This window comes from Lissotriton helveticus, chromosome 3_1 (assembly GCF_964261635.1).
Source record: "Lissotriton helveticus chromosome 3_1, aLisHel1.1, whole genome shotgun sequence".
NCBI classification, from domain to species: domain Eukaryota; kingdom Metazoa; phylum Chordata; class Amphibia; order Caudata; family Salamandridae; genus Lissotriton; species Lissotriton helveticus.
Genome location: NC_136061.1, coordinates 434,072,161 through 434,360,518, shown reverse-complemented (window position 1 = coordinate 434,360,518; position 288,358 = coordinate 434,072,161). Strand labels below are relative to the sequence as shown.

The window sequence follows — 288,358 nt, the reverse complement described above, 5'->3', positions numbered from 1 at the left end:
CGTTGTTCTAGAATGACACTAATTAAATCGGTACCTAAACCTTTCCATTTATACTGGAGTAACTCGTTCAGGACATCATGTAACGGACCTGGATCAGAATGCTGACCCTCATACAGTGTAATGAGGTGCTGGATCATATACATACCCACCAGTCGCTGCTCGGCTGGGGGCAGTTTCAGAAACATTTGTGCCACTATTTCGTCTGGAAAAGTGGTAGAATCAGTAATCCATCGGACTGCTGATCGGGCTAGTTCTTGTTCAGCATGGTACTGAGTTCACTATAACCGATTCGTGATTTCAGAATGTGATCGGTAGCTTGAAATACTTGTTCTAGAGAACCTTGTTCTGGTGCTGGAAGATGAAAGACTTTCTTGTGTTCTAGGCGTAAATGTCGGTCTGGAAATCTAGATTTACCTACATACGCTATTCTGGTAGGATTCTCGTCGTCTACCTCTTCAGTAGAAGAGTCGTTTTCCTTTTCACTTACTTGTGCTGTTTTGCGTTGCACGTGTAACCTTATTATTTCCTTACGAATTTTCTTGTACATACTCTCTATACTACTGAGTGTCCTGTGTCTACCCTCGGCTATATTATCACTCCACCTTGTCAGGACTTTCATTTCGGTCGGATCTTTAGTCGGACAATCTTGTTCCCTTACTAAACAATTAATTAGAAACTTTAATAGCATGAGCTGGGTCTCAGCTTTCCTTAGAGACATGATTTCGCCAATACTTTCTGGATCATCCCCTGTACGGATGAAACGATATATTCTGTCTAGATCTTCTTTCATATTCGGTAGGGTGTCCAAATACTCGGTCACCCGTCTTACACGCAATGAATATAAAACCATATTATCATCGCCTGGGACTGGATCATAACGGCATTCGGTAAGAGCTCGTCTGATATCTGCAACGGACTGATATTTGGGCGTACGCTGTAACGCACGTTCATGTAACTCGACTAATGTTACACGTTTGTGTGGCGGCGGGGTGCCAGGAGGACCTCCTCCCGCGGCCCCTAAACTGGAATCATCGACTGATACTCTTCGTGCTGGCAGAGTGACTGATGTAGCGGGAACTTGTACTATGGGCTGGACCGGGGGTACCGTAACAGGTGCTGTAACAGGTGCCCCGGTGGCTGGAGGAACAGAAATTACATTATTTACAGGAGCTGGCGGAGCAGGATTCGCATATTCTGGGACTGTGTCGTCCAAATAGGACGAGAGAAAAATATCAGCTGCGGTCGGTTTGTGACGTAGCTTAATCGGAACTAATGGCGGCGGAAAATTACATGGTGCTTCCGGGGTTGCTTTTGGCAAGCCCTCGGCAAGAAGAGGATACATACCCTTAATAAGGGCATTTCTCTGTCTGTCTGACTGTTCGGCTTTAACTCGTTCACCTACTTCGATCAATTCCCTTTCTTGGGCTCTTTCAGAGGATTCTCTACTTAATTCTGTCTTTCTAATTTCTTTCTCTGTTCTTCTATGAGATTCTTTGCGCCATAACTCGATGGCATCTTTCTGGGACTGTCTGGCTTTCTTTTTCCATAATGCTTCTTCTATTCGCATGATGCACTCGGCATCCCACGTACCTGATACGGGCCATCTATACTTTTCCTCTAATTCCTTGGTGTACTCCACCCATAAGTCTAGATATAATATGGCACTTATGCCATGCTTATGATACATAAAATGACCTGGACTGTCCCTAGGCGGGACAGGAACTGCTTCTTCGAGCAGACCTTTTCTAGTTCTTAGCTGACGTAATTTTGAGAACAGAGGCATGAGTAGACTGGAGTCTGGACACAATACAATACACAATGAACACAATAATAACTGCAATACGAATCATTCATACCACGACGTTGAAAACACATGAAATAACATTTAGAATAACAGTTCGGACAAGATACTACCTGAAATACTGAGAACAGAACACATGAATTTCTCGAGAACAGAACTTACTAGAACAGACTAGATGCACTGCTGAAACAGTACGAAACTTACCGGTCCCATAAAGAGACACGTCAGGACCCGCATCCACCTAAGTGGACACTTCGTGTTGGATCTGTGTACCCAAACCCACGGACCAGAGACAAATTAATTGACCCTGTCTAGATACTACCCCAGCAACGGTACTCACCGGGCAGCAAGAACGGAAGGCCTCGGACTGGACTGGACTGCTACGACGACGGACGGACGAACTTCGGACTTCAGTTACAGGTGGGCCTCCGGATACCTCGGACCTTGGACTCTCGGCTTGGGCTCTGGTCGGGACTCGCCGCGTTCCTCCACCGCCTCGTCTGGATGCTGGACCGCAACCTCCGTCTCCTCCGTGGACCTGAGGGATACTTAAAGCAGAAATATCTGCCGGTGCGCAGGATGGTTCCGTCACGGCTGCAGAGGATCAGGGGGCTTGCGTGGCTTCTCCGGCGCGTGGGAAAGGGCAAGTCCCTATTCGGGCGCCATTATGTGGTAAATAAATAATTAATTACCGGTACTATTTTTCAGGATATTTATACAAATAGATAGCTCAATAAATAAGAGTCAAGATACGAGGTAGCTAGAGTTGACAGGCTTTAATTAAGCATAAAGGACTGGAACAGGACAGCCTGTACGGGGATGGGATGGCAGCTGCCTGGGGCAGGGACAAAGGAGCGCGCTAGCTTTTAATAACAGTGCACAAGTATATATAGTTAAAACATTTACATGGCATTCAATACAATAGGCGTAGCAGTAGGCGGAGTTTGTAGCAGTCGCGAAAGATAAGGCATAAAGTGGGTGTAACAAGAGGTGTGTACAAGGCGGATACATAGACATGTGATGCAAACGTAACAGAATATGTCATAAAAGGGGGCGGAAACATGGAGGGGGCTACCTGAGCAGCTGGGACCTCTAACCTAGTGGTGCGCGCAAACTGGCAATGACGTGTTACTAGGGAGAACTGGGGGGCTATGACTTCTGCGCTAGAAGAGGAGACTAAAGTCTGGAGTGTCAGAGCGACATGTACCTAAGCATATCTAGTATCTAGTGTTTAGAGAACATGTTGATAGAAACTAAAAGTTATCAGGGCAAAGGCTAACAGACACTAAGACTGGTGCATGCATTATTCTAAATGTATTGCATGTGCGAGGAATATTCTATGAATATGAATACAGTATTTCTCTTACATGGAGACATAAAGGCTAGACCATGACGGAAACTATTGATGCGATTCAGTAGCTTAGGAATGCAGAGAAGGAGGGCTGGACTGATAACTAGAATCATAACATACTCTTGGCAGACTGAGAGGCAGAGCCAGGCCGAGCCGGGCACTGCGAGGCATGAAAGTAAGCTAAGGGTCAGGGATACAGGTGGGGGCTGTATTGCTCCTCGGAGAGGGTTCAGGAAACAGGAGCTGAATCTGAGTCCGGGCCCTTTTGAGGCCTAGAAACGGGGACAATTCAATGAATTAACGTGCACACTGTGAAACGTGGCAACGTAGCTTTACATAGGCCTGATATTCGTTGTATTCACGAAGACTGGAAACTGGCATACTAGAGATGGACACAACTGTAATTGCGTCTTTAATCGATCAGAAAGGGAATACATGTATATCGATCATGCACATATGGCATAACATGGGGAACACGTAGGCACATATAACATGGCAAAATTTACTTTTCCACAGCACTCCCCCTTGTAACGCGCTACTCCTCCGCAAATGCGCTGGTGGGGGGCGCTTTATAAATGCAACTATAAAACAGCTACGAACCCGAGGGGTGCAAGGCTAAGGGTAGCAATGGACGTGGCTGACTCTGCCACCGCACTACCGCCTCTTTACCGATAAGTAGGGCCACTTGAATTATGAGACAGGATTGACTAAATTATGCGGCAAGAAAATGCAAATATACAGCGTAATGCGGCGCACTTTGTGATAGTATTACCTCTTAATTCTGTGTTTTTTCTCACATTAACACTGGACAAGTGATCAATCTAAGACCCAAAAACAGCAATACCAACAGAAAGGTAGGTGACGAGTCAACCTTTGTAAATGGCCTGTCACTGCTCGGCAGCGCGGGATATTGTATTTTTAGTAACTTCTGGTTGGTTTGCGCCAAAATCACTTGATTCCAGTGCCCTGAACATAGGCCAGTCCACCCCAATGTGCATTAAACAAAAACCATCTTGGTAAACACCTTACCTTAAAGCGATATGCCGTTTAATCTTTTAGAATAAAGTTCAGAGGGTGCGGGGGGAGGGGGATTTCAGAAAAGTTTTAATTTCGGAAACAGAAGTAGGAGAAGGCTGTGCTTATGGGCCAGATTGGGAGCGAAGCGCGAATAAGGAGCGATACATTACTACACTGTATGGCTTTTGAATGCGCCATAAATTAAAATTTCCTCAGGACTTCATTCAAACCAGCTTGGCCCCTACAGATGTGCTACTAGAAGACAAGCGCTGCTCATCAAGGCATCACCGTGACAAGGGGAGGGGGTGATCTCTATTTCCATAGATTTTCTACTTGGGTTGTATGAAGATTACTCCAATGGGGCCCGGGGGGGCTCGCAAACTTTAATCGCCCGTCAGATCCAGTGGTGGTCTCAAGTCCTGTTTTTCAATCACATAAATACGCTGTGGAAACAGCACTGCGCATCTGGGTGTCTGCCTCACGCTGTAAATCTTTATTTCTTTGTTTTAGCACAGTTCATCTAATTCTGCTTTTGAGACGTGTAGACTCTCATAGGCGAGTCTGATGATAAATGTTTTGTGCTATGTCTGATGTTATTCCAGCATGTTTTTCATTGAGTGTATGCTTTGTTTGTCAGCTGCTGTACACAACCCTGAAGAAACATTGTGACACTTGCCGCAAAACACTAAGTGGCTTATTTTGGAGCTAATCGAAGACTACTGTAGTGGACAAACAAGAAACAAGCATTGAAAATGCAATAGGTCTCGCCTTTGATTAAGTTAAAGCCATTTGCTTTGCTAATGGTATTGTATAGCAAAGAAGATGCCATAACTTAATAAAAGGCAAGACCTATTGCATTTTTAATGCTTGTTTTAAATGTTGTGGAAGGCTGTAGGGAATGCAGCAGCCCCCAGCAGTAAAAAAACCGAGTAGGTTTCCTGGATCATGGAATCCAGGACTACATTAGAGCTTTGCAGATTTTTTTAAAGCACTCCGAGCTGGACCTGTATCTTTTTCAGCTAGAGTGCATGGATCCCTTGTGGTTGGTTCTCTTGCTGCACTTTATGGTCTGAAAGATGTTACCAAAAATTTGAAGACATGTTAATGTTTTGTTTAAAAGCTTATTGAAAATAGTTTGTGACAATCATTATTATTAAAATTGCAATTCGTCAATTTATAAAATATACATTTGATTTTAGTTATTGCTGAATTTTTTACAAAGCCAATAGGTTTGCTTTGTATATGTTGATGTTCTGACCCCTTGATAAAGTCAATAGGCTTGCTTTTATATTTTGGTGTTCTGACCTTTTGACATAGACAGTAGGTTTGACTTACTTAAAATGACATAGTCAGCCATGCACGGAGGCCAGGCCCTGTGTCCAACCCCACACTGTGCGCAGCCAAAGGCCATGCGCTGTTGGGGGGTGAGCTCCTGCAGGGGGTTGGGTGCATGGCCTAGCCGCGCCTAACCCATGCTGCCCATAGCAATTTACATCTAACTTTAGCATTATAAAAAACATAGAAATTCACTTGAAATCCCTAAATTAACTATCTCTCATTCTCTCGCCATGCAGTGCTAATTACCTCACATATTGCATCACTCATAACATATTTTATGAAGTTCCTAATAACATCACTTCTGCATCTGAATTGACATCATTGATGACAACACTGTGCATAACGAGGGCCCAAGTTATAGTTACTTGAGATAACTAAATCTGGTCAATTTCAGTGGTTTTGTTAGTTTAAAACATTAGGGGGCATATTAACAAGCTGAAGCATCGCCGCTTTCTCGGCACAATTCGCCGAGAAAGCGGCGATACTTCCAGCGCCCTATTAACAAGGGCATTGCAACGCCTGCCACAAGCCCACTTTGCATGTCAGCATGAAACATCGCTAATGACATTCAAAGTGGGCGTTCCCACGTCCAACCACATGTAAAATGTGGTTGGAGGTGGGAACACCCTATCACCAAGGCAGGCGTTGGGAGGAAAAGACCTGCGATAAACTTGTTTATCGCAGGTCTCCCAACGCCTGCTCTGACCAGGCGTTAGGCATTGTTAACATGGGGGTGTGGATCATAAAGCTGAATCCACCCCCCATATTATCAAGGCACACATTAGCGTGTGAAAACAACGCTTGTTTTCACGCGCTAATGTTCACTATCACCGGCTATCGCAGGATTTAACTATCGCCTACGTGTTGCGCGTTGATAATATCGCGCTAAGGCGAGAAAATCCGGCGATAGCCGGCGATAGTGAAATGTGCGATGTCCGTTTTTTAACGCACATCTTGTTAATATGCCCTTATGTTTTAACTGACGTTTTCACCTAACTATAATGTCCTTTTCACCTTTGTTTTTTCAGTGGATTTCTACTGAGTGAATTTTGGGCCACATGGACAGCATGAGAAGTTTAGGGCACATAGATTGACTTTGAGGTACTCTGGTGCACATAGACAGGAAGTGAGATAGTTTATCTTACATTGAGGAACAGTGGGAGGAGTTTTTAATAAAAGGACAAACAGTTTAACGCTTGGGTCACAAGGAGAGGCAGTCCGAAGAGCTGAGGGTACACAGACAGTGTGAGGGGCTTGAGATACAAGGACAAAGTGTGTGAAGTAGCTTGGCATGTTTAGACCATGTGAAGTAGTTTGGGGAACATGGTAAGATATCACTAGGAAATTTCAGCACATAGAGACAGTGTTGGTTAACTAGGGAAACCTAGAAAAACATTGTGAAGTAGCTTAGGTGTGTCATTTTAGTTTTACAGAAATGTGAGGAACTTCGAGTTCATACACAAACAGTGTAGAAATCCCGGTATCTGAACCGACAGTTCAAGGATATAGCGTAAATGTACAGAAATGCTCAGTATCTTCGGGCATCTGGACATACAATAGCTTGGGGTACGTCGATACAGATGTGAAGAACTTGGGTCACGTGGACAAGGTAAGGAGTAGATTTTTGGGCAAAGGAATAGAATAGTGAGGGACGTTGGGGCACATAAGCTATGTGAGGAAATTGCACCGTCATTATGTACTTAACCTTCCTTCAGGTGATTCAGCTCACTCACAATGTCCATTGTATGAAAACTCAACTCTCCATCACTTGTAGCATCTACCTTTTCATGCTGCAGGGCGCGATGACGTCGTCACTGGCTGGTAAATGTGCTATGCGAACACCTCATTGGGGTTTACTCTGTATGGTTGAGCTGCGCGTTTTTTCCCTGTTAAACGGTCCAGGAGATGCGAGAGCAGTGGGAATCCAGGGAGCGCTAAGACAGGGCAAGCCTGACACTGATTGAGGTACTTATCTCCGTCCTCGCCTGCCTGGCGATGACAGAATCTCCCGGTGGCATCACTCCGCGCGCCAGGCCCTTGTTCCCAGGTGAGGGGAGAGCTGTCATTGCCGCATCTCGATTGCCATCTTTATCCAGCCTGCGTGCCGCTGACAGGCCTCCTTAGCGCACGCGGGCAGGGCCCCGTATGGTGATTGGCTGTCATTGCGAACAGTCCCTGCCTCTGGTTCGAACGCTCCTGGAAATGTCCTTGCGCAAATGAATCAATAAATAATAGAGATAACATGTATGCGTGCCGTCGTTTTCAAGCAAGACTGCGCATACAAGGATGCCGAAGAACTGAACGACTAAGTATAAAGCATACACAAATATCGACATAAGCACTGCACTTTCCCTCTCGCGCCTCAAACTGATCAAAATGGTCTGATCAGAGACGAGTTGAAAGGGGGACACGAAAAACTGAGCGCCAGAAATAACACGCTTCTCTTCTAAATTTACTGAAATTGAAGGGTGTGCAGGTGTTCCAACCATTGGAATAAAAAAAAAAAAAAGAAAAGAAAATGCACCCAAAAGCACCTCTTCCTCCAGACTTGAGCTGGTAAGATGCTGAGAGCCTGTTTATATGAGTCAGGTAATCAGTTATGTGTGGGGGTCTCCTCCAGGCCCTATTTTGCAAGCTTGAAAAGCTCAGCCCTCCACTGCCTCCTCCCCTCCTTGGCCCGTAGTGCTTGTAGTGTTGCAAGGCCGCAGTGGCTATAAATGAATGGAGACAGCACCATGCGTGTACTTTGGCGGTCTTCTTACTAACCACGCTCGGTTACGCACAGGTTTTCTATTTACACTCGGACGCAAGCGTCCGACCAATCCAACACACTTACGCCCTCGGGGTGGCAAGCTTAATCCCCCGTCCAGTGGGCACCCCACATGGTGTTTGCGGTTACCTCGCAACATTACATTTCTTCTTTACCATAGGTTTATAAACTGTAATAAAGCAATGAAATGTAAGTAAGAATACACATTAGATACAGGTTGCACGGTCGGCTGTTAAGACTTCACTGAATACAGATGCTGTGTGTTATGGCAGTTCAATCAGTTAAAAACTCTGTGTAACGATGGGATGGCGCCAGATTGGGCTTCAGATGGTACTGTCCATGACCATTTCTGGTGCAGCTTGCAGGGGATGACATTTTGATGCTAGAGGACTGGCTATGTCTTGACTCGCCCCATTGGGCATGGGGACAGGATCCGATGGAGGTGTGAACAGCCGAGGTGAGGGTGGACTTTGGATACTGGCAGGGTTCCTGGTGGATCGACCAAACTCCTCCTCTTCATCAGTTACGCTGCCCCTGGACCCTTCGTCTTGAGGGTCACCCATCGTGGACTCTTGACCAGGGGTTGGAAGGGCTTTCTTGAATTGGGACACATTGCCGGTAATGCTCTTAGACCCCCTTACAGCAGTCACCATTGTGCCTTTGATCTCGGTATTAGTTCAGGGGTCCATCTCGAAAAGCAAGCAAAACTTGCCTCCTGGGTGCTGATCTATCATCAGGAATTTGTCTCCGCGCTTCAGGGTGGTGTGCTTGGTGCACCATCTCCTAGAGGCATAGTCATTGTTGTGGGCTCTTTGGCACTCCAAAAGATTCGAGGGTTTGGTTGATAAGCCTGGGCAGGATGATTGGGGATGGTGTCAGTCAGAGTTTGCCCAAAGCCTAACTTGCTTGGGGCTATACCAGTTATCGAATGAGATGTGAGTCTGTACTCTTGCAGAAAGTTGTAGATGGCCCGTTCAACATTGCTGTTCTCTGCCACTGTGATCCAGATCACTTTGGTCAGATTCCTGACCAGGCGCTCAACCTCTGTGAGGCCATCAGCTTCTCCATTTTTGGGATGACCTTGAATGTTGTTGTGGTTGAGAAGATCTCCTCTTCCGAATAATGGGAGTAGTTATCCATGACCAGAAGCATATGGGAATCATCAGGAAGACTCCAGAAGTCTGCACTAACCCGCTGACAAGAAGCAGCTGGATCTTCCTTGGCATTGCCAGTCCAGTGATCTTCACAACTTCAAAATTCCATCTTGATCAATAATGTGGAATAACAAAAACAGTTTCATATATCTATGTGCATATCATTACAGTATCCAGCCACCCATATCACACACATATTTAATTCATACAACATCAGTAGTATAAAGTTATAATTCAAAAATAGACCCTTTAGAGTGAGTCTCGCCCCTAGGATTTTCATGGATACTCAAGCAGTACATTTGTTTACCTATGTCAATACAACTGTTTACATGGTCGGGCTAATTGTATGTTTAACATTATTCCCAATAGTGCAAGGATGGAGTCGTAAATAGGACTTTAGGGGCTTACATATATCTTTAAGTCTAGAGGTTGGAGTTAGTAAATCTGAGTATACATGCATCTGTTCCTGGCAATATATAAAATCATTTAGCGAATCTGTAAATTTAGGAGACCTCCTGCGTTTCCACCTACATGCAACTCCACGTTTGGCGAGCAACAATCCTAGCAAATGGCAAGGCAAAATAAAGGTCGGCGACGAGCAGAAGATAAAGGTCAGAAATGAGCAGAAAGAGGCATAATAAAGGTCAGAAACAAGCACAAACAAGGAAAATAAAGGTTAGCAAGGAGCCGGAAGAGGCAAACTGGAGACCAGCAATGAGTAGAAAGAGGCAAACAGAGATCAGCAATGAGCAGAAAGAGGCCAAAACATAAAGGTCACAAATGAGCAGATAGAGGCAGAATAAAGGTCAGAAACGAGCAGAAAGAGGCAAAATAAAGGTAAAAAACAAGCTTGCTTAGAATTGCGGAGACCTCTTTGGAGGCTCGACCCCTTTCTCGAACACTCTGCACAGGGGTCACCTGACGCACTACGGGTAGTCCCCTTAGCTGCTGACAGTTGTTGGAGGCCCAGAACCCCTATTGTTGCCACACATAAGTCCCCCACAGCCAGATTGCTGGGACATGGGTGGAGGCCCCACCCTTTTTCTCGACCACTCGGCACAGGGTCATCTTGTGCATGACTGGTTGATCGATGAAATCCCCTCGGCTGCTGGCAGTCATTGGGGGCCAAGAACCCCTATTGTTGTGACACGTAAGCCCCCACACAGCAGGACTGCTATGATGTCTTTGGAAGCCCCGCCCCCTTTCTTAACCATTTTGCATAGGGACCTCCTGGCACATTACTGGCTGGGGAAAAAAGTCCCCTTGGTTGCTGAGGGTCGTTGGTGGCCAACAAATCCGATGTTTGCCACAATTAAGTCCCCCTCAGTCGGAATACTGAGACATCGTCAGAAGCCCAGCCCCCTTTCTCAAACACTCTGCACAGGGGTCTACTGCCGTACTCCTGATTGGGGGATGAAGTCCCCTTGGCAACTGAGGGTTGTTGAGGGCTGCGAACCCATATTGAATTGCTGTGATGTAATCAGAGGCCCACCCCTTTTCTGAAGCACTCTACGCAGGAGCCTCCTGATGCACCACTGGTTGGGGAATGAAGTACCCTTGAATGCTGAGAGTCATTGGGGGCCAAGAAGCCCTATTGTTGCAAAAAGTCAGTCCCCCACAGCCAGATTGCTGAGACGGCATCATAAGCACCGGCTCCATTTCTCAACTACACTGCACACGGGCCTTATGGTACACTACTGGTTGGGGAATGAGGTCCACTTGGTTGCTGAGGGTTGTTGAGGGCCAAGAACACCTATTGTTGTGACAAGTAAGTCCCAGCAGGACTGCTGAGACGTGGTTGTAGGCCCTGCCCTCTTCCTCAACCTCTCTGCACAGGGGCCTCCTGGGGCACTACTGGCTGGCTGGGTAAAGTGAATGAATGAATGAATGAATGAATTGGCATTTGTATAGAGTATGGCTACCCGGGAGCATCCCATCACTGTAACCGTAACTAAAGGACAAATACCAGAGGATAAAAGCCAGGTCTTTAGTTGTTTTCGGAACTTTAGGTGATTTGGTTCCCTACAGAGATTCAATGAAAGGGCATTCCAGAGTCTGGGGGCATTGAATGAAAAAAGTTGTCTGCCACTTCTTGCTTTCTTGATGCTAGGGACCACAGCAAGGTGAAGATCATCTGAGCGAAGTTTCCTGTTTGCCCTGTAGGGGCGAATCATGGCTTTGTTAATAGGGGTTCCTCGCCCGTCCAGCGACTTATGGGCTATGCAGAGAGCCTTAAATTTGATTCTCTCTTTAACCGGGAGCCAGTCGAGAGAGCGAAGTGCGGGCCTTGCTGAGCATCAATAGGGGGTCTCAGTAAGTAGCCTCATTGCACAATTTTGTACGTCCTGCAGTTTCGCGGTCACTGAGTTTGGAACGCCCAGATAAAGGGCATTTCCGTAATCTATCCTTGACAAGATTAGAGCCTGGATCAATAGTTTTTTTGCTTGGAAAGGTAGAAGAGGGAGGATTTTGCGGATCATTGTCGGCATGCCATAACATGTGGCAACAGTCTTCCTGGCCAGCACTGTAAAGGTAAGGTCCTGATCTAGCCTAATTCACAGACTTTTAATTTCTGTCTTGGAAACCGGCACAAGACCCATAGAGGCAGGTCATATGGTCCTTAGAGGCAGACTTCCAGAATTACCGAGGATCCTGAGCTCGGGCTTTTCCCTATTGAGTTTCAAGTGCGAAAGGCTCATCCACTTTACGACTTCCTCAAGGCAGGAATGGAGGTCATTGGTCTGCTGGTTGGGATGGCTCAGAACTACAACCAGCTGTGTGTCATCGTCGTATGTCACCATATGAATCCAAAAGGGGGCTATAACATCCGCCAGCGGGGCCATGTAAACATTAAAAAGAGTAGGACTCATGAAGAGCCCTGTGGGACTCCGCACTGTAGGGGGATGGGTTGTGGTTTAGCACCACCTTCAAAGACCTGGAAAAATCTTCCTTCTAGAAAGGGTTGTAGCCATAATAGGCATGTTCCAGTTACTCCTATACTCCTGAGGTGGTGAACCAGGACACGCTGGTTCCCCGTGTCAAAGGCCGCACTCGGGTCAATAATTTTTCTGGTTTCTTCCACCACTGATAGAATGGCGGTTTCTGTCCCTTGACCGGGGAGAAGCCCATTTGGGAGGGGTGGAGAACATGGTTGGTTTCGAAAAACTCAGAGAGAGTATGGTTGAAGTGTTTCTCCGCTATCTTGCTGATTCCAGGAAGGAGCGAAATTGGGCGATAGTTGCCCAGAGCGGCTAGATCCAGGTTAGGTGTTTTTTAACAGCCCTTTTACCTTTGCCCGTTTCCACTCAGGAGAGACCATGCCTATTGCGAATGAGGCGTTGATGATGCAGGTGGCGGGGGACGGGGGTGAATGTTGGTTTGACCAATTTCAGGATGTTGAGAGGTGCGGGGTCTAGTGGCGACCCACTTTTTACTGATGATAGGGTGGCTGGGAACAAATCCTGTGTCATTGCGGGAAAAGTCTACAGTTCATGATCCACTGGATGCCCACCACTATTCGTATGCTAGAGTAAGATGTTGCTATCTTTTTGGGGGAGATGGTTGAGGATAATTTGCACTTTAGTGGAGAAATGTTTGGCCAATTCAGTACAGCGGAGACCTGAGGTTTCCGATGGGCCCGAGGGGCCAGGGACTTTTAGTAGCTTTTTGGCAATTCAAAAGATTTCTCTGGAGAAGTTAGCGTCTGACACGATCTTTCTCTCATAGTAAAAGGCTTCAGCCAGTTTTATTTCTGCTTTGTATCATCTGATAGCTGCCCTATATTCCAATATTTTCTCTTGAGAGAATTCTTTCCTTCATGTTTTTTCTAGTTTTTTGCACTGCTGTTTTAATGTGCGTAATTTGGGCAAAAACCAGGTGGCCTTATGGGATCCAGCTTTCATCTGGATTGAAGTTTTAGGGAGCTCCAGGTTGAGTGACCCCTCAATCCAGTTGCAAAACCTTTCAGTAGCTAATGATGGGTCAGAAACGGAGTTTGGCGTGGTCTTTCCTAGTACTAGGGTCCACCTCTCCAGCACGAGTTTGGACCAAGGTCGGGTTAGAGTTTGTATGGAGGGGATAAGTTGCGCTATGCTTGGTGGCGGCCAGAAAAAGGGAATCATGGAGTGGTCCGACCACGGGAGGGGGATGGGCTCCTTCACTTTTAGTTCCCCCAAATTAGAGAAAATGGAGTCAAGGAGATGTCCGTTTACATGAGTTGCATGCAAGACCTTCTGAGTCAATTGATAGGCCGAAAGGTCTTGGGCTAACTCTGCTGCGGGTAGGACTGAGAGGTCATCGAAATGCAGATTAAAATCTCACAGGAGGGTAACATTTGCAGTGGAACTGGCCAGGTTGACAACTGTTTCCAGCAGGGTATTACTAAATTGACCTGTCGCCCCTGGTGGGCGGTAGATAAGGATGCCTGACAATGAGAGGGTGGGTGTAAATTCAATAGAGAAATGGGTGTTCTCGCAGTCTAGCAACAGACTACTTAACAAGCGGCAAGTCAGGTAATCTTTGTAGATAATAGCGATACCCCCACCCTTGCCTGTCGCTCTATCCAACCTCTGAATCAGGTATCCCGGGGGAAGTGTTTGAACAATATCCGGCTCTGAGCTGGAATTAAGCCAGGTTTTCATAAGAAATAAGACTTCTGGGTCGGAGTCTTTTAAAAACATGGAGATTTCAATCGAATGCTTGGGCAAAGATCTGCAATTAAGTAAAAACAGTTTATATACCTTCGTGGTGGATTTTGGCCTTAAGGCTCGATTATAGCATTTAAGTTGTGTGCCAGTATATTGATACCAAGCTGGGGGAGGAGAAACAGGGGTTCTGGCCCCTGGGCCCGGTCGGGCGTTGACGTGTGTGGACGGGCGTGGGCGGGCACTGGCGAGTGCTGGCGAGTGCAGATGGGCTTGCTTTAGGCACGCCTTTGGCCCCTTGGTTGCTGAGGGTCATTGGTGGTCAAAAGCCCTTATTATTGTTGCAAATAAGCCCTGCACTCTGGGATTGCTGTGACATCATCAGAGGCCCACTTCCTTTCTCAACTACTCGGCACAGGGGCCTTCTGGTACACTACTGGTTGGGGAATGAGGTCCCCTTGGTTGCTGAGGGTTGTTGGGAGCCAGGAACCCTTATTGTTGCCACAAGTAAGTCCCCTACAGCCAGACTGCTGAGAAGTCATCAGATGCTCCGCCCCCTTTCTCAACACCCTGGCACAGGGGCCTTCTGCCGTACTACTAGTTGGGGGATGAAGTTCCCTTGGCTGCTGAGGGTCATTGGGGGACATGATCCCCTATTGCTGTGGCAAGTAAGTCCCCCACAGAGGGATTGCTGAGACATGGTCGGAGGCCCCATACCCTTTGCCAACCACTCTGCACAGTTGTCTCTTGACGCACCACAGGTTGGGGAATGAAGTCCCCTTGGCTGCTGACGGATGTTGGGGCTCAAGAGCCCCTATTTTGCCACAAGAAAGTCCCCCATATCTGGTTTGCTGAGGTGTCATTGGAGGCCCGACCCCTTTCTCAACGACTATGCACAGGGGCCTCCTGGCGTACTACTGGTTGGGGGATGAAGTCCCCTTGGCAGCTTATGGTCAGCGGTGGCCAACAACCCTATGTTTACCTCTGGAAAGTTCCCCACAGAGGGATTGTGGAGACATCATCGGAGGCCCAGCCCTCTTTCTCAACCACTCTGTACAGGGGCCTCCTGGAGCACTACTGATGAGGGGATGAAGTTCCCTTGGTTGCTGAGGGTCTTTGGGGACCAACAATCCCTATTTTTGCAATAAGTAAGTCACCCACAGCCGGAATGCTAAGATATTTTCGGAGGCCCTGCCTCCTTTCTCAACCACTATGCACAGGGGCCTCCTGGAGTACTCCTGGTTGGGGGATGAAGTCCCCTTGACTGCTGAGGGTCGTTGGGACCCAATAACCCCTAATGTTGCCACAAGTGAGTCCCCCACAGTGGTATTGCTGAGACGTGGTAAGAGGCCAGCTCCCTTTCTAAAGCGCTCATCACAGGGGCCTCCAGGGACACTAATGGTTGGGGAAGGAAGTCCCCTTGGCTAATGAGTGTCATTTGGGGCCAAGAACACCTATTGTTGTGGCAAGTAGGATTGCTGGGACATGGTCAGAGGACCCACACCTTTTCTCAACCACTCTGCTCATGAGCCTTCTGGCACAATACTGATTAGGGGGATGAAGTTCTCTTGGCTGCTGAGGGTCGTTGGGGGCCAATAGACTCTATTTTTGCCACAAGTATGTCCCATACAGCTGAACTGATAAGACATCCTCAGAGACCCCGCCCCCTTTCTCAACCACTCATTACAGGGGCCTCCTGGGACACTAATGGTTGGGGAATGAAGTCCCCTTCGCTGCTGGGGGTCGTTGGGGGCCAAGAACACCTATTGTTGTGACAAGAAAGGTCCTCACAGTGAGATTGCTGAGACATGGCCAGAGGAGCCACCCCCTTTCTCAACAACTCTGCACAGGGGCCTTCTGGTGCAGTATAGGTTGGGGGATGAAGTTCCCTTGGCTGCTGAAGGTTGTGAGCCTTTGGAGACTGCAGAGTGAGAGGGAATGTTGTTTGTACTCCCGTACCTACTTGTTTGTGTTTAAATACACACAGCACTACCCCGGTTTACTTTAGATTAATCCTGATCGGGACGATACTGAGTCATATGCTACAACTGCAAGAAATATCGAGGTGAGCTGCCGTCCCTACAATTGAAAGCGCCCAGTTTTGGGCAGGGCAAGGATCATTTTGCTTGAATTATGCAACCATTGTTGACTACATAGTCTATGCAGGTTACATGTAAAAATCTTCTGCCCAAAGTCCTGAAGAGGCCTTAATAATTTAGAGGCTAAAGCGTGTCAACTGTTTGTATAATCTGACACCAAAAACATTAAAAATTGGATGTGAAAAATTGGATAAGAGCCTTGAAGATAAGAAGCACAAAGTGATTTTCGGCTTTGGAGGCTCTATCATTTAATGTGGTGATCTAGATGAAGGAATTACGGTCAAATAATAGAGTACCATAGATTTCCTTGTTGAAATTGCTGGGCATTTGAACCTTCAAAAAGGTCAATAAATAGTTTCGTTGCTTTGTCATATTTATGTTGTTTTTGACACACTGTAAATATATGCATGTAAAATGAGATAAATATGTATATATATATATATATATAAAATGTAAAAAATGTAAATATCCCTATAGAGATTTGGTTTACTACTAAAGAAAATTGTGCAAACCAGTTCTTTGTTTATGTTGATTTATTTAAATAGTCTGGATAGCTATTAGATGAATAAAAAGGAAGTTTAAAAAAAGATTCAGTCAGGTAGTAATGTTTTAAAAAAAAAACATAGGACAGATAATTTTTGGTATCTGTCTTTAGACTAGTTTGGACAAATAATACCATAGGCATCACTATATTGAGCTTAGTTTACTTTCCCAGATGCCTTATTGGTTTAATGGGTTCCCCCGTGATATTTTGTTGTAGGTTGGTAGGGGCCAAGAACCTCTATTATTGCAATAAGCAAGTCGACCACAGCGGGATTGCTGAGATGTTGTCTGATGTCCCACCCTCTTTCTCAACCAATCTGCAAAGGGGACTTCTGGTGCACTACTGGTTGGGGGATGAAGTCCTCTTGGCTGCTGAGGGTCATTGTTGCCACAAGTAAGTCCCCCATGGCCAGATTGCTGAGACATCGGCAGAGGCTCCGGCCCTTTCTCGACCACTTAGCAAAGAGCCCGGGCCTCCTGGCACACTACAGGCTGCAACCACAGTTGCTTGGGCTCAATCGTCCTCACCTATGGCACGAAACAGAATGTATCTGCAACTCTGTGTCCTCCATGGGTTGCTGAATTTCTCAAACTTCGCGAGTGGAGCAGAATTTTACAACCAGCCCTAGTTACCACTCACACACCCACTCACAGACTCACACACCCACTCCCAAACCCACTCAGACAATTATGGACCCACTGAGTGACCCATTCAGACATTCATGCATCCACTCACTCACCTAATTAGACTCACATTACCATTAACCTACTTATACAGCCACTCACACTCACTCTCAAAGGTTACAGGTTACAGTTAGGAAATAACACATTTAAAAAACTTTTTAATTCACTGAACTTTATAGTTAGGAAATATAATTTTTAAAATCCATAGAAATTCACTGAAAAAAATCAAAGGTTACAAGAACATCATAGTTAGGAAATATAATTTTAAAAAAACATTGAAATTCACTGTAACAATCAAAGGTTACAGAAACATTATTGTTAGGAAATAGAATTAAAAAATCCTTGGAAATTCACTGCAAAAACCAAAGGTTACAGGGACATTATACCTAGGCTCACATTTCACCCGTACAAAACCAGAGAAATTCAGCAGTTATAGTTACCTGATCTATCTATAACTTACGCCCCGCAATACACTGCTTATGACCACACATATTACATCACTCATGACATCTCAAATGTCTACTGATGACATCACTGATGACATTATCTACACAACCACTCACACACCCATTCCCACCACTATACACCCTCTCCCATACCCATTCACAGACCCGACAACCACCCGATATATCTATTCACAGACCCATACAATAACTCACTCAACTACTTGCTCAACCATAGAGCAACTCACACACCCACTCACTCACCTACACAAGCACTCACACACACCCTCTCACACAAATGGCCACTCACGCAACCACTGACTCATATAGCTATTCATATAACCAGTGAATCACCTATACAGCCACTCATATACCCACTCACTCACCCATACAGCCTCTCAACACGGCCACTCACTGCCCAATACAAGCACACCGCCACAGAACCACTTTCATTTCCATCCATACAAGCACTCCCACATCCGCTCACACACCCATACAACCATTCACACAGAGAAACATTCTCCAACGCAGCCACTTACACCCCAATTCATTTCACCAAACATCTGCTCAAAAAGCCACTTACTCCCCATACAGCCACTTACTAGCTCAGTTACTCACTCATACAGCCATTCAAACCCCCACTCACTCACCTATACGTCACTCACACACTGACTCCCCTACCCATACAGCCATTGACACATCTATCTCAGTCACAAATGCAGCCACTCACACAGCCACCTAGTCACCCACACAGCCATTTACATACACACGTATACATACATACAGCCACTCACACACCCACTCACACACCTATACAGCTGCTCAGACAGCCACTCTCACACAGAAACACACAGTCACACAGCCACCCACAGAATATGTTAGAATAGTTGTACACCTTGCATACTAATTTAACTTTTCTAGTAGCTTATTATATATATTTAACAAACATAATCTCTTTAAAAAACTTACAGTCACTGGATGATGTCATCAGTAATGTCATTAGTGATGTCATTGAGGTGTCATGACTGATGTCACTAACCATGTCATGAGTGATGTAATATGTGAGGTAATATGCAGGGCATTGCGGGGGCATACGTTATAGTTATCTCGGGTAACTATAACACTGTGAGGCGCATGCATCTAGAGTATTTGCCTTCGCAAACAGGCCGATTTGGCACATTTGCAAACGCAAAAAATGCTTTTAAGATCAAGCAAACCCTATTTTGCGATCTGGTAACTTGTTACTGAGTCACAAAATGGGTTCAAGATTTGCTATTAGGAAGGGGCATGTTTAGGGCGTCCTTTCTAATATCGAATTGCATCAGCATGTAGGAATGTTTTGTGAGCGAAATGCGTTTGCAAAACATTCACATTTTACCACCTACTTTAAGTAGGTGGTAACCCATACGCAAATGGGAAGGGGTCCCCAAGAGACCCCTTCCTGTTTGTGAATGTTTCTTACAGCATTTTTTAAGACCAGACAGTAGTCCCACTGTCTACTCTTAAAAAATGGAAAGAAAACTTTTCATTTCACTTTTTGTAAAGCATCTAATTTTCCTTTGAGGAAAACAGGATGCTTTACAAAAAAAAATGCTTTATTTAAAAGAAATAACGGACATGGTGGTCTGCTGATCTCAGCAGGTCATAAGCCTCGTGATTTTTGCGATTCCTAAGGGGTCGCAAATTGTGATCTACCTCATTAATGTAAATGAGTTTGAGCGATTTGCGGAACCCTAGGAATCACTATCTGAAAATCTTTGACTTTCATAGATTGTAAATGACGATTACCTAATTGCTATTCTCAGGAATTCACAATTAGGTATATCCAATTTACAATTTTGATGCATGTAGCCCAAAAACTGCTGAATTTCACTTGTTTTGTACGAATGAAATGTGAGCCTAACTATAATGTCCTTGCAACCTTCTTTTCCTAGTGAATTTCTAAGATTTTTTTATTCTATTTCCTAACTATAATGTCCCTGTAACCTTTGCTTTTTGTCAGTGAATTTCTAAGGTTCGCTTCTGTGTGAGTGCAAGAGTGTCTCAGTGGGTGTGTAACTGAGTGCATGAGTGTCCCAATGGGTGTGTGAGTGGGAGTATGACGTGTCTGTAACCTTTGTTTTTTTCAGTAAATATATGGCTGTTTCACTGTTATTGCTATGCCATGCACACTCTGTAAAGTGCTCCCCTCAGGTGCTTTAAGGGCCTATATCAAGAATATAAATAAATAAATGCTGGTCCCTGTGAACTAGGCAAAGCAATCAATGGTCTTTTTTGCTTCTATAGGTAAACCAATGGATGGGAATCTAAAATATCCTAGGGTACAGCAACACTATGCTGCTGACTGGGACGCGGCTAGAAGGGATGCTAGAACCGCCTTACAAACAGTTAAGTTCCCTTATGTTTAGACAATTGGGAGTTGCAGGCCTCTAATTTTCACTGCACTTACAAGGCCAGACTGGCCGTACTGGGCATCCGGCATCTCCCCGGTAATCTGGAATGGTGGGGGCCGTTTTTGTTAGCGGGCCGGTTTTGTAGCAGTGCAGCAGTTGCAAAAGCACTGGAAAGTGTTCCTTGTATATTCAACAGTTTTCAGGCAACGTTAAAAGTGCCAAGTTAACTCTGGTGATTAATGTACCAGCTGGAGAGAGATAGGAGTTTATCTAGTGGCAGATTTTACTTATCTAAAGTAGCGCAGAGGGTTTTAATATGTCTGCTGCAAAGTACTTGCACAATGCTCATCAAAGAACGATATTTTATGTGAATAGCTCAGCGGGTTACTGCTTTTGTCACAGAGATTCTTTTGTTACTGTGCAGTTCATAAGTTACAATCATAATATAGCACAGTGAGCTATGTGAACTGCCATCATCAGCTGCGTAAACTGCATGGTACAGGTTAGAAAGTTAAGTTTTCCTAGTCTTTCATTATTCTGATGTTGCTAAAAAATGTTTGTTTTGCTTATTATTAAAGTCAACCTTAACCACTGTGTTAGTCTGAGTGTGTGCTTCTCCAGACCGCGCACTCTTTAAAAGTGCTTACCAGCATGGATGGCATGTGAATCCTACACCTTGTAGTCTCCTTTACCTTCTATAACATTTTCTATACACTGATTTACGCATTTATCATTCATTGTCTCTTTATATGTGTGTGTAATGTAAAGTGCTCCAACACCCTATACTGGTATGAGAGGTGCTATAAAACAAATAAAATACACGTGAGAGGGGGCTACAGAGAGATGAGATACCGAACGGTGATAGTGAGAGAATCATTGAAGAGCCCCAACAAAGATTAACGTATCGTGGTGCACACAGTAAGGTCATCATTTACTATGCTTTAAAACATCATATAATTGAATATAAAATGAAAAAATTGGCTGTCGAGTGCACCATTTCCCCCAAAAATGTTCTTGGGGGGAAAACTCCTTATACTCCACCCCCGCCTCCCCCCACCACCCTTAGTAGTGGTCAGGCTCGCTCACTGCACTCGCAATGTTTTGTACAGGAGAGATGGATCTGGCAAAATTTGTCAGGGTTGCTTTGTGTTCCCAGTCCAGCCCTGTTCACTTAGAAACCCAAAAATCCTTGCACCTGTCTGGGAAACACGCCAAATTCAGCGCTGGTGCCTTCCTTTAAAACACTACTCTATTTACAGTTTGATTTAGGAACCCCAAAGCAGAAGGACGGTCAGTAGCAGAAATATGAGAATTCCTGAGAGACCCCTGCTTCTGGGGCAGAGGTCTCAAGTGGCCATATGTTAGGTGTAGCCCTCTTGTAAACCAACAACGCTCTGAGTGCTGGGACTTGCAGGCACATTTTTCAGATGAGAATATGAAACGACAAGCCCCAGTAGCTAAACGCTATTGTTCACAAGTAGCTGAAGGAGTTTCATGTGGTACTGTTCCACCAGGGAGAACAGCTCTGAGAGGCATGGTGGGCTGGGGCAGAGCCTTTAGCGTGTCTTCTAAAGTGTCTGATACTGTATTCTTGTGTGCTGTGTTGTTGATGAGTAACCAGACCAGCTCTGCACTGAGGTCTATTCAGTCATGCTGTATGAAATTGAATCGGCAACTCCTTCAAAATGGACGGTAACCGAGCCGGGAAAACACTGATCCCTTCTGGGTAATGTGCACGCAGATCTGGTGTCGGCATGTCCTGTCACGCTCAGGAAAGGGCAAGTGGTGGGGACGAGGTTTGGAGTGACATGAAGTCACGATGGCCGTCAGCACCTGGCATCTGTTGGCAGCACCAGCCCGTCCATCACCACCCACAGTTTTAGTAGGGACACACATCTTTCGACTAGGATAGAGCGGCACTCAGCGAGTTTCGGGGGGCCTTAGCGTGGACTAAGGCCTGCTCGGGCGGGAACACCTTTCAACAGGGCTTCCCAAAGAGGTCTCACACCCACAGGACGGTGACATCACATCCTGTTGTTATTGTTACCACCCATCCACCGAGGCTCCCAGCCCTCAGCGCTTCATCTTGTGTGTACCTCGATTCCTTTCTTGCTGACACATGGTTCGAAGTCAACAACAAACATCCTCAGCTGGAATCAGAGACATACAAGAAACAGATTTTTATGTCTTCTTTTCTATCTTTTCACTCATCAGGAGGAACCGGGGGATGAACACAATTCAGACTGTCATATTGTTTCCTCCTCCCGAATAATATTCAGACACCAGGGCGTGATTACATATCATTGGCGTCTCATAATCTAGCTCCATCTGTTGCCCTGGTCCAAATATTGTTTGCTCCATTCCATGTTACACAAGTGGTATACATGCTGCATAAGTCCCATTTAGCATCAGTGCAAAAAATGAGACCCATTATCTTTTCCTCCTCTTTGGCGTTTGTGTACTAGGAAAGAGATCAAACACATTTTACTACAGTATTTGTTACAAAAACTTTTTTTGCGCCAGGGTAAATAAAAGGAGAAAATACAGTGTGAAATGACGGGAAATATGTATGGTTACCTCTCCGTTTATTTCGATGTTTTGTGGAGCGCTCAGAGTTACCCTCCAGGAACTTCAAAGTCCTAGCCTGTCAGTCAGGCATGATACATTGATACATTGGTGTGGCTGCTGGGTACAGATCTTAAATTCATTAAAAAATAGCACAGAGGACCAAAGTTTTTTTTAGGAGCCCGCTTATTCCGAATGAATGGGTTTCCAAATAAACAAGTACTGGCAAAGCCAATAGGTCTCGCATTTTTGAGCTATTTACTTTGCCAGTGAATTTTTCTTATGCCATGCAACATTTTAAAAAAGCAAAATTATTTTTTGCTGATGCTGCATTTGAAAAATAAAAAAGAAGAAAAAAAGTGTAATGACGAGCCCACTGCTGCCAGTCATGTCATTCTGTAGTCACACATGTCCCAAGTACGTGCATGTCTACTGAATGATGCGGACATCATTTTACTTATTCTACTAGACCAGTCTAAGATGATTGATGCCACTTAGATCAGTAAGTAAAACAAATGGAATGCTAAAAGTGTGAAAGTGCTTTTGACATAGTGACTGGTTTACAATGAGAAAACAACACTGGGTGTGGGCTCCCCACAGTAAGGCCAAGCCTCAATATCACTAAATAACTACACAAAAGCCAATACTGCAACTGCTATTTGAAGAGAAACTTGAATTTCTGTGCACAAAGAATTAAACTGAGTGCGAGTTTGCACAATTTGTCAGAATGAATCACTTTTATTATTTATGAAAGATTTCAAATTATTTTTTGGTTTAAGTTCACCATGAAGTTCACAACAATTATCAAAAACGGACAGTACAAAATACAATTTTCATAAAAATGACATTTGCATAAAAAGTGCACATTAGTGGGGACACAACATTCATACGTGGTTAGTCAACATTCACATTCGAGTCTCACTCTCTCACACATACCAGACATACACGAATCAATATTTACAATTTTGAATGTCACAAATTAAATTTTTACAAAAACACCAAAGAAACTTCTTTGGTACGATTATAACAACTTTTTCAAATCAAGATAAGCTATTTAAAAAATAGCATTCTTATGGTGTAGAAAAGCGGTCTACGCGTTTCGAACCCCTAACCAGTGAGGGGGTTTTCATCAGGACCTCATAACTTTGGTATGAGTGTGCACTACTGGAAAACAAACCGGGCGAAGACACAGTATTTTCTTTTCAGTGTGTTGGTTGTGAATTTGATAAAATCGGAGTTGGTGGCGAGACTGGAGGTTGGAAACGGTCTGGAATTAATCAAGGACCTTGTCGCCTGCTGGCGTCTTGCCTCGGTGTAATGTCCGATCAGTGTCTGCATAAGAATGCTATTCTTTAAATAGCTTATCTTGATTTGAAAAAGTTGTTCTAATCGTACCAAATAAGTTTCTTTGGTGTTTTTGTGAAAATTTAATTTGTGACATTCAAAATTGTAAATATTGATTCGTGTATGTCTGGTATGTGTGAGAGAGTGAGACTCGAATGTGAATGCTGACCAACCACATATGAATGTTGTGTCCCCACTAATGTGCACTTTTTATGCAAATGTCATTTTTATGAAAATTGTATTTTGTACTGTCCGTTTTTGATAATTGTTGTGAACTTCATGGTGAACTTACACCAACGAATAATTTGAAATCTTTCATAAATAATAAAAGTGATTTATTCTGACAAATTGTGCAAACTCGCACTCAGTTTAATTCTTTGTGCGCAGAAATTCAAGTTTCTCTTCAAATAGCAGTTGCAGTATTGGCTTTTGTGTAGTTGTTTACTGACTGGTTTACAGCCATAGTACAAGCTCCCATTGAGAAATGGGAGAATGCAACCGCACACCGCCCACCAGAGGTCATCGGTCCCGAGACCGCGACGGTGTGATGCCCAAATAATGCTTGCTAGTCTGTACAAAACTGACTGTAATAGATTGTATGTAAATTCTCAGGGGTATTGCCGCACCTGCACTAAGGGGCACATGCATCAATATTGCTTTTTGCGATTCCTTAATTGCGAAAAATAAGGAATCGCAATTAAGGATTTGCAAAATGCAATGCATCAAGAAATCGCAAAAAAATTGCGATTTCTTAATATTCCTTAATTGCGACTCGCAAATTGCGAGTCGCAATTAGGAATACCTTCCCATTCATTCCTATGGGCCTAGAGGCCCAAAGGAATTCTCATTCTCAATTTGCGATTAGCAATTAGCGAATCGCAAATTGAGAATGCGATTTCACGGGTGCAGGGGTGTCCAAAGGACACCCTGTTGCACCCCTGAAATCAATCTGTGCACATATGTTGTGCACACACATGGCCTAAGGACATGTGTGTGTACAACATGAAACTTTGAAAAATGCACAAAAGTAAAGTTTTCGCAAATTACCATGAGGTTCAACCTCATTGTAATTTGCTCCCCCAATTGCGAAATCGCAATTTTTTAAAGTTTCATGCATTGCATTTAAGGAATCACAAAATGCGATTCCTTAAATGCAATCGCAATTTGAGAATTCGCAAATATTTACGAATTCTCAAATTGCGACGGCCTTCACCCTTCATGCATTCCAAAAGCAGATTTTGCGATCGCAAACGGGCGATTTTTGCGATTCGCACCGTTTGCGATCGCAAAATCCTTTGATGCATGTGCCTGTATGTATCTGGCTAATAGATCCAACTCTACAAAAGGGGGTGAGTTGAGTTACAGGGAACCAGAAACCCTAGATGTCTTTGACTCTCACCTGCATAAATCAATTGACATTTTAATGCTTTTGAAATATTATAATATAGCACCATTTATTTGTTTTTAATTCAAAAGGAATCATTATTAAGATTGATATTTATGCACTTTAACCTGTATGTTACAATCTAAGTGTATTGTATTGTATTATAATTGCATTTATATAACACTTACTACCCCTGAGAGGTGTTGAAGCACTTTTTCGGTTATTTGGATTCAGACGGATAGCAGAGGGATAGACGAGGAAAAAAGGTTTGCATTTATATAGCACTTGTTACCCCTGATGGGGTGTTGAAGCACTTTTTTACTGCAAGTAGCACGCTACTTCGGAACCCATAAGGATTAGTGGTGAATTAGTATAGTGAAATATGAAAGTACTTTGGGTGGTGGATATTAATCAGTTATTTGGATTGACAAGGCTAGTGGAGGGATCGAAGAGGGAAAAAGGTTTGCATTTATATAGTGCTTGTTACCCCCGATGGGGTGCTAAAGTGCTTTTTTGGCGAGTAGCACATTACTCTGTAACTAGGCTTTCCTGTTTTCAGTTTCTATTTTTGGTAAATTCTGGTGGGGTTTTTTCAGTGTTTTCAATATCTTAAAAAACTGTTGTTATCAGTGGTTACACATTTTCGCGCAACTAAAAACAACAGAAAAAATGTTTTTCCGGTGTTTATGGAACGTTTCGCTTTTATTATTGCTTGCTTTCTGCACTAAAAGAACATGGTATATAGACAGTGTACTTATAGTGTATATGAGGTGCAAATAGATTTTTGCGAATTAATCTTATTGTAGTACACCATACAATACTTCTTCAGTGAGTCTTTGGGTCATGTGCGCGCGCTCTTTCCTTCCCATGTAAACTTCTGTGAAAAGGCCCTCTCAGCATTCTTAGCCCATTGGGCTCAGAACCATCAGCTAAGGGACACAGTTGGGATGACTCTTTCTTTGATGCCACATGAAGCATAAAATGATAAATATTTGCGTTTTAGTTCCTGTGCATTAGAAACCAGTGCACCAGAATGGACTAAAAAGTCAATGGCATCCCTCATTAACTCTTAAGATTGTAAAGATGCTTTCAGCATACCATCTAACAAGTGGTAAGGATCTCTTACAGGGAATCACTTCAGCTCGGGTATCAATTTTGACAGGTCATCACACAACTTTTTTATACACGTAGCTGAATCACTGCAAATACAAACTATATCACTCCAATCTTTGTTGAACTTGGAAATAACCTTTTTTGCAGAGCATTACAAGTGACACTGCGTTCGATGTTTTCCAAAAGTCTGGTGTCATGTTTCACCACTATCCCAGATGCTTGGTGATATATATACTTGTCACTATACCTTACATTGAATGTTTAAAGCCTGAGGTGTTGGCAATTCACCTACTATCAATACTGACCCACTAGAAACCATGGTCTGATGTATTAAGGGTTTTTACCCATTCTCTGTGGGTAAATGTGATGACACATATTAGGAAAGATTTTTATGGAACCTGCCATTTTACCTATCGGTGAAAGAATCAAATGCAGCCAAAATATCAAATATGAGTTTGATATTTCCTGATTCTCTATAGTTTATAAAATAATTAAACTAGACCTAAAACATGAAATTAAACCCTGCATCTTTGTACCAAAGGCCACAAAACTGAAAAAGTAAAAGGAAGAAGAAACAATATTTTAGTAGCATCCCTAAAGAACAAAACTCAAGCAGAATAATGTTAGCCAGTCTTTCTTACTGCTACTTGTATAACAAAGTTACATTGTATTGACCCCTTCAGGAAGAAAAAAATGACTTTCACTCTCTTTTTCCTTTATTTGAATGGCATTTAGTTTGTGGTTGTCCAGGTGTTTTTTCAGTGTTTATATGTTTTCACCGGTGAGGGCTATTTTTCTTTCAGTGGGGTTTTATCAGTTATTATAGGTTTAAACCTAAAACCCCACAGACTATCTGTAACCCATGAAGGATTAGTGGTGAATTTGTATAGTGAAATATGATAGTAATTTTAGTGATGGATATTAGTCAGTTATTTGGATTGAGAAGGATAGCAGAGGGATAGATGAGGGGAAAAATAGCATTTATATAGTGCTTGCAACCCCTAATGAGGTGTTGAAGCGCTTTCTCGGTGAGTAGTACGCTACTCTAGAACCCATAAAGGATTAGTGGTGAATTAGTACAGTGAAATATGAAAATTCAGAAGTGGACATGTTAGTCTGTTATTTCGATTGAAAAGGATAGTGGAGGGAGAGAAGAGTGAAGGATTTAGACTTAAAAAAATAAACATTTTGGAGGTCATAGCAGTAGTAGGAGGTTTGGGATGAGTAAAAAGGGATGTGGAGGGGAAGAGTCAGAGGTAAGAATTTAGGAAGGCTTGTTTTGGGGGATCAGTATAGTAAAAGAGGTGTCAGATGGTGCATGGAGGGATAGAATAGGGCAGAATCTAGAAAGGGCTATTTTGGAGATCATAGTAGTGGTATGGGGTTTAAGATAAATGAGAGAGTGGATGTAGAGGATATGTTGATAGATGTATAGAGTGAGAAATAGGGTATTGCATTGGAAAGAGTAGCAGAAAGAGATTTGAGATGAGTCAGAGAGCTGAGGCAGAAGATATATTGAGAGAGGTTATAGGGTGAGAAATAGGGCAGATTATTGGATATGCTGAATTAGAAGAAAGTAATAAATATATAGATCCATAAGTACATGGAAAGATTATAGATGCATAAAGGAAGTAAGTATATGTAGATTAAAGATATTGATAGAGGTATAGGGTGAGAAATAGGGTAGTGCATTGAATATGCTTTTTGTTTTGGGGAGTAAAGTAATAAATATGAAGATCCAAGTACATAGAAGGTACAATCCAATTCAATAAATACTTTATTTCGGTTATTTTGCAAACCATAAAAGTACATATACAATATAAAAATCTTATCACACATAAGGATGTAAACACATATGGTGTAAGGTGCCAAAAGTGAAAAAATGTGCTTTCTTCCACAGAATAAAGTTAGAACAGAGAATGAAAATATAAATAATACACAATCACAGTGAGTCATTACTGATCCAGACAATTTCTCAGTTTAACAGTTAGTTTTAAAAATTCCTTGATTTGGAGGATACTGTCACTATGCAAAAGCTGTAAATACATTAGTGCCGGTCTGATTTGTGTAAAATTAAGTTTTTTTAAAAGTGTGACCAGGTAGCGCTTGCGTGGGAATTCATAAAACTTACATAAAAATATAAAATGCAGCATATCCTGCGGGGACTTTTCGTCGCAGCCGCAGGGTGCTGCCAATTTATTAAAGGTGTCTGTTTTTGGTCTGATCAGCAGATGATGGAAGAGGTTTAACCTGAACCTCATTAGGAGAAATTTTTCATGGGAGGTCAATGAGCCCGCCAGGTACGGTTCTATGGTTTCACAGGTTTTCAGCATGACAAATTTCCTCACGCTTTGTTTCTGAAGCTCCACATCCTCCCTCTGGATCCTCCTATCCAGCAGGAAGGCCGGTTTGTGAGCTCCAGATCCCCTTTCACAATTTGGCTTGGGTATTCAAACAGTTCTAACCGACCAAGCCTAGCAAAGTTGGATTTCAGATATTTTAACCAAGGGGTACACATAACCTTATCCTGACTCAAAAAGTCCCTAACAATCAGATGCGTTAGTTGTATATCCTGGTTCAACCACAGTTTTAGCCAACAAGTCAAGGGACGTAGGGAAAATAAGTCACTTAAATATTGCGTCCCTAACTCTTCATGTACAGCAAGATTGGGGGTGCCTACTGGGACACACAGGAGATGCTTCAGAAAGAAGTTTTCAGCGATCTGCAGGTGCTCACCACCAACATACCCACAAATTTCACTCCCATAAATGGCAGTTGCCACTGACTTTGCATTATACAATTTCAGCATAGCACAAATCGTTTTTTTCCCCAATTTGGCAGCAAAATTAAAGATGGAAGCGTTAACCCTCGCAAGTTCTCCTTTCTTTTTCGCAAGGTGAGGGGCCCAATTAAGTTTGGTATCAAAAAGAACCCCAAGGTAAGAGAACGTTTTAGTTAAAGGGATTACAGTTTCATCAATTTTAAAAGTGAAAGTCCTTCTTGATTGCTGGCCAACTTGCATGACAAAGGATTTTGAGTTGTTAAGCAAAAGATCTCTATCTGTCATGAACAATTTAAAAGCATTAAGAAGAGATTGGAGTCCCTTCTCAGTTCTTGAAATTAAAACCGCATCATCTACGTACAGAAGTATAGGAATTCCCCGCCTACCGGCTCTCGGCAGTCTGCCTGGACATTCTGAAGCACATTATCTAACTCGTTAATATAAAAATTAAAAAGAAAGGGGGCCAAGATACATCCTTGGCGAACACCCTTTCCAATGTTAAAATTATTCGTTGCACTCAGATCTTGGGAGTATCTCACGTTAGCTCTGGTGTTATTATGCAAATCAGCCAAGAAACCAACCAAACCACTATCTACCCCCTTCACCCTCATGGACTGCCACAGCTTTTCCCTGTTGACACAGTCGAAGGCTGAGGACAAATCCATGAAGGCGAGATGGATGGTGGCCCTTTGCACTACAGTGTACTTACTTAAAATTAAAAAGAGATTCAGGCACTGTGTTGTTGTAGAGCGACCACTACAGAAGCCATACTGGGAAATGGACATAATGTTTTTTTCCTCTGCCCATTCAGATAGTCTCTGCAATACCATTCTTCCTACAATTTTAACCATAGAGTCTATTAATGAAATGGGTCTGTAACAATGAGGACTACCTTTGTCCCCCTTCTTGAAAACTGGGACAATTGTAGAAACACCCCATGATTGCGGGCAACCATCTTTCACAGCAGCATTAAAAACAGACTCTAGTATAGGTGCCCAGAAGTTGGGCTCGGACTTAAATAAGTCCGGCGGGATCCCATCAGGCCCTGGGGCTTTCCCAGCTGTTAGTCCCACAATGCCCTTGATAACCTCGTCTCTATTGAAACTAATCATTTCACCACCACTGACAGAAGGGGCAGTATTATAAGACTCATCCAACGGGCAACAATACAATTTCTTAAAATGTTCTTCCAAGACCTCATTAGGTATGTGGCATTCTAGTCCGTCACCCTGCTCCTGGGCCAAAAAAGGTTTCTTCATCACTGCCCAGAATCTAGTGCTACACTGCAGAGTGGTGGGATCAAGAATCTCACTCCATGCCTCTTCCCTAAGGGATTCCTTGTGTCTGGCAATAATAGTTTTATAATTTTTCCGGCATAGCTGAACTTTTGCCTTTATTCTTGGTTTGGTAGCCAATGCTAATCTTAAATTTTTGGCTGCTTTTGAGCATTCATGATTAAACCATCTAGGTCCCTTGATCTCCAACTTCTTTACAGGGGCTGACAACAGCTTTGAAACCTTAACCGATAGATTTTGAAAAGCACTAAGGACATTGTTTGGCTGGGAGCCTTCTTGTGTACAGACCATAATCTCATCTGCACAAGCGACTTTAATCTCTTTGTACAGCAGGTCTGGGGTGATCTTGGACCATCTTAATCGCCGTCTCCCATCTGTCGTACTCATCCTACCTGTAACGTGTTTCAGTCCTTCTTTGACTAACTATGGGCCTCTCATGTGTACAGTGAGTGGGTTGAGATCACTAAATTCACTGTCATCAATAATGAAGGAATCCACAAAGGACTGCATTGATGATGTTAAAAATACATAATCAATGAAGGTTCCCCTCCTGTGACCCTTAAAGGTCGGTGTCTCGAAAAGCATAATAGGATCCATCAATGCCATTGTCGCCGTTAAGTCCAGATCATTAAGCATATCATTTAAATGTTCCCCCTCAATTGTGTGTTCTAGGTGAAAACCCTCGGACCGCGCACAGTGCAGATCCCTGATACATTTAACTCCTTCGACGCTCATGACGAGCTCAGCTCGTCATGGAGTTGCCATTCATTTCAATGGAAATTACATGGGAAGGATGGAAAAGGCCTTAGCATCCAAGTGGTTAAAGAGGGGATCCCCGCAGAGATTAACATTAAAATCACCCATGATCAAATGATTATGAGAACAATCCTTCATTGCACTACTAATGAAAGTATATAGATGCATAAAGGAAGTAAGTATAACTAGATTAAAAATGCATTAGATAAACTCTGGTTTTCAAGTGTTGTATTTAAAAAATATTTATTTATTAAAACATGATTATTCTACATGTATATACAAAGCAATGCACATATATAGGTACATATCTATAGTACAAATGAATGCTTATATACAGAGGGGTATGCTATATATTTCTGTTTGCGTAAGGTGCTTATGTGAGGAAGAGCCAATTCTTGAGTAGTTTTCCGAAGATAAGGTGGTTGTTGGTGGATCGTATGTTGGGGGTATAGAGAGATCCATATTTTGGCTGCTTGAACAGAGAAGGATGTGCCACCCATGTTTTTTTCTTGTATCTTGGGATGTTGACGGGAGGCGCCACTCTAGAGCGGAGGTTCCTATGATGAATGTGTTTGGTGATTTTATTCCTGATGAAGAGGGGTCATATTCCACGTATCGCTTTGTGGGTGATACAAAGCATCTTGAACATGGCTCTTCTGGCAACCGGTAACCAGTGCAGGACTTTCAAGGCAGGGGAGATGTGGTCTAGCGGTTTTATATGCAAGAGTAGTCTGGCAGCCGAGTTCTGAATCCATTGTAGTCTTTTCCTAGTGGTTAAAGGTGATCCGTGGTAGAGGCTATTGGCGTAATCAAGTTTGGACCGAACAAGGGAGATGGTAGCTTGGATCTTGTGTGGAAATCCCAAATGGTGGAAGATTCGTCGCAGAGTTTTTATAGAAACAAAGCTTGGTCTTCATTGATAGCTTGGAGTCCATGGTCATTCTGTGGTTTCTTACTTCCTTCGATATTTTAGGCAGTCATCCCAGTTCATCAGGTCCGGCATCAAGCGGGTCATAATGTTTCCAATTGCCACACATGAGTATTTCCGTTTAGGAAGCTTTCAGTTTGAGTTGGTTCCAAGACATCCATTGATCCATGGCTTTGGGACAACTGAAAATTGGCGAGTTTCGAATGTCTTTTGGGCATTCCAGTTGAAGGAGTATTTGTGTGTCATCTGTATAGTTATAGCACGTGTGTTGAAATTGATTGCTCAGTACCGGTAATGACTTCATGTAGATGTTGAAAAGCATGGGCGAAGTGATTGAGCCTTGCGGGACCCCAGCTTTTGTGGAGTATGGTTTTGATGAGAAAGGTGGGGTATGAATGACATTAGTTCTGTTTTGAAGGTAGGACGTGCTCCAGTCTAAAGCAGTACCCGTTATGCAGGCTTCGTAGAGTCTTTGGATCAGTGTGTCATGGTCACCCGTGTCAAGGGCAGCCGAGAGGTCCAAGAGGAGTAGCGCAGCAACCCGTTGCGGTCAACTGTGTTCTTCAGGTCATCCCAGATGGTAAGGAGGGCAGATTCTGTGCCTCTTCCCGGACAGAATCCTTTTTGGAAGTCTGAAAGTATGGCATTTTCTTCAATGAATTGTGACATCTGGGTGAACACTGCTCTTTCTATCAGTTTGCCCAGAAAAGGTAAATTTTTAATATATCGGTAGTTGTCAGAGTTCAGCGGGTCCAAGTTTGTTTTCTTCAGTAAAGGGTGTATATATGACTTTTTGAGTTCTTCTGGAAATATTCCGGTAGTTAAGGAATTGTTGATGATTCTTCTTACTGGTGTGGCAGCAGAGGTTGTTAGAAGAATTGTCTTGAAAGTTTGCGGTGTACACGGGTCTGCTTGCTTTGATCAGGTCCATAAATTCATCGTGTGAAATGTGTTGGAAGGAACGGAGAGGCTGAGTTACAGCATTCTTGGATTGTTGTTTTGTAAAAGGGTCAGTGCTGGTGCTTTGTCTCTGTTTTAAATACGAGTCCAACGTGTCTGCTTTGTCCGAGTAATGATTTGTCAGTTTTTCTGTGAAATCTAGAGTAACGGGATGAGTTCCTTCTAAGCAATTTGGTTTACGAAATTCATTGAGTATTTTATAGAATGCTTTTTGAATTCTGTCTGAATAGTACCTTTTCTTTGCTTTTTTTGATAGCTGACTTGTATATTCTGTTAATTTTCTGTAGGTGAAGTTTGACTTGTTTGACTTGTTTGTTTTTTGTTTTGAGGCAGGCACGTTTTAGCTTTCTAATTTCTAGTTTTACGTCTTTTATCTCTGTATTGCTCCAATTGCTTTTGTTCTATTGTGTGGCTTTGAGTGGTATCAGGATTTCAAAAGATTCCTGTTGCCACTCACATAGTTTTCGTAACAGAATTTATTGTTTCCAGATCTGTACTGGATGTTAGTTGTGTGTCTAAGTGTTCCAAATTGAGTTTGTCCCACGGTCGATAGGTGGATGCTCGTAAGATGGTTTTAGGTGAGTTGCTTAGTGTTGTTTTTGTTGGAAAGCAGGCAAATGGTGGTCTGACCATGTGACCGGAGTTATAGTTTGAAAGGTAACTAGTTCAGTATTAGCAAAAATGACATCTAGGATATGTCCAGCGATGTGTGTGGGTTTGTGAACAATCTGATGCAGGTTCAGTGCGTCTAGGCCAGAGATTATTGTTTTTGGATGGGTCATATTGGGTTTGTCAAACCAAATGTTGAGGTCACCCAGAACACATAGGTTGGAGTGTATTGTTATCAGGTTTGAAACCGTGTCTAGAAGTGCGTCTGGGAATGTCGCCTTGCTCGTTGGAGGTCTGTAAAGGATCAGGAAGTTACAGGAGTAAGACGGTGTAGGATTGCATCTTGTGAGAAGAGCATCACAAATCTTTATGGAGATGTCATCAACTTTAGTGATATGTACTGTTTGTCTGAACACAACAGCTAGACCACCTCCTTTTTTGCCTATACAATTTTGGGTGATCGTTTGATAGTTTAGAGGAATGGCTTCATGCAGGACTGGAGCCATATCATCTCCCAACCATGATTCAGTTATGACTAGTATGTCTGGTTTCACATCTGTGAGAAGGTTGTAGATGTGATGTTTATTGTTAGAGAGCGATTGAGCCTTTATTAGTAGACAGTTTAGAGAATGTGCTTTGGTGCCAGTGAGACTTAGAAGAGTGATCAGTATTGTGTGGGTTAGTAGCAGGTGTGTTTTTAGTGCTGGTATTATCTGTATTAGGAAAGCAATCGTGTAGTTGTTCTGTAATGTGTTCCTCATCTAGCAGGCTAAGAAGGCATTTTGATGGGTCTGCGTGCATAGGTGGAGGAGACGGTGCTTGAGAATGCGTTGGTGTGCTGTGTTTTTTTTGTGGTGTAACCTTGTTATGCAGTAGGCATGGAGATGCAAAGTTGTGCTGTGTGGCACATTGCTTATATTGTATGCGTATGTTTAGGGAGGAAGGTGTATGAGTCAGTGGTGGTGCAGCATGTGGGTCATGTAGTAAGCTTCTAAATTGTCCAATGGGTGAGAGGCAGTTGGAAGAGAGTTGCTAAGTTGCTGTATGTTAGGTGCGGTGGAAGAGATAAACCTTGGCATTGGAGTTTGTTCATTTATGTAGTTTGAAAGGTGGGTGTATGATTGTATTTTGTGACGGTAAGTATTATAAGGTGTTGTTCTTGAGAGATTTTGTTGTGCTGATGTGTGTGATATGTTTTGTTTTTGAGGAGTAGCCAAAATAGGTGCTGATTTTGTATTTGTTTTATCAGATGGATTTGTTTGTATACTTTTGTTTGCAAATGGAATTTGTAAGGTAAAGGGGGTGGTGATGTGTTTGTGAGTAGAGTGTATGTTGTATGTAGAAGAGGATGAAGTAGATTGAAGACTGTTTTTTTAGACCCGTTTGCTGCAAGAGTTAAAATGTGTGGTGCTTTGGCATGTAAGCGTTGTGTTGTTATGCTATTGTGGGAGAAAGAAGAAGAGGGTTTTGGTTGGACAAATGATGGAAGGCTGAGTGTAGGTTCGTTAATGTTAAAAGGGGGTCTGTTATGAGTAATAAGAGTGGGGACTGTGTGTCTGGATGCATTGTAGTTAAGTATGGTATGGATTTTGGTTATGCTAGTGATGAGTGCATTGGTTAGTGATATAGGATAGAGTTGTGTATTGTAGGTGGAGGTGGAAATGTGTGGTAGCTGGGATAGAAGGGTAAATGTGTGGTAGCTGGGATAGAAAGGTGTAGAGATGTAGTTTTGTGGTTTTGCAGTGTATGCAGGTACATTGATTTGTGCATAGGGTTCATTTGTAGTAAGTGTGTGGTGTACATTTGGTGTGAGAGTGTTACTCTGTTTGTGGATGCGGATGGTGTAGGATGGATATTACTGAAATGGAAAATGGGCAGCATTTCTGGCCCTATTCCCGACCAGTCTCAAACAGGCTCAAACAGACAACTACCCTTGTCCTCTCCATCCTTAGACCCTCAGCCCGGGCTGAGACGCCCTAAGCCGTGGCCTTTTATAGCTCTATTAGTCAGGTGACCCCTTGAGCCAATGAGAACCCGGGCCCTAATCCTATCCAATGACAGGTTTGTGTGGTGGCTGCCCATAATAACCTCCCAAAGAAGTCTAGAATTATTCAACGTTAGTATTGTTGACAACCAAGTGTTGGAAGGGTTGTACTTTACGCAAAGGGCCTAATCATGATGTCAGGAGGAAAGCTAATGTAGTCCTACATTTTTAAGATGGCTAATGTCTGGTTGACCTCTTATTCCTTTATTTATTTCAGGGCATGGTGACTCCACATGTACCATATGTTTTTGTTTTTCTTGTGAAATATTTTTTTTTTAATATGATACTTGTAGAATGTGCTAACGAGCTGTTGTGCTGCACCTGCAAATTTCAACCTGGTCCAGTGTATTTCATCATGTTGAAAACAACAGTAAGTTTGAAGGACTCTTACAACAGCCTTATTGTGTAGGAGCTTGAGAAAATAATGAGCTTATGCTATCTGTGTGAGATTGTGCTAATTGAGATTGGAGTCTGGATGAGCCTTCATGCGCCTGAGTTGACCACCCTAGACAGGGTGAGTTTCAAATGGTTGCATGTGTGATAGTACCATGAGGGTGATATTCCCTATTGCCATTGAGAAATTGATGGGTTTATACTTCTTTAGTGGAGCAGAGAAAAGTTATTATTTTATTTTGAAATATTAGCTTATGCGATGCTGATTGGAGTGAAGCGAGAGCTGCTTGAGAGTGCTGCGAGTTACGTCATTAGAGCACTAGAATCAATTGGAAAGTGTGTGTGCAGCACTGGGATTGCTTGGTAAATCATTGAGTGCTTGCATCATTGCTGGGAACTGCCAGATATTTCACTTGGAGTGTACATGTTCTGTGTTTCATTGTGCAAGCAACAAAGATAAAATTCTTTAAGAAAATGAGAGCTGTGTTGAGAAAGGATGTGAGAATATCTGTTCATGAGGGTGAGGAGGGACCTCTAAAGGGGACACTCACTCATTATATAACCACTCAGGTCGGGTTACATACTTGTTTTTGGGTCATACAATGGAATAAGATTACAGCGAATAAAGGCTGTTTGCAATTTCCCCTACATGGCCTATTGAATTGAAGAATAATGGAGAACCTAAGGTGAGTGTTGGCACCCACAAAGAAAGGTTCCATATGTGACTTTTAATACATGGTAATCAGCTGTGCATGTTAAAGAAAAGCAGAAATATAAGATTCAAATGAGGAATAAGGTCTATATTTGGATGGAGACTACATGAAATGCAGGGCAGCAGCATTGAAGAGAAACTGTGATTGAGGGTATGGGGATGTATGCTATAGTAACAAAGGGAAAAACAGAAAGGACAATATGCAGAGAGGGAGGTGACATTGACCAGACAGAAGATGAGAGTGACAGTCACACAGATGATGATTTCTCGGATAATTCTCAACCACTTCCATATAATGTTGTCCATTAGGCTGCCGGAAAGCAACAGCCCCTAACGGAAGCCATAGGCGGAAGAACAAATATAGGTACAGGTTCAAGCACTCCTGTTGATCAGAGTTCCCCAGAGGGAGGTTTGCCCCATCACTCCAGATCCATTAATAAGAGCCATTAGTACTAATGTTGTCATTACAACCCCTGGTGCAGCTGTTGACACAAGAGCCTCTAGTACATCTGATAGTGATACTACCCTAGATTTGGAAGCACAACCTCATACATGAGAAGCCTCTGTTATAAACGTGCTTTGTATAGGTGCTGAGACAGATAAGGAGCCACAAGATTGAGAAAAGGAGATATCTCCTAGGGAACTGGATGTCTTAATACTAAATCCAGAATTTGAGGAGCTTGCCAAAGGAAATCTTTTGTTAGGAGTCTTAGGTGGCTCCAATGAAGAAGAGCTTTTGTTCTTGAGGTTGGAAGCTCTGTGAGGTGTGCTTGTGAAGCTCGCAAAATGTTAGAAGAGCTGGCTACAGTATTTGGAGTTGATTTGAATAAAAGTTAGGTTTTAGAGATGAATTTCCGAATGTTCGTAATGAGAATACTATAAGTAATATGGGAAAACCTGGTTTGAAATTGCATGTTAGGGAGCTAGTAGGTTGTATCAGAAAGTGGGGAAACAACATAAAGCACAAGGATCGATGGTCCAAAAAGGAAAAGAAACAGAAAAAGAAATTAGATACAGGGGGTGGAATTACGACTGTAATTGAATTCATGCTAGACCAAGGCACCCTGAAGGAAATTTTAGGGTGTCCCTGCAACTCGCCTGTGATGGATTTGCAGAAACCAAAAAAACACGAAGGGTTGTTCAGGACCTGTTGGACTTGGCACTTGCCACTTTTTGGCTAACTTTTTGCTTTCCCCCTAGACCTTTTTTCTGACATAGTGTTGTCAACTTAGATGCTTTGGGCGCTTTGCCACTGCTGATCAGTGTCAAAGTGCAAATGCTCCCTGTGTAAATTAGTGGTAATTGGTTGTCCATGATTAGTATGCTTGCCCTACTATTAAAGTCCCTAGTAAAGTACACTATGTATGCAAGGGCTGGCAATGCAAATACTACCAGTGGGCCTGCAGCACCACACAAGTAGCCTTAAAGAGAGAACTCAGGCCTGCCACTGCGGAGCCTGGCTGCAGTTTGTTAAACTGCCATGTCGTCCTGACAAGTACACTCACTTGCCAGGCCTTACTCTTCCCTTTCTATGCACACCAGACACCCCTATGGTAAGTCCAAGGTACCCCCTGGACAGGGTGCAGTGCATGTGAAAGGTAGGACATGTACTAAGGTGTGTACCATGTCCTGGCAGTGAAATACTCTCCATTTCATTTTTCATTGTTGAAAGGCCATAGGACAGAATGGGGAGGCTGTGTAATATATTTTCCAGCCTATCTTCCGAAAGGCTTAAGATGGAGAGATGAAGTTTAGTGTGTCTGAACTCACTATGTGATAACACGTCTTTTTATGAAGGTGGTTTTTTCATTGTGTGTTTAGAAACCACTCTTTTAGAAGTGGCTGGGTTTTTCTGCTCTAACATTTCTGTATGTCTGTATGTCTCTGCCTGGTTGTGGATTGACTGTCTGGATTTGAAAGTGATAGGATATGGGGAATGTCTTGGCCCAGGGGAGGAGGTGAGACAGCAACAGGCTGACCTGCATCTGGAGTGTAGGGGGAGGAGTAGCCCCTAGAGGTGAAGAGGCCTGGGTTGCTGGCATAAAACAATAGTCCCATCTCCTGCTGAGTGATTGAGAATCCAGACCCCCACTCATCAAAGGAAGAAGGTGTCACTGGCAGGGAGGCACCCAGAACTGGTTTGAACAGGAGTCAGTGCACCCCTGAACACAAAGACTTCAAAGACATTTAGGGGTATAACTATGAGAGCTGAAGCCCCTGAACTTTGGAGAAATGGATTGATCAATACTGAAAAGGATTGAACCTACTTTGTTTTCAAGAGGAACCTCTGCCAAGGAAGAAACAGCTGAAGAGACTGAAGGAAAGGACAGACCCTGCTGTGTGTTCTGGGGTTGGTCTGCAGTTTGCTGCTTTAACCAAGTAGGTACTGTGTCCCCTTGCTTGAAAGGAGTTTGCTGTGTGCTTTGTTCGGAAGTAACTTATTCTCAAGGCCCGAGGTTAGCTGGCTTCCTGTTGCGGAAACTCAGGAACACAAAAGTTTCCAGGAGAGTCTCAGCGACGCTGTGTGCATGTGCTTTTTGCAGCCTGAGACCTTCGTAAGAATCGCCCTGTTATCGTGCACACCCGGAGTCCAAGTGAGTCTCAGCAATGCTGTGTCCGTGTGCTGTATGCAGCCTGAGACCTTCGTGAGGATTGCCCTGTTATCGTGCACAACCGGAGTCCAAGTGAGTCGCAACGATGCCATGTGCGTGTGCTTTGTGCAGCCTGAGACCTTCGCGAGGATTGCCCTGTTATCATGCACCCGGAGTTCAAGTGAGTCTCAGAGATGTTGTGTGAGTGTGCTTCGTGCAGCCTGAGACGTTCGTGAGGTATGCCCTGTGATCGTGCACAACCAAAGTTCAAATGAGTCTCAGCGAGCATGTGTGCGCGTGCCCTGTTGTAGCCTGAGATCTTTGTAGCACCAGTGGCCCGGACTGACAGCCCCAGAAGAGCTGAGCCACCGGCCCCTGCCCGCCGTTGCCAGAGCGGGACCTCTAACCAACCCCGTCGAGGGAGGGCCCGAGTTCCACTGCCCGGAATCCACAAAGTTGCATCAGAGGCCCAAGTCATGGGAAGAAGAGAGGAGAGCGAGGTCACACCCTCCAGGTAACGTATGTCACCGCTTGGGGCGGTATGCGGGCACGGAGGGAGACGCTTTTGGCCTCTCCCATTCCTGCAGCGTGAGCTTCTGCTTCGTCTCGTATCGTGGCCCATACTTGCTAAGGAGTGGCAGTACCGTGGTGGAGTGTGGAGCTGCACTTTTGGTTTATATCATACCCACGTGGGGGCATCTGTTGACGGAAGCTGAACGAGAGTCAGTACGAGTGGCGGAGAGACCGCCTAAGGCACCACGATTGGTGCTGGAGTATATTACGCTTTGCATTATTCTGCATTCCGAACTGCCTGATTGTTGCATTACGCATTGCGTTAGTTGGCATAATGAACTACCTGGTTGTTGCGTTATGCATTGTATTGTTTGGGCATTACGAACTTCTTGATTGTTGCATAATGAACTGCATTATTTTTACATCGCAAAGTGCCTGATCCTTGCATTAAGAACTGCATAGCATTGTATTAGGCCTGCAGTCGATCATTTAGAATTGCTCATTAATATCGCCAGAATCTACATGGACTGGCTGGCCTAATAACCGGCCAGGAGGAATATTACAAATACGCATATGTTGGATTTATATTGTGTGGTGTCATCGTTATCTTTTTATATAGATTTATACTCGTTTTTATGAAACTCGCGTGGAGTCCATTTGTGGTGTCATCATTGGGTTACTGAGAGTGTGGTTGCAAATACTTTACACACTTGCCTTGAAGATAAGCCTGGATGCCCGTGCCAAGCTACCGAGGGTGTGAGCGGGGGCTATCTGAGAAGGTGTCCTTCCTTTCCCTGACGTGGAAGCAAGGGTCCCTATTTGGCCTAAGGTACACTCAGCCAACTAACACCCCCCAGGTCTAACAGGACATGTGAAAGGTGAATCAAATTATTGTCTCATGTTGGACAGTGCTACAGAATCTTTCTGTGATACTTTTCCAAATCTCTTGTGATGGTGAATAATTCTCTGTAATCAATTTGTGCCAAGTATTTTTTCTTCATCTACAGGAGGATAGTCAATTCTTTTTCACGTTCCCATTCTAAGTGTAATTTCTAGCATGGTACCGAAATCTACAGCAGTATAGAGACAGTCTTCAATCAGATATTGAAGAAGAATTTGGAGATCTTAAAGTTGCCATGCAACTCATTTCTGGCCCAATATATTGATAACCCACTGGTGGCATTGATAATACAAGACGCATGCAAGCAAGGCACCATTGATTTACTGAACCATTTGGCAGAGAATTAACAAAAGGTGTCCCCTAAAGAATTACAGAACTATCAGAAGGAGGTTCTGTATTTAGGACATCATAATAAGAAAGGAGCTAGAAAAATACAATCTTGAAAATGAACTCAATGTACTTGCTTATTGTAACTGTTCCACACTCATTTGAGATTTTATTGACTTGCACTCAAACACATGCCAAATAGCAAACTTCCCAGATATAAACAAGGTATGTTGGCTGCTGGCAATGTATCTTTATAAGGTGAAATGCACTAAACCATGCTACACTTGTGCCACTTCCAATAAATGATACAAATGGTGATGTATGATCATGTCTGTCTAAATGTCACGAAATTGTGCAAAAAGCCAAAATGTGAGATTTAAGATGTACCCTTAAAAGAGCCTGATTTTACCTTGTTTGTGGATATCTCTTGCTTGACGCATGAATGAGGAATTCGGAAAGCAGCCTATGCTGTATGCATCTTATAAGGTGAAGTGTAAGCCTCCTATTTTTGCAATGTAAGGTGGCAGAAGTGATTGTTCTTACTAGAGTTTGCTCTGTCTCCAACAGTTTGAGAGTCACTAACTATACTGATAGTAAGTAATGGCTTGACATGGTCAATGATTTTGGATAGTTGTGGTCTTGAAGCTTTTCGTTACTTCCTCACATTTCCGTATTCGAAAAGGTATTTTTTTATTGTTTTGTTGGATGCACTGCAATTGCCTAGCAAAGTAGCCGTTGTAAAATTTACAGCACACCGGAGCGGATGGCATTTTGTAACTGCTGGAAACAGTTATGCAGCTGAAATGGCAAGATACTGCTCTCCTGAGTCCTGTACGTTCAATCAGGAAGAACCATGTGAATCTGAAGGTGATGCCGTTCCAAATATATTAATGAATGTTACTGATACTTGAGAAGAGTTGAAGGCATTACAAGACAAAGGCCAATATGCCTGAAGAATCAGGATGAGGTTTGGGTTTCAACAGATGGAAATATGGTCCTACTGGGTGCTATGTTGTCCCCTACACTAAGGCAGCTCCACAGTCCCACCCATAAAGGAAGAGATGCTGTGGTCCATCTCTTCAGAACCTATTAGTATAATCTGCATTTACGCACCAGTGACACAAAGAGAGTTTGTGTCACTGGTGCGTTACTTGCCAGTAATTAAATCTGGGCGAGAGGATAGTCGTGACCATGAGTCAAATAGGAAGATCAGGTGACCTCTTTATCAAGATGCAATTGGATTTTGCAGAAATGTCTAGCTGCAACGGACTCTACCATATCTTGGTGGTAGTCCACGTTGGGTGAAAACGTACCTATGCAGGAGGTGCAACAGTCTGTAATTGGCCAAATTACTACTGAGGGAGTTGATCCCTCGTTTCAGCCTACCGGTTGTCTAGAGTCAGATTGCAGGTTCCATTTTAAGAATGAGATAAGATTGTTGTGTGTAGCACTGCAGATGGAGCATAGGTTTTATTGTAGTTATAAGCCAAAGGTGTCTGGGATTGGGGAGCAAGTCACAGGGAGACTGACGTTCGACTATCCAACGTGTGTGCATCTACTTTCCAGAAATGGCCAATGCTCTTCCTCTAGTTCTGCTGAACCTCCAAAGAACTCCTGATCATAGGACTGGACTCTCCCCATAAAATCCTGATGGAGAGAGCCATGAGACTTCTCATCATGCCAGCAGCTGCGCTTGTGTATATAACAGATTATATGATTCTTGACTACTGCAAAGTATTGGCTGACGTAGTGTGTTCTCTTTTTCACCACATTGATTTGAAGACCTGACTTCAAAGTCAGCAACAGTGCCATGACTTAGGTCCAAGGGATTGGGACCTGGTGAAGAAACACATCAGAAAATCTTGCTTGGAGTTCAACTGATGCAGCCATTTCCAGGTCATTCTTGTGACAAATACTGTTGTGAACCGAGTGGACCTACCCAACTAGATCCATGCCTCACAGACCCTGAAAGTGAGACAAGCCAATGAATAAGTGGAGACAATGACCACTGATTCACAAAATCAAACTCCAGCACAGAAGGAATGCCTAGAGGGAGAAGAACCAAAGTGACCCAAGCAACTGAAAGTGTTCATACTGAGCTCGAAGAAGGTCCAAACACTCCAGCCGGAAGAGTGCAGAGATGAGAGAAGTGGCCAAAAAGTGATGAGAGACTGAGAGGTGTGGTGTTAGAGGAACACATGCTAGAAATGATCAAGGAAGAAACAGAGCCAAGCGAACAAAGTGACAGTAAACAACCATAGTCAGAAGATCAAAGAGACAATGGGTGCATAGTCGAAGATTGGTTGTTTTTTTCTTTTTTTTTTGATTGACTGAGTCCAAGGGGCACATGTCTGGAAACTGAGGTCTCATGTTTTCTATTCTGACTATCCACTGAACATATTAGGGCCCAGGCTCCATTAAAAAAGTAGGGTTGGGGGTGCGTGGTCTCGCTGTGAATGGAGTGAGATGTACCGCCTGGAGCTCCGGCCGCTCGCTGCACTTAAAAGCCATTAAGGCGGAGCTGGGGGCTTTCTCTGTGCCGTTTTTCGGGGCGCATGTGTGGTGGAGTGTGGGGGGCCCCCCTGTAAAGAATGGACGATGACTGGGGCGCGACTGAGGTGGTGGTGCGGCCGTTTAGCCTCGCCCCCCGGCCCGGCTCGCGGCAGCCGCCATCTTGAGACTTCCAGGACCGGGCCTTCCTCGTGGCTGTGGGGCGCTGGCCTGGGCCCCTCCAGACCCCACCGGTGCCACACTATTCTGGCTGAGGCTCGGCTGCACGTTTGAGTAAATTGGCGCATCTGTGGTGCCGACGATCAGAGAGGGATCGTCTCCTGCCGCGCCAACTGTCCGTCATCTTGGGCCCAGGCTCCGGCCCGATCGAGATTGAGATCGCCGGGGGCGGGCGAGCGGGATAGCCGGCCTTTGGCTCCAGCTCTCTTCGGCGGTGAGTGAAGCTGCAATTTGACTGGTGGTGGGAGGAGCTGGGGGGGAGCTCGGCTATAACCCTGCTGCACCGTGACCAGGACTTGGCGCGAATCTCCTGAAAGGGACACGGGAAAACCCGGGGTTGAACACTGCCCCTGGGAGATGGTACCTGCTGCGACTGCACACCCTGCTTGAATACCTGGCCACCTCCCTGAGCCGCTTCTGCGTGGGGCTCGCCTAGGACCTTGCCTGACAACACCAGCCATATAGGGCCTCGCTGCACTGGACCGCATGGCTGAGGCCTTTGAGAGAATGGGCCTGTCCTCGGCACACCTGCTGTTCGGGGGAGGCCTCCCCAACGCCGGACCACCTAGGCCCTCTTAGACCTGCTTGCTGGGGACACTGTATAAGTTACTCCACATCGCTGCGGCCCTAGCGGGCCTCTGCTATCCTTTGGTGGTTTAGGGGTCCTTTTCCCATCCCGGCTCAGGGGCAGTACTCACGGCGCCTTGAAGCATCTCGAGCGGGCGGGCTGGGCCCTACATCCCCCACGGTGACACTGCTGGTGTGGCTTGGTCCCGCGCCCTGGATCAGATGACTCTGAACTGGCCTTTGCCCCCCTGGCGGCCACGATTGCTCCACCTGCATTGCGCCACCTGGGGCGGCCTTGATCGCCCTATAGACGAGGTCCCGGATACCACCCGGGGCTTCGCGCTACTGCCTAGTCTCCCCATTGCCATATTAACTGTGGGGCCCACCTGATACACCTTGATCTTCACTGCCCGAGTTGGAAAGGGTGCAACTGGTATTCACACAATTTGTTTTTCTTACAACCCCTCGACCACCCATATCTACAACGTTTGGCATCGGTTTGTACTGACCCCGGCCTGAAACTTACACGCACCAAATTAGTGAAGGATGCAGCTGCGCCCCAGAAGGATAAGCAGCTGTGACCATCGTCTTAGGCCTCACCCTCCTCCCTGGACCTGGCCAGAGGTTTGGAGTGGTGAAAACGAACCCCTGAGGCGGCGGCCACATCCCACGCCGGTTGGCTGGGCGGCAAGGCGAAGCTGGGGCACATCTGGTGAATGCGCCTGGAAGAATAGTGGCGCCCCGGCGGCGATCTGGCCTGGAAGTGGTGACTCCCCGGACTCGTGGGCCTGCGGACCGGTGTGGGCCTTTATCCCTCCTCACCCGGCTCACACTACTATTAACCGGAGCGCTCCATTCGTTTTGAAAATGTCGCGGAGAATCGTCAAATGGCACCAAAGATATTGGCAAAAGAAAAAAAGCTTTTTGAATTGAAACTGTTGTATAGCATTTTAGGACCCTAGTGTAATTTTCCCGATTCATGCCCTTACATAGGTATAAAGTACCATATCCTTATATAGGCATAAAAATCATATTAAGACATAGCTCATGCAGTCATAATACGGCATGGCTACTTCCACTAGTTCCGAAAATCTACAACGATTTCTTGGAAAAACCCACCTTCAGCAGTCAGGGACTTCCCTCTGCTTGAATATTGATTTGTCCAAGAACTCATGGAGTTTTCAAAGAACTGAGACCCTTTGATGACGTTATTATGTCCAACCTTACGTCAAACTCGGCAACTTTAAGGTATAAATATGCCCACACTTGCCCAAGCAAACACACGGTGGTTTGGAGCAGTTCGGCTATCTACTTGCCCAACGCATCTCGCTGCAGCAAGTGCCGAAGGAAGCCAACCCTCCAGCAGACGCACTGAGGAGACGCTGTCTTTTCTCCTGCCGATAAATCCAGCTCCAGTGTTTCCAAGCTACCCTTGTGGGATGTTGGGAAATCGAGTCCTTAGAGAGAGATACCAGACCTCCCTTCATTCTAAAACCAAGGTACGGAGCTGATTAGACCCTTATAAAATTCTTGGATAGATTTATGGCAAAGAATACTGAAACTAAGCTACACCTCACTTACTTCTTCCCTTGTACTAGACCTAGGTTAGGTTAGACTGGGGTAGACGTATTTTAGAAGCACCAGTTGAGTACTTTTTTAGTCTTTATATATTAATGTATGTATTCTATGTATTTTATGGCTTAGAAACATTCTTTTACAGTATTATTTTATAATACTCTTCATACTGTATGCATTGTACTTTGCAACCAGTATTACGATTGTAGCAGTTCATTTCTTCTGCATGAGAAAGAAAATAGTTCAATAAATACTTTTATTGAAAACGCCCATCTCTCTATTTCTCTGCACCTCTGGTGAAACGAAGCATTCACGATTGACTGAGTAAAATAACTATCTATTGTTTCCGCAACTCTAGAGATACATTTCTTATTCTTGGGAAACAAAGTTGTCATGTTTATGCGGTTATCAGAAACTAATCCCTTCTTGTGTATTCAAGAACGTTTCTAGTGATCTCTGAGCTAGCTGGCACTCACAATTAAGTCTAATATATTCGATAGAGACCTAGTAGACATAAGTCCTACGTCAGATCTATAGGATATGTTATTCCAATGCGCAGAGCCTATTGGGAATATAGGAACTACACTACAAAACAAGGTCCTAACTATAACTACCGACTGGCGGCATTCATACTAATAGTCTTCTCAACACTCAAAAAAATACAACTACGCCAGAAAATGGCCTGTGGCCCAGGCGCCAGCATTATATAAAAATCATGTGGGATGGGATGAGGACTCTCCTCACCATAAAATCCAGTTAAAAAATCAACCAACAATGCAAAGGCAATATCCTGTTAAACAGGAAGCTAAAAAACAGGTCAGGGAGATCTTAGATCAACTTGAATACCAAGGGGTAATTGAAACATGCACCTCGTCTATGAACAATCCTTTGTTTCCTGTCTCCAAACCGGACAATACGTATCGTCTGGTTTTGGACTACAGACATCTAAACTCTTGTTGCAAAACTTTTGCAGTACAGAATGCACACAGTGCCGCACTGATGAATAACATTGTGCACAAAAAGTATAAAACCACATTAGATATTTCTAACGGTTTCTTCTGTCAAAACATTGCACCAGAAAGCAGGTATTTGACCGCTTTCTCAATCATGGGGACACAGCAACAATTTTGCCGTCTCCCTCAGGGATTTAAGAATAGTCCAGGGTTATTTTTAGCCAGAGTAACAGAATTGCTACAAATGTATGATGATGAAGCAGTATCTTATGTCGATGACATCTATCTTACAGACGATGACTTGGACAGGCACTTGAAAAGAGTGAACACCATTATACTTGGGTTCGCCTCTGAAGGGTACAAATTCAATTTTAAGAAATCACGAATTGCCCAACTCAATGTCCCTTTTCTTAGGAAACAAACTTTCAAGTGAAGGCAAAAACCTGGCAGCAAACTTTCTAGAGAAATGTGCGCTGCTCCAAACTCCAAAGGCGCTGAAAAACTTACAGTCAATTCTAGGTTTTCTGAATTTCGGAAGAACTTACGTTCTAAATTACGCAGAAAGGGTTAAACCTCTCTACGAACTAATAAAACCTGATTTCAAATCAACAAATTGGACTCAAAAACACACAGAAATTTTGCGTTCAGTGCAGACAGACATGTTAGCAAAAACACAGTTAAAGACACGTGAAAACGTGCGCAAGCTTGTAATCCGAATCATCCCAGGGAGATGCAGATTTACGTACCTAACATTTAATGAAGGTGAAAAGGTACCAATGGGTAACAAATCACACTTGTACACACAAGCTGAAATAAAATTCACTTCAACAGAAAAAATTCTGACAGCGGTTCAAACTGCAGTAGCAAAGGAGAGAACCCTCGCGCAGGGTAAACGCATTGTGAAAGTCGACTAAAAACTCCCTTTTCCGCCTGGTGTCCCATCATGCACCCTACTCACCCTAACACCGACCAGGCAAGCCGATTTTCCTACTTCAAGCACAGATCCTGTTATACCCCCTCTTGCCTATTTTTCTCTTCGTTGTACTGGCACATGCAAAGAAAATAATGGCCAGCCATCGTGTATCTTACGGGTTTCCGTCCCATTCGATATTTTCCCTTAGACCAGAACGGAGTCAGTTAAGATGGTTGGCTCGCCAAAACCCCCCCTCTCCAACTCTGTCACAGAACGAGCAGCTCTCGCTCGTCAATGATCTCTCAGCTTGCGGGGGCAGCCACGGGTTGGGTCAACAATCAAGGGAAAACCTGATCAAGCACACGAGACAGCCATGAAGAAGAATAGTTAACCACAGCCCATTCTCCTTCCTCCCAGCTGCACACATATACCATTGTGAGACATCACCGCCCTTGTGTAAGAAGTAAAGAACGCACAATGCCTCGTCCTCTTTACCTTTCCGACAGAAACGACCCTGTAACAATGCCTCGATTCTCTGTCCCCAGACACTAGTAACTCTGTAACTTGTCACCGCAATCACTCCAATGCAATATGTTTGTCTATGTGTAAATGTAATCCAAGTTATTCTTTAAACGAGAACAAGCATGCTATGTCTTCCGTATGATTACATCATGAATGATTGAATCAAGTCCGGGGGAACTCCTTCTTTTGATTGTACTCATAATGTATATAAGTGCTGTTATGTTCCAAGTAAAGCAGACTACTCCTGAACCCGCTTGGTGAAGGAGCTCTCCCTTAACTCGAGTTCTGGAATAAAACCCTTTCAACTCGAAGACCACGGACTCTGCTCCTCATTTTATGTATTACAATTTCTTGGGTAATTATAGAAATTCCGACAGCGTAAATAATTAGTTTTTTATTTACCACATTAATTGGCGCCCGAACAGGTACGCTCCCTCTTCCCTACGCGCCGGCGATGTAAGTCGGGTCCTTGTCCCTTCCATACTTTCGACGGACTTCAAGTGCACAACAGCGGGGTGTTCCCGCGAACTCCCTCGAGACGAGGAGGAGACAGACTGCGACTGATCATCCACACGAGGCGGTGAAGAAGATAGCGGAGCGTCCCAACCCAGAGCCCGACCAGTGAGAACGCCGAGTCCGAGGTCTTTGGAGCCCCGATATTCCTGCGCATGCGTCAAGAGTCCGATGACCAGGTCTTCAAAGTTTTGTTTCTTGGTGAGTACCACTGGGAAAGTATAAAGACGGGTTCCATTTTTTGGAAAACGGTAAAGACGTGTCTCATTCGTGAGACCGGTACGGTTGCACTATATCCTAGTGTATAAAGTGTTTGTTCTGTTTTTGTATATTCCAAGTCTTTTTAACCATAATTAGTTGAGTTTAAGAATGCCTCTGTTTTCCAAATTACGTACGATCGGCACCAAAAAGAATCTATTAGAGAAACCAGTTAAAATCCCGCCTAGAGATACACCTGGACATTTCATGTATAACAAACATGGATTGAGTGCCATATTATTCTTAGACCTTTGGGTAGACTATACCGAAAAATTAGAAATGGTGCATAGATGGCCCGCCGCAGGTACCTGGGACATAGAATGTATTATGAGAGTAGAAGAAGAGTTATGGAAACGAAAGGCGAGGCCCTCACAGACAGAAGCCATTGAGTTATGACGTAAGGAAGCACATAGGAGGGCCCAGAAAGAACTAGGGAAAGTCGAGAAAAGTAAGAGAATGTCGGAACAGGCTAAAGAAAAGCAATTACAGGAAGAAGGTGAGAAGGTTTTAGCTGAACAGGCAAATAGAGAAAGAAGCGCCCTTGTTACTGGCATTTATCCCGTTTTGTCAGAAGAAATTATAGAAGAACATCCAAAATCCCCAGTGAAAGTAATTCCCACTGCTCCCGACAATTTTCTCCCTGCCTATCTGTCGGAACCACCCCCGCTTATGTTAACATGCCTAGAACACGCCCGTCTACACGTGCTCCTGAACTAGTAGCCGGTGGTTCCACCTCTGATTTAGGAGTGTCCGGGAACGGGGCTGAGGATAAAAACGATGTCCCGCCTCTTGAGTGTCCTTACGACCCCGAACCCGGTAGTGGCCCAATGGCCACGATATCAGAGAGATTAAGACAAGCCCTGGGTCAGCTCCAGAAGGTCCCTGATATAACGAAGCATTTGGATAGAGTTTATGAGTTCATACGAACAGGTGAAGGTCCGGATACTCTGGTCCAGGTCATGAAAAATAGAAAAGTTCCCATCAGAGGACTGCTTCTGTGGTTCATCATAAATTGTCTGATCCGGGAACTAGACCCGGGTAATGGAAGCGTAGACTCTGAGTTAATAGACCTTATTGATCAGGTACACAGGGGAGCACACGATCTGGGACATCAGATCGACAAAATAACAAAAAGACTGGTTAAGAAAATTGTCACCATCCACTCTGAGAAAGTCACACAGGAGGACGACTCAGAGGAAGATGAGGGTCCGACACTAGGTAGAATACATTTCCTGGGTGTAGCGCGACATTGTCCTGGCTCCAAGTGGCGAACCCCGCGAGTGTCGCAGAAAGTTAAAAGATTAGATCCTTCTTCGGAAGACCTTTTTCAGTCCACAGAAAGAGCCCTAGATGAATGGATGGACAATGAGCCTCCCCTTACTCAACAAGAAAAGGAATTGGCCCGGTCTGCCACCCATTGGATTTCCCAGCACCGGGTATACGGCCCAGATATAGTAGCACAAATGTTTCTGGCTCTTCCCCGAGCAGAACAACGGCTAGCAGGTATTTATATAATCCAACACCTGGCTACCTTATACGAGAATAACTTCCACCGATCAGATAAGCTATACAAACTGTTACAAGAAGTAGTGACAGAAAGATGGAGGTCTCGGGGACCGGAATTGATCAATACCATTCCGGACCTGTGCCTCCGTTACCTCCAATTTACCTTAGCTTCATCAGACCATGAACCTTACAGTATAGGCCAATACCCCTTACGAGAAGTCCACCCCATACCCCAGCTAGATGGTACACTGCAACAAATCCATGTGTATACTCCCCTTACCAAGTTAGAAATATTGGAAATGAAAAAGATGGTGCCCTCTCACGAAAAAGATCCCGGAGGATTTCATAGAGAGTTGAAGGATATCCTCCAAATGGGTAGTTTTACATATCCAGATATAATCATACTACTTAAAGTAATTCTACCTACAGGCATATTTGACAAACTGAAGGAAAAGGACTGGGAGGTGGGTGGTAAAAAGATTACGTGGACTGCCCTAGAAAAAGAAGAGACAGACCGAAAACCAGGTGAAGGTCTAGGTGAATGTGTAAAGGAATTACCCAGTCTCCTCATACAGGTCTTGCCTCTGTTATTGGCAACAAAAAAGGAAGATTGGGATGCCATTTCTGCCTGTAAACAAAAGCCAGACGAGGATACGGGTGATTATTACACCAGATTGGAGAAATGTTTCTCTATAAATAGTGGACTCGCACATAGTAGCGAGGCATATCCTCATCTTTTTGTGTCCAAATTGGTGGACAACGCCTTACCCCCTATCAGAAATAGAGTGTTAAAGATTGAGAGTACCTGGCAAGCAAATAGTCCTTCACAAATGTTACAAATGTTACAGTACCACCACAACAGAATAAGGGAAGAACAGGAACAAGAAAAGAAACGAGTAAAGGACACAAAAATGAAGGTACTGGTTGCACAGATGACACCAGTAAACACGGACCCCAAAGGTAATGTGGGGGCCAATAAAGGTACTTGCAACTACTGCAAGCAACCAGGCCATTTTGTGAGGGAATGCCCAGTCCTGAAACATAACATAGCGACAGGAAAGACAAAAGAACGCCCTCACACTCCCAGACCAGGTAACACTCAGCAGCCTCAGACCATTACACCTCCACAGGTTCAGACGCCTGATGCTGCCACACAGATGTACCAGTACGTACAGTCAGATTACCCCGAGTTTGAACCATATGCATGAGACAGCCTAGAGAGAGAAAGTGACTTGCCCCTCATCCCAGTTCCAGTGGATCAGAAAGGTCCATATGTACAAGCTCACTTACTGGGACAAGACAGAAAATTCCTCATAGACACGGGGGCGAGTAGGACTACCATAAGTCATAAGGAAGTCCCAGAGGTTCCTCTCTCTGGCTCACATAATATATCTCTGGGCTTTTCAGGAAAACCGATTATAAACAAAGTGTCTGAACAAGTCTCGTTAGGAGTAGGTCCTCTGATACGTACTACTGATCTAGTCCTTACGGAAACGTGTCCAGAGAATTTACTAGGAATCAAGACACTCAAAGAACTAGGAGTAGTAATATGCTGTTCACCGGAAGGAGTAAAATTGTTTCTACGAGATTACAAAGGACATTTCACAGTCAAAGAATTCGACCCCAGACTAAATGACATCCCACAACATTTGTGGGCAAAAAGCTCGACTGATGTCGGATATATGGATATCACCCCACATCAAGTCACACTCAAGGAGGGTGTAGTCCTACCCCGTATACGACAATATAAGATTCCACCCGAGGCTGAACAAGCCTTACTCAAGATAATCCCAAGAACTCATAGAACATGGAGTGGTGATAGAGACGGATTCAAATGTTTGCAATTCTCCAGTTCTTCCAGTCCTCAAAAGGACCTGACCCTCAGGCACCCCCGGTCTACCGACTGGTGGTTGATCTTCGAGAACTGAACAAATGTGTGATCCCACAATATCCAGTTGTCCCAGATATTTCCTCACTACTGACTGCCATAGACCCCGAAGCTGCATTTTTCACAGTCATCGACTTGAAGAATGCGTTTTTCAGCATTCCTATACATCCCGACAGTCAATATCTATTCGGATTCAGTTTAAAAGGACGAAGTTTCAGGTTCACTAGAGCTCCCCAAGGCTATACAGAAAGTCCAAGCATCTACAGCCAAGCACTAAAAAGACAACTTGACAGTATCAATATGCCTACCAACACAGCATTAATACAGTATGTAGATGACATTCTCATCACAGCAAGGACAGAACCAGACTGTGAAAAAGCATCTCTCACAGTTCTACACTTCCTGACAGACAAAGGTCACAAGGTGTCTCCCTCAAAATTGCAGTTCTGCGCATAGCAAGTGGCTTACTTAGGACATTTGCTGTCCAAGGAGGGTAGGCAACTGACACAAGAATGAATCCAATTAATCTCGACAATTTCACAGCCAAAGACACAAAAGGAAGTACGTGCATTCATTGGTCTCACTTCATATTGCAGACAATGGATCCCTCAGTATGCCCACATAGTTAAGCCACTCATACAATTAACTACAGTGGAAGCAGCCACTCATACAACTCTCCCTTGGACATCAGAACACTCCCAAGCATTTGAAGCTCTGAAACTAGCTCTGTGTCAAGCACCAGTTTTGGCCACCCCGAATTACAGCAAACATTTTACCCTGTTCGTGACAGAACATGACGGAACAGCACTATCTGTCCTCAAACAAGACCAAGCAGGAAGAAATAGACCCTGTGCTTATTTCTCTAGTACATTGGACCCCGTAGCACAAGCTTTGCCTGCATATCTGAAATCCGTTGCGGCTACAGCCCTGGCCCTAAGACAAAGCGATTCAATAGTGTTAGGACATCCCCTGATAGTACAGGTGACACATGCTGTGGAAGTCCTTCTAAACAGAACGCAGACTCAACACCTGACTGTAGCAAGACTGACAGGATACGAACTAACGCTCTTTCAGCCACACATAGAGATCAGACGGTGCAACATATTGAACCCCGCTACCCTTTTGCCCTCAAGCTCAGATGACACGACACAACATGACTGTGTGGAGATGATCGATGTAGTGACAAAACCAAGACAAGACCTAACAGATGTTGCACTCCCAGATCCTGATGTAACACTTTATGTGGATGGATCGTGCATGAGGACAAGTGCTGGAGAGTTAGTGGCAGCCTATGCAGTAACAACGGACTGTAAAATTATAGAGACCCAAAGAATAGACATCCTGTCAGCCCAAGCAGCAGAGCTCATCGCCCTGACACAGGCCTGCATATGGGCAAAACAATTGAAAGTGAACATCTACACCGATTCCCAATATGCATTTGGTGTAGTTCATAATTTTGGAGTGTTGTGGAAAGAAAGAGGTTTTCTTACCTCACATGGGGCCAAAATACAACATGGTCCCCTGATTCAAGCCTTACTAGATGCCATACACCTGCCTACAGCCATAGCTATTCTGAAGTGCAAAGCACATACCAAAGCTACAGACACTATATCTAAAGGAAATGACTTAGCGGACCGGACTGCTAAACAGACAGCCCAGATCCAGTGAATACCACAGACTCTCAGTTACCCACACAGACTGTCACTATGATAGTGAGGGACCCCTTGAAAGATGTGCAAGACATACAGACGCATGCCACCGCAGATGAAATAAAGAAATGGACTGAACAAGGAGGGGTCCAGACTGATCAGGGTTGGATGACCAAAAACCGAACAGTGTGGTTTCTCCCTGACTCCATGGCACAAGTCATAATTGACACAGTCCATAGCCCCGCCCACCTAGGCGAGAAAGGTATGCTGGATAGTTTACGGAACATCTGGTTTAACAAACACCTAAGAGCTGCAGCCAAACAAAAGGTAAAAACTTGTATGATATGTTGCCAATTTAACCCTGGTAAAGGAGTACCAGTAGAACAGGGTGGATTCCAGCCTCCTGATCATCCTTTCGAAGTCCTCCAAATGGATTATATCCAGATGGACAGATGTAGAGGGTACAAATATGTACTGGTGGTAGTGTGTACACTGACACGATGGACTGAAGCATACCCCGTCCCAGACTATGGTGCCCAGACAACCGCTAAGCAACTAGTGAGAGAATTCTTCCCCAGGTATGGGTTACCAAGGGTCATCTATTCAGACAATGGACAGCCTTTCTCTTCCAAACTAATGGAGGCTATTTCTCTACTACTGGGATATTCCTGGAGATTTCATTGTGTCCGACACCCTCAAGCAGCGGGCCTGGTAGAGCGACACAACCAGACCTTAAAAACGAAACTAGCCAAAGTATGTGCAGAAAAAGGGATAGACTGGGTCACTGCCCTCCCGGTCTCTCTCTTTTACATGCGGATGGTGGCACATTCCCGGACGGGACTGTCCCCTTTCAAAATAACATTCGGGAGACCTCCTAACATCTGGGGTGTCCCTTCTCCTAGGAAACTGACTGAAATTGATTCTAACATGTTGACAGATTACCTGGCTTCCTTGATGTCTGCACTCCAATCTTGTCGTTCGCAGGTTGCATCAGCTTTTCCAGACCACACCACGCCTGAGGAACACTCCATAAAGCCCGGAGATTGGATACTTGTACGGTACTTCGATCGTACCAGCCCCCTGGAGAAAAGTGGACGGCTCCGAAATTAGTACTCATGACCACGAGGACGGCCGTCAAAGTAGAAGGACGCAGGGGATGGCTCCACGCTAGCCACTGCAGAAAATTTTTGGGACCAACACCAACAGACACTGTGCCCTGTTCAACGGCTATAAACGCCCCGGATATAATTTCCCCACTTCCAGAACTCACTCCTCAACAGGAATACAGATCGCGGCTGCGATCTCACCAAAAATAGACTAAAGACATTACACCTGATCGTAACGCACCGGTAGCTAATTAAGCCCAGGAACAAGCTCTTGGTGAAGCGGCTGCTGGGAGACGTTTTGATCTCGTGTACAGAGACATTTTGATATTAAATTCATAGACAAAATGAGGAGAAATGACATGATGCGCAAATGGAAAAAGGCTAATTATGTAAAATTACTGCATAGCAGGTTCTCGATTTTTCTACTGATAATGTTACTTGTTTGCTGTGTAGCAGCTTGTCTGGGTTGGATCTTATGTACAGTTTTCCCTCCGCATTCTTCCACACTTGTAAAGAATACCACTATGCATTCCCATGTTGATCTTCCCCCACACCTCGAGGACAGAAGAAAGGAGTTTATAAATAATACCTTCATTTCCACCCTCCATAAACACCAACTCATAGTCAACAAGACGAACTGTTGGGTTTGTGGCTTGATGCCACATTCCGTACATAAGGGAATGCCCTTTTTCTCTCTCCCGTTCGGTTATTCAGGGTCCGCCTATGCATTAGCCATGATATTTTCTGCCTCAGTCAGAAACATCCCCCCGACAAAATTGAAAAACGAGAGTAATTGGAACGAAGTAAAGACTAAAATAGTAAAGGCTGTTTCTAAAATGGTGGATCTTACTGTAACCTGGGGGAGGGCCGAAGATCACGAAAATATCAGTTACTCTCAGTTCCATGACATTGCTTCCTTCAGGGGAATGTTTTCCGCCGATCAAAGACGGACAGATCAAGGAGGTTGGGTAGTACCACAAAACGGCCGGTTTTGCATAAGGGGGAAAGGAAAAGGGGAAGTAATGGGGAACAGCGAGTGTGATAGGACATATACACTACCCGCTCCCGATTTTCCGACCATAGTAACTGCCCCAAACACCTATTTCATCTGTGGACCCCATGCGCGCACTTGGTTGCCTCAAGGCTGGTCTGGAAAGTGCTACATCGCATTCCTTTTACCACCGACTTACACCGCCTCTGCCGATTACCACCTGATTGACCCTCTGACCCAAGTTAGAAGACAGCGAAGGGGGGTCATAGATACAGAAGATACTGCAGGACAAGAAGCTGGAGACTTCTTTAAATGTTTTCTCCCTTTCTGGGGACCTATGGCAAATAGTCGCCACATCCGGCAACAAACCCGTGTAGTTCAGGCCGCCATAGACGAAACAACTGGCGCCTTATATAACATTACAGCTGAGGTAGCTGCAGACAGGCTCATGACACTGCAGCACCGTATAGTTTTAGATGTCCTGTTAGCCGACCGTGGTGGTGTGTGTAAGGTAATAGGGTCCAGTTGTTGTGTATTTATTCCAGACAACGCCCCATCAGTTTATTCTGCTATCTCCCGCCTCCATGTGCTATCCGATAAGTTGGATATGGACACCGGCACATGGTCCCTGACCGGCTGGTTGTGGGACCTCCTGTCCACCTGGGGGTGGAAGGCATTAACAGTCCTGAGCCTCATTTTAGCCACTATTTTCACCTGCTGCCTCTGTGTCCAGTGTGGCCCCGCCCTTTGTGGACTGTGTGCCACTTTCTGTACTCCTCGTCCACGAAACAGAGGAAAGAAAAATGAAAAGATCATGTTGCAAGAACAAGTATACGACCTAATGAATATAGAAATTGATTAAGAATTTCTGTAATAGGGTTTCTATGGGACAAGGAGGGAATGTGGAAATTGACTAAAAACTCCCTTTTCCGCCTGGTGTCCCATCATGCACCCTATTCACCCTAACACCGACCAGGCAAGCCGATTTTCCTACTTCAAGCACAGATCCTGTTATACCCCCTCTTGCCTATTTTTCTCTTCGTTGTACTGGCACATGCAAAGAAAATAATGGCCAGCCATCGTGTATCTTACGGGTTTCCGTCCCGTTCGATATTTTCCCTTAGACCAGAACGGAGTCAGTTAAGATAGTTGGCTCGCCAAAACCCCCTCTCTCCAACTCTGTCACAGAACGAGCAGCTCTCGCTCGTCAATGATCTCTCAGCTTGCGGGGGCAGCCACGGGTTGGGTCAACAATCAAGGGAAAACCTGATCAAGCACACGAGACAGCCATGAAGAAGAATAGTTAACCACAGCCCATTCTCCTTCCTCCCAGCTGCACACATATACCATTGTGAGACATCACCGCCCTTGTGTAAGAAGTAAAGAACGCACAATGCCTCGTCCTCTTTACCTTTCCGACAGAAACGACCCTGTAACAATGCCTTGATTCTCTGTCCCCAGACACTAGTAACTCTGTAACTTGTCACCACAATCACTCCAATGCAATATGTTTGTCTATGTGTAAATGTAATCCAAGTTATTCTTTAAACGAGAACAAGCATGCTATGTCTTCCGTATGATTACATCATGAATGATTGAATCAAGTCCGGGGGAACTCCTTCTTTTGATTGTACTCATAATGTATATAAGTGCTGTTATGTTCCAAGTAAAGCAGACTACTCCTGAACCCGCTTGGTGAAGGAGCTCTCCCTTAACTCGAGTTCTGGAATAAAACCCTTTCAACTCGAAGACCACGGACTCTGCTCCTCATTTTATGTATAACCATTTCTTGGGTAATTATAGAAATTCCGACAGCGTAAATAATTAGTTTTTTATTTACCACAGCATAATGATCATTACACCTGTACCTGCCTTAGAGGCAGTAACAAACATTCCAAATGCTAAAGCTTTACCTCCGAGATGGATACAATGGGTTAACTCTCTTGCTGCAACAGACGTAGAATACGTTTTTGACCGATACTTGAAAACACAAGAATTTCTACAATACAAACAAGAATGTCCTCTGCCCATTGAGATTCTGCCTCTAGAACATTACGGATGTATAATCTATACAGACGGATCAGCACAACCCGCAATTGGGGGTAAACAAGCCTATAGTGCTGCATGCGCGATTGTTTAAGGTCGCTGGCGCGAAAGGTAAATTTCGACCTATGGTCACTAAAACTCAATCACTAGGAGAGGAGACTGTACAGCTCAGCAAGCTGAACTACAGGCTTTCAAGATGGCGCTTGAAAATACCGATCGCGAGTTCCCCACACTCATAGTGTGCGATTCGTATTACTGCGTCCAGTCTTACAATGAATATTTGCAGAACTGGGTTCAAAATGGTTTCAAAGACGCAAAAGGTGGCACAATTAAGCATAAAATGCTTTGGGAACAAGTAGTTCTATTACAGAAAGAACTACAAAAGACTCACGTGATCCATACACTGAGTCATCAACGTGATGGCGTTCACGTTGCAGGGAATTCATTGGCTGATGAGACCGCGAAGGCAACTGTGCAAACGGCTTCCGTAGCTGCAATCACTCGTTCAAAACCAAAGATAGACAGGGAAATAATGCAAGCTGTCACCGCTTTAGTAAAAGACAGTGGTAAATCACTCCCAAAAGGCTTTCCAGTAAAGTACTCATATAAAATGGAAGCAAATAATGTTCAGTTTGCTCGAATCCCTGGAGTGGGGAATAGGGCAATTCCAAACATGGAATATAGGTTAGGACTAATCTTAGCAGCACATGAAGGGCTTGCCTCCGCACACGCAGGAGTTTCCGCCACAGTATCATTATTAAAACAGAGATATTGGTGGCCGCGCATGAGGAAACAAACTAGAAACTATGTTCTAGAAAGTTAAATCTGCCAAAAAATGAAAGTTTCAACCGTGAAACGATCTGCACATACGCCCCTTCTAATCTCAGGTAAACCGTTAGCGTGTGTTAACCTGGACCACTGTGGTCCCTTACAGAGGGATGGCAACTATAAATATATCATGGTCACAGTTGATTCCTGCTCAAGATTCATTTAGATGTGGCCTCATCGCACGGCTGACGCCCGAACTGTTATAAAAGATTTGTGAGTCTTTATCAGCACATACGCAATCGGCACGCTACATTCTGACCAGGGTACTGCGTTTAGCTCCCGAGCTTACAAAGAATCCATGTACAGCTTGGGCGTTGTATTGCGGTACTTAAGTCCATTCCATCCTGAGGGAAATGCGGTAGTGGAAAGAAAAAAACGTGACATAAAGCAATCTATAACAGCTGGGGTATTAGGCTCGGGTGACGGGTGGGTCAAACATCTAATAAGTGTCCAATGTAGTCTTAATAATCTGCCAAGAAATTCTCTGGGTGGAATCACTCTATATGAAATACTTTTTGGTACTAGAATGCTCATCCAGGATCTTTAATCGTCACACTTCAGTGGTGGAACAAAAACCCTTTGATATCATAACCATATTAAGACATAGCTCATGCAGTCCTAATACGGCATGGCTTCTTCCACTAGTTTCGAAAATCTACAACGATTTCTTGGAAAAACCCGCCTTCAGCAGGTAGGTACTTCCCCCTGCTTGAATATTGATTTGTCCAAGAACTCATGGAGTTTTCTAAGAACTGAGACCCTTTGATGACGTTATTATGTCCAACCTTAAGTCAAACTCGGCACCTTCAAGGTATAAATATGCCCACACTTGCCCAAGCAAACACACGGTGGTATGGAGCAGTTCGACCATCTACTTGCCCGACGCATCTTGCTGCAGCAAGTGCCAAAGGAAGCCGACCCTTCAGCAGATGCACTGAGAGAGACGCTGTCTTTTCTCCTGCCGAGAAATCAAGGCCCCCAGGGACCCTCAGGATTGAAGAGGAATTAATTCCACAACTTAAAACGCGCCACAGGGCGTGTTTGCATATATATCACCTCAGGCCCTGCCCCCTCCCTTCACCACTTTGCAAACACACCCCGTGAATTGCAGAGAGGTGTTCAGAGGCCACGCCCCTTTTTACAACACTCTGCAACTCAGCTCCGTGGCGCTTGCTGGAGGTACCTTGTGGGCTAGTTGACCCCCAGGGACCCTCAGGATTGAAGAGGTATTCATTTCTCAACTTAAAACGCGCCACAGGGCGTGTTTGCACACATGTCACCTCAGGCCCCAACCCCTCCCTTCACCAATGTGTAAGCGCGCCCCGTGGCACGTTTTAAGTTGGTGGATTAACTAACCCACCAGCCACCTCCATTAAGTGCCACAGAACTGCGTTGCAGAGAGGTGTAAAAAGGGGCAAGGCCTCAGAACACCTCTCTACAACGCAGCCCCCGGGCGCATACAAGAGGTTCCTGGTGGGCTTGTTGGCCCCCAGGGACCCCTACAATTCAAGGGGAATTTGTTCCCCATCTGTAAAAGTGCCAGGGGGCGCAATGAGGGGGCATGGCCTCCGGCACGATGCAGGTCTTTTATTTTACTTATTTTTTAAGAAGGGGGGCTGTGTGGCCCCCCTTCTTTTTCTAATTTATTAGCCCTGGGGACCCCATCCCCCAGTGCCTGCCCCTAATTTTTTTTTAATTACCCCGGGACCCAATCCCCCGTGGGAGGGCCTTTTTAAAAAAAATTATTTGGAGGGGGCTGCGTTGCCCCCTCCTCAGGACACTTATGGCCCCGGGGACCCCATCCCCCGGGGCCGGCCTTTGTTTTTTTATTTATTTAAAAATTGGGGGATGGGGGCCGCGTGGCCCCCTCCCGGGCCACTTGTAGCCCCGGGGACCCCATCTCCTGGCGCTGGCCCTCTCCGTTGGGGACCGTGGGGGGGTCCCCAAACCCTTGGGAGCCGGCATTGCTTTTCCACATGGGGAGCTGCTAAGATGCAGCTCCCCGTCTGGAAAAGCTATTTGGTTTGCATTTTGAAAGAGAGAGCAGGTTTCCCTGCTCTCTCTTTCAAAATCCAAAGCAAGTTTGCTTTGGCTAGGGCGAGGCTCCCGCCCTGCCATAGCAAACTACAGTGTCCCGGGGGGTGGGCACCAGGGACACTGCAGGAGCCGGCCCTTGGGGGTGGCGTTCCAGGGCCATGACAAGGCTCCAGGAGGGGGGCCGCTCTGCCCCCTCCCAACATTTCAAAAGCCCCGGGGAGGTGGTGGTCCCCAGGGCTGCTCCTGGGCTGCGGGGAGGCCGTGAGCCCCCGCATACATTGCCCTAAAGCCCCGGGGAGTGGCGGTCCCCGAGGCTGGGGGGCTTTGAGCCCCCCCACCCACATTAAAATGTAACGTGGGTGGGGATCCCCAGGGCTGCGGGGGGGCCGTGAGCCCCCCGCATACATTATCATAAAGCCCCGGGGGTGGCGGTCCCCGGGGCTTGGGTGGGGCTGAGAGCCCCCATAATTCAGCAACGAAGCACGGGAGCCCGTGCTTTGTTTTTTTTCCCGCTGCGGGATGCGCGGATCCCACGCACATCCCGTGACTTTTTTTTTTTTTTTTAAATGTTTGGGCCCTGGGGGTCCTTGTGGGACCCCCTAAGCATTTAACAAACAGTCATCTTTCTGAACCAAGGGCTACCTCTTTGCCAAATTTTGTGTAATTTTGTTCAGCAGTTCGGACTGTAGCTGTGTCTAAAGTTTCCTATGGGAAATTGCATGAGGAAAACACATTTTGGGACCCCCCTTTTTTCTCGGCCCCTGCTTGATGAATCACCCGAAACTTCATATATATATATACATCTATATATATATATATATATATATATATATAGATGTATATATATATATATCGTGAACAAGCCTGCTGGGACAGGCGAAACGCGTTGAAGAGCGTCATTAAACTTTGAAAATATTTCACCACATGGCGTCGTTTTTCCTCATGGTTTGTGAGGTTGAGGTTGGATATATATATATGCATGGTAGTGGCATAAAATGTAAAAACATAGGCATTTTAAAATAATGTGGGGTAAAAATACAGGCTTAAGGCATTTATGGCATGTGATGTATTTTCCTGCATTGTTCGATTGTACAACCATATCCCAGGTATAGACAATTATAGTTGGAGTGCAGTGGGGTCCCTTCAATTCCATATATCTCGGCATCACTGCACCTTCTGCAATATTGATAGCTACGCTTGTGCCAAGCAGTCCTTTGCACTTATTTATTCTAGAATCTACTCGAATGTTTTGGCTTCTAAATATTTCATGCCTTGTCACAGCTACAGTTGGTCAAGGATTTTAAGGGCTAGGGCTCCTTAACGTCCCATTATTCACAAACGTATCCTTGTAAATATCCCTCATAGCACCTGCTGCACACTCTCTCACCACACTGCACTTGTGGTTTAACCATGATTGTTTTCAACTAGAACACTCAAAGGTGAGTTCCTTTTAGTATTCTCGAACTTTGCCATGCAGTAGTTCAGTTGGCCAGTCCTCTGTTGGTAACTCTTCCATTCACCAAAGTTTGCAAAACAAATTAAAGCTATTTATTGATCAGTATGTTACTCATTAGTAAATCTGGGCCGGCGAGTGAGCGTACGATGCGATAACCCAATTCATCACTGTGAACAACACCGTGATGAATCACGTGTGCTGCGACGTACATTCACCCATAGTCCCAGATTTACTAAAAACTAATAACACAAAGCAACGCAGCAACTTAAGTTGATGTGCTGTGATGTGTGAAAGGGAGAGAGCAGAACAGTGCCATATCTACTAACATGTGGCACTGTTTTCCTATCTCCCTGCTCCAGCGCCCTGTTGGCTCCCATGTGCCAAAACACACGCAACCTTGCACTGTGCTGCAAGGGTGTGTACGTTCTTGTAAGAATAGAAAGTAGACCCTTGCTGTACAAAACTCTTCGACTTTTCCTGCTTTGTATGTGTGCTAAACAATGCCAAACGGATGCAGAGTAGTAAAAACATATTAAGAGAAAAGAAAACATGCCATGAAGTGGTGTAGAATTCATGTGCACATTCCTGTCTGATTGACTGTCGCAGATGGGGATTTTCTTCAAAGCCCTTGGGTGGTTGCATGAGAAAGTCCATGCAGCACTCATGGAACGGCCACTTGATGCAGTGTAACACAATGCACCACACTGTGCAACTTTGCATTACTTTGGGAAACTATCTAACTCAAATCCAGATGTCCAGTGGATAGTAAATCCCAACATGACACTTTGCGTTGAGTTACAAAGTAGCACAAGCAAGCGGGCCCTGTTGTTTAACTTGTCATCATGGTAGAGCCCGTTTTCTTTGGAGCAGGTCATAAGACATCCTTGCTACGTCACCGGCTATTGAATAATGCTCTAATTCGTTTGTACACCAGGAGTGACATTACCTGAGCCAGGAGGAAAGGGGATCTCAGTCATCAAAGCACATTGTGCCTTTCGCCCACTCAAGTAGGATCAAGAAAACATCCTCCACCAAAGAACATGGATTGCATTAGAATTTTTCCAACACCTTCTGGTGACACTCTGTGGCGGTTCAGAAGGAGGGACACGTACAACTGAATGGTGTAAATGAGGTTTTATTCGGGGTCGTTAGCGATACCCTCCACCCTGCTACACACTCATTATATGCTGCTTTGATAAATAATTGAACACAGACCATTATTTTATAATATTTATTTAAATAGTCATTTAAAAAAAGAATTTCTGCAAATTACATAACAGTTTGATTTGTTTTGACACAGAAGAGTCATAGGAAAGCTATCAGAAATATGGCGTCTGGCTCGGCCAGTGAATGATCAGTCAGCTTGAACGCTGACAATGCTGGCAAAAACAGGGGAAAGAAAGCTCCATGTGTTCAAGGGCTCTCAGGAGGTCTTGGACCAGGTTCTGAGTAAGCACATGAGCATAGTTGGCTTCATGTACATACTCTCATGCCATGGAATTAAGGGTAAAAACACAAATCAGATGTCACTGAAGTCCGATGCACATTTGCATATTTCCCTACATTGAAGGTACATCCAGTAATTTGCGTCACAGGGACCATCCAGTGAATTATATCACACTAGGTCTCAAAACCCAGGCAGACGTCATCAAAAAAGAGACATTCAAGAATGCCAATTGGTGATGATTGCAGGATCCAGAGCTGGATAAAGAAAACAGTTTTTTGGTTTGCACTGGATGGCCCCTGCAATCATTGCTCATATTTCTTTATAAGAACAATAAGTTGCAGCTTGCTAAACATCGGACTGAAAAGTACTCAGTTACTGATAGCAGTTCACAAAAGTAAAAAAGAAAAATACATTCATGTAAAGGGCAACTTTGCTCACACAAGGAAGAGGATGTTTTCCTTATTTCAGAAGGAAATATATTATGAGGTTTTTAAATGAATAAGTTTAGGAAATGCGGTTCTGCAGACAGTTGAGACACAAAATGTTATCGAGGCTGCGTTTGCTCATTTTTGGATTACTTTTCAAACCACTGATTGCAGTGTATTAAAAGTCCAATATTTAGACAAATTAATGGGACTAGAATTTTAAAAGCACCTTTTGCTGAGGGGTGTGCGACAGTATGGATGTGCGCTTAAAAGATCAAAGGACATGACTTTTCTGTGCCTCAATCAAGAACAGCTAGGACGAAGGTTTATATGGAGCGTAAATCCACCAATTTCGTTGCCTTCCTGTTAATTTGTAATAAACAAGAAATTCTGTATGTACAAACAGATTATTTGGCAGCACACATTTATACAAGGCTGTTATGATGTTTCCCCAGATGCAGTCAATATGATGCATTCATGTTTTCACAGTAAACAAAAAGCATGAGGATAAAGGCAAGAGGCAGAATTTCTGGTCTCCAGAACAGGCCAGAAGATTGAGAGAACAGAAGATGGAGTGACTAGGAATAAAGACCAGATCACAATACAAATGAGGCCGGTCTGTCCTCACAGCAGACGTTTCCAGTGGGAATATGTGTGGCTTAGAGGGATGTGGGCTGGGGACGAGCCTATGATATCAGACAGATATGGTTGGGTGCATAGGTAGATCAGAAGTAAGAGGGTTTTGGGATGGGTTTGTGAATGACAAGGGTGTGTTAATAGAGAGATGCTTGGTTAAGGAGGAAAAAGGGCTATAGATGTGTCTGATAAAAGCAAGCATTGGAGATTGTGGTTGTGTTAGTCATCTGAAAGTGGGGTTACAGCTGGATCTGTGAATCAGTGAAAGCTAGGGTGAATACACGCTAGTTGTGGGGAGGGAGAGAATCTGTGATGGTATAGAGTCTTGTGGTTTATTAAACAGGTGGGTCAAGGATCAATCTGTGGTAGGTCAAACCTATGGCAGAAATGGATGAGTTCATTCGAAGTCAGAGCACACGGAGCGGTCTATTTTAGAACAGAAAGGTTGACATGGATGTCAATTAGAAGAAAAGACAGTCAAAGATAGGACTGAAAGAAGGGGGCTTGGGTTTAATGGATTCTTGGTCTAGAAGACAAGGCATCTGAACTGGTCTGTGGTAGGGTGGAAGCATGGTTTACAACACAGGGTTTCTGGGAGGGTCTGTAATGCTAGATAAACATGGTTGGATGGACACATTATTTAAGTAACTGAGCAGTCACTTGTAGGTCTGCATTAGGAAAGAGGTTTAGAATGTATGGCTGCCTGAGTCAGAGCACATTGAGTGGTGTTGGGTGAAAGCACTTGAGTTCGTGGATAGCAGGGTGATACCAAAGACAGTTAACTGGAAGAGACCACAGCTTACAAAACATTTGGCAAAAGAAGGCAGTCATGAATTGGAGTAGTAAATCGCTTGATCACAATAGGAAGGCTGGACAGGTCTGCATGACATTATATATATAAAGGATGAGTTGGAAGGTTGGAGATGGGGAGCGAGATGGCACTTTTCTTTCATATTCAAGGCACTTGATAAAAAATCTAAATAGAAGTGTTGGTGTATGAGTAGCCGGATGACTGAAGTAAAGGGGGGGGTATGTTACCTAGTGTTGTGATTTAAGGCTAGATTGGGCTTCACAGCATTCAACCCAATTCTAGACACCAACAAATGCCTGATCAGGATGCACCATTTGTGGCATATCTGGACCACTTTAATTCATGCACAGTGGTACATGCAATTTTCATGGTAGGAAATGCAGGATTATAAGTAAAGTCAGGCTCTACAGAGCAAATACCAGGACTGCATAATACTGCTAGTATGGAGGAGAACGTGGACTGACAGAGTGAGCCACCTCTCTTTTAGGTATACCGGAGAGCTCTTTGCAGAAGAAAAAGGATCAAGAGAACATTAAGTATATAATGGGACCGTTAAGTGGTCTCATTTGTAGGACAACAATTACCAGCACACATGCCTAGATGAAGGAGGGGAGAAGAATGGTAGCTACCAGAATATCATAGTCAGAATATTATCAGAGATATATAAAACATCTTATGTATTGTTTGCAAAAATATTGGTCCAGTTGGAGTTAACAACAGAAAATCTATTCCAAATGGGACAACATCTTTGTAAACAATATTTAGGACAATGTTTATGTTAGATTATATTTCTGATTACAATACATATGATACAACCAGTAGACCACCAAACACCCTCAGCTACACCCAGTTGTCTCATAGAGGCATGAAGAGTTGGATACAACTAAGAGTCTGTGACAGCACACTCCCATATTAGTGTATTTATAAGTCAGAGTATCTCTATTACTGACATTGGCACAATCCTACTCTTATGAGCATACAGGTCAATAGCTATCACTCAATTTCTGCTTTGTAACCCAGAATACAGCAGTACTCTTTACTCAAGAGTACCCTATGACCACAAACGTCATGAAGACAGATGGTGTTCATGCTTGACCAACAAACTCCTCCTCAAACAGAGTTTCATGTAGGGATGCATCAAGAGGAAGCTGCACAGTTGCCACCGACTGTCAATATTCACCATCCCTTTAACTGAGTTAGTACTCAAACTGTGTTTAAGCGTGGAAAATATTCCTTATCACAGATTGCCACTGGTAAATCCCTGAGCAACAAATGAATCATGTGGATTTGGTAGCAATAGATGTTATGCTACCGTTTGCTTGACTGACGCTACCTCAGTTCCACTGCTATGCCTGGCAACATCTACCATTGTCTCAACATCATCTGGCTGTATAAGAAATACGGCTTCACTCAACAGTCCTGCAACCCTACCCTACATTGATCATGGCTACTTAGGATGTTACTCACAGGGAAGTCTCGGTGCTATCTTCAAGGCTTTCTAAAGTTATCTCATCATGCCCGGTTGAATCCCCCAACTTTATAGAGCTGTTCCGTAAATCTGCTGTACATTTCTAATAATTCTACAAGAAACACATGGATTCCAACTATTTCAGAAGGGCTATAAATAATTATAGAAAATGCGGAGAATTAAATCCCTCTTCTCAAAACTCTTTGTAGGAAAGCCATGAAGATCTGAGGAGAAGATTAAGAGTACTATGGTAGAGTCAGTATCCAAATGAAGGTTTGGTGAGTAGACAAGTGACATGGGATTTGATAGCTCCAAATGACTCTTTTCAGTTTCTTTTTGTTATCCCTGACCTTGTGACATTCATATAAAAAGCTTGATGAGTGAAATTTAGAAAAATAATAATAATGCCAAAAACTTCATTCCTTCCTCCCCATCACAACAAAATAATCCCCAAAAATAATTACAATCAAAGCCAGCTCTGAATCGTAGAAAACGTAAGAAATGTGTGTTTTGTGATGTTCTTTGCAAAGAAAAGGACATAGAGGAACCTGATAAGAAGCCTGGCCTCATCACCAAGAGCCCGACGGCTTCTGACCCAAAGACCTGGCTGTAGAAAATGGCTGTCATTCACAAATCCTGTTAAGGCTCTTCAGCATGCCTCGAGGAGGTGCTTCCATGCACTTTTTGCACATTATAGTTTCCTGGAGGTTTAGTAGCTTTTTTTGTTTTAGATTTGTTCGTTCCACCTGTTGTAAAAAGTGCTGCTGTTTCCGTTGACATTAAAACCGGTTGTAGAGGAAAGACAATACAGCGTCGGTATAATCCCCTCCACCCCAAAAAAGCTCAAGGCAACATCAAGCCCTTCTTAGCGGGCACCAAAGCTGCCAGCTCAGAGCGCTGCTTTCCATCCAGGTGCACCGCTAGCAAAGAGAGGATGTTCTCTTCAGTCTAGAAAAGCTTGTTTGGGTGTAGAGGAAGGGGCAAAGGAGCTAGTATGGCTTTCGTGCTGCTTTCAAAGACATAGTCAAAATGTTCTCCTCGCCAGCCCCCCATTAAGATCAGGAAATAAGGAACAATGATCAGTAAGTTCTCCTTCAGTTTCCCAGAATCCTAGGGGTAAGACAAAGAGCTTCCTTCACTTGTGTTCACTTGTTCCATTTGAACAATTCTTTTTGTCCCAGTGCAGTTTTCATAGCCAAAGCATCACTGGCTCGATGACCAGCAAGCATAACTTCTGCGGGCTGCGATCCATTGGTTAGAACTGTGCTAGCATTGGCTGGCCCGAGCTCAACCTTCACAAGTGAAGATGATGGCGGTCAGTTCCAGTACGAAAAAGGAGCCTTTTCTTCCGGGCGCTCCCACTGGCATGGTTTATGTCAAATCTACTGGGGGCATTGCTGGTCACGCCTCAGAGCAGCACTTCTGGGGGTTCATCTTTACCTTGTGTTTGACTCCGTCATAGAGTTCAAAGTTGTAGTTCTCCAGGGTGGTGGAACTACGCGAGGAAAGGCCACTGTAGGAGCAGGTGCAGTACAGAAGCAAGCCAGCACAAATGGCTCCCAGGAGGACGCCGAGCGAGCTCATAGCAATGATGGTGACCAGGATGGGATCTAAGGTGTAGAGCCAGTTCTTCTCCTTGCCCGACATCGGGGTCACCAGGGAGCTGGCAGGAAGATCTGTTGCTCCATAATAGGCTGCGAAGAGACAGGATTGGTTATAAATACAAGTTTTCTTTTCTTTATGTCACATTTTCAATGTTGTAACCTATTCTATTTTGAATAAAAAGATGAGAAATCCTACCTGGCAACAAAGGACAGTATGTGACCCATGCTCATAATTTAGGTGACCTGCACTTATATGTGTCTCTTGCAAAAGTAAGATGTGATCTCGCGTGAGTTTGGGGGACGATAGTGAACCCAAGCAAACCGCGAGTTGTTATGAACCACACCATTTTTAAAATGGGGAGATTTTAAATAGAAAACTGGGTTTACATGGCGAACAAAATTCTTTATTGATACGTAGGTATGAGCTGGTGGTGTTGAGAATTGTTTTTAGCATTGTGTGCTGCCAGGATGTTTGACAGTTAATGCATCAAGCACGAGCTGTGATGCTTAAAATGTAATTTGAATTAAATGTTTTTAAACTGAGACCAGATTGTGTTTAAGAATAATAAAATTTAGCTCAGAGACTCTGCTATTTATAGCGTGTGCAAAGTGAGACTTTTATGAGTCTATTTATAAATTGGACCTTTTCAAATATTACATTTTACATTCCTTGGCTGCTGCTGGTGGTGCCATCTAATGCCATATGTTAATGCACTTCTTCCTTTAAACAAAGAGCCAATGGCATGCTCCCTCTTATCCAGGAAATGTTTGCAGTGTAAAGACAGAAAGTGTGCACCCCATTCAACAACTGTAAACAAGATAGGATATCATGTGGAGGAAAGGAGATTCTCAGCCCTTACTGGATGATGGAAGAAATGGAATTTATCATGGTGGAGGGCTGTCCAACTTGTTCACTGCATATTGCTATTTTTCTCCAATTACCACCCCTGCCCATATTGCCTCCCAACTGCTCTCAAAGAGACTTGTATGTTACTTTTTGCACCTTGAGTAAGGAAGCACTCCAAGGTGTAATGTTGGTACAGATCACATTCAATGAATGAATTCAATTTTGGCCAGGGCAGTATGTTAAAACTTTGCGGTCTTAGGCTGCACACTTACCATCCTCGCCTGTGTTTCCTTCTGGGTAATAATCCAAGCCACCATTCACCAATGGGATATTCACTGAAATGAAAGAGGTTACACTCTTTAAAATAAGACATGACAACACAATGGAATTCATTGCCAATGAGAGCACCGTTAAGTGTGAGTGTGGTAAGCGAGGAAGCATTCACAGTGATTACCAGCATCCCTACCCCTGCCCAGGAAAATATTTTATGTAAAAATACAGGCACAAAATGGAGCAAAATTTCACTGAAGAACGTCCACTTTTTAACAAAAAGAATTCTGCACAAAAGTCAACCACATGCCAAAATCTGAACCATATGTCCCTTTCCAAATAACGTTTTCATCTAAAGCTGGACAAACGCAAACCTACTTGTTGCTGATTAGGGGTTTCCAGTGTGACATTCGAAACATGGTTTAAAAGTATTGAAGTTCTGGGAAAGTAAATATCAAAAGATGATGATGATAGTCTACCAAGAAAAGTATGTTCTTTATTTACCATCACATATAAATTGTTTTGATACTTAACAAAGAGTTAACAAGTGATTGAGTGGCCAGCTCAACTCTAAAACTGCAAAACTGGGTTAAGTATTGGAAGGTTCCACCAACCAGCATCGCCACATGATAGTGGCTAAAATATGTATTTTATGGAAGAAAAGCACTAATCTGCACCCTTATAAAAAAAATCTCCTCCAAAGCAGTCTCTTGGCAAAAGATTGAGTTTGTGTTTCTAATTACCGTGCACATTTTTATCTTTGTAATAACTTTGTCCCTGTTCGAGGAATCGACAATTACGTTCCATTGATGCCGCTTTCATCATTTCAACTTTTGGAAGATTGGTCAAGACACCAATCTCATTGCAGGGGAGGGGAACTGTGGCAGCACATCTTGGCCGCAAGGCATATAGGGGAACTTTGACGCCATCTTATAATGCACATGATCATAGCACATTTGCAGGAAGCGGGTTATTATTCTGCAGTGGAGTAGTGAAGTTTTCCCCATAAAATTGAGCTATCGAGTCTCCGTTTTTTGTGTGTAAATAACATTTGAAATGTTAGATGAATCTACACCATCATTGAAAGTGACTTGTCATTTTTGTTTGGGTTACCTTGATATAAATATATACATATATATATATATGTGTGTATATTTATATATACACATGTAATTGAATGTATATAATACTTTGAAATCATGATTTTATGTGTGTGTATATGTATATATATATATATATATATATATATATATATATATATATATATCAATCAGCACTTTTATCTGTGACCAATGTGTCCCCCCTTAAAATTCACCATCTGAGGCGCAACTGACCTGCAGCGAACACGTTCATGATGACGTGGGAACCGGCCTTTGGAGCCCAGGAGTACCAATCAGCCCAGGTCAATGGCATTGGACGAGAAATCTTCTATCCCTTCCCAAGGTTAGAAAGGACTACGCCCTGAGCTGCACCAGTTTGCAGCTCATTGTATGTAATTTAGCTGTGCAGCTTGTCGAGTGAATTCCTAAAAGGGTTCTGTTTTTATTATATTAGGCTGAAGAAGGTTTTCTTTTGTTCACACTTCGCAAGTGTTTAGCAAAAAAATGTGGAAAAGCAAAGCACGAGTGCACTTGGGGTGGGCAGCGAATGTGGGAACAAAACTCAAGGTCACATTCCTTCCACTTCAAAAGGCCGGAACACCCACTGACTTCCGCGTTCACTTGAGCTGCGAGGGGCAGAGAGCAGCGCGAGCACAGCTCGGCCCCTTCTGCACCGAGAGGAGGATGTTTGGTTTGGATGCATGGAGGGCCGGGCAGGGTGAGAGAGATCGGGCACAGAGCCAACGCTGGCCACAGTGCGAGGTTCAGCTCCTTTCACCTCATCCCGCTGCTTGCTCGGAAAACCTTCCTGCAGCCTCTGCCTCTCAAGAGGCGAAGACCTGCCATTGTTTGACGGGAAGGAAGGGTACCCAGGCAGGAGCCAGTCTCACTGTAGCCCCAAACAACCTACCAACCCTCTGGCCGACGGAACACAGACGAAGGGCCAAAGACAAACAGTTTCCTGCGGCTCCTCTTGTTTTAGCTCTCTCCTACCAGACATAACAAGCTGTGTGTTTGCGAAAATACCTATTGTCAGCTTCCAGTGGACTTTGAGCCCACCCATAGCTTAGCATTGATTGTCTTTATTGTCACTCTCGCATGCTTGCTTTTTATTCGTTAGCTTGTGTGGGCTTTCCTTCCTCTTCTTGTCCCTCCCCTGGAGCCTCATTGTTTGTGTCCTTCCACTACCTTCATCTTTTTGTTTCAGCACTCCGAGGGACCACATGTGTTTTCCAGCTGTCTTCAGCTATGCTCCATGTTGCGTTCTCTCGTGTATGTCATGAACTTTTCTCCCTGCCCTCCGTGTTGTTTCCTCAACCCATGCCCTCCACGTTACTTCCCCTCACCCGCTTCAAAAAGAAAGAAAATATACTATTGCTCTTTTTAAAAAAAAAAAATACTAATCCAACTTAGATCAGTAAATATTACTCTTTTCTTTTTAACATTCGTGAAAGTAAAGCATGATCTGAGGAGGATACATGTCACTGATTCTGTATGAGCAGTAGCATCATTCTGGCTTCTGCACAATGCTTTTAGAACAGGGTTTGAAGAGTGGACACTATTCAAGCACATCCACTGTGGTGTGAGAAGTGAGGTGACAGAGCCAAGTTACACTCGTTAACAGGCGCCAGTCCACCCACACATTCCACTTTAAATATCTGGTCTTTAACATACTGTCTAAGGAGTTGTTTCATTCCAGCCCTTTGCATCATTCCAGCCTTAGGATATATTCATGATGGGGATGCATGAGTGCAAGGATACAGCAGAGGTAATCTAAACGTGCATAGGCAAAGACAATAGGCCTGGATTTAAAGCCAGACATAGAGACAACTTGCAAGAGTAGACCGAGAGGACAGTAGTTGTAATGAAGCTCCTTTTACGGTTCAAGGCAGCACTCAAGTGAAACCGGAAGGATACACCCAAACAGCCAACAGCATTTGTTGCAAGAAGAATAATTCACTGGGCGGAGCCAAGACTTGAATGACAAAGTCTCAGGCCAGTGGCTGAAAGCAACTGGGTGAAGAAGGCCGGTGGCTGAAAGGTCAGTACCTGGCATGTTATGTATGTAACATAACATTCGATAACATAACACAACATAACATATCTAAAGCCCACTTCATGAATATTGTTAGCAATGGAGCTGTTTCACTGTTACATCATCAAAACGCAGATGTAAGAAGTGTCATTTAAAGGAAATGACCAACCTGATCCTTGTTCCCTACACTGCTCTTAGGGTGAAATGTTGCCACGGCCGACATGTTGGAATAATGGTGGTAAACAGCACAAAGCTTTTTGAGGACGCCAGAGGGACAGTCTCTTACATGAGTTGAAGACTCCTATCTGCCCTGCAATGGCTGTGACGTGTCACATGAATCAGTGAAAACCAGATCACTTAGCCTGGCAGAGTTTCACTCAATATTTATATCATTTGGATTGCCTTTTTCTACTTATAGAAACATTTAATTCTACTCCAGAACAAACAAGCATATTTCAGTAAAACGTGATTAAATAGAACAAGCATTTGCAATGCAATAGGTCTCGCAGTTGTTAGAGTTTGAGCCATTGCCATTGTAAATGGCAATGCCTTTTATTTATGTGTTGGTTTATTTATTTATTTTATTTATTTATTTATTCAAAGTTTTATATAGCACGAACAAGATCCTTACAGATATCAGAGCGCTTCACAAAGACAGGGTAGGGGCAGTAGGAATGAACAGAGGTAATGGGAGCAGTGTAGTAATCAATAACATGATAGGATAATAATAACATACATAAAACATATCAATATACAATCAGGTAAACCAGTAATATAAGACGGCACAAGTCATTGATCCCACTACAGAGGTGTTCAGGTGCATCTTGGGTGTGTGGAAGGCTTATACCAATGTTTTAGTATAGCGAGAGCACTGAGTGGGGGCATCGGGAGAGTGAATCAGTGAACCAACGTGTATCATATATTGGTCGGTAATAGGAAAGTAGCATAGTAGTGCCCCCATCAAGTAGAAGTATAGTGCCAAAGGACAAGGTGAGCATTGATACAAAGCAATGCAGGGTCTCTGATCCAGCACCTATAAGGTTCAGGAGATCTTGGCCAGAAGGATGGTTTTCACCTCTTTCTTGAAGAGTGCAGTGGAGGAGATACGCCTGGTTTCAGGAGGGAGCGCATTCCAGATCCTGGGTGCCATTCCTGAAAAGGAGCGCTTGTATGTTTTCTCTTTCCGGAATCTACGAGGTTTCAGGAGTAGATTTTTTGAACTTCTATTGGATCTCGAACATCCTGAAATAGACAACTTTTGAGCGAGGTAGTTGGGTGCATTGTGATGCACGGCCGCGTGTGTCATAACTGCAATTTTTAGCTGTATTCTGGCTTCAAAAGGCAGCCATTTTAGGGACTTTAGGTCTGGGGATATATGCAAATGTTTTCTTGAGCCAGTAATGAGTCTCGCGGCAGCGTTCAGGGAGGCTCTTAAGGGTGCTGTTGTGGATAGCGGGAGTCCGCTGAGGGCCACAATTCCGTAGTCTATTCGAGGGATGACTAAAGCTTGTACAGCAGTTTGGAAGTCTTCGGCAGGGAGGAAGGGTTTAATTTTCCTCAGTGTGTTGATTTGGAAATTAGCTGCTTTTGTGGCTTTGCTGACGTGCTGCTGCATGTTGAGCTTGGCGTCGAGTGTGATGCCTAGGGATTTCGCTGAGTCCACGATGGTGGGTTGGACATTGAGTGCTGTTAGATTATTGATTATTGTAATTGAGTATTGTAATCAATTATTGTGATCACTGCCAATTACAATGCCAATGGCTCAAACTCTAACAACTGCGAGACCTATTGCATTGCAAATGCTTGTTTTATAGTGTTTTGTGGTCCGCTAGCCGCCTAGAAAAAACACATGTGTGCGTTCAAGGCGCGCTGTCCCCATCTTGTCTCTGCTGTGGCAGACAACAAGGTGCCAGGAGCGTCCATTTTACTGTGCGACGATTCTGTCTATTTTCCCTCTTTGGCTGTAAACTTTATTTACAGCCTGCGAAAACAGAGTGCATCTGAAGTGATCACCTTTGGGCACCAGTGCACATTTGCCATTAAATTAGCCACGCTAGACACAAGTCTGGGCGCACGTCCTCTGAGCATCTTACAAATCCTGTTCGTGCGGGTCTGGTGGTGGCTTGCCGTGGACTGTGGACCTGAGATAAAGACTGCTTTCTATCCTGATCTACTCACAGGAGCGCAGCTTCACAGGGGCGTTACACCCTCGTAAAAACGTCTTGTGTGGTAAATAGCTGTGTACAAGTGCTTTCATTCTGGTTCTGTGAAGTCTGTCGGATATCACCTGGATTTTGACATGCCCACGCAAACAAAAACACAGTCTCGTCTGTGTTTGAGGTCTTCACAAATGTTTATTGGTTGGCAAAATATTGTGTTTTAAGTGCCCATAAGACTCTACACTCCTGCCCTTAAGCCCCACTCATGTCCTACTTCTCATTTAATGTATATTTTAAAGATTTGCCCGCGTCATCTCTGCCCCTCGAGCTCCTGTGCACATTCCATCTACCGGGCCTGCCCCGTCATAACTTTTAAGTTCCAGCAAAGCTGCTCCCTGGAAAGATGGGATAAATTACCTGGCTTGTACCAGCGAGTATAGTATCGGCCCATAAGTGACGACGCGTCGGCCGGCGGTAGCTCACGTTCTGAAAGCACGTCCATGGTGACTGCTAAGTGCTAATCGCCAGAGTGCGAGAGACCCTCCTGATTATTGTACAGCCCAGATTTTGCGTTTTTAAATAGTGTGCGCATGAGTCTTTCTTTCTGGATTTAGACCAGTTAAGATATTTTCAATAAAGTTTAAAAAAAAAAAAGTCTGAAGTTAAGTTTTTGTTTTGTCTTTATGCGGAACTAAACGTCCGTACCCAATCGGAACTAATCGTTCCAAAAGCACGCCATTTATTGTGTTGTGTGTACGTTCTGCAAGTAGGTTACAGTATATGTCCTAACAGGTACTAGCCCAAGGTTTACTATAGTTTTCCTTAAAGAGTATCAGCCCCAAGGTTTGACGGCCAGTACGAGAGAGCGTATTTCGGCACTGCGTGTTAGATTTTTCACTTTTTTATAGGTTTACATTGTTAAACCTATAAATAAGTTCCTCATGCTGCAGTTGCTGTGTTTACTCGACAGGTTCTTAACGATGAGAACCTGGCAACCCACATTTTCCAGACAGATGGCTCTTTGTGTTCAACAGGAAGCCAAGCAATCTGTGTTGGGACGGGGGCGGGGCCGCAAAAAGCTGACGGGAGCGCTCCTGTGCCCTTCGGAAGATTTGCGTGTGGAGAGCCCCGCCTGTTGGCGACCGCTGGCTGCCGAGGGAGAGAGGGACACACGAAAACAACCCGGTGAGTGGGGGGAGTGGGGGGGGAATGTGTGCGCGCGTGTGTATGCGTGTGTAAAAAGAGCCCGATGACTGGGGGGGAGAGGGGATGTGTGCGCGAATGTCTGTCTGTGTGCGTGCGTGCGCGTGTGTGTGTCTCTGTGTGCTGTACGAGCTAGGGGAGACAGGAGATGGTGAACGCGCGCGCGACCTGATCCGATTACGGCAGGTTGCGTGTGCACATCCCTTGTCTCCTGTACCTCGTTGAAAGCAGAAACGATTGCAACAGGGTCTCGCAGCGACGATCGGTTCGCGATCGGTTCGCAGGTGCGAGACCTAAAAATGACGAGCTCTCCCTGTCAAACATGGAGTGTTATAGGCCTCACAATCTCACTACAGGGATCTTTAATCCGTACACTGACTCCCTAGAGATCCTACTGGTGGAACATCATGTCGCCCTCCACCAGTATGCCTACAAAATGAAAATATATCTCCAAGTGTTACAGGCAACTGAAATGCAAAGGCGATTCCTGGATATTATTCAGTGCTGAATGTTCACAATGTGCAGGCAACCCGAAGTAAAATGTTACCAAAAACAACAGACAAGCGTAGAATGGCTGAGCAACCAACGGCTCAAGAGATTCTCACACACTTCCACCAAAAATCGCAGGTCCCTGGGCTTCTACATGAACCTGTACCTCGCTTCCAATGAGCAAATTAAAAAAACCTTCTAGGTAGTATGTTAATCAATCAGCCTCGAGTGCGGGACACCCTTTATCTCAATTCACCATAAAAGCTTGTGTTCTATCACACAGCAGCAGAACCAAAACTCTTATGGCTTCACTCTTACCCTCTAAAACTGTCCTCCATGTCACCAGGCATATGACCTACCCCCCAATGAAAGTCTGACCATGTCTCTCTACCCTCAGGGATCTACTTTGGTGTAATTGCAGGTGCATGTACAAGACACTCAACATTAATAATCCGATTACCTCGCCGGAAACCACCGGTGTGGTCTATGGTCACACCAACACTTTAAATCCTTATGCATAGTTTACAAGGCTCTGAATGAGCAAGGTCCACATTTTCTGAAAGAGCAACTCCAACACTATAAACCAAGTAGACTGCTCCGATCAGCCACTCTCCACCAGTTAACTGTTCCACGGGCCAGAACAGTTTCCTGGGGCGATCGCCGCTTTTTGGTGGCTGCACCGAAACTGTGGAACACCCTCCCCCAACATATCAGGCAAAGCCCCTCCCTCTTCCAGTTTCGTAAACAACTAAAAACTTGGCTCTTCGAGCAATAATTTTCCACCATGTTCTCCAGTTACCCCATGAAAATAAGGGCAGTTTTAGCGCCGAGACGCCTACGGGTATTTGTTGCGCTTTAGAAATGTCAAAAATAAAATAATAAATAAATAAATCTCAAACGTGCTGGCGATCCCGACGGAAAGGAAAAAGAACAGACTAGCAGTCAAGTCTTTTCTTCTTTCAAATAACCACCTCCCTCACAATGTGGAAGAAATAGTCCTGCACCTTACACTACCTCCCTCCCTAATGACGCTCAGGAAAGAACCTAAGACCCTTTTTTTCCCAATCTAACTCACTCTGAAACGCTCACACAGGCAAACTGGCCAATCAAGGCAGAATATATGGATATTATGGACTCTTGGGTCTCCAGCCTACTAAATTCATTAAAGTAAGACTACTGGTCTGTTGATCTGACTCTGGTGGCTTATGAGTTCACTTTTGTAAACACATACATTTAACGAATTAATAACTCGAATGAAGGACTTTAGCATTAGACTACATAACCCTACGTATTTTAACGACAATCTCATTATTTCCTACATTAGGAACTTGGCATGTTATTTCTTCTTGCTTACCTCACTCTTGCATGACATAAATACAACCTGGAGATTTAAAAGCATGTATTGTTTGCAAATTTACAAGCAGTTTACTATGATTCTTTGGTTGGACACAAGTTATTTCAGACAACAGGTTAAAGAAATCAGCTCTCCGTATTGCCATTTGTTGTTTTTCGTGTGCTGCAGACCCAGAGTGTAGCTTTGATGAGCTGTTTTGTCTTTCCCAAGGGCATACTTGGAAATTATATATCCCATCTGCAGGGTTTTCCCACAGAGAGACATTTCATGTAATCACATTTGGCAATTTTGCTCTTTAGAAAACTCCCTCAACAATCAGGCAGGTTGCAGCAGATGTGCCTGTCCTAACAAGGCTGTGTGGTAAACATGCAGGGGTTCAAAACAAAAAAGATGCTGGCAAAGGGAAGCTGTCAAAACATTTCAATTATCTCTCACAGTGGCTTTGGAGTGAGTGTTGTCCTTGTAAACTAGAAATGTGAAACATGGAGGACAGGCAAGGTAGCGGAGAGCGTTGGCTGCTGGCTTCGTATCATCAGAATATGGCAAGTAGATAACCTCACACATCTGAACTGAGACATTGTAGTCTGCAAGTCTAGAAGCGTTGAGATAGTGTCCCATTTTTGTTCCTGTTACATGGAGTGCTCAATTTTTGTTCTGTGGTTTTCTATAAGCTATCAGACTTTACTCTTTTGCAATAGTTTTTTAATTACAATCTTTTTGCCCGGATTTTTATTAAAATACTCATTTTTAGTTTTCTCTGCTGTTTCCTCCCACACTTATCTGAGTTTAATTTCACAGTGTGCACCCAACACAATTAATTACATTTGTCACTTAATAAATCAAAAGAGCCATTGGTACAAAAATATCATTTTATTACATTCCACTCAGCACATCTTCAAATAAGCGTCAAATTTTCCACAAGATATCTTTGCACGAACAGGCAATTGGGGCAAGGCTCGGGATGCCACCGTGCTAGAAGAGAAGGGATTGGTGACTTAAACAATGGATATTTAACCTGCAGTCTTTGGCCTTTTCTTTGTATCACAAGCTTCCCGGCCAGCCATGATGGTTCTGCCAGGTGAGTTCATCTTATAGAGGATCAGCAGCATTTGCCATCCTACAACTGTATGCGGTGTCAGTTCTTTTATAGATTTCTGGTCACCATCATTACTCCAGATATGAAACACTTTCCTGAACCTCAGAACAAGTTATGATCATGTAGACGTCACCCATCTTCAAAAGGCTACTAAAATCTGGGAGATTTGTTTAAGAGACAGGCAACTTGTAATCTGGTTATATTTCTCAACAACAAATAGAGGCTATAATATCTTTACATCAAAAGCCTACTGCCTATATTTCATGAACAAAGCAAATCCAGATTAATTAATGTCTTCCCTTGCGCTTTATAAGCTAAATGGCATCTAGTGATGCTGCGGAAATGTGGATCTGTGGCCAAAGCTGGGTTTCCATCAAAGGTCCTGTTGTGAATTGAGTCCTATCATCTATTTCTGACATAAAGATCATGTGACATCAGAGTTCCTCCCAAAATCATAGGTATTGATTCGAGAAGTAAAGAAATTCAAATGTTAATGATGGTGGACAGCTCAGATGGTTAAGGCACCAGTTTTAGGACCAGTGTAATCCCAAATGTGCATGTTCTGATCCCAGCAGAACTTACTCAGCCTGTTCATCCTTCCGAGGTAGATAAAATGAGCCCCACATTAGTTGTTAAATGTGGAGTGACTTAATAATAAAGGGTAAAATAAGTGCAGTGTTTGCAGTAACGACTTTGAATAGTTAGTAATGAGTAAGAGATCTTTTATGGTACTGTGATAAGACTTCTGTTATCCTAGAAAGTTTGATGTCAACAAGCATGCACCCTGATATAACTTGTGCTGAAGTTCAGGAGTGCACACAAGAATTTTTTTAAATAATCAGTAAGAGAAAAAGTACTTTGATGTAAAACTAGTCAGGCTTATTTGTTTGACTCAGTGTGACTTAGCAAAGTGCTCAAGAAAAAAGTGACCCGCCCAGCTCCCTTTCTCCTCCAAGAATGCGGGAGAATGCAATATGTGACGTTTTCAAATAGACTCCGTAAAGACTTGACAAAGTCTTGGGAATTAGAACAGGTTATATCTGCCAAAATAATGTCCCTTCTCTAACATGCAATGCATGTTAGAATTACATAGAACCAACCTGGAACATGCAAAGGGTTTGTGATATACTAGGACAGGGGGTCAAGTTGAAAGATTGATCTATTTTAAAGGTCCACCAACAAGTTGGAAATGCTAAACGGTGACTATTCTACTTCTTTCTAGGGTAACAAATTTCTCACTGTTTTGTCTTTTGTCAGATTTTCAAAACAAAACACCCCGTAATATCAATATTGTGCTGATATGTAGCACCACCAGCCCAGCTTCAAGTTATTTTGTTTGCAACTTGAAGCATACATCACATGTAATGTCCTTGGCAATCACCCATTTCTTATTCATGCTTGGCCACTAACAGCGGGAAAAGGGAGAACACCAGCAATGTAGCAACCAACATTTTGTTGGTCATAATGAGGATTATACTAGTGTTGAAAAGACCCCACCAGGGTGAGTTCTTCAAACAGCTCATTAGTCAAAACACTTCTAGTCATGATCCATTTCTCTGCTCCATCTGTAAGAAGGCACTATTTATGTGCATGCAATAACCAAACAAAATCAAATGGGAGCCCACCCCTAAAACTACAGAGGTCTGAGTAGGAGAGCGACTGGCTCTTCTTGAGCCACCAAGGAGCAGATCCTATGTTTTCGCTGCTCAAGAGCTCTTTCTCAGCTGCAGTTTTCTCGGATCAGAATAGATGTCATGGACAGCAATGGCCACTGCAGAGATTTTGGGGCAAATAGTCTCTCTTCTTTTGAAGGTTAAGCATTGGCGTACAATCAGTACATGTGTCCACTAATGGACACAAGCCACAACCAGAGAAAATAATGGGTGACATCCTATGAGGTGTTGCAAAGCGCGATCAATCCACTTTGGGTAAAAATGGATTTTGCCATAGATTGTTGTCCATCTGTAGGAAGATAAGCGGAAGAATTTGTATATAATATAGCACAGTATAGAAAATGAAGGAAAAATTGGCACATATACAGACCCTTCCTTGGCCAGTTACAGATTTAGTAACGTTACAGGCTAAATCATTTCTGGCATCTCTTTAGGACAGCCTTGCAACATACTAAACCGATATGCAAAGGTGTTTTTCCCAGGTTACAAAATGTTGGCAAGGACACCCTTTGCAAGTTAGTTCATGATGTTTGACGACAGTTGGGCTATAGAGATGGCATCTCTGTGAGTTTTGCTCGAATTATTTGAATATTATGATATTAGAAAAAAAATAAACCAGTAATCAAAACAGTATTGAGAATCGATCATCATCCCAAAACGGATCAAAGTTTGAGACCTACTTAAAGTGTTTACAGAAAGAGTAACTTTGTTGCCTGCTTGTACTGAACATTTCCGAAAAAGGATTTCCTGTTGAAGAGAAATGTCGCTGCACAACCCAGGACTGTGCCCTTGCTGTTCTCCTAGAATATAGTCGAACACTTCATTAAGATAGTTTCCTTCTGTGCGTTTTCACTGTCTCCAGTCTGTAGGGACAATATTCATATTCTAAAGGGAAAGTAAGACTTCTGAATGAAATGCCAAAGAAAAGGGAGCCTTCATCCCCCTTTCCGCCCCACTAAAAAATAATACACCAAGGATAATAATATTAATAGGCACCCTAGAATCAGGTCACTTAACAATAACAAAACACAAAACCATAAAACATGACGTCCTGAAGCTACTGAACTTACTTCCACCTGAGACCTACTTACAGTACGTCTATGAACGAACCGAAGGCTGGATGTGACATGTACAAACTAAACATTCATCAGAAGCTCTTCTGACATAAGGCAACTTTACAACCACTATTTTACAGAGGTTTGTTTTCACCACCTACAGATCTATAATTTGCTTGAAGAAAATGAGGCAGCAGTATATTAAAAAAAAAAAAAAAAAAGTTTGCAGTTTCCTTTTGCCTTCCCTCACTATTGGGCAAGAGGACCATTGGTTGACTCCGTTCTGGTTGGGGCATGAAATCAATTTCTTCCTTTCCGCAGAGAGATCAGAGTTCTACCACACATAAGCTCTGCCGAAGCTAGATAAGGCAAGAGGAGTAAAATGTCCCCTCCATTAGCCTGAATATTAAACAATCCAGTATAAGTGTTAGAAAGGAGCATCTAGGACCTTCCTCAGGCAGGCGGGCAATGGGAATCCTTGCCCTGTGCATCAGAAGCGGAACAAGCAATTTTAAAAAACAAGCTCTCCCAAAAAAAGTCAGAGCTTTTCGCTCATGCATTTTATCATTCTCTTTCTCATACACATACATCCACGCACACTCGTAACACGCACGCGCACAATGGTACATATTCACACATGTATGTACAGACACACTTCTGAATTTTCCTTAAATTTGTCAGGAATAAGAAATGTCTTTGAAAAAAAAGAAGAGCAATCCAGCTGAGGGTGACGGAGTGTCTCTTTCCACAATCCAAGATGCAGCATTGGTTGAATCCCAAAAGAAAGAGAAACTGTGGATATAAATGCGTCTTTTAAGTTCTCAACGTTTCAAGAGGTGAAGGACAGGGGGAAAGTGCAAATCGAGGCAACGCATCTGAAGTCTGCTTTTTTGACTAGTCCATGTGGTGGTTCCGCTCTCAGCATTGCGTGCTGTTGTACCGTTCATCTTGCTCTAGTTTTATAGTTAAGGTAGGCTCCACTGCCACAGGAGCGCCATTGCCGTAGTGTGCGGGTTTGTAGGTGATGGCGTGCTCACTCTTCTTGGCCGCAAAGCGGAAGCGGTGGTAGTGAAGCGCCAGAGCCAAGGCGACTGAGACCAGCACAACGACGGCCCCGCCGGCAGCCATGACGTAATACCAGTATGTCGGGATGGGCTGCACTGACACTGTATCCACTGTGGGCTCGCTCCCCGGCAGAAGGGTGCCGCCTGGAGGAGAGACACAGAAGAGTGTTGCTAGGTGGGATGCATGCGGACTAACAATGAGAATAAAACATTCTTTCAAGTGAACAAGTCAGATTTGCTCACATAGACATACAGAAACTGATAGCAAGGGTGATTTAGCAGGACTGGCGGTACACCAATTTCCATCCTATTATGACACGTAGACATTACATGGTTTCTAACTTTAAGATTAAGAGTTTCCGTTTGTCCAGTCCCCTTTCTAGCATGACCACATATTACGTGCCTACCACTTCAATATTAAGGAGTACCTGAGTCACACTCTATACCGTTAGCCCATTAAGCACAGGTAATACATGGACTTGAGCTCTAATATCCGATATGCCCACCCCTCTTTACTATCATAATAACCTTATAAAGGCTCAAGATTTAACAGTAAGGACCATCCATTACGTCTCCTGCAATTACCTCTACTACCATGACCTCATCATCATTACCTCCACAGCACCATTGCTTATCTCGCTTATCTCGCTTTTACCTCTACTGAAAAGTATCTCAACAAGTTTACCTCAACTTATATTACAAGTCTTTCCAAAGTTATCATTCATTTTATCACTTTCTCCTTGTTAGGAGCTGTAAATCCTCAATATTGCCTGGTCCTAACATTAACACCATCCCTTACCAATAATAATATTTTTTTAAGAGCACATTTGGTATTAGTTATTTAAATGTATTAAATTCAAATAGAATACATAATGTGTTCTTACTATAACACTATTGATAACCCTACCTCTAAACCTTATCTATGGTAATTTATTTTATAATAATATTTAAATTTTATGCAGTTTTAGTTTAGTTAAATGACATTCTGTTTACATTATTCTTATTGTTACTTACCTAAATAATATATCGAGTCAATAAAATATATAAATATTAATCTTACAAAAATTAAAGTAATTATATATTATTAAATATAATTGAAAATATTACGGCACCCTTACCTTAATGCTAATTCGTTCTCAACACTCTCTGTAACCGTAATTAATCTTGTCTTTAGTTATTTAGAGTAAATTAACGGATCTCAAAAGGTACTTTTAATGATGCAGAACCATTAACCTAAATCCAATACGAATAGTATTCTTAACTAAACATGGTTTAATTTTTAAATGCATTAATTAAATAAAACAATTATATACACATTCATTTGTAACTTTAATTTGATATTTTGGCTTCCAAAAGAAGAAACCTTTTCCCTAATCATGCAGCAAATCAAACACATACTCTAACAGGCAATTATTATTAAATAAGTTATAATCAATTTAGATCATGTTAAATATTTGTTTTCTTATATATTTGGTACTCTAACCCGAACCTAATTCTAACTCTACATGCCGTGAAAAGCACGGGCAGAAGGGGCAATGGTGAAGATGTAATGGTCCAAATAGGTAATACTGTTGCAGAAGTAAAGGTATCTCCCCTCTTACATGCTCAAGTCATCTCCTTTTGTCTCAGAAAATGCAGAAGTGTGTTACTCTCTGGGTCTTATAGTCTGCCTAAAACCATTCGTGTAATAACAGCAGAATCAGTTTGTCATCTCCAGTATTAACAGATACCAGAGTTTCTAAGGCACTCTAACCTACTCTGGATGCTTTCTCCCACCACTGAAGACATTTAATAGTCTCTGTTATATTAGCATTTAGTACTGAGTCAATGCCGCCTATCTCTGTATCTCTATCGATAGTTTGAATTCACCCTTCCTGCTTGCCTCTAGTCTCTTACCAAGTCACATGTTATCAATTATATTGAGTCTTTTGGACAGTGTTTTAACCCTGTACTCAGACCTTTGAGGAGTTTTAATATTTGATGTTATTAGCTTTCTCTTCCTGGCCAGTAAGAACTAATTAAAAAATAATAATATTCCCTTATACCCAATGGCTTGCAATACCAACTAACCAGGCCACAAAGGAAAAAGTTTGTGGGTACCAAAGAAATGCATCTGCATATGCCCTCATAGTTTATTTGAAGTAAATGGCAAATTGTTTCCCACCTTTGGTACCTTCTACACACCTAGGAGGATCTTCATTAAAAACAAAACTGGCTGCCAATTTCAGAATGTGTGTATGTGGAAAAATAGACACGTTGATGTCAAAGGATAAAACTATTGCATTTCTAAAATATATGTAAGTCTCATAATTGAGAGGTAATTCATGATTTGAGTGAGACACTGCTGCTTTGGTTTTTTTAGGTGGCAGAAGGTACTTGCAATTCTGCATATTTTTTCACGACTGGTCTACAGGAAATATAACTTTACATATTTATGTATGTATGCATAACCCTCCTCTCCTACTTCAAAGAGAGCCAGCACTCAAGACAGGTGTAGTCCACCTATTAAATTGCACCAAAATAGCAGGAAGTCCAAGAACAGAACCATCAAACCGTGCTGCTTACATCCATTTCAACATATCAGCTCCTCTGGTTTTCGACGAGATTTGTTTCGCTGGTCAAAGAGCCTTTCTCAATCTGACCAGTCGCTGTTTTACTGACACATTTTAAGCTCACTGAACCATTAAAAATAACAACATACTTAGAAATTTGCAGCAGTTCAATAAAACCTACATTTTTGTTTTCACAATTATTAGTGTCACTTGTGCTTAATCACATTCATTTTTCCTTCCTAATTAATGCAGCACATGTCCGGTCAGCTAGACGTCAGACTTCATTAATCTGCCCTAACCTCCACTCCATTGGTGAAACTCTACTCGTACTAGTATTTGTAAAGTAACACAAAAGAAGGCGTGGTTTGCCCGGCTGGCACCTAAGCTGTCTAAACAGGCGCAAGCCATGGCCCCTCTCCCTGCACCACCTGTGCTAGGTGCATGCCGGGGACATGCACTTTCTTTTGTGTTGCTTTACAAATAACCGCTGGCCCCAAGGCAAGAGTAGTTTCACCAATGGAGTGGAGGGTGGGGCAGCATAATGATGGCTGACGCTGAGTGTCAACAGACTCTCTTGGCAGGGACCAGACATGCTGCTAGAAGCCCCTTTTCATTGTCCCGGACTTTGAACCGATGTCAGAAGCAGGGTACCGGAAGCATTGGCCTGGTGGTGAGAACAGTTACCAGACATTGTACTGTGAATTAAACTGCAAGGAGTGGATTGGAAAGACTGTAAATGCACAGGCTATGCTCGCAGTAAGAAACAATATTGAAAAAGGACTACGTTTGCCGCAGTAACAGATATAATAATTATGGAGTGACTTTCAATGCGCGGCATTAATTATGAAGAAAAAATTAATGCTTTCAAGCACAAGTGACACTAATGATTGTGAAAACAAAAATGCAGGTTTTATTGAACTGCTGGAAATGTCGAAATCCAGGGGTTTATTTACAAACCCCTTGCGCCACCGTACGTCACTTTCCCCGTGTTAAAAATTATATAAAAGTGGCGCAAGAGGCTTTTATTTTCACTGATCAACGAGCATGAAATGTTCCAGTAAAACGGTGACTGGTCAGATTGAGAAAGGAGGTTTGACCAGCCGATACGTGTTTCTTCGAAAGCCAGAGCTGCTAATAAGTTGAAATGGATGTAAGCAGTGCCGATTGCTGTTTCTATTGTTGGATTTCCTGCTATTTTGGTGCAATTAAATGGATGGACAATTACCTGTCTTGAGTGCTGTATCTCGAGAGGGGTGTTTGTTTGTTTAAACAGGCGTAGCGCTCGCGCCTTTCCAGGCACCTCCGACATTAAGTGTAAGCAGGGGAAACCGTATATATATATATATATATATATATATATATATATATATATATATATATATATATATATATATATATATATATATATACATATAAATATATACAGCAACTGCCAGTAGGATATATATATACAACTTTTTGCACCCCTGCACTTTATGATTTTGCAAATAAAGAAATCATAGATTGAAGACTGGCTTTGTGACGTGTATACTGCTGTCTGCGTACTGGTGAGCGTGCATGAGGCTGAATGCACAGTGACCGGTTGGAGTTATGTATATATATATATATATATATATATATATATATATATATATATATATATATATATATATATATATATATATATATAAATAAAACCTACTGGCAGTAGCCAGTAGGTAGTTATAGTTAGGACCTAGTTTTCATAGGAAAAGCATTTTTTTTTTGCTTATTACTTTGATGCCATTTGATGAACCTACGAATCTTCATGAAATTGTCAAAACTAGTTTGCCAGTCTCTTCAGGTGCTTTCTGGAAATGTTTTGCGTCGATCCATCAAGCGGGGGTTCCCAAAACATGTTTACCCCATGCAATTTCCCATAGGAATTTTACACATGACTACAGCCCAAACTGCTGAACTGAATTACCCCAAATTTGGCAAAAAGCCAGGTCTTGGTCCAGGAAGAATGCTTTTTGTAATTTGGTGCACATATGTTCAGTAGTTTTGGAGTTATTAAAGAAAAAAGATGTATGTATATCTAGACACACAGATAGACACACAGATCCAATCATGGCTTGCCGATACTCACCTCAAACTCAATGCTCTGAAAACTGAGTTCCTGCTGATCTCACCTCCCGCGAAATTCTCCACAACCCAAACCTGGCTTAAACACCTATCTGCACTCAATGTCCAACCAACCATCGTGGACTCAGCGAAATCCTTAGGCATTACACTTGACATCAATCTCAACATGCAGCAGCATATCAGCAAAGCAACTAAGGGAGCTAATTTCCAAATTAATACCCTGAGAAAACTTAAACCCTTCCTCCCAGCCAAGGACTTCCAAACTGCTGTACAAGCCCTAGTAATTCCTCGCTTAGACTACGGTAGCGTCGCCGTTTGCGGACTCCCTCTATCTACAACTGCACCCATGAGAGCCTCTTTGAACGCTGCAGCAAGACTCGTCACTGGATCAAAAAAACACTCGCATATTTCCCCGGACTTAAAATCCCTGAACTGGCTGCCTTTTGAAGCCAGAATACATCTGAAAATTGCCTGCATGACGCACAGAGCTGTACACCACAACTCACCCGGCTACCTCACTCAGAAACTGACAATATCTGGTGGCTCAAGAACCACTAGAAGCACAAAGAATCTTCTCCTGAAACCTCGTAGATTCCGGAAGGAAAAAACATACAAAACGCTCTTTTTCAGGAATGGCACCCAGGATCTGGAACTCACTCCCTCCTGAAACCAGACTTATCTCCTCCTCTGCATTCTTTAAAAAAGAAGTAAAAGCTATCCTCATGACTAAATTCACCTGAACTTTTACTTTTGATCTATTTGAGGTTATACACCTATCTGCACTATTGTTTGTCTGTTTGTCGATTTGTATCACTGGTTCTAGTCAATTATTATGCTACCCCATGTACCCACCCTATTTTGCTTTTCATTTTTTACCTACAAGTATTCTATGCTCAAAATTCTGTTAATCTCTCCCATGTTTCTTGTTTCCTTACCTCCTGTATTTGTAAAGCGCTCTGATATCTGCAAAGATCTTGTTTGCGCTATATAAAACTTTCAAAATAAAAATAAATAAAATCCATGGATCCACTCACCAACAGCAATGCAGTGATTGGCTGACCGACAACTGAGAGAAACGTTGCACCTCACATTTTGTGAAATAGGTTATAATGGGTTGAGATAGCAGTATCCTGACCCCATGAAGGGGTCTGTGAGGGACCAATCATGGGGAAGAAATTGTAGAAAAATGTGTTTAGGGGATGCATGAGGATATGTGAATCCACTGCGGATCTCAGTGCGGCCCCCCATGTGAGTATGCAGAGGATCTGCAAATCCAGATCCCAATTTTAAAGAAATACACCCATTCACATACTCACTCACACATCCACTTACACACTGACACAACTACTCACACATCTATGCAGCCACTCACACACCCACTCAGTGACCCAGAGAACCACTCACACATTCACTCACAGACCCACACAGGCACTCATACACCCACATATGCACCCACGCAGCCACTAACAGACCCACTCTCACACCTGTGCAGCAACTCACACACCCACTCATAGACCCAAAAAACCATTCACACACCCACTCACAAACCCACAAAGCCAGTCACTCATATACCCAGGCACACATCCACACAAACTCACACATCCACTCACACACCAATACAACCACTACTCACATACCCACTCTGAGACCCACAAAATCACTCACACACCCAAATAGCCACTTGAACACCCACTTAGAGACCCAGAAAACCCAGAAAGCCATTCACACAGCCACTCAGACACATACATCCAAACACACCCACGCAGAAACCCACAGAACCGCTCACACACCCACTCACAGGCACACAGAATCACTCCCACACCTTCATACACACCCATACCACCACTCACACACCCACTCACAGACCCACATAGCCCTCACCATGCATTGCTAATTACCCCACATATTAAATCACTCATGACATCCTCTATGATATTATTTGTGTGATTAATTGTCTGTGTGTATGATGTAAAGTGGTCAGACACCCTAGACTGGTATGAGTGGTGCTATACAACGAATTAAATACATCTGAGAAAGAGTGGTTATGGAGGCTTGAAGGGCACTGTTACAGGGTGGTAGTGAGGGAATCCGTGGCGGAGGCGGTCACTGGGGGGGCATCAACAAACATTGTCGCACCGGGCACCACTACCGCTAAAGCTGGCCCTGTACACTCTGATAGGGTCGGGGTGATGCAGAACAGGATTGTGCACTAATTACAAAAAATGCACTCTCTATCCAGCGCAGGTGAGAGCTATCAAAGGCAGAGGGCTGGAGCGCTCCAGCTGAAAGCCCCCTTTGGCATTGAGTATCCAATACTACAAAGCGCATTGTGTTTGGATATGGTTTCAAAAAATATGATAACTATATGTAAATATATTTGATCAATTCCATGAACTGCCACAATTGGGAACATGACAATTGTGTACCGATGTACTCTATAGTTTTGTATCTCCTCAATAAAGTTCTGTTAAACAATAAGAAGCAAGGCAGAGTCCATACCGATTCCTCTGCAAAAGATACAATTACTTAAATGTAAAACTGTCATTAGATTCTCGTGTTTGGATAGTCATGCCTGCTATCATCAGTGTAAAAAACATGTGAACCTATAGCCGATTCGTTGTTGAAATAGAATTAACGTGCATGCTGTGCCTTGCATTGTTTATTAGGGAGAGTGTGCAATCCATATGCTCTTATTAAACACTTATGTCACAGAAGGCAATACATCCATGTAAAAATATCTTAACACTGCTGTGTTCGTGTGGTGCCAGTTATAGATTCACATGCTTTACACACCCCTTACAACAAGCCAACAAGAGTATTTAAACATCAGTAATAGATCCATGCTGAAGAATCAAACTCTGGCAGAACAATGAGAGAGCAGCTGTCTGAGGCGTATTGCCTATGTCATCTGCAGGCCAAAGTGACCTTGGAAGCAATTAAAGATATATGTTCAAATTAATAACAAAACAAGAGCCCTTTGGGAACCAGACAAAAAATTAAATATAGATCAAATGAAGGCGGAACCATGACCTGTCAATGCTGATAAGGAGAAAAGCCAAGGTCTGCCTGTGTGTGCTGTGCGCTCATGTGAACCGACCGTCAAACTTCCCTTACTCAGCACCACATCTTACCCAGAGTGTGGGAGAGGAGAGAGAATTCACACACCACTGCCTTCCTGACAGGGCAAGGCAACCACTTGATTATACTGTCTCTAGTTAAGTCAGGAAGGAGTTGGAAGAATCTTCAACCCCCTCATTATATGAAAATCCTGAAGGAGGCTGCAAATGTCTTCTATTCCACTTACAGGCCCCTTCTGTGAGCCCCCACCTCATTAAACACAGAACCACATTTCTCTGGTATTCCAATCTGTGCTTCATTCTAGGTAGAAAATTAAATAGTGTGGATGTTTATGAAAGGTCTTAACAGGTGACCCTCTTTTCAACTAATGCTTCAATTTAAACATACTACAATTGCCATATCTGCAGATAATCATTATAGAAACATAATACTATATACTAATAAATCAGAATAAGTCAAGGTTCTGCTACTTGAGCTTATTTAAAAAACATAAGCCCAATTTTTCTGAAAGACAGATTTACAACGTTGTTAGGGGGGTGGAGCTAAAGGGGACCATGATCGAGAAGGCAGGATTTCCTGTGAAAGGAGCCAGAAAGAACAGTCAAGAAAGAGGCTGCCGAATCTGCGCCAAAGTCCACGCTCTGGGCCACGGTTACTATACAGAACAGGAAGATGGTGGACTGGGCAGACTCCTATGGTTTCTTTCACCACACCTGTCACGGGAAGTGCTTCCCCTTTCAACGTTAGTGTTTCGATACCTGATTTCAGCCTAATCAATCTGTTGGGTCATTTGGTACTTTCTCTAGTTCCTCGCTTCCGAATATCACTACTTATGTAAATCTTCTCTTTATTCGGGCTTCTCATTCTTTACTTTCGCTTCGAAGAGGTGTTTGAGCAGTATTCGCAGACAACCACTGTGTTCCAGAAGTTCCACTCAGACTATGTCTTGTGACCGGGCAGTAGCTACCTCTATACTCTTCATCACACCTGTATACTACTTAGGTTACGTGTCACTCCTAAGTAGGTAGAAGGTACTACAATTTGTGCATCGTCAACATTGTTGTGTCTTTTTTCAGGGTACATTTGAATTTAGAGTTGATAAAACACCCTATAAAGGGAAAAGAAGTCATGCCTTTGAAAAACAGATCTTGTTTTTAAATGCCTTCATTAAATAATTTCATATATACTGTGTTCTGCCTAAGCACAGAGCTTTTCCATGCCGTGTCCTTGTTGACGGGCAGGAAACTCCTCATATTCTTTCATGAAAGATCATGTTTAAAGCTGCTTCGCTGAATAGCTTGTCTGGAGCAAGGAACAAAACCTTTCAACTTACACATCAGGGATTTGATGAAAAATCCCATGCATAAAAGTTATACAGATGCAGTGATCCTGATGAAATAGATGCATAAGAAAAGACACCATAAGAGCACAAACTCTTGACTGCTTTTCTTTGCGATGTAAGAAGATCGAAACTAGCAAATGCCTCAAAATACACACATTCTGGGTAATTTACAAAATGTAGTGGCTACAAGCTGAGGAAAGCCAACCCAGTTACACCTAAGTCTGTATTTGTGGATATGCGGTTTAGGAGGAGTGGCTGGGGACAGGGATCATTTTCCTTTCAGGGATAATAATTACACGTTAGTGCCCTCTGCTCAAGGAGCTTGAAGGTTAACACTCTGTTTAGAGGGAGGTTAACGTTAACCATTGTTAATTGCATGCCCCACAATTATGGGCATGGCGTGAAGGCGAAGATTGCATAATGAGTGGAAAGTCAATTAACAGTGGCTCAAGCCTGACAGCTTGCGAGCAATAAAACTGGTAGTACCTATCCCTCTAATATCACCAACACAGGCAAATGGACAGACCCACTCTCTTGTTTGCTTCAAGACCCTGCCACTTCGACTAGAATGCAAGCAAACAATCAATCAACAGTATTGGTGCTATCATTCAAACATTTTGACTGTCTGAGCCAATCTGACTAGTGCTAATATTAGAGTACATCCTGGCGAAGGCTTGTGACCATTGAATAATCGAAAAAACAAGTATTGTTAGTGCGAAAAATAAATAGTATTCATGTTTTTACTCTGGGAAGCTGATAGGCGGGGTCGGTTGTGCAAGAACAGGTTGTACACACATCTTGCAAGTACGCATTTCACCCATTCGGCTGTCTTACCGTGTGCACATAAGTCTAAGAAGAGGCCATACTAGTGATGGGGAATTTGCCCTAAATCACCAAAATGGTAACAACTATGGTAATGTAATAGAACGTGTTCCTGAAGAAAAATGGCAAACAGGCAAAGCTGTATTATTGCCAACAGCATAAAATCAATGAGGGCTCTTCAATTGGGTCATATCAGAATATATTCAGATTGTGAAGAGAGATAACATACAAAAAACTCAGCGGAATGTGTATGCCACCTGTTTGGGAATTTTACGTCCATTATATTTTTCAGAAACCTTAGCAGCACACCATGGGTCACATTATAGAAAGGCCAGTAGGAATATCACTAGCGGAATTGATATTGAGCGTCAACAGAAAATTACCTCCCATAGCAGCAGGAAAAAATTAAATTGGGCTGTAAAATCCATTTTGCTGCATTACCAGCAGAGGTAGATGCATTAATAAAAGGAGGATTATTTTAACACAGGCAATCCAAATTCAAATCAAAATACAACTTGAAAATGTTTGAAGTTACCAACCGAAAGAGACTAACTTCATGAAAATCATTTTTTTAAAAACACAACCTTCTAGGTCCGTCTGCAACCTGGGTTATGGATGGTCAGTAAACTCTCATGCAATAATTAAGGAGTTGTTTGTGTTATAAGAGTTTTTATCCCTAACTCAAGAATCTATTGTTGGTGAATTTGTACCCCCATTCCTGTATGCTTATCTGCTCGAAATTAAAGAACATTTGTATTCAGCTGATTGTATTCTAGTATTTTCACAGCGAGTGGTAATTGCCGCTGTTTGTGTGTTCCACTGGAAAGATCAATAACTTCACTGCCAGTCTTTACGGTCTGTCCGAACAATAATTTATCAACGTTAACCCTTCTATTACACTGAGGACCCTCATCTCTAAGGAGAATGTACACAGATGAATTTATAAGTAAAAAAGGGATGATGTATGTATGTGAAGGGGGGTGTAATTAGTAATTTGCATTTTGATTTTTATAACATTTCATAATGTATTCATGATCACATAGATCATCCATCCGATAATTACAAGTTGATTTTTTTGTAGTGACAAATCTGACTGTTAGACAAAAGGGCTTCAACCTGCAACTTAGGACCAATTAAACTTAAATGTGTCAAACTGTGCTCCATGGAGAGATCATGTTACTTACCTTTAACAATGATTTTGCAGCATACTATAGATTTAGATATTTCGCATACATCTCACCACCAAATTATTGGAGTTGGAAGGTGCAACCTAAACCCTTTTAACTTAGAAATGTGTGTATTTGTAATCAGAACCCTCAAGAAAAGGTTACAACTCCTAACACTAAACCTTTTGTGACTCCAATAGGCAATAAAGTGCTTTTCTCTCTCTGCCACTAGACTCACTAAGAAAGCATTTGATTCCGGGTGCACCCCATAGACAAAGTATGCATTCTATATTTATTGTATTAAACAAGAAAAGAGTGTCCGGTCTGAGGGTATCGCAGGTATACAGAGGGTGCCTAGCGTCGAGGGCATAAGTAAATGCTTGGATATTGGTGGATCACATACTGGCGGCACCTCGCTAAGCCAAGTACCGTTTTGCCTATTTCCTGACTTGACTATGTCTTTTCTTCCTTTACCAAGGGTGTGCCAATTACGCTACCACCCCCCCTCCCGTGACCCATGGTGTACCCTGAACACACCATATAAGTGAGACATTTTTAACTTTTACCATACCAGTAACAGGATCACAGACTATTGGGTCCATTGATCCTGAATAGGAACACGCGCTTCCTTTTTAACCCCCAACTACTATTTTTATTATTTTCACGTTTAGCTCACCACACTTCCCAGTGACTAGTGGTTAGCTGCCCAGGGACTGAGGTTGGTGTTAATGATACTGTTGTAGCACCACCATTGTCCACCCACAAAAAAATGGAGCACCAAGGATTTACTTATATGAATAAGACCGGCCACTAATTGTTTGTCTTGTCCTATATGTATGTCTATGTCCTTTTATTTCCACAGGTGCAGAAACCTAACTTGGGTAAGCCTCCTAAACCAGGAGTAACTGAGAAGAGAATCCTCTTCCCTTTTGCACTTTTTTTCACCACTTTTCACCATTCACGTCCCTAGGTTAGGGTGGGCCTTAGCGTACCCATACCGCCAGGGTTTAGTACACTCCTTTAGTCCTGATGAATGCCTGGTAATGTTACACCGTTTCGAAAGGCAGAAACATGTTGACTGATAAATAACTAACTTTGGAAATAACCACATAATTAACTGTGGACTACTTTCCTACACCTAATTTTAAATACATGTCCTAGTGATCTAACAATAAATATTTTTTGGACACACTGAAGACATTTTTTAATCCTCTCACCACCATATAATTTATTTTCACTGCACGCCCAAACTCACAAAACCTGCTCCGCAGTAGACCTGGCGTCGAAGCACACTAAAGAGGCACTCGGCCTCTTTAGTGGGGCCCAATGATGAAGCATGTCACCACCAGGTGGTGAGTGAGGGCTTTCTTAAGTGACCTAAGTGAGGCCAGTTTCCTTTTCTTCTGCTCCTGTTTGTGGTCTTTCAAACACCAGAGGACACTGTTTTCTTGTTTAATAGACTTAACCGGGGAATAAGAGTGTTCCATAACTCTCCCTATCTCTCTTTTTGTTGGTATATATTCTATATTTATTGACCATCACATGAAACAAACTTTATTCCTTTAACATTCAGCAATCAATATTTAACGCATCTTCACTAGAGGCATTTTCCAGTCTGGGGGCAGTGAAAACCTCCAAATTTACACAAAGTTGATAAACATGATCAAGCTCTCCATGCAGCTTCTACTTTCTACCAGACAATGTGTGGTTGTTTATAATCCAATATCACTTTTTCTAAAAGCATGGATGCACATTGTATGTGTGATATATATATACTACTTAAAATCTCTGGGGGAGTACACCATTCGACCAATACAGAAGACTCTTGCAAATGGCTTTTAGAAAGATCATGTTCTAGATTGAACAACATAGCTATAACATTAATGCAACACAGACATGTTAAAAGCAAAAACACGTAGGGGTGGAAAAGTAGGTAATGAAAGGAGAGGTCTAGCTTACCTGGGAGGTATGGAGAGGTCACCCAGGGGAAACTTGAGAGAGGTTCTAGGAAGAAAAGAAAAAGTACAGAAAGGGTTACACTCCGCAAGCTGTGAAAAGTTTGGACATTTCAGATCTGTGATTGTCATACATGGGCAGACACCAAAAACCATTAAACCAAACGTCAACAAATGCCACGCAAATTAGATAGGCTCAGGGGGCAAAAAGGATAGAATAAAAAATGAGTATCTGACGGTGCTCCTCTTCCTCCCAGGCTGCTTTTAGCTGCAGCTCTGCTCCATTTGAACACTTTGCACTGCTCCTTCCAGCCCATCAGATTACCAAGCGTGTAATGACCACTGGCAGCTCAGTGTCCTTCCTCGATGAGTCTCTTCATAAAAGCAGGATGTGGGCGATGGGGGTTATAGTGTCTCATCGAAGCCCTGACATTTCTCTGCTTTATTTTTTGCCTTTGTTACCTAATAACCACCTATGCTCTGCAGCCCTAAAATAGATACCGACTGCCAGGGCGAGGACAGGCTGTGCAGTCACCTCTGATTGGCAAGATCCATCTGTGCTCCTCAGCAGCCTTTCCAGGATTAAAGATCAGCCCAAGGGCTGACCACATAATATTCCTAGAAATGTACCTTCTGCAGTGCTGATGTGGCATCACCCTCTTACAGGCGAAAGCCGAGGTACTCAATTTGGAGATACAATGTTCAGCCGCCAATAACCAGCAATAGAAAGATGTGAACAAGGTGAACAGCAAAAATCTATTTGAAAAACAGCCCTCGGTTAATCTCCTTTTTCTTGTGAGACTGGTTTTGAGCAAAAAGGGATTTGGTTCACGAAAAATCATAAACACATTTATTATATGGGCTGTTATACCTACCGCCTGCTTTTCTATATGTATGTCTTGTCATACGTCTTTTAATAGTGTGAGACTTCTATTAATAACGATATGCAACTACAGTTATTGATTTCTTTTCCGCATGCAAATTGGCGAAGCAAGATTATGTTTTCACTGGAGTGCAGTGTAGTAAACCTCAAGAACATATATTTAAGCCGCAGAGGTAACATTGAGTGGGAAGGTGTCAACACAAAGATACAAAAACATAAAGTAATCAGTATTCCCAATGTTTACCCTGGTAAACATCACTTACAAACGAAACTTTTACAACGCACTACCATTACAACGCGGTCATTACAACGCAAACTATTACAACGCATTGCGCTGGGGGGCGCTCTAGGATAGGGAATAGGTTAATTTACTATTCAATAACCTTCCCTAGTGTCCACGGGGACTGGAGTTGGAATAGTAAATTAAACTATTCACTATCCAACACCCAAAAGCGCTATGCGTTGTAATGGTATGCGATGTAAAAACCGCGTTGTAAAGGCAGGCGTTGTAATAGCCTGCGTTGTAATAGCCTGCGTTGTAACGTCATACATCCTTTACCCTTCATAACTTTGGCAAAGTTTTCACTTTAAAATTGACTTAAACTCTGAGTATGTTTTCCTGAGTATTATGAGTTAATTTTCACCTCAATATGAGATACTTTTTACTCTAATCAAACACAGCCAAGATGGAAAATGTTTGCAGAATTTTTCTCGAGAATTTACCTTTTGTGGCATAAATTGTTGCAAAAATCACAGCGTAAATGCAAATGGGGCAAAGCATAAAACTTTGCACCCTTTCCCATTTTATGTTGTTTCTGTTTTGTTTTTGTATAAAAAAATATTGCAAAATCGCAAGCCTGTAATTAATACGTACATGCACATCAACAAAACAGAAATGAGTAGCATGAATACACATGTATAGGTCAATACAAACGACAACATGAATTCACAGGTGCACACAGCCACGAGACAGAATCACCTGATTACAAAGTACATAAATCACATTTGGGGGGAAAAGGCATGGTAACACTGACGCGTGCATCAAACCTACCCATACACTGGTCCAAGGCGATTTTGCTGTCTATGTGGATGTCATCAACTGCAACCTCTCCTGAATGTCCTCTGCCTACAACTCCCTCGATGACAATCTACAGGTGGAAAAAACGCAACGTACGATGTAAGGTAAAGGTACCAACAACAACTATGTGCAACAGTTAACGAGTAATGACCTTCAAATCAAGTCTTAAATATACAGTATAAAACTGTCTGGATCGCAGTTATAATACAAAAGTAACTATCAGCAGATTTGCGAAGAAGTGGTCGAGCGGGTAAATTGCTGATTTTGGAATGTGGAGACTTGGGTTATAAACCCAGCTTCTGCACTTGACCAAAAGTTCTATTGCTAGGACCAAGTGACTTTACTTCCCATAGCTTCAAATTGTAAATGTGTGCAATAATATGTAAAAAGTTAAAGTAAAAAGATGAAACTCTGCCCATATTACACTAATACAATTTAATGATTCCATCCTGCCCCCATCTCATCTTTATTTCTTGAAAGTTTGTTTCAAATGGACCATTGCACACACAGCTGGGTACTACAACCATGAGATTCGCCCCATAAGATCAAAATGTTTTCCATTGAGCACACTGCTGCTCCAGGGGACATATTTAACAATATAACAAAGACATAAAATAAATAGGAATGGTTGTTGGGTGGTGGCAAGGGAGGTCTACAAGTGCTGTTTTTCCTCTTTTACTCACAGCATAGGGCAGGCCACTTTGAATTACCATCAGCCATGATCCGCAATGCCACCACTCTGCTGGTGGCTTTCAAAATGTATTTCTATTTGTTAAGACACTGTGGCTAGTAATCAAGCCACTCTCAGTATGCCTAACACCAAAGTGCATCGAAAACAAGGCAAAGACAAAATAGAACTAAAGATGCTGACTGCAAAGATGGCCATAGCCAGGGCATGGGTTGTTTGGCAGTCAATTACTAACTTCTGTGGTCCTGGCACGAATGTACGCCATCATGAGGATGATTCCACCGACGCTTAAACATGCGACCTCAGGTTACAGCTAAGGTACATTTTCATTTTTTTTTACCACTGGACATTACATTGATTTCTTCCCACTTAATAAATTTAGATTGCAAATCGTTTTGCTGCACTGTGATGTTTTGGCGGCCCAGAATGACGAGTTATTGCCCCAAGTGTCCAAAATGCTCCAGCTAGTTCATGATATTGTACTGAAATGCTGAATTATGTGTTTTTGTTTCATTTTTTATAGCAGAAACATGGCCCAGAGAACGTAGAGCTCTTTACAACAAATTAAAATTATCATTAAGACTGTGTTTACTAAGACCGCACTCGGGAATTTACAGTGAGTAAAGAAGTTTGCCAGAGAAATGTACAATTATGAGATATGCCACTTTACAAGTCTGTTATCTTAGCCATAATCAAAGCATTCCACTTTTCAAAAAAATGATTTGGTGAACAAAGTATGTGATGCGGTAGCCAACAAGTTCTGCCTGAACTCTAGTTGCATCCCTGGGGTCCTTCCCGCTGGTTACTGGACGTTGTGTTCTGCAGAGATGGGGTCTGCAATCCTTCCAAAGTTCTGTACTTGAACATTCCTCAGAGTCTGCTGTGAGGTCATCAGATCAGAAATCTCCCCACTTGTCTACACAGTCCTATTTAAAATGGCTGCACTGAGGAAGTGTGCATAGTTTCTGAAAAGTTTCATGCTCAAAGTGTTGTAAACCCCTGTTTCTCTGGCGCCAGGCTGCAATGCGCAGACCACAGCATGACAAATGATTTCATAATCGCCAGTTATTGTGGGAACAGTCCGCACAGCCAGCTTGCGCTGCTCCACGCGCTTCCATCCGCAACCGACATGTGTCTTTGGGGAAACAAGATTGGCCAAGTGGTCACCCTGCCAGGAGCTTCTCAAGTGAGCCCTTGGCAAGGGCTGACTATGCTGTCTACTTCCTACTCCTCTATGCCCAATCATGGCTCCCCTTCTTCACCTACAGCTTGGTGTGGGGCAGCGAGCTCTAAAATCCACTTCATAAAAGTAATTGGCAACAGTCAGCTGTTCCTGTCACATTCGTGTAACCAGTTATTTGTGCCAAATTAGGGATTCAGATAGTTTTTATTGAGCGTAGGGGGAAATGAAAACTTCGAACCAAAGCTATTTTGGCATTTTACGCATCTTAAATCAGCGGTGGCAGACGGCCACGCTCAAAATCTGGGATATTTTACAGCGTGGAATAGGTCAGCAGAACCATAAAGCACAGCTATAAATTCTGTAAAGGAAACGATCAGTTACAGGAATTATGAGGGGAGGATTAACTGTTTCAGATTTTGACGCTCTCTCTCTCATAACTGTAGTATACAGGAAGCGTCTGTGTTTTTTCCTTTAAATTGAGAAGTATGTGTGCACACTGGAAATGTGTGGCTTCCTTGTAGGAGAACCTAAAGGGGAAGTAAAAACAAGTCTGGTGCATGGCTTGCTTTTGTGGAAGTGTGTTGTCAGTAGGTCTGCAACGTCAGTTTAAATAAGTTGTGTTGTTTTTTTTAATGGGTGAGACCAGCAGGTCGGACAAAATTGTGTATGTATTTCCCCTGTTATTACAGGTGCTGAACGCCTAGTGAATGGTAGTTAGCTGATCCTTGATGACCAGTTAATCGCAAATTCAGGAGGTAGTGGATGTTTGTTCAGAGCTCCGTCTTATCTGGTCCTGTTTTGACTGCATTTGAGTCTGATAGGAGCTGAAAACTGTCACAATAAGGAATCTGATCGACTTACTTACTGGCACAATAACTGTGAAGTGAGGGTATCATTACTGGCACAAATCATATTCAAATCCCTCTCATATGAGGGTAATATTATTAGCATGAAAATGTATCGATGGGGCGTATTTACTCTTGCAATCAAATTCAGATGATGCACAAATATTGACAGAATACTTGCCCAATGGGCACATGGCAACTGACACAATAATTCACTAATTGAGCTGCAATTACTGTTCACAAAGCTATCATTAATCACGGGAAGTACTAAACGCCACTTTTGTTTCTTAGGTGTCACTTGATACATTTCTGCTAGGACATATAATTTCAATAAGTTTATTCCCAAGTCCATTAGCTATTAGGGGTGCTCTGCGCATAAAACCTCACCTGATATTCGTGCTCGTAGCTAGGTAGCATGATCCGGCCATCCTTCCACTCATGACCTTGGTCTTCCTTGATGATCCACAGTAACTTGTTTTCGTGGCTGGATTGCCGTAGAACCCGCAGGGATCCCCCGCGGCCTCCTGCTGCCTGGTAGCGGAACACCAAACACTGTGCACTTTTGGGTGAGAGGATCTTGGGGCTGATGAGACGAGCGCGTTCCCCTTCCCTTCTACCAGCATTGGACAACCGTATATATTGGTTACTCTCTGCTGCGGAAGACGTGGAGAAAAGTACATTTAAAACCATAGAGTACTTTGAGGATTGCTGGAGATATCAATGCTTAATTCATCTCAAGCTTACATTTGCAATGTTTTTATGTGATTAACCTATGGCTATATCTTACAGCATGAGCTCATCTCAGAAAGCATGATACTGATTTTAACCCCTCAGCTCGTCATGAGGCACGGTTGCGCTGTGCTGATGATGAGCTGAGCTCGTCATGACACGCGTGGCGCTCACATGCGGGGCTAATTCCCCGGCTGTGCTGAGCGTTCTGAAAAACGGGCGTGGTCATGACGAGCTCAGCGCCACCGTGCAGCGTGACGAGCTGAGCTTGTCACAAGCACTGTGGCGCTGCGCGCGCCCCCACCTCGCCCCAGCGCCGCAGGGGAATTAGCCCCACGGCGAAGGGGATAAACCATTTCTTGGTGCTGCTTCCGATGGAAGAAATACAATCTTTAAGAATTTGAGAAACATTCATACAAAATAACGTCACACACCCACAAACTCAAGTCTACCTATCGTAGATCTAAATTGAGGCTACATATAAGGGATCTTATCACCAGTTCCCTCAGTAAAACACCAGACTGCTTTCCTAATTGCAAATATTTTACATGAAAATCACATTTGCATTCTATAAAAAATGCACAGGTTGGATTTGCTTATTTCTTGGAGCATATTTCCAAAGGGCTGGAGGGGTTTGAAGCACTACTGGTACATGCACACATATGTAGGAACTAGGAATCCATATTAACTAGATGACAGTGCGCAGTGGCAGAGAGACAGTGATCCGCAGAAGACCACGGGTCTTTGTGTAAAGTCACAGTACATATAAATAGGCTAACATATAGAAAATATATGTATTTGAACATCCAATCACCACCTTGGACAGGTGTACACTCAGTCCTCACACTAGACAGGGCCAGGTTTGGCGGGTTGGAGGTTGATAGGAAGTTTGGGAATTTACACCAGTTGCACTGAACAGTCCATCCCACAATCTGGTTGTGGGACAAACACGGTTAATAGGGTCTGTTATGAAAAGTTCACCTTAGCAGATATAATGAGGAAAACACCCTGACTGAGAAACACCATATCTCCGAAGAAGATCGCTCAAGAAACTGATACCATAGGGTTTAGATTTAGTCGCAACGGATAATTACCAGAGTCAAAACAAGGGGAAAATGTGCGCGCTTAAGACAAACATCTGGAAACAAAATATCCTCTCTAAAGGCCCTTCTAAAAAAAAAGTCTTTTCATCTAAACCGCCTTTCAAGCAGTTGATATCAAGTTACAAAGTGATAATATTTTAAAAAGAACTTTTGACAAGTGCTCTTTCACTGCATAGTTGTCAATCCAATTTTTGCCAAATTTTTGTTTTAATTTCACTAAATAACTGTGCAAATATGTGCTTTTACGTTAGAGTGGTGCCCAGCTGTTACATGCAAAGTAACACTGATGAAACACAGAAATCAGGCCATGCTTCGGCTTTGTAGCTTCCAGCAGCTTTGAACTTCATTATGGGTTGTGCCCCATTTCAAGGTGACGCAGATGCTTTCGCTCACCCTGCACTGCTTGCCCGGGAAGACTTTCATCGGAGGAGAGACCACCCGGGAAAGAGGGAGCCCTTTCTTCTCTCCGACAGTCTGTGGATTTTATAACTATGGCAGGAAAGATCTGAGCTTCTATGGTGTGACCATGAAACCATCAGAGAAGCAAGAGAGCCGAACCCCAACAATGCAGCTATTCTGTGCCCTCGCAGAGGTAACAAGAGGTGCATTCTGAACACGAGTGCCTCGGTTTTCAACACCATACTGTGCTTTTACACACGAGCTTCTCGGCAGTTTCACAGCTTCTTAATTGGAACAATGCAGATAGGAGAAGTCTAGCTTTACAGTTTTCAACAAATTATCTCCATCTGTCTCCCTATCCCACACTCTCTCACTCTCATTTCATGTTTCTCTATAAATTGAATATATCTATCTTTGATTCAGTTCAGTAGTGCATATGCAGAAGCGCACACAGTAATATGCTACTTATTGTCATTCCTCAGTGGCAGGTAGTGACAGGACTCGTGAGAGGCGCAGTCTAGAGGGCGTAATAGGTCTTATGACATGGGCTCAGCGCTAGTTTTCGCAGGAAGGTGATGGTAACACGGAATCTGCGAGGCACCAAGTAGCGTGTCTGAACCATGGTAATAACATGGAATTTGACCTTGGGGCTGTCATCATAAAAGCTTAAATGTTTGTTTACTGGTACACTTGAATAACATAGCACTGCTCTTTAGGCCTCATTTTTTTCTTCACTGGCAATTCATGAAATATAAATAAAAGGAGGCACACACAAGCGGTTTATACCCCCCACCCCCTACACACACACCAACGCCCATATAAGGGACCTCTTTTGTGCACTATAAGACTATATGACTAGCGCCAGGGGTTGCAAATCACTTGCAGGGAGCTTGTAGGTGGCAGCCCAGCTCTACCGCCCTCAGGAACACTGAGGCGTCGGAAAACCGCCATAGAGTCCGACAGATCAGTCCTTCTCTGCACAGGAAGACTAGAGACTGGGCAGGGCTCGGAACGGCCCCCGCGCTGTTAAACACGCACAGCAAATGGCAGGTCACGTCTTGAGGAAGCCCAGGTATTGTGAGCAGCTCCGTGCACTGCTTCTATGAGGAGTCCCCTGAAGGAAAGGGCAATTATCGGCCCTTAAGGGAGAGGAAACGTGCGCGAGCCGTCCGCGTTACACAAACAGGCCTCTGCCTTCTTGCAGCAGCCTCATTACTGTAATTAAACGTTATTACTCCGCCGGTGACAGGCAGGGAGCGATTATCCGAAGGGGCCGCGGGAAACGGCTTTCTCCCGCTGCCGGGGGCCATGTGGCTGCTTCCAGATAGGAACAATCTTCCGGCACTTAGGCGCTGCAGGTAGAAAGCACGCCGCCACCTGCGAGGGCGCGGTCTTCGGGGAGCATGAGGTGGGTTTGCATCAGTAGACAATGCGCCCGGCCTCGCGGTGTGTGCCCGGCTCCACCCTGCGCTCTGACTGGGGAGCTTTTCTCTCAGGCAGGGTTAGTGGAAGGACTTTCGTAGTCCTTGATAAAGGACACAGACCCCCCCACTCAAACCCCCTCTGCCCACGTGATGTATGTAGCCAATGGGACAGAGTTGGCTCTCCCAGGGATACTTTTACTAGCCCTGCTGGTGTATGGCCCAGCTCTGGAGCCAGCTTTGCTTTCAGGTGTGCCGAGTGGCTGCACGCCATATACGTCGTTTGCTTCCAGCTGTCCTTAATTCAAACCGGGTTTAACCAGGAGCAAAACATGAATCGGAGAGTTCAGAGGGAATAAATAGGCGGAGGCCTGTTGCTAATTAAAAAAAGTTACTCTGAATATGTGCCTGGATCGAAGAGATGCAGTGGCCTCACATCCACAGCATGGGGTCTGCTGGACTCCACCGGTTAATCTACAAACTTTGTAAACTGATTGAGGATCAGTGGCAGGATTATGCAAAGTTTGTTAATTAACAAAGGAACCATGTTGCAGAACTGAGGGGTGTGGCCATTAGAGCCAATGGGATTAGCACACCTGGATGCACTTTGAGGAGAGGACGCATCCCTCTCACCGCTGGCAAACCCTGGCACCTCTAAGGATGGTGGTGGTAGTTACTGGGAATGATTTCTGTAAAAGGGCCTGTGCAGCAAGGCATGGGACACAACCGATCTCTCTTTGCAGTGTCCCTCATGACACAAGCTACTTTCTCTTTTGCTACCCCTCCCCCCAGCAGCAGCAGCAAGGGCCAGATGTACGAAATTGCATATTTGCTATGTCCTAATAGCGAAGTTTTAGCAATTTGCTATTAGGAAATCTCAAACTGCAATCTGCAACAGTGTGTTTGACAATGTTAGAGATTTGCAGTAGGTCGCAAATGGACCAGCCTCATCAATATTCATGAGGCAGGTCGTAGTTTGTGACCCATTGTGAATGGCTACATGTCACAGGGACCACCATGTCAGTGATTGCTTTTTAAATGAAGGAATGTTTTTTTTTAATGTAATGCAGCCGTTTTTCCTTAACCCGTTCGCTGCATTCGTCAGCCAAAGGCCGTGGCGTGCATTACCTCGGTAGTGCTGCGTGCGCACGTCCGTTGGTGGACATGGCCCCATTCAAACCGCAGCAGCGCTGCGAAATTCGCGGCACGGTTAAGCGATTAGAGGAAAACAGGAAACATTAAAAAAATAATAATGATAATTAAAAGCTACCTTTTCGTTTTTTAGGAGCAGGCAGTGGTCCCATCCTGCTTTTAAACAATGTTGGAACCCCATTCACAAAGGGGAAAGGGTCCATTTGCGAATGGCTTGTAACTGCAAATGTTTTACGAGCAGATTCCTTGTCCCAAAACATTCCTACATACCAGTGCGACTCGCTATTAGGAAGGGACACTTGCTATTAGGAAGGGACGCCCTTGACACCCACTTTACTAATAGCAACTCACAAACCTTATTTTGGGAGTCGGTAATAGGTTACCAACTCGGAAAATAGGGTTGGTACATGTCAAAGAGCATTTTACCGATTGCAAACAAAAATGCTTCGTACATCTGGCCCTTAGTGACTCTATGGCCAGAGAAGAGGGGTGTTTGCTTTTGTCAAGGTTGGGCTCGTTGGAGGTTGGATGTTTTCACGTGTTGGCCCGTAGGGACGTAATCATTGAAAGGGGCTAGAAAGAAGAGGGTAAATGAAAGCTCTCCGTGGACATGAGATGTGTGCAGCAGGCGCTCAGACAACCGAGCTACCCTACTGGCCGGCTCCACTAAGCCTTGTGTGCGCGTGATGCAGTGGACAGAGCAGAGCTGCACTTACCAGGGACGGATTCAGAGTTACTGATCCAGGGGTTCCGAGACTGGAGGGACCACCTTCCTTCCGCCGTGTGGTCATGTGACCACGTGCACAGGCTCTCCTGGCTGTCGAAGTTGCAGTTGAATCCCGCAGGTAACTGGGAACCTTATGAGAGAACAGGGGAGAAGCTCATCAGAGAATTTATCAGCTGAACCTAAACTCCTTAAACAAATTTCAGAGCCTGCAGCGACTGACAGACCCAGTCCGGTTTGTACTTTCCACGTGCCAGTGGGTTCCCGGAGAATGTTATCATTTACAATATACCCATTGACTACCACACACGCTAACTAATCCACCATGAATTCAATCTGGCAATATAAAACCCTTCAGGGTTTGCAAGCGCTCTACAAAATACATCACGCCATTAAAAATAGACATAATCACAAGGTCCCACTCTCCTGAGTCACACCGCCCCCTACCATTCCCTCCACGCACACACACACACAGCCTCGCCCAGAATTCACAACCCAAAACCAGTGCCTACCACCCAAGCACAAGGCATCCAAGCTCCAGCTCCCTGACATCTAAGAGACCCTGCCCCAGCCCCGCCTGCCTTTTTGCACTTATCCCCAACTCTCCCCATTTCTCAATAGGCCCGTCCACCGATGATAAACTGTGTACTCTGTGCAGCCTGGGACGCTATGGAAAATCCGGAGTCCCCCGGTGCCATTCTAATGCCAGAAGGCGCTATCCTCAGCTAATAACTTAATGAAACCTAGCACTACATAAGTTAACACAGCCCAGATGCTGATCGGTGACAGTGCCGGGCGACAGGGCAGGGAGGTGATCTTAATGCAGAAGGAATTAAACCTGACCGTCCCATGAGCCCTCACTGAGCCCAGGTCTGCCCGCGCATGTCTTTGAAATGTCTCTAAAGGACAGACAGGCTGCCTACTGGGGGGAGCCAGCCCTTTCAATGCCTCTTTGATAAGCCCCGTCACCGCATCCTGCAGGGGCTCCTCGAGACCCCCTGACATTTCCGCCACTAATTAGTGCTCTTTTAAAGGCAGCTACACAGACTGTTTGGCTTCTGTGTCTGCCTGCTCACTTCCTCTGCTCTTTCCCACATTGCTTTCAACCCCCAATTAAAAACGGCAAATGAAGCTTTCAACATCGCCACGCAGACCCTGCCCACAAACATGGCTTCTTCTGATCTTTTTTTAATCCCACACGTGCCCACTCCTTATGCACCCTTCCCAGAAGCAGTTCTTTTTTTTGCTCTTTTATTTTGGGTATTGTGAGCAGCAGCAGTAGGACATGCTCTGCAATGAGAGAAGAGGGAAATATATGTGTGCATCTGGGCCCATTCAATCTCTGGCCTCTTTACTGAGGCTGCCAAGGAAGCAATATCAATGAGTGTATGCCCATCTAATTTTAGCCCTTAGATCATTTCCTGTGATAGACTAAGGAGCTGGTTACGGTCAGCTGTATATTGTTGATCAGACAGGACAAAATGAAAAGTCAGCTTTTCTTGGGCAGATGACACTTCATCCAGCCTTCCAACAATAGTGCAATCAAATACCTGCCAAAAAATGCTCACCCTACCTGTAAGTCATTCATGAGCTGGTAAGCACTGAATGCCAGAGAGACCGACCTGGTGATGGTTTATTTATTTATTTATTTATTCAAAGTTTTATATAGTGCGAACAGGATCCTTACAGATATCAGAGCGCTTCACAAAGACAGGGTAGGGGCAGTAGAGATAATGGGAACAGTATAATAGTCAATAACATGGTAATAACATGGATAATAAAAACATACATAAAACCAATCCATATACAATCAAGTAAGGAAGTAATATAGGACAGCACAAGTCATTGATCCCACTACAGAGGTGTTTAGGAGGATCAGTAAACCAACGTGTAACCGGTCTTGGTCGGTAGTAAGAGAGTAGCATAGTAGTGCCCCCAACAAGTAGCGTATAGTGCCAAGGGGTAGGGTGAGCAGTGACATGAAGCAATGCAGAGTCTCTGAACCAACATCTATAACGATCAGGAGATCTTGGCCAGAAGGATTGTTTTCACCTCTTTCTTGAAGAGTGCAGTGGAGGAGATCAGCCTTGTTTCAGGCGGGAGCGCATTCCAGATCCTGGGTGCCATTCCTGAGAAGGAGCGCTTGTAAGTTTTCACTTTCCGGAATCTACGAGGTTTCAGGAGTAGATTTTTTGTACTCCTATTGGATCTCGAACCTCCTGATATAGACAGCTTTTGGGCGAGGTAGTTGGGTGCCTTGTGGTGTACGGCCGCGTGTGTCATCACTGCAATTTTTAGCTGTATTCTGGCTTCAAAAGGCAGCCATTTTAGAGACTTTAAGTCTGGGGATATGTGCGAATGCTTTCTAGAGCCAGTAATGAGTCTCGCGGCAGCGTTCAGGGAGGCTCTTAAGGGTGCTGTTGTGGATAGCGGGAGACCGCTGAGGGCCGCAATTCCATAGTCTATTCGAGGGATGACTAAAGCCTGTACAGCCGTTTGGAAGTCTTTGGCCGGGAGGAAGGGTTTAATTTTCCTCAGCGTGTTAATTTGGAAATTAGCTGCTTTTGTGGCTTTGCTGACGTGCTGCTGCATGTTGAGCCTGGCGTCGAGTGTGATGCCTAGGGATTTCGCCGAGTCCACGATGGTAGGTTGGACATTGAGTGCTGTTAGGTTGTTGAGCCAGGTTTGGGTGGTGGAGATTTTCGCCGGGGGTGAGATGAGTAGGAACTCAGTTTTCAGGGCATTTAGTTTGAGGTGATTAACGGCCAGCCAGGATTGGGTGTTGATAAGCGTGGAGTTCAGATGTTTGATATCTTCCGGGGATTGTAACTTTAGATAGAGTTGTGTGTCATCAGCGTACATATGGAATTGAACATTGGATGCTTGAAGCAAGGTGGCGAGCGGTTCCATAACGAGGTTGAACAGTGTAGGGGAGAGGGTGGATCCTTGTGGCACACCTAGATCTGCAGGCACAGGTGTAGATAGCACATTGTCGATCTTGAACCTCTGAGACCGATTGTGAAGGAAGGACGAAAACCACTTGAGAACAGTTCCCGATAGCCCCATTCTAGTACTTAGCAGCTCCAGCAAGTTCTCATGTTTGACCGTGTCAAATGCTGACGAGAGGTCAAGAAGGATGAGGAGGCAGGACTCATTGCGGTCCAGAATTTGGAGGGCATCATCAATTATGTGTGTCATTGCTGTTTCCGTGCTATGTTTCGCTCTGAAGCCTGATTGATGAGGGTTGAGGAGGTCAAATTGATCAATGTGTTTTGTTAGTTGGAGTTGGACACATTTCTCCAGCAGTTTGGCCAGGGTGGGGATATTGGTGATGGGCCGATAGTTGTTTAGGTCAGCCGGATCAGCTGTAGGTTTCTTGAGTATAGGCGTGACTTGCCCCACCTTAAGGGAGTCTGGAATGTGGCCTTGTTGCAAAGAGCTGTTGATGATCTTGGTCCAGAGAGGGAGGAGCAAGGGGATAAAGTCTTTTACAGCATTAGCAGGTAGAGGGTCTGTGAGGTGATTAGAGGGCTTCAAGGTGTAGAGCAGTTTGTGAATTGCTTCCTCCGAGTAGGTATCGAAGTGCTGCCAGGAGGCCTTGTTTTTAGGTTGAGTGTCTGCCATTCTGGTGTGGTTGGGGTATCGGCTTACATCCAAGATGAGGTCATTTCTTATGTTGTCAGTCTTTAGTTTAAAGAAAGCAGAGAAGGCTTCACAGTGTGGGGTGTCATTTGTTGTGCTGTTTGATTGAGTGGGTTGTGCCTTTGTTTGGGTCTTGATAAGCTCGAACAGCTTTCTTGGCCTGTTCTTCGCTTGGTCCAACTGGCGGCTGAAGAAATCCGACTTTGTGCGCTTTATTTTCCTAAAGTAGGCATTTCTCTTGTTCTTAAGCTTTCTGAGATGCAGTGCTGAGGGATCCGATCTCCAGGTGCGCTCTGCCATTCGCATATTACGCCTTTCGTCATTGAGACTGTCATCATACCAGGGGTTAGACATTTTGGTGGAGACTCTCTTCAGTTGCAGAGGGGCGACTTCATTGACTATTGTATTCATAGAGTCAAGGTAGTGGTCAGTCAGTGATTGAACATCTGAGGCCCCTGAAGGGGGAAGGAGGAGGTTGCCGATGTGGGGAGGTAGGGTAGAGGGGTTGAGATTCTTCAAATCCCTTTTCCATGTTTTGGTTTTGATTGGTTGAGTAGGGTTAGGTTTAACTTTTTCGTTGATAAAGAAGGTGATAATGTGGTGATCTGACCAATCGCAGGGTAGAATCGCCTCCAGTTGAATAGCGTTCTCTTTGGCAATGATGAGATCGAGTATCGCGCCTTTGTCGTGTGTTGGTTTATCGCATAGTTGGGTGAGGTCAAGCGCATTGAGGAGAGTTTTTAGACTATTCATCACGGTGTCTTTCTGATCGTTCCAGTGGAGATTGAAGTCACCCAGGTAGACTTGAGTGGTCTGCCGACCGGCATTGGAGGTGATCAGGTCCATGAATTGTTGGGTGAATATGAGATTGTCACCAGGCGGGTGATAGATGAGATGTAAGGCACAGACTTGTTTGCCCTCACTGGTGATGTCGAGGCAGAGTAGTTCACAGGAGGAAAGGGTGGGGGAGGTGACTTGAGTAACGGAGAGGTTGCTCCTAAAAATGCATGCAATTCCCCCGCCCATCTTGCCAGGAGACCTGTCCAGCCTAATGATGTGATAGTTGGGGGGGACTAGTATGTCCATAATCGGGGTAGAGGCTTCAGTGAGCCACGTTTCTGTTAGAATGGCTAAGTCCAGATCCCTTACTGAGACGAGATCCGCGATGTCGGAGGAATGTCTCTGGGCCGATCTGCAGTTTAATAGGATGCATTTGAGTTTGGGAGAGAGAAGGGTGGACGAGCTTTCTAGTGTGAGGGGAACTTATCTGAGGTTGTTAGGGACAGAGCCTCTGTTGTTGAGTGTTGGGAGCCTTAGAGGGTTTGTAAGAATTGTGGGTATGGGGATGTGTGAGTTGGAAAAGTCTTTTACTGGACCTGGGCCATAAGAGCGCAGGAGAGAGCATAGGTCGCGGTCCGACAAGGGGTTGAGAACACGACGGGGGCGGCGGGAATTATTGCGAACGGGGATAGTGGACCATTGATGGTGTCGTCGAGGGCGAGGGTATGTAGGGAGGGTGCGTCGTTTGTAGGGTAGTGGGATGGTGGGAGGTAGACTGGGCTGTGAGGAGAGAAGGTCTTTGATTGCGTGGATGTCTTTTTTGATTTGTAAGATTTCCTCTTTGACTTGTTGGAGGGTGGATAAAGTCAGGTCAGGAGGGTCATTGGGGAAGGCGTTGGTGGAGAGAGCCGTTGGTGAGTGGTTGAGTAGTGTGCTGGGGAGCAGGCAGGGTATCGGGGGGGGGTATACTAGCGTTGTTGAGGGGTTCCGCGGTGCTACTGAGTGGGATGGTATTCACGGTGTGACCGTGTTTGTGGGCGAGGGGTGTGGGTGATGTAGGTGAGACAGGCGGTGGGTGGGAATCATAGGTAGTGACTTCAGTGGGAGACGGTGCCGGTGAGTAGAAGAGTGAGTGAAGGCTGAGGACAGTGGGGGAGACCGGAGGGTAGTGAGGGCTGAGAATAGGAGGTGGGAGAGCGGGGGATGCTAAGGTAAGGGAGGAGGTATGTTCGGGTCTAAAAATACATGTCTACTGAGCATTGGCAGGCAGTCGAATTATGGAAGTCGACTTTGACCAAAGGCTCGCCATCAAAGATTAACTCAACCAATGAAAAGAGTTGTGAATTCCACAAGTACTGAGCGAAGCCCCTAACTTGACGCAAATGAAAAGTGAATGGTCGTTAGCAGGCGCGCAACACCCATTGGACTCAAAGGGCTTCGGTCCCACTCCCCCCCCTTCGTGTGTGGCAGCCCGGGATGATACAGCTTCCCGGGCACACACACAGCCGCACCCGAGCACTTCACACAGGCCTTTAAAAGACCATTTGCATGTTAATGAAGCCTTGCTGTTGTTTCACCCCTTCTAAGAGCCCCTGCAACTCCACTCTGCCTATTGCTTAAAGATTCAGCCCCCCACCCACCCGGATATTTTTTCTTAGCCCTCCCCCACCCCCCACCGAAATTTGGCTCTAGTTGCACCTCTGGTCATTACAACCCGCATGGGATACTGAGTTGACAGACGACTAATGGAGGGGCCCCCAAACGTTTAAGTCACTTACTGATCAGTGCCTTAAATGGGCTGGTACTGTCCGGTACTGAGTACCAGCACTTTTTTATTTGGAGAGAGAAAGTACCTGCACTTCTCAAGAGTGACATAATACTTTTAATTGGAGAGTACCTGCACTTCTCAGAAAAAAGCAGGTACTCTGATACAGGATACCTGCACTTCTATTTTTCCATTTCAAGCACTGCCCCTAATGTATCAGGAAGGGTAGTGATAAGGCACATATTAAGGTCTTCCGATCACTGAAAAGGTGGAGCTTAAGTACCTAGTGGTGGTGCATAAATCATCATCGGCAGGGCCGGACTGAGAACCAAAACCGGCCCTAGCAAAGTGCTCGGACGGCCACCCCACCCACCCACAGGGGTTGGGGGTGCAACCGCGCTTGTTGCCAGGGCCGGGTTTCGGCCGATTTTGTTACAGGGCCGTTTTTGTAGCAACGCTGCAAAAACGGCCCTGTAACAAAAACGGCCCCCCAGGGGCCCAAAACCGGCCCCCTCCCTTGCGGCGCACCGGGGGATTGCCCGGTGGCCGCAACGGCCAGTCTGGGCCTTATCATCGGTATATGCCCGACCTACTGGCAAAAGAAGATTCAGTGGTATAAGCCATGTCGAACTGTACGATTCCTTGCCAAAGTCTTGAAGACAACCACTAGGCGCGGCAAAGCACTCTCAGTGGCAGGAGCCAGATTTTGGGATTAACTACCACAATGTCCCAGACAGATCACATGTTTGAGCAGTTTCACAAAGAGATTAAAAAACTCTGCTATTCAGAGATGATTGATGTGACGTGCACCTACCCAACCGCAAGCGTCTTTAGACCAGGATAGTTGTTGGGTGCTATATAAACACATTAGATTAGATTTTGGGCTGCATACTTCAGCTTGGACCATTTTACTTGATTTTGTTTCAGATGTTACCACAAGCACACACACGTAATTGACACTAGCCTAATTAAAGGATTTATCTCATGATTAAAGGAAGCCCTTTGGGTTCGTTTTGATTGCCGCACAGGAGGACAGAGTCTCTAAACCTTCATGATAATAGAGCGACAGATGCTGTCACAACAGTAGGGAAACCAAGAGACCTACACAAACCTGCAACACACAAACAAAGTGGATTAAACACAACTCCTGAATAAAAAGTACCTTCGTCCCCGCAGCTATCGCCACACTCCGTCGTGTATTCTTCGGTCGGATATTGAGTAGTGGTCTCTTCGAACATCAAGGTGGGCTTCAAGGTCTCCGAAGTGGGTTTTACATCTAAGAAAAGAAAAAAGAAACACTGAAGAAGGAGGTAATGCACTAATTGCCGAAAAGGCTGGGCTGGTAGAAGAGAAAGCCCATGACTGAGTACATGGATCCTCCTAAAATAAAGTCACATGCCAAAACTCTGCCTGGTTTTACCAATTAAAAAGATACAATATGCTGAACTATTAATGCCAAAATAAAACTTGTAAGGAGGATCTCTATTTGATTATCTGCCAGGTCTAGGACATCGCTACGTGTTGACTTTTGGTCAATCGGGATATCCCTACAACCACAGAGGGAGCTGAGAGGGGGCAATGAAGACGGAGACACAGATACGCTTACATTTAAGTCTACCAAGAATGTCAAAGCGCCTGATGACACTTTTCAAGAGCATCACTTTTAGCAGCCCTGGTTCAGCAGGCAGGTTGAGGGTTGTCTGCCCCAGTCTTGAGACCTTCACAGGCACTTTATTAACTGTGGTTCGGTCGCAAGGAACAGCTCTTAGGAAAAAATAACCAAATGAAACTTTCAAAAGCAATTCAACTCAGGCACATGATACAGGCAGCACATGAGCAGCACCTGACTGCCATCTTTGAACTTGCATCACAACATGTATGCTCCAGAACAGTGAGGTTCCGTGACAATTGTAAGTGATGTTTTCGACTCGCACGAATATGGTCGAGTCTGGTATCTAAGAACCGCAAATGACGAGTTTAGTAAGTATGCGCAGTTTCGCTGTGCTAACTTAAACCGTTCGTTTGATATATGGGTTTTTCATCTGTACCCACGGGTCCATCTTAGATACGGCATCCATTTTGTCTCTTGCCCTCAAGTAGCCAGCGAACGGACACTGTCCGCTTCGTTACCCTGGGACTTTCAAGATATTTGTGAAAGACACATGTTCTTTGTAAATATCTTTTACGATGAGGGGGATGATACTGTAAGGCAGATGGCCCCGCTTGAGGCGTTTCTGCCGTGCCGGTTTATTGTCTCAGCCGTGCATCTCATTAGGCACGTCCCTTTGATGCCTGTATCTCGTGTTTCCCGATACCTCCCCTTTACACCCTTTTCGATCTCCCCACTGTCTCCATCTTCCTCTGCACCTGTCTTTGTCCCTATTTCAATCTGTTTTACTGCCGATTGGAATTCACTAATGTTGGGAAGATGGGTTTTTACAGTTGGGAACCGCCAAATGTTTCCGCACTTATGTTCCGGACCTTATGTGTACCAAAGTGACCAAAGCGACCCCTCTGAGGGATAATTATGGGAACCAGGTTGTAAACTTTTGTGTACCATGTTGTCCTATGAGTAAATTCTGTATAAAAGGAGCGCTCCACAGAACCAATTTGAAGCAGTCTCCCCAAGTTGCACGTGTTGTACTTGTTGTGACTTCTGTGTTCCCTGCAGTAAATAAACCTTGAATCTTTGACGCCGAAGGAAGTGTCCCGTGTCTCTGTAGTTTGTGCGCCGAAACAGGTATCCCATGAAGGTTATAGGTGTTGTTCCCTGGCACCGCTGGTACTGTTAAAAAGTCCAGTCCTTCAGTTGGCGCCCAACGTGGGGCGACTTCAGCGGTACCGGTCCAAAGCCTGATGATCGTGAGGAACTTCGTGTGAAATCTCCGAGGGAAGGTGCACCCCGCTTCATCGATCCTGTTGTCGAAATAAGTGGCCCGAAGTTTTTCCCTGCGAAGATTCCCGCCTCCTGACGGCTGCGACGGACCGATGCCCTGACTGTCGACCTGTCTTCGACGCCCGGCGTAGACCTTATGTACAAGCGAGACGATAGACGGGCCTTCCTGGAGACGCCATTGAAGTTCTGAGTTAAGTAATTGTGGGTCGCTCCCAGTCCTTGGTGGTTGTTCTAGCTTTTGAAAGCTTTGTGGTTAGCCTTTAAGGCTTTGTGGTAATAGCTCACTGAGCTTTGTAATAGCCTCCTCAGGCTTTGTGGTTAGCTCTCCGAGCTTTGTGATAGCCTTACGGCTTTGTTGTATTGCATGGTTCCATTGCATTTGTGGTTCTTAGTATTGGTTCTTAGTATTATTTGACAGTTGCAATTGCCAAAAACCGAGGGTTTTGACTTACACGAGGTTTCATTGCTTCGGTAATCCTTGAAGTTTGATACTAGGTTAGTGTGCACGATGCCTAGCCATAGTGATTTGTTTCGTATTTTCAAATGTTGCGCAATGGATTCCCGGTTGGAGGACTCGTGTCCGATACCTCCAGTTGGAACTCCGATACATGATCTTTATAGTCGACATGGGGTGGGTCCTATAATATATAATGATTACTGGATCCGCTATACAAAGAAAGACGGTGACCTTAGATGGCCACCACATGGAACTTTTGAACTTTCGATTTTAGATAATCTTGAGGCTAAATTATTTTTAAAGAAAGCTAGGCCAGCTATGTTTGATTCCTTTCGGATATGGCGTAAAGAGGCCAAGCAGAAAGAAATCAAACAACTTAAAAAGGATCAAAAGCAAGAGTTCGTTCCTGTAATGCAAGCTATAAAAGAATGTAGACAAGACAAAGAAGAAAAAGACATGGAAATCGCTACTAGATTGCATCACATGAAAATAGATAAATGTTACCCAGTTTTACCGAATAATCTAGAAAAGAAAGAAGAAGATTTGAAGGAGGATTGCTTGCTGTCATATTTGATGAAATCACCACCTCCTTATGTACAGGGTGCTACTGCTCCTGTAGTTGCTCCTGTTGTACCTCCTGTTGTACCTCTTGTTGCTCCAGCGGCTGCGGGCCAGCCCGCTGTTAACCCTACGTTTGTTTCACCACCTGTTCTTGTTCCTACTGCTCCTGTACCTGTACCTTCGCAGACTGTTGTTTCTGCTACTCCAACTACCTTGTCCGTTTCTACTATGCCTTCCTTCACCTCCAGTGTTGTTGCCCCTGTTTTTCTTTCTCCTTCTGTTCGTAAGCGTGTTCCTAACTCTGTTGCTACTCTTTATTCACCTCTTTCTGGTCCGTTATTTTCGTCTGATTCATCTGAAACTCCTCAGAGACGGAGTCAGATCCCTAGTGGTAGGGAGAAAGAGACGTTAGTAACAATGGCACATAGGTGGATAAGACATCCTGCTAATTACACTCCACGTGTAGTCTTTGATACGTTTTCTCAGTTTAATGAGCCTGCGCAGAGATTCGTATTTGAGGAGATGTGTAACTTTTTGAGAGAAGAGTGGTACAATGATGAAATAGATAATGAACCGTCCGACATAATTGAACTTCAGAGTCACTTTTCGAACGGTATGATTATAGGAGACGATGTACGACGTGCCGTGGAACGCTTATTAGCATTCAGACCCACAGCACATTCTCGGGTGTCATCAGATGATACCACTGAGAACTGGAAAGCGGTTCCTGGTCAGTATCCCATGAGAGAGGTTCCGCCACTGTGGGTGCCTGGTGATCCTAATGCAAACCCTGTGGTGCTACCGCATTTTCGAAGAGTGTGGATACATCTTCCATGGAAACGATCAGAAGTTTTGCAAGTGAAGCAATCCTTACCCGATCCGCGTAAAAATCCGGCTGGTTATTATAAGGAGTTATCACAACTGGTGGAAGCTACTATTATGAATATTGCCGACATCGACATGTTGTTTGGCAATGTGGTACCGCAACCAGTTTGGGCTAAAATTCGTCAAGCCAATCACGCAGTTGAATTAGGGGGTGATTGGGCTGCACTGCTAGCAGCTGATGCATTACAAGTCGGTGGGGCCAAGCCTGAACAGCTGATTTTGGATTTGCCTCAGAAAATCATTACGCTCATGAAAACTCTCATGCCAGTGATGAAGGTGAACTGGGATAAATTATCAGCTTGTAAGCAAAAGAAAGACGAGAGTGTCTCAGATTTCTTTACAAGGTTTGAGGAAGCGTTTGTCGACCACAGCGGCCAGGACATGGGCGCTGAGGGAGGCCAGCGATTATTCGTTGACAAATTCGTGTCGAATTTGTTGCCTGAACTCAGCAACAAATTAAAGAATTCAGAGAGTGCGTGGGCAGTTTCAACCCCTGCGCAAATACTAGCAACGGCTCAGTATTATGAGAATAGGGAAAAGGAAGAAAGTGATTGTGTAGAAAAGAAAACGAAAGAACTCAAAACGAAGGTTTTGTTGCAGCAAGCATACCCTCCACGATCAAACCAAAATGATTCGCAACAGCAGTATCGACCACGAGCACAGCTCGATAGGACACAGCCGCGCTCTGACAACTTTGATTCCAGATCTTCACTTGGGTATAATCAGTGCGCATATTGTAGGAAAGAGGGACACCTAAAATATGATTGTCTTGCCTTACGGGACCGTCTGAATGGTGTGTCGACACGTGGAAACCGTGGTGGTGGTCCTCAACAGGCACCACGTGGTAGAGGTCGTGGTTCATTCCACAATCAGATTGATCGTCATCAAAATCAATCGGATGCAAATAATTATTTTGACCAGCGAAATGCGGGGTCAGTCCGATCTGCACAGTATAATGTGGATGATTATTACATAGAGCATGAAACTGTTGTAAATGACCATTACTAGGACAGCCAACGACAAAGAGAGGGAGTAGTGTCAGTTCCGGTCGATCAGAGTGGGCCTTACGTTGCAGTGGCTACATCAGGTGTAGTTGAGCCTTTTCTGTTAGACACTGGTGCGACGAAAAGTTCCATCATGCATTCAAAACTCCCTGGCGCACCTTTGTCTGGCTTAACGAACGTTTCCGTTGGATTCTCTGGCGCCCCTGTTAGTAACCCAGTCTCTAGTCCTTTGCCTCTTATGATTGGACCCCGTGAGCTAACCGCTCCACTGATTCTATCTACAGGTTGTGGTGAAAATCTTTTGGGCCTGGATTTGTTGAAACGATTATATGCAACATTGTATTGTTCCCCCGAAGGAGTGGAGCTTACATTAGGACGGAGAGTGATCTCTCCCATGTATTTATCGGTTGATAAATTCCCACCGGAATTGAGTTCCCTCCCTGCGTCCTTATGGGCCACAGGTCCCAATGACGTGGGCCTGTTAGACATTCCACCCTATGTGATTCAATTGAAACCAAATGCGCGATTACCGCGTTTACCTCAATATCGTATTTCTCTTGAGGGCGAACGAGCGCTGTTAGCAATTGTTTATGATCTCATTGGAAAGGGTGTTGTTGAAGAAACTCGTGGAAATGTGTGTAATAGCCCTGTATTGCCAATTCTGAAACGAACTGACCCAACCAAACCTCCTGTGTATCGCTTTGTTATAGATTTGAGAGAGGTAAATAAAATAGTGGTTCCACAATTTCCCGTGGTCCCTGACATTACGGCTTTATTAACAATGATTCCGGCAACTGCCTCCTGGTTCACAGTGATCGATCTAAAGAATGCTTTCTTTAGCATCCCGATTGCAGAGGAAAGCAGAGACCTATTCGGATTCTCATTAGGAGGTCGCAGTTTTAGGCTAAAACGCGCTCCACAGGGCTACTGTGAGAGTCCGTCAATCTACAGCCAAGCACTTAAAGGTCAGCTTGATGCCTTTGTATTACCTAAAGGTGCAGCTTTGATTCAATACGTTGACGATCTTTTAGTGGCAGCTGATACAGAAGCTATTTGCAAAACGGCTACAGTATCATTATTGCACTATCTACATGACTTACACCACAAGGTATCGCCTTCAAAGCTACAGTATTGTTGTCAAGAAGTTACCTATCTAGGTCACTTATTGTCAAAAGAAGGGAGAAGGTTGACCCCAGAGAGAATTGCAGCGATTTCCCGAATGACTGTGCCAAAAACCCAAAGAGATGTTCGCGCCTTTTTAGGTATTACGTCCTACTGCAGACAATGGATTCCAAATTTTTCATTGTTGGCGAAACCATTGATAGCCCTTACATGCAAAGACGTTTCATCCCCAGTACCTTGGTCTGAAGAATGTCAGAAAAGTTTTTCTGAATTGCGTGATGCGTTGTGTTCGGCTCCTGTGTTGGGCACTCCTGACTACAGTAAGCCGTTTACACTATACGTTCACGAGAGGGATGGTTGCGCGTTGAGTGTTTTGACACAACCTTTTGGTGGTAAGCAACGCCCATGTGCCTATTTTTCTTCGACTTTAGACCCAGTAGCAAGAGCCTTGCCAAGTTGCTTAAGGGCAACAGCGGCAGCTGCGGCGTCCATTCGACAGTCCGCAGGTTTAGTCATGGATAATATGCTCACGGTAATGGTTCCGCATGCAGTCGACACTCTATTGAATCGAACGAAAACTCAACATCTGACAAGTGCAAGATTGTCTGGTTATGAATTGACGTTGTTGGCCAGTCATATACGGATAAAACGATGTAATGTGTTGAATCCAGCAACATTGCTGCCGATCGACACAGAATCAAGTGATGAAGCAGTACATGACTGCTATCTCAAAACTGAAGAGGAAACTAAGGGTCGTATTGACCTAAAAGATACTCCATTGACAGATCCCGATGGTACTTTATATGTGGATGGTTCCTGTTTCAAGTTACCGAATGGTGATGTGACAACTGCGTATGCTGTAGTTACATTGAGAACGATTGTGGAAAATGCAAGGTTAAGTCAGAATTCGGCTCAGGCTGCTGAGTTAATTGCTTTGACAAGAGCGTGTGTGTTGTCTAAAGATAAACGGGTGAATGTGTTTACAGATAGCCAGTATGCGTTTGGTGTGGCACATAGTTTTGGACGACTGTGGAGAGAGAGAGGATTCCTTACGTCACATGGTACGAAGATTCAACATGGCCAGCTTGTAAATGATCTTTTGGATGCACTTACGTTGCCTAAGCAAGTGGCGATTGTTAAATGTAGTGCGCATCGTAAGGTGACGGATGATGTTGGTCGTGGTAATGCGTTTGCGGATGAGACTGCTAAGGAGACTGCCTGGAACCTTAGCACTCGAATGTATGTGACGAGTTCGGTTAGGTGGCCTGCAGAATCAAGTATGTGTGAAAACACTATCGAGAGTGTGAAAGCAATTCAGAATGAGGCCACCGAGACTGAAAAGACGAAGTGGAAAGAAAGTACGGGAAAGTTGGATGCGAATGGTTGTTGGATTGACTTATCGGAACAGAAAAGATGGATGTTGCCTGATGCGTATGTGCTGGCTGTTGTGACTATGGCACATGGGTTAGCACATATTAGCGCGAAAGGTATCTGTAAATTGCTGTTTCCTGTGTGGAAGAATGATGGTATTACGAAATGTGCTGAACGCTTGGTTAAGAATTGTATGGTATGTATGTTGTACAATCCTGGTAAGGGAACCCCAACTCCTCCTGGTAGTTTTGCTCCCCCTTCATGTCCCTTTGAGGTGATCCAATTGGACTTCATCCATATGGAGCGATGCAATAACTTGAAATACGTTTTAGTTGTTGTTTGCGCATTCTCCCGATGGATTGAGGCCTATCCTCTCAAAGACAATACTGCTTTGTCCACTGCGAAAATCCTACTGAAGGAATACTTTCCTCGGTATGGAATGCCTAGAATTGTGTGGTCAGACAACGGAAGTGAGTTTGTGGGGAGTGTGATGAAGAGTGTGTGCAAGGGCCTTGGAATTAATCAGAAATTCCATAGTGCCAATCATCCTCAGTCAGCTGGTTTGGTTGAAGGGTACAATGGCACCCTTAAACTAAAACTAGCAAAGATTCAGGCTACGACAGGTCTTTCATGGCCTGACGCTTTACCCTTAGCATTGCTGTCTACAAGGGCAACTGTACACTCCCGAGTAGGGCTCAGTCCCTATGAAATAGTGTTCGGTCGTCCTGCCAATGTTTGGGGGGTCCCTAGACCGGGTGCCTTTTGTGATCTTGAGTATCCAATGTTGATCGATTATCTTCATGACTTGACTGCTAAACTGAGGTTAATTCACCAACAGGTTCACGAAGCATTGCCGACACAGACGGAGGGTCCAGGCCACCAGCTCCAGCCCGGAGATTGGGTGGTAACGCAAAACTTTTCGCGCAAGAACAATTTGGATCCCAGGTTCACTGGACCCTATCAGGTCCTCCTTGCCACGAGAACTGCAGTTCGTCTCGAGGGGCGGAAGAATTGGGTGCATGCCACCCATACCAAGAAAGTCCCCATCCCGTTGCCAGCAGACTCGTGGGTGAGGAAAGGCATTGCATCAACTGAAACCGAAGAATTGCCGGCGTTTGTACCTTTCAGCGACGCACAACCTGTCGGAGAATCCTCAGTGCAGCAAAAAGGCATTGTTGAACACTTCTCATCAGAAGACTCAAGACCAGAACATTCAGCTGATCAACAGGGCGTTGTCCCTTCGACGGATCTTTTGTTTAACGAACAGACACGTCCTGGGAAAACCCGATATTTTTTGCGATCCAGCACTAAAGACTAATAAAAAACCCCGTTCTGTCCCTTGACAAGTGCATTATCCCGTTCTCCATGATCAGTTTGAACACTCATACTATTGTAATTATTTTGTACATATTCATTGAGCTTCGTTCCTTACACTTTTTGGTTCCACAGCTGAGAGACATTGATTTCGCATATATATATATATTTGTGAAATAAAGGCCGTAGGGCCGCGCGCGTACTTCCTTCTGGTTAGTAGGTCTTGACGCTAGGTTAAAGACCGTCGGTTCCTGGGAACTCCTAGGAATTGACTATTGCTACACAGAACGAAGTGCGTCAAGAAACGTTGCGGACGGTCATAGGGAATGGCATTTTCGAAGCTGATGGACTTGGAAAGAGCTCAAGCACAAAGATTCAAGCTGCAGCAACTCAGTCGTACCAAATGTTTTGTGTTCCAAATGTTCGTACTGTTTGTGACTGTTTCTGCGTTATTGGCGGGTGGAGTATATTACACGATGTCTTACTTCTTGCCTTCTACCATACCTACTCCTACCCCTGACCTTAAACTCACCTCCACTGTTTCTCCTCATTCTTTTCACATTTTACCTGAACACGAGCAGGCTAGACGTGCAGAATTCCGCAACAATTCCTTTATTCAGCTCCTTCATCAGCATCAGTTAGTGGTTAACACTACTAATTGTTGGGTGTGTGGGTTGATGCCACATACTACGGATAAGGGAATTCCATATCTGGTGTTACCGTATAGCTCCCAAAGGTCTGCTCGAGCATTTCAAGCAATGTTTCGAAGCGCACTGGGTTTCCACCCCATTCGAGAACCACGTTCCCCCTACTCTGGTCCTACCTCGTACCAAAAATCTTTGTCTATAGCAATAGAGGATTTAGATAGTGATATCTATGATCCCTCGCTTATCCCTGAAGAAGAGGTACAAGCCTATAGGGTCCTAAGTAGAGGCGAATATAGTGTGTTCACTGGTGAAAAACAGCTTAAAAGCTCGCCTCCGATATGGGTCGTACCCCACATTGGCAATTTTTGTTTAATAGGTCGCGGCCGTAGATCAAAAGCCCGACTTGGAGAGAGTGCTTGCACTGAAAATTATATTTTGCCAATGGTCTCGTCCCCTGTGTTTTTGGCTGCCAAGGGTACATACTTTATTTGTCATGATCGTGCGTATGCATGGTTGCCCTCTGACTTCATGGGCTCATGTTTTATCGCAAACTTGTTGCCTCCGACGTTTACTGTAGACGCAGATTATCACAAAACTAGAGTTGTGAGAGGCGTAATTAGCAAAGAGGATACTGCCGGTCAAGAGGCAGGAGACTTTTTCAAGGGTTTCCTCCCATTTTGGGGACCTATGGTTAATAGTAGGAACCTGAGACAGTTGACTCGAGTGGTAGAATCGACAGCTAATATTACTGCCAGTGCCCTTGGTAATATCACCACAGAACTTCAGGCGGATAGACTTATGACGTTACAAAACCGTATGGTTTTAGACGTGATCTTAGCAGATCGAGGTGGGGTATGTAAGGTGATCCATTCGAGCTGCTGTATTTTCATTCCTGATAACGCTCCGACTGTCTATCAAGCCATCTCGAAGTTGCATAAAATCTCCGAATCCATACACGTGGATGTAGGGGATTGGACGCTACTTGGATGGTTTTGGGGCCTGATGTCGACTTGGGGTTGGAAGATTCTGATGATCATTGGAGTCGTTGTAGCGTTCCTGTTCACGTGTTGCCTTTGCGTGCAGTGCGGTCCTGCCTTACCAAAGGGTCTCGGTTGGACAGAGCTATGCTACAGCAACATCTCGAGGGTCTGATGAATATCGAATATGATTCCGACTAGTGCTTGCCTACATGAGGGCAAAAGGAGCGTCTGAGGTTCCGTGACAATTGTAAGTGATGTTTTCGACTCGCACGAATATGGTCGAGTCTGGTATCTAAGAACCGCAAATGACGAGTTTAGTAAGTATGCGCAGTTTCGCTGTGCTAACTTAAACCGTTCGTTTGATATATGGGTTTTTCATCTGTACCCACGGGTCCATCTTAGATACGGCATCCATTTTGTCTCTTGCCCTCAAGTAGCCAGCGAACGGACACTGTCCGCTTCGTTACCCTGGGACTTTCAAGATATTTGTGAAAGACACATGTTCTTTGTAAATATCTTTTACGATGAGGGGGATGATACTGTAAGGCAGATGGCCCCGCTTGAGGCGTTTCTGCCGTGCCGGTTTATTGTCTCAGCCGTGCATCTCATTAGGCACGTCCCTTTGATGCCTGTATCTCGTGTTTCCCGATACCTCCCCTTTACACCCTTTTCGATCTCCCCACTGTCTCCATCTTCCTCTGCACCTGTCTTTGTCCCTATTTCAATCTGTTTTACTGCCGATTGGAATTCACTAATGTTGGGAAGATGGGTTTTTACAGTTGGGAACCGCCAAATGTTTCCGCACTTATGTTCCGGACCTTATGTGTACCAAAGTGACCAAAGCGACCCCTCTGAGGGATAATTATGGGAACCAGGTTGTAAACTTTTGTGTACCATGTTGTCCTATGAGTAAATTCTGTATAAAAGGAGCGCTCCACAGAACCAATTTGAAGCAGTCTCCCCAAGTTGCACGTGTTGTACTTGTTGTGACTTCTGTGTTCCCTGCAGTAAATAAACCTTGAATCTTTGACGCCGAAGGAAGTGTCCCGTGTCTCTGTAGTTTGTGCACCGAAACAGGTATCCCATGAAGGTTATAGGTGTTGTTCCCTGGCACCGCTGGTACTGTTAAAAAGTCCAGTCCTTCAACAGCATGACAGACAGCCCCTCCTCTCTCCCCAGACATTACAGAGGACTAGGGGGAAATGTGCAAATTTTCTATTTAACGTCTTTTTTCATGAACATTTTAACTTCGTGGTAAAAGGTAGCTCTGATTCCTATATAAGTTAAAAACATATATTTTAATTATCAATTCTAAATTTTCTCAACTCTATAATAACATTTTTTTTCTCACACAATTTTGGTCCTTAGAGAATTTGCTACTGTTGGATAAATATTCTTGCTACAGCTAAGCATTTTTCTTTTGCAGGGCAATATTTTCGCCTGTTTTATTTTGCAGGAAATTTTCTACAAACTGAAGTTTAAATTAGAACAATTTAAACAATGCAGCAAACAACATACATTTCGAATCCACCACAACTTCACGAAATTGAGGGGTTTTCTTTTACATAGAATTGCAGCTGTGACATAAAATGCAGCTCTCAAATGAATTAAAACCCCAACATTCTCTCTATAGAGGATCCATTCGGTGCTGCATTTCAAAATGGAAGTGCACAGATATATTTATGGGACTGATGGCGCTTCAAAATTTTTACTGCACGGATTTTTCTTTATTCTTCTTTCATCTTTTATTTTTTAATGAGTTTCCAACGCTGAAGGTAACATTAAACCCTTGATTCTTCGCTCAGCACCTGCCTCCGTTCAGAGACTTTTAACAACGCACAGCTGCACTGTAACAGCTTTCACCAAAGCACCCTGGCAGCGGTTGTTGAGGCTTCAAAGCGTCCAGGCTGAGGAGAGCCGCACACAAGCACGTTCGGAGATAATTAATCAAAACACCAGGTACAATCTTACCACTGTCCTTATTAAGGTCCCTCCCCATCTGTGGCGGTAAAGCAGGTGCTCACTTCAAAATGTACACATCATAAGTTCCTTTTACTAGATGACTTACGGTGTACCTGGACAGCTGTTCATCCTGAGAAGTGCCCACCTCCAAATGTATCACTAACGAGGCGCTTAGCTCTAACTCTACCATTGAAGGTGTCCATCTCCAACTGTCCCTCCTAAGCCGGGGACCTTCTCAAACTGTCCCTCCTCCATCTGTTCTTCATGCAGAGGTTCCCACTCTGACTGTTTCTCTTGTGAAGGAGACCTTACCCAAAAGATCCTCGTAAGGAGGGGTCCATCTCACTGCCTCTTGGTGGCGGCCATCTTCAAGTGTCCCTGTTAAGGGGGTGCTGACTGGAGCGGTGATTCCTAAGAGGACCCTCCTTCACCCGACCCCGTTGAAGAGGTGCTAGTCTCCAACCGTTCCTCATAAGGAGGAGCCGTCCCACCTGTTCCTTTCAAGGAGGGACCCCGCTCCGCCTTTCAAGAAGGTACCCGAAAACAATTCATGTTGAGGAAGTGCCCATGGGCCAAAGTCCCTCTTAATGAGGTGTCCCCCTCCAGCTGTTCCTCCAAATGAGGGACTCTCCTCCAACTGTCTCTCTTAAGGAGTTGTCCATCTCGAACGGTCCCTCATGCTGGGGTGCCCACTCCAACTGGTCCTATTATAGAGTATTCTACCTCCAACTGTCCCTCATGATAAAGTGTCCACCTCCAACTAGTCCGCCAACTGTCCCTCATGCGGAGGTGCCCACCTCCAACTGGTCCGATTATAGAGTCTTTGACCTCCAACTGCCCCTCATGCTGAGGTGCCCACCTCCACTGTTCCTCTCCTTTCTGAAAATGGTGGCTGTACCTTTAATGGAACTGTACTATTGATGTTGAGGGGTGGTCCTAAACTTCAAGGGGAAGGGTTCTCGAACTTCTCACAGGGACTGTTGTACCTTGTACAGAACATGCTGGCACTTTCACGGATGCTGTTGCACTTTCACTGGGACAGTGCCAGCCACTTCCAACAGGACTGCTGTACCTTGTATAGAACATGCTGGCACTTTCACAGATGCTGTTCCACTTTCACTGAGACAGTGCCAGCACTTCCAACAGGACTGCAGTACCATGAAGAGAAGATGCTAGCACTTTCACGGATGCTGTTGCACTTTCACTGGGACAGTGCCAGCACTTCCAACAGGACTGCTGTACCATGAAGAGAAGATGCTAGCACTTTCACGGATGCTGTTGCACTTTCACTGGGACAGTGCCAGCACTTCCAACAGGACTGCTGTACATTGATCACCTGGACCTCCTCCAGCACGGTCGCTCCCCCCATGCTCCCTGATCCCAGCTCCTGTTGACGATCTGGCCGAGACTACAGAACTGTAACTGCATTTATTTAATTATTTCAGCCTTGCAGTGTGTTTATTTACTTTCATTCCGCCTCGCGCTGCATTTATTTAATTAATTCCGCCTTGCGGTGTGTTTATTTATTTTCTTTCAGCCTCGCGCTGCATTTATTTAATTAATTCCGCCTTGCGGTGTGTTTATTTATTTTCTTTCAGCCTCGCGCTGCATTTATTTAATTAATTCCGCCTTGCGGTGTGTTCATTTATTTATTTCAGCCTCGCGCTGTGTTGGTTTATAAATTTAGCCTTTAGCCCCCGGTGCCCTGTGACCCTCCATCTTGTTGTGTGTCCCCTGGCCCGCCCCTCCTCCCTGCTACCGCCTCCCAGCTGCTGCCCCTCCCACCCTCCGCCCCCTCCACCATCCATTTATGGCCAATGCCCCCACGCGCTTCGGCCACGCCGAAGGTGCGCCAAAGGTAAGCCCGTCTACGCCCGTCCGCGCCTGGACCGCGCCCAGCGCCAGACCCCCTGCCCCTCGCGCAGCCCAGCCCCCCCGCGTTACCTATGATGCCGCCTCCCTCCTAGCCCTTAACCCCGGTCGCGCCCCCAACTGCGTCCAAACCGCTCCTGGACACACCCATGGACCTTTCTCCTGCTACTCCTGCAAATTCAGCGGCACCGACAACATCTCCGATACGACTACACCACAGATTCCCAACCCCAACCACCTACAATGCATCCTTCTCAACACCCGCTCGGTCCACAGACACGCCATTGACCTATGGAACCTTCTAGACACCTTCTCTCCAGACGTCGCCTTCCTAACGGAAACATGGATGAACGCTTCCTCCGCACCAGACATCACCATTGCCATCCCTGAAGACTATAAGATCACTCACAAAGACCGTACCAGCCACACAGGAGGAGGAATCGCTATCGTCCATAAGAAATCTATCCGCATCTCAACCAGCTCTGACACCAACCTCGCCAACTCCGAACACCTTCACTTCCAGATCCACATCGACCCCAAAACCACTCTCAGAGGCACTCTCCTCTACAGACCACCAGGACCCCGCGCAAAATTCAGTGAAGACATCACGGACTTCATCTCTCCACACGCGCTCCCCTCCAAAGACTATATTCTTCTAGGAGACTTCAACTTTCATCTTGAAAAGATAAACGACCACAACACCGCCACCCTCGTGGACAACCTCGCCAACCTTGGACTTAAACAACTAGTCACTTCCCCAACCCACATCGCAGGTCACACACTCGACCCCATCTTCACTTCCAGCAATCATGTCTCCTTCAGCCACACTACGGACCTCCTATGGACCGACCACAGCTGCGTTCACTTCACCTACAACAAGCCGAAACCCATCAACCACCCCCAACCTACCCTGCAAAGAAACTGGAAGAAAATCACCACGGACCAAATCTCCGCATCGCTCCTTCGAAACTCCCCAGCCCTCTCTTCTAACGCCAACGAAGCCGCAGCCAACCTCACCCTATGGCTATCCAACACCGCTGACACCTTAGCACCACTGAAAAAACGTCAAAGCAAACCTGGCAGCAAGAAGGCCTCATGGTTCAACGATGATCTTAAGAAATCCAAGAAACTCTGCCGCTCCCTTGAAAAAGCCTGGAAAAAAGACCCATCCACCAGCACCAAGGACGCCTTCAAAAGCGCCACCCGCACTCACCACCAACTGATCCGAAAAGCCAAGAAAACAGCATTCAAGGATCGACTTGACAACAACGCCCACAACAGCAAGGAACTTTTCAACATCGTCAAGGAATTTTCCAACCCATCGGCCAACTCCAACGACATCACCCCCTCTCAAACCCTCTGCGACTCCCTAGCCTCCTTCTTCCACAACAAGATCGCAGACATCCACAACAGCTTTGACAACCAACCCGGAAACCAACCCACCCCACCATCTGTTGACCATCTTCCCCCCGTAAACACCCTTAACGCCTGGAACCCAATCTCCACCGAGGAAACCATCCGCCTGATGAATTCCATTCACTCTGGATCCCCCACAGACCCATGCCCTCACCACATCTTCAACAAAGCAGACTCCATCATAGCACCGCACCTCCGAGACGTCATCAACTGCTCCTTGATATCCGCGACCTTCCCAGAAGACTGGAAACACGCTGAACTCACCGCCCTTCTGAAAAAACCCACAGCGGACCCCACCGAACTCAAAAATTACCGCCCCATCTCGCTTCTCCCATTCCCGGCCAAAGTCATCGAGAAAGCCGTCAACAACCAGCTCGCCGCCTTCCTCGAAGCCAACAAATCACTCGACCCCTCACAATCTGGCTTCCGAGCTAAACACAGCACTGAAACCGCCCTCATCGCAGCAACAGACGACATTCGAACTCTACTGGACAACGGAGACACAGTCGCCCTCATCCTCCTCGACCTCTCTGCAGCATTCGACACAGTCTGCCACAGCACCCTTCTACAACTCCTCAATAACATCGGAATCCAAGGAAAAGCACTTGAATGGATCACCTCATTCCTCACCGGAAGAACCCAGAGAGTCCGCCTTCCTCCATTCAAGTCCGAGGCCTCTGAAGTCATCTGCGGCGTGCCCCAAGGATCATCACTCAGCCCCACCCTCTTCAACGTATACATGAGCCCCCTCGCGGCCATCGCCCGCCAACACAACCTCAACATCATCTCTTACGCGGACGACACTCAACTGATCCTTTCTCTCACCAAGGACCCTAGCACCGCCAAAACGAACCTACACGAAGGAATGAAAGAAGTCGCTGAATGGATGAAACAAAGCCGTCTGAAACTGAACTCAGATAAAACAGAAGTCCTCATCTTAGGCACATCCCCCTCTGCTTGGGACGACTCCTGGTGGCCGGAAGCCCTCGGAAAAGCACCCATTCCGACAGACCACGCACGGAACCTTGGCGTCATCCTGGACTCTTCACTCTCAATGAACAGACAAGTCAACGCCGTATCCTCTTCCTGCTTCAACATTCTTCGCATGCTCAGAAAAACATTTCGCTGGATCCCCTCCGAAACAAGGAAAACAGTCACCCACGCTCTGGTCACGAGCCGATTGGACTACGGAAACACCCTCTACGCAGGTACCACCGCTAAACTCCAGAAGAAACTCCAACGAATCCAAAACGCCTCAGCCAGGCTCATATTAGACATCCCACGCAACGAACACATCTCCGGTCACCTTAAAGACCTCCACTGGCTACCCGTCAATAAGAGGATCACTTTCCGACTGCTTACCCACGCACACAAATCACTCTACGACATCGGACCAGATTGCCTCAACTCTCGACTGTCCTTCTACACCCCCTCCCGACAACTACGCTCTTCCAGCCAAGCCTTCGCCACTGTACCTCGCATCAACAAGACCACCATGGGAGGCAGATCCTTTTCATACCTGGCTGCTAAAACATGGAACTCACTCCCCGCTTACCTTCGCCTCACCCAGAACCACCTAGCGTTCAGAAAGCAGCTTAAAACGTGGATATTTGACAAATAATCCTCCTCCCCTTCCTAAGCGCCTTGAAACCCTCTGGGTATGTAGTGCGCTATACAAATTTTTTGACTTGACTTGACTTGACATTGTATAGAACATGCTGGCACTTTCACGGATGCTGCTCCCAACAGGACTGTTTAAACGACGGCTATGCCATCCAACAAGACCGCTCTGGCACTCTGTTCGTGCACTTTAAAAGGGGATTCCTACTGCTTCGCCACATCCGGACAGTCCTAGAACCAGCACGGCGGGGCCGGCACATCTTCCCTCCATGTTGGGATACAGATGTATCTCCCTATCTGAGCTGCTTTCACTCACATAAAAAATAAAAGGTGCGCCGCGCCCAGCGGGGGCCTCGGACGTCCTCCGGTCATTAAAGCTATAAAAAACCAGATGTTCAGACCTTCAAAGGGGGCAGAGTGGCCGGGGGTGCGGGATACAGAAGGCGCATGGCTCGGCGAGGGAGGGGTCGTCAAAGGAAAGCCCCGACAAAACTTCAATGACAGAAAGAAACATGTAATCTCTTTCATATTTTGTAAAACGAAGCGATACACTGACCTGCCAGTTCTACTCAAGTAGTGAGTCATGCTTGAAAGCAGACCCCGGTGCTCTGTGCCCCTTGGGGGGTTACAAAGCGCAGCGTACCCCCCACACGCGAGTCTGCCTTTCAAACACGAGGAACCTGCAAGCGCGTCTTATTTTAAAAATCGCACTTCAAAAAACAGAAACTCTCTTTGAAAGTGTGGCCCTCAACTTCAAATTTCAGCGAAGCATTGCACATTTTATGCTCTTTCGTGTCGGCTATGAAAAGCTCATGCAGTCGCGTGCTTCCCATTGCATGCTGGTACTTGTATTTCTAGGCACACAACGGAACGCGCAAAAGTGCATGTACCAGCATGCACAGCAACCATCATGGCTGGAAGAGCTTCTCGCAGCCGATAACGCACAACATGAGCGAACGGCACAAGGTCCTCGCTGATTCACTGCCCAAACTATTTCTGCACAACTCGCAATAGGTTACTGAGCTGATTCACCACACTGCCAGAGATGGCTTGCCCACCTGTGACGTAGAACGGGTGCCATTGGCTATCAGGCAAGCAAAGAACCCCCCTCCCGACCCACGCCCCCTCCCCGAGTGTTTAGTAAATAATGCAACTTCTGCAGACATTACAAACATGTACAGAATTTTAAAACCCTAAAAACATTAGAGAATTAAAAAAAAGTAAAGAAATAAAAAAAAGTCCTAAGCGAGTCCAAAGCGTGGCTAAAGAGTAGAGAACAAGTGTGGAGTACAACAGCAGCAGGTGCAAGCAACATTGGTCTATTTAAAAACATAGATTTCCACCTGCTTTTTCCACAAATAGACTCACAGGAGTCCCCAGGTGCAACTGATGAATGGAATGGGAGGCGACCAATGGGAGGCCAGGTTCAGAGCCCCTGTGCGGGTCTCTTACAACATGACAAGGCAAGCCGGCCCTACCAATCTGCAGATCAGGCCAGGATTCAACAGGTGAAACGTCTGGGGCGTGTTAAGACCGACATGTAAACTAACTCTATGTGCAAAGTCACAAAAGGCGCTATGGGGCACTCCTAGGCCAGGCGAGTGCCACTCATTTCCTTAATTGTTTGTATGTAGATCTGTGGCGTCATTGGCTTGCATTTGTTTAATGCACGTTTTCCATATTTCAGTGTTGTGGTGTTTCTGAGGATGGTAGAGTTGAACTTTCTCTCCTTTAATCAAATGAGGAGACTACTGGCCTACAGGCAGGATCTGAATTAGCTACTTAAATTTGAAGGGTCTACACGGTCTTGGTAGAATCCCAAAGGGCATGGCATGTCTCGAGTATGCAAGAGTGCCCCAGTCGAGGAGGTAGGACAGTATGAAAGGGTATGGGTACATTGGTTTCTTCACTGGGATAGAAGTCTGACATGACATCAAGTATGGTGCAGGAGAGACACTGCAGGCCCACCATGTTCCCGTTAAAAAGAGCACCGCCTTGGAAGAGCAGTATCTAGAGTCCAGGGACTCTTCCAGCAGAGATGACATCTACTGGGAAGCCCTTCTCCTAAGAAAGCAGAGAGTCCAAAGGCATGGAAGCATGATGTATCAAACAAGACTGCACCCGATTAAGACCCCACTGCGATGAGGGATCCACCCCAGTCGAAACATATTACGAAAGTCACCGGCGGGAGTCACTTCCTCCTCTTACATGACAGCCAAGGCATCACCCGGCATGTCTGTACAGGGCTTCAGCATCCGGGTGGGTTTGGCTTCTGCCAACTTTAAATCCTACTCTCCTGAGACTCCTGACGAAGGATATGAACTGGTCATAAATGAACAAATGAGGGAGTGAGTGAATGAAGGAATGGATGGATGAGTGAATGAATGAAGAATTTATTTAGCCCTCATTAGGTACGTTGTCTCTAGCCACTGGCATCATTTCAGGGAGCAAACACACCTGGTCAGGGCCTAGTCACAGTACCTGAGCCATTTCCTCTAGTTTTAAGGTATCTTGGAAGTTTTTCGAACAGTTGAAGGAGGCTAAACATGTGGGTTTTTATTAATCTAAGGGAAAAAAACAGTTTTTCTGAAAATTTACAATAAAGCTGAGGGGCGGATGATAGGAGTGGAGACGCCTGCACCTCCTTCTACCAAGTATTTTGAGTAAAAAAGACCCAGAAACAAGTACAGAATAAAATCGACTGTTTGAAAAAAGAGAAGTAGCGAAAAGCTGGTGCTGAAACGCACACGTGGGAATTGTCACTACAGGCTGTTCTTGAATTTCTGAAAGACCTTCGGTTTCTTCAGTAGGAGACAGAAGGCATAAATTACACATTTCTGTACCCAGCTTAATGGCACCCCTAACGCTATTAGGATTCCAGCTCGTGACTGGTAAGCTATTGCCAGATCTGTGCTGCCGCCAAGGAACCCACTAAGCTAATGAAATACTAACGCCAAGGAAGCGAATTTTTTTTTGTAAATGTTGCCAATGCACCTTTAATGACATGTTTAACTTTATTCCAAAATTACATAGGAATTTTGCTAACCAAACATGATTCTGGTTGCAAAGTAGGCACCGAGTAGATTAATCTTATTTTCTATGTGTGCACCCACTTCACAAAACACGAGCAAAAAAGTGTAAAATGTGCTCATTTGCAAACAAAAAAATAAAAAAATACAGTGATGAAAAATGGCAGCTCGTGGACGTGTGTAATTTGAAGACATGAGCCGATCTTTCCTGTCGTTTCCCTTTGAGAGACCTTGCCCCAACCTGTGCAACCCTGTCTGTCAGTCCGGCCCTGCACCACTCCCTAGTGTGAAATCAGGATAGCATGGTGCAAAGCCGCGCAGCTGGCGCGGTCACTCAGGGCGCGGGGCAATCAATGGCGGCGTGACGGATGGCGGAGGCCCGGATAAAGCAGGGATTGATGGGGGCAGGGGCCAGAGAGAGAGAGTCAACCCCGAGGCAAGCCGCGTTTCCATCCACAGGTTCCGGCAACTCTAACTTCATTTGAGTGCAGCGGATTTTTACTGCCACTCAAAGTTTTAATAAGGGGATTACAGCAGCTTTGAAATCTTAATTACAAATATTTGGAGAGAGAGAAATTAAGTTGCAAAGACGAGCACAGGGCAGGGGGCAGCTTTTCTGTTAAACTTCCTGTGTACGGAACTAGTGAGGGGGTGTAATGGGTGACGTACATGGCAGATGTGGGGGCTTCCAGTGGAAATAGAAGCTCTTCATCAGGAGACATCTGGCAGGCAGATCCAGGTTTCGCCAGGCTTGCTTTCAAGGAGTGACCCCCCCCTCCACCCCATGCACCAGAGTCAATGTCAAAGTGAATTTGGAGCCTTTGGTCTCCTCCCTGAAAGAGGCTCAAAAGAAACTCAAGCATTCCTATATCAGGTGTGAGTAGTTCATTCATATCTGGTGTATTCAACACCACCTCAAGCTGCCCCTTGGTATGTGTGAGTTGCTGATCCAGTCACAATAACAATAATTCCTGTTTCTAAAGCCCAAACATATCACTCCTTAAGGTTTCGAGGCGCTGGGGCCGTCGGGGAGATTAAGTGAGCTATTGCCCAGAGTCACAAGATGCTGAGCTGAGCTGCCGCTAGCAATCGAACCATGAACCCCGCAATCCGGAGTCAGCTGCTCTGGTCACTGCACCACACCTTTCCGGTGTATAAAACACAAACTCAAGCTGTTCCACGTTAGCTGTGAGTAGCTTATTCAGACCTGGGCTTTTAAATACGTATCTCAAGCTGTCCCATGTTAGGTGGGAGTAACTCATTCAGAGTCGATGTATTCAACATATATCTCAAGCTGTCGCAGATCAGGTGTGAATAAACTCTTCCCAATTCAGTGTATTCAACACATCTCAAGCTGCCCCATGCTAGATGCAAGTAATGAATCCACACCTGGGCTATTACACACATATCTCAATCTGCAGGTGTGAGTAACACATCCAGATTTGGTCTATTCAACACATATCTAAAGCTGCCACATGTCAGGTGCGAGTAAACTTGTCCAGATTCAGTGTATTTGTCACATTTCAAGCTAACCCACATCAGGTTGAGTAAACTCTTTAAGATTCTGTATATTCAACACAAATCTCAAGCTATCCTATGTTAGTTGTAGCTAGCTTATTCAGACCTGATTCATTGAACACATATGTCAAGCTATACCATGTTACATGTGAGTAAACTCTTCCAGTTTTTGTGTATTCAACATGCATCTCAATCTACCCCATGTTAGGTGTGAGTAACTCATCCAGATTTGGTCTATTCAACATACATCTAAAGCTATTGCATGTCAGGTGTGAGTAAACTCATCCAGATTCAGTGTTTTTAACACATCTCAAGCCATACCATAGTAGGTGTGACTAAATCTATCCAGACTCTGTGTTCCACACATATCTTATGCTATCCCATGTTAATTTTGACTAGCTTATTCAGACCTGATTTAATGAACATATATGTCAAGCTGCCCCATATTACACTTGAGTAAAGTCTTCCAGATTTGGTTTATTCAACACGCATCTCAAGCTGACCCATGTTAGGTGTGAGTAACTCATCCAGATTTGGTCTATTCAACACATATCTCAAGCTATTCCATGTTAGATGTGAGTAAACTCATCCAGAATCTGGATATTCCACACATATCTCAAGCTCTCCCATGTTAGGTGTGAGTAAATCATCCACATTCTGTGTATTCAACACAAGTTCCAAGCTATCCTATATTAGGAGTGCATACAGTATCCACATTCTAAGTATTCAACACATATCTCAAGCTAGCCTGGGTTAGGTGTGAGTAAATCATCCACATTCTAAGTATTCAACACGTATCTCAAATTATCCCATGCGAGGAGCTCATTCTGATGACATACTCAACACATAGCTCAGGCTGTTCAATGTTAAATGTGGGTAGCTCATCTAGTCCGGTTTTATTCTGTCCTTGAGTTATAATGGGGGGGGGGGAAGCAAAACTTCAAGTTTGAGAAAGCAATGGAAAAGGTGAACCAAATGATCTGCTGCTTCCTCCTATGGGACAATATGGGATTAATGTCTCTAACAGGACATCATTAATGAGTTTAAGGCATATCCCGCAGACAACAACATCAGGGTGATCCCTGCACAAGTCTGATGTCATTTCCAGGCATGTCACTGTGCCTGAAGCACCTGCACTAACCTTCCAAAGCACAAAGCAGTTGAGAAAAAAAGAGCACCTCCAGAGTGCACTAGATTCTTGAATGAAAGGCCACAACTGCATCTTACTAGAGACATGGAATCCTCTGTTGGCTTTAAGTACAAATATTACTTTATCAAATACACACCTGCAGTAAATGCCACAGTACTGTGCAGTATTTCCAAATTAAATGTAACTTCTTACCCATCAAATCACAGCCAAGAACTTCCAGTCGCATTCCGACCCCTGCAGGAGACCACTTTTCTGGGTAGATTCGAACATACTGCGCGGGTACGGGGTCAAACATTCGGACCTCTGGGGTGTCATAATGCATGTTTCCTTCAAACAGCTGCAAGAGAGACAACCAACATTCTTGTTATTGTGCCCAACAAATGCACTTTTAGAGGGGAGCTCTATTTTATTTCTGACCATCAACCCGCATCTACAGAACCTCGGAAAATGCACATCTCAGAATACCCTGGGGTACTAAGTGGAACGCCTGAGCTGCCGTCGCGGAACACCCATTCCCCACTGTGTCCTGCAGAAAAACAGTCATGGATCATCGACTGCTGGGAGAAGTGAAATAGTGAGATTTACAGCAGGGAGGAGATTCAGAGGAGTAAGTAAGACTGGTAAACATCAGTGCCCTGTGGCATCTGCTAATACTTTGGATCTTAGACTGCTTGACTTGAGTAAGTCTGCGTCCAAAATGCTTGAAAACCACTACCGTTAAGATGCCTTCAGACCCTCTGCAAAAGCCCAAATCTCCCTGAACTGCAGGTAATCTCCATAGCCCCTCCAGGGACAACATATGTTCCTAAAAATGGAACAAATATTCACAAATCTAGACCAAAAAAAGGAGAAAAATGCCCCCAAATCTCTATGAAATGGGAAAATTGTTCTGGAATATCTACTGGGAACAAAAGACTTGTTTTTTAGGGAGAACATACTGTAAGCTGGAGTCTGTTGCTTGTCAATTGCCCACGGCCACTCAGGATCTGAGCTCTCTAAAGGATTATGTCTCCCCCTCACTTTGATAAAGTTTTCAGAAACATGCAGAAAGGATGAAGGAATCTCCAGCAGGTCTCACCTTCACTTGCTCTTTCTTCGAGTTCTGCACAAACTCCCAGTCCTTGCCGCTCATGCTGTATGCAACTTTAAATTTCCGCACAAAGGCCCGGTTCTCCATGGTGTCGCCCCCTCGCGCCCCCTGGATGATCACACCTTTCACTGTCTTTGGCACGCCCAGGTCCACCTGCAGCCACTCCTCTCCAGGAGGCGGGTTGGGGATTTGCGGAAACCAGCCAGAGCGGCTACTAACCAAGCGGGCTGCGCCTGGGGACCAGACGTACTCCCTGCTGGATGAGGCTGTAATCTGAGAGTCCAAGAGCAGGCCGGACAGCATCCCCATCATGTTGGAACAAGGGTAATCTGCAGAGAAAAGAGAGAGGTAAGGCTATAAGTGGCCAGTGGCAACATCAAGGATCAACCTGAAAAGGCAAGTATGCAAACTAAGGGCATAGTGGGGGTTTCTCTCTATGTTCACAGTTCCCATGCTAAATGTAGACCGTCAATCAGTTCTGATGCATCGAATAATGTGAATAGATAAAATCATTATGTTAGATGAAGTCTAGAAGTAGGTAAACAAAACACTGAACACTGGCCAAGAGGAGCCTGGTATTTTCCCTTCAAATTGCACATGTTCAGCTGACACGTGACTCAATTCAGCCCATCGTCACATGCTTTCTGTGGCATAAGTCTGATGCAAAACATTTCAATTCCCCCACAAACCTGTTTGCCTCTGCCCGAGTCTATACTAACGATTTATTAAAAACAAAACCTCAGCGGCTGTTGCAATCGAGACTTCTCCAAAGTGGCCTCCACAATGACTCAAAGTAATCAATATTGCCAGAAAATCAATAATAGAGCTAATTTGGTAGGGATTGCAATTGCATGCTCAATGGAACATTCATAACAGATGCCGGCTATCTGCACCTGCCAAAGACAAAATTGTTTAATCTGCCTCTTCTTTAAATGCTGTGATTTTACATTTATTGAGAAGTTTCTTTCTCAACCTGGAATCCCATGGGTTTCTGCACATATACTTTGGTTATTGATGCAGTGTCTGCCATTATAGAGGAGACATATTAGACCTCTACTGGGGAAGAAAGCAGTATGTTTACAGTTGGACACAATGCACTGCATCATTTCTAAACCAGGTAAAGGCTCAAACAGTCTTAATATTATGGGAAACAAAAAACAAAGCGAAAAAAGTTTACTCTGTGGAGTGGAAAAGACGCCTTACACTAGGCGGAAGCCACATCCCACTAGTCCTCTGATCAAGGGGCTTCTCCCCAGAATCAAGGAATAAAGAAACAAATAGAAGGTGATCCTGCAGGGACCATGGTATGGAAAATGCCACAGAGTGACCGTTCCTCTGTGCAAATTTGCAAACCAACACCAGCCTTAATTTTGGGGTGAATAACATTGATAAATGACTGCGATTGAGGGTGATGTTCTGCAATAATGCAGTGATTCTTTCCTAGCAAGACAGGCAATAAAATGGGACGTCTGGATGGGTCCAACAGTCATAATCGGCAGTACAGTGTGTCCGGATAGATAAACTGAATAGAAAATATAAATATTTAAGAGGGCTGAGGGTGGAAAATTCCGAGGCCTTTGGTAATTGGATTCAACTACTTTTTTTTGACTGTCGCAATTAACAGAAGTGATCATTGGCCCATTTTGACCCTTGCCTTAGGGATAGTAACAGTTCAATGCCATTAAAGGCCACAAAATGACTCACATGACTACACACGCCCTTTAAGACTGATGCAAAGAGAAGACCAGGTCTTCTTCAGCTGTTTCAAGAGGATGTCGGGCACCATTCCAGTAGAACCCCCATCCACATCATCCTATCTCCACTACAGAAGAGAGCTCAAGACCCCTTCCTTCAAGCAACACCTCTTTGAGATGCAACTGCCTTTACCAATCTCTGAGCATGACCTGATTTGCATATTGCATCCCCTCCTCCCTCTGTGCCCAGTCCTGTGCTGGAACCAACCACTAGAAGGTGGAATAATGCACAGCATGTGAATCCAGAAAAGATCCTCATGGCAAATCCTCTGTATAACGCCTCTTTCCTTGTTGCTAGGGTTGGCTACATAAGCCAGCAAACATACATAAAAATAGGGATTGCCCTATTTTCAAATAGAATCAAATTATCTGTACTGAAAACCAGAGCAACAAAGCATGCTAAGTAGTTGTACATGGTAAGAGACACAAAAGCCCAGCTTTCAAAGGATGCATAGTTAAATAGATGAAATGCAAAGCCCATGTCTCACAAGGAAACTCAGCCACAGTTTCCAGTGCGCATGACTATCGGAGCGCTCCCGGGATGTTCCAAGGAGCCTGGAGGTCTTCGTTGCCTCAGACAGATGACCTGAATGATGCTCTTGGCATCGGAATATGGATCTTTTCGTAAATGGGGTTTCTCGTGTGATGGCTTTGGTATCAAACGTTTTGATAATTTTCTTCTAGAATGTTCTATCTATAATGGTCGGGGATACAAATGGTGCTGTTCTCTGCCACTGGCACCCGTTACATCTGTGAATAAAATTATTGCTAAGAGGATGAAACTCTTAATATACCCAAGCTGGAAGCAGCAGCATTTGCATTACAAAGGAGCCCGAGTCACATTTCCTTTTAAAGTAACCTTTTGTAGATCTTTTTAATGGTATGTTAATTGACGACTCTGTTTGTGTCACTGTCATTTTTAAAGCATTTTTTTGTGTTTTCAGTTGTTTTTTAATTGCTCAGAAAGTTCCTCTTTCCTCGGGAAGAAAATAGGCATTTACATTGTTTTCGTCAATTTTCAAGCAGTAAAAGACAAACAAAGAAAGTTTAACGATGAACAAAAAGTGTTAAAAAAATACCAAAAATGTATCTTTTTTCCTATGCAAATCAACAGTCATCTGGGCCAAGTGCTACATTTTGAGAGTGGATTGAAGCAATGTTTAAAAATAGTAACATCATTTTTTAAACTGAACATAGTATTGAAAAGTTTGGTAGTATTTTTTCAATTGTGACAGGTTACGGTCTAATGCTCCCCGTTTTAATCAATACTTGAAATACTCGGCTCTCTCATTCTGAGTGAAGATTGCCTCTGAAAAGCCATTTACAGACATTTAACTTTGCTATGTCTTCGGGTAGAAAATGGGATTGAGGAAAATATTGCTCACAGTCTGAAAACCCATTGAGACAATAGCTATCCAACCCAGAGACCTCAGTTTGTGGTGAGCGGAAAAAGCATATACCATTTTGAGAGGGAAATATTCTGCAGTGACAATACTCCTCACTTGCGAGGTTATTAAGGATATTAATTCTTAGACCTTGTTTGTGATGATCTTGTGCAAATCGCTGTCTAAGTGCACATCAGATTCCATCTGTGAAATGGTTCTGGTCAATTTGAAAGCTTGTAAATACCAGTGTTACAAGCTTTGCACAATATTGGACATTCAGTGAAGTCACCTTTAACTCGGGCACCACGCTTGCCATGACTCACAAGGAAGGTCAGATACAGTGTCCAATGCGCAGGAGTATCCTAGTAACAGATCTTTCCAAAGGTTTGCTCAGCACAAACCCCCCCAGCATAACCATTCCAATTGCTGTGAACCACTAAGCATGGCTAGCGAGGCTATGCAACCAAAATATGTTATTTTTGGCAAGAGCGTGGATTTCCAGTGGTGAGAGACCATGAAATACTTTGGGGCCTATGAAAGCGGGTTTCAAACTATAGGATGCACAAATGTGGTGAGACTCGGGGAGTCTGTCAGGGTCAACAGACACCGATGGTCAAAAGTTTGGGGAAAATGGTCTGCTAAATACTGAAAACAGTGTAAACTCTCCAAACCAGAGACACAAAAAAATCCATAATTTCTCCAGTCTTTCCTGCATCCTGAAAACTGAAGCTGTGCTTTGCCAATTATAACAAGAAGCATGTAAAAGCTGCACATGCTGTTAGTGGGGAAAAAAGCAGGACTGGCAGAGGTGTTGCACATGACATATTGCACTTGGCAGCAATTAATCTAGCAGGGCTACTTGAAAAAGGAAGGAAAAGCCTGGTGGTGTATGAACAGGATTTAGTCGCTGGTTATTTGACTTAATCATGATTCTGTACGAACAGGAACGGGTGCAGTTGAAATGACAAGGAGCAAAAGATGGTGCATTTGGCCGAACCTGTGATCTGGCACCCATAGAGCTCGATCCGCATGGCGATGCCAGTGTGCCAGGCTTGGGGACGGATCCGAACAAATCGAGTCAGCACAGGCTGGTGAATTTTGTTCAGCACCACTTCAGAGGGGTCAGTGTTCCCTTGGAAAATCTGCATATTAGGGAAAAAGAATACAAAAAAACTATTTAGTAAAGAGCACACGAGGATAAGAACATCATGACGAAAAGATGTATATTGCAGGGTTCTTGCATACAAAGCAGCCCCAAATTACCACCCTCTACATGCTGACCTCAGTGAAGTGCCATCAAGCCTATGCTTCATGTGACGTGTATTCTCCAGTGGCTCAGGAAACAAGCACCTACTGCCCTGCAACTCTTCAATCCAAGATGGCGGTCCAAGGGGGTTTACAGGAGCAGATGGCCAATCAATACGTGCCATATGGAGTGCTTCAGCTTCCTTCCGCTGTCCTTGAGTCATAGTTTGGCACGATTTACTTACATTTTTGCTTTTTTTCCCCTGCAGGATTGAGTCAAATTGTGCAACCTGTGCACTGTGAACACTTTCCTGAGCAGTGCCTAAGAGAATGAGACCATAATTCCTCGATGTGCTCAAACAGGATGCATTTCCTGGATTTCACTCACACATTAATCATGTTATTGTTAAATAAGGACTAGGCAGAATTCGCTGTTTGAGAACGTCTTTCGTTTCTTGAACGAAAAGGGAAAAAAACAAAGAACATGGCAAAAAATCTGCATGAACTACTTAAAGAGTCCATCCCTTATCCCTCTGTTGCTCACTATCTCATTTCAATATGCATGTTTTAAATGTTTTCTACAAAGCCCATTGCCATCTTCTTTGTTGTTCGTCCTGAAGCCTCATTGACCAGTTTCTATCCTTTTCTGTTTGTACCACGTAAGTCTATAAAAAGCTTGTTTCTGCCTCTTAGACGCCTCTCATTGCCCACATACACTGTCCACCATCACTGATCCAGGCAGCAATCTGTCACACGTAAATAACCTCAAAAACAGAAGTTACAAGATGAACTGGTTAATATCAAATAAGGGATTTCTAGATGGACTGGTGTTTCCCAAACATTGGTGAGGCCTGAGCAGTGAGGGAGTCTGATTAGGGATCAGTTGTTGGATATTCAACGATCTCTTAAGCGCTACGCGAGGATCCATTTGAGGTAATATGGTAGTTGTCTGTGGGCATGCGTGGGTCTGTTGGGGTGCTATGTGAGGGCGTGTGACGGTCAGATGGCTGCTATGTAATGGTCTGCTAGAGCAAGGTGAGACTTTACAGGGAGAGCAGTGTAGGACTTTTAGAGCTATATTGGGGATTTGTGGAGGGCTTGTTGCGAGATACATCAGGATTCATATCAAGCAATCGAACAGTTTACTGGGGATGAGGCGGAGTTAGTGGGAATAATGTGGCAGTCTATTGGAGCTGCATGAAAACTGTTTTAGACTATGTGAGAGTGTCCTGAGGACTGTGAGGGCGTGTTGAGGTTTATGCCAGGCTACATTGGAGCCACGTGGTTTTTTGTGAGTTAAATTAGCAATAACTGACCTCCAGTTTTACTTTCTATTAGATCAACCATTACCTCCCAGTACAGGCACTCAGCTCACACTCATTGAGCAGCACTCGCTTGCAAACATGAGCTTGAGGACAAATTACCTTCATTCCAGAAGAGGATAAAACTACCGGAGAGAGCGGGATTGTCAGGAAGAGTTAGGCTAAAACCAGTGATGTAGCAAATGCAGAAAGGCCATTATTGAATTAAAAAGCCTCCATCATGAGCCACTTCAGGGTCACATTACCTGCCGTAGCCTCCTCACCTCACGCCTTCTCCATTGCACTTTATCCCTGTGAAACAGCCTGCTTCAGGACTTCCCTTGTTCAAAGGAAGCGCGCTATTAATCAGCGAGTCTGCCACTTCGTAATTAATTCAATGCGGAATGCGCAAGAGAGAGATGGGACATGCCTGGGCTGCAGCGTGACAGCTCTTTGACGCCTATAAACTGTCATCCATGCATTCATTTATTCTGCACTATTATTGTTTATGTGGGTGTGTGCGTAAGTGAGTGTACATTCATCCATATACTTATAGACGTGTGTCTGTATGCACACACACACACACACACGTACAGGCACATCTCCACATTATTAATCTGCATTAGCTGCAGCAGCTTGGGAAGCCTGCCAAGGAACAGTCCAAAGTGGAAGGGAGGAGAGCTCCATTAAACCCCTGCCTTGCTTTCTGTCATGACCTTAAGGTTTTTTTGTTCATAGCCAGTTCTTTTTTTTTTTTACTCAAGTCTTCTTTTTAGGCAAGAATGATGTGCGTTTCATTTTGCCTCTGGATAGATTGGGATAATCTTGGCATATCTTGGTGCTTTGTTGGTCATAAAAGTTTCCTGCAAGATTATGTCACTGCCTTCCGGTAGGCTTGGCAGACCTTGGGTTTTAGCCTTCTGAGAGGACTTTGACATTCTGAGGTTGCCACATCGCCTGCTGTGCTATGGTTCTTGGATTCTAAACTAATGCATTTATTTCCTTATTTGTTTCTTGCATTGGTCAATGACTGCACATTGTGACCAATTGAGAGCACACTTATAACAAGCCGGTTCATACTATTCACCAATACATCTAGGAGAAATATATGGCATCTTGCTAGGTATTACTTTAGTTATAAAACATGGTTGACAATTTCCATTGCTGCTAGTGACTGGTAATCCCTGTCTCCGTTCATCCTTCTGGTGGATTTAAATAAGTGCCTCAGCTCTTTTTTTGTTAAATAGATTCGTTTTTAATGTACCTTGGCGCTATTTATCTTCAATGTATTTAGATGTGAAGTTACAAATAGCAAATCTATACTTTTTCTAGATCTACTTCCCTTTTCAATACTTTGGTCATCGCTATTTTTGATCCAGTGTTTTCGTTACACAATATTACCATCTCAGTATTCTGCCTCGCAATCTTAGGTCCTGAATGGCCTTCTTATTCGAAGCACATCCAAGCCCACCTTCCTGTACATGCGTTATATGGATGTATGACGTTACAACGCATACTTTTACCACGCCTACCATTACCACACAATTTGTACAACGCAGGATCCATTACAACGAAGTACCATTACCACGCATGTATTTACAACGCATATACCTTTACAACGCATACAATGACAACGTAAGTATTGGTAAGTATATAATATTTTTTTTAATTTAATTTAATTAAAATTAATATAATGTAATTTAATTTAATTTAATTTAATGTAATTTAATTTAATTAATTTAATTTAATTTAATCAATTTAATTTAATGTAATTTAAATTTAATTATATTTAATTTTTACCCTGTACCCTTTTACCCAAAAACCCAAAACTGACCCTGAACCCTAAAAATACCCCTTTACCCAAAAACCCAAAACTGACCCTGAACCCTAAAAATACCCCTTTACCCAAAAACTCAAAACTGACCCTGAACCCTAAAAATACCCCTTTACCCAAAAACTCAAAACTGACCCTAAACCCTAAAAATACCCCTTTACCCAAAAACCCCAAACTGACCCTGAACCCTAAAAATACCCCTTTACCCAAAAAACTGAAAACTGACCCTGAACCCTAAAAATACCCCTTTACCCAAAAACTGAAAACTGACCCTGAACCCTAAAAATACCCCTTTACCCAAAAATTGAAAACTGACCCTGAACCCTAAAAATACCCCTTTACCCAAAAACTGAAAACTGACCCTGAACCCTAAAAATACCCCTTTACCCAAAAAACTGAAAACTGACCCTGAACCCTAAAAATACCCTTTTACCCAAAAACTGAAAACTGACCCTAAACCCTAAAAATACCCCTTTACCCAAAAACTGAAAATTGACCCTAAACCCTAAAAATACCCCTTTACCCAAAAACTGAAAACTGACCCTGAACCCTAAAAATACCCTTTTACCCAAAAACTGAAAACTGACCCTAAACCCTAAAAATACCCCTTTACCCAAAAACTGAAAACTGACCCTAAACCCTAAAAATACCCCTTTACCCAAAAACTGAAAACTGTCCCTGAACTCTAAAAATACCCCTTTACCCAAAAACCCAAAACTGAGCCTGAACCCTAAAAATACCCCTTTACCAAAAAACCCAAAACTGACCCTGAACCCTAAAAATACCCCTTTACCCAAAAACCCAAATAATATTTTTAATAAAATAATATACTTACCAATACTTACGTTGTAATGGTATGCGTTGTAAAAGTACCTGCGTTGTAAATACATGCGTGGTAATGGTATGCGTTGTAATGGATCCTGCGTTGTAAAAAATGCGTGGTAATGGTAGGTCGTTGTAAAAGTTGCGTTGTAAAGGTTGTATACCGCGTTATATGCATAAAGAGATTACAGTGCTTAACTCCTTTGGCAAAGTGGTTAACTTCTATGTAAAGTGCTTGAGCTACACGTGTGTTCCCGGCACTGAAAAAATGCACTACAATATGTGCAGTTCTTCATTTTGAGTAGGTCCTCGTTATTTTGAGAGGCCTGGCACTATAAGTGATGACATATGTAGCAGGCACTGTTCCAGGTTTGACAGGCGCATGTACGTATTTTTCAGTGGCAGATGCTCACATTGCTTGGTGGGGGGGGCGAAGGTGGAGGGAACACAAAAAAAATACTTAAAATTGCTCTTACAGCCGCCGCCTTCCTCCTCTCTCATGACCCTCGATACCGGCTGCACACTGCGCAGACTCGCAGATGCCAATCCAGACGCTTCTCTCATTCTTCCCAGCATGATAGAAGCTCTAAGATTGGTCTGAGCGGCCTGGTTTGCCGCTCAGACAGGACCTGGGAGCCTGTGGCATTTCTACAACCAGGCTGTGCAACACAGCTGGGTTGGAGAAACCTATGTGCACATGACGGTTAAGATGGCCGGCCAAACTCACATGTGCACTTAGAAGTGCCCACCGCTCCTCGCCCTGCAGAGACTTTCTCGAGAGGATTACCTGGCCCCACCCAAGACTCATGTTGATAGCTGACAATGCAAGGTAAAAATAAAATGATAATAAAATTTCTATATTATCATTTTACTTTTCACCTCTTATCAGTGGGGTGGCGCTCCTCCGCCATTACAGAGGAGCCGCCCCTGTATTTTTTCTCTTGTCCGGGATGTAACGCAGTCTCCCGTAGTGCGTGGGGTGCATAGGGGCCCCCACCCACCTGGGAGCCCAAATTCAGCCCCAGGATAATAAATATCTGTGAAATATGGAAGACCCCGAGCCCCTCACTACATTTCTCAGGTGGGGAGGGGGTGGGGATGCAATATTCTGTTTATTCCACTGCCTCTCATTCGAGCAGTGGGCAGATTAAGGCAGGAGGCGAGCACACGTCAAAGGTGACAGACTTCCGGTGTGACGTAAAGGTTCCTAGAAAAGGTTTTGCCATCCTCCCTTCAGTGAGTTTCTAAGAAAAGGCTTTGAAATTATTCTCCCTTCAGTGAGGTTCTAATCTGGAAATTAAACGCTCAGGTCAGGTTTACTTTTCCAAGCAGTTCTTCCGCATAGAAATCAAGAATTCAGAAAGCATTCAGTAAGTTTGCTGTGATCGGGAAAGTATCTTTAATAGTCATGAAAGACGGTTCTGAGCAACAACAATAAGAGAAGAAACAACCCTCCTGCTGTTTTCGGCTCCGCTGCAAATGAAAGCAGCTGCGACGCGTCAAATGAAGCGCGTAAGGGGAGTGTTACAGGCAGTGACTGGAAGCGAGGAGCCGGTCTGGAGGCAGCAGTGCTCTGTCAGGCGGGTTTATTCAATGCAGCCTCCATATTATATCAGAAATGAAAGATAGCTCTGCATCCGAGAGTAGAGGTTTGAGAGTCTGTCTCTGTCCAGCCCAGCCCGGCCTCTGTACACGTACCACATGCTTACGTTTTACCATCTGCATTCTGCTGTGCTCTACAGCCCAGGCCTCAGGCCAGGGTAAGGTTTACATAAAAGCCTATGTCAGGCACATAGTGCTCCTACTAAGGCTTTCATGTCTCCAGAAGTGCATTCTGGGAGATGTAGTCTTTCCACTGTTTTATTCTACTTACCTCATATCAATTGAGTCAATTAGTGTTAAAAGCCTAAGCCTGAAAGGTTTTAAAATGAAATCCAAGAAATGCAGTGACTTGAAGCCCTCTGGGAACCCTCACCACAAACCAAACCTGCGCAGTGTCCTTGGCCGGACCCCTCCTTACACCTCGCGGATTCACGGACACTAAACCGGAGGGTGTGCACAGCATGTGAGCTACATTTACACGCGTTACAGGCAGTAAGGAGCTATAGCCAGGGTACAAAGACAACGGGCGGAAGGAGCGTGCACAGCACGTGGTCCGCAGCTACACGCACACAAACAAGAAGGGCCTTTGTCAGGGTAAGACACACCGGGCGGAAGGAGCGTGCACAGCACGTGGTCCACAAATACACGCACACAAACAAGAAGGGCCTATTGTCGGGGTGCAGAGACACCGGGCGGAAGGAGCGTGCACAGCACGTGATCATGATGGCTGCTTCTGGGAATAAGCAGCACCCGACGGCAAGGGAGGGTGCGCAGCTGGGGTGCAGCACCCTACAAGTCGCCGCCTTTGCCGGTCCCACTCCTCCCTTGTCTTCCGAAGCGGCTCTCCAGGCCGCAGAGCCCCTGGCGCAGCACTTGGCGCCGGGCCCACCCTGCTCCGGCAGCAGTCGAGTAATTCAGGGAAGGCAGTAAAAGCCTGACACGTACAATGCGTACATACATACATCTATATGCAGGCCTCCTCCGTGGCTCCGGCTCAAGCTGCGGCAGATTTTGACAAATCTATCTGGCACGGATCGCTCGGAACCCTTTCAGCGCCGGAGCGGTGCAGCCGGTCCCTGCCGCACTGTGCTGCGCCTGCAGCCTGTGCCTGGAATACTGAGGCTGCGGGGACCGTTCAGATGATGAGCAGGCGGGGGGTGCAGGGTGGGCGGGACTTCCTGGCGCAGCGAGGTGCCGCATGCGTCCCACCCGGCCAGCGGGTGGATGAGGAGGAAACAGGACCTCAAATATAGGCATTCCAGCCACCCTGCCCCCTAGAACCCCCCATTCCAGCACGTCACCCCCACAGGTTAATCACTGTTACTCACTGAATATTCAGATCTTACTAAGTGTGCTGATTCCTGCTGCGAACATTGTTGGACACGGTTTTCCTCATGGAATGCAAATGAGTGGAATTCCAAATTAGTCCGCAATCATTGACTTCACAAAGAAGTCCCTGCAACTAGGCAAGGCAAAATGGAACATAATCACTGACTGCTGCAGTAATGGGCAGGTAGAACCTCTTCATGTAGTGGTTCACCATAGCTCAGAAACTGAAGGGTTTGGAAAGTGGGAAACATTCAGGAATTCCATGGCATTAACTTTTTCATCGCAGGTCTAAATCTAAATTAAGTGCTGCAAGATTTATGATGGGAGACAGACCCACTCTCATGACCCATTCTTGATAACCTACAACTTGTGTGGAGGTTGTTTGATTTTCTATAGTCCACAGGAAAAATAGAAATCCCGCTTTCAGGACAACCAGCAAACATGGTATGTATGTTATCAAGTCCTGTTCTTGACATTGACTCGAGTTGAGGTTGTTATAACTAAGAACTCATCAGTATAAATTCATTTTCGTGCAAACATACTGTTGAAAAGTGTTTCACACAGAAAATATTGAACTTTGAAGTTATTTAAAAAAAATCTGCTGAGCACATTTGGGTGTGACGTATATTGGCAATAAATGCAGTACAGCTGCAAGAGGAAAACAAGAGAAATTGGGGTTCTTTGGGACCAATGTTGAGACATTTTTTATCTTGGAACACAACTGCTTCCTCTACATTTGTCACACACATCCCTAGACCCAGGAACCTATCTCTGCAGGTTGGATCTTTTAATGCTGATGACCTTTTAGAGAAAGAAACCCTAGAAATAGGGTCATAATAGTGTTTCACCTGAGTAGACTATTGCCATCTCTTTGTGGGTTATGGCTTTTATTTCCTGTGCTGACTTCTGTGTCTAGAAATTGTTGTTTGTTAAGGCACAAATTCATTGCAAACATCTTTCCATAAAAAATTAGCCCTGGCAGGGTTGATGTAGGCACCTCATCTATCTTTATTGAGGCAGTCCAAGGTCCTTTAGGACATCTGGCCTACCAGAAGAATACCCCTCTACCCTACTATTACACAGTCCTCCATTGCTCCCTTCCCACTACCCTATATAACACGCCATTGCTTGCCAATCAGGTTCACCCTATGTGAGGCCCAATACCTACATACATGCATCCAAGCAAAGGGTTGACTTTAGAAGAATTTGGAAAATATTACTGATTTATGCTGCTTTCTGCCTTGGCGTGTCAAGAAACATTGACAATGTTGGTCAACAGGAGGCTGCATCTTCCTTCCTTGTTAGTGCAGCCAAAACGACACCAGGCCTGGCCATCCGCGGATGTTTTCTACTAATGTATGCCGGGCGTAGACTTAGGATTCAACAAACATCTCATACTTACCGGACAGGCAGGCCAGTACTGCATAGTTTCCTTTCCAGAATGGAAAACATCATTCTCTCCACCCCAGTTACAAGGACAATTTTCAGAAAACACACCACGCCGGCTCTCTCAGGGAGCTGCAGATGGTCGGAGAGCCCGAGGAGCCCATACATCACTGCCAGGCCTGATTGCCATTGCAGATCCCATATCCCTGACACACGGAATCGCAGTTCGTTATGTATTGTTCTCTTTATTCTCCGGGACATTGCGCTCCCCTTGGAGGGAATCCTGCCCTTTCATTTCCAGACCCCGGCAAATCCTGAACTGCAACTCAAGCGGTTTAGAGGCTGTTAAGACAGTCAAGAGTAGAGGGTCTGGGGCTGAAAGCTGCTGAGAAGTCTGATGCGCATGAGGAGCTCAGGCTGGGAAAACCTTGCGCGCCCTTCATTTGCAGTCATAGGACGTACACCGCTGCGGAGATTCTCTCGCTCTCTCTCCCCTAAGTGGGAAGCCGTGCACAGGTGGAAGCGGGAAGAGAAGCTTGCTGATGGAGGCTGAAATCAGCACTAAGCCTTAGTCACCTTTGGGTGATCATCCATACAGTAACTTGGGTTTACAGTATGCTGTCACAACCCGGAGTATCTATAACTATGTGATGTAAGTTTACATTGCGCTGTGATAGACATCAGTATAGCAATTTCAACTATTACAATAGTGAGTTGCTCTTTTGTCATCTGAGTGCACGTTCAAGCAGTCACTGAAACAATCTTTTAGTCGCAATTAATCCAATCATTCGCCAAAACACTGTTCTACTAATCATCTTCCAAGCCCATTGACAAGACATTATCCCATAATATTAATCATCAATCGAATCAATCACTAACATGCTTCCATAGTCAGTCTTTCCAACCAATCGCTAGTAAGATTTCCTTTGCATATTCACTCCAACCAATCACTAAAAACCTTGACCATACACTACTACCCCTAACAAAGCAAAAAAATGTTTGTTCACTTAAATTCAGCCAAGAACATGAACACTTCAGTGTCCTCTGCGCTATCAGTCTAATGAGTTGCTCTTATGTCATCCTATTTATCAGCACACCAACCAATCATTAAAACACTGTCCTAGTTAAAATTATGACTTACTAACCATATGTCCATGAATCACTGAAATATGTCTTCGAACACCATCAGCACACACCAACAATTTAAACAATCACCAAAATGGTGTGCTACTCAATGTCAAACTAGTGACTGGAGTTCTGTCCCACTCACCATCACTCCAACCAACCAATTAAATGCCGAGACTTACTTTGTGATTTTTGCCATGTCGGAACATCATCCAGTCTTCGCCATTGGTGCTGACTTCCAGCTTGTAGGATTTAACGTAGTATCCATTTTGTGTTTCTCTCGAGATGGCGCCCTGAGTAGCAATGGCTGTCAACAGAGTCAGGAAACGAAGGTCCACCTAAGAGAAAGAAGGCAAAGGAGCATGTTAAAGGCTCTCAAAGAAACCAAACCAGAGAGCCCAGTGAGCACAAGAGATATTAATCAAGGTGAGCTTGAGCAGCCTTACTTATATTTATTTGTTAACTAATCGATGGGAATTTAGATGCACTTCTAACACGGTTAAATCTATATGCGTTGTGTTAGTATCTTAGATTAATTATATGTTAAGATGAAAGATGGCGTCAACACATAAGCTGGACATTCCGGCTGCTTGGAAGAGGAATGGCAATGCGATCACATAGCTATGAAATACTATAACAAACCTATGGATACTGCACGCAGTTGTGCGTGGAGGGTTCAGTTATTGGGCACAGTTCAACACTTAGAGGAGGCAACATAAAAAGAGACCATAGCTGGGCTTGAATTCATGTCATGCTTACTTCATCATGACTAACCCTGGGCGTAGGACTAGCCTACGCTCGTGGAGCGTGCGTAGTTTGCGCAACAATGCACTGCGTGAATTGCATGTACCACAGTGCAAAAAACGCATAGCGTCGCTAAGCGGGCATTTTTTGCTTGCTCGCGGCCCTCAATGTCAAGTTGGTGACCACGAGCGAGCAAAATAACATCCCGGCGAGACTTTTTCTTCAAGATTTTCAACACGGGGAGGTCAGGTTTCTCATTGCGAGTGGTCACGTATGCTTGCAACCGCTCGCGATGAGTAACTACCAGTCCGCGTTGAGAAAGCGGTCGCTCAAGAACAAATCTACTCGAGGGGCAGACTTGGACTGTGCAAGATGCGGTTTTCAATGATTGCACAGTGCGGACAAGCAGCGGCACTGTGCAATCTGTGCGAACAGCATTTTCCCTACAGCACTACGCAGTTCGCGCAGCTACGCGTAGCTTGCGTAGTGTGAAACGCACTTCGCGTAGCTAAGCGTAGCGCTACTACCCAAACTACACCTAGGGTTAATCATGACGTCAGCCTGAAGGTCTCACTATGCTCCGCACTTTAGGTACATCACTGAACAATTTATAGCAGAATCCAGCACTTTTACAAGTGTGATGATTCCTATGTGGCTACTATGTGCTAGACGAACCTCCTGCCTCCGTTCGCACCACTTCAAGCCCTCAATGAAGAGTAGAATCAGTAGTTGAGTGCTTAATTTACAGATTTCCTACAATAATTCCCTTTGAGTCAAAATTACCAGGGTTTTAAGCTTTGTGTCTAAGTGTGGCAGCCGCCACTGCTTACAGTGCGCTGAAGTGTGGCAGTCCCCACTGCTTTATATGTGCTGAAGTGCAGTGGTCCCTGCTGCTTACAGTGCGCTGAAGTGCGGCAGTCCCCACTGCTTACAATTTACTGAAGTTTGGTGGTCCCCGCTGCTTATAATGTACTGAAGTATGGTCGTCGCCGCTGCTTACAATGCACTGAAGTGTGGCGGTCCCCATTGCTTACAGTGTACTGAAGTGCACGGTCGCCACTGTTTACAGTGCGCTGAAGTGTGACAGTCCCCACGGCTTACAGTGCGGCAGCTCCCACTTCTTAAACAGTTAAAGATATTTATTGTCAAGTAGATACTTGCAATTTTCGCGTTTGTGGGGAGGGGGTGGGTGATTAAAGTGACTTATCTCAGAGGACATGCAGGACCCATAAGAGACTCTAAGCACTAGGGTGAAGCACTGATGATACGGAACAGAATTTACCCGTCAATCAGTGCACTTGTCAATTTTATATGCATTGTCTCCATTTCTCTCTTTATATGTAATTCTAGTCGATTCCTTTTGAATATGTGGCACAAACTACATGTCCCCTTTTCATGTTTTAACATTGGATGGGTTAGGATCCTAACCGGTGGCCTAGCTGCGCTCCCTACGTTGTATGATTAGACACAGGCATAGTTTGAGTTTAATTTAATTGTTGTTATGATTTCAATATGATTTCGCAGCTGGTACTTCAATGTTCACTTGTAATTTTGGGGGCACCTCAGAGAAAGATCAAGAGGTTCATTTGATACAAGTAAGATTCTAAAATTTCAGGACAGCACCACTACCAGAATGTGTCTTTTCATGGATGATGGCTGGTGCAAGTATGAAAAGGATTAAGGTTGTCTATTGTGGCAATGGTAGTTAACTGTATCAGTGGGTGTGCTCCCAATCCCGGATGCCATTTGAATAAAAGTGAGTTAGTACTATAAAAATTGGACCTATCAGGATGTGGATGATGTCTCCTTATGTAAATGTCAGTAATGGATGCAGATGCTCTTATTTGTTTTTTCCGGGTTTTGAGTGGTGTGCAGCGAGCTCATGCTGACTAGGGTGACTGACCACCCCTGTGCAGGACTCCAGTCCTGAAATTCTCAACTACAAATAATTAGCTCCAGGTGCCTATGTCTAATTAGTTCTCTAGCAGCAATACAAGACTACAACACCTAGAATGCATTTGGCTAGCACACAAAGGTCAAGAATTGGGAAAAGGTGTCTGTCATGACCTGGAGATAAGTGGTCACCCTAATGGTGACAAACCGCAATGACGCATGTATTGTCTAAATGTACAATTTACATAATGGATACCACACAATCCTCTGTCAGCTTTATGCCTGCTGGCACTGGAATCATAAGTGCTGTGCTGGGTACTAAGGGTCTAATTAACAGCAGTAATCAAAAAACATGATCCATGCGCGCGGATCGGGATTTCCAGTTCTGTGGCAATTTCTGCACATGGAAAATACTGCACTTGGTAATGATCACACGCTTGCAGTTTTCCCTGGACAAATTTCCCCAGGAAAAATCTAGCGAAATTTGTCTAGGAAAAATGGGTGATGAGAAGTTGACCTTTCCGGTAGTCGGTGCAGCAAACACAGATCCAGTATGTCGTATTGTATTGTAATTGCATTTATATAGCGCTTACTGCCCCTGACGAGGCGTCAAAGCACTTTTTCGGCGAGTAGCACACTACTCTGGGACCCATAGAGGATTAGTGTTAAATTAGTATAGTGGAACATGCAAGTACATTTTAAGTGGTGGATAGGTCAGTCAGTTATTTGGATTTGGAATGACAGCAGAAGGATAGAGGAGGAAAAATGTTTGTATTTATATAGCGCTTGTTGACGCACGCTATTCAGGAAGCCCATAAAGGATGAGTGGTGAATTAATATGGTGAAATATGAAGTCATTTCAGTGGTGGATAATTAGTCAGTTATTTGAAGTGAGAAGGATGGCGGAGGGATAAAAGGGGAAGAAAGGTTTGCATTCATATAGCACTTGTTACCCCTGATGGGTGTTGAAGCGCTTTTCTGGCGAGTAGCACGCCACTCTGGAGCCCATAAAGGATTAGTGTTGAAAATTAGTATATAGTAAAATATGAAGTAATTTGAGTAGTGGATATGTTGTTCAGTTATTTGGGTAGAGAAGGGTTAGCGGGGGGATAGAAGAGGGAAAGAGGTTTGTATTTATATAGCGCTTGCTACCTCTGATGGGGTTTTGAAGCGGATAGTTCAAACATGTAGGACTTGTGCTTGTTTGCAGTAAAAGGGCTGAGTAAAACATGACACCCGCCTGCTTTTTTGCATCCACTCCCCCTCTACTAGAAGTAATTTCCAGATGGGGTAATAAACTCCTTTTTTCTCATTCCTCGGAATGAGCAAGGCTCGAGTTTGAAACAGTAGAAGGGGAAAGGGGCCTGCTGCCTGCTGCTTGAGGTGTTTTCTGTAACCACTTTCTATTTGTAAAACTTACTTCCTGCACAATAGATTTCAATGAGCTGCTTCCAGTCTCTTTGTCCCTCTTTTCGACCTCTAGGCACTAGAAGGTCTGGGAGGGTGGACCAAACATCCTATATAATTCCCTCTCCCCTGGTTCGCGGGTTAATGAAAGGCCGGTCCCCCCACCTGACTTTACCCAGAGTGGCGGCTGGTCGTGCCGAGATTGCCTGCCTACCTCAGTCAGAGGGTAGCTATGCAGTGCTGCATGCTGCCTGCTCGCTCTGCCTGCAGAGCATCGGACTCGCTCCCGCAGCCAGGCTGATCATTATGCAGTTCGTCTAATGGCCCCCGTCTCCTCGCCGCATGGAATTCACTCTAAATAAATGACATTACTTGGAACGCAGGCAGGTGGGGATGACGGCGGCTCACGAGGAACAGCGGCCAAAAGGAAGACAAACATGGCGCATTCCTGGCCCAGCACACACCAGTACACTGGAAACTGTCACACACGAGACAAGCCAGCAGTAAAGCAGTCTCCGTGTGTCAAGATCGGATGTATTCGTTTTCCCTGCACTTGATAATGAGGGTTTCAGGAATGTGCAATTATGTAGTGATTTTGAAAGTTTGTTTTGTAGTTCAAATGGGGTCATGGTACCCGCTGACAGACGCTTCACAGCTGCTTACTATTAGAAGCCGCCTTCCCAACTCGGACCTGAGGCAGACCCGCCATCTTTAAAATACTACGTGAGAGGTGATGGGGCTTGAAGTGGCCAAGTCTGAACAGGGGGCGGGGTTTCAGTCCCTCACCACCTGGCCAACCATGGAGGAGACGGCTTAGAGCCCTGCACTGCCCGAACCGACCCTCCCTGAAAAACAAATGTTGACGGCTTCGGAGGCTGCTGCCGACGTTAATGGGAGGTTGAAAAACATCTGATGAACCTTTGCTGCTCTGAGCCCCACATCCGGACATGAAACCTGCTCTCTGCATGGGTGTCCAGCGCACTCTCTGCACACAGGGTGATATAGGCTCTTCACCAGGACACTGTGTGAAAAGAGCAGTTATCGTGTGACACACGGCGGGTGGCAACGTGGGGTTTGGCAGGTCTGTAGAGGAACGCTCTCCTCTGACTTCCTAAGGGGTCGTTTTGTTTTAGGACTGGGGAGGGCGTCAAAGAGCAGCTGAATGCAGTCCTGGTTAGAGGTACTGGGGCGGATTTGCACCTTTCTGCCCACCACCTCTCCAGCCTCCTCACCACCCGGGATCCTGAGTAAGAGGTAAAGGACAAATATCTCCCAGAAGAAAAGGCGATGCAACCTTACTTGCTGCCATCCGCGAGGCAACAGTTTGCTGCCTACCTTTTCCCCAGAGGTTGGAAAATAATTATTGTGTATGGGGATACACCAGTACCGCTCTGCTGAAAGTTCCCTTAAAAGCTGTTATGATTGCACTAGCATTGGCCATTGCCAAGAACTCACAACACCCTGCCAAATGGCAGCAACCAATCTTTCCCCGAAGCTAACCCAACCCAACCAGGGCCCACTAGCCACCTATGGGTCCAGTCCAGCATGCAAAACGCCCATCTCACTAAGATTCTATTTCATTCTACCATGTGAGGAACACAGTTTGAAGGAGCCTGCCATGGCATGCAACAGGCCCCTCGGCCCACCTGTGGCCCTCCCCAGGCTCCTAGCACCCTACCACAAGCAGCCAGAAGCGGAATCCAGACTTTCAGACGCCCCGCTGCCTGTCTCGCCAGGATTCAAGAGACCCTGAAAGGAGAATCCCCCTTAACCCTTCAGCCAAAACTGTGCCACAGCACAGGTTGCATCAAAGAATGCTGCCACCCTAGGCAAAGTGCCATTTTGGCACCCACTTGAATAACAATCAGACCATATTCGATGCTTCTAGGGGCAATCGTGTGCTACAATGGCAGCAGCTGCCGTAGCAATCGACTCGTAGCATCCTAGCACAGAACTGTCACCATCCTCAATGCACTTCAGGTTCACAGTTGTGTATCTCGGCATGCGCAGGCTCTGGCCACTCCACCCGTTAATACCACCATGTCCCATGTACCGGACTCCGACCATCAGAGGCTCGCCTCCTACATCTGATCAGGGTCGGACTGAGCGCGTCAGGTGGCCCCTTTGAAGCATGTGTTATTTCTTCTTTGAATCTGCAGTCAAAGTGATCATAAACATCTTAATGAGAACCACTTGTTCGTGCTGTAAGTATCTCCAGTCAGGGACGGTGGAAGAGGGACCATCCACAGTCAAAAAAGGGACTGTAGTTCTAAATTTACCATGTATTAAATATATATCGTTTGACCCACAAAGTGTATCTCCTCAACAGGCTCAAAATTTCCAGTTTCGGGAGAAGTGCTATTTCTCGTTAAATGATACTGCTGGTCTGCTTTCGCAATTACAAAAAAAAAAAACTGATTCTAGTCAACATGTCTGGCGTTCTCTGAAGTTTTATCTGAGCTACATTCCTAATAATGCAGACTAAATCAGGCTGTCAGCATCCGAACATTTTCACTCCGTGTGCTTTGGAGAGAATGACGTTACTGACTCAGACGTCCCCAGGTTTTCCCTCAGCCCAGACCCAAGAGATATTGCATTTTGTATTTTATTAAGAACACCGTTCTAATGTTTGGAACAGATTTCCTGCTTCCTTTCCAACAGCTTGTGTTCCTGTGCAATTGTGCAGCTTTTTACAAAATCTGCGTGTTTTTAATTTTTTACAGATTTGTGAAGTTTTCCTACATATATCTTCACACTTCCTTGGAAGGACCAACCAATTCATTAGTGGGCACTTGCAGCTATATTTGAAAGCATCTTTTCACTATTGAATGCTTTCTGGGACATTTTATAAAGAAAATAAAAACAAATGAAACAATATCTAACAGCTGTTTTTCACCAACTTAATTCCGTAGGACTCGTTTTTCATTATCCATCTTTGGATTTGTTTTCACTATTTGTTCAATGATTCAAGTCTGTTCTGTTTTTTGGGCTACACGGCAAGATTGTTTTTTTTCTGAGGTTTTAAACGTTTTTCAGCTGGAGAAACCACCTGCGGTGCAACAGCACTGCTATTCAATCTAGAATTTCTAGAAGATTGTGTATTTTGAACATGGTTGGGTCCCAGTGTTAATCCTAGTGTCAACAAACTGCAACATGAGCTTGGACCACCTCGACCTTAGAGCTTGGATCATAAGATTATATGGACAGGACCTGATAAACAACCATTGGCAGGTCTTCAAATCTGCCACCCATCACATCCTTGGTCCAGTCTGCCTGTCCTACAACTGTGCTGGCCTGCTCAGATGATCCATTCACCTCTCCTGGTCCAATTCCTCATCCGTACTACTGAGGCCCTCATTGTCGCTACACAAACCTTGCAATTTTTTATCCTACTTGTGCAACACATGACAAGGTGCAAGCGGAGATGTGAGCTAAAGTGGTGACTGCAGGTGGTCCTTCTTAAGAAACTCTCACATTTCAATGAACTTTTTAAACACTGTTGGTACATTTTGACCCATTAATATATTTCAATTCAACTTATAATCAAAGAACAAGAGGGCAGGGACAAGTCTCCTAATGTGCAAAGGCTCCTTGATTTTGTGTGGTGTTCTTCTGCCCCAAACTGAACACAATGTTCTGAGTTGGTGTCTAAAGTTAGATTAAGGCTCTGCATGTGTGAACGCTTTGATGGGTGTCAGCCCCTTTCCCCCTGTGACTGTGCACTGTCACCACATCTCCAGCAGGTGGCCGATGTACCTGAAGATATTCCTTATTGGAGTCGATGTTGGGCGTCCATCCATTGTCGTCGCTGTTGAGCCGGCTCTGCTGCGCCGTCCACCTCATATCGGTGTAGGTCGAGGAGGCAGTGATCTGCTCATTGGCAATCCTTCCAGACTCCATTCCTAGGGGAACATTGCACTGGAAGGCTGGGAAGTGAATAAACACAGACAGGCAAATCAATGTCAATATCTATGATCAGTGCACATTTCCGGAAAGCCCCGTATAGCAAACGGTGTCCGATTCTGGCAGCCACCCCAGGCGAATTGTGTCTAGTTCTGAATATTACACATTGAGTATAGTGTCAAGTTTTGGATGCAAGATCTGATATATGGGGTCGATTTCTATAAGCCATATTAGACGCAACAAATCCAGTTTCAAAGGCCATATTTGGACTATGATGTTGTGCTCTGGGGGTCACATCTCAAGGTTTGTGTCTTGCTCTGAAGGTTAAATTTAGAGCAAGGTGCCAATTATGGAAGCTACATCGCCAGAAGAAGAAACACAGGTGGTGACAGTCCATAGGTGAGACACCACGGTGGTGGTTGATTTAAACCAAGGGTTCTGTGAGGAGGGGTTATATGAATGTTAACCTGTTCAGAGTTGAGGAAAAGTGATATCACTGATAGGGGAAGAGTATTCTAATTTCGAAATGTAATAAAGGCAATAAGTTCATTAGGTGAGCACTGTTCAATATAATATGGTATTTGTAGAGTGCTTGTTAGCCCCACTGAAAACTGTATATTTCTAACCAATTCAATGGCACTGGTTTAATCAACATTAGAAGGATAAAAGGCTAAGTGGACCCACAAAGATTCACAACTGTGATGATGGTGTCAAACACAGATCTCTGGGGTGAATGCATTAATCCACTGAGCCATGAGACACAGCTTCTAGAACTAGAGGTCGTAACATATGACAGGAGGGAGACAGTAGAGAAACACTGTTCACAGAAGTGGTTCCCTTTGCAAGGAACAAACTCTGAGAAGAAATGATGGAGACAAGAAATGCATAAAGAAAATATTTAATATAAACAGTGCAGCGGCAGTGCTCAGAAAGGACCACTGTTAATTTCATGTGCCATGTAACTTCGGAGATGCACTGGCACTTGCTTAATTACTACTTCTAAAGTCCACGGGGTACTCAGGAAGAGATATGCAAGTTCCATACGGGCGATGGGCTTTGGTGTATGTGTGACTACAAGCCACCGCCTTCCACCAGGACCCATGGTGTAAGGTTACCTGATACCTTAAATGTATACGGCTTTCACTAATGCTGAAGGCTCTACTCAAACTGTAAGTCATGCCGGTTTCTCAACACCGCAGGTTAGAGTGTGTCTTAGTGTGTGCATACCACTGAAGTGTTTTGGCCCTGACGGAAGCCTCGCAAAAGGCGAAAGGAGGCAGAAACATGTTGACCACACCCCTTTTTTTAACACCACAGATGTATCTGGTCAATCTAGCCAGTTTCTGAAACATCCACCGCACTGTTTTTCAGTGGTGCCTAGTTCTCTACGAATAAAGTTTTGTTTACGGACGAACTAAACACTTTTTAAAATCACTTCCACTCACTTATTCACACTTGCATCACCCAAAAAAAAACGCTCCGCTGTAGTCAGCCGTCTTGGTGCACCAGGGAGGCACTCGGCCTCTCTGGTGGGAACCCAATGATGAAGCATGTCACCAATTAGGTTGGTGAGTGAGGGTTCTTTTTACAAACAAGAGTGACTTCTTTTGCTGGCTCTTCTTTGCTTTTGGCTGCACTCTTCTGTTGTTTATTTGATATTACCATTAGGGGCATCAATAGTGACTCCTTATACTTTTCCCTCTCTCTCTCTGGCTGATTACCTATAATTACTACTTGTACCAATAAGTCACTGGGTTAGGTTTTGCTCTGGGTAAACACTCTGGCATTTGACTCCTCCTGGGTCAGCTCTCCCAAAAGGTTAGAATCTGGGGAGCTGTATGGGCTGCCCTTGTTCTCCGGAAGAAGCGGTGGTCATAGAAACAGAGGATCCTATGTATGGTGACAGATTAGACCCTCCGCACCAGGCGCAGCTCGTAGGCCTAGGCATATTCAGCACTTGGCACACTAAGGTTTGGTGGTCTCTGTCTTTACAACTTTTTTCTAAGCACTCAATGGTACTAGTTTTATCAGATCCATATGCATGAAAGCAGGAGTACACCCATCAGGATATTTATTTGGTAGATACATTAAACCAATGAGATATCTCAAGTAAAAAGTGGCACGGTCTGTGGGTCTTGGGCTGCATTATGGTGTGGCACTTTGTTGAGAAATGCTTAATCTCTCAAATGACATGAGGTGCACATTCTTTGCAGCTGTGATTGCTCTTTGTTCCAGACCAAGAGCTACGCTTCATGCCAATGTTTATTTCCTGTGTAGAGGAAAATTAGCACAATTCCTTCACATTAAGAGGTAATCCCTCTTCAGACCTCTTTGTAATTAGCATTAAACTTTTTGCCCAAAAAAGAATCATGTCGAATTCTCACATTAATTCATATGCACACAGCCGCTCACCCTGGTTAACGTGAAAACAATGACCTAAAAGATGGTGAAAAAAATAGCAATATAAGGAAGAAAGTCAGTGGATATGCAAGAAACCAGTTCTAAATTAATTTGGTAAATAAAAAAATTAAATTAAATTTGCACTGCCATAGAATACGGTGGAGACAACAAGAAGTTAGTCTCCTTGCCCGCGTTAAGAAACAGCCACTTACCCTCCGGTGTCTCCTGAGATGTCAAATAGTAACGGGCGGAGAATCCATCTTTTGCCACAGCCATGTCAGTGTGGAAGGAGAGTGAGAGGATGCCAGTAGAAGATCGGATCTCTGATGGTGTCTTGGTGCCACAGTACCGGCCAATCAGAGGTCCCACTGTAAGAAAAATGAGAATAGTGACCATTGTGAATCAAGAGAAATGCTGTTTCGTTATTTTATTGACACAGAATGGCTGAAAGGTAGTTTTATAAGATGATATTTTTGTAGGAGAGTTGAATGAATTACATTCTTTCCATCCTCTAATTCTAAGCTTTTAATCGTATAGGAGACCTCTGGACATGTCCATCTACATGCTGGGAGAATACAGTTCTTCTGACTGAGAGTTGTTCAATCCCATAAAGACAACTCTAGATAGTTTTTAATTAAAATCAGGTTTCATGTGAAGGATAAACATCGACACTTCATGCAAATTTTCTAAGTTATGCATATTTTGTTTTCATTTTTCACAAATTTTTTTGTTTTGTCTAAAATAGGGAGAATTCTTTCTGTGAAACTTTGGATCTGGCTGCAGATGAACAGATGGAAGCCAGCTAGGCGCGGCAGAAACCTGCCTATGCATACACATGATCAAAGTGCTATTATCTGTGACAAGTGTTGCAATACATAAAAAGGTGGCACGTTACAGAAGGTGAAAAGAACATGGGGGGATGCAGAGGTCCACCAGTCCAATCGCTGCTCCTCATTCTTCAGCTGTCAATCGCTCAGTGCCATCTGTCCGCCATGGACAGCTTCCCTAAGCCAACGGTTGCTGAGTGACAATCGCAGTCTGTAACCTGTCTTTCCTTTGCAAGTGCCGATGAGATCATAAATGTTGATACATTTCCTTGAGAAGCGCAAGGAAGAAGGAATAGCCCTTTGCTGCCACTTTTATTTATGATCATAAAAGAATTGTAATGTTGACACCATGGGTCACAAAGACATTTGTCACTCATAATATCACTTTGATACATTGGACTTTAGCTTTTCTCCCTTGAGAATGCTGGCACTTTTTGGAGACCAACCTTTGCAAGGGACAAAAAAACGAGTAATCCATAAGGTCCCCTGATTTCCAGCTTTCCAATTTAATCGAACTGTACAAATCATTTTATCTTCCTGAGCCTCATCTCACTAAGTAAGCAGCTTCAAGAGTGCATCTAAACAAGCGAACGCAATGATTGAGCATAGATACCAGAATGAACATTCACTTACCTGTCGGAATGCCGTCCCAGATGTCCAGCCAGTCGTACTTGCAGTCACCCTCGCCGCCCTGCAGAGGGTCGTGCTCCAGGTCGAAGGTAAGAAACTGAAGGACGATCTCCTGCTTAGGCTTGGCCAGGATGGTGAAGGTGCATTCTAGGTTGTGCGGGTACTTGTCGGGGAACCCGGGTGACTCGATGGTGCCATTGGAGCCTCTGAAGTTTCTAGAGCAGTCTTCGGATCCTGAGGGGCAAAATAAGAGCTTCACATCAAAAATAATAAAAACGAAGCAGTTCTTCGCCATCATAAAAAGAGAAAAGAGCAGTGTAGTTCTCCAAGTTATTTTTTGTTTTATTGATTTTTACATTATTTTCACCTCCTTCTCCACTTAATTTTTGGGAAAAAAAGCCAAGAAGTTTAAAGACAATAACCGGACTATGGATCAGTCCTAGAAAATATACATTGTACATAGTAAAAGAAAACAACAGCAAATAAAACAGAAAAGCTGATTTATATTGAGTTTTTATGACCTGCTATGTGCAGTATCGGGTGAGGTTTGCTAATGCTCTGCATGAGCAACATTACCACATCTACCTCACTTGTTCCCATTTGCTCTTGCCCACTCTCCGTAACTTCCAATAATCAAATAATGTTGAAGGGTTCAATCGAAACTTCTTTAATGCTATAGAGAAAACAAATAACTATCTATAATATCATGGTTATTGCCTTTGATAGTTCCATGTTTTGCTGTTGGTTGCCTCAGGGATGATTTTCAACACAACAGGAGATTTGTTTCCTACAACCATAATTTGCCCTATTCTTGCTACAGAGCTGTCTTCATTAACTCTGCTTGTGTATCACTAGGATCAATAAACTTGCAAACGTTTTCTCACCCAAATAATGTGTGGCCTGCTTTTATGGTGGATAAGCCGCAGTCGCTGTTGGAGGATCACTAACGAATGAAGGAAAGGGGTGGAAACTTCAAGTTGAGCAACAGGAACCATATATTTGTGATGGAATACCGTGGGTCCTTTCACCAAGAACCCTAAGATGGCCAATAGGTTGAGGACTAAGCTGTGGTCTTAAAGGTAGTATGGGCGGGTACATCTTTGTTAAAAGTTGGAGAAGATAAGACTTGGTCTTGGGTACATGAGAAGCCTATGGATACTTTTCTAGCAGGGATATGGCTCCTTATTTACATTGGCTTGACTGTTTGTAAATGGACCAGCCTTGCTCTGCTCCCATGTGCTGAAGGCTCCCTGGGGCCCTAGAGTGACTGCTACCAGGAGCTCTTCCCTGCCCCAGCAGCTCAGCAGTGGCTTCTTGGCATCCTTCGCAACTCTGATGCGAGAGCGTCCAAATATGTTTAAACAGAAGTGATCATACAGTGGCGCCCATGTTCCCTGGTTACGAAAATAAGTGCTTTACAGGCCAGCAGACCAGCCATGATGATAACATTGGAAGCCGTTCTCACTAAGTGTAGATTTCCTGTGAGTGGCCGTGAACATCCACAGTGGAGAAAATGCGTACACTTCAAATACTGATGTTAACCTCACAAATCTTTAGAGCACCAGATGCCAGAATACAGCTGAAAGAAGTCATTTTAATACAATGGAAAATCGACTTTTAGAGAGACAGAGTTTACCTTTGAGTGCCTGCACTTTCATATAACAGTATTTTAACTTCTTACAAAGGATGCTGTACCATTAGTGGGCTAATATCAACGTTAATAAGCAGGTCTGCTGCACATCTGATGGGATATAAAGAGTATTGTCTGTAGAATTGACCAATTTGCAATCATACACAACCTGCCCTTCCTAGCCAGGGATGCTATATTTTAACAAGGCATTACCAGCACTACCCAGCATGACAGCCTAAACTTTAATGTGAATGACAGTACCAACGAAAAAGCAAATCTGCTCGAACTTGAATCACCCACATTATCTGATGATTCCAATTTTGACGAACTCCGAAGCTTTTAATTGCCATAATTATATGAATTGATTTGTGTGCCTTTTAGCCTCACTAAATGGAACTGGTTCATTTAGTCTCACAGTCGGTTTGCAAACATGCAGACATATTTGTAGAGCGTCAATTTTCAAGCATGGAACCAAAGCCACAAAGTTTTCTGTACACATTGTCCTTCTCCCCTCTCCGCACTCGACCTCAGTAGGCATTTCATGTATTAAATAGTGCAAATACCATGTTGGATATCAGGACAGGGTACAGGGATATCACGTAACAAGGCATGCGCTTGTGATGTGAGACAACACAATGTCACCTCACGCACGGAGCCAAAAATACTACCATCGACGGCTTAGTGGAATTGTGGAGAGTGTGTCCTAAGATTCCTTTCCATCCTCCTCTGTCACTCAACCCAGCCTCTTAGACGCAGGGCCTGATGAAGCCCCAGGAATGTATTTACCACACACCACAGCGACCACACAGCGGCCGCAGGCCTACACTCGCGTGCTTGGTTGCCCCAGTGGGCTTTAGCGCTCTGTAGGTGTTTGTATCACAACATCTCTCCCACTCGGAAGCTCCTGATCATTGGATGATGGTAGTGGGGCAAATGGACGCCCACCTCAGCCCTGTTCATTATTCTTTCCTTCCAGGGAGGAGGAAGGAGAGGGCTGGATCAGTTGAAAAGGCTCCAGAGCACACTCCCGCCTCACTGTCCCGGCCTGGCTGATCCAGCAACGCTGGCTATTTTAGTCCTCCAGCAAAGGCTTCCCCACTGTCACCAGACCAGACAATGTTGCCACTTATTTACTGCTGACTCCAACAGTGTGGTGCATTGTGCCCAGGCCTGCTTTCTTCTAAGAGATCCAAGGTGCCTGAGGGCTGGGGGAGGGGCAGCTAGTGTCACTCCTATTCATGAATGGACTTCTATTGAAACTGTCCCGGGGAGAGGCCAGACAATTCAAAAACACAATTTGCAGCTTCCAGTTCAGAAGATGGAGGATGGGGGAGGAGGGTTATGAAGGGGGAGGGCAAGGTACCCCCTCTGCTTCCGTCCTCATAGCCCTAGACTTGAAACAAATGGAACAGCGTTTTACACACGAGTCATTTTAGATTCACTGTCCCTTCATGTTTGCCTTATGCACTTACAGCATGCCACCAACGCAGATGGCGCAACCGCGTGATCACAATATTGACTCCCTTCACACGGTCACATGGCGAACAACCAATATCAAATGATGAAAGGCAGCTGCAACCCATAGACAAAATGGGCTTCCAGCTCAGACAAGGAAGTTCTGCTCAGAAGATGTTCACCGCTAGTCTTGTAACTTCCCCAGGACCTCAGCAGCTGCCTCAGAAGCTATAGTATTGTTCTAATGAAGAGATTGGTTGATCGAAAGAGGTGCTCGTGTAGTGCCAGGAAGAAAGCCTCACCACCAGGCTCTCCATGGCCATACACCCCTAAATATCCATTGGAGGCTGGCTGATGGACTGAACCCCCACCCCCTTCAGAGGTCCCACCTCCTCCAAGGTCATACACCTCTCTCACATGGTGAAACATTTTTGAAGGTCTGCGAAGGCCAGTTCAGGCCATAGTTTATACTAGTCACAACATGCAACAGTGTCATTCAACCACTTTAACTCAGTCAGTCGCTCTGCCACCCACATTTGCACTCACATCCCTGTGTAGCTCATAAACCCTCTTAATAACACATGCACCCTCACTCACTTACAGTGTCAGTCGTCCACTTATGCATGCATTTATCCACTTTCCCATTCACTCAGTAAGTCCTTCACTGACCTTGCATCTGCCCCACTCTATTGGCTTTTGCTACCCCCATCTCTGTACACAAAGACATGTGTGACTGCATGTTCCTGTGATGAGTCCTCGTGGTCCCTAACACACCAGTCGTTGGCTCTTGTACAGCTGCTCCGCGTCCTCCTGCTGCGCCAACGAAGCTGCTTATTAAATTCCGCTGACAGCAGCGGCAGAAACAACAGCTCGAGATAATCATACAATTACTAGTATTACCCAATAGCTAGAATTGATTAAGCAATATTGGAAGGCAGCTATTAGTCCCAATTAGCGACAGAGCAACTGAAAAATCAGCTCTCTCCGTTGGAATGAGGCAGGGCCGAATCGCGTTGGCCTCGGCCCAGCTGCACAAAGATGGATAGAAAGCAAGGAGTGAAAAAAACAGCCAAATACAGGTCTCCGGGCACCAGAGGCTGCAACTGGATGTATTTCATTGAGTTTTTCCTTTTTTTTTTTTTAGAGAAAAAAGCCGGTTGAATTTGTGAGTAGAATCACGCGCGCACTAGAAACATGGTGGAAATGTAGAGTTATATTCGATAAAGCAGGTGTTCGCTGGGAAGCGGAGCCCCCAGGGATGCTTCAGAAACACAACGAAGCCAATAAAGTGATGTTAGAAAGCAGGGATGTCTGGTTGTGAGGCTCCTGAAGCAGGTTGCGCCTTAACCTTCATGTGGTTCTACTTAGAGACAATGTCTCATTTCAAAAGAGGTATTTCATAAATCTGTAGCGCTGGCTGGCAGAAAATGTCATCATCTGATCTGGTGGCTAGCACAGCAGTGCCCAGAGACACATCTTATGCAGTGGCACAATCCCAGCAATGACCATGTGCTTTATCCTTGGACCCCAGCATTACCAGCTGTTAGAACCATTGAGATACTAGTCGAGAACCATCAACAACCCATCAATACCCCTTCCTCGTTGAGCGCCTGTGCTTCTCGGTGTATCGAACACACTGTTGGCTATTGTTGGTTTTTCCCTGACATTGTCCACCGGATTCTACTGTTCACTAGTGGCATGAGCCAAGAACCAAAGCAGAGAAGGCACCCCATATGCACACAGGACCCATCTGTCTTTGCAGCTTTATTGCAAATGGAAGATGGAACCGTCCAGTCCAGCCCAAAGCCCAGGAGGCTTGTGGTGCATTGTGCAGGGCTATTGATAATACCGATGATGGGGAGAGCACGGATATGTTCACTAAAGCGAGCCAATCTGCTAGAGAAGTGACAAATAATACCGTGTGCAGGCACATGCCACAAATTCACCAAAGCCATCAATATGCTTAATAAATATTATTACTACTGTTATTATTACTATTTTTTATTATTACTACAATTGTTATTATTACTACTATTGTTATTATCTTCATTATTATTCTTATTATTACTGTTGTTGTTGCTATTATTATAACAACGTGCATACTTTGCTGTATTCGTTGCTACCACCTTTCAACAGGAACAACTTACGATGACCCTTCCATCTACTCAGGTCTGAGTAAAGATTTCTTTAGACATTGAAATACAGCGCTCAGCTCTGGAAGCGGAGGGTGTTGAAGCGCCGGCAGTCCTTCTAGGAGTTGTGAACAAAAGCCAGACACGCAAGAGGCTCTGAGTAGACAGCAAAGACTGAGAACTGGAGACAACCAAAAGAGCAGGTCAATCGCCGGTCACATCAAGGCGCGGGGTGGCATGGGTCACCGGGCCTGCTAGTTTCTCCTTTACATATATGACTATACCAATGGCGTAACGGATGGATTGTCACCCCAGTCTGCCCTTCCAACGGTTGCAAGGATTGAATGGGCAAGGAGACTAAAGTCCTCTATCTCCTAGTAAAAAAGTTGTCTCCAAGGAGGGGCCACGTGAGGAATGATCATTGGCACTCCTCTTGTTTCTCCGCTGAAGAGCTGTATAGTAAATGGCTGTGGAGCGTGAATTTCACTTTCTCAAATGCACTATCCATTTGTCTGTCTCTGTCTATCAAGACCGCCGGTGTCTACATTTGCCTGTTTCTGTGTGGCCTGAATATATGTTTGTAGTGTTGGTCTGTATGTGGGTCTGTGTGTTTTCTATGTGTTGTCGTTTATGTGTAGTTCGATGTGAATGGATTTAGAAAAGTTACCTAAAAATTCTGAAGTTGGCGGCTAAGTTGTTGGCCATTGTGGATTTTGGGTTTCCGTCAACATGACTCATACTGACTCTGGTTATTGTGATTCTCCCAAATGTAGATTCACAACAACAAAATGCTTTTCAGGGCTCATCCATTGATGGCAGAGTAATGACGAGCTTGTGAATCTAGAACAGATTCATGCTGCGTACTGTGTGCATCTGGAACTGCATGTCGGCGGTATGAGGACCCACATTTCTGTATACTATGTGCATTGGTGAATGAGTGCATGGTGGCCTCTATACATTGATTCGTGTAGGCCTGGTGATCATCATACATGTGTCCGTAGTGCTCCCTGTTCATGATTAGCACCATGCATGTTGGTCTATATACATCAGTGTTTGGATGTGTGCTGCACTCTGTGCCTGGACGTGTGGGTTTGCACCCCGGAAGTGTTTGGTGAGTTCGTTCCTGTGTGCATTTGTTCCTGCGGTATGTTGCTCTTTTGGTGTGTGTGCTTGACTGTTGTGTGTCTATGCATTTAGTATACACAACTCAGACCTATTCGTTTGGCTCCGCCTGTTTGCGCTCGCCCTACTCCCGCACGCGCATTATTGATGTTTATTTAAACATCTGTCAGAACGGAAATGCCTCGGGCTTGTTTCCCTTTTGGACGCGGACCTGCAGTGATTGTAAATAATTGTTCTCACATTCGCCGGCTCCCAGGCGCTCGCGCTCCGCTCCCCTCCCTCCCGCGCGCTTTGGGGCACACCAGTAGGTGAGGGGGGGGGAGGAAGAATTGACACAGACCCCAATTGTGTGTGAAAAAGGCCGCTTTTTATTGGAATCAGGTGCACTTAAAACATTTCCCGCCTGGCCTGTGCCGAACAAAACTACTGCTCACTAAATAACAACTTCCTAACAACCCCGCACCCCCACCCCTAAAGTTTAATCCCAACATTGCACTGTCATACCACACGTCCGCTCACAACCTACCCCTCTACTGACTGCCACAGTGACCTCCATGACCTCACCCCCGTCTACCATACAGTCCCAGGCCTCCCGCAAAACCACCCTATCTCCTTAGGAAAGCGCCTCCAGCAACACACCTGTTCCAGCGACAACACAACTTGGACCCTAAACCAGTGCACCCTCACCCAACAAAGCACCTCATACCAGGACCACACCCCCCCCCCCCCCACCCAGAAGGACAGCCAAATAAAGGGAGGGAGGGAGGGACACAAAAAACTAACGATCCTGGCTGCTGTGTCACTGCACCCAAACCGCGTGCAGTGACACGAAATGGCCGGTTAAATACTTAACCAGCCCAAATGCAGCCCAAAACCCCCCAACCAGCCCAAACCAGCCCAAAAACGCCAGCTACGGCGAGACCCGAGGGACATCTTCCTAACCCCCCCCCCCCTCCCCTGGTGCCCCAAAATTCCCCGGGGGGGCGAGCCTCCCGCTGGTCGGCCACCCCCCCAAATCCCCATTGGGGCACACCAGTAGGTGAGGGGGGGGGAGGAAGAATTGACACAGACCCCAATTGTGTGTGAAAAAGGCCGCTTTTTATTGGAATCAGGTGCACTTAAAACATTTCCCGCCTGGCCTGTGCCGAACAAAACTACTGCTCACTAAATAACAACTTCCTAACAACCCCGCACCCCCACCCCTAAAGTTTAATCCCAACATTGCACTGTCATACCACACGTCCGCTCACAACCTACCCCTCTACTGACTGCCACAGTGACCTCCATGACCTCACCCCCGTCTACCATACAGTCCCAGGCCTCCCGCAAAACCACCCTATCTCCTTAGGAAAGCGCCACTCGAAATTCGATACGAATTTCGACCCCCCCTTAGGACTCCTGCCTCCTGGGATACCTGAGCACCCCCAAAGCCGCATCCAACGCCTCCTTCATCTGTATTATATACAATTCCATGCCATACCTGGACAGGTGAACCCCATCCTCCCGGAAAAAGTAAATTGCGCCATACCGCAATTCCGGGTGCTCCATCCGCCCCACCCCCTCCCTGGCACAGAATACCCGCATCTCCCGGTTAATCTTCCTTCGGGCCCTTTCAATGGCCCCCGGGCGCTCCGCCCCTCTCCACACCCGCCTGGGAACAAACTCAGACCAGATAATATGGCAGCCCGCCCACTGCCTCTTAATTTCCCTCAGGTCCCTCTTCATCTGTTTGAGCAGCGCCAACCCCTTGCACTGCACCAAATCATTCTCGCCCAGATGAATCAACACCACATCTGGGCACACTCCCCCTCTCACCACCGTGTTCAACAAAGGCAACAACTCGTGCCAACGCCTACCCCCTTTCCCTCTCCAATGACAACGGTACAACCCCACGTCCAATCCCAAATTGAGTGTCCGATGACTGTCCCACTCCGCCTGTTCTGCCCTCTTGATGAATGAATGTCCCACAATATATACATTCAGAACAGCCACTGCCGGCCCCGCCACAGCACCTGTAAAGACACACAAGTCAGAATCGGGCAACACAGCTATACCTACAACCCCTCAACCTCCCGCAACCGCACATACGTCCGGTAACAATCCGACCTCCACCGCCCCACCCTCTGTATCTCTTCCTTGCCCCAACCCCTCCGCGCTGCCTCCGTCGCCGCCCCGATCCGGAAGGAGTGCGTCCCGAACGCCATAGGGTCCTCACCCATGTACCGCAGGGCGCGCCGCAGAACCCACAAAGCCTGAGACGCCGTCACACCGTCCCTCTCCCCACGTCCAAAACCTCCCTCTCCGACTCGCCTCCGCCTGCCATCAACCTTCTACCCCACTCCGCCGGGCACACCCCCTCCCGACCGCCCGGCCCCAGTACCACCCAGGTCCCGACCCCTCGCTGGTCCGTCTTCGAGCGTCGCAAACGCACCGCCACCTCCCGATCTCGCACCTCCACGTCCCCCCACAACACCCCCCGCCTCCCGTTCGCGCCCAGCAACTCCGACACACGAAAGGCCCCGAAGAAAAGCCAGGACATCAAGGTAGAAAACCGCACCATCTCACCTTCATCCCTGCACACCCGCGGCAGCGCACCAATTACCCCTTCCAGCAAATCCACCGTGATCGGACGGCGCAGCCGCACCTTCGCACCCTTTTCTCTCGCCCACCCTTCCAGCAGCCGGGTTCCTAGTTCACCTGCCGACGGGGAATGCCCCCACCACATCTTGCCCATGAATGCCACCGCCGACAATTTGCCCGCAATCGACACCCGCGACAAACCCTTATCCATGAGCGCCAGCATGAACCTTACCACCTGATCCTCGCGCCGCCACCCGTCCCATTGCCTCACCGCACCTGACCGCAGGAATTCCTCCCATGCCAGCTCGTAAGCCTTCCACGTAGACACAGCAACTGACCCTTTCACCAGCTGAAAGACCCGGCCTCGCCCACCGACCACATGTCCTCCGGCACCGGTGTCCTGGCTTCCTCCGCTGTCGTGGCTAGCCCATGGAACCTCTCCCACTGTGAACGAGACAAAGCATCGGCAATGTCATTGTCCACGCCCGGCACGTGGCGCGCCTGGAACAGTATGTCATTCTCCAAGCAGCGCAGCACAAAAACCCTCATCAACTTCAGCACCTGTGCGTCCCGCGCCGACTGCCTGTTCACCACCTGCACAACAGCCATGTTGTCCACTCGAAATAACACGCGCTTGTGCGCCAACGCCCCTGCCCACACGGTAACCGCCACCACCAACGGGAACAACTCCAAGAACGCGATGCTCCTCCCGCCTGCCTGCCAATGCGCCGGCCACTGCTCCGCACACCACCTTCCGTCCCAATACAGACCGAAGCCGCCGACGCCCGCCGCATCCGAGTACATGGTGACATCCCACTCCCAGTCCTCCGCCGGCGCCATTGGCACCCCATTGAACCTCTCCAGGAACGCCCGCCACATGCGCAGATCCTCCTTCATACCCGCGGAAAGGCGCACATGGTGATGGGGCAAAGGCAAACCGGACAACGCTAAACCCAACCGTCGGCAAAACGTTCGGCCCGCCCGTACCACGCGGCAAGCAAAATTCAAATGCCCCAACAACACCTGCACCTCCCGCCCTGTCACCTTCCTCCTAGACAACACTCCATCCACCAAAACCAACATTGCAGCCCTCTTATCCTCCGGTAGGCGTGCTTCCATGGCGACCGAGTCGAGCTCGATACCGAGAAAGGACAACACCGTACTGGGACCGCACGTCTTCTCTGGCGCCAAGGGAACCCCAAATTCCCCCATCAACCCGGCCAAACCATCCAGCAGCCGCTGACAGTCCTCCGCACCGGGCCGCCCCACCAGGAAAAAGTCATCCAGATAGTGCGTCACTGACTCCGAGCCTGTGCGCCTGGAAAAGACCCACTGCAGAAATGAGCTAAAACGCTCAAACAGCGCGCATGAAATGGAGCACCCCATCGGCAGCGCCTTATCCACAAAGATGAGACCTTGGAACTGGATCCCCAGCAACTGGTGATCCGCCGGGTGCACCGGAAGGAGCCGGAAGGCCGACTTTACGTCGCATTTCGCCATCAGCGCGCCCCGCCCTGCCGTCGCAACAAGCCGCCGCGCCACGTCCACCGACGAGTAAGTCACCGACGCCAATTCCGCCGAAATGTAGGCATTTACCGACTCCCCCTCCGGCCAGGACAAGTGCTGTATCAGTCTGAACTGCCCCTCCTCCTTCTTGGGCACCACCCCGATGGGTGAAATGATTAGTCCCAGCAGCGGCGGCACCGCGAAGGGGCCCGCCATCCGGCCCTCCCTGACCTCCTTGAACAATTTCTCCCTCACCACACCCGTGTGTGCGTTCACCGATTTCAGATTGTCCGCCCAGCGAGCAATCCGAGGGCCCCCGTACCCCAGCCGAAAACCATCCCGGAAACCCCGACGCAACACTGCAGCATCCTCCGCCCGCGGATACGCCGCCAACCAGGGCTCCATCCGCTCGATCCTAACCGGCGTACGAGCCTTTGCCCAGAGCCCCGGCTCCCCCCCCTCTGCCCCCTCCCCTCCCCCCACCCTGACCCCCTCTGGCAAGAGCACCTCCCTGTACGGGCAGCTGTCCCGGAGGGCCCCCGGTCCCCCAACAACGCAGCACTGGGTGGTTCCGTCCACCCGACGAGCATTCGTGCCGGAAACGGCATGCCGCACGCCCGCAGGCCCCCTTATTAAAGTCCCAGCAGGCTCCGACTGCGGTCTGGCTGCTCGAAGCTCCCTGACCCACCCCCCCTCGGGTGGGGCGAGCCGCAAAGGGAGGGGAAGCAAGCGGCAAACCGCTTGCTGTGTAGATGGTGCGGCCAAACTTGGCCCCTCCCATCGTCTGCTGATAAAGGTCCGAATCCAGCTCCCCCCATTGCGCATCCGGGTCCCCCGCCATGCGCGCCCGGAACTCCTCATCGTAGTGTGACCGCGCATATCCGCCATAGGTCACCTGCGCCCTCCGCACCACATCCATGTATTTAAAGAGCGCGACGCACCTATCTGGGAACTTCTCGCAATACACGCTCGCGTATATGAGGAAAGCCGCTGACCAGTTGTCGAGCGTCAAGGGCACCTTCGGGCGCCGCGCCAGCTCCTGCTCTGCCTCCTTTGACCCCTCCTTAGACGTCAACTCCCTGTGCAGCAGCTTCAGGATATCAATGTATTCCCCCTTCCAAATCTTCTCCTTAGTCGCCGCCGAAAGGTGGGCACCCAGTGGCTTGGTCAGCCCCATGTACGGCAACTTCCGCACCGGAACCACACAACTCTCCTTACCTCCCCCCGCCGCCACCTTTTCACCCGCCGCCACTGCCCCGTCGCCCGCGCTGGATCCCCCCTCGTCCGGCTGCGCGCCGTCTGTGCCAACTCCCGCGTCCTGCACATACCGACCCCGCACCAGCCGCCACCCATCCTCCCCCTCGCCCCCCGACCCTGCACACAACGCCTCTTGGCACCCCCCGCACCATCACTCGTCTTACCTGGCGTCAAGGTCGGCGTCCTTGCTGGATCCCGCCGCCTAACCAGTGGATCTGAGGGGGCCGTCACTCTGGGCGCTTCCTGCCTTGCTGGCACCTGCAATACACTTCCAACAACATTACCAGCCCCCCCGTCTTCCCGAAGCTCCCCTTCCTCCTCCGACTCATCAATAGCCGGCACCACACCACTCCGGCCCCCCATTTGGGGTTCCAGCCGGCTCAAACCCGCTCTTTCCCGACACACCCGCATCAACTCCAACAGGTCCACACTCGCCCTTCCATCCTCCGCACTCGCATTCGTATCAGAGACATGTAACTCCATCCTCGTTCCCCTACCCCCGGCGGCCGTAAGGACCCTTAGGGGCGGGGCTGGCGGAGACGCACCGCGCCTCCTGTCGCCATGGTCATGAATAAGGTCCCTCGCTGGAGCACAGCCGTCCGCACCAAACAGAGCTGGCCCATCCACTCGGTGGGTGGGAGCCGCATGCTGCTCCCCCGAGCGCCTCGCAAACAGCTCCTGCCAAGGAAAAAAGGTGGAGTCCAGCATGCCAGGGTAAAAACCATGCTCATCCCCCCCCCCCAAGCACCGCCCCCTCCCCCACTCCCCCACCCCATCGCCCCACCCCTCCCCCAACCCGCCGAATGGCCCCCCCGCCGCGACGGGACCCCACCGCCCCCCATTTCCCAACCCCCTTCCCAGCCCCCCGACCCACCCCATCCCCCGTAGCCCCAACTCGGGCCCGCACTCCCCCCGCGGCCCGGACCCCATGCCCCCCCCCCCAAGCTGCCTCCCCGCTCCCCCCCCCTCCCCGTAACCCGCCCACTGCCCTCCGCTGCTCCCCGCCCCTTCGTCGTCTCCCCCTACGCCTCCACAACCCGACCTACCCCTCCCGCCCGACCCGCCGCCAACCCCACGCCCCTCCCCGACTCCGCCCCCCACCACGCCCCCCTTCCCCCCACTAACTCCCCCGCCACTGCCCGACCCACCCCTCCCCCCCGGCACGCCGCCACCCCCACGCCCCTCCCCCACCGCCCCCACTCCGCCACGCCACTCCGCTCGACCCCTCCCGCCGCCCCTCCCCCGCACTCCTGCGAACTCTGGACCGCCCTGGCCCCCCTCGCCTCCCCCCTCCTCCGTCGAAGACGAGCCCCAGTCCAGCTCTGTGTCCACCCCCCCTCCTCCCCCCACCTCCTCCTCCATGTCAGTCTCCTCAATCAATAGTGGTGAAGCCGCCCCCCCACCCTCTCCATCTGGCCGCCCCCCGCAGTCCCCCTGCCTCGGACCCCCTCCGCCCCCCGCCCCCTCTCCCCCACCGATCACACTCTCCCCCAGAACCTCCGGCACCCGCCCCCCCTCACCCCCGCCCCCACCCTCCCCCGGCACGGCAGCCTGCACTTCTCCACTCACCCCCTCCGACCCCCGACCCCCCAAGACCAAGCCTGCCTCGCGGGCCGCCCCCGCCCCGCCCCCCACCACCTCCATAAACACCAGGGGCTGCTTCCTCCCCTTCCGCCCGGTCCGCTTTGCTCCACCCTTCGCCTTGCCCCGCGGCGCTGCCTCAGCCATTCCCGCACTACCCTTCGCGCCCCCGCCCCCCCTCCCTCCTCGCGCAGCCGGCCGCAGCCGCGGCGGATCGCAAGCCACAACAGCCGCAGCGGCGCCGTCAGCAGCGCGCCGCTGCGGCCTTACCTTAACACCGGGCCGCAAAATGTCCATGCGGCCCGCCTCCCGCAACAACCGCAGTGCCTCTGCCACGCGCGGGTCATCTCCCTCCGCCATTACGCCACCACAAGACCAACCAAATACACCACGCACGACGCGCACACTTCGGCCACCGCCTCCGCCCTTCACAAATCGCCGCTGAAATCACGAACCGCCGTCTAATCCCTCTACCACACTTCAACCACTACACAAAAAACTAACGATCCTGGCTGCTGTGTCACTGCACCCAAACCGCGTGCAGTGACACGAAATGGCCGGTTAAATACTTAACCAGCCCAAATGCAGCCCAAAACCCCCCAACCAGCCCAAACCAGCCCAAAAACGCCAGCTACGGCGAGACCCGAGGGACATCTTCCTAACCCCCCCCCCCCTCCCCTGGTGCCCCAAAATTCCCCGGGGGGGCGAGCCTCCCGCTGGTCGGCCACCCCCCCAAATCCCCATTATCCTACACACAAATGCTGACATTTTGTAATGGCCGCTCCGTTTCCTCATCACAAACACGCGTCTCACAAATATTTGGACAGCATCAGCCTTTCGAGGGGTATGAAGGAAACAGCTTTCACTTTTCCAGGCAATCGTTTGCAACGGATTCTGGACAGTTGTTTTCAGAGCTGAGGCAGAGGCGCCGGGTCTTGCACACCCTAAACAACGCTCCTCGCTGACTCCCTCAAATAGCGCCTGGTAGTGAACCCCAGTGCTTCATGGCAAGGGAGGAACACGGAGTTAGTCATATCTGTTCTGACTTTTTAGGTGGGCCTTTCTGGTGAAAGGCAGGACTTCCAAGCAGGGCTTTAAGTGGGCCGGCTCCTGCCGGTGCTCTAAATAGCAGGTGCTGAGATAAGTCCCTATCGGGCTCTCCAATTCTGCCCTAACCCTGAGGATGAAAACAAATCCTAACTCTGCAGCAGTTCCAGCCTTCACTTTCTTTGATGTAACTTCAAAGAGACTCTTTATAGTTCTTTCACAGTCTCATCATTTCAGAATTGAAGAATTTACAATATTCTATATAACGAAGCCATAATTGTTACTTATTTATCTTATGCAACTAACAACCATTGACAAAGCCAATAGTCCTGGCTTGTTGTAGGTGTGATGTTACTTGTTGTGTTATATATCTGGATGCAACGACAGAAGCATCAAATTACAAGTGGGGCAGCATACCATGCAAAGCACAGATTTTTAGCATGTGTTTTTTAAGCCACGCCCTAATTGCATTACCACGCACCTTTGAGAGACCCCCCACCCAGTTTTTTCATCCCACCTAAAGTCCTGCTCCCAGACATGACAGATATGTGCAGCAATGATGATGTCCACCATAAGTCAGAATGCCGCATCAAACCTATTGTGAGTTGTGACTGGGCCGACAGAGGCCTGTATTGGGATGATGCAGTACACAGTCAACCTATCCCGAAGCGCTGCCACTTGTGAAAACTCCTGGCCACAAAATCAAATTGCCTGTGACTATCTGAACTCCACTATTGAAAATGTGTCACTGACCCCCACGGTCAAAGAGCAAAATAAAGAAGCCAGGAGGCTTGGGAAGGTAAACAGTAGGGAACTACTATACGAAACGATGATATTGCCCTTTTTCTGGATTCAATTTGTTGAGCTTAGAAGTGGTGTGCATTTTCCCATAGCCCACGCTATGCCCTCTTCTCGCTGGAGAGATTTCTATGTTTCGACTAAAAGAATGGTCAGGCGCAATGTCAACAGCACTCCAAAGAAAGACAAATGAGATTAAGAATTGTAAAATCCCAAATTCTAAATCTAAATATCGGGCTTGAAATAATTAATACAAACTCTCGTCTCTTAGGCACCGGCTCTCAGGATGAAACCCTGCTTCCTATGTGCCAGGACTTCCGAACTGCCCCATACACAGCTCCATCTTTCACAGCGGTCATATTGAGGATGGAAATATGGCAGCCATTGTCTCGCTCCAGAACTTTGACAACTTGGAAGACTTCATAATGAAACATGAGGACAGAGGATGGTCAGGACCAGGAGCTGCTTGCTTGCCCTGCCCACCTGGAAATGCATCTCCTACATAAGTATGTGTGTGTGGGGTGGAGAAACTCTAGTCAGCGTGAACATGGATCTGGGGCATCAGAGTGCTTTGTGCGGGTGGAAAACGTGGACAAACTGACTACCAACACAGATTGTGCCTCTTAGAACTGGACATGGCAGCATTTCTGGAGAGAGCATCTGCAGATCTAAGACAGACTCAACATAGTTAGAGCTGGATACCACAAAAGAATAGGATTTGAGCATTTGTGGAGCATCACAGGCTTTGAAATATGAAGAGGACTGGGGAAACCTGGGACAGCTTTGGGGTACAGGAAAGTGTCAATCAAAACTGGATAAGTAATCCTCTTTGTGAAGAATGATGGGTTTACAACCTGGTGTATGTGACATGGATTTGTTCAGTCTATAAATCCAAACTTATGAATACGTCCCTATTTCTTCATTCATTGATTGGAGAATGCGTACAGTTAACTCCCAACAGGAGTGGCAGATGAATGCGTGGTGAAAGAAATGAGCTCTTGTGGTCAAGTTCTGAAGTCCACTCAAACATTTTGATGCGGGTTTTCTAGCCATACATATGCAACCACTATTGCCTTCTCTAGCGATGTTATGTCCTTAATTTACTCTACAGAGTGACAATAGTTAGCTAAGCACGAGGCACAGACCTGTCTTGAAGAGCTCGTAGCGTAGGGAGAAGCCGGCCCCCTGCCGGGCGTAGTCCGAGATGAACCTGATGTAGAGAGAAGGCCCTGAGGAGATGATGGCTGCCGGGGCGATGTTCCCACAGTGCTTCCCGAGGGTCTCCGCCGTCTCGCTGTCTCCATCCCGGATCTCAATGAAGTCGTACCTGCACGGGAAAGAATGCAAGTCAAATGTCCATAAGAATATATTTCTTGTACATTATGTATATCTGAATCAATGCAAGTCAACACTCACCAACTGTCCCGGAGTACTAGAGTAGGCAGCAACAGATCTGACTCTTAGAAAACTATGCCATCTCAAACTTTTTGCATTGTGGGGTGTTCTTAAAAGTGATCATCATTGACATAAAAAAATAAAGCCCAACGTACTTTCACACTTCTGACTAGTTTTGGCATCGTTTCACTCTACCACAGACCGCATTTGATATGGAGAGTTGTGGTAATGATATGTCATGTCGTTTCTTTGTATAGTACTTTATGCCAAGACACTGAGATGCTTCATAGCACTGCGTGGGGAGGGAGAAAAGGTGAAAAAGAGGGCCTGGGGCAGAACAACAGGAATCCATTATTATGTGGCTCTTGGTAATTCAAATGTTGCTATTTCTAAGCATTGCAAATAACAAGAGTTACAGCGTTTTAACCTTCTTTACTTAATAGTTGCTTTCCCAAGGAAGTCGATTGGCGTACATCTTTGCCAAATTGCCCTTGCGATGACTTATCAAAGCACTTTACCCCATTTTGTCATTTATATTCCCATCCTCAGGAGCGCTTCCAAAGACCAATCCTCCGCTCATCCATAATCAGATCTCAAAGAGAAGTGATGTTTCATTTGCAGCAACTGTGTGAGTTGGATCTCTGTGTAGAATTTTAAAATGTTACTCGTTGTGCAATTAGGATCAGAAACCTCTATGGTGCGGTTTGAAGAATGTTTCAGCTGTTATGAACTTTTGTGACCCTAAGAATTGGATTTGATCAGGTTTTAATTATGTTTTGTACTAATTTTATGTAGTTTTATGATTGTTTTGTTTTATTCTGTGGTTTTATGACTTGAAATCAGCCAAATAAAGATCTTTGACTGAGTTACTATTAGCCAATTCGATTATGCTCAATTTCTCAACTTTGGAAATTTAATAATAAATAGAGGCAGTCCAAGACTGTAATTTGTTACACTCAGGTTTATCTGCCAGGGTAGAGTAAAAACCATGATTCCCAAAATATTTTACTCAGATTTTTTTTTATGGTTCCTGTTTCTTGTTTGCCAATACCACTAACCGCCTCAATTTTTAATTTCTTTATGTTTCAGTTGTGATATTGTGGTAACCCGAAAAGTTGGCACTCCATATTCCATATTCCAGGAAGGTTGCATGAGACATAGTAAACACAAATTTTGCATTTGCAATAAAGATTATTGATCAGCCGTGGTTATTAATTGGTCAACAATAACTTCTTAATAAAATCCTCAGGATTGTATAACACGAGAAATTAGAGTGGAAATGGCATTGTATATTTTCAAGTATTAAGTATTGGAAAGTATCTCTTGGTGCAATCTTTGAGGCAAGGTTTGTATTCTGTGGTCAGCAGAAGTGTTCGGCTACTGTTCTGCTACTTTCTTTGGTGGAACTCCTCGGCTCTAGGGGTCCACAGAGGTTCTTGAGGGCATTTAAGCCAAGTGATTGCTAGATGTCTACAGTACCCATAGAGATCAGTGGACCCATAAGTGTGTCCTTGGCCCACTCTCCCAGTATCTAACAACAAGAGGAGCTTAGAGGGAAAAAGGCGGGTACCTAAGGGAAAGCCCTCCACTCAATGAAATTCCAACACAAGAAATCCCTGTACCCAGGACTTTAGTTAGTAGTCATCTAACGGGCATGAGAACATCCTATCTCAGAATCTTCTATCGTCAGATTCTAGATCTACCCTCTATATGACTGGGTATCTATTGTCTCTAATGCCCTACTGTCCATGCCTAAACACTATTTGCAGCTGCTAATAGGGGGTTCCCGTGTGTATTCAACTCGACACAACCTATTATGTCAGCCCTACTACATACAACCACACACAAATAATGAAAACAAGAAAAAAAGAAAAAAAGAAAAAAAAACAAGAAAAAAAAAGAAAAAGAGAACAAGAAAAAATGTGTGGCGGAGAGGAAGGCACCTCACGGGCGAACACCCTCAGGGAAAATTGGTCAGATGTTTACCAATACTTTGCCCCTTTCTCATCATCGGTTGCCATTCCTTTTCCAGTGAGCAAAACATATCACAACACCAAAAGAAATTAGTGAGACAAATAATACAACCAACGGTGCAGAGAAAAAAAAAAAAAGCTCAGAGTATAGCTTCTTGACATAACACACAATACAGAGTGAAATTAAGATCAGCAGTCATACCAACTATACCACTTTATTACTGAGTAAGGTATGCACTTCTGAATTAAAAAGGCTGGCAGCTTGTTATCGCGTACCACTACCTGTAACCAACATGTTTCACTGCCCAGTAGTCTTATGGCAGATTCATCAGGGTTAGCACTCTGTTACTGCACCAGCTTTGGACTTCTTTAAAACAGGAAACCTATACCAGCCATGTTTGCTCGTAAAAGCCGGTCACGCAATTCTCCGCCTTACTGCAGAATGTAGTATCATTCGTGCAGGTCTCGTAACGGGACCGAAAATCTGGGATGATTTTCGGTCCCGTTACGAGACCTGCACGAATGATACTACATGACACTACAGGTAGTGGTACGCGATAACAAGCTGCCAGCCTTTTTAATTCAGAAGTGCATACCTTACTCAGTAATAAAGTGGTATATTTGGTATGACTGCTGATCTTAATTTCCCTCTGTATTGTGTGTTATGTCAAGAAGCTATACTCTGAGCTTTTTTTTCTTTTTTCTCTGCACCGTTGGTTGTATTATTTGTCTCACTAATTTCTTTTGGTGTTGTGATACGTTTTGCTCACTGGAAAAGGAATGGCAACCGATGATGAGAAACGGGCAAAGTATTGGTAAACATCTGACCAATTTTCCCTGAGGGTGTTCGCCCGTGAGGTGCCTTCCTCTCCGCCACTCTCCCAGTACCCAAGCCATAATATGGTGATAGGCCAGGACTCACCCCATGCCAGACAAAGCCATGGGGTACCGATAAACACCCCACACATAAGGTTTTAAAAAGCCTATTAAAGGATAGTCTTATATGCAAGCTAAGCACCATTTTACCCACCCCCCCACAAAAAGGTGATTGAGATCAATAAAGAACATATCTCAGCAATGCCGTGCAATGAAGGGAATGAGCTATGAACAAGAGGAAATAGGATACTGTGTTGCACTATATTATATTGCGGTATTTATACAGCTCTTCATACCCCTGATGGGTTTGCCCAGCATTTGAAAAAGATATAGGAATGATTTGTGAATACAAACATACATTCACAACTAGAAACAAAGGCATGCTGTCCTTCTTAGCGAGGAGAACACAGATGTAGACATTGGAGGGCGGCAAGAATAGCAAGATTGCTAAGAATCCCATGGCAAGCAGTCATTGGGTATCCATTTTATAGTGGTGCTCAACATGTCTCCTGCCATTTTCATCCTTCAGCTCTCAAACGCAAGACACTGTCTGTTGGCGGTGACTCTGAGATGAAACAGCTATGTGTGAGCAGGTGTCCGGCGAAGAGGTGCAAGGAGTAGAATGGGGCATATGTCTTACTGCAGTGTGTTATCATCAGAGATGACTGGAGTGGTTTTCCCTCTGTCCTGCAGCAAGCTATTCTTTAATGGAAGAACCCCACACACTTACACAACTCTGTAAATGTAGTGATCATTGCATGCTTGTGCTTTGTGATATTTGTAGGTCTTTCCTGTTGTAATCCTTCTAATAGTTTATATACGTGATTACAGATAAATTTCAGCCTTACATTGTTAACGGTCTGATGTTCTGCTGTGTATGGGACCTCACTGGACCTTTTTTGTGTCTGTCTCAGCCCTGCTGTTCTTCTGGAACTCTGAAACCTGCTGGAAACCTTCAGTGTCCATGTAGACCAGGCTGTATCCAATCATGACAAGCTTTATTAATCAAAAGTCGCATGCATAGCGTATTGGGTCCATTTTTGAGCCAGAAGCGTTTAAAAGATGAGCCAAGTAATATCTCAAAAACATGTTTTTTTAACCCAAGAATATTTTGGATCCCTTTTCTGCATTTTTGGCAGCAGGAGAGCCTCCTGTTCATTTTTGCAGAAGTTGTTTTGATTTTGCCGACCTAAAACCCATCATTGTAGCTGGTTGTTGCCGATGTTCTGCAGGAAGAGTTTTTTAAAGCTCTTCATGGGTTTGAAAGTCCACTCGGATAAGGAAACATCAACCCCCCCCTTACCCTATGGCAGTCAACTGAAAGATACCGTCGGTTCGAGCGCCACAGAAGAAGAGGAAGTGACGTCATTCCGGTTCCTGTATGACCACCTCATCAAGAAACAACCCAGGGAAATGATGGGGCTGGGCTCGAGAGCAGGACCGTTCATAGGGGTCGCGGTACCCTCACTCTCCTAGAGCTGCAGGAATCACACTGACCTCATGCCAAAAAGACTTACAGGAAGAAAGTAACGAGGGACAACAAACTCACAAAGGCAGAGGGTGCGCGTTGTTCAAAATGTACACTGAAAAGTGAAAATCTTAAAGCTGGAAGGCTTTCTAACACTCCCAGGGCTGGTTGTACAGCCAGGCAAAACTAGACAGCTATCCACTGCATGACCTACACAGGACACTACAGTGTCCCTTGTAGAGGTGGCCAAGGGAACAAATTAACAGGGACTGCGTAGGGTCTGGCTATGGTCCAAGAGCTACAGCAGGGGCCGAGCCATCATCATATATGGCATGTAAATTGTGCAAAAAAAGGCCATGTAAAAAGTGATAAAGTTGCTGCATAATTTGAAACTGTGTATTTTAACATGCACAAATGTTTCTCTTAAGTACAATTGTTGTTTTACTGCATTGTGTATCGTTTAATAATGATTAGAGATAGTTTCGAAATATCAAGTTAGAAATAGCCATGCCCGCCGCTATGACAACCATGCCATTAGATAACCAAGAAGCAAATCAGTGGCACGTGTACCCAATATGTGGCCTAGGTTGTTCTATATAGATGGAGCAATATTTATAACAACATATAAAAGAGAGGATTTTAGACAGCACACATACTCTACTGATTTCAAGGTTCTTTCAAATATAATCACAAAGAGAAAGGAAGCAGTGAAATAAGGTAATTGCCATTGCTGACACAATTAGATCAAATTGGGCAGCCAGGATTGATCCCAGCTTTCCAGGCTCCAAGTTGTGAAATTCATCCACTAGATGGTATCGCCTCGCCTCTCCTGCTTCACATCAAAGGTTAATGCCTTGTCTTTAATCCTTTGAAGAGCTACTTCAGTACAATGTGATAAATAAATACATATATTATATTCAGTGGCGGCTCCTCTGCTAAGGCGGAGGAGCATTGCCTCATTGCTTTTCAGCAGTGTAAGGAACATAAAATGGTAATAGTTCAATGTTATTTTCATTTTATTTTTTCTTGTTGGGGCAGCTTTGCCGGGTGGGGCTGCTCTGCTGACAGACCAGGGGAGGAGTAGTTTTCACTCCGTAAGTACATATGCATGTTTGGACGGCTGCCTGCATTAGAGCCTGGGTGGAAAACATGTCCAGGCACCAGTCCTCATCTGAGCGCCGAACCAGGGTGCTCAGACCAATCACAGCGCTGCATTGCAGCATTGTGATTGGCTCAGGGGAGCCTGGGTGCTTCCTGTTCTGGCCGAAGGGACAAGGAGGAGAGACACAATGGGGAGAACACATAGGAGGTAAGTGAAATGTTATTTCTTATTTACCTCCACACCACCACCCTGATCCGTGCCAGCCGCCACTGATTATATTCATGTTGAATTAAAAAGACTTTCTTTAAAACACAGTACAGAGTAAGGGAAGGCAGGGATCCCTGTTCCCATGGCTTAGCAAGGACGCCCATTTTAGATTTCAGGAAAGGCTCAGCAGCTTCCCTGAATGGAATTGAAGACATTAACGAAAAAACGTTGTCAAAGAGGCAATGGAGTTCATATGGCACAATAAAGTGCAGGGCTTAGCTGCCTTTATCATGTTTGCGCTCTGGGCTTTTTGGTTTTCTGTTACCCCCTGGGTTGCGGTAACATGTCAGACGGGCTGACCACTAAGACTGAGCAGAGAAATGCGAAAGTATTTGGAGAAACAATATTGGGGTAACATCCCTATTAGAGCACTTTCACATCACTCTTCAGGCACTTCACTACCAGCCCATCTGAAGAATAAACATGATGCAGTGCTGAGAAGCACCTCCTCAGACGCTAGGGTGGTGGAGGGGGACTTGTGGGAGAGAGGTATGGGGGGCATGGTAGCTGAGGTAAGCGGGTGGATGGCAGACGTCACATGGCGGCTCTTCTCGTTTTTTCCTCGATATTCCAAGAAGACCTCAAGCTGAACCAGAGACCGGTACCTAGCTTGAGCTTGGCTCAAGCCTTCAGTAGCTTGCCCACCTCACATCCCTTGACGCAACAAATAAGGCATCTTTACAAACTGAGGTGGGTGGCAGAATGTCACTTTGCAAAGGACACCCGACATTCGTGTACCAGTCTTGCAGATATTGGCACTGGGAAATAAAGGATGTCACCACGAATCACACCATATGATCAACTGGAGAACAAAGGCATGGAACCCATGCCCGGTTGGTCCTACCGTTAAGCCACAGCTCCCATCCGGCTCACATTCTGTCCTAGCAGGCAAGAGGCGGGCTGGTCTGTGAGGAAACATGGGGCATGAACTCTCAGAAGAATAGGCAGAGTCAGTAACGCACCATCTGGTGGTGGGTCTGCAGCGGGGTACAAGCAGATCACTAAAGTTCACCCTTTCACTTTCCGCCTTACACAGCATCCCCCCAACTACAGGCACGCCCCACTGAGTGGCGTGACAGGCCCACAGAGAGCGTGGGTAAATCTGTGCTAGGAGAAAGATGTTTTCATGGAACAGCTTGGTTTATTTTTGTTCTGCTAGGATAGTTCATCCTTCCTGGCCTTGCAGAGCAGGGCGAAGGGATTTCTGAGAAAAGCAAAGAACGCTTGACGAATGTATATCGAAAAAAAGAAGAATTTATGTGGATTTGAGTGGACCAATGGACTTGGTGTGCTCTGTTATTGGAATAAGAGTGAAATGCCAAGCATGCAAGGGCCAGAGGCGCATTTAGACGAAGCACTTTGGGATTAAATATACAGCTTGCACTCAAATAAACAGACACGTCTCTTAAACCACTCGCCGCCTTCTGCGCGCATCTCTGTGGAAAGTGATGGACTGCGGATTACGAGCTGGAAATATACTTGGTTACAGATTTCAGAGAGGAGGCAAAGAAAATCCAAAAAGCCTCCATCTTTTAGATTTGCGTGCCCAAGCGCGGAATATAACTTAAAATTACTGAAGGTACCTACAGTGCACAGCATCAACCTGTATGCCTTGGGTGTATATTTCTGAGAAGGCCTTTCCACGAGGTTAGTTTATTTGACTAAACATTTGTGTTACCATGTGCAACCCATCTCTCCGAAGCGGCTTCGGATAAAAGTGCAGGCCATTAGCTAATATGGCCCAGTTGTGACACATTTTGTTTCTAGAACATTGGCAAAGACGTTTTACTGCCTTTTTGTCCTGTCAGCGCCACCATGCAAGTCAACCCAGATGCCCTTTATAAACAAACAGGAGGAGAGCCATCTTTCTACCATACAAGTCATTGGAGAGGTTCCTTTCTAACATGCAAGTGTACACATTGCGACTTGAACGATCCACTTAATGGAGAGGCACCTATCAGCCGCGTACCTCAACACAAAGTACAACCTGAATCATACAGTTCATTGGCGGTGCACCTTTCTAATATACATGTCAACACACAAGGCACCTTGAATCAAATCATTCTAAGAACAGACATCAAGAAACCGCACACATTTATGAAGACTCAATCTCGAACCAGTTTTTCGCCACCTCCTAAAAGTCGACTCTGGAGGGTAAAGAAAATGGGACCCAGGGGGACCTCGGCACGAGCCGGTGTCCCCCTGGGAGGTTTCGCGCGGTGGAACAATCCACCTGGCGCGTGTGGGCAAGGCGGTGGTTGGGGGCGGGATTAGAGGAAGGCAGTTTTAGGAGCCGGGGGCGGGAATGACATCACTAGGAAGGGCGTCTCGAGGAGTGTGGCGTCGTTGTTTGTCCCACCCATCCTTCCCTCTTTTTTAATTTTGTTTTTTATTTATTTTGTTTTTTAAATTAAAAATAAAAAATCCTGTCACTTTAAAACAGTTTTCAGTGATCCTTTCGTTGTTTATAGGTTTTTAGGCGCTTTGTGGGGGGGGGTCTGGATAGTCTAGAGCGGGCTTAACCTTTCCCTCTGGGGGTGGGGGGAGGGTAGGGGGAAAAATGGTTATGGAAATATAATGAGGAGAGAAAGAAAATGTTGGGATTGTACAGTATTGGGGGGTTTATTGATAAGTATTGTTGGGAATGTTTTGGATATATATTTTTGGAAAAAATGTTTGAGAAAATTTCGTAAAATGTGTTCTTTATCTCTTATCAAGTTCAAGTAAAAAGGACTATCTGTTTTGACTGTTTTAATAAAAGTGACCTTTTTTGCTAAGTATATTAAGGTGTGGATTGTTCTTATTGCGCGATGCAACAGTGTTGTCTAGTGGTCAGTCAGGGTACAGCATGGGATGAAGAATGAAGAAGGGCTGTGCATGCACCTCTGGCAATGAAGAGTGAGGTTAAGAAACAACCCGGGCACCACACTCAACCATTAGCAACACTGCTGCAGGCGGCCCGCCCATCAGATCCAACATGGCCACTACTCTTTAGAAACTTCATTTTGAAAGGTAACACTTCTGGGAAAGCATTGTCAGGCAGACATGTCAGTAAATAGCTCACTGCTAGGCATGAAAAGTAGCAGTTGTGCAAACCTCAGCAACAGCCTGTAATTCCTCCTCGAGCCCGATAGCAGGGTTGCGTCGTCTGTAAAGACTACGTCTGGTGTCGGGAACAGCAGAGTGGACCTCCCTGAAATACACAGAGGAAGACCTACACTTTGGGGCTTTTCTGCAGGTGGAAATTTAAGAGCTATTTGCAGAGCTTTAGAATTATGTCTGTGCCTAAATCCTGTTCTGTAATGAAACGAAGCATCCGTATTATCAACACGCTGTACTTAACTGCTGATAAAAACGTCCCTGTTACCAATGACAGTTACAGTATGGTACTCGCGAGGATGTAGGCCTGAGCTGCCAATCACAGGATCTGAAGCTGCGACCTGCAGGTTGCACAGATATCTCTGCCAATTAGCGCTTAAATCGAGGAGCTATCTTACAAGTCCCACCCATTCTGCATGTGACAGGAAACCCAGCAGCTCCTCCCCCGTCGCGCTCATAGACTGACTTTTACAGGGCACAGGGACTCCCGACAGAACCCTATAAGTTAAATAGCAAAGTCCAGTTAGCCCTCTAGCAGAGAGATGTAGAAAGTGCGGCAGCTGCTGAGAGCTGTAGGTCACCCCCCAGTCTGTCTAGTCCGAGGAGCCGTGAAAGTCTCTCTTCACACTCCTGGGTCTGAAGGTTCTCACATTCCTGGCGTGAAGTGATCAGCTAACACATGCCATTAACACCGGCGGAGGCAGCGGCTGCTCGTTAGCTCACGTCAGGCCCAGCCGTCCTCCTGGGAGGGACCATTGTCTCCACTGGGAGGGGGGTTTGGGAGCCAGTAATGGCAGACCCAACCTTTACGAGAGCTTTTAACTACCTGCTGGTTGCTCACTCACGTGACACGCGAGTGGGATCTCTCCCATGTGTGGCCTGCGGTATCACGGATGCTAGCCGGGTACAACTTCGGGACTACGAGTCCCAGGGTGCAAAGGGAAAACAGGATTGCATAAAATACTAACACATGCATTCAGAAACGTAGAGGGGACATCAAGTGTAGCCAAAATAAACAGCACACTTTCCCCTGTCACCAGTAACATACATTCTAGAATGCCCGTTTGCTCGATGACGTTTATTTGGCTTCTGAGATCTATTGTGACATCATTCACTGGCTGGCCCCTTTAAGTTTTCTCCAGGAGTGAATGAATTATTCGATAATGTGGCCTCTTACAGGCGATGTTTGCTTCTCAGTCAACACATCTCTGTATTTTTTCAATTGATACAGTTTCTTTGTTTCTTGTTGTCTGCTTTCAATTTAGTAGTTATGTTTCTAGGCCACTAGATGTATTGTTTGCTTTTCCTCTAATCCATTGAAAGAAAGAGTATAGCCTGCTTGTCCTCGCACAGCAGGAAATCGCCTTTCACTTGCGAGATGCGCGCCGATTGAAACCCCTGGCACGTGCACTCGATTCCCGGCTTCCCCAGCTAGACACATACAGTGATCCTGGGTAAATGATGGGATATCTTTGAGCCTCGTTTCCCTCAACTGCAGAAACACACAGACTTGCCATCAAAACTGTTGACAAAAGAAAGGCTGTGCTGCTGTCTTATTGTTGATACAGTGTTGTGCATTTAACTGTGTGGGCGATAGCACGTGTTAGCCAATATAAACCTCTCGAAGTGCCTGTCTGAGCATACATCACAACGGTAACTTTGTCACAAACACCGCCTTTTTTTCTGCACAAAGAATTAACAGACAGAGACTGTGTTTCTTCACGTAGATTCGATTTAAAGGAGCATACATCTTTATTCGGAGGCGAGCACGTGCTTGTTTATTGTGGACTTGTAAACTAAAACTACCCCCAAGTAGAGTGTTTGATCTTTGCCGTCGCACTTTCTGCTGAAAATGGGATTTCCTGTGGGTTTCCGGCCAAGCAGAGGGCCCACTCCGGGGGCTGCAATAACCAGTGTGGTAAAGTTGGCCATGCCTGGTGAGGTGCCAGACCGAGGCTGCTGCCCGCGAGCTCCCCGCTTTGATCTGCCGCCCATGGGCCAGGCTGCAGGCTGTAAAGTCGGATCACTTATTTACAAGGCCCTGTCCCCACTCGTGGTCATTTCATGGCATCGGTCATTATTGCGACAGCGAGGTGGAGAGTGAACGGTAGATTGTGCCGCACTGTGTGTTTCTGGGGGGACCGGGGGAGGCGGGGCTGAGGAGATCTTAGGAGGAGGGGGCACTACCCACCACCACCAATAATAGAGGCATTTTAAAGAAAGATGCAGCTTGATTACTTCTGGACATGTTTTGAAATGGTACGGTCCGCCCGTTTTTGACCTAGTATGAAACATGCCTTATGAGGTCATGTAATGTTTTGTTAAACCAATCAGTATTGGGCATTTCTCATTATAATGCTATGGCTGGCGCTGTTAAATAAATAAATCCCTTTCTACGTTGTAAATATAAAAGCACTCGTCATTCTGTAGTAAATCAGATTTCCAAATAGTGCAGTACACTACATTTTAAGATGATGCGTGGGTGCACACATTCGGTACAGTGTCAGGCATGGGCTTTTGATTTTACTAGAATTATATATATATAAATGATTTACAAGTATAATATATGTTTTTTTAGATCAAAATCTATCTTTGCTTTTAGACATTTTTTTAATATTGGGAGGGGCTCGTTAGCTCTCCAAAATCTATCTTTGCTTTTAGACATTTTTTTTAATATTGGGAGGGGCTCGTTAGCTCTCCAATCAATAAAGTTTCAAAAACACCATGACAATACAAGTATTGACAAAGCCAAAAGGCTTGCAAACAGCGTGGTATTGCAGTCTCGGTTTGGAAATGGTTTGCTATATCTACTTTTGCAACAAGACAGAATTATTATTATTATATGTTAGAGTGGATTATACATCGAGAGAGGTTAGGAGGCTTCTCTTCGAGAGAGTGTAGCAGACTAGCTTTTTAGATCATGTGATACACTGGGTGTTAACTTTGTGTCGGTCCACGACACCTATGCAAATAGTCCACAACGCTCCGTAAAATGTAATAATATTTGCAGATTTAAAAAGAATATTGACAAGAACAAGATCAATGTAAAATTGATTTAAAACATTCTGTGAATGAGAAGGAATTGGAAATTGGAAACTAAAAATGAATTTGGTATCATTACCTTGATTTGTGGGAGTAGATTATGTACAGTGAACAGTATTTTCACTGTACATGATTGTATGGACAATTTTTGGCTTCAATTAAAACACTAATATGCACAAACAAAAACCATACAGTAGGAGCGAAAAAGCCAAAGCAATATGCCAAAGCCTATCATATCGCGTTATCTTTTTTAAATAAATCCCAATTTTGAAATGCTCCAACCTTCCAATTAAAATTAAACTTTCGATTTTTGCATATCCTTTGTTTATGTGTTAAACAAAATATGTAAAAATGTAGGTATTTGTTTAATATATACTTGTTTTTGTAGTGTTGTGTATTGTGTTGAGGTTTAATCATATCAATTGGAAAGGTGGACCGCTGGTGTAGTACATCAGAGGTGAAAAAAAAGTATATGTTCTTACAGAATGATTTAGTAAAATCCATTGTGGGATGACTTTGTACACTAGCACGAGATGGGATGGTAATTTTTAGTACATCAAATTCTGAAACACTGTAGTACATTAGCTTTCAGGAAGCTTTATTAAAATTATTTTCAACACGAAGTCATAGACTAGATTTCAAAATAGGATAGTACCTTAGATTTCGAGATTGGATAGTACAATATCTTTTGAAAGGATTTCTCTGAGTGGTTCTGGTGATGGTGGTACCTTAGACTACCACTAGAGATGGTATAATGACTTTCTATTGGACTGTGTCACAGACTAGCTCTGTGAATGGTTCAGTGCTGTCACTTTGGAGGTGGTGCAGTATTTGAGACTCCGAGATTGTATAGAACAGCATCTTTTGAGATGCTTTAGTTCAGTAGCTCTAGTCGTGGTACCTTGCACTGAAAATGGAGATGGAATAATAACTTTTTATTAAACTTTATACCAGACTAGCATTGGGGATGGTACAGCACATTATATAGCACATCAGCTTTTAAGTTCTGGCCAATGCAGCTTTCCTCCCTCAGTTTCTAAGAAAAGGCCCTGTTTGGCAGTCTTTCTTCGCTGACACCCTCTGCTTTCCTTCTTCTCCCTCTTCCATGTGTCTACATTTGCTGCACTGAGATATGGTGATTAACTGAGGAAATGTCCCATATGTCTCACACTCTAATACTCTCATTGGGCCGCAGTGACACCAAAGGCGGAAAATACATCCTCTCTTTGACGAATCAATTACTCCTTTTGACACTCTATTACTCGTCTTGACATTCCATGGTTTCAGACGAAGGCGGAATGAGGGAGGAAGGCTGCACAGCTGATTCGATGCAAGGCCTGGTGGCGTCCATTCCCTGAGCACTGCATTGGAACCTGCAGGCTATTGACGTATAGAGTGACAGGTATGACAGCTGCACGCGATTCCCGCTCAAACAAGGAATATGAGCGCAATCCTGAGGCATGACCAGAAATCGTTCATCCTCCTCCACCCCAGGGTTCTGCTTCTTCTGCCCATTTCCTCTCTTTCTTTCTTTCTCTCTCTCTCTAGTGCCCGCTTCGCTAGCATTACCTCATAGTATCTGCAGGTGATACTTCCTGCATCCAATGAAGACATTTCCTGCCCCTGAATTTTGAAAAGCCCTTTGGAGTCTTGTTTTTGCCCTCATGTACTCCCTCTTCTCGTTATGCTATGTCTTACGCTCTTTCCATGTCTTTCCTATACTCTCTTGTTTTCATGTTCCTTCGCTGTTTCCTGTTTCCATCCCATTTCTATCTACTTCCCTTTTCAATGGGGAAAATGCAAGTCCCTAAATCCAAAGGCGGGTGGCTGAAATGCCAGATCTGGATTGGGTAGAGTTTATTCTTATGGCATGGAGTTGGCAGCTATAACCACATTGATGGTCTGCAAGGAATGTATAACATTACAAAGTCACAACGTGGTATTTTACGTAGCGTTCATTACAACGCAAGTCGTTACAACGACTTGCGCTGGAGGGCGCTGGACTTAGGAATAGTGTGATTTACTATTCCAACTCCAGCCTATGTAACAGTAGGGAAGGTGTTGGAATAGTAAATCATACTATTCCTTACCTTAGAGCGCCATCCAGCGCGAGTGTAATGCCCGCGATGTACACATATACCGCGGTGTAACGACCGTGTTGTAAAGGTCGTTCTCCGTCTGCGAGTGTGGGGGCAACATACTGAAGCATGTGTTACATAAGTGGCAGCAATGCGCTGTGCAATGCTCATAATATACCATAACATAACATAACATAACATAATGTTCAATTTAGTTGCCTAATGCGCCTTCTCTACATCCCTGCATTCATTTCTTTAAGGGGCACACATCTGAGGTCGACTGCAGCAGCACTTCGGTGATGTAGTGCTAGGTAAAAACTCACATTTGTAGGAGATACCCTACATATTTAACTATTTGTGCGTTTGTATAGCGCTCACATGCTGTTTTTTTGGTGCCACTTCAGCGCACCTGTTGCCGTAATGTATTCATGGCACATTAAATGGGGGTGATAGGGTTCATTCAACCTTCAACTTTTCCTCTTTTTCAGAAGGATGAAATGTTGGAAAATGTTACATATGAAATGAAGGTTCTTTACCACAGAACTGAATTGACCTGTCTAATTGAAGGGTTCTGCATCTTATTTCAGCAGTGCCACCCACACAGCTCCTTGATGGTGGCCTCGGAGCTCTATTTATACTCACAGAGAAAGGCAGGGTTTGAAGCCAGCCCTTGTGGTTTCCCCTGGCTCTGCCTTCTGCTGACACGCAGACACCACATGGTCCCCAGCCTTACTCTTGTAATGCTGCTCAATGCACTGCTTTTCTCTGACACTACTGCCGGGGGTCGTGCTTACACACTATAGGCAGAACCACTTGAGGTTGTGATTGAGGATGTGGTAATTCTTGCTTAAATATGAGTTTGCTGCACTTGCCACATAATGCATTTTCTGCTGCACCAGTAGCAAATTTTAGCCAAAATGTTTTTGGCTCTAATAGATCACAATGTATTAAATAATTAATGTCTCTATCAAAGGCACCTTTCTAAAATCTGCTGTAACTCAATTTAGAGGAGGCACATATATGTGGCATCTCTTTTTAAGGTCCAATGTCTTGGATCGTAAAGTGCTTCATAATGAGACAGATACATTTAAATGATGAAAATACCATACTGTTCTGCAGAGATGTTTTTAATGCAAATAGGTGCCTGATACTTTGCCATTCTTTCCCTCCTGATATAATCAACTGTGTGATATAAATTAGTCTTCTACTGCCGCATAATTCTAGTGCCTCTGGATATAGTCTAATAACATGCAGAAAGCCATTCCAGCACTTCCCAACAGTGGTACTATAGAGACAATGGGACAGTAATAGCACTTCTCAACTGTAATAGTGAGAAAGGGAGAGTACCATGCCACAAGACTGGCACTGGCAGAATACCAGCACTTCTTAACAATGGGACAGCCTCTGTGCCTACTGACAACATGTTTGTTGTGTTTGGTTGAGGCACCACTTCAAATCGCCATTTTATCTTTAGTTTCTATCCTCATTGAAAAGTGCGAACAATGCAATACATGTGGTCACCACCAGTCAAGAACACAAAGGTCTCGCGTCGTCGTCACTGGAGTGCGTGCGTGCGTGGTGCCGTCAGCACGCGTGACGTGGTGATAGTGCCCAGTACTCAGAACATGGGCTGCCAGGCAGACAAACTTCTAGAGCGTGTTTACCACTTGTGTTTTGGCGTCTTTAATGATACGATGCCAAAAGGACATGGAAGTAGTAAACACGTTTTTTAAACCAGCATTGCATGTAAGAAGTGGGATGAATAGTGCGCACATTGAGCTGGCGTAAAGGTGTGTTAAAGATAGCTATTTGGGTGTATGCCGCTATACCAGAGGTCTCTGCGTCACTGCTGGTCATGATGTCACACCCTAGTCGGGCTGACGGAGACTTCCATCCTATGAGGAAGATAACATGAGTACCAGTGGGCCGGGTAAGCTGTTTACACCGCTCTAGACGGACTGTGTCTGAACGTGCTGCACAGAAGGACACTGTATTGCTTTGTGTAATGCGTCAGCAAGCTCTGTTTTTTTAGCCAACGACATCAGAGCGCTGTCTACTACGTGTAACTGAAAACACAAAACTACGATTCCCAGAGTGAAGAGTTTTGTCGACTAAAAAGATAAAATATGCTAAAGGCTCACACAGGACATAAAGCATACTGACAGTAATTTACGCACACCGCAAGCTAAACCAAACTCCCCTTTTAAGTTAGATGTTTTATTACTCGGGTCGAAGGTACACATTATATGGACAAGATGAGAGGGGCGAACTGGCCCAGTACCTGTGACCTGCGTACCACACACATGCACTCTTTAAGCTCAATTAATTTATAAGTGTATTATTAAACCAGTAATTTCCTTATGTAACGTCATGTTGTCTTTGGCACTAGCTGTCACATTTCAGTAGCTTGCGCGCTGACATACTGTGGGTTTTGGGTGTGGGCTTGATATGAAAGTCCGCCGTTAGAGGGCGCCAGAGTTACACCTTCTGACGCTAACAAGAGCCACGCGCTGTGAGTCACATCCAGCAACTCATGGGACTGGAGGGCGCAAATGCTAGAGCCTCGTCTCTTCCCTGTGCACACAAACGTGACAAAAGTGAGCAAACTGCAGCGCCTCGCTAATTATAGAGATGTCTTCAAGGTCGGCGCCTTACATGGCGCTCCTTCCAACCCGCTGAAATGAAAATAGTCAAAGCCTTTATTCCAGTCAACAATGCCCGCCTCTGGCTGCCACGCGCCTAAAACGATCTAGTGACTGCCAGCGCCACGGGATAAACAAGTAATAATACAGTTCCCACAGGTACTACAAGAAACACGCTTTTATTAAGAAGCACAGTAGGGGCTTTTCTGTGAAGGAAACAATTAGAGGCGCCCGGAAGCAAATCTTTAATGTCTCACCCTCCTACCTACCCTCTCTCTTTTCTTACGCCTCTCCATACCCCTCTGCATCTTTCGTCCCTGTCTCAGCTCATATTTTTCCCCCCTCTTCCAATCTCGAAATCCCCATTTTTTCCTCTCATTTCCCTTCTTTTCCTTAAGCTCTCTCTCCTTCCTTTCCCACATTTCTCCCTCTAACTCCCTCTACGTCTGTCCTGTTCTCTCTGTCTTTATGCATATTGTGTGTGGATGTATGTGTGTGTATATATATATATACACACACATCCACCCACACACTTCTATACAGGCCCGGCTTTAGCACAGGTGGCGCTCGGTGTGACAATCATTTTCGACACCCCGCACCCCCAATGACCATCTTCTCGGATTTTCTCACTACCAGCAGGCAAACGCGCCCCTCATCTCTCCAATCATAAGTTATTGCCAAACACAAAACCTCCACAGGTTAGCGCCCACAGCAGCCTCACCAGTTTCGCTGCCCTAAAGCTGGCCCTATATATATATATATATATATATATATATATGTGTGTGTGTGTGTGTGTGTGTGTGTGTGTGTGTGTGTGTGTGTGTGTGTGTGTGTGTGTGTGTGTGTGTGTGTGTGTGTGTGTGTGTGTGTGTGTGTGTGTGTGTGTGTGTGTGTGTGTGTGTGTGTGTGTGTGTGTGTGTGTGTGTGTGTGTGTGTGTGTGTGTGTGTGTGTGTGTGTGTGTGTGTGTGTGTGTGTGTGTGTGTGTGTGTGTGTGTGTGTGTGTGTGTGTGTGTGTACACACATACATTGTGGTGCTAACAACTATTGAAGTTTACATTTCTATATATGGCAGTGAAAAACAATTGGCTCAATAACAAACATTATTTAGAGACTATGTAGAAATAAAGTTACACTCATACATTTACTACTACAGTTAAATGTGTGTAGTGAGATATATCACAATATCCAAGCCTTGTCACTATCGGTATAGTCATTTTCTCTTGTAGAGAGCTTCTTAAATGGAATCGAGGAAGCATTAAGCAGTGGGTTGTGAAGTCACTTAAGCCATACTTTGGTAGTAATACTGAACTTGAAATCGGCACTGTAATTTGACCTCAGCACTGTAATTTGACCTCGGCACTGTTTATACATAAAAGAACCAGAAATGGGGTTGCTCGTCGTAGCTTCCGAGAGAGTAGCCAGTGCTCGCCCAACTTCCCAGAATGTCTGCTCGCTGATTGTGTTTCCTTCCTGTCCTTCCATGGCAGACTTGGGACAGCACAGGACACCTGTCCCTCCCCAAGAGTTATTTTAGGTGTGGGCCTCTCAGCAGTGGCTAATAGTAACAGAGGGATGAGTGTTGGCAGACATGGGCAGTGTAAATCCAATTTCCTTTGTTGTGATTTTTCAAAATTAAGTACTTCCTTCTCAACAAGGCCCGAGTCGCCTTCCTGGACATCAATGGCCAAAAACCGTCTCTTTCACAATTGTGCCAGAGAAGAACAGTGCGGGTAAATGAAACAGCGCAGGCGGGATGTCTTCAAAGTTTAGCTGCGGGGGGCATTCCCAGACCATGTCAGTTGGGCTAGACTTTCAAGGGCATGGTGCGCCTTAGGGCCAGTCGCCAACAAAATGAGCACAAAGGGAGATGCATAGCTCGAGTTCTGGTGGTGGTCTACTAAGACCCTGTAAAGCATGGCGCATTCTGATTCCTAGCTCTTGCCTTTCATTCAAGTCTGGAAAAAACGGACATTTTGTTTTTCATTAACACATGTTTAGTGACTGGGTTGACAACTGATGAACCAGCAGAACTGAGGATTGGAACTGGCTTCCCCGCTCAGGACTATACTGATATTTCATGGTGAACAGTTTATTACTTTTGACATCAGTTGCTTCATGGGAAGTCTTCATAACGATAGAAAGGAGTCTTCACAACTTAGGATGCTAAAGTGCACCCATCACTATGGAAACAAGGAAATCCCCTTCATCTTTCCCAAACCCTCCCTGGACCCCCCTTGGTGTTATATGGGAGGCTTCACTTTGGGGTGTGCTCCATACTCTTTTCACCTGCCATGAACTGTAAGGCAATTGGGGATCACCTGTGCTCTTGGACAGTATAGGTGATCGTACTATCAGAGAAGCGGAACTCAGGTCTTCTTGGTTAAACGCAAACTGAAGTTAAAACTCCCAGGAGCCGTCGTCCATGTTTGATTGCAATGGCTCTTGTCAGAAAGCTAATTTATCAGAAAGCATTTCTTGAAAAAAGTACCACAGAATTTGTCATGTTTTGAATGGTTAAAAAAAAAGTAAGTGGTGAAAAAAGACAAATTTGACATATGATTGATCTGACTTGATTTCCCGTCTTTTTTTATGAGCAAAAGGAATAAGTGGGAACATGCGGCGAACAAGATGGAAACTAGGAGGAAGCAGCAGAAGGAATAGAGGGGAGAACTGAAAAGGACTGGATGTACCGGGAACGGAAGGAGTTGTTCTGCTGACAGAAGGGGAGGCGTTTGGTATTCACGAGGAGGCCCAAAGCAGTGGAGTTTTTCAGACTCAGCCTCCCACAAGACCTGTGCTTGAACTTGCTTCGCATTTAAACTCCTCGTTGTTAAAATAGGCAGCTCACCTCAGAACTTCAACGCCTCTTGAATGGCTCAAGAAGGCCTCTGCGAGAGAATGTCCTGAGGCTTTTTTTTTTTTTACTGTTTTGTGAAATTGCGAATTAGGTATTACTCTTGGCCTAAGTAGCTAAGATAGATTGGTGGTTTAATGTCCCCCCTAATGTGATCTGAGTGCAATTTGCAGTTACAGGATCAAAAACCTGTAAGGCGATTAAGCCGTTCATAATTCTTGATTTAGTAAACAGTGTTGGATATAAAAACACTTTTTTGTACAACACAACCTAGCATTAAACAGATGACGGTAAACACGAGAAGCTTCATCCACATTCGCAACCTCCTCTATTTCCACAGCCTCCATGGCCACCAGGCCTCAACCATACCAGTGGCTTAATATTAGCCCCTGCAGCCCCTGTGTGTGGGGGGGCCCTGAGCTCCAGGCTCCCCCCTCAGAGCAGTACACTGGGTCTGGAACCAAAGTGGTAGGTGGTGGGCTTCCATGTACTTTGCTGGGGTGCCCCCTCAACAGTGGCGTCGCTAGAGCTACTGCCACCTGAAGCGGACGCTAAGTTTGCCGCAGGTAAGAGTGGGCGGTGGCGGCCGAGAGACAACTTGTTCTCGGGGGACAAGTGGATGGTGGTAGTCGACAGACATGACTTGCTCACCTCCACCGCACCCAAAACAGTGCCCCCCCCAGCTACGGCTCTACCCCTCAAGTTTTGTTACACCACTGCACCTTACCCTCTCCAACATCCAGCTCCTCTCTCTCACCTCAACCTGCCGCTGGCATCAGGCTGATAAGGTCCTGCCTGCAGCTGCCATTTCCAACAACATGGCTGAGCCTTTCCCTGCAATTTTCCAACTTCCTGACTGCTATGATTCTGATGTATACAATATCCTTAGCCCTCTGTCCAAAGACTACACATCAACTGGTTAAAATGATCGAAGCCTCGATCTCTTGGCTCATTCAAAGAGATCTTGATTTGTGCACTGCTCTAAAAGCAAAACAGTAGATTTTAAACATAACCTGCCTTTTGTCTGAGAGTGTAAACATATCTCAGTGCCTTAATATCTGTTCCAAAGGTGTCAGACTGGACGCCAACTGGAAGAATATTTGGGCCAAAAGGCAAGTCCTTTTTTGTAAGCCAAGACAGAGGGTGTGGCTATGATTAATGATGATGATATTAAAGTTAGAACGCAGAATTTTTTTTGGGGGGGTAGGGGGATTCTTGAGTTGTTTTCACAAACATCCTGATATGCCCATTGTGGCCTTAAGGAGTGGACACAAGCTTTTCAAAAGTTCCCCTCGTGAAGTCTAAGCGTTGCCCTTTTCTGCCTTCAGGACAGGAGTTTTTAAGCAATGAATGTGAACCGAAGGGGTTTAGAAGACCCACCCCAGTATGAACGGCCACAGTGAGGGGATTCAAAGCTGATTTTCAAAAGCGAAGATGATATGTGGTTAATTTTATGCTATGCCGTCTCACTGCTTGCACATCCCTGAACTACGCTGTTCTCTACATTGTATTACGGTGTGCGTAGTCATCTTCTGTTGTGCCAGAAGGGTCACTGAACTTTGCTGCACGGAGGACCAAACTATGCGGCAAGGCTGAGTAAATTATGTGCCAAAAAAAGGTACATTATGTAGTGTCATGTGGCACACTTTGTGATAGTATTACTTTTTTATTTAGACAGTTTTACACGTTAACACTGTCTGGGCAAAGGTTTTACATCATTAGTACCATTTTCATACCCAAACACAGCAATGAGCAAAAGAGGCAGACTCGCCAACCTTTGTGGAGGGCCTTGCACTGGGCAGTAACACTTTTTGCGGTGATTTTAGTAACCTTTTATCCCTTATAAGTGGAAACATTTTTGGGTTGAAATCTGCAGATTACGCAATAGTGATCGATTATGTAGCAAATGCATAAAATCTATAATTTTGCAAAAAACACCAAGGCCGCCAAATCACATAATTCCAGTGACCCTGATGTAACCTTGCATTTTACTGGTCATGTTGTGCTATGCTTTATTATGCCTTTCTATAGTGCACTACAGGCATGTGTTGGAGACTTAAAGAAGCCACCCCATGTATGATGTCACAATAGGTTTCAAAACACAGACAGGGGTCCTCAAACAAAAGAACACTGTAGAATGCCTACTGCTTGTGTTTGCAAGTGATGTGCGACTGGGGAGAGAAAACTGATTTGTCTCTTCACTGAACTGCCCCTTTATATCATACAAGTACAGGTGTGTGTAGGGCGCTTCCTTAGAGCAGTACTGTGCGAGGGAGCTGCACTTCTTCCTTCCACAGACTGCAGTACTAGGAGTACGGCTGAGGCCTTTAATGTGAGGGTACTGATCATTTCTAAAAAAAGAAGCCCGGATTAGTGGCCAGAAACCCTGCATTTGTGTTTGTACTCCATTTCAAAGGACTTCATTAATTCTTCCTGCTTTAAAGCTTCAACCTAAGGAAGGTAAACATGATTTGAGGTTACACCGCAGACCTTGTGCAGAACCTCTGAACTGAATGTCGTAGGCGGCGGGCCTCTGGGTAAGACTGACATCATCAAATGAGGCAACGTTCCAAGGGCTTTGGGGGTCAGGTGTGTGTGTGCGGCAGCTGGCACCTTCATGTGCCCAGAAGTCTTAAGAATTGTACTAAAGGTGAGATGGGGGCATTGAGGGAGACGCCTTGCATTAGGCACTTTCAGGCTTTTAAGCCAGTGAATTCATCCGCTCAATGAGGCATCACTCGGAGCTTTTACTGGGCAACCGCACTTTCCTCTCAGCTCTCTGCTGCAACATTTTAGTTTTCCCTTCATAACTTTTAGGTACAGCGAGTCCAAGGAGAGCACAGAACAATGTAGGAATCTGAAAGTGGGTTCAATTTAATGCAATTGTCAGCTTTTCAAAAATGTTCAGCAATCACAGACACATTTCAGCCTGTCTGTTGTGACTGACATGTTTAAAATATGAGAGAGATAAAAATGATCCTTTCTGTGTCACAACGCCCCTCTCCTCCCTTTCTCTCATTGCTGATGATCTCACCGTTTGTGCAGCAGACTGAGGACTCAGCAGAATACTTTACTGAGACAAAAAAACACACCTTCCTCCCCAGTCACCATCCTATTGATTAAAGGGACTCTCCCATCCTAAAAGGAGTTGTGTCTTGAAATTACAACGTTGTCATTGAACAACAGTTCCCTTGTGTTTTTATTTCTCGCGGAACATCTAATTGTGCTCATTTCAGCACGCTCCAATGATTTCCTTAACCTCGGCACGGGTCGCCCTTCTTTTCCTGTGTGCAGTGCCGCACTTCCGCTCTGGGAGCCTGACTTCCGCTTGTGTTGCGAGGTGCAGCCTGGGCTGTAGGAGACTCTTTAGGATTGATAACACCATTACAATAAAGAGTTTTGAAAAGTGTGTGTGCTGGGTATGTTGGTGAGGTGGGGGACAGGGGTGTGAGGTAGAAAGTAAGGGGCAGAAAGTGTTCCAAATTGAGTACTTGAGCCTGCATGCAGCTCATTCACTGAGCTCCATTTCCTAACACGAAGGTTGATGCACCCTGAAAAATCTGCTGTGATTAAGTACAAAGCAGTACAAAAGGGGGTGGTGATGGACGGAGCATCTGAACCAATCAAACACTCACATCCAGTCAACAGATCTGGGTCCAACCCATCACCGTTCTTTAGCCCACTCTGCCACCCCAGTTCAGACATGGCCATATGCAAATCAGTCTGACCCTGTGCCTCATGGGAACAGTCCAGCCCGAACTGCCAAGCCATGCCTTCCCTGGACCGGATTCAAGCTTCCTAGGACTGGTTTCTGGCATTACAGCCGTCTTCAGCCAGGCTTGCTTGAATCCGGTGGCAAAGTGAGCAAGGGACTCACGTCTTCACATCTGAGCATACCCTGCCAACTTATGGCGAACAAAGCGGTACAGATCTGTTCACTGGGTGTGAGTGTTTGATTGGTTCAGATGCTCCGTCCATCACCACCCCCTTTTGTACCACTGTGATTAAGTACAAGGCCTTGAGCAGGCGCGCACACTGAACTAGAGTCACTCTCGCACCTCCCCTGGGGGTGGACATGTAAAGCCCTAACATAACCACAGGAGCTAACGAATCAAAAACAGTCAAAGGGCCTTCTCCTGCAAGCTTCCAGAATCCGAACTCTCCTGCCCGAAGCACTAGAACTAAATTCAGACCTGTAATCTTTCCATGGTATGCTTACCATTCGCCTCTTCAGGGTCGACCCAAAGGCCTAGGCTCCCCCTTTACTTTACAGCCTCACCGCTACACCCTCAGCTCCTTCGTCTGTTTACTACTGTGCACCACCGGTGCATGCCACGTGGCTGGTTCTGCTCTATGCAAACATCACTAAGGAATTGAACAAATAATTAGAAGTGAACCCATCAAAAAATATATATTTTGACTTGAATTGACTTTCAACCTCCATAATCACAAGAATCTCGAGATTTCCGAGCAGAGAGGGTGTAAGAGGGCACAGGCAGCCTCTACCCAATGCACTGAGGGGAGAAGGGGGACCAACTGAAGAGCTTACAGGGCCATGGAGTGGATGATGTCACTGTAGGTTGCACAACCCACCCAGACATCATCAAACGAAGGCCGATCCTGGAAGCATTACTGCTGTGACTGTTTTTATGTAAGTTTGGGTAAGTGGATAACTAGTTCTCTTGGCTCTGGCTGGCCGCTTTAAACATACACAACCTTGATTTGCATCTGTCAATTTCCTATTCCTATGTCTTTAAAAAGACCCTTTGTGTTTTTTGTATTGTCATTAATGTTTACTATATAGGCGACAGCGTGCATTGACCACTTAATGCACTTCAGGCGTAAAAAGAAAAGCAACTTTTTAAATCATCCTGACTTTTCAGATAGTACATGGTTTTCTTTCTTGTTTTGTTTTGTTCGCTGCATCGCCAGACAATCTGCAGCCAATTATCTTTTCCATTCAGGAGAGAAAACAGCAACGTCTGAGTTTTGGGGGCTGATTTTATCTGGAAACTATTAAGCAGGCAAGAATGGTCTGGGCACTCTGCAGGCACACGGGCAAAGTGCTGAGAGTGAAAACTCATTCAGGCTGGGGAAACAGGGGCCGGGCTAAGTATAGGTTGCTAAGGCGAGCCCATTCTATTTTCTGTGGTTAAAGTGCCTGTGGCATACATCACGTGATGAGAGTGATGCCCCAGTCAGAATGTGGGATCCAAGCACTGGAAGTCTAGGTCTACAGTATGTAGACCTTGGAGTCTCAGAGACCCCTCTGAGAGAGTCCACTGCGTAAAGGGAGCCTCTCGCAATAGAGATAGGAAAGGGATACCACTTCCCCTGGGATCACAGCTTACTGGACTTTGGACGTTGCCTTGACTCGTCTACCGGTTTGTGTCCCTGTCACCCTTCCCCTCTTTTCCCCATGCTGTGACTCTCACCCTCCCCTCCCCTCCCCTCCCCTCCTCTTTCCCACCTTCATTATCTGCCTATTTCCCCTACTCCAACCCCCCCTGAATCTCTCACCTTGCCTTCTTTTCCCCTTACGTATTTGTGCTTATTGTTTATCTCAACCGTATAAGTAACTATGTTGCCACGCTCTAAGAACTGTGTAACCTTTGTAACGATGTAACCTGTAACTATGATCTGATGCTCATGTAAAGCGCTCTGATACCTCCGGGTCTAGCCAGCGCTATATAAAACTTTCAAAATAAAATAAAAATAAACAGCTTGCGTTGTCAAACCTTGAACTGCTTTATGAGCTTAAAGTTCATGTTGCTAAAACTCTCACTGCCCTCTGTGGCCAAAGTGCATTTTGAACACTCTTATGCCACCTTCGATAGATTATGCACATGTTTTCAAAGCAAGTACCACCCTGTCTGATATAAGAGCATAATGTCAAAGCTTACATTTATTTTTGTTGATAAAGTGCTCGTGTACCACCCTTTCTGATATAACAGCATATTGTCAAAGATTAAGCTCCTTTTTGTTGATAAAGTGCATGTTTACCACCCGGTGTGATATAAGCACATATTGTCAGAGCTTAAGCTTCTTTTTGTAGGTAAAGTACATACTGCCCAAATTCTTATTGCCCTCTAAAGATAAAGTTCATTATGTCATTGCTTGCGCTGCTTTGTGGGAACAGGGTACATGTTTTATTGTAGCGCGCTGAAACTGGCATATTCAAAGAGCATTCTGTCACGTGTGTACTATTTTCCAAGTATCTTGTGATGTTACCAAAGTTTGCACTATTTTCTGTAGATAAGTGCAGTTTGTCAACACTCAAAGTGCATTTAGTGGATTAAAGTGCATATTGTCAATAAATAAAACAAAAGACACGCAGTCAAAGTGGGAAAGTCGCTCACAGAACAGCTAGCACTTCTGTTTCATCCGCCTTTTCCATGGACACATAACTATTAGTATAATGCATTCCTCATCCCTCTAGCACACTTTGTCAGCACATTGGCCTTTTTCCGCAAACAGTGCCAGGGTTTGCAATTTGACATAGGTGTAGACAAAATGTGCCTCAGCAACATGTCAGATTTCTGTAGCCTGACGTGTACGTCAATGTAACTTGGAGGCAACACAATTTCCATTATACATTCCCATGGGAAATCTTGTGCAAAACAGGGAAGTGTGAACATTCGGTGAAGATCTACTGGGGATGCAGTTGCTCGAACAACTATTGCTTTCCTTCTGGTGATTAGTGCCTTGCAAAGGGAAACACGCTGCATGGAAATTATCTTTATCCAGCCCAAAAGGTGCAGCCCATTGCAAAGTATATGGTAAATGCAGTTAAACTAGGGTTACAATGGAAACCGCCACAGACAAACTGGCACCACCATACCAGCACCTTTAAATAAAAAATAGGCAAAGCAAAACACTTGAGCACCACTTGAAATGCGTGTGGATGGCCCTTTATATTTGTTCAAATAACACAAAACACATTGGGTGCCAAAGCGAAGATATGCCGTAATCAGCGTTTTGGGGGCGACCACCAAACTTCTTAATCTGGAAGCGTGTTCAACAGCAAAATAACAACTGCAATCACAGGCAGTGTCCAACACTGCAGACACAAGTCCTGGCACATTTATAAAGCGTATGCCGCAAACTGATTAGGGTTTTGCCGGCATGGTAGAATGAGAGGTTATCTCATTAACGCTATTCTAAGGTACTCACATTTTAAAGATTGGGAGGTGGAAGGCTGTGTCGATCCATATGGATTTGCACGTGCGCCTTGCATGTTACATACAGATCGCAGCAGCAGGCACAAAGAGGCACCAAGCTGTCAAACCACCTCGTTGATAGGGAAAAATCCACAACAGCAATGAAGTCTAGCATTAACACCGTGGCCTGCCTCGCTTGCTCTCCGTCTCACCATCCGCGGCCTAATGCTCTATGAGTCAACTACTCAAATTGGGTGCAAATGATCAATACATAATCAATATCCCCCTAGTGCCAGAATTTTGAAAGTGCGCTCTCAAGCACATGGTAGCCACTTGAGACCTTGCTGGCCGGTGACGCGAGCCTTCTGTTTACTCTTAACTATAATGGCGTAATGAGGTAGGCTTTGGAGAGCAAGTCCTCAGTGTCAGGTTTCCTGCGCTATTGATCGCTGCTTTACGAGATTATTGCAGGATGAGATTATTCGCAGACAGCGGGAATGCTGGATGTAGTAGTGGAGGGGTGGAGGCGAGAGACAGCGGATCTTACTTGCAGTCGTGCTTTTCGATTTCAAAGTGAGGGTTGAAGTTGAGGACAATCTTCTGGTTGGGTTCAGGCGCCATGATGATCCACTCGCAGGTCTGGTGGGAGGGGTAGTCGTGAGGATACCCCGGAGAGGTGATGTACCCAGCATCTTTGGCATTCAAGCGCTCTCCGCACGATGCAGCTGAAAATGAAGAAAAAAGGCTTTAGAAGACAAATCTAGTTTTCTTGAATACATTGGTTTGACATTTGCAAATCATTTGCTCACATTTAAAAAATCGTTACAATCTTGATGGAGTTTATCAATGTGAATATCAGACTTATTTTCTAGTGAGATCCAATAGACAATCTTTACACTTAAGTGTGTTATAGTGCAAATTAGACACTATAAATATATAGAGTATATATATATATATATATATATATATATATATATATATATATATATATAGTGTCTAATTTGCACTATAACACACTAAAGTGTAAAGATTGTCTAATTTGCACTATAAAAAAATTATTGTAAAGACTATTGGATTTCACTGGGAAATAAGTCTGATCTTTACAATGATAAACACCTTTAAGATGTGTGAGTATAAATATAAATATATATATATATATATATATATATATATGTATATATTTATATATATATATACACACACACACACACACACACACACACGCACACGCACACGCACACACACACAAACAAACACAAAAGACAAACAGCATTAGAGCCTGTGTGGTTATGCTTTGTTTTTCCACTGCACCAAGATTGTTTTCAATGAATGTTGTAGTTAGAATTGAAAATGTAAGCCAGACTTATTGGCTTTTCCACGGCTTGTTTAGGTCTGTCGTGAAGTCTAGACTTTTCTGCTTTCTAATCGTTTCTAAATGACCAAATAATTGGAAGACTAAAGGCGGAGCCTTATAACCCAACGGAAGGACCAAGGCTAATTCCTAATGGCACGCAGGCCCCTGTCCCAGCCCACACTGAGCCCGGGCCCATGGGGCCTACAGAATGCTTAGCTTTTATGTGGGATTCCCAGGTAAAAACACACACATGTGAGAGGGTGTCTGCCTGAGTGAGAAGACACTCCAGTCTACAGAGTTACTGAAAAACGTCTCCAAAACTCAGTGCCTCGGCAGGGCCGGGGCGGAGTCAGGCCGACTGGAAAACAAAATCAGCCTTGGCACAAATATTGAAATCAGCCTCAGGCGGCCGGATGCGAGGACGAGAACTGGGCCTTTGGGGTGTTGGTGGGTCACAGCAGACCACACTGCTCTGAAAGAGGTGTGGCGCAGCGGCCAGGTTGCCTGACTCCGGGCCAACGAGTTCCCGTTCGATCCCCGGCTCTGGCGGCAGGTTAGCCCAGCACCATGTGACTCTGGGCAATAGCTTACTTAATCTTCCTGACGGCCCCCAGTGCTGGGACACCTCTCCACAGATAGTTGTGCCCTTTACAAATTCTGGCTAGGGATATATATATATGTAGATATAGATACAGTGAAGCCTCCCTCTGAAACACTCCCAACCACCTGGGCCAACCTTTGAAAAAGTTTGCAGCAGGCGAACGAAACGCGTCAGGACATAAGAGCTGCCCAAGTGTACCAAAACATGCCACGAGCAAGGTGTTGGATGTGCGACTCACCCCTTCTTTTCCCCCCCAGGAGAAGAAAATGTTTGCATAATTGGCGGAGGGTCCATCCGCCGAGTCACGCACTACCTGTAAAGAGCGCCTACTATCACCCGACTTTGGACCACCATTTGTGCCTCGGAAACGAACTTAAGGGTGAATGGCAGCCACCAAGCACCGGAGCTTGGAAAGGGTCCCAACAGCCCCCAAACACGGGCTGTTACTGGAACAACACCGCGGAAAATCCTCTGGTCTCCTGGCAACAGAACTCACACGGCAACCACAAATCGGGACTCAGCGGGACTTCAACTACCAGCATGCCGGTCTATCACCACCAATGGTGTCCACCAGAGGGCCGACAACGTGACATAAAAACAGTGAAGCCTCCCTCTGAAACACTCCCAACCACCTGGGCCAACCTTTGAAAAAGTTTGCAGCAGGCGAACGAAACGCGTCAGGACATAAGAGCTGCCCAAGTGTACCAAAACATGCCACGAGCAAGGTGTTGGATGTGCGACTCACCCCTTCTTTTCCCCCCCAGGAGAAGAAAATGTTTGCATAATTGGCGGAGGGTCCATCCGCCGAGTCACGCACTACCTGTAAAGAGCGCCTACTATCACCCGACTTTGGACCACCATTTGGGCCTCGGAAACGAACTTAAGGGTGAATGGCAGCCACCAAGCACCGGAGCTTGGAAAGGGTCCCAACAGCCCCCAAACACGGGCTGTTACTGGAACAACACCGCGGAAAATCCTCTAGTCTCCTGGCAACAGAACTCACACGGCAACCACAAATCGGGACTCAGCGGGACTTCAACTACCAGCATGCCGGTCTATCACCACCAATGGTGTCCACCAGAGGGCCGACAACGTGACATAAAAACAGTGAAGCCTCCCTCTGAAACACTCCCAACCACCTGGGCCAACCTTTGAAAAAGTTTGCAGCAGGCGAACGAAACGCGTCAGGACATAAGAGCTGCCCAAGTGTACCAAAACATGCCACGAGCAAGGTGTTGGATGTGCGACTCACCCCTTCTTTTCCCCCCCAGGAGAAGAAAATGTTTGTATATATATATATATATATATATATATATATATATCCCTAGCCATCAGCCAGCCGAGAAAATGCCAACGTGGCAGAGTGACCAGTCAGGCCTAGCTAGGCTATTAGGGTAATAGTTTCATTTTGCCAAAAGAACACCCACCTCTGCCTGTGTTTCAAAAGCTCCTAGACTCCTGTGCTCTCCCTTCCTCTGCATCCCTTCCACAAATATTTCACCGTCTTCTCACAGCTCTCTATGCCTGCCTGTCATGGCTGACAATGGCGGTTTTGTGGTGGGCCCTCAAGTGGCCTGCTAACCACTACCGCCTGGGCAGCAGACTGCTCCAGGCACTGGTTTATAACAGGCCCCAGAGGGGGATCTCCGTTCAATAAACATTTCTGGCCATAAATGCTCCAGATATGATTTATTGCGATGTTACAAGAGGAAGCATTGTACAGAACCTCCAGGCAGGCACTTACTGTTTCTTGCTTTACACTCACACTTCGCTCTTTGCCATTCCTCCTTTCCCCCTCTGCATCCCAGCCTTTCCACTCTCTCAAAACCTGTTATAGATCTGATGCTGGCACTCACTGTGTCTCATGCCAGCTTGAGCAGGGATGGCTCAGAAATTCGAGTTTACATAGCGCCGAATGGCCCTAAGTCATGTGTGGCGCTTTTTGCCTGTCTTGTCTTTTCGCAAACATCACTTCGCATTCTGGGACATCAGAATGCAAGAAAATAAGAAGTGTTAGAATGCAAAGCACAGGCGGCTCATATGCCGGGACTGAGGAGGCGTCACACATGGCACTCCCGATGTGGCAAAACTGCACCCAGACGTCCCCATACCATGTGGCTAACTGATAACTGAGTGGCTAACACCACTGCAAGAGAGATACTTTAGAATGAGACATTACAGAAAAATGTGTTGCTTCCAATGTCACTTCTGCATGTGTTTCTTACTCTTCGCCGTTTCCAACACGCATAGGATGGTACGGAATTACCACATTTCTGAAATTCTGATCCGCCAGTGACTCCTGTTGTTGGCCAAATTTGATGTACAGTGCAAGAGCAAAGCTAGGGATGGAGACTGAGTGAAATTGTGCAGCATCACAGCTGGTCGAGAAATGAACACTGTAGAAAGATGGTTGCGGTGGGCGATGTCTGTGCAGCGGCGGCTCCTACGCAATGGCAGAGGAGCGTCGCCCCACTGGCTCAGAGCCAGCAGCTGAAAAATAAAACAATAGTATGATATAATTTCATTTTTCAGCTGCTGGCTCTGAGCCACCGTGTGCACGGAGGGGCGGGGCCGGGCGATGGGAGGGGGGAGGAAGAGTGCTCTGCGCACTTGTAAGTGCGCATGTCAGTTTGGACGGCCGTCTTAAGCTGGCCAAACTGGCATGCACACTTTGCTTTCTCCAACCTATCTGTATTGTACAGCAGGGTTGGAGAAACAGCACAGACTCCCTGTGCCTGAGCGAGCATCTTTTAAGCCCGCTTAGGCCTAGCCCCACGCTGCTTTCATGCTTGAGAGCAGTGCGGGGATTGGATGCAGAGTCTGTGATGCTGCCCCAGGTACTGCTGGGAGCAGCAGAGAAGCAGCGAGAGGCACGCGTCATCAAGAGGTACGTTTTTAGTTGTTATTTATTAATCCCCTGCACGCTCCCCGCGCTCACTCCACCGCCTCTCCCTCCACTTTTAAATATTATCGGTCGCTACTGTGTCTGTGTGTACACCGTCTCCAAAAGCATGCTGCATGTGTATACTGTCTCATTGTATCCATCAAATCAGACTATTGGAACTATACAAAATGGCCGCACGAGACAGGGTCATAATGTGAATGAAAGTGAGCCCACAAGGACTCTGATTCACATAAATGCACCAGGTAGCTGAAGTGAATGCACCCCGAGACACCCTCATTTTGCGCCTGTGTTTCCACACTTGGCTGCTGGAAGGTCTGCTATTTGCTGCTTGGGGGACTGAGGAATTGGAAACAGAATACATTAAACGGGATTTTTAGGCTTGCACTTCCTCCCAGACCCCTACAAGCCGGGCTAGTGAGGACAATGCCAGGGGCGCAAAGGGCAAGCAGGGGATAGAAGCTGGTCACACTGGGCACCCCTGGACAACGTCCATGTAGACCCCTGTTGTCGCTGTCCACGACATTGAACCTCACCCCTGCATTTCTTCCTCTGCATTAGCCGCAACTAAGCACGTTGGCGGGAGTCCCATGAGCCTCCCCTCACGAGGGATGCTCAGGGAGCGGTCCCAAAGGCACGTGCAATACCGAGTACGTTAGTTGTGCACAAATAATGTAATGCAACATGTCTCCTGGCCATGCGAGCACCGAATGCTGAGCAGCGGGGAACTTCTTACAGCTGGTTCTTTAATTCTCCACGCTGCGGCGAGGTCGCCTGGCGGCCATGTTTGAAAATCCTAAAGAAGAATGATTATTTCAGCAGTTTATAGGGTGAGAACGTCTGCTGGTGCACGCAGTGCAGAAAACCTACGTAAACATGCAATGTATGGGAACACACAATGCATGTAAATGAGTACAGACTAACATGTCTGCACACATCCATGCATATACACAGACACATGTACTGAAACATGGGAAGACACTTTAAAATATGATACTACATACACACTTGCATGTACATTAGAAACACAAATACCGGAAACGTGTGAAAACGCTCTCGTCAGACTGCACATAGACCTGCAAACCCATACTTATGGCAGGTATGGTCGACAAAATGCTAATAACATACTATCATAAGAAGTACCCGAAAACACGTAAACAAAGACAGTTAGACAAAAATAAGTACATTGCACAAACATCTATATATACCTACAGGGACATATATGAACAAATATACACAGGCATGATCTGTACCATAATGCACAAATGCATATTGTCATGTATGGAAAAACTAATATATATAGATACAAACAGATACAAAAAATACCCACAAGATACAGAAATAGCTATTCACAACCTAGGCACATATGTGTAGCTGTTCACCAACCCATATAAGATTGTGACAGCACATACAGGTGCAAATGGCTGCATGGCACACCTACATACACTATACGTTCTAAATGTAGCTCGATCAAAGGATCTACAGAGAAGATTTCAAACACATTCAGAAAGTTCCTCCTCTGATACATCATAGAGGAAGCAGCGTCTTCAGAAACATGGATGCGAACAGAGCCATCCTCTGAGGATTTCAAAATGTAAATATCTCTCCTGGGACCGCATCTATAGGATGACGAGCAGCAAAGGATGCGCATGTACACATCGAAATATAGTGATCTACGAAGAATGACAACGCAGCCTTGTTTAGACTTGGACATTGGCTTCTGGGGACTTGGCCTTCGAGTAGAAGTGTTATTTCCACAGTTCCCTCCTCCTATTGGGGTTTTTAAAGGGGGTTTGGATTACAATCCTTAGACTCGGGTGGCGGCAAGAGCTGCTCCTGAGAGCTCTCCACCCCGAAAGGATGGCTCGGTGGTATTGCTTCGGGCTCATTAGCACACGTCTGGAGTCCCAGGTCAAAGGGCAGCACTTTACATATGCGCTCTTGTGATTCATGGGAGAGTGGGTTGAATCACAACTCTAATCAGAGCACAGCATGTTTGTGTGTTCACCCTGAAAGGTAGGCCATAGCGTGTTTGTAAGTATTTAAATGTAATAGCATCTCAGCAGGAAAAGCTGCACCTAGTAAACCAATGGTAATCAGGAACCAAACAGCTAGAGAGGTGGTGTAGAAATGTTAGGATGGTGCGTGTGTCTAAAGACATGTTACAACACGTTACTGTGACACATACACTGATAATGTACATTGTGCAATTATATTCAATCATAGGCACAGGGACAGCTGTCGGCTTGCATGGCTTTGCAGTTAAGAATGAGACGTGTACATAGAAGTGGGCTCCCCAAAGACATAAAACGGTACCAGTTTAATTCATTGTGCTACCTGGTTTCTCCAAAGGAAGTGCTGCAGTCACAGGCTAAAAAGGGGCAATTTGTATTAATTCATTAATTTAAGATCTAAAGAAACAATATGTGCAATAACAGCTCTCCATCCATGCAGGGTACACCGGTAGTGTAGCTCCAGGAAAGTTCTTCAAAGGGGGAGTTTCTGCTCAAGAGGCAGACACAACACAGCACTCTTCTTTTAACTCTTTTATTGAAGAACCATACATATCTACACCATCGCATTGTCAACAAAGGTCGACCCATCAGTGTTGATTCAGACTAAAGTGCAGACCTTGGGACATCCCATAACTTCAGGAAGGATCACAATTTAGGTTTCTCCCTCTTGTAGATTAATTGTTGGGTTGAACTCCAATAATAAACAACAATAACTCATCGAGTCAAGATATAGGGCGAGAAGACCCTTCTACAACTCCTCTACCTATGCAAAGGCTGACTGAGTAACGCTGTTATAGCCTCGTACATATATCATGGGGCATGTAAGATGCCCGTAAGTGGGCCTCTGTTACCACAACAGAGGGCTCCATTGCATTTCCAGTTGTACGTTGATTTAAATTAAAATATAGATCACCCACACCTTACTGTAACAGCCTCAGCACTTCACAGCCCAATGTGAGACGCAGTAGACTTGTTTGTAGGCTTTGAGACACATTAAACTTGTCCAGCATTGTTTCACAAGGTCCGCGCCATGACAGAATTTCAGTATTACAGCTAATTTTGTAAATGGTTTCCAATTAGATTCAGGATATGTACGTTTGCCTGAAAATGTTTACTCTAAATTTGTCTTGAAAATCTGGGATGGTCAGAAGGCACTTAAATGAGCATTATCCAACCCATACACAGATTTGGGGCTGCCATGGGCATGGAAAGAAAGAGATTTGGATAGCTCCCTCCAGGGACTTTTATAGAGAGAGTCGAGTCCCATCGATAAAGCGTGACAACACAATTCCAGTCGATCATCGATTGGAGATAGAAAGACATATCAGCGTCTACGCTTCCGCCTTAGAGCGTGACCTGGCAGCGCCTTTTCAGGGGTGCACAATATCAGGGTCTGCTGAGGTCCATTGTCCCCCTTTCTCCTTCGAGTGATGGATGATTTGAACAACCCCAACCCTCCTCTTCAGAACAAGCGATCAATACCTCTGGGCCTCTCCAGCACGCACCAAAGCCCCCCGACCCCCGTTTCAAACTCGGACAAAAGAGACTCTCTTCCCTTCTTGTTAGAAAAAACAGTCCTGTGTTCTGCACACAGAGCTGAACAATGGCAGCAGGAAGTTCTTCACAGCGAGGCGTCATTCTCATCTGCTCCAGGGAGTCATCACTTCCTCATCCTCTTTCTTGTTGCAATAAATTACTATTTTTGGCCTGTGCACAGAAACGAATGACCAGGCAGGAAAATAAAGACCAGGCACATAAACCCACGCGTGTGTGAGGGAAATCCATCCACACCTCCAGATTAATCCGGGACACATTTCCTCGCATTTTTCCAAAGACACGGGCGATTGAAAAAAATAACAATTTCAGAGTTGTAAAAGCACAAAACATCTGGATGTCTTCCCCGGAGAGAGCAGCTTCGTAGACAAATATGTAACAAGCCACGTTCTCACTACAAATGTCTCTCTAAAGCACGGAGCAGGCTGAGGCATCCTTTTCAGCGCTCATTAAAACCCACAACTCCGGGTTTCACACCTCAGTGACCCTAAACATGGCCACATCCCCGATGGAAGGTCAGACGCCAGTACACGCCCCCTGGCAGGAAAATATCGAAGTTTTGGGTGTGTTATGCTTGTAGAGTTTAAGGTAAGGATTTCGGGGGTTAGGGAGAGCTTGCAAAAACAAAACAGCCTTTCCACTCTTCTGGGTCGTTTAGGCCCCACGCCCCATCACCTCCACCTTCCCATTTCATCTCCAGGGAGGATCTGGCACGCCAGCGACACCTAATGACCGATCTAAGCATTGCCTGTTCAGTGCTTCAGAGGAGAACTGCATTTTGAATAAAACAAGGAGAAAAAAAAGCTTTGGCAAATCCAATTGGCCTGACTAAACAATTTAAACAGGCTTCCTGAGTGGAAAAAAAGCTAAGCAAAAATTGATTGCTTTTCCGTATAAGATGTGTTTAAAAAAGCCTACTCAAGTGAAACAAAACAATTGTTTTTTTCTGTACACGATGTTCATATTCGAGAAATGAATTAATGTGTGATGATTCAGCGTACATTTGAGATGTAAAATAATATTTCAAGCACTGATATGCAGTCATTTAATAGAAAGTACAGTGATACACCAAGCAGCTAACAGCATGGGACACAGACATACTTCAAAGGGAGGAACCAAAGCCCACTCAATATATATTTAAAAGCATTGATTGCTAACAATAAGTGTTGCATAGAGCAGCACTGTGAGCCCAGACCTAAAAGGGCAAGGGGTTCCGAACACATAAACCACCTGCACGTCCAGGTTCTGCATTGTCAGAAAGAGTAGGATTGGATAGCCAATCACAGAAAGGCTGTGAACAAAAGGGATGGTTGAGTTTGTTCTGCAAACACAACACATGCCTTCGCCGGGCATCTCAAAAGGCACAAGATTTTGTGGAATTTTACCACCAATCTTCTAGTGGAAATGTATTGAATTTATTTTCACGCCACTCAATTTCATGCAAACAAACACTATTTTTGCCCCATCTTGATTTCCATGAAACACCCAGAATATCAGTCAAAAATATTACCATTTAATTTATTTTTTCATGTTTCTGATAATTCTAACTAATACACATAGATGTAAGGCCCTGATATTTATGTATTGCTTTAAACTGCAATTAATCCGAATCTAAACACTCCGATATTTTCTCAAATATGGAAACTAAGCCACAGAAAAACAGAGTGATTTTCCCCAGATTGCACAATAAGCCACTTAGCACTAGATCACCCACCACTCCTAACCGGTGTTATGGATGCACAACTTGTTGTTTCGTTATGAATAGTGCTGCGCCAGCATTCAGACAATGCAATAACAATTCCAGAGAAAGAAAGTCCATTACTCCAATGTTGTAGGCGGAAAGCATGACAAGAGGTCATTATCAGTGCGATAACGCCCCCAGTCAACATCACTACCTAAACAAATGCAAACAGGACTATTTGTGCCCGGTCCTACAATGTTTCATCTCTGACGACTATGCAGTGAAAAGGAAACATTCATATGAAACATATACATACTCAGAGCATCTCTGCAGTCATTTATGATGGGCATTGTAAATATTCCAGTGTGCACTACAGAAGACATCTTTTCCCCATTCTGTGTGCTCACCGTGTCATTGGCGCTGTTTGTTTTTCGACTTGTTATGAACGAAGGGGGATGCATTTGCTGAAATGCCAGGCTGGTTTCTCCTGGCACCAAACTGTAAACAGACCTGTTATGAGTTTATAATGTCATGTTTATTTAGATATTTCATACCTCGCCTGCTTCAGCAGTAAGATTGCGTTACGGGTCGCAGGAGATTGGGCTTAAGGCCCATTGCAGCAACTCAGATGAAAAGATTGTTTTCCTGTTCGTGACGCTGACAATTCCCCACATTTTTGGCCTGCTACAAAATCCCATTCCCACAGGTGAAGTAGTGAGAGCTGTCAAATGACATGACCAGGAGGTGCAGCACAGAGGCACCTGGATCTGCCTCTGAAGGGGGCCCAAGGAATGAGAGCAAAGCCTGTGCTGCTACTTCTATGGTGCAAACCCAGCTGCTGAGCAAGAGCAATGCACCTTATTGGGGATGTTGGTAGACAATACAAGATCATGCAAGACCAATTGGAGCTTTACATTTTGAAATTAGATGACATTTCAAGTTTACATTTTTTTGTCAAAGGGGGTGGGGTGCACTGATTCCCTCAAAATCACACACGTTTTCAGACAATTACTGATGCTAGAACTTGACCCGAGAACCACAGGCCCAGAATAGACAGCTCAGCCTCTAGACCTCATCTTCCCCTTGTAGTGTCCTGTATGGATGCTCCTCACTGTAATCCTTCTCATTTGACCGGGCTTCATGGACTTTGGGACAGGGAGACAAAGACCCACAATATGGCATAGACACAGCCACAAGGAGGCGCTAAGATGCAACCAGAAAATAGGAAACACTGGCATGCACCAGTGCAGTAGCGGTCGGTGGTAGGAGTGCTGCCGGGCGGTGATGTGGGGTGGGGGAGGGGCGGGGAGGCGGGGTAGTAAATTATGGAATACGGCCAAATACAGGTAAGTAAACATATAAATAAATAAAATGAATTTCGTTCCACGCACTGCATCACCAAATTCGATGCAGTGCACGCAACAAAATTTAGGGTGAAGATGGAGAAGACCAGTCTTCTGTTTTCTTCCTTTTTACAGTTACATGTCTCTCATGGACCACAAGAGTTGACCACAGAGGAGTCAATGACATGATTTCCCTGCCCTGTAAAAATTATTTGCTGCCTGGACCTCCCATGATGTAAAGGACCATAACAAATTACTTCCCACATTCATGAACTGTAACTAGAATTTTTCTACCATGGGCCGAAGGTTATGTGATGCAACAAGGCTCTCCCATCCTGCAACCCCAATATTCCTACTTCAGGGTGCAATTCAGAGGAATAATGAGATTTGTTTACAGTTTTATAAATCACGCACTTGACATGAGAGCATGAGACCGCTTAACATGAGCACCGGATTACATTACACGGTGTCAGACTCACTTTTTGGTGTGTGTTTTAAGTAAAGGCAAGATTAAGTGATTTGCCCAGAATCACAAGATGTTGAACCGGCACCAGGACTCGCACCTGAGTGCCCAGTTCCAAAATCGGTAGCTCTGGCCTTTAAGCCACACCTTATCCTCTAATATAATTGAAAGATCATAAAACCAAGAGCATTAAAAACAGAGAACAAGAGAATAGAGAGAACCGGAATAGGAAAGGAATTGAGGTAAAAGAAGAAAAGAGTACTCACAAAGCAAAAAAAATATTAACAAAAGAAGAAAAGGACAAAGAAAAAAATAAAAGATCATGATAAAAAAAACTTTGAATAAATAACATAAATTGGATATCCATGGAAAGAAATCGAAAGGAATGATGGCAAGAAGAAAAAAAAAGAAAGAAAACTAGAAAAAAGTAGAAAAAAACAAAGGAAGCTAGAAGCAACGCAAGAAAGAAAGGCAAAGAAAGAAAAAAACGCAAAGCCTAGTACAGAGCTGACCCCCGTTTCAATGACATGCTACTGTTACTCCAGGACGAGATATTCTGAGGAGACAAGCTGGAGGCGCTGCCTCCGAACATGCTCTTGTTTTAACCTCGCTCAGAAATGTGGAGAGGGGCCCAGCCTCCCCCGGCAGCTGAGCGCAGAGGCTCCCAGCAGCATCTGTGAGCCATCAGAGGCCGGAGCGGCCAGGCGCAGGCGCCCCGCTCCCAGGGCCTGCACATCGCACGCAGCCCGAGAACACAAATACCTCTTTCTGGGTCAGAAGTGTCTGCTCGAGCACTTAGAACCGAGTCCATAAAAGAGGCAGTGTTTGCAGAGCACAGGGGGAGAGAGACAGAGCGCCATGTGTGACCCATCACACAAGGCGAGATGGCTTGATCTGAGAACTCAATCGTTTGGGTCCTCAGACCAAAACGAGATTAAAAACAGAGAAGATTGCTTCTGGTACGAGAAGTGGGATGTTGAAGGCAGGCATCCGACCACGAAACAAAAGAAATGGTTTTAGCCATTTTGAAACAGGACTAAGTCAGGAAGTTCCCTGGTGTGCATTCCATAGTTCTAGAGCTTGAGCTAAGAGTCCCTCTCCACCCTTGATTTTAAATTTGAATTGTGGAGAGAGAGTGAGAAGCAGATGGCTAGATCTTGGGGCGCACTGGACTGCCTGTTATCCCTGAGATAGGACGGTACCAGCCCAGGCAGACCCCCAGGAGCGAGGCACGCTGATTAAAATGTCACCCTCTTTGTCCCAGGCAGCCAGAGCAGGTGATGGATCATCTTTGGGATCCAATCAATTTATTGATCCCCAGAACCAACCAAGCTGTAGCATTTTGCATAAGTTGTAGGCAAAAGGGTTGATATGACAGTAGGCCTGTGTCGTGCTGGCCATTGCATAGTCCATATGCAAGGAAAAGCACAACTGGACAACAGAGAAAATGTGGGCACCAAAATTAAGCTCTGTGTGTTATTGACTCACATAATTGACGACGCCCTCCAAATTTTAGATCAAAATGATACCTGCCTCCTCATCCTTCTTGACCTCTCTTCAGCATTCGACACGGTGAAGCATGAGAAATTACTCGAACTCTTAAATACAAGAATGGGCTTCTCTGGGACTGTTCTTCAGTGGTTCACTTCCTTTCTACCCAACTGGTCTCAAAAATTCAAGAGCAAAAACTTGATGTCCTCTCCAGTATCTGTTTCGTTAGGTGTCCCCCAAGGATCCTGCCTATCTCCTACTTTGTTCAACCTAGTTATGGAACCTCTCACCACCTTGCTACAAGATTCCAATGTACACTTTCACATGTACCCCGATGACACCCAACTATATCTCAAGCTACAATCCCCCAAAGAGATCTTGCGTCTGAACTCAACGATCAGAAGCACCCAATCTTGGCTGGCCGATAACCACCTCAAACTCAATGCTATGAAAACTGAGTTCCTCCTGATCTCACCTCCCACGAAAATATCTTTCACACAAACATGGCTTAAGCACCTAACAGCACTCAATGTCCAACCGATCATCGTGGATTCAGCAAAATCTTTGGGCATAACACTTGACACCAACCTCAACATGCAGCAGCATATCAGCAAGGCAACTAAGGGGGCGAACTTCCAAATAAATACCGTGAGGAAACTTAAACCCTTCCTCCCAGCCAAAGACTTCCAAACTGCAGTACAAGCACTAGTCATCCCTCGCATAGACTACGGCAGCGTGGCCCTCTGCGGCCTCCCCCTAACTACAACTGCACCCCTCAGAGCATCACTAAACGCGGCAGCAAGACTCATCACTGGATCTAAAAAACATTCGCATATATCCCCTGACCTTAAATCCTTGAACTGGCTGCCTCTTGAAGCCAGAATACAGCTGAAAATTGCCTGCATGACGCACAAGGCTATACACCTGAAATCACCCAGCTACCTCACTCATAAGTTGACAATTTCCGGCGGGTCCAGAACCACCAGAAGTACAAACAATCTTCTGCTGAAGCCTCGAAGATTCCGAAAGGAAAAAACCTACAAACGCTCCTTCTCAGGAATGGCGCCAAGGATCTGGAACTCACTCCCTCCTGAAACCAGACTCATCTCCTCCACTCTTCTTTTTAAGAAAGAAGTAAAAAATATCCTCATGGCTAAATACACCTGAACAACTACGTTTGATTTACTCTGCGTCGATCAGTATTACCGGTCCGATTCCTATGCACATGTGTTTTTACTTGTATTGGCCTAATTGCTCAGGCTCATGCTCCCTCATATCTGTATTATTTTCTTTATTTGTACTATTTACATTGTTTTGATGACCTACCTTCCAACTATGCCATGCTACCTCATTCCTGTACTATATGTAATATTTTTACTATTTACATTAACTTGATGGCCTACCTTATTACTATGTTCCCTCGTTTCCCTACCCTTCCACTTGCCTTTGTAAAGCGCTCTGTTATCTGCAATGATCTTGTTCGCGCTATATAAAACTTTCAAAATAAATAAAAATAATTGTATCATGTAGTACGCGTGTGGCCCCAAAGCACTGTCTGGTACCTGTCAGTTTGTGGCAATCGTCCCTGTTATGCATGATTTGGTGCTGCACCGAGGCATTGTGTGTGACGCTGTTGAGTATAAGGTTGATATGTTATGCATTTTGATTCTTTGCATCCTAGATAACTTGAAGATTGCAAGCTTTCTTGCATAGAAAGTGAGGTATCAACAAAAGGTATGGGGTGATGGATTTACAATAATGGGGTGCTGTAGGCATATGTGCGCAACCTGTAAATTTGATAAATTGACCAATGGGCCACTTCGCCCACTACAGATCAGACTGATCTACAAGCAAGATTTCATTCGAGATGTCCAATGCTGATGTTTAGAGGTATGAGGGGTCGTTTGAAATCACTGTGGGGGGTTTAGAGGCCTCTAAACAGGCCATTGGAGGAGCTCACCTCAACTGGGGGTGGCGACCATAGGCCAAGGCACTCATCGTACCCTACCCCTCCCATATTCTTGCAATCCTTTTACCATTTATGGCGGTGTGGTAGTGATCACACAGACACCCGGTGGCCTACTAACTGATCCCGTCCCTTGCGAGAGGGTCTTCCTGGCCCCACCTGGGCCGGGGGAGCAGGAAGTCGATTGCGCCTTGAGACCCTCCGGGTGAGTAGTGCGCTATATAAATGTCTGTGATTGATTGATTGATTGATTGATTGCACGATCCATGTATCCAGGCTAGGCTGGCACCGAGTGAGCTCAGGGGGCATCAAGGGAGGCCTTCATGGCCTTGGTCTTTCCTCCTTGTGAGTCTAGCCTGGACAGGACACAGTGGGAGTTCTGTCTTGTCATTGACTCGGTGAGTTGGAAGGGGCGGTTCCAAATGGCGTGCCTCTGCAGAGAATGCCTTTGCTGTTATACTACTGTAAAAATGGCAGTTACAGCGTTATCAGATGGGGAAGCTGGTTAGATAAAGCGACCTGGCTTTGCTGTGAGCAGTGGTAGGAAGGAAGTGGAGAGCTGATTTCATGAAGTAATGCAGATCTTCTGTGGCTGGTGGCAGGTGAAAGAGCCCGGTTACATAAAGTGGCCCATTATTGGCCGGCTCGCGCGCTTAGCACCAGGCTTCATTGCGCCTTGCAGTGAAAGGCCCCAAGCAAGAAACTTAAAACGCAATACACAACAAGTGAAAATCGAAATAAAACGGGGAGGGGAAAACTCAAACGTAAACAATCGAGTTAGAGCCACATTATTGCTAAATTTGTAATAGATATTTTGTTTTTAATAATTCGGCATGCATACTCAATATATGGAGGCTCATCGTGGCCCACATTTATTTACATTTTGTAAGTAATTTTAGGTATTTTTCATTTTTCAGGTACATTATTTCAGGGAGATTGAAATCAAAATCATAATTGGAAAGAGTCACACGTGTCCAGAGAGACCTGTGATACATGCATGGGAATAGCTTCTATTGGTGCAGCAGGTTCAGTGGCACCGGGGCCCAGAAGCCTGAGGGGTCCACTCAACCCTAATTGTTGTTGTACTTTTGTACTGTTGACTTGACTTGTTGTTGTACAATTCAAAAAGCAGCTACAGGACCCATTTACTTCTTTGCACTGGGGCTCTTGAACCACTGGCTTGACTACCAGGGGATGACTTATTAATGTGATCAGCACAAAACGTCGAAATGCACCAGATTTCCCGGGGTCATGACACTCGCCAGGAAATGGTTTTCACATAAGATGTGGAGTTTCCAGAAAGTATGTTTTCTGCTTCATGCAGCCTTTGTTTTTGCAAAGACTGAGTCACTGGCGCAGCGATGAGGACGCTGCACACATCTTACAAGTCTCAGCTCCGCCCTCCCCCCTTCCTGTAAAACCCCATGACAGGCAGAGCTCAAAATCTAGCTATAAATCAATGCTTTCGGCTCCAGGTCGGTTAAACCAACTGTTTAGAAACAGATACGAGATGGGAGCTCTGGGAATGTCAAGGAATCCGCCCTGAGGTAAACAAATCATCCACCTTACAACACCGCGTGCGCTCTGTCTGCTGGGGCGAGAGGGGGGAGGGAGGGGTGCTGACAGTGCACCGAGCCCACGCGCCACACCCCAACCCTACCACAGACTGGACCGGATAGACAGATCAATCGATCGCTGGCATTTGTTCCGTGAAACCATTAGGCAAACATACATGGTCATGACCTGGCAAACCTCATCAGACCCCCGCACACCGACGCCATGCGATGGGGCTCCCTCTAACCGCCTGTACATTCTTTCCTCCCGTGTTAAGATGTACCTCACTACCTCAAATACCCCCTCAAAACATTTCCCCAGCTTTACTACAGTCAGTCATGTTTCCTCGGACCCCACGCTATGTCCCCCCTGCTCTCCCGCACTCCAGTGAACCTCCCCAGCCCTGCAGCGGAGCGCCCCGACACCCTCCAGTGGGGTGGTGTGCCTCAGCCCGCCTCCCTGCTCTGAGGCGGTCAGGCAGGCTCACCCCGACCCCCACTTGACGCCCCATCTCCCTTCGCGCCCTGCCTGCCGTTCAAGCCCCTTTACCCGTCACCCCCTACGTCACGGTCAGGTTGGCACAGCCTCATCCGCCCCACCACTCCACCGCTGCCAGGCCGGGTTCCTTCAACCCACAACCCGCTATGCCATGGTCAGGCCTGTGGCTCGACCTTCACCGCATCCCCGCCGTCCCTGCTGGGCCATGGTCAGACGAGCACCTCAGACCGTCAACACCCCCCCCCCCCCCCCCACCCCATGTCAGGCTGGAATCCTCAGACCCTCACCTAACCGCGTCCCCCTCCAAAGCCATGGCCAGGGGCCCGCCCCAGACGCTCAGCTCGACCCCTCCCCAGACCCTCAGCTCGACCCCTCCCCCCACCCATCATACCCCGACCACACTGCGAAGGACTTCACGCTGCATTCCCAGACAGCTGCCCCGCTGCAAGTTAACCATCACACCCAAAGAGGCTCTGTCTTTCATGTGCGCCCAGTGACGGGCGCTGTCACAGGACTGCCATCCGTACCGCCGCACCTCCCCCTCCGGGCAGAGGGCGGGAAGGAAGGCTGCAAGCATTCGTCAGGGTTGGAAATGAACCGCTGGACGTCTCCAGCCAAGCCACGGCGGGCAGGACCGCGGCGGAGAGAGGGAGCCCGGGGCGTCCCAGGCCAGCGGTGCCAGCGGGCACTGCCCCAGCGCCGCTGCACACTGCCGCCGCCACTGTCTGGGATCGAGCAGCTGTGCTGCCCCGTTACTGCACGGCGGCTCCGCTGGAAAGAGCTTAAACTACCCAGTGCATGTTGGAATGTGGTGCTACTGTCCTATTACGTATAGGAACTCTGCTCAGAAGGGGTGGTACTGGTAACGGCCATTCAGCGATCCAGCGCCTGGAAGTGTTGCTATTGTGTAGTAAAAAGCTTAGAAGTGTCCACTTAATGTACGAGAAGGAGGCAGAGCGTCGCTAGTAGTGACCAGCTACTGGACAGCAGGTTTACTGGGAGCAGCTGGTACTGCCCCTCAAATGTACTGCAGTGGTCATGCGAAATATCGGCACTGTCCCATAAATGGACAGCAATGGTGCTGCGAAGTGTAAGCACTGTCCTATAAAGGGATTCTGGTAGTTCTGTCAAGTGCCCGCACTGCCCATAAATGGACAGCAGGGATGCTGAGGACTGCTGCACGGTCACCTAATGAACCGTAGTTGTTGTTTCAAACGCACACACTGTCCCATACATGAGGTGCAGTAGTTCTGGGGGAGTTGTTCTGGGGGTAGTTCTGGGACGTGCCAGCGCTATCTTATCAATGGAGAACCGTAATTCTTAGAAGGGCCGACACTGCCCCATAAATGGACAACAGTGGTGCTGAGAACTGATGCACTGTCCCATAAGTTATGCAACAATTCAGTGAAGTACCGAAATGACCCGTAATGGACTGCAGTGAAGCAGAGAAATGACGGTACTGTCTCATGCAAAATATGGCGGCCCTGGGCTGTATCTATATAGTCCCAAATGGAAGGATGGGCCTCGGTCTGCAGACGCACCGATCGCCTCACAGTGCCGGAATCTGATTAAAACAAGAGTTAAGTAAACCTGCCAGTTCCGGCCAGGAGTAAACCCAGCTCAGGCGAGAGCTGAGAGGAGGCGCTGGCTGCCCTGGACGCCGCCATGTCGCCCTGTCCCATTACACGGGTGAAGCCCCGCGGTGGTGCGGCTCACGCGGTGGCTAAGCGCAAAGCCGTGCCCTCTAACCTGGTTATGCGTAATCTTATCATACAAACAAGGCCTGCGACGGATGCAATAATGGCATTAGTGAATATTTATACCCCGCGCTCTCCAGGCGCGCTGTTAATATAATTCCTCGGCTATTAATGAGAGGGCTGGAATTTCATCTTCTGGCCACTCTGGCAATCACTGGGAAAAAAGAGCTACTTTTAAAAAGCCGCCACTCTGCCCAGGCGATTTGAAATAAATGTAATTATTGGAGGAAAGCAGTTTAATGTGCTCATACTTTTTCCATTTCTTCCCACTCTGCCGCCCCTGCTTCTGCAACCGCTGGTGTAATTGTGACACTGATAGGGCCTGCAGCAAGCTGCGCCTGTCCCCTTCCTGATGGATTTGAGATGTGGTTATGCAGGGTTTCGTCTGCATGGACCACTGAACCTTCCCGTTACTGGGCATCTTGAAGCGTCAACATCCTTAAAGCAGCCACGTGACACGCATATACAAAGGATTCCCAAATAAGGCAAAACTCGTCGCTGATTGTTGAACGCCTTTGAAAGAAGTCCTTGGATGAAAAAAAAACATTTTATAGTGGCACTACAATTTGTCTATTGTCCGTAGCCTTTATAAGAATCACTGAAGGTGAAAAAATGCGTATTTTCCACGCTGGAATTTTTCAGTTTTGCGCACTCACATAATCTTGATCTTGCGGTTGAGACTATTGATTACGGGCTAGGAGGGGTGTGTGCAGTGCAAACATGACCATCAAGTACATGTCTCGTTCCACTCATATTACTCCAACTGCTTTTTTTCTTATTTTTTTCCTTTACTTCTCATGGCTTTGAAGTAGTGACATATCACCAAAGGAACGGCGGCTTTATAACTAGCGGTAATGGAAAACCGCCTTCCCCCGCCTCCCTGCCTGCACCCTGTCATTGAATGTGTCATTATTGCTTTATTTTCCGGTTGTTCCCGTTAGACCTTTCCTGCCTCTGCATTACATAACTATCTGTAACGCACGGATCAATAAGGATGGATGGCCTGTGATGTCACCGGTGAGGTCAGCACGGGGAGCGAGTGCTCGTCTGCGTGCGCGCACCAGGCCCAGTGAATGACTTCAGAGCGTGCGCTCGGAACGTGGCAGGTGACCCGTGGACGCATGCGCAGCTCTGCCCTTGCCTGGGTCTTGCGAGAGAAAGAGAGGCCCTGATTGGCTGCACTGACAAACCTTTCCAGGGGACTTCCAACAGCACCTCCATTCTGATGTAGGCAGGCGTGATTACTTCAATCAATGAAGCATGACACTTCGGCGGCATCTATTTACTTATTTATTTTATTCCCGTGGCATTAGAGCAGTTTACAAGAACCAAGTTCTGGTTCACAAACGTCATAAAACAAACTGCTAGCACAAGGCAAACAAACGAACAAACAGTTATCACCAGCAAGGACTTACAGGATAAGTACTTAGCTAAAAATCATAGTGTCGCACCAATCATAGTGAATCCTCACTTGTCTGTCTTCATGGCTTCTCCATCAAACCTTCGGTGTTCGACTCCATGGTCCGGGCCTTCAGTATTTGTTGGTATTGTCTAGACTTCTGTGGCTGATTCCATGTCCAGGCCTATCCGTGATTGACACCACAGGCCAGGACTTTGTCGTCTGGCACCAGGATACAGATCTTCAGTGGTGATGTTACGGTCCCGACCCTCAGCGTGTGTTGCTATGGTAACAGCCGTCAGTGTCTGATGCCATGGTCGAGGCCTTCAGCGTTTGACACTATGGATGGTCCAGGTCCTCAGCATCGACGCTATGGTCTCCCTTGACCCTCAGTGTTTGATACCATGACTCAGGTCTTCAGCTCTTAACACACAGTCCAGGCCCTAAATGTTCAATTCTATGGTCCTGGCCCTCTGTGTTGGATGCAATGCCATAACACAGGCCTGAAGAGTTTGACTCTATGGTCCAGGAAATCAGTGTTAGATGCTATGGTCTTCTTGACCCTCGGTACTTGACGCCATATATATATATATATATAGGCCTTCAGGCAGTGCTCAATTTATATAAAAAAATTAGTTCCAAAGCTCTCGTCAGGAGGCCAATGCAGCCTGCACCACAAATTGCCCCTGCTAAGCTGCCAATGATATTAACAACACAACCACTAACTATCTCACTCCTACAAGCGTGATGATTTAGACTATTTCAGGCCCTTCAAAGCTACAAGAATGGCTTGGGCGGCAGGGAATAGTCTATTAAATGTATATTGAATCAATGATGACTTGTTATTGTGGTCATCTCCGAATTAGCCAGACAGCTCCGATTTGTAGCAGACTGTCACAAGCACTGGTATTGACACTTTAGTGCCGGTACTGAGCACCAGAAACCATAGGCTCAAATTAAGCACAACCTTCAGGGCTTGGATTTATGGTTTTGCGTTGACCTATGGTTTCCGCATGACATTTTACCTCCCTTAACTGGAGTCTTCATGGCAAACTTCCTTCACCCGTGGGCATGTCCCTGAAATCTGTTCTCACTTCCCTCTTCCTGGTGTCCAGTCCTCTCAGCAGTCACTACGCCCTTCACACCTCTCCATCATGGCCGACACAATGGGATGTATGTATGACCGGGCCACGTGGGCCAACATCCAGGGACTTGATTTGTTTACTCGGCTCTTCTTCAGTCATGTCTGCCAGTACCGCTGCCGCTCTTCCTCCACTTGGGAGGTCTGGGAATGGACAGCACATGTCCTCTTTCCTCCTCCCTCCCAGTAAAGTCTCCGTGTCGCCTTGTACAGGAAGTGGGAAGCCCCGTTGGGGTCGGAGTGCCCCAGGCCTGTCACTTTCTCCCTCTTTTCTTGCTTCAACCTCTCCAACATGTCAGCAGGCTGCACTCTCTCCCGCCCTCGACATCTTCTAGGCTAGCACGTTTATACGAGGAATAGTTCAGCACAGCCTCGCCCAGTACGTGGGAGAAAATAAAAAACAGCCATTTAAAAAAAATAAAGTATTTACAATAGGTCTTGATTTCGAACTATTAAATGTGAGTCTTAAACACGCATCTAATTCTGCTTCATCCAGGGCGCTTTTCTTGGAGTTTTAACTTTGTCCGTGAGTTTAGAATTCATCAAATATTACATAACACTATGGCGCCATATTGCTGAGTCTACAGCGGCCCCTGTGGCTGAGAGCCAGACTGCAGCCCTATCATGGATTGTCAAACAATGCAATGTGCTACCCCTTCCACTAGATGGTGCAGTTCTGGTTTCAAAAATATTTTTTAATCTGTCAACGATTGCCTGCTAGGCTCCAGCAGACATGGAATCAGGGCACAGATCCCCCGCACTGCAGGGACGGCGGGTGCCATAGAAGCCCTGGTAATACCACGTGGTGCTTCCAAATGATACACTGTTAATTTAATAATTTTCCAAACCCCTTCCGAATATGCATTTATCTGCGAAGGCACCGCAGCTGAATGTCTTGCTCTAACGATCCTGCCTTGAAGGCAGGATTGTTTTTGTGTGGGAAGGGACACCTTCCCGCACAAAAACAATCCTCAGAGGCATTTTCCTGTTTCTAACTATGCTGCAGAATACAGCACACTTAGAAAGAGGAAACAAGGACAAATCAGATGCTCTGTATAGACTTGTCATCTTTTGATGTGAACAATTACTGTTATAAAGCGCCCTGATACCTTCAGGTGCAGCTAGCGCTATACAAAACTCTCAAATAAATAAATAAAGAGGAGGAGTGAGCTAGTAGTTCGGATGGCATCAGTGGGGCTGGAGACATATTCTTGCATTTTACACTTCACCCGGTTATGTAATCTTGGACCAGCTATTTCAACCCTTGTGCCTCGGGTTCCTTGTGAGCCATAAAAGGGAGGCTAAATGCTGGACAAAGTGGTTTATTGATCACTTGATGAAAAACTGGACATACCGACGTTTCTGCAGGAAATAGCAGGAAGAGTCCTTGAAGGCGGTTTCTTGATCCACAAAAATGTATATTTTGTAAGCTTTCTTTGGAATAAGTTTAGCAACTGTTGCAGTTGCTTGTTAGGTCTGGGTTTTGACACTGCAGTTGTGAAGCAGAGCTACTGCTTAATGTACTGGTTTTGCTGATGCTTGTTTTCCATATTTCTATGGCCAGTTTGCCGTGACTTCACAACTGGAAGAAAGCTACAACAGCACATCCTTAGCCCCTCCACTTAACGAATACAAAACCCAAGTCAGGTTCCCATTAATAACTAAGGAATTGTAAGGAACATTTTGTTATATTCTACCCTTAAAATAATGAAAACGAGGATTCACATTCCAAGGACCCCCCAGAACTAAATTCCAGGAAATGTATCCTCTCAATAGCCTTTCCAGCCAACATTTTCCCTTCCCTCGTCTTCAAAGTTCTCCCTTTCTTTCTTTTTTATAGGGAGGTGGAAAATTGAAAACATTTGGTGGAGTCATATCCACCGCAGAGCGCTTATTCATCATTCCTATGGGGTGCAGCAAGAGGCAGTTGGAGAGCTGGCGAGAAATGATGCGTGGTTCCTATAAGACAATTAGGTGTCCAAGGCCAGCAGTATGGTTGAGCATTATTCCTCACATCTGACTGACTGCCTCAGACCCAACCCCACCAGCCATTCACAGGCACCAACCTTCCAAGAAATGTCACCTCTCGTGACTGACGCTGTCTCAGCCCCAACCATACAAACATTTCAGAACTACCAGCAAGTGAAGAAATCTCATGCTTACACTATGACCACTGCCCTATAACTATGGGCCTTATCCTTTCTTGTGACTGACTCTGCCTCAGCCCGTCAGCATGTTAGAATCAGCAGCGGGCCAAGAACTCTCCCATTTTCCTGATGGCGCTTGCCTAGATTAATAGGCGTTAGCGGACAAAATCACTGCTACCAACCTTTCATCAAGGTGAGCGGGTGTGCAGTTAAGAACCATAAAGCTATGCCTCCCCATAGAAGCTTGCCTTGACCTTGATGCTGTGACAATCAACTACAGAGCAGAAGAGAAGGCCGGGCGGGAAGTCAGGGGCAGGGTCTTCAATTTAAGAAAAGGCCAAGCCGGAGAGGCTGGCAGTGCTTTGAATAAAAAGATTTGTCTGGGTATATATATGTGTGTGTGTGCTACTATATATGTAGTCATATATATTACAATATATACACTATGAAAAATGTATATATATATTGTGTGCATATATATATATATAAAATACATACACTATGATATATATGTGTGTGTATATATGTACATGTATGTATGTATATATATATATATATATACACACACACACACATATATATATATATATACTGCTGGTCTTTTTACACGCATGTGTGGGCTCACAAGCATATGCATGAGTGCTTGTGTATGCACGTGTGTGCGTGTGTGCACATCTGTCTTTGTATGTTTGCCTAGGGGTTTGGGTACTGAAGGGTCTGACTCATCGTTTAATCATTATTTCTGAGATCCAATAAGTGAATGACATCGAGTTGGGTTGTTTTAAATGTTATTTAGAAAAAACAATTCAATATGTGGCTAATATATATATATATATATATATATATATATATATATATATATATATATATATACAAACGTTGCCTCCCACGAAGCCCCAGGAAGCGAGTTCGCGCATGAACAATTTGCAAATCCTTTAATATTCTGGATGCACGGACCAAAAAGCATATCCCTACGCGTTTCGGTATGAGCCTTGTTCACGGGAATCTGTTGCTTTACATCGGCACACCCTGGTATGTTCCACCAAGCTTTAATTAAACAGCCCTCTTTAGGCCCTCCCTCATTGAAGCAGAGCATGGTGGTCCAGGTAGTCCCGAACAAAAAATAATCAATCTTTGAATAGGTTGCATGGTCCATGTAGTAATATCACCGATGAGGACCCAGTGCTGGTAAGAGTTTCGCACCACCAGTAAAACGGCACAGAGCAGCCTATAGGATCTTACATGGGCTGTCTGTGCCATCACAGATACACTGCATTTCTGGGCCCTTCTTGATGTTAATAGGCGCTTTGAAGGGAACATTGGCCCTCAGCAGTGATTTTATTACACGGACCATGCAACCTATTCGAGGATTGATTATTTTTTGTTCAGGACTACCTGGGACACCATGCTCTGATTCAATGAGGGAGGGCCTAAAGAGGGCTGTTTAATTAAAGCTTGATGGAACGTACCAGGGTGTGCCAATGTAAAGCAACAGATTCCCGTGAACAAGGCTCACGCTGAAACGCATAGGGATATGCTTTTTAGTCAGTGCATCCAGAAAATTAAAGGATTTGCCAATTGTTTGTGTGCGTACTCGCTTCCTGGGGCTTCGTGGGAGGCAACGTTTGTTTATATATATATATATATATATATATATATATATATATATATATATATATATATATATATATATATATATATATATATATATTAGCCACATATTGAATTGTTTTTTCTAAATAACACTTAAAACAACCCAACTCGATGTTATTCACTTATTGGATCTCAGAAATAATGATTAAACGATGAGTCAGACCCTTCAGTACCCAAACCCCTAGGCAAACATACAAAGACAGATGTGCACACACGCACACACGTGCATACACAAGCACTCATGCATATGCTTGTGAGCCCACACATGCGTGTAAAAAGACCAGCAGTAAATGTTCAGGGCACTAACCCACCTTAGTAGCTGGTACAATACCGCAGTTGGCGAAAGGGAGCTAAACCAGAGTATCCGCGTGGGACAGGCACTACTGATCTCTATGTGAAGCGCTGGGGCAAACGCAGACACGTTTCCCGTATTTTCCCAGGCCAGAATTCATTCCCTTTTCTGCACAGCTGTTCCTCTTCCTTAAGCCCCACAGCTGGTTGTGATGTCTTTTGCAGAAAGCCATAGAGTCCCCGAAGGCCAAGATTCTGGCACTTTCTCTTGGCTGCTTTGCACCAGTTTAGGAAACATTACACAATCTTGACAATGCAGAGTCATTAAAAAAAGAATAAGGCCTGCTGCACACATTAAAAAAAAAATACCAAAATGGCTGTCACTGAGTGATTGTTTGGAAGGGTGCCATGAAGGACTCCCATCGGTGCTGTGCGCCATTAACAATAATGCTCCACAAACTGGAAAGGTCAGAAAGCAAAACTGCAGGAGCAGCATCCAACAGAGGTAAGAGAACCCACAGATATCCTTTTCTATTTATTTTAAATCTTACTACTGGAAACCGAGGCCCATCCTCCATGATGTGCGCGCCTCCCTCTCATTACAATCTGTATTTTAACTGCAGCCCATCATTCTTTTTTTTTTGGCAGTCTCATACTCCAATTCCATTAACAGCCTGCCCAGTTCTTTATTTTCCCTGGACCAGGTCGCATTTTTTTCTTGCCGCAGTTTATTTTTACACCCCAGCTGGTCTGCTATAAGGTCACAGTTTTTTGGCTCCACTCCCAGTTACTGGAAATTAATTTGTCCCTCTTCTCCCATCTTATAATTGCGTCTGATGTCCCACAGGATAAGATGGCCGCCTTATCTTGACTTGACAGCTTCCTCAACCTGGGCAGGAGTGCCTCATTCTCTACAATGAGACGGGTGGGGTCCAGGACCCCCCCTCCCCCCATGCAACAGAATCCTGTCTGGAGGAGCTGTGACAGAGGCGTGTGTGAGCTCACGAGCCTTACAAGGCGCACAGCCTCTGGATAGGAGGGAGGGACACTTGCCGCAAGGAATTGTCGCAGGAGGCAGAAGACCTGGATGTATGTCATCACAACGCATGCTTTTACTACGCATGCCTTTACAACGTAGGTTTTACAACACAAGTCGTTACAACGACTTGCGTTGGGGGGCGCTGGATAGTGGAATAGTTTAATTTACTATTCCAACTCCAGTCCCCGTGGATAGTAGGGAAGGTTTTGGATAGTAAATTAAACTATTCCCTATCCTACAGCGCCCTCCAGCGCAAGTCGTTGTAATGACTTGAGTTGTGAATCCTGCGTTGTAATGGTAATGCGTCGTAAAAGTTGCGTTGTGATGGATGTTTCCCAGAAGACCTTAAAGGATGGGCCAGTCAGGATGTAGGGACCTAAAGGCTGACAGCATGAAGATTGCAGAGTTACAAATGGACTTTGATAAGCAAATCCCTCCAAAACAAAAGGCGCTATCAATCAGTGGAGTGAGTTACGAGTCCAAGGGGTAGATTTTACTTAAAAAGCAACACAGCGCAGCAAGTTGCCAAAGAATGGTGCAGCCGTGCATCATAGTGCAAAGGTGTCTGTGTGACATCTGCCATAGGATTTGTACTGGAAGTGTAGCCTTGTGCATTCAAATACCATGCCTAGACAACCTTTGAAATTTTTCCCACTTTGAATGTGTTCTGTACAATGAAGCACACATACAAAGTTGGAAAAGTTTGGAGAAATAAAAGCATTTCTTCAAATTAAAAAACAGCCTCAAACAGGTGCTAATTTTGGCGCTATCCCGTGTCTACTATTGTTAGTAGATATAAACTTTGAATAAAAAACTAAGGAACGTCCATGTATCATCAACAGAGCAATCCGGTTGCCAAATAATTCAAGTATACCAAAGAAGTGATGGGTTTGCGTAACATGCATTTAACTTACCAGCACAAAACAAATTATGAGCTGGAAAGCAAATCCCAAAGAAAATTTTTTTGTGCCAGTTCCCAGATCTTTTCTGATGCAAACCTGTCGCAAACTGTTAGTAAATCTGCCCCTGAATGTGTTAGCTTCTCTCGTTTTAGGGGAAATAACAACCATTTCCTGGGCTTAAGGTGCCCTCTTTCAACATCTCCGAGTTTCCTGGAGGCTTCTTTTGATTACCTATACATGTGATACTTGTATTTAAAAAAAATTAAATCCATAGCATCATACCACAGTCCTTTGTAGACGCATTTTTTTCGCAACAAAGCAGAAATTCCTGCTACTAAGCACTGTATGTTGCTGGATAAACCAATGTACAGCTCCCACAGGCTTAGCTGTAGACAATTTTAGGTATCTCATACTTGTCTCTTGAGTTATCATTGTATATGGCTGCAGTGCACATATAAATAAGAAAACTAGCATTAAGAGGCAACCTCATATTTCCTTCTTCCTTCTGCCAGTACTCTTCTAACTCCCTCCCATGCTCTCTCCTACTTTTCTCATCTGGGTCCCCTCAGCGCCTTGAATCAAATTATCGGTAGTGTAAACGCTGCACTTTTGATAGCTGGTAGAGGTGGGCGAGCCACTGAAACCTTGAGCAAGGCTCGCGCCTGAAGCCTGGCTCTGGCTCAGCTAGAGGTCAGAACTGCGAGCCCAAAACAAGCCGAGCTCACATATGGCTTCTACCTGTCTCGCTCCCTTCCTCTCTCTACCCAGGATGTGGCATTAGGTTCTGGGTCGAGTCTCACAGTCGGCTAACATCCTGTGATTCTGGACAAATCACTTAATCTCCCTATTCCTATAAACAATGCATGTGACCCTGTCTAATGTAACTGGAGTTTAAGTAAAGCGCTCTAATACCTTAGGGTCACATTTTTTGCACTATAATTTAAGACTTGCTGAAAAATGCACTAAAAGGTAAAAACAAAGTCTTAACACAATGAAAGACAAATAGATACCCTTTGCACAAATTGAAACAGAAAACCTGGATAAATTGAGGTCTCCCCACTTAATATTGAGCAATTTTAGAAGATATTTTATTTGACCAAACCTCTTTTTTCATTATTATTGTGTATGAAAGCACTTTCAAATCTGTGAGTTCATACTACCAGCTGTAGAAACTATCACTTTCAATAAGTAAGTCTCAGTTCAGTGCTATAATTTGACCTAGCCCCCCCCCCGTGCACCCCCACCGGCCCCATCTTCACCTTAGGGGAGGGCTGCAAGGGGCACTGGAGGGAAGCTGGTGGTGACTATGATCAGATAGAGGAGCGCCTACAGCAGCCACGGCCCGTGGAGGGAGTTATGGTGGGGCGGAGAGGCGGGCGGGGGTGCTAAAAACCGGAGTATGGATAATTTAAGGTAAGTAAACAATTTAATAAATAAAACGAATTTCGTTGCGCACATTTTGCGATGCAGGGGGTGCTACGAAATTTGGTTTTTTAGCACCTCCCCCGCCCCACCTCTTTGCCCCACCGAAACTCCCTCCATGGGCCGCGGCTGGCCTACAGATCCTGGTCAAGCCCATGGTGGAGAGGTGGGAGGCCCACTACCGGCACAGCCTGGCGGTAGCAGCGGCTAGCCGAGGCGGCAGCGTGCTGCAGGTCGGCTTTGGTATGGCCGCTGCTGCCACCAAAGTTGAGGAGTTTCCATTCAAGGAGCACAGGATCATAGAGTGCAACGACAGGGACTTCCAGCGGCTAGAGCAGTGGGCCTAGATATAACCACACAGGATTGTGCCCTTGAAGAGGTTGCGAGAGGACCTTATTCCTACGGTGCCCGATGGACACTATGATGGCATTGTATATGCCACATACCCCCTTGTCCGCAGACTCACCAGTTCAGCTTCATAAAGGGGCATGCTCATCGCCTGTTAAAGCCTGGTGGAATACCTCACCTGCTGCAGCCTGACATAGTGTGGGAAGCTGCTAAAAACAAACTATACCGGCATCAAGGAGATGTTTCAGGAGGCACAGGTCCTACAGCTGCTGGAAGCAGGCGACGATATCATCACCACATTGATGGATCTTGTAACTCCCAAGAAGTGTGAGCACCACGACCATTCCCAAAATGATCACCCCCATATCCTCAAGAACTAAGTCCTACCCCTCCCAGGACTGACAACCCCGGGAAAAGATGACCCTACATTAGGCCAAGCTTCCTGGTCTTGAAAACACTTCTGCAACAATATCCCCTGCCTCTGATAATGGCAAAGCTTCCACATGTTCAAAGAATAAACGTTTCTGACTTTTGCAAAGACTATTATATTTTACAAGATGTTTGTTGTATAATATACATAGCAGATATTTTCAGGGCTTGGCTCGTGCCAGGGTTCTAAGATCAGAACAAGATCTTTGGCTCAGCTCTCCTTGTTAATTTGTTGGCTCGCTCACCTCTAAATGAGGGGCTAGGCATTAATTGCCTCCTGTGAGTGGTGAACCCACCCCGCACTGAACAATGGCAACAAGTAGTATATTACTGTACCATCATATCCTCTTTGAATTTACTTTTCATGTCTCTAAGTCTGGTGTGTTACATTTTAAGATAAGAGTTTTCCAATATATGAAACACACAAGTTTTTATCAGCTGGCTTCCTTCCCACCCTTCCAGCATTCTTTAAAATGTTATGGGCCACTTACTTTTTTTCTCTATGGTTCATGGGAGCAACTGCAGGAAGAATACAGAGACAAAACAGGAAGTCAGCTAGCCATGTGAATGCTGGGAAAGGTAGGATGGAAACACTGGTACTGCCAGATTAGGAAACCTAAGCATTGAGGAGGCAGCATGCTTTTAATGAGTCCTAAAGTGAAACACCGAATTCAACCAGATGAAATCTACTGCAAGCATGAAGAAGGAAAAAACGGTGTAATTGAGGAGTGTAAGAGTGTTAGGACCCGGATCCCCCAGCATGCTCCCCGCTCCCTCCTGATAAACTGATAACCCACATAAAATCATCGACAGAGATTTGCGTGGGTGTAAAACGGCCATGTTTAATATTTGACATTTCATAAACATGACAAGGCATTTCAAATTCATTATTTACAGTTATCAACACAATTTTATTATTGACTTTCCATATCTTCTTCAGCAAGATTCTAATCCTCCAGCACTAAGGGGCCTTCCAGCTCGCATCCTCCATGCCGAGCATCCACGCAAGGTGCAACCCACCTGCGCACATGAGGAGTGGACCCCAAACCTCTGATCCTTGTCCGCCCTCACCAGGGGCCCACCCTCAGACCACCAGGCTGCCCAGGGACCCAAGAGGCTCGTAACCTGTTGCCCTAGCCTCCCCAGCCGGGGCCATATTTTACAGCGGAGAGCTTACCGTCTCCCCCCTCAATGCTGGCCTAGGGAGTACACAAGGCGGACTCCCGTCCATTCCGTCGGTCAATTTTACTGTTCCAAGGTCTTTCTACCGCAACACGCCCCTCCAACCTACTGAGCTAAAGGGACGGGTGGGTGGGAGTTAAAACTAAAATGGAGGGAAGTGTGGGACTCATCTGCGAGCCCGCAACCGGTCCGGTGCAGCAGAGGACAAAGACAATGGGGTCCCTGCCCCAGGAACCGAAATAGGTCCCCAGTCTCCGCCCTCTGCCCCACCGGAAACGCGTCACCACATGCTCCGGAAGTACTAAGTGGCCGGTCGCCCCTTGGGCTGACCGGCCGCCACTAAGTCTAGACGAGGTAGGGGCGGGGGCCGGGTACTAAGTGCGCGCTCCTCGATTCTCGCGCTTGTCAAATGCTAGCTAGCACTACAGCTTTATGGCAATGTCGTACAGTGGGTAAACGGCAGATTCAGGAACTAGGAAGCCTGACTTCCAAGACCAGCATCTCCACTTGCCCAAATTATTTTTTTCCTTGGCAAACCCTTTCCCATGTAAGTGTCTGAATAAATGGCAGGACTTAAACAAGGACCCAAGAGGGTACAGTCGTTCCTAGAAGGGTTGGGCAGTCCTTTAAACACATGCAAGCCCACAAAAAGGGTAGCTTTGGTCCTTTAAGAAAAATAGAAGACCCATCTAAGCCTGAAAGTAAATTGACCTGCAAAGCACTGAGAAATTGTGTGCCTTTTTTAAGCAATTACAGAATGGGCAGCGGCGGTTCCTTTGCTAAGGCGGAGGAGTGTCGCCCCACTGCTCTTAGAGCAGTGCAACAAGTAAAAATAAAATGATAATAATACGTTCTCATTATACTTTTATTTTTCTGCATGGAGGCAGGTTGGGGCGGGCTGGGCTGGTTCACAGGAGGAGTAGTGGTATGGCACTACTAAGTGCACATGACAGTTTGGCCTGGCATCTTGGGCTGGCCAAACTGTCAAGCGCACTTACCATTTCTTCACCTGACTGTGTTGTACAGTCAGGTGGAGATCTGTCCCAAGACTCCCGTGCAATTCCTGAGAAGCCAAACAGGCCGCTCAGACCAATCACAGCGCCGCTGTCATGCTTGTGACAGCAGGCTCATGATTGGCTTAGGGGAGCCGGGGAGCTTCCTGCTTATGGAAGTCAGGAGGACGAGAAGAGGCAGCCGCAGTAACCAGGTATGTGATTATTTTTTCAACCCTGGCACCCCACCTGCCCCGCCACCCCTGTTCCTTAGCAGCCACCCCCGAGTATGGGTGTGGGGAGAAAGAAGCCCACTAGCGCACTCCAACAGGGAGTACCAGTAGGGCTGGTTTTAGAGCTAGTGGCACCCAGTGCGACTGTTTTAATTGGTGCCCCCTGTGACCTTCTTCACTAGCTCCCTCACTGTTTCTCTCCAACAGTGCCCCCCATCTGTCTATTACCCCCTCTAACATAAATTTCCTTTTTTATAGCGCTACTCATAATTCACTCTCACTGATTCTGTACACGTTTTTTGCAGCAGGTACAGTAACCCTTTGCACTACTTTGTGGTAAGCCAGACCTGCCACTAGACACAATCCCGATCTTTCACCAGCAGGAACATTAATCGCCAGAGTGAACTTGACATTGTTATTGTTGCCTGAAAACTGCTGGACTTGCAAGGAAGTTCATTTATTATTTCAAAACATAGCGCCCCCCACAAAAGTCGCGCCAGGTGTTGCTGCACCGCCCTGAGTACCAGCAAGGTTTCAGCCACAGCCCCTGATTTGCTGGCTGCTGGAGTTTGACACTTTTCTACTAACATAGCATCTAAATCCCTGACTCCTCCCAGGGTGCTTGTGTCTGCTTCATCATGTAGTAGACAATACAACCCTTTCCTCTTAACAAATGTAGTGGTGCTCACTTCACCGACCAAGTAAGGGTGGAAAGCTGAGTTGGCCCTGTCTTGATAGGAACTCTTGCTCTGTAGCTCATTAGGTAACAGTGGTGAGTAAGTATGTCTACTCAGACATTGGAGTCGGTCTTAACATGGCGGCTTCATCCACACTCCTAAGGCCTTTCTAAAGTGTACAAAGGGTCTTACTATTTTTACAGGAGAAGCGGGCCTGGGGCCAGTGAAATAGCGAACAACATTATTAGTGAAAGGATCACCCTTTCTTGTGCATGAGAAAATCACATTTACTGAAAACAAAGGAAATCAGTCAATGGTTAGCCTGGTCATATTTAAAATAAAAAAGAGCACACCTGTATAGCGCACTGTCCCATTTGTCGAGCCTCTAAGCACTGATAACACGTTTTAGCATTACTCATCTCAGTGGGACTCCAGCATAATATTCCCCCTGAGGTGGATATTAATGTGCCTATTAGAGAAATAGCGAAGATATAAATTGAGTGTGCGTCCTTTAGTGTGTCAATGAGTTCCAAGAGGGTCCGGGCTGTTCCCTATATTTCAGATCTCGCATAAAATAAATGCATATTTACTTAATCCAAAAGAAACTCGTACGCAGTCACTAGGTATCCCGAAAACATGGACAAAACCGCCTAGGCTGATATGGGACGCTGATGCGCTCTATCAATAGACAAGTTTCCAGATGTTAAGTAGCCCCATGATATGCGAGACACCTTCAGCCAGCACTGGGGTGCATTTACAGAAGACACCCCCTTAAGGCGAGGTAAGGTCGCTCCATAGGACGCCACCAAGTGGTGAGACCAGTTTGTTGGGGGAAGGGATTATGGTGTTGTCTGAAGCGCTGCAGGGTACACAACCCAATCTATTTCCGCTAGAGTGCTGGCAATCCTCGCCATGGTTATCGTTAGAAGAACGACCTGAGCAATCCCAGCAAGAACATTGCTGTTGGATAAAAGGCCAGGCCTGGCTGAAGGTGTCACTGCTGACGTGGGGTCACACAGCACAGCAGCAGCTATGCAATAAAATCAAAAGTGCTGACAAGATTCATGGTCCGGCGGCACTTCGTCAATACAGGCCTCACTTTGTATTAATGGACACTCGTTTCCTGGAAGCTTAGGGGCGGGTTTCCTCACGGGACCCCCGGGTTCACATGTGACCCCACCGGCCGTCTCTGGGAGGGAAGGCGGGGGCGGGGGCGGAGGGGCAGGGGCACCCCATGCAGTGGGCGAGTGAGTCCACCGGGGTCTTACAGAGACAATGGCGTCATTGGTGGAGGGCAGCGGTAGAGGGGTCGCCCAGACAGGCGGGGGCTTGACGGGTCGGTGGGATAGAGTCATCCAGTCAGGCGTGCCTCCCACAGAGCATCAGATGGGGCCGTCCGCGCGGCCATGAAATCTGGAGATGCGATTATCGGGCCCACCCACGTGTGTCTGGAGAGGGAGTGGTGCAGACTGCATAGAGGGGTGAGAGGTCACAAGATGGGCGCGTCACGGGGCGAGGAGGACACGTATGCGCTCACAAACCCTGTGCGTCGAGCGTGCGTCACGTGCTCGAATCCCAGCAGACCTGACTCCGCATTTCATCCTAGCGCTGTCAGCAAGTATTGATCGACATCGATTATTACAAACGACTAGAGAAGTTTGAGTGCTTCGTAAATAGTCAACATCTAAAATGTATCAATGTGCTCCTGTTACATATTCGAATTGAGGTGGGAGAACTATCATAATGATGATGCCACCACGGGCAAGGTCTGTGGCAGCTCTTGGGGGCAGGGGGCAGAGTTTCCCTTAGAACTTTCACTTTGAACTTTGCTATATTTATTAGGGTACAGGGTACGTCCATTCAGGAAGCCCGTGTGAAAGGATGGTAGGGCCTTACACTGAGACACCATCCCAGAGCTGCACACAGCCCAACTGACTCAAGGGACGAGTGTGCACGCACTGCTCGGAAAAATGGTGTCTGGAGTCCTCCCCACCTGCTCAAGCCTTGTCTACCCCGTAATGTACAAGAGCAGCCGCTCTAACGTGGGACAATGATACTCAGACACCAAGCCCATACAATCCCTGGACTCTCTGCTGATGCCCTTTCTACTGTGCAAAGCACACAAGCCACCCTGAGCGTTGGTGTGTGATGGACAACTGCAGAGAGCAAACGATGTCCCATGTCAAGCACGAGCACTTAATCCTGTGCTTCTTTCACAATGAAATTCTATTTTTCTATGCTTTTCACTTTATAAAAGCAGGACTACAATTACAAAAATGCAAAACAAGCAACATTACACTGAATGAGGAACTTTCATTCCACATGCGACACAATGAGATCTCTGAAAGTTTGAGCAGAGACCTGCATTTTGGCAACCTCGCCATTTTCCTACGCGCCCGCCTGTCTGTACTAATATGTTATTGTTCCCCGCTCCTTAAGGAATCATCCCAGTTCTGCACAAAAATAAATTTACATGCAATTAAGAATTGGAAACCGATTAGTAATTCAGCAATCACTGGTACGAAACCGGTTACTTATCTATTCCATCCATGTGGAAAAGATTCTTTATTAAAGAGAAATTAACAAACATGTTTGTAGCGTGTCACTGATTCTTTGCACCCTAGACACCCTACAAACCCACCCCCATTGTGTTTGTCTGTAGAGATGGGGGAGGGGATGCAAACACAGGAAGTAACATCATATTAGATTTTCTGTTTCTAATTAACTGACAAAGCAAACAAATTAACGGACAGGAAATAGACTGAAAACCGCAGCCAAGGGGCCTCCACTGTATGGCGGGAGCAGGGCCCGAGCATGCAACGACAGTGTTATCAGATGTTCCAAGGCACGACTCAGCACGTAATCCGGTCCTGTATCTTGGTTTTACAACCCGATGCATTCTGGGAATTGCAGATTTGGTCCACTTCGATTGGACTGGTCGAGTGGATTGTTAACAGCAGAGCACAGACTGGAATCCGTGGTCCCTTGGGATGCAGAGCATCTGATAAAGCCAGTGAACAAGCAGAAAGAAGGTAATAAAGGGGTAATAGATTCATCAGCTCCTAGAGCAGAGCTGAGGGTGAGGCCATAAAAGTGTTGTCGATATTGAACTAGGACTCTAGGTCTTTCAATATTTTAAGTGGAGAACAATTGCTCCGCAGGAGTTAGTTCCTCTTAACTACGAAGCCGAGCTCATGTCATAAATTACAAGTTCAGCCAGAGCTAGCTAGTTAGCCAGTTGTGGTTGTCCTGTATATGTTGGGGGTGGGGGGGGGGGAGCACTGGGGGTCTTAGCTTTTTAGTTCATGAGGAAGAGATCTGTTTTTAGGTTTTCCACAAAGCACTGGGGGATGCTCATTCTGATGTTCATGGTGTTGATGTTGCAAATACTTGGAGAGGGTTGTGTAATAGAGTCTGGATCTCTGTGGAGAACAGGCATGAATGAGCTGCAAGCCACGAGTCGACAAATGGAAAGGAGTGATCTATGCTCCTACAGTGGAGAAACGGGAGGAGTGATCTACAAGCTTGGTGTGGCAAAGCGGCTGGAATGATCTACATAACAGATGACTGCAGTGTGATGGAGAAGTTAGCTGCTCTTGTTGTCGTTGGCGACCCAGTCTATGATGCACTTGAAAATCAGGCACAACATTTTGCAATTGATTCTGGCCTCATCTGCCGAAGCCAGTTGAGTTTGTGCGTGTTGGGCCCAGAAGGATCTCTCTTTTGTTATATGTCAGAATATCGGCTAGAGGAATATCATCTGAATAAACATTGTGTCCTAAATATTGTTCACAAAAATATTGTCCCCCTGGGTGTAGATGTTCTCATAGTAACTCATATTTGCCAATATTTTGTAGACGATATTTAGGACACAATATTTATGCTGGCTGATATTCTGAAAATGATACTCTGGTCTTACACCAAGCTTCTCCACTCTGCTAGCTAGTTTGGCTGCTATGTACTGGGATTTGGGGAGCATATCAATTTGCTGCTTTGTTAGTCTGCAGTAGCACACGATCACTGCTTGGTGTTCATGATGGTGCCTACCACAATGATCAATCAAATTTGCCAGATTGCTCAATGCCACCAGCATTCCATGATTAACCCGGTATTTGTAAAGAGCAAACTAATCACTCCTAAGGGTCTCAAGGCGCTGAGGGCCGTCGGGAAGATTAAGCGAGCTATTGTCCAGAGTCACATGGTGCTGGGCTAATCTGCCACCGCCGCTGGGGATCGAACTGTGAGCCCCGTGTTCCGGAGTCAACCGCCCTGGCTGCTGCGCCTCACCTCTTCCACTTCCATCATTGTCGTCAGGTGTGATAGTCCAATTGGTTTAAATGAAGCAAAGACTCCAGTCTATTAACTCAACCTTTGTGAACATCCCACCCTTTACCTCTGTTTCTTCTTGACTTCTATGTCTTCCTAATAAATGAAAAACATAACTAGATATTTGGAGTCCTGTCGACGTGGACAAATGTGGCAGCCCAAACAATAGTGTGGAGGTCCATTTTGGAGTACGGTGGGATTGCTTTTCTGAGCAGTAAATAGTCAGTCTTCACTACAGTTAAGAAACTGTGTTTCTGGGCAGACCTTTGGGTTTCTTGTTGAAGGGGATGGCAGCCTGGGGGTAATACAGGGTCAGGTGAAGGCAAGGTGGGCACTTGGAAGAGTGATTGGGTTCAAAGAGAGAGAGATTAGACTTGAAGACAATTAGCCCTTTCTTCAGTAAGGTTTTATGTCTCTCTCTGGAAGCATTTGTTCAGATTGTGGAATCTGTCCTGGAGACTGTGTAAAACCATGAAGAACGGCCTACGCACCTCGTAAGAAGGACACTCTTAATCCAGCCAGGAGCTTTCCTTTTACAGATCGGTACATTCTAGGACTTGAAGTCCACCTTGGCTGCAGTTGAATCAACTGGCCCAAGATGTGTAACAGGAAAACCTATGCCAGGATACAGGGTATCCTTCCAACACAGAGCAATCAGGCATCCGGTTTCAGGTACATCTTTGTCTCGTTAACCTGTTAGGGGAAAGTGAGTTTATGGTGCTGGAGTGTGGCCATGAGACGAAGCGTGTGCATGTTGACGAGTTTGGAAAAGTGCTTTGAGGACTCTACAGAGGAATGAAACCTCTCTTGAGTTGAGAAGTGTGGCCTGTGGCGGAGGGATACACACTGTGTGTGGAGTGTACAAGTGTGACCTGTCGCGGAGGGATACACACTGTGTGTGGAGTTTACAAGCGTGGCGTTGGAGGAGGTATACACACTGTGCTGTTGAGTGCACAAGCGTGGCGTTGGTGAAGGGACACACTGTGCTGTGGGGTGTACAAGCGTGGCGTTGGCGGAGGTATACACACTGTGCTGTAGAGTGTACAAGTGTGGCGTTGGCAGAGGGATACACCCTGTGCTGTGTGGAGAGTACAATTGTGGCATTGGCGGAGGGATACACGCTGTGCTGTGGGATGTACAAACATGGCATTGGCGGAGGTATACACACTGTGCTGTGGAGTGTACAAGCGTGGCGTTGGCAGAGGGATACACACTGTCACTGTGCTATGGCACCCAGTGGGCTCAGTGGCTGTGTGATTTATTTCATACATGGCGTTGGCGGAAGTATACACACTGTGCTGTGTGGAGAGTACAATTGTGGCATTGGCAGAGGGATACACACTGTGCTGTGTGGAGAGTACAATTGTGGCATTGGCGGAGGGATACACACTGTGCTGTGGGGTGTACAAACATGGCGTTGGCGGAGGTATACACACTGTCACTGTGCTATGGCACCCAGTGGGCTCAATGGCTGTGTGATTTACTTCATACATGGCATTGGCGGAGGGATACACACTGTGCTGTAGAGTGTACAAGTGTGACGTTGGCAGAGGGATACACACTGTGCTGTGGAGTACACAAGCGTGGCGTTGGCGGAGGGATACAGACTGTCACTGTGCTATGGCACCCAGTGGGCTCAGTGACTGTGTGATTTACTTCATACATGGCGTTGGCGGAGGGATACACACTGTTCTGTGGAGTGTACAAGTGTGGCGTTGGAGGAGGGATACACACTGTGCTGTGTGGTGTGTACAAGCGTGGCGTTGGTGGAGGGATACACACTGTGCTGTGGGGTGTACAAGCGTGGCGTTGGAGGAGGGATACACACTGTGCTGTGGGGTGTACAAGCGTGGCGTTGGAGGAGGGATACACACTGTGCTGTGGGGTGTACAAGCGTGGCGTTGGCGGAGGGATACACACTGTTATGTGGAGTGTGCAAGCGTGGCGTTGGCGGAGGGATACACACTGACATTGTGCTATGGCGCCCAGAGGCCTTGTGGTTTATTTCATCCATGGTGTGGTGTTTGGAGTGAGTTTTCAAAGCTGAGCAGACGGGCTGACAGCCCTGCTCTCTGGGCTCATCCCCTTATTCTCTTGCGCATTGCTGTGTGAAATTTATCTCCAGGATGTGGGCACGATAGCCCATCAACTGAATGATAGTTTTTTTTCCAGCATGGAGCTGCTGCTAATGGCAAACTGAACCAGGGTGCCAAAATCGCCGCTGCATATTTGTTAACAGCAAGTGCAATCAAAGACTGGGCCCGGCTCCGGGCTGAAACTTAATCACATTTCTCCATTAACTGATCTTGGCATTAGAAGAGAAATCAATCACTTGCAGCGAAGCAGCGCTCTCCACGGCGCTCGGAGGGGGAGGGGCGGCGGCGGAATCATTCCAAGGCGCACGGAGGCCTCTGCGCGCGCGCCCGGCTCCTCCCGGGGACGGTATGATCCGCTTCCCCATGCAGGCTCCAGATGGTTCTCTGGGAACCAGGAAGGAAACAAACTACGGCTAATTGCTGCAAAGTCATTTTAAGGCAGGCTCCAGCGAGGGGACGCTCTGACAGGCAGAGCTGATCCGAGCCCTGATTCCACCCAGAAACAGGCCCAGGGATGCCGCGAGGGCTGCCGGGTGGGGGCGGGGCCCTGCCTGTTGCTTCAATGAACATTGAGGAGGCTTCAGAAGTCCCTTCACCTGGGGCCCGGTGCTGCTACGCCTGCCTTCTCAGGCAATGCGGTGAGAATCTGGAACTCACTCCCCCCATTGCTCTGTGCCACCTCCTCTACCCAGATCTTCAAAGCTGATCCCAAATCTCTTCTCTTCCAAAGACACTTTCAGAACTAATACTTTCATACTCGGGCCCCTCTTGGACGTGCGCTCTTCATTGTAAATTTGTATTTTTTCCTGTACATTCCTCACCCCTGCTTGCTGTGTTGGATTTTGTGTTTGTGTACCCTTCATTTTTAATCTTTGTAATGTTCTATTTTGTACCACTTTTCTCTTGTAACATAACTAGCTCTATTGTACAGCGCTCTGACACCTTCAGGTAATGTCAACGCTTTATAGAAATGCACTAAATAAATAAAATAAAATAAAATAAAAGGGGACAGCCATGGCTCTGCTGTGAAGGGTCTTGTGTTTGATGCACGCGCTGAGTCTGTCCCTCCCCCTCTCTCTTTCAACCCTCCACTACTAACCACAGAGGTGGCGACCAAACAAATGAAGAGGGAGAGCCAAGCTAGAGCCGAGCTAGAGCCGAGCCGAGGATCTGGCCTGACTCTAGGAGCCCGAGCCGAGCCTTGAAAGAAATCACCAGCATGTAAATAAAGCAACAGATGTCATATACAAAATATGATAAAAGGCGCTCCGAAATTCAAAGAGAGCATTCTTTAGATGATATCACTGCATTGAGAAACATTTGATTTTAGAAGTGATAGTTATTACACACAAACTTAGAAATATGAATGCCCCCCTAACAGCAATGTCACAAATGAGCATAGAGGTATGTTAGTTGTCACGTGTATCTCATATGTAACCTGGATTCTTACAATGCATGAAGCAACATTGTAGTCTAGTAAATAAAACGCAAGAAGTGTTCGTCCAGTGCACATCCTGAGCTCATATGAGGTGTCTCATCTGTGATAGTGAAGAAAAAGGAGGCTTGGTGAAATAAAAAATGCGCGTAGGATACACCATTTGGTCAAGTTGGGAAACCAGGATTGAACACAGGTTTTATGGTTTCACATTGTGCAATTCAACCACTAGATGGGCGTCTCTTTCTCTCCCCGCCCTCTCTACTGCTTTGCTTATAATTCTCTGTGCATGGGATCAGTGCGAGGGTGGCAGGCAGAAGCCATATGAAAGCTTGGCTCGTTTTGGGCTTTAGGGCCCAAGAGAACCTTGAGCTGAGCCAGAGCCTGGCATCTGTCTAGAGCCCGGCTCCAGCAGACAGCGGCTCGCCCACTTTTACACAATCAATAGGAACCGTTCACTGTAGACCTCTTGGGTCTGGGAGGGACTGCTACAGATAGCCCAGACTACAAAGTGTGCGGGTCAACTTAGGGAAGGCAGGTGGGAGGCAACAGGTGCTCTCCTGTGGGGACGGGGGCTGACGGGCAGATTGGAAACAAGGGACTTATTGGTGGTAGGGATGGGAACAGAGTAGCCAGTGTATCCAAGGTGCACGATGGGAGACATCACACTGATTGACAAGCCATATGCTGTCATTGCAACACTAACTGCATCAATAACCCAAAGGGGAGGTGCAGGACTAATATATGCTATAAACAAGGTAACATTCAGAACTGGACATATGAGTTGGCTCTTTTTAATTAAAAGTGTGTGTGTGTGTGTGTGTATATATATATACATATATATATATATATATATATATATGTATATATATACACACACACATACATACATACACACACACAAACACACAGGGGAACTGTGTAATTTGGTACAATATTGCCAATGAGGTTTCTGGCGACATCATAAACCATGAGGTCAAAGGTTGAGTTGTTTGTAAATGTCCAGAATCCCGCGATGGAACTAAGGACCAAAAAAAAATCACACATTATACATTTTTTATAATGCATGGTTATTTCCTGGGTAGTTGGAAACAGCAGCTGACAATAGGCACTGATTGGAATTATTACATTTAGGATTGTTTTCACTGTTCATGCATAAATTGTTTACTAAACAATTGACAATAGTGAGGTCTACTGGATGTATGCAATTCTGTGGATGCAGATTAATGGCATGATTATGGATTTACCCCATTTGCCACATATTTTGCCATATAGGTTGCAGATTTCACACAAATTATGTTTCTAACTAAAATGGTTGAAAATAATAGTGCCAACGGATGTGGCGCTTATTTTGACGTTCATTGCCACATAATTTGGATATTCTTGCGTATAGATTGATCGTCCATGCCGCATGATCGTAGTAGCCCTGACTCAAGTAAAGCTCTGCAGAGTTGTTTGGGGGTCTTTATTTTGAGGGTGAAATCCATATTTTAAATGGAATCAAGAAATATTTTCCATATTTCACATTCTCTGGGAAATAAATAAATAGATAGATAGCTAGATACAGACAGGCAGCTAGCTAGCTAGTGCAGTCTTCCGGCAGCAGACACAGAAAGGAACTGGCTCAAGAAGGGCCTGTGGGTAACCCAAGAGGCCCTCGGGCTGTACCCTCCTCCGTATTCCATATTTCCGCAGCGCTCCAGTTTTCAACACCCGTGTGTGAGTAGCGCATCTGGTGCAAAGTTTCTTTGCGTCTTGGGCCTTATCCTTCTGTTTCTTCCTTTGTCAAACCAGGACCAGAATTCAGAAAAAGCCTTGACCCGGGTGAGATCATCAGGCGCAGACCTGGGAGAGCCGAGAGCCCTGTCTTTGTGGGTACCCCTCGGTGACCGCCAAGCACAACGAGTTTGCCATTTTGTAAAGCATTATTAAGTGCTGCCTGGGAGCCCTTTCAAGTGGTTCACTTGGATAAAAAAGAGAAGTTGTTAAATACAAACTTATGGGACACACATGCACGGGAGCGGTGTACGTGTGTGTGTTTTAGTGTCTAGAATAGGCGGGAAGACCAGCCCTACTGCATTCAAGGTCCCAAAGGCGGGAATCTAAATTACTTGGGTATTGATCGTTTCTTTTATTGTTCTCGGTTAGCAATGGCTGCGGGGTCTACAGTTCGAAACTACAGGAACACACTTTGTACTGCTCGCCAGAGAAGAGTTTGACTCCCACACACACAAACAACTAACAAGGGCTGAAAAAGAACAGGTGGGGAGATTGGGGTGCATAGTGGTTCAGTGTGTTTTTATGAGGGTGAGAAGGGGAGGTGGGGGCTTTCCCACCGTGAGTGTCTCGTTATCCGTGAACCATCTGCCCTCATTGATTTCTGGAGCGCCGGCTGCGGGCCTGGGTGCAGTGCACCCAGCGGCCTGTAGAGGGCACATGGGGCACAAGGGTTACCACAGAGGCTGCGGCTCTGGCGAGTCACCTCTGGGCCGTGGGCAGTGCTGATGCACGGAACGAGAGATTGCCCCTGCTTGCAATGCTTAGGGCTGGCAAGAGGGTGCAGCCGGGTGAGAGGAGGCCCCTGCCCGGACATCCAGGCTGACCCTACGCAGCTGTAATGAGAGCTCATGTAGTGCTGGTTTCATGATAATAGTATGTACTGGTAATTAATAGTATTATGATGAAACAGAAAAGAAGAGGGGTAGACAAGCCTAGTAGGGCAAAGTTCTGACGTCACACACCCCGGCCTTGTGAATTAACATGCCTGTGCATGCTCTCTTGTTGATTTGGCGCCCTCGCGGCGCTTAGGACGACACACAGAGGCCGCGGTTTACTCTAAAGCACCCAGTGGGATGAGAGGGGGTCTCTGCGGGCATCAGGGGAGGAGAAGCGCCGAGAAAGAACGAGTCCAGCTGGGGGTTCTCTTCTTCTAGCGACGGATAACCTTCCGAGGGTCCATGCTGAGAACATAGCTCAGTGGGCAGTGTGCCTACAACAGAGATTGGTCTGTGATCAAGAAGTGAAACATTTCAAACTTTGGCGGGATGGACTTAGTTATTGAACATACTCAGGGCAATAAAATTAGCACCAATTTCAATGGTGTGATAAACGCACATTTAAAATCTACGTCAACCAATCGCTTCTCGCCGCGCGTGTTTTTCTGTATGGAGGGCTTGTTGAATCGGTGTCCCCCCCCCCCCCCCACCGTCACCCCCAGTCTCCCCTCTCCACTACTATTTCGGGTAGATCTTCAAAGATGGAAAACACATTTCGACATCCAACAGTGGGGGCTATTAGTCGCCGGCGGGTCTAAATATATATCTATTCAGGGACACAGCCGGTGAAACCGGGACATTTGCCTCAAAGCTGGCTCTGTCCTTCGACTTTGCAACCACCTCGTCGCCCCACATTACAGACGGCCCATCTACTGTCCCTTCCACTGCCAAGGTGTGGACCAAAAACGCAACTCCTGCCAGTTCCTGCTTCCCATCTCTGGGGAAGGAATGCCTCGTGGTCTCGAACACGAATATTTGCACTGCTATCAAGTGCACAAGAATACTATACTGACCGAAAACACAGATGAGAGTGCGCATGCTCAAGAGCACCCAGCCACCTCTTTGTGACAGCGCCAAGAGGCAGTCTGTTTGGCACTGTGTTGTACCATGGAGCGCCCACCGGCCTGTGTTTCGTGGCACGAGATGTATATAGGCGGCACTGCACAGAGCACCGAGCCAGGCTCCTGCGTTTTCAGTGTACCCTCATGTATTAATTTCTTTGAGGAGTAAATACTATTTTTTCTGCATCGCAACAAATCTGTATGCCTAACATTCCCATTTAGGATAGCGACGCGCTCACGTTACCCAACACATACATAGTCAACGTTTCTGTATAATTTACCACCGATCCCAAAAATGTTAACTATAGCGCTTCGAGACCACAGCAGTGGCAGAATTTGCGCTATATGACTATTCCTAACACCACGAACAGTGCAAATACATTGGCAAACACAGGTATACCTCTTTCGGGCTGTAAACATCCCTCTTGTGCGTCCCAGATGTTGACATGTGTACCTGCCACAGGACCTGAATGCGCCCGGGAGCCTCCCCAGTCCCCATGCGAGGCTGGCGGCCCCAGCATGGACCTCCAGCCCCTCTACCGGGGGGGGGGTCGCCGTTGTGACCGAGAGCAGCCGCGGGCAGTCAGTGCCTGTGGCGCTGGGGTTGGTTGTCCATCAGCCGCCTGCGGCAGCACCACGCGCGACCGCTGGGGGCGCTCGCCCAGCGCTACACGCCTGTTGAGCCGGCTGCAGGGCAAGGAGAGCATGAATAATATACCCACTGCGGCTCCCAGTGACAGCCAGGCCTGCGCTTCAAAGCACAGCCCGCCGGCTCCCACTCCCCCCTCCAGGGAACTGGGCTATTCCCTTGGGGATTCCTCCGACTGCGACGTGCTCACATGCTGCGGCGTGGCAAGGGTGCCACGGACCATATGCAGGGAGGGGAGATGTACCCACCACTGGAGTGTGTAATAAAATACAATCGGTCCCCCCCAAAGACGTGTGCGCGGCGCGCACTGATGAACAATAAAACAACGGCAATTGTGAGATAAACACTGTTTTGCCACATGCCTAAAGACCCTCACAGCGCCTCGCTGCATTTTTTTTTTGTTTTTTTTGGCAACAGTCGTGAGCTTTGCTCTTGCCAGACGCGTTCCATCACTGCAATGTCCACTACTCCAGTGGAGTACATCGAGGCGCTACAAGAAGGGGGTAGCATAGCCCTCTGAGACGCGGCCACTGGCTATCCATGAGAAATTACAAATTATGGGGGCCCTCATCACATTCTAAAGGTGGGGGGGGGGGAGGGGGTGGCTGTCCAATACTTTATCCTGCTGACCCGGCCTGGGCAGGCTGGCTAACAACAGCTTGATGCTTTATGGTGATTTCACTCAAAGCCTTGTGTTATATTCATTTATTACCCAATCAGAATCGACCACTGATGCGCTTACTCCCAGGCCACGTTAGTACCGCGCTGGGACCGTCTGCTCAGTAGACGGCCTTCAGCCCTGTATATGGTGTATATGGCCACGTCCCATGTTAGGCCCGGGCCCTTTTAAACTCCGGTCTGATGTGCCCCCGTCCCCGCGGCCAGGCCGCTGTGCGCCTGCACGACATGGCACGCGCACACCAAGAAAGAAATCTGCAGTGATGGTTGATTTATGAAAGCAGCGACACAGAATTGTTCTGAGCGAAACATGGCGTGACTCGTAAGGGGCGTATGTTTTCTTGTACATCCACATCACGGGGAAGAAACAAGCATTTGGCGTTTATGCCTGCGCGTGGACTTGAATAACAAAGAGTTCGTGGCTGTGCACAGCGGTGTGCACATACAGTGAATGTTAGAGCCCTCCCTGGCCTCTTAGCTAAGATCACACCGTGAGAGTGCAGTGATCGGAGTGAGCGGGATCGGGCAGCAGCCCCAGGCTTTCAGACAGGTGGCATGCAGCTTCTAGGCGCAGGAAAGACGGGGCCCTGGGAGGGTTCTCCCGTAAATAACCGAGGCCTCTCCCGGAGTGATCACTCCGGGAGGCGCATAACCTACCTGCCCCTCATATATAAGTGTTCTGCTTAATGCTTTTCAAGGCTTGCCAGAACCAGCATGTACCACGTTTGAGAAGTGCTGGGGGTGATAATGTCAAGCTGCCACTTAAAAGAATCGAAAGAAGCGCACCACTCTTCTGGCCCCCTATCCACGGGGACCCCAGTTCGGAACACCCACGTGGTACCCACCACGGAGAGGACCTACGGGGGCAACCACAGCCGGGGGCATCGTGAGTCCACCCACATACCGGAGCACCCATGGGGCAGTCTCACCTCAGAGCACCTACAGGCGGGAAGTGGCACCCATTGCTCAGAACACCCACAGCCCTTGACCCCGACGGCTCACCCGCAGATGACACCCAAGGTGAACCCGCAGCCCGGAACACCCTGTGGCATCCTCAGCGGGGCACACTCCTAGCTTGGGGCGGCACCGACTGGTTATTCATATGCAAGTATGCGCCCATCTGGGAAGTCACAAGGGGCACGCCGAGGGCACCCACGAGGGAGAGCAGCCTCTGTTCACACAAGGACACAGCCTGGGCCGTCATATACAGGTGTCCCCACCGCGCACCCGTAGAAGAGAGCACCCTGTGAGCACCCTCAGAAGCGGCCTTGGGAGCGCGCTCATTGTACACGCCGGCTCTGGCCGGCCGCCAGGGGGGCATCTTGCCCCTGAGGAGGGGTAGGCTGCTGCTGGGGTACAGGTTCCCCCTAAAGTCCTTTAGATACACCCGCGGGTTGCTTCTCCTCAGCTGCTTCCATGGGGACCTCAGCCCCGCCCGCCCGCCCTCCTGCGCCCTGGCTCTGGCAGCGCCTTAACAGTTCCACCCGGAAAAGTTCCCCGCAGCACTTCAGAGGAAGCCGGGCCTCTCTGCGGCCGCTCCGTGTTTGTTTTATCTTTTAGAATGTATATGCCGAGGGATGCAGCTCTCAGGCACAGAAACACACTGAACAAAAAAAGAAACAGACAGGCGGAAACAAACACAAACAGGAAAAGAATCGATGTATATTGAAGCACGCACTCAAAATAAAACACTCACGCGCAAAACAAACACAGAAACAAGCCTAGCAACAAAACGCAGAGAAACAGGCAAGCACAAACAGACACATAAAGAAACACAGACATATAAACAGAAACACGCACACAGAACACACATGCTCGCAAAGTATCAGATCCACATAAGGCAAACATGCTTGTGCAATAGACCTAAACACCAAACATAGAAACAGACACAAAACGATGCCAAGAACACACACATAAACAGACTCCCAGCACACTCACGCTTATATATTACATATGAGACATAAAGAGATGCATACACACAAACTTGCACATGGGAATAGAACCACACAAAAGCACACGCCAATATAGACACGCTCAAACAAAATAAATGAAAAGCTGAAAACCGACACCAACACGCGAATAGGCAGAAACAAACGCACTCACATAAACAAGCACTAGCACAGAGAAAGATACATGCCCAGCAATAAACACACACACACGCATACAAAGAAACTCAAACACCTTCAAACACATACTTTCTCTTCTGATAACACCCCCAACCGCCCCCCTTCCAGGCTGCAGATTAGAGAATAAACCTTCCAAAACGGCCATGTAATAGACCCCCCACCCGCACAACACCCCCAAACAATCACCTGAAACACCTCGTCTCACTAGATACACTTTTTGATCACAAACAGATTTCCTGGGAAAAGGGGATTAATTGCGTTTCTCAACCCAATTCCAATCAGGGGACGTGCGTGATTGATGCTTTTCACACGGGTGGGGGGAGGGGGGGGGGTGTTGTGGAGCCTTCTGCTTCATAACACGAGCAGAGGCGGAGTGGAGAAAGGAACAGAGAAAAAAAAATCAAGGGAGAGAAAAATGTAATGCGATGGCTTTGTAGTATTTTTAAACCTTTGATTTAGTCCAGATGCGACTGGGGAGCGCAGCCCAGAGCCCGCCTCTGCTTCCAAAGACAAAATGCAGTTTGTGATTAGAGCAAAGCGGGTGCTGTGCGCTGAACTGAGCGTCTCTTTGGGTTCTCCCTCCGTGGGGAGCTAGGGTGCTGACCCACTCAGCCCCGCACAGAGCATCAACAGATCGCGCGCTGCACAGAGTCCACGCAGCGCCGGGACACAAGTTTTAGGCTCTTACCTCCATGCACCGCCTCCCAGGGTCCACACACCAAGAGGCAGACGAGTCCACAAACCAGCGGCAGCGCATCCATAGTGCTCGGGCGAGTGGAGAGCGCGAGGGTCTCTTTTACGCTGAAGTCTCCCCCCTGGAGCCGTCACTCATTCAAGTCCTTCGCCCAACAATGCACGGCAATAAAATGTCTCCAGCAGCTGCGCCTTCCCCCTTTCCTCGCGGCGTCTGTTTTATTTCCCTTCCACATTCAAGAGATCCGTGGTAGTAAAAAAAAAAGGCATAAAAAACGCCGCCTGCGCCTCCTGAAGCCACGGGGCTGTCCGCGTGCCCTTCCCACTGTCACTTCGTGCACTCAAATGCCATCGTGCACATCTGCAGCAGGCAGCAGCCCGGACCGGGTGGGATGTGGCACCCCCTGCCGGCGGCCAGAGAGGGGTGGCACGCGGGGTGGGTGGGTGCACGCGCCGGCCCTGGGGTGTCTCGGGATGCCCGGGTCTCCTCTCCCCGGGAGTCGCCTGTGCGGGGCTGCTGGTCAGTTTCAGCAGCGCTGTCAGTATCTGGTGCTCGGCTGCTGGTCGGGGCTGTGCTTGCAAGGAGGCTGGTCTGTGCCTTGCGCAGCCGGGTGCCTGGATCTGGTCCGTCTCTGGTGCTCGGAGCAAGAGGCGATGCTCCCGGTGGTAGCAGGGCGGGCTGCGCTGCTGCTGCTGCCGGGATTCCCTGCGGGTGTCTCTGCGCCCGTGCCTGCCTCTGTCAGGGCGCTGCTGCTGCTGCTGCCTGTGCCTGCTCTGATCTGCGCTGCCTCCCCAGCCACTCTCCAGCTTTTTCTAGGCAGTTGCAGCATGTGGCTGTCACACACAGCGCTGGGGAGGCAGGGCTATCATGACACGCCCCGCCCCCCGAGGGGGCCTGATTAAAACCAACCAGGGAGCGAGAGCGAGGGAGGAACCGGGCGGCCAGGAGGGGAAAGAAAGGAAACGGGATCAAAAACAAGCCAGGCAGGCAAGATCAAGGCTGGGAGACTCCGCAGCCCCCAGCTCCGCAGCCGCCAGCCCCCGGCAATACACACACAGCGCTCCCGGCCGAGGCAACAGGTCCAGCACACAAGGGGGGTGTTCGTGCTACTTGTGGCCAGGGGGTGCCGCTTGACAGCCCCCACCCTTAAGAAATGTCAGAGAACATGCACATCGCCGGCTGCACCCCGCTCCCCAGCCCGCCTTGCACCGCACTGAGGCGGGAGACTGAGCGCTGCTCCCAGTCCCGGCTCCACGGCAAGCATCCACCCGGAGTTTCAAAGGAACGCGTGAGCTGCGCTGCTGGCTAATTCACAGAGGAAACGACTTTTCTTTAAAGCATATTTAACGCCCATTAAAATAGCAGCACCATTAATTATTAAAAAAATCTGACGTGCTGAGCCAGGCCAGGGCCGGTCCTAAGGTTCATGGGGCCCTGGGCAGAATAGGAAAATGCGAGGCCCCTATAATTTGCATACGATTTAACTTAACGTGACATCATAGGAAGTCATTTTAATTGACCATTAATTATATTGATATTGATATTGAAATTGTTTATAGAGCATGCCAATGTGGAACTGCCATCTGCAGCTGTAACAGTAAATAAAGCTAATTGGGCAACATAGTTGAAAAAAGCCAGGTTTTACGTTTGTTTCTAAAACAGATAGAATTGTACTGGGCTTTAAAAATGCAAAGATGTTTTGTTTCAGAGTTTGCAAGGAATGAGATAAAGCTTCTGCCACACCAGGACTCTTTGTTTATTTTAGGTGTTTCCATTGTTTCCAAGGGGGTTAATAGGGAAAGACCAGCTGGAGCCAAACCAGGGGTCTGAATTGACCTGAAAAGCCAAAGTGTGAACCGAGAAATCAGAACATTTGACATGTAAATCAAGCAACAGACCTCATGTAAAAAAAATTACATTGAAAAAATGTCAATTTCTTTAACATTTTTTCAATGGGTTACATGAGTGTATATCTCTGCTTAGAATAGCATGTATTATAAGTGCTAGTTTTACACTAATTTACAAATATTCATGAACTCCCTTTGTCCTGCTTATAATGCAATTAGTAAATCAAGAATAACAAACCCGTTTGTCATGCTAAAGAACATATTATACATTGATTAACAGTATCGTCTGTTTAATGATATAAAAGTGAGTTTTTGTATCACACACATCCTGAACTGAATTACTTCAAAAGTGTTCTGAAATTTGACAGTCGTTGGCCAGGGCGTGCAGAGACACAAAGTGATTTACTGAGGATAACATTATTTGGTCAAGTGGATGATCGGTATTTGAGTGCAGGTTTCCTGATCCCTCACTCACTGTGCAGTTCACCTACTGATATCTCCTCCTGTCTCCCAGATACAGGGCAATGTTTTTTGTCTAATTGTTTCAGGAGTTAAATTAGTAAACAAACTTAATAAAATACATGAATCGTGTTAAATAAATCGGATGCAAAAAGTAATAAAAGATGCATAGGAGAAGGCAGGTCATTTTTTTAATGTTAATACCGCTACATTCACCTGACGTAGCAAGCACAATGATTTTCAGAACAGCTCAACACATCATTAAAGGCAATTGCAATAGTTAGCAAAATGAAGGGGTCAGCTTATCTCTCAGATAGCTCACAATTTAAGAGCTATCTATAGACGAAATGCAAAGCGAACGTGGCAACAGACAAACTCTGTTTTTAACTTTTAGAAACGTGTTAAAGCTGTAATTCTTGTACAGCAGTATCATTTGAGACTTCCTTATTTATTTACATGTCTGATGCTACAGCAACCCAACGAGCTCTCCTGCTGCTCAGCTGCAGGGCCCTTTCTGATGGGCGCTCCTGATGCTACCCTGTGCATTGAGAAATTGGAGACTGAGTGACCGCCCCACTCACACCTATCTGGCCCCCCCTTTTTTCTCACCTCTATGCATCCTTTCCCAATTTTCCCTCATCCTAGGTGAGCAGTTTTCAAGTGACAGGACGTCATTCTATCCTTTGTTGTGCGCCCTGCAAGATATCCTGCTTTTCATTCATACAGGGGCAGGGCGCACTTCACACATAATGGCAGTTTAAGGACCTATGAAATCGCTGCCATCATCGTGCAGCTGCAGCGATTAGGCCCTGCGAGAGGGGCCAGCAGGGGAAATGGGTAGAACCTTTAAACTCTTAGGGGGCCCTGGCCTCGAAACACGTCTTTAAAGGTCGCGAGGCCCCCCTCCTGCGACCAGACGGGGGGCCCTGGGCAGCCGCCCATGCTGCCCATGCCTAGCGCCGGCCCTGTGCTGAGCGTTCTTAGCGCTACCTTCCGAGATATAAGTGTTGACGTGCAGAGAGCGCGTGTGTAGAGCGCTGGGCTCTCCAGCGCCGAGGGGCACTGCGTGCTGAGAAGACCCTTTCTGTCTCCAGGCGCTATATGTGCGTGCTGAGGGCACTGGACCCACCAGCGCTGATACTCTGCGTGATAATCAGACCCTTCCTTAAGTGATGCCTGTAGATGCACTGAGTGTGTGCTGAGAACAAGCGAGCAACCAGAATATATAAATACCCCACTTTGAACCATCTCTAATGACACCAAGAAAGAGAATCAAGTGAACATGAACAGCGTAGAAGGGCTCCCTTGTCTCTTCCATCTAAGCCCCTATCCATACATCCATTCATCATTCCATCCACCCGCCGATCTCTGCAATTTCACCATGACATTCATTCATTCTTTCACTCATCATTCAATCTTTAACCATTCCATCCATACATTGGCCCGTACAATTGTTCACACATACATTATCAATGCATTGCATCCACTCATACACCCATTTGACTTAACCATCCATCAATTGATCCTTTTGTCCATCCATTCACTCAGATTTACATTTATTGCCATCCTTTCATCCACCCACCTATCCATCCAACTTATCAGGTTTTCATTTACTCAGTCATCCTTTCAACCACCCACCGATCCATCTGCTCATATTTCCGTCCGTCCGTCCGTCTATCCGTCTGTCTATCTATCCATCCATTCATCCATCCATGTATTCTGCTATCCTTCCACCCACCCATCCTCTCGTATTTCCATTTACTTTGCCATCCTTTCACCCACATGTCCATTCATCCCTTTATCTATTGACCCTGCCTCTCAGATTTCTGTTTACTCTGCCATTCTCACACCCACCCATTCATCCATCCTCTCAGTTTTATATTTACTCTCATCCCTCTGTCCTCCCGTCTACCGACCTCTCACCCACTTATCCATCAATCCTTCACCCACCAATCCTCCCATCATCTCATCCACCCATCTTTTTACCCACTCATCCAAACATTCTTTTACCCATTCAACCATAAATCTTTTCAACCCATCCCTGATTTCACTCACGCATCCTTTCACCCGCTCATCCGTCCTTTCACCCATCCACACACTCATCTCAAGACCTGGCTGTTCGAGCAGTAGCGGCACCCCCCCCCCTCCCAGCGCCTTGAGACCCTACGGGTGAGTAGTGCGCTCTACAAATGACCTGATTGATTGATTGATTGATTGATTTTCACGTACTCTTGTATCCCTCTTCCATCATTCTTTCCCAATTCTATCAAACTATTTTCTTTCCTCCTTTTTGTTGCTTTAATTATGAGCTGTTATCTGCCAAGTTGCAGATAAAAGAAGTCTTTAAAGATCCCCATCCCCTGTCTGTAGCTGCTGGGGGCTGGAGTGGGGGGGAGGCAGGGGGTAGTGGGGGGGGGGGGGGTTTGGATCACGACCCCCCTGGTTGAGAGCGAAGGGTGTGGGGACACCATGTGGCAATAACCGTCCTCAGATAACACTTTCAGGTGCACTGACTGTGTGTGTTGGAGCACGGTACTTCCCAGGGCTGAGATAGCTGCTTGACCCTTCCATATTACCCATGAGGCGCTGTGTCTGCGCTGAGACCCCTGTATACGCTGCACTTCCCAGCGGAGGCGTCGAGCGCCGCGACTTTATATTTACAAGTCGAGATGCTTTGTGTGTGAGAGAGAGAGAGGTGTGTTTTAAGAGATTGTATTAATGCCGACAAAAAACGAAGGTGTCCTTGTGTAAGGTTACTGGTGCTCATGTATAGCGCTTCAATACCTTCGGGTCGAGTTCGCGCTATATAAAACTCCGAAAAAAAGTGTTGAGCATGTGCTTTGAGCATCACATGATTCGAATGCCTGCTAAGGAGTGTTCAGATGTGGGCAGAATCGAGAGTCTATTCTTGTTAGAAACTTCGCCCTGAGCTACACATCTTCAAGGTAGGAAAATGATCCCTAACGCCTCTAATAATACAAATACATCATGGCCATTTAAAAAAATCTTTCTATGTTTTTTTCTTTTTTTATACTTGAGCTATTCTCGGTCCAGTAAAAGGTGAGGTGTAACAGGAACATGTTATTACGAAGTCAATGAAATATTTTTAAAGATGCCAAAAAACACATCTGTGTGGCAGAGTCTCTTTCTCGCTGTTTAAAACACTTGCGTGTCAGTGCGTTCGAGGGGTTGTGGTGGGTGAAAACTGCCCCCGTTCTGGGCGGATGCGAGGCTGTACTACCGCCTCTCGCCACTGCGGGGCGCGCTGAAGTCCCTGTGAGAAAGGCGCAGCGCACGCTGCTGCAGGGTGCGGGCAATGCGTGCGTGCGTGCGTCTCTACATGCGCGTACATGTACAGTCATGGCCCCTGTATCACCCCCTTCCCACAGATGCACAAGTCCAACTGAATAGTGTGTGAATATTGCAAATTTACACAATAAGGCAGAGTAAACAGGGGAAAAGACGAGGCCTGTGAGTAAAGAGCAAGTAGGGATTGGAGTCTGGCTGTGACCGAGCAGTCAATGCTTTCGTATGGTGCGTTTAATACTCTCTGCGCACACAGGTTTAGAACTATGATTTATGTTCAAATACTAAATCTTGTAAAATTAAAAAGTGCCCTTCCAGGGCTGGACTGTGCATTGCCCACCCTGACATTTCCACAGCTAAGGGGGCGGCTTTCAGAGCGGCATGGGCTTCCATCACCCAACACTAGCCCCAGGACTACTTCTACTCCAGCCCCCTGCAGGGTGGGGCTGGTGTGGACATTTTAACCAAGGTCGATTTTGGTTTTAAGTCTAGCTCCACCCTCTCCACACACGCACACCTGCCGAAACCAGCCTTGCCCACTCCTACAGTCACTACCATCACAACATTCCCACTCCCAAAACACTGCGTTGGGCACATTAGCCACATTAGCCACTGTAAAGAGCTTTGATGCCCAAAAGGACACGGCCTGCAATAGGATAGTTTTACAGAGGAGCACACCAGGTGGAATAACTGAGCCAGAGTATGAGATGAGAAGACATCCCAGGATGGGCCTCACTGCATTAACACTCGCAGAAAGCAAAGCACGCCAGCCGGGGGTGAGGGGGGGGGTGAGATGGGGGGAGTAAAAGAAATAGGCATCTTTGTGACAGAAATCAAGTGGGTATGGGTAGGTGATAGAGAGGGTTGGTCTGGGATGCAATATAGGCCCGGGCACCCTAAAAAAAAAGTGGCCTACATTTGCGGATTGCACCTTTTCTCAAACCACTAATTCAGTGTTATTATAAAAAAGAAGGGGGGTTCTATAAAAGAGACTTGTTTTCTTAACTCCACTAAGATTTTTTTTTTTAATGTAACTGCTGCCAGGACTCTTTGTGCATGGATTAGTTCACAGTGGTGAACAACACCTGAATAGCAGTGAAGCCACTGCTCATCATCCACTCAATCTGCATACATTAATGGGCCGGGCCAGCGAGAGACTGGGAATGAATCCTCCGTCCGTTGGTAAAAGGGAGATAATAGAGGCCCATCTACCTCCAGAAAGGCCGCTGAGGTCCTCACTGGGCCGCTGGCGACACTTGAACAGCATAGAAACAGCCTAAATCGGCCACCATGCTACCCAGGTAAGCGGCCCACAGCTGCAACTCCAATACCGACCCATTGCCTGAGTGACACCTTCAACCCTGAAGATAGAAGCGGGTCCTAGTGCCCGAAACGGCACGCCGTGTGTCGTAATGGTGCCCACAGCCTAGAGGTTGTCAAACCAGTGAATTAACAGGGAGAGCCCAGTTCGAGCCAAGCCAAGGGCCTGTCTTGGTGCTAAGAACCTGTGCACAAGCTGAGCCATGAAAATATTTGGTATGTACGTAATGCAACAGACATCATATAAAACACATGATAAAGGCTCTCCACAATTCAAAAACGTTTCTTTCTGTAACACGCAGAAGCATTTCACCTTGGTACATCAGATTATATCACTGCACTGAGATGCATTCATTGATAGTGAACGTTTTTAAACATGAGCTTCGAAAACTCCATCCAATTGTATGTGAACAATTACACACATGAAGAAGAGCTTCATAAGGGACTGACTGGTCATCCTGAAAGACTGTGGGTGAGATTTACAAACATTTTGGCGGGGTTTGAGTCACAAAAATGACGCTAAACAGCGCACTTTTTTTTTGCAATTTTCTTTCCAACGCAAAACTTGTTTTCTGTTGGAAATTACCCTTATTTATTTATTTATTTATTTAATTTATTTATTTAATTTGTATAGCGCGTTATAACCACCGGGGTCTCTAAGCGCTGTTTGTCCAGATTGCGTAGTGGGGTTCAGTATTTACTTGATCTTAACACAGCGCCTAGAGGCTACTCCATGCTTGCTTGAACAGTGCGGTTTTTAACTTTTTCCTGAAGGATAACAAATTGCATTCCTTCCGTAGTTCTGGGGCCAGTTTGTTCCATAAAGCTGGGAGTGTGTTGGAAAAAGCACGTCCCCCCACCGTGGCCAGTTTAAAACGGGATTGGGACAAGAGGGTAGCGTCCGACGAGCGCAAAGTCCTGCTCGGAGTATATGGGGACAGGCGAGATTTCAAGTACCCTTAAAGCAGCGCAAAGCAACGTGAAGCACTGCTTCGCATTACTTAGCACTGAGGGGGCGTTACATAGGTGAAGCATGGATGTTCCAATGCAAACATCCATGCCTTTTGACGCAAAACCATATTTGCAAAGATTTGTGGACATGGTTTTGTGCCAAAAGTTAACGCCCCATCAAAGAACGCGTTAACAGGAGAAATGCTTTCATTTCTCCTTCCTTTCAAGACTTTGCATGTGTGCTGCACTGCACAGCATGCATACAAAGTGGGAAAAGCTTTCCATTGTGTCTAGGGATAGTATTTTGTACAAGAAGGGCACCCTTCCTGTGCAAAACCTATGCTAGACTCATGCACACATCCTAGCGCTATGGATCTAATGTGTGTGCGTGGCGCACAGCCACTGAAATCAGCACCGGCTCAAGGGAAAGGGCAGGCGATGCAATGCAGCGCAGCCTTGCGGGAGTGCTTTTCTGCATTACATGAAGTTTTTGTAAATCTCCCCCTGTAATGTTCTGTATATACAGTTTACCTAACAGACTAGGGTCTAAATGTAGGTAATTCCGATTTACCTACTCTTAAATACCGAATTTTACCGATTCGGTATTTAAGAGTAGGTAAATAGGAAGGAGGCAGATGTAGGTAATTTTAAATTCAGAATTACCGAATCTGTAACATTCGGTATTTACCGATTCTGTAAATACAGAATCGGTATTTCCCATTGATTCCTATGGGCTTTGAAGGCCATAGGAATCAATGGGAAATACCGATTCTGTATTTACAGAATCGGTAAATACCGAATCCTGCAAGGGTGCAGGGGGTGTCACTTTGACACCCTCTAGCACCCCAAGTACAGGCTTGGGTGACATGTGGCACACATACATGCCCTAAGGGCATGTCTGTGTGTCACATTGCATAGGTGTGCATGCACATCTGAATTCAGTATTTTACCACACAATAGGATTGTGTGGTAAAATACCGACTCTTAAGGGCCTGTGGCACTGTAAACTGTGCCACCTACATTTGGAATTACAGAATCGGTATATTTACCGATTCGGTAATTTACCGAATCGGTAATTTTACCGAATCGGTAAATATACCGATTCTGTAATTTTCAGCCCCCTACATCTGAAAACCCCAATACCGGTCGGAAACGGCTGTAATCGTCCGTTTCCGACCGGTATTAGGGCTCCTACATCTGGCCCTAGAAGATCTGTATGCCTACAGAGCAAAGTAGTGGAGTAAGCAGGGCCACTGGAATAATTATCAATTGTGTTGGGATTTTCGCATTAAGATTTGCCATATTTGCCACAAAAAAGTCATCTTTATTATGAAAACAACAGTGGTCCCATGCAACAACAATCAAATATAAGGATAAATACAGACACAATGGATTCTGTATTAGAGTGACTTGTCCAGCCGGACAGAGGTCAGAAAGTGTTTAATGATTAAAACAGAATAAATCAAGAGTATCCTTCGACAATCTCACGTCGTGGGGTACAAGCCTGTACCTCATTCATCCACTAACACTTTAGTACATTCAAAGTGAACAGAAAAAGGGCTTTTAGGCAAAAAAGCTGAGTTGTTCATTAAATCATAATTGGAACAGATATTTTAAATTGCGCCATTACAATAAGGTACACAATATACACACTGTATAAGGCACATACATTGGTCGACGGCGTTTCGATCCCACTTTTAATTCAAAGAGATCATCATCAGGACAATATGATAAATGCCTAATAATTGCAAGCCTCTAAAACCATAAGAGATCCAGGGCTAGGAGTACAGGGTGGTGGAGTCACCGGAATCGGGACCAGTAATTCACAATTGGAGAATTCCAATCGGGTTGCAAGTAGCTGGGGGTACCGGATCAGTCGGACACCATCCCACTCGGCAATGCGGTCTGCAAGTTGCTGAAGTCATCTGCCACATAATTTGCTGATAGTAACGCAAGAAAATGTTGTTTCTCGTTCAAATGATTAAAAATTTACTAAAAACACAACAACATATGTGGATGTGCAATGGGAGGCCTTTTTTAAAGGTCAATTTAGGATGACTTCCTAAATATTTTTATGTGAATTCATCCATATGTAAAACGTACCAATGGTTTTAAAAAATCTGTCTTATTTTTGGTGCTTTAAATGCCAAAAATAAGACAGATTTTTAAAAAGCAGACATTACTCTGGTCTCGACTGGAGTGCCTCGAGGATCCACTCTTTCACACACATTATTCAACTTGTTCATGGAACTTCTTGCCATAATTCTGAAGCACTCAAATAATCCCTACCACATGTACATGGATGATATACAACTGTACTTGAAAAATCCTTACCAAAGAATTCCAAACTCTCAATTGCACCCTGCTGAAAACACAACAATCGTTTAACCCACAATCACTTGATGCTCAACACACTCAAAACGGAATTCCTCCTGATTGCCCCCTACAGTCACTTGGCCTCCATAGAATTTCTCAAACAACTTACAGCTCTCAACTGCACCCCCAGGTTATTGACTCTACTAGATCACTAGGTATAACGCTGGAGAAATAGTTGAATATGCAAGATCATATCAGTGCAACCACCGGGGGAGCCAATTTGCAAATGAACACACTAAGGAAGCTCAAATCTTTTTTGTCCACCGATGACTTTCAGTTGGCGGTCGATTCGCTTGCTATCTCCCGATGAGATCTTGGTGGCTTACCTAAAGGTAGACTTGGGCCGCTAAGGGCCACATTGAACTCAGCTTCTAGGCTCCTCATGGGATCCAGAAGATTCAATCACATTACACCTGACCTAAAATATCTAAAATTGTTCCCGTTTGAAGCAAGGATCCAGTTGAAGATAGCCTGCATAACACACAAGGCCCTGCACTAGAACACTCCTGTTTACCTGGCCAATAAAGTCAAACGGTCTGGTGGTAGTCTATCATGCTATTGTAACCACAGTACTTCATAAAAAAAACCTTACATCTGCTCCATCTCCTGTCTACATCCAAGAATGAGGAACGCACTTCTTCCTGAAATCAAGTCAATCCCCTCGACTACTTCCTTCAAAAAAGAGGTACAATGCTTCTGTTGAATAGATTCCTTCAGTAGTAGCCCTGGAGCCACGCAGCTTGACTATGTACCAGTGGGCACCTCCAGGTCTTTAATACTGGTTGTTTTAGTGTATCTGTACTGATCCGTGCCTATTCCTTACTGCTTTTCTCCCTGCATGTATAACTTGTCTGCTGTTTTTACAGCACTCTGATACCCGGAACGGTCATGTTCACGCTATATAAAACTTTTCAAAATAAATAAAACAAATAGTATTTTTAACTCTTTGACTGATTTTGGTGTCACTGCTCCAGCAGTTGGTGGACCGTTCCACGCGTTAATCCCACTGTGAAGGCCAGAAGCGAAGGACTGGGTAGACTGACATAAATTCATCAACCGAGTTAAGGTAAATGAACCAATGTGAAACAAAAGCACACTGTGTGTTTCTTTGACTACATATATACATGATGAAGACATAACAAAAAATGGATCTGAACATAAGTCTAGGCAGTAGCACTTCACAGTCTTGGAAAACATGTCTCCGGAGCCTCTGGTGGACAGGAGAAGACAACAGCTCAGGGAGAGGAGCAACTGATGTCTTAGAAGACATGTCTGGGCCTCACAAGTGGAAACCAGGGGAGCAAATCTAGATAGCAGGCCCCTCAGAGCGCTTCTGAAGGGTGGGCCTTAACACGAGAGCTCATCATGCTTTGAAGAAGCTCTCAGGACTTGGGATCATGGAATGAAATATTTCTGATTTCCGTTCTGAGGTCACGGGTGGGTTTTTTCCTCCTGTACCACTCCAGCGACACTGGTACAACCTTCCAGAGGAAGCAAATCACATTTCTACAGTAAGCAGGAGATACAAATGTGCAAGCAGGACACAGAAGGAATCTGTGGTGGGGCATCAGTCCTGCAGCGTTTGCTGGGGCTTTGAAGTGAGTGCATGGTCTGTGCTAGTGGAAGATTGGGGTGACAATAAAGGGGAATACCAGCTGGTAACCAACGAGGATTTGCATCATTATGTAAGTCAGTAATGAGCATTGTGTCCACTCTGGGAACCGCATGACTACAAGGGTTTAGACTGAATCCAGATCAGCCATGGAATAGCTGAAATAGGGGCGCAATGTCTGCATCAGGAAGCAAGGGGCGAGAACTTTTTTCTGTGTATCCCACAGGAAGGATGGAGATAGGAGGTAGTAGAGGCAATTTAACATGCTTCGAAACAACAACATGTTATCATTCTAAAAAGTCCTACATAAGTTAGGAAAGTGTAAAGCAAGGCCATTATATTTGGTGTGTTACCTACATTCTGTTTTCCTGTTTTAATTCTTTAAAATGCGGGAATGGCAAATCGTACTCCTTTAAGTACACTGGAATAAAGTTCTGGATTTTGAAGCCAGTAGACCTAGTCTTTGCTTCCTCTCTTGATCAAAGTGTGTATTTCTGCTGAACACATGTGTGTGATCCTGGGCAGATCACATTAACTAATCTTCTTGTGATTCCATTCTCTTATCCACAAATAACTTCCAAAGAGGCTTAGCAACATATTAGCAAATGTCAAAACAGGGCATTTAAAGAATCCTCATGCAATCCCAAATCCGCTTTTGTATCTATTGTACTGCCCTTCATCCCTTCTGTTCCTCAAGTTCTGTTCTTAGACACAATCCAGTGGCCTATTCGTAACCTAACAAACTCACCCACCCTCATTCCTACTGTATGATGTGAAAGGCTCTGAAACATGCGGCAGGGCCCTCTCAGACCTTCTTTCTTCCGAGGATGATAAACACAGTATTACCTCCTCGTCCTGTCTTCCTCGCCACAGTAATATACATATGAGCCTCCGGCTCCACACAGAACTCCAAGTAAAATAAAAGAGCAGCGCTCTAGTCTCCCCTCCCTCCTCCAATATGGCCCCAGAGGCTTCATCCAATCCTATAAAAGGATACATACCCACCAGCCCAGCCTGTTCTTTTTTTCTGCACTTCTCCGAGTGCTGTGTCTTCCCTGCTGGTCAGGTGAGTGGGGCTGGGTTCCTGCTTTAGCAGTTCCCTGTGTCCTGTGGTATCTAGTTGGGGGACGTTAGTTTTGCTGGGTGTGCTGACTACTGTTCATGTTTATTGTGGTCGTTTCATGTGCTTCGTTTTTTTTTTATTATAAGTTTTGTCTCCCCCTTCTATTGCCTAGCTGCCTCGTGTCCTGCTTCAGCGGACTGGAGTGGTTTTCTATTTGCGGCTGGTTTGTTTTTTTCAGGACGCCTTGGGTCCTGTTTGCCGTTTTTGTATTTCTTGCCTTTCCCGACCGCGCGTCCTGCTGAGCGGACGTTGCGCGGCCGGGTGCGGGATCTCTTGGAGCCGGAGGCTTCTTTATATGTTCCCTTACCTTCGGACTCGTACCGGAGTGGTTTCCTGCCTCGTGGTGTCTCTGCGCGGCTGGAGACGCCTTCACGGGTTGCCGCGATGCGGTCTGTGCCTCATTTTTTTCCTCTCCCATTTGGGTGCGCGCGGTTATTCCGGCTGCATTTCTAGCCTTCGGCTGGGTTCCAGGTGGGATTGGTTTGGTTGCTTAGCAACCTCGGGTCCTATTTTAACGGGCTGTTCGGTGGTTTGCCTGTGTTTGTGTTTTCTTTCACTCACATGGCTGGCTGTCATGGATCTTTCATCTGGTATTTTGGCTCCTGATTCTTTGGACGTGGCTTCCAGTTCGGGGGTGCAAGTTCCTTCCATGGAGGTTTTGCAGCGGATGATAAATTCTGCTGTTTCTGCTGCTTTGCAGGGTCATGTCCCTGTCCCTCCTCCTAAAAAGGCGAGGGTTGATGGCGCTACTGCGGATGCTGATTCTGAGAATGAGAGGAGGTTGATGTCAGGGGTCGCTTTGTGCAGGGTGCCGACCTGAAGGAGGTGCTGGGTCACATTCGCGAAAACTTGGTGTTCCCTGCTTCTGTGGTGCCTCTGGAGGACGATCTGTTTTCGCAATATCATCGTCCTGAGCCGGATTCTTTGCCTCTCCATTCCTCTGTCTTGAAGATCCTGGAGAATGAATGGAAGGATGTGGACAAAGGTTCCTTTCCTCGTTTCTTGGGTAAGAGGTACCCTCTTCTGGATTTTGCGGTCAAATTCCCTGCCTCCGTGAAGGTTGACTCTTTGTTGGCGAGCATGTCTTCACATGGGTCTGTTGTCTCGGAGGACTCTTCTCCTGCTGACCCGGTTGACCGCAAGGTGGATTGTGCTGTGAAGCGCACTTTTGCAGCTGCTTATTTTTCTATCAGGGCTGCGGCCTATTCCTCTTACACTATCCAGTCCTTACTAAAGGATTTTCAGTCTCTGTCGGGGTTGTTGGACCAGGGGGAGGATGTTTCTTCTACCCTGGCGATGATGGAGCAGCAGGTTCGTCTGCTGTCCGATGTCTCCTTTGATTCGCTGGGGGCTGCTGCTTCTGCGGCCGGATCCTCTGTGGCTGCGAGGCGTCAGTTGTGGCTCCGCTCCTGGAAGGCTGATGCTGCCCAGAAAAACTTGCTTATGAAAATCCCTTTTTCGGGGGTTAGACTTTTTGGTTCCTCTCTTGACGACATAGTGAAGAAGACGGCGGAGGACCGTAAACTGCTTGCTCCTGACCGTCCTGGCAGGTTCCGTGCCTTTGGTTCTCAGCGGTCTGTTGGTTCCTCGAAGAGGGGTCGGGCGGGTCAGCCCTTTCGTGGTCGGGGCCGTGGCCGGGGTGCTCCCTCCTTTGATAAGTCCCGGTTCTCCGGAGCTTCTACCTCCTCCGCTCCCGCTTCCAAATCATGACTGGATCGCTCCTGGTGTGGGTCCGGTTGGGGGTCGGCTCACTTGCTTCCTGGACTCTTGGCGAGAGACTGTGTCGGACCAATGGGTGCTTCAGGTGATCTCGGAGAGTTTGCGCATTGGATTTGCCCGGACACCCCCAGACTGTTTCAGGGCCACTCCTTGTCCGAGAGATCCTGTGAAACGATTGGCGCTTTTGGACGGCATTGCGTCCCTGTTGGTCAAGAAGGCGATCGTTCCTGTGCCCAGCGATCAGTTGGGGCAAGGGGTGTATTCGATACTTTTCCTAGTGTCCAAGCGCACCGGGGATCTTCGGCCGGTGATGGACCTGAAGTGGGTGAATACTTTCATCCCTCACCAGGGGTTCAAGATGGTTTCCCTGCCTTTGATCCTTCCTCTGATCGCTCAGGGGGATTTCCTTGCATCAATCGACCTGAGGGATGCTTACCTTCATGTTCCTCTTCATCCGGACTTTCAGAAGTTTTTCCGGTTTTGTGTGCAGGGTCGTCATTACCAATTCCAGGTATTGCCTTTTGGGCTCTGCTCTGCTCCCCGGATCTTTACTAAGGTTCTGGCTCCTCTTATTGGACATTTGCATGGAGAGGGAGTTAGTGTTTTTCCTTATCTGGACGACGTTCTAATTTCTGCTTCTTCTCTTCCTAAGGCGGAGTTGCATGTCCAGAAGGTGTGCCATGTCCTCACGCATCATGGGTTCCTCGTGAATGTGCCGAAGTCCTCCCTGGTTCCTGCTCAAGAATTGACTTTCATTGGGGCTCTGTTCGAGACTCGGTTGGGGATGGTGTTCCTGCCCCCTCCCCGTGTTTTGTCCCTGATATCTGCTGTTCGTTCCCTGTTGGTGGGGGTTTCTCGTCCTGTGAGCCTGTGGTTACGAGTTCAGGGTCTGATGTCGGCTTCATTGTTGACGGTGCCGTGGGCTCGCCTCCATATGTACCCGGTGGTGTCCCACATTTTATCGCATTGGGACCCCTGTTCCCTCGATATGGATGTTCTGGTTCCTATGTCGGAGGAGGTTCGGGTGGTCCTGGGTTGGTGGTTGGACGAGGGTCATCTGTCCAAGGGCCGCCCTTTTCTGATTGTTCCCACCCGCGTGGTCACTACCGATGCCAGCCTGCTGGGATGGGGTGCTACTCTGGGGGTTTCGACGACTCAAGGGATTTGGCCTCAGTCGGTTTTGTCATGTTCCTCCAACTACAAGGAACTGAAGGCCGTCCTTCTGGGTCTGTTGGAATTCTCGGATCTTGTTCGGGGTCACCACGTGCAGATCCGGACGGACAATCAGGTTGTGATGTCTTATGTGAACCATCAAGGGGGGTGCAAGGTGCGCTCCCTCAGTTGCCTGGCTCGTCGGATTGGTTCTTGGGCGGAGGTGCATCTGGAGTCCCTGTCTGCCATCTACCTGCCGGGTGCGGAGAACACTGTGGCGGTTTGTCTGAGCCGGGTGTTTCCTTCCATGGGTTCCTTGTCTCTCACGAAGTGGGTGTTCAGGAGGTTGCAGATGATGTTTGGTTGTCCGATTGTGGACCTGTTTGCGTCCCAGGACAATGCCCAGACTCGTTGTTTTTGCACGATTATGCCTTGCCGGGACGCCTGGAGGGTGGACGCCCTTTCGTTCCCTTGGCCGGAGGGTCTGCTGTGTGCATTTCCCCCTGTTCCCCTGCTTCCAGCGGTGTTACAGAAGATCAAGAGGGAGGGGTCGCTGGTGCTTCTGATTGCGCCTTGTTGGAAGCGTCGCCCTTGGTTTCCCCTTCTGAGGGAATAGGCTGTGTCTCCAGGTTGGCCCTTGCCGTTCGTGCCGTATCCTCTGATGGGTCCTCTTCTTCCTCTACCTGTGTTCCGTTCCCTGGGTCTGCGGGCCTGGCTCTTGAGAGGGAGTCTCTGATGCGTGAAGGTTGTTCGGTGGCTGTGGCTGGTGTCATTCAACAGTCCCGGAGGCCTTCTACGCTTAAGTCTTACGCCAAGCATTGGGATCATTTTGCTTCTTGGTGTGTTGATCGTGGGCTGACGTTGGATGCTTTGGATCCGGCTCGCATTCTGGACTTTCTCAACGATGGGTTTGTGTTGGGATTGGCCGTTTCGACCCTTCTGGCTCAGTGGGCCGCCATTCGGGCATTTCATGTACTGCCTTTGGTTTCCATTTCTCCGTTGGTTGCTCGGCTTTTTAAGTCTCTTTCTTTCCAGCGGCCACGTCCTCTCATGTGTCCTCCTCCTTGGGACCTTCCTTTGGTTTTGCGTTCCTTGCAGTTGGCTCCTTTCGAGCCTTTGGAGTCTGTGGACCTGAAGTTTTTGACTCTCAAGGTGGTGTTTCTGGTGGCGATTGCCTCTGCCAGGCGTATGGGGGAGTTGGGTGCTTTCCTTCGTTCTGCCCCGTTTTTGTTGGTTTTGGCGGACCGGGTGGTCTTGCGCCCTCATCCCACTTTTGTTCCTAAAGTGGATTCTTTTTTTCACCGGTCTGCCGAGGTGGTTCTTCCGGTTCTGTGTCCTGATCCCTCCTCGGCTGAGGAGTCACTTTTGCACCTCTTAGATGTTAGGCGTGCCTTGCTGATTTACATTTCTCGCACTTCTCCCTTCTGTAAGGTTGACTGCTTGTTTGTGAATTATGGTTTGTCGCGTCAGGGTATGAAGCCCTCCCTGTCCACGATCAGTCGGTGGATCAAGGAAGCCATTCTCTTGGCTTATGCTTCGGTATCTGAGGTTCCATCCCTTCCTGTTCAGGGTCGTTCCACCAGGTCGGTGGCTGTTTCCTGGGCTTCTTTCAAAGGGGTGTCTATGGAGGATGTTTGTAGGGCTGCTACGTGGTCCTCTCCGCATACCTTTATGTCCCATTACCGCCTCCAGATTGGGGGTGGGGGTTCTGTTTCGTTTGCCTCCTCTGTTTTGACTGCTGGGGTGCCTTAAGAGGTTGTCCATTTTTTGGGTTGTTATGCCTCTGTATATTAAAATATGTTTTCGCTGCACTGATGGTGTGGTCTGTTTTCCTTACATGAAGCTGATTGCTTTGGTATCGGCTCATATGTATATTACTGTGGCAAGGAAGACAGGACGAGGAGGTAATGCCCCGGTTACTTACCGGTAATCTTCATTACTCCGAGTCCATGTCTTCCTCGCCACAGTATAGTTTCCCTTCCCTCCCGGCCCTGGTGGTGGCTTCATGTCTGCGGCTTGGTTTTTCAGGCTGGGCTGGTGGGTATGTATCCTTTTATAGGATTGGATGAAGCCTCTGGGGCCATATTGGAGGAGGGAGGGGAGACTAGAGCGCTGCTCTTTTATTTTACTTGGAGTTCTGTGTGGAGCCGGAGGCTCATATGTATATTACTGTGGCGAGGAAGACATGGACTCGGAGTAATGAAGATTACCGGTAAGTAACCGGGGCATCACTCAGATGAGTGATAACGCCACCGATTGTCACAGTGCAAACAGGAAACCAGCCATGTTGGGAACGTCGGGGTGATTCCTGCCTAGCCGGAACTGCTCTCTAACATTCACTTTCTTTTAGCGACTGCTAGTTACAATTTGTTCTTATATGAAATAGTGGAAATCCCCGTCTTTTTTTCCAAAAACACATACACCATGGATTATTCCACTGCAAAACATTTAAGAAATAGTCAGCAGGAGTATCCCCCTGGGTTCCTTTTAAACGCCACAGACGGTGTCAACATAGTTTCTATCCTTAATTAAAAGGACTGATCTATTCTGGCCAGTTGGTTCTGTTTGCACAATTTCTCAATATCTCCCGATCTCCAAACTTCACAACAACCTTGAAAGTCTTCATGCGAATTAAAATAAAAAAAGTGCCAACGTAAATCAAACATGACAGCTTCCCCGAAAAGATCCCAAATTGTAGTTTTGTTTCTCTCTTGACAAACGCTGTACTGCAATCTCGTCATTTCAAAGAAGTAATACAAAGAGGCTCGAGAAACTATTAATTCCCAGAAATCATTGCAGCACTCTGGCGCGCTGAAATAATAGCCTAGGAAGCGCAAGAGGTGATGAGTTGGATGGAATGGACCTAACTGCTAATCCGAGTTTGAGAGTGGAGATGAGAGCGACCCGTGCTTAAAGGTGGGCGAGCTGACCTTTGACCCCATAAGAGGCTCCGACCGTGGTGGCGGGCACACGCCCAGTCGCCCACAGTCGTCATTATTTTACACACAGCAGCTCCCTAATTTCACTCCTCCGTAGTTTAGTTAGGTGTCAATCAAAGACTCTGTGTGCTTTGGGGTGCCCCCGCGCCCTTAACAGGGGTCCCATCTGTTTGCACAGTGGGCATGGATCGAATAGGTCGGCTCGAGCCCCCCTCCTGTCTCAGAACAAATTTCCAGGGCCTGCGTGGGCTTGTGTTTGGAAACCGTGTTGATGTTATTATCGAAGGGACCATCAGGGGGCAGCTGTGACCAGACATGAGAGAGGCTTCAGAAAGCGAGGAGGAAATCCGCGAAAAGGGGCCGAGAAATACAGCAGCGCATAACGGAGCAGGGATAGCGAAACAGAAGTACACACCCGACTTCACAGGGGGGGGAGACGGCGGGAGCGACGCGAAAGAGCTCATTTCAAAGGCGACCGCAGAGCAACGGCACAAGAGGGGAACGGCGACGACAGTCAATTATTATTAATTTGTTTAATATGTAAATAAATGAAAGGTCAATGATTAAAGAAGATTTTGAAAAAGTAGGACGTTAAAAGGGAGAGTGTTTTTCGTGTGAGGTAAAGTTACAAGCGGTTTGGACCCGGGGAATGGTTTGTGACCGTTGATTTAATTTTTTTATACAAAGCTCGGGATTCTAAGGCTGGAGTCGTTGTTATCAATGAGGACTAATGTTATGACGGGCACAAAGTACACTCTATATTAGAAATCGAATGTGCGATAATACGAGGATACACGGGTTAAGGGGCACCTACAAGACACACCATAATGCCATAAACTAAACTGAACTCACCCTGGATAATGTGTCATGTGGTGGAGTGTGTTGTGCTGTGTTTGTGATCGTTCACGAGGAGGTAATGTTTTGTAAAGAGCTACGATTTTACTATAAAAACACGTTAACCAATGTCATTCAGTACTTTGAGACCGTCACAAACTGCACCCATTGTCATATTAAAGTGCAATTCAAAATATTTGGAAGTAATTTAATTAAAACGATTAGACGGAGTAGGAAGAGTTAATGTAACACACTATACACCGTAGTGGGAAACGTGTACTATATGTTATTCGCACGGTTGAATAGTGGTGTACTAATGGTATATTTTTGATGAACTAAAAGAGATTTGTTTATTTTATATTTATTTTGTTTTTAATTTGAATATACATTTTACACACCAATCGGCTACTTTAGAGCCCTTTCCTATGGCCCATGATATTAAGCGCCTCTCCCTGGAGGTCGCTGTCCCTTGCTGGGGGTGTAGTGGAGACCGAGGCTGAGTAAATCCAGCTGCGGCAGGCACTGGCGTTACTGGGCCAACTTGCCGTCTGAGTTGTGCAGAATGATCGCACCTCATGCTTCTCCAAGGATACACCTTGTCTAGCAAGAGCACGCAGAATCAATCTGGCAAAAGCAGGCGTGTGTAAGGGAACATTCATTGATGGGTGCAGTGAGAGCAATCTTCACAGTTCCGCACCGTCCCAGGACATGACACTTGTAATGATCCAGCAATGTCACCCCCAGTAATCCCCCCATCATGTGGTGTTAGCAATAAAAACTAACAATACTGTCCCAAGAGTTCCAGTAAACTCGAAACGAGGGCTTGAGTCACCAGGGAGGCTTTTCTGTTCCAGACTTCGAGTTAGTTGGGTATTTTCAACCGTTTTCAGAACTCAGTCATGAATGGAAGTTTTGTTGTTGACCCAGGACTGAGGTTTCGGCATTGGGTTTCTTCAATAACTAAGTTATCCATGCATGCCTGAGCTGTGGGATCCTGGCCTTTCTGTAAGTGATGCATTAATGAACTTCATGATAAGGGGCACGCGGACAGGATTATAAAGATTGAGGCATTGTAGGTTTCTGAAGAATGGACGGAAAGCAGAAAAGACCCCAAGTATGTCCAAATGAGTGGGCCACAGCTTTTGTGGAGACAACTGCAATTTTGGCACGCCGTACAAACCATGACAGTGAAATCCGTTTTTAGTAGAGTTTATTTGGTGTATGTCAGGAAACAGGTGAGTGCTACGCAAACAATTGATGGACAGAATGCAGAACAAATCAAAACATTCACTCCCCGTCAAGAGATCTGGGTTAAATCCATCATTTTTTTGCTCACTCCGCCACCCCAGTTCAGACCTGGCCATATACAAATCAGTCTTGACCCTGTGCCTCATGGGAACAGTCCAGCCCGAACTGCCAAACAGGTGAGAGCGGGGCAGTGCAGCTTCCTCCAAGCCCTCCCTGACACAAATGTCTTGGACTGGAACCTAGCCAGTGGAATACAGAATACATTCCATGCCCCATTCCACAACGTGTTGATTCTTACCAATGCAACAAGTACTCACAACAAGTTATTTTCCCTGCATCTGTAAGACTGGCTTGCTCTAGCAGTAAGCTTCATCTTCACCTAACCATCTTTTCTAATGCCATCAACTCTTCTGAGACTGTTGACCCAACCCGTCGCGTTTCTCACACTTTCATCACCGAACTGGAGTTCACATTGGATCACCACTGAGCTACTCAGGATGAATGGTTAGTTCTTTCTTTACTCTGTACATCGGTGCCAGACGGGCTGGCTTGCACAAACAGAATCTCTCATTTGCAAAAGGCATGCAATTTAATTTTATCAACTCCCACCCGTCATGAACCTTTCTCAAATAGATGCCCAGTGCTCTTTATTTTGTTCCCTCCTGATGATGACTATCTAATAGCAAAGGAGTTGAAATAATGTTGACCTTAGAGATAAATGCAGGCATTGCCTTGCACCATAGGTAAGATGGTGGGTTAATCCGCGGCTCCGGCCTGCAAAGGCGCAGCCAGCAGAAAACTTGACTTGAGGGGGCACCTAAAACCCGCCAGAATTTTGACTTGCTCACAGAAAGCAGCTGCAGCACTTGGCCGACAACTGATTGCCAGACCTAGATACCCGGTAGGATGAGTGCCTGCAAAACGTCTGTCCGTGGGGCCGTGGCAGACAAGATGGCAGCCGCCCGAGGTATCCACACCTGACAGACCTACAGCCTCACATGCAGGGCATCAGAGATGGAGGCAGAATGAGGACAGCATGGTGGCCAGGTGGTTGGGGGGACTTTATAATCAAAGAGAATAGTGAATTATTGTCTAGAAAAGACTAATTGAGCATTTTTGTAGTGAAATTATTGTCCAACGTTGATGTGGTCCCTTGGCCTACTTTGCTTATGCACACAAATATTGTACATTGTTTTTCACTTCTCACCAAGTGTTCACGTTTGGCCAATTAACACTTTTTCCGCCTTTTATATTGAATTAAATTGCTTATTTAATGGTCTCCTCTTGCTCAATGTACTCTCTGACCCGATCTGACATCCTGCAAAGTTTACTCTTCTGTGGCTCTGCAGTTACTGTTCAGGCTGCCAACATCATGGACGCAGATTGGCGTTAACCCTGAATGGAGTGAGAAGTTATGGACCCACCATTCCAACATCTCTCTATACTGGGGACTGATTCACCAACGCAAACGTACACTTTTTACAATTTTTTTGGTAGTCACGGACTGCATGTTTCATTTTACTAATAGTAATTTTATGACTGCAGAGACGCCACACATAAAGATAGAAGAGGCCTATGTTTTTAAGTACAGAGGGCCTCATTTATGAGGCTGTGCGTCACTTTTACGCCACCGGTGCGTCACTTTTTGTGACGCACCAGTGGCGTAAAAAATGTGTCTTGTTGCGCCATATTTACAAAGTGACGCATCTAGGTAGATGCGTCACTTTCTAAACCCCTGCGCCACATTATACCTGCGCCAGGTATAATGTATGCAAGGAGGGCGTTTTGACGCAAGAAAGGGTCATGGAAGTGATGCAGTGAAATCTATAAGATTTCACTGCGCCATTTCTTGGCTGCTAATGCGTCAAAATCTTACGCTTGCTTCATGGCAGGCGTAAGACTGACGCAGGCACTAACAACATGGGAATTGCCCCATGTCAAAGTACACATTGCTGGAGTTGCGTCACTTTTGTGACTCACTCTAGCAATGCGTCACTTTTGCGCCTACAGATACGTCAGAAATACTGTAGCTCCTTGTGACATGATGCGTCATATTATAAATATGACGCATCAATCATGTTGCAAGGAGTGCGCACTGAGAAGTGATGCATCGCTGCTTTCACGCAGCGATGTGTCATTTCGCATAAATGAGGCCCAGAGTCTCTTCAGTCGTATAATTACTATTAGTGAAATTAAACTTGCAGTTCGTGAATGCCAAAAAAAGGTAAAATTTAAGAAAAGTGAAAGTTTACCTTTGTGAATCAGGCCCTTCATCTTGTATTCTGATCAGGTCGGGTTTTACCACATCTACTTGCCCATCTTTCTCATCACACGTGCAAAGCCTGTGGAAGGGGCTCACTCTCATCCTTGAGATTTAAGTGAACTTTTTGGGATTTCCAGGGGAGCCGGGGGTTACTGGGCTACAAATGTATCAATGAAGCTGCTTGCCACTGGTGTCCTGGACTGAACCTTACTGTTGGATCACAACTGCGCTCTTTAGCACTAGACTCTCAGGGCAGTGGTGCTGTAGCCTTAGAATAAATCAGGGTGGTTGTGTGGGGTTAGAGACTCAGGACTCAAGAAAACGTCCCATACGTGTTAGTACAGAAAAAGTCAGCCGGTGACTCGTCTTTAAAAAACAGTAAGTATTTAACTAAAATCACATGCGATACTATAAACAGAGCCACTGAAATTATGCGATTTAGCAGCAATGGCATGTTCCACAAATTTATAGATTTGCATAATTACCTACTTTATCCATTATCTGCTAAATAATTGCAGATTTTAACAACATAAAAATTGTTTTGAACTGTAACGGATCAAAAGTTATTAAACAAGTAGTGACATATACGCCGAGGGACCCGAACTAGGTTTCTCGCAGAGGACACTCTCTAATCAAATCGATATCGGGAGTACCTCTCCCCCGCGCCCGAATCACTGGAACAGAATGTTATAGTGAAGATTTTTCTCGCAAGCAGCAAGTGTCTGTAAGTAAATAGACACAGCTTTTTAAACCTTCACTTTTTCCACACACCTTAGCGCGTGTGTAGGAGATTATCACCTGTCGCACCACTTTTGCTACTCACTTCACCTTCTCTTGGTCCTGACAAAAGTCCCGCCCATTTTTTAAGGGACTGAAACATGTAGACCGCAAACACATAGTAAACTCATAGCAATAATCTTTCTATTTGTAGTTGCACCACATTTTTAACTAACACCCTGGGCCGCCAAGAATAAAACATTAGGTAAGGATTCCCAGAGGTGTATTTTAAATATTCACCTTCATCCACATCACACTGTTGCACGACACCCGCTCCGCTGTAGTGAGTCGTGGAAGCACAACCAGGTGGCACTCAGCTGCCTGGTTGGACCCCGATGATGAAGCATGACACCAACCAGGTTGGTGTGTGAGGGGTTTATTAACAAGACCTATTGGGTCCAGCTACAAGGCTGCAGGCACAAGTGACCGAGAATATTAGAACATATTCAAAATACATAGTGGGCTAGTCCACATTGATTCTTCATATTACATTTGGGGACAGGACGCGCCCCTCAAAACCCTCGCTCTCCCTATTGTTTAGCCTTAGATCTTAGTTATAGTACAGCAAGGCACTTTGCGAAAGAACATGGATGCGATTGGACCAAGGCCAAATTCTTTGGCCTGGACACAGTCAACCCCAATTCAAGAGAAGGCAATCGCATTGCCTCCCTCCGCAAGCGTGAATCACGCTTTATCCTCTTAGCTGGTACCAACTTTCCAAATGGCCTGAACCAGGACGAAGAATTGTACAGTCACTTGTAAATATTTGAATCTATCGCAGAGTCTATATACTTATTTGTCATATTGTTTGCAGAGCAGATACCCTCACAAACCCCGCCCTCCCACCACTCTTCCCACCCTCCACCATCCACATCCTCAGTGTTATTTCAAACGTCACTGCTGCTAACCTGAGTTCCATATTTTACTGTGTCAGATATAAACCATTGAGTGTTATATCACATTACCGATGTTTGAGCTTTTGCCATATTATTATGTCTACATTTCATTGCCCTAACTGATGTGTTTCTTGTTGTAGGACTGTGGTGACATACAACGCACCGAAAATCACGTCTGAGTTATAAATATGAGCACCTGAGTCCTGGATGGCCACCTGTAAAGACTGTAATCACCCATAGAATATTATGGTACTATACCTTCACTATTGATTAATCATAATAGAAACACAGGCACTTGTTAAAGCATGTAGTTTGGCACATCCGGGGCACTAGACCCATTAGCAACATCAATGTAAATCCAATGCGCATGATTTCCAAAACTGTAATGCGCAACACTGACCAGGTCAATCTAACACCGACAGACATACTCTTAATCATACTATATGTCAAACTCTTTCTTATCCTAGTACTTACAAAACATGCTAGATTAGCAGCATAGATGTATGCACTGTATTGAAATGCACTTTTCACCTTGTTTATAAAAATGAAAAAATGTGACGATTTAAACATAACAAAAATATTTCTTTTATGTCCATGATGATGTAATCACACTGCCCTTTTAAAAGATGTAACATTGAGGCGTGGGTCATGTGACCAAGACTACGGCTGTAGTCGAAACGCATCGTATATATATATATATAACCTACTGGCGGTTGCCAGTAGGTAGTTACAGTTAAGACCTATTTTCCATAGGAAATCCGCAACATTCTATTTGGAATAACTTTGACGCTGGCTGATGAATCTTCGCAAAATTTTCAAAACTAATGGCTAGCTCTGTTCCGCTCCTTCCCTGAAAGTTTCAGGGTGATTCGTGAAGCAGGGCCTGAGAAAAAAGGGGGATCCCAAAACATGTTTTTCCCATGCAATTTCCCATATGACTTTTAGCTACAGCTACAGCCCGAACTGCTGAACGGAATTACGCCAAATTTGGCAGAGATGTAGTCCTCAGTTCAGACTAGTGCCTTTTGCTTAAATGGTGTCAATCTGTTCAGTAGTTCCTGAGACAATTACAGTGAAAAGCATATATATATCTATGGGCGCGGTGGATCGGCGGACTATGAGCGCACCGCGATTGTATCATAAGCGCACCCTTCCGATCACGCGCTGAATGCTAATTGGCTGTCAAGTGGTTGTCAACATTCGAACGTAGGATCTGTTGGCAGCCATTTTGTGCCTCGGTAGAAGCGAGGGTAAAGAAGTCAGTGGAACAAGTGTGCAAAACGTAGAAAGGGGGCAGGGTAGAAATACTTTGACCCTCTAGACCTGGCCCACAATTGTTTTTTGTTGTTGAAAAAATGGCAAGTGGCATAGGGTGCGCGGACTCTGCCGTAAAAAAAATAAATACATAAAATGGAGCTTTTTTCATAATTAGCCCCCGGGAGGGGGGGCAAATCCTGGGGAAACATTATTAAATTTTATGGGGGGCTGGGCCCCCCCAGCCCCGGGGATCATCACCTCCCGGGGCTACAAAAAAAATGGTTGGGGGGCTCCAAGACCCCCAAAGCCCCAAGGACCACTACTCCCGGGGCTTTATGTATTGTGGGAGGGGGGCTGCTTGGCCCCCCTCCTGGAGCACTCGAGGGCCCGTCAACCCCCGGGGCTAAAAAAAAATGGTTGTGGGGGTCTCCAAGGTCCCCCAAAGCCCCAGGGACCACCATTCCCCGGGGCTTTATGTATTGTGGGAGGGCCTTCTCCTGCAGTGTCCCGGGGTGCCAATCCCGCCCTCCCATAGCAAGGAAATCTGTTCTCTCTTTCAAAATCTAAACCAGATTGTTTTTCCACATGGGGAGCTGCAGGTTAGTAGCTCCCCATGTGGAAAAGCAATGACGGCTCCCAAAGGTGTAGAAGTTGTACATGAGTCGTGCACCCTACAGGTTATGAGTCATGCATTGAGTGCGTGCACACCAGGGGGCCGCACTGAGCACCGCGCTGGGTGTGCGATTTCTAATTTTACCGTAAAAAAATAGCTCCTATCAGTCATTTCTAATATCCCCGGGGATGAGGTTCCGTGAATTCTGAACCCGTTCCATAAAGGTCATGGTTTCGTTAAGAATTTGATATTAGCGAACCGTAACTAGTTAGTGCGGCAAGTATGAGTGTTTTCATCATGTTAGACCAATGGTTTCACTACGTATTTAGGGATTTCGTTCTGAACCCTTGGGTTCCATTTTGTGTTTGGCAGCCATTTTGTGGTTGCCCTCACATAGGCCGATGACTGTGGCTGAACTAGTCTTTTTAAGGACATGTACACCTTAGCTCGAGTTTGTGCTGACTCCTGATTGACCTGAGTGAACTGACCCTGTTGCCTGAAGCTGACCTTGTTAAACCAGTTCCTGCCCTTTAGCTGATCAAGATTAAGGATCAGAGCACAGGACACCATAACGTTTTACTGCACACAAATATGCCTTATCCTACTCTCACCTGTTTCTGCTCCTTTCTTTATGGTCTATTTACGATTGGGTTGTGCCCTTTTTTATTATGGGTTCGTTCGACCTGTCTAAAGAAGAATGTTGGGTTTGACCGATGATTGATCATGGGCTGGGCAACTGAAAAGTGGGTTTTACCGTCATGCGATACCTCTGGTGTAGATACATGTGATTGGACAGTTTGTAAATGTTAGGTATTTGTTTGGAATGTGATTTTTGGCATAAAAAGTGATGACTTGCTTTGTAAAATTGAGCAGTCTCCAGAGAACTCATACCGTGATGATTTCTAGGACTTCTGTTACTGGCTGAAGCCAATAAATTTGATCTTTGACGCCACTCAGAAGTATCCTGTGTCTCTGTATTCTAAGACAGGTGAACCCGAAGACTTTGGGCGTGCCCCTGGCGCCGCTGGGTCTTAAATAACCCGGTTCTTCAGTTGGCGCCCAACATGGGGCGACTTCAGCGGTACCGGTCCAAGCCTGAAGATCGTGAGGAGCTTCGTGAGGAAATTCGGGAGGACGGCCACCACTTCATCGACCCTGGCATGTCGAATGTGGACTGAAGGTCTTTTCTGCGAGGCTTCCAGCTTTCCTGATGGCTACTAAGGACTGCTGCCCTGACTGTCGCCCTGTCTTGGACCCATTTGTGATGCTTTGTAAGGCGAGACGATAGACAGGTCTTCTGGTGGCGTGACTGATACCTCAGTTAAGTATAAGTGGGTCGCTCCCAGTCCTTAGTTTTTGGTTCTTTGGTTCTTAGTTTGTTTGGTCCTTAGTTTTGATTTGAAAATTGCAATTTCCAAAGCCGAGGGACTCGTATATTTGCGAGACTATCGTTGTAGATAATCCCTTGAAGTTTGAAGCTAGATTAGTGAGCGAAGATGCCTAGTCTTAGCAAAATTGGGAGAATATTCTGTTGTGGTTGTAACAGGGATTCCCGATTGGAGGATTCATGTCCGATACCTCCAGTTGGAACTCCGACTTATGAGCTCTATTCTAAACACGGCGTGGGCCCCATTTCGTTTGATGAAATATGGACCTGTTACACTAGGAAAGGTGGGGTTTTACGATGGCCCCAACATGGTAGTTTTGATACTGAGATTTTAGATAATCTAGAAACAAAATTGTTTAGGAAGAAAGCCCGGCCGGCAATGTTTGACTCCTTTCGCCTTTGGCGTAAAGAAGCCAGACAACGAGAAATTAAACAAGCTAAAAGAGATAAGAGAGAAAAGGGGTTGTCGATAATGCAAGCTGCTAGGCAGTTTAAAGAGGATGAAGAAGGTAAAGCAATTGAGGTGTCAGATAGGCAACATAATATGGCTATTGATAAATGTTATCCAACTTTGCCATCTCTTCTTGAGAATGCAACGAAGGACCCTGAGAAGGATCCTTTGATGTCACATTTGTTGAGACTACCACCCCCTTATGCACAGAGGGCTACGGCACCTCCGCAACCTCCAGTTGCACAACCTCTTGTTGCTGTTCAGCCACCGGCTCCTCCTCAGCTGGTTCTTCCTCCTGTGGCGCAGCCTCCTCTGGGGCCGCTAACTTTGCTATCGGTTTTGTCTGGAACTACTTTGCTTTATTCTCCTGTACCTTCAACTTCTCTTGCTACTAACCCTACGCTTCTATCACCTCAAAATACTTTGTCTCCTGTCCTTATGACAGCTTCTCCTTCTGCTCGACAACGAATGACTGATACTGTTACTGGTCTCTTGTCTCCTTTCTTTGGGTCATTGAGTATGACCCCTGTTTTTGCACGGAAACAAATGCGTAATCAGCTACCTGGTCCCGAAGAACGGGCAATGTTAGATCTCTTGGCTCGCAGATGGGTTTCGAATGTTTCGAGGTATAACTTAGAGTCAGTTATGGATGTTTTCCAGCAGTGGGAAGCACCCAAGCAAAGGTATGTTTTTGAAGTTATGTGTACTTTCCTTCGTGAGGAATGGGAAGATAATGATTTGGGTTCAGTCCCTGTAGAATTGCTAAATGTCCAGTCTGAGTTTGCGAAAGGGACGATAGTGGGTCCCGGAATTGAGGAAGCAGTTGCGATGGTACTTGCGTTTAGAAATGATTTCCCTTCTCAGCGACTGTTTGAGCCTGATTCCGCAGTTAGGAGGAAAGTGAGACAGTATCCAATGAGAGAAGTTCCTCCAGTATGGCGCGATGAGGTAGCTGCTGTTGTGAATAATGTTCCCCCAGCTATACCAGCACATTTTCAGAGAGTATGGGTACATGTGCCATGGAAGAGAGTAGAAGTTTTGGCCCTTAAACAGTCTTTACCTGACCCCCGTAAAAATCTGGCTGGTTATTACAAGGCCTTGTCCCAGACAGTTGACGCATGCATCATGAATTTGGCCGATATAGATATGCTGTTGGGTAATGATCTGACTACCCATCATAATGTGGTTGATGTTCACATATTGTTACATACAACAAGTGTTTATGTTGGGGTTCATATGGATTGTTGTGTGAGTGCGGACAGGTATCACCGAGTTGTAATTGTGGGGTCACCCCTAGGGTTGGATTCCAGGGGTTTCCCTTTTTCACAACCAATTTTCTCCTCATTGAACCAACGTGTGTGATACTCCATATGTAACAGCAGTCCATTTTACTATAGATCTCTGTGAGATACGAGATTCTCTTTGGCTCGACTTGTTTTGTCAGCAAGTTGCCTCAACACCTCGCATTTAATCCATAGCGCCATTTAGCTGCATGGGGTTATAACGCATTACCAAGTGCTCCTTGTCCAAGCATAGTGTCTCCGCTGGCGCATGCGCACCAGCCGTGTCTGCCGCGCATGCGTCTTTCAGTAGCGGTAGTGCGCATGCGCGCCAGAGTAGCGGAGGACGCGAGCGCAACACCGGACGCCCGGAGAGTTTCTCTCCGTATTTGGGCATTCACCGGGTTGCATTATTCAATTAACCTTTGCTAATTACCGACAGGCACAACATATATAAGGGCCTCGATCCCTTTGCAGCTCACTTCATTCGAGCCGCGTTGTGGGAAGGCAGGCGATTAGCTGTTGCAGTAACCGTGAGTTATAGACCACAGAAAGAAGCCGTTTTTCACTGTACCTATGTCGTTCTGAATACGTAGTTCTCCTACTGAACCCCTGACATTGATTTTTAGGTTTTCTGATTAAGAAAGGAAGGATTCCCCTATACGCTAAAGGCTCATGAAGTCCAGTATTTGGGAACTCTAAGTAAGATTTGGATTCCTTTCTGTTGTGCTCTTTTGACACCTGAGCACAGAGTATTGTTGGTGTTGCGTGTATATATGTCTGTAGTGTCCCTTGTCTTTTTCTTTTTCCTTTCCAGGTCCCAATTATTTTTCTGGGTCTCACCTGATGTTTTTTCGGAGAAGCATGATTCTTCTTCTTCATACCTGTGACAGTTAGATTTGTATGTTTATTTATGATTTTGTCTCCACAGGTTCTGACGCCAATTGGGCGCAACGACACTCACTTACATTTAACATTGTGAGGAACATTACACATTGTGGTAATTTATTATTTTCACTTTTACATTTTACATGTGAGTAAGGGGGGTTAGTGCATTAACCCTTGTCCTGAAGAAGGGGGCTTTGACCTCCGAAACATGTTGACTTTTAATACAGTGGTTTGATACCCTAACACGTATCTCCTAAAACCACGCCCTGCACTTTCATTTTAATAATACCAGCCGGGGATTTAATAAAGTTTTTTACTCCCACGTGCCAGGTATTTTTTAACTACTCACCTTTTTTCACCTCACCTCACTCACTCTTTTGTAATAAACACACACCCCCACACTTAGTTCACGTCAAGTGCTCCTGCGTATTCGCGAGTCGTAGCACGCCGCATTCCGTAGAGGGGTGCGAAGGCCCCAATGATGAAGCATGACACCAAGGGGCCTGTTGGTGTGTGAGGGGCATTTAAACAACATTGTGTGTTCCCCATCACTCTAGAGATCACTATCACCTTGAGTGGATTCCACTTTGTTTATTCGGGTAATGTGGTACCTCAACCTCTGTGGGCAAAAATTCGTCATGAGGATCATGCGATTGAGTTAGGTGATTCATGGGTGAATATCGCTGCTGCAGATGGTAGACAGGTTGGTGGAGCTAAGCCTGAGCCTTTAGTGGCAAATCTACCCGGAATAATTAGAGATCTTATGAAAACGATGATGCCAGCGTTACGAGTAAATTGGGACAAGTTAGCAGCATGTAAGCAGAAGAAGGACGAAAGTGTATCTGATTTCTTCACTAGGTTTGAAGAAACATTTATAGATCATAGTGGTCAGGACATTAGTACGGAAGGTGGGCAAAGATTATTTGTGGACAAATTTGTATTTAATTTGCTCCCTGAACTTTCTAATAAGTTGAAAGATTCTGAAAGTTCTTGGGCTGTTTCATCGTTGGCCCAGATATTGGCGACTGCACAGTACTATGAGAATAGGGATAAGGACGAGAAAGAAAAAGCAGAGAAAAAGACAAAAGACTTAAAGACAAAGGTTCTTTTGCAGCAGGCGTATCCGCCTCGCTAGAATCAGCAAGAGTCACAGCAACGCCCACAGTTTCAGCTACCTCCACAGTTTCAGAGACCGCAACAGAACGCTGGGTATTTTCCTCCAAGACCCCCCTTGGGTTTGAATCAGTGTGCGTACTGTAGGGAGGAGGGTCATTATAAAAATGAGTGCCCTGTTTTACGACAACGCGCGAGTGGTATGCCGGCCCCGAGAGGCCGTGGTGGTTTTCAGCAAGTGTCTAGGGGTAGAGGACGTGGTGCGTTTCCTCAGAACGAACGTTCCTTTCCCCCGCAGAATTCTATGAATTACTTTGATCAACAGAAAATTGCATCTGGTCAGTCGACTCAGTACTATGCTGATGACTATTATGTTGAGAGTGAGAATGCTGATTATAATGATTGCTAGGACAGCCATGGACAAAGAGAGGGAGTAGTGTCGGTTCCAGTAGATCAGAGTGGGCCTTATGTTGCAGTAGCCACATCGGGTGTGGTGGAGCCTTTTCTTTTGGATACTGGTGCAGCAAAGAGTTCTATCATGCACTCTAAACTCCCTGGCGCACCTTTGTCTGGCTTAACGAACGTCTCGGTAGGATTCTCTGGCACCCCAGTTCGTAACCCAGTTTCTAGTCCTTTGTCTCTTTCTATAGGGCCTTGTGAGTTGGAAGCACCTCTCATTTTAACGACAGGTTGTGGTGAGAATTTGTTGGGTTTGGATTTGTTGAAAAGGTTGCATGCAACATTACGTTGTTCTCCTTCGGGAGTACAGCTTACATTGAGTAAGAAAGTGATCTCTCCGATGTATTTGTCTAAAGATCGGCTTCCATCGGAATTGCGTTCTCTCCCTGATACTCTTTGGGCTACTGGTCCTAATGATGTGGGTCTTTTGGAGATTTCACCTTATGTTGTAACGCTTAAAGCGAATGTTAAATTGCCACGTATTCCCCAATATCGGATTTCGAGTGATGGTGAAAGAGCGCTTTTAACGATTATCTATGATTTGATTGAGAAAGATGTGATTGAAGAAACGAGAGGTAATGTGTGTAACAGTCCCGTTTTGCCTGTCCTGAAGCGCACTGACTCTTCTCAGCCACCTGTTTATAGGTTTGTGATCAACCTTCGAGAAGTTAATAAGATTGTTGTGCCACAGTTTCCTGTTGTTCCGGACATTACTGTTTTGTTGACTTTGATTCCTGCTTCAGCTGCCTGG

At 45.7% G+C, this 288,358-nt stretch overlaps 1 protein-coding gene and 1 pseudogene across 3 annotated transcripts; one reads left to right on the top strand and one right to left on the bottom strand.

Moving 5' to 3' along the window:
- Positions 1-69,046: 69,046 nt before the first annotated feature.
- On the bottom strand, positions 69,047-256,138 carry NRP2 (neuropilin 2). Of its 3 annotated transcripts, none has more exons than XM_078680291.1 (17): positions 255,332-256,138; positions 207,231-207,408; positions 179,872-180,053; positions 163,622-163,852; positions 162,374-162,529; positions 159,615-159,784; positions 151,997-152,152; positions 142,168-142,312; positions 138,020-138,360; positions 137,134-137,278; positions 114,300-114,413; positions 106,943-107,083; positions 101,810-102,075; positions 98,680-98,776; positions 96,750-96,794; positions 70,502-70,564; positions 69,047-69,472 (listed from the first exon to the last, which is right to left on the bottom strand). In XM_078680291.1, the coding sequence occupies exons 1-17, from the start codon at positions 255,402-255,404 to the stop codon at positions 69,180-69,182; spliced, it is 2,796 nt and encodes a 931-aa protein (XP_078536417.1). In that variant the 5' UTR covers positions 255,405-256,138; the 3' UTR covers positions 69,047-69,179. The 3 variants fall into 3 exon arrangements, with proteins under 3 accessions (XP_078536417.1, XP_078536418.1, XP_078536420.1); XM_078680292.1 differs by having other exon boundaries at positions 101,810-102,072; XM_078680294.1 differs by lacking the exons at positions 69,047-69,472; positions 70,502-70,564 and adding an exon at positions 79,695-83,871.
- Positions 232,941-236,584, top strand: LOC144825203 (guanidinoacetate N-methyltransferase pseudogene; annotated as a pseudogene).
- Positions 256,139-288,358: the final 32,220 nt, after the last annotated feature.

Bases quoted from the DNA above. Each gene is read 5' to 3' on its own strand.
- NRP2 (XM_078680291.1), bottom strand. From the start codon at position 255,404: ATGGATGCGCTGCCGCTGGTTTGTGGACTCGTCTGCCTCTTGGTGTGT. The intron at 142,313-151,996 runs GTAAGTCTCGGC...CCTAATATGCAG, and splicing joins GACATGGCAAAAATCACAAA to ATTTTCCAAGGGAACACTGA. The intron at 70,565-96,749 runs GTAAGCTAGACC...CTTTCATTTCAG, and splicing joins GACCTCTCCATACCTCCCAG to TGAATATCCCATTGGTGAAT.